We start from the raw sequence: 256,909 nt of genomic DNA, 5'->3' as shown, positions 1-256,909 counted from the left end.
GTTAAAAATACTGATTTAATTTCTTTACATGTGAAAATACTGCAGTGCGATTCTTTTTTTTTTTTTAAATCACGATAAAATATCGAGAATGAAGATATGATTAGTCTAACGATAATGAGTAACATTGATTAATAAAAAAAATTTCGTTAAATTAATATCAAAAAACCACGCGAATAAAGAATGACTATAATGGATCGACGATATAAAAAAAAACTAAGCCACATATGCACATGTCAAAAAAAAAAAAAATTATTTATAATCAATATATCCATATCTATATATATAATATATATATATATGTATATATATGTATATATATGATAGATAACTGTCAATTAAAATAATTGGTCTAAAAGTGAATGAATGAGTAAATCATGATTTTTTAAATGAAAATTCTTGCATTATCGAACCAGATATTCATCCCTCGATCGAAAAAAGATAATGTGAATTATGTGATTTAATATGATAGATAATATGATATCATCAATAATCATCAATAATCCATTTAAAAAAAATTAGACATGTGTCATTTTTATATCATGAATTGTTTATTTACTATTTACTTTTCATTGATCCTTAGATTTCTTTTATAATTCCATTTGGAGTTAATGTTTTTATAATTAATTAACACGCGAGTGATAAACCATTATTTGATTTTTTTTTGATGACGCGAAAGAAATTGTGTAATGAAAGTGAATGAGTAAATGAGTAAAATGACCTGATTAACTTTTTTTTGATTAACTTTTTTGATTAACTTGATTTAAACTTGATTTAACTATTTTTTTTTGATAAACTTTTTTTGATAAACTTTTTGATTAACTTATTTGATTAACATTAACTTTTTTTTGATTAACCTTTTTTTTTTTTGATCAACTTTTTTTTTTTTTTTTTTTTTTTGATTAATTTTTTTTTTTTTCGAGAATTTTGCCGAGTATTTCTTTTAAATATCCAAATATCATAAATTATATCACTAATGTATTTTTACTTTAATAATTTTTTTTTTAAATCATATGAAAAGAATCGAAAACGAAAAGGATATTGTATTACCTTATCATATTGTTGTTTCGATTATAATTATATATACATATATATATATATATATATATGTATATATATAAAAAAAGGATCTTCCAAACATTTACTTGATTCTTTCATATTTTTTTCAAAAAAAAATTTTCTAATTTAAGTTTACACCCTTGTTCCAAAAAATTCAAAATATCCCATTTCAAGAAAGAAGGTTTTTTTTTTAAAAAAAAAAAAAAAAAATCAATAAAGATAAATTAATCCTTTAAAAACCTTAAAAATGTTTTTTTTTTGTAGATCTAACTTTTTATTAATTATGATATATAGAAACTTCGATTTTTAAATTATTTTTATATATATATATATATATAAGGTTCTTTTTTTATTAATCTTTATTGTATAAAAAAAAAAAAAGAATAATTTCAAATCGCGATATAATTGTTAAAAAAAAAATTAAGATTCTTTTTTTTTTTTTTTTCGGGTTTATCCTCTTTTTTTTTTTCGCACCCCCTTTTTTTTAAAAAATTCTCTCTCTCTCTCCCAATTGATCTTCAATTGTTTCGTTACCGATTAATAAAATAAAATACAATTAAAAAAAAAAATTTAAAATAAAAAAAAAAATTAAAATAAAATTTAAAGTATAAAATAAAATAAAAAAAAAATTGGAGAATAAAGTAAAAATATATATAAAAATATATAAAATATACAATAAAATATACATATGAAATATACGATAAAATAAAATGTATACATTATACATTATACATTATACGTTAGAATAGAATAAATATAAATAAAAATATATATATAAAGATATACATGTAATAAAATAAATATAAATATATTTTATATACATATATAATAAATATATAAATAATAAAATATATATTTGTATAATATAAAAAAATAAAATTCATACCAATGGGAATGAATGAAAAAGGTAAATTAAGGACTAGAGTCGATCATCAAACCTTAATATTAATTTATCATTGTCAATAATCACAACACAACCTTTTTTTATTTTTCAAATCAAAATCAATGATGAAATCAGGGAATCTTTTTTGGTGATAAAATAAAAAGCAAGTCATACCATAAATATTTAAGAAGTTCTAGATCTTTTCATAGACTTTATGTACGTAATTATTTGTTTTTTGTACACTTTTTTCTTCTCTTGTAAAAAAGTAATACTTTTTGATATCTCAAATAATAGTTTTCGAAAAAGTTATGTAATTTGATGTAATTGTAATTGTAATTTAATTAATTAATATCTTTTTTTTTTAATGATATCTTTTTTATCTATAAATTCTATAAATGTAATGTACAATACGTTTTCGATTATTTAAAACGGACGATAACGGAATTGTAATTGTTCGATTTTTTATTTATTTATTTTTTTCCTTAAAAAAACTAATCTAGATCGTTCCTTTGCATCTTTGCATCTTTTTTTTTTTCTTGAATTCCTTTTTACAAAAATTACGGGGAGATTTTTTTTACACAAATTAGAAAGAGGGGAAAAACCATTCGAATTGAAATTTAGATAAGCAAGATATTCAAGTAAAAATAGATTTAAAATTATAGTGCATCCGATTTTTCGCGTCGCATCACATTAAGATTTCTTACCTAAAACTGTTCATTGAGATTATTTAGATAAATTTATTGATATATTGTACATATTGTACCATCTATTTTTTAAGAGGATGTCTTTTTATCGTACGATTGAAAAGATTACGTACTTATTAATAATAATAAGTAAATAAATAAATAAATAAATAAATAAAATAAAGTTTGTGAAATAATTTAATCCGTTTTCCCTTTATTTATTTTTTTTTAAAAAGAATTGTTCACGTGATAAGTGGGCAACATTTAACGAAATTCCCGAATTGCTACTTATAGTATTCCCGACGCCTTCTATAAGCATTAGAAGGGGATAGAATTGCTAAAAAGATAAAGTTCAATAAGCGTCTTTACGTAATTTTTCATATCTTTTTTAAATTATTCACGTAAATAAGCGACCAATAAAAGACCGCATTCAAACTAAATAATAAGAAGTATTAGTAATAACAAGTATTACTAATAAAGTTCATTGAAATACGTCTCTTTTTTTCAATGGAATATCCCGAAATTACTCACTCACGTGATGAATTTTCGGACTTAGGATTACTACTTATAGTAGAAGTCTTTAAAGCCAATTTTATCGATAGTGTATGTGTACGTCATTTGTTTTTTATTTGTTTTTTTTTTAAAGAAGTATTAATTATAAAGCATATGACGAAATACGAATGAGGAGGCGTAGAATTTGAAAATCAATCAATCAATAAAAAAAGATATTTTATTTAATCAATCAATTCATGCTCAATTTCATGTTTTCAATTCCCATTTACTTAAAAAAGAAAACAGATAAAATTTTTTTAGTCTTATAATAATAATCTTTTTTTTGATAAATAAATAAATAATAATTAAAATAATAAATACTTTATTAGTATTAGTATTTTTTAATATATATAATTGATATATTGTTACATATTTATACATATAATAGGTTATTATAACATGTTATACATATTATACATATTATACATATTGTATATATACCGTATACCGTATACCGTATACCGTATAAGTAAGTATTTTCTCTCCTCTCCCTCTTCCTCGAATCTACAAAAAAAATTACAAGTATCACTATTTGTATAAACGCGTGAAATGAATTTATAATTCAATTTATCATATTTTTTATTTGTTTGATATGCAAGAAATTTTAATAAACAATTACCTTTTCGTGTTACTACTACTACGGTGATAAATTATGTACCTTTGCATTTGTCTTTCGTTTCTCTTTCATTCGTAATCCTTTTGTTATAATCGTTATTATTATTATTATTATTATTATTATTATTATTATTATTATTATTATTATAGTTATTGTTATTTGTTATTTGTTATTTGTTGTTGCTGTCGGTTGTCGGTTGTGTCGGTTGTTGGTTGTCGGTTGTCGGTCGTCGGTTGTTTACTGTTAAATTATAATACATTTTACACTAGTACCAAAATTATTAAATTTTGATAAATGTTAAGAAAAATTACTTTTTTTAGAAGTTTCCTTAAAAAACTAAACCATTTGATAAGATATCTTTTTTAAACTGACAAATAATATGAATGAATTAAAGATTGTCTTTATTTACAACATATGAATGATTGATGATTGATTACACGAGTAAAATTACGAATAACGGGGACACTGAAAAAACGAATGATCATTATTTTGTAAATGGGATTCTAAAATGTTTTGAAAAAAATAATAATTTATTTTTTGATTTTTAATTTATTTTTTTTTTCAAATATTTTTATTTTTATTTTTTATTTTTTATTTTTATTTTTTTTGTTTAACAAACCAATGATTAAATTTTATTTCCCAGGGAATTCTTTAAGCATGTAATTGTAACGCACCCAAAAAAAATAACCCAAAAATAAAATATATATATATATATATATACAAGTATTTATTTTGACATCACAACATCACACAACTTGGAAAAGAAACCTAAATTATTATTTATGGTAAATTAAAAATTTCTTTTTGATCAAAAGAAATCCAAATAATTTCAACTAATTTAGTAAGTACCACGAAAACATATGCGAAAGAGGACGGGCCCCCCAGATGTCATACATAAATGCATATCAAAGTATATTTATCATAAATAAATTATAAATTCTTTTCCATTGTACAAAAAATCAATAAAAAGTAGTATTTTTCTTAAAAAGAAAATGTGATTTCTATTGGCGCAAAAAATTATTTGTTCGAAAAAAATAAAAAAGAAAAAAATAAAAAAAAAATAGAAAAAAAAAAATGATTTTCAAAAAAAAAAAAAAAATAATAAAAAATTGCATTTTAAATAATGTGAAATAAAAAAAATATAATTCCTTCAAAAAAAAAAAAAGAACTTTATTTACAATGAAAGAAGTCGAGCAGGCGCATGTACCTTAAATTTTTTTTTTTTTTTTTTTTTCTTAAAAAGAATTAATTTTCTAATTAAAGAATAGACAATCTATCTAAACGAATAAAAAATATTATTGATAACGCAAAACTTTCCATGGAAATAAATAATTTCTTTAAATATACTGAAGAAAGAAATGATAAAGCACAATGGCGTTTTTTTTTTTATTTTCCCATCCCAGTGCCCTCAAATAATGAAAACAAAATCGAAAAAGCAATATTGTTAATGTAGATTAAACTATATTTTGATAGAATATATAATGTTACACTGTTAAACCAACATATTGTATTATCGTAATACAATGATACATATTGATACATGTCATAAAATCTGATATGGTAATACGAAACGGAGTTTTCTGGTTTGTTGACAATAAACTTACAAAAATTAGATTGTGTTCAAGATTGTATCAAAGATTGGTGTCATCCCCTTAAAAAATAATATTTGTGAGAAAGATAAGTGCTAAAAACTGTTAATATCTTTTTAAAAAGAAAAGGTAATCTATTATTGATGATCAATTATGATTTCTGGTAATTACATCGATAAATATAAAAAACAATAACCTTTTTTTTAATGATTATTAGGAACAATGATAATTATAAAGTCATAATAATGAAACAGAAAATATTTGTGGCTGTAAATCCGTTTTATATATTTATCATTGAGAAAAATCATTGAAATTAGCCTTAAAGTTAACAAATAATTATTACCTTTTATTGAAATCTGTTACTCCAACTGGATAATAAATGATTTCATTGTTTTTTTTAAAAAAAAATCATGAAACCCTTTATAACTCTTTTTACTCCCATTTCAAAACGGGTATCTTAATTAATTATAAATATGGTATTACAGGTTGAGTTACTTATTGAACGCCAAGAAATTTGTTATAAGAATAGAAGGTATTTTGTGCAATATCATTAGTAGAGTAATACCAGGTAGCAAAAATGACTCGAGATCTGCTATAACAAAGTTTTCAAATTCCCATTTTTGAAACTATTTCATTTAACCAAAATTTCTGATCTATTCCATTTATAGTCATATGTAGTGGAATATTAGTATATTGGTGTGACCTTATCTGCGACTTGATGGTTTTTTTTTTTTTTGGATCGAAACTATTGTAATTTCTTGTTTCAAACTATTTTTTTTTTTTATTATTATTATCTTGGAATTATTTTAAAAAAATTTATCATAAATCATTTTATAAATTATAATTATTTATAATATTAAAGAATTTCATATACTTTCGATTCTTTTGATGGTCGATCGGTTTTTGGTTAATCTGGTGATTCATTCGGATTAAATAAAGAAATGATCATGATATGTCAAAATTAGTGGATCATAGGAACATAGGAAAATTATACTTATTTTTCGATTATAACATAATCAATCGTTACAATATTAATTAGATGACACATATACTGTACTGTGAGATGAGTCTAGAACAACTGTTACATATTTGAAAAAGCGGAAATACCTCATTTTTTTTTTAGTGTTACATGTAATTTCCGTATCCTTTTTCCCTAATTTATCTTTTTTTTTCTTTTATATTATGATTTTCTTTGCATGCAACAAGCCAAAACTCAATCTACACTATCTAAAATCAAATTATTAGATCTTACAGAAATCAAATAAAAAATCGCATCTTTATTCATTACACAATACAACATAAAATATTATATAAAATTATATATATGCGCTTTTTTCCCTTTTTTTCCTCAATTTTTTTTTCCTTCTTTTTTTTAAAAAAAAATCATAACAATAAATAAATATATTATTATATACGTATATAGTGTATATGTATATATTATTTTATTTATTCTCTTCTTACTTCTTCAAACTTTATATATATTCAAAGCAAATCTTTTGAAATTTTTCTCTTTAAAATATATTTAGTTTTAGTAGTCATTTAACCGGTGAAATATATATATATATATATGTTTTTTTTTAAAAAAAAAATATTTTTACAAAAAGATACATACATTATAATTTCTTCCTTTGAAAAAGTCATAACTTACAGTAAATATGGACGTTATGTCAATGTGTTCTTCTCCTCCAAACCAAACCGCCCCGAGGAAAATTCCGGAGTTTGCTTCTTTAGTATCTCATGCACAACAAAGTTTGCCTTCTCCTCCGTATGTATTTTAAATTTTTTTTTTTATTTTTTTTAAAAAGGTCGTTACAATTTAAAATTCCTGTTTAACGTTAGTCTTAACAAAGTGTGAAGGTTTATAACTTTATATCGTCAAATTAGAAGGGGGTTTCCAAATCAAATCATTAAATGAATGAATTATGGATCTTAAAAATTATAATTTTAACGTTAACCAGTTTTTAAATTGTAATTGTCTTACCTTTAAAAGGAATTTTTATTGATCCTTTTTCCTTTTTTTCTAGATTGATGGATATGGTAAATGAGAAAAAGGGATCTCCTCTCCCTCCTATTACTTCTATTTTACATTCACCTGTACCTCCCCTACATGAGATTAATCCTAATCCCTTACCACCATCAATAATAGCTCCTAAATCAAATCATGATTCATCATCTGATACTGTGGCTAATCACAATTTATATCATCAATCATCATCAACTCCTCAAAGTCCCCCTTTACGAATAAATTATTTGCAACCACCTGAGTCAATTTCTCAATCAATGGCACATAGATCAAGTCCTTCTTCATCTACGTCTTCATCTTCATATTTACTATCTCCATCTATGTCACATTCGCCAAATGATACTACTCCATCACTTTCTACTACTACTTCATATCCTTCATATTATCGTCAATCTTATCAACCACAACCACCACATCCAACACAACAATCACAATATCCATATAATCCTCAATCACAGCAGCAAAGACATAATAATTATTCTCATCCATCCGTTAATACTTCTATGACTTCAGAATATCCTCCTCCATATGCTACTTCACTTAATTATACTTCCAGTGGAAATAATATTAATGGTGAAGATAGTGATACACCTTATATTCAACAAACTACCGAACAATCACTTGCTAAAATGGGAAAAGTTGTTGATCATTGTAATCAGATCGCACATTTTGCTTCACAATACCGTGATATGAGAATGAATTATAATTCATGGAATGGTTCTCTTGTTCCTCAAGTTAATGATTCCCATTTAACGGGTATTGTAAACAGAGCTTATGATGTGTTGAATATTTTATCAAGTTTAAAAAGTGAATTAACTAGACCACCTTCAGCTGAGGTATGATGCTTATTCTATACCAATTTAACTATGCTGTAACTGTATAATTGAAAATTTTACCCATTTTTTTTTATTTTAGACAAATCAAGATGAAATCGATCTGATTCGAAAACAAAGAACCCTAGGTGCATCTACTCGAACAAAATACAGAAAGCGGAGTGTAAGTTTTAATTTAAAAAGGTGTTTGGTTGCAATTTTTATTTTTAATTAAGCTTATTTTAATCCGTCAATTATTATTTTTTTTTTTAACCAGAAACGTGCTGCGCCTCCCGGAAGGTGTCATTCTTGTAATATATCTGAAACTCCTGAATGGCGTCGTGGCCCTGATGGTGCTAGAACACTTTGTAATGCTTGTGGTCTTCGTAAGTAAAAAATATTTTTTCTCACGTCTAGCGTGCTTCTGAACTTTTCTAACTTTAAATTATCCTCTAATATATGTTAGACTTTGCCAAAATTACAAGGAAGCGTGCTTTATCTGTCATGCAACAAGCTGAACAACAACAGCAGCAGCAACCAACAGCATCTAGATCACCCAATCTCACTATACCTGATAATAATAATAATAATAATTCATCAATGTTAACTCCTGGTGCTTCAGATGTTGAAAGAGATTCTCCTAACAAATGACTGAAATACTCGATGATTGATTATACTGTTTATGAATTTAAGATAGAAGAAATACAACATATAATATTGTGAATATATAGACAAAGACATTTTTAATTATTATTATTATTAATGGGTGATTAAATCATTCCATTTGTAAATTTTTTTACATACACACCAATACATTTTTAATACTACTGCTAGTTGGTAGTCAAGTTTTTCAAATAGTTTTAATTTTTCCAAATAATAAGTCTCTTTTATTATAAAAACTTAATTAAATTATGTTTTTTTTCTCTATTTTTTTTTATTTCATTCAATTCATTAAATCAAAACGCACATACACACACATCTTTTTAAGCTTATTAAAGCTTTTTATTATGAATTTATTTTATTTCATAGCCAATATGTACTTCTTCATGTACCCTTTTTTTTTTTAAAAAAAAAAATATTACAATTTGTAAGATATACCGTATTTCTAAGAAAAAGAAAAAAAAAAAAACATTTAAATGTGAATATTTTTAAAAAAAGAAAAAAAAATTATATTTTATAAAGATTTAAGGGTATTAGTACTATATTAGTATTAGTATGCACCCTAAATTCACAAAAAAAAAAAAATTTGAGAGGAGGAATTTATAATTTAAATAAAAAGGATAATTTTTTTTTTTTTTTTTTTGCCAATTATAATTTTAATCTTTATTTGCTTTGATTGATTAATTTTTTTTGATTTCTTTAAGTAAAAAAGTTTTATGTAATATAAAAAGAAATGTAAAGGTAAAAATAATGGTAAATATTGAAAAATATGTAATATAAAAAGAATGTAAGAATAATGTAAAGGTAAATAATGGTAAATATTGAGAAATATATAATATAAAAGGAATGTAAGAATGTAAAGGTAAATAATGGTAAATATTGAGAAATATGTAATATAAAAAGAATGTAAAGATAAATAATGGTAGATATTAAGAAATATGTAATATAAAAAGAATGTAAAGGTAAATAATAATAGATATTGAAAAATATATAATATAAAAAGAATGTAAAGGTAAATAATAGTAGATATTAAGAGATTTGAATTGAAAATAAGAATAACAATATAACATTTTTTTTTGAAGGAATTTCATTAAAAATAGTTATTAATAAAATTTGAATATAAATGAATAATTGGAATTTTTGTATTTTGAAAAGATGAGAATTTTTCTTAGTTTTTTAAAATTTGTATATTATTATTAAGAAAACTAGTAGTACCTATTGACTATGTTAACATTCTATTCTTTTTATATATAATAATAATTATAATGTAAAATAAATCTATATAAGAAATAAATTTACATTTATTTCTACAATTTTTAGTATATTACTATAATTTTTAACTATTAAAAAACTTCTGAATATATAATATTATAAGTACAATTTATTAAATTTCTATTATCATCTTTAGTGGTAATGATCTTTAAATTTTTTTTGTTATTACCCTTAAACAGGTAACATAAAATTATTCATAAGTAAACATAATAGTTGAAAGATACAATCCAACCCAATTTAATGTCTGATCTTGTAACTTATTAATAGTTATTACAAAAGCTGATTGTATTGAAAATTGATGATGCTTAAAAGTGAAAAGTAAAGTAACATTTGTAAAAGACAGAGTAACATGTAAAAGAAAAGCATGTTTTCAAGTATATTTTTCAGTAATAATTTCTGCTTCAATAATATTCTTCTGAAAGGAATAACAAACCAATCTTATTCCATTGCACAAACCATCTGATGGACTAATATTTTGTAATAATAGTATTAAAGATCCTTTTTTTAATATTAATTTATAAGATAAAAGTCCACCAATTATTATGAAATTTAAAACTCAATGGGATACTGATATTCTGAATTTGATTGTTCTTCTATTGCATCAGTACTAAAATATTCAATTTTTTTACCAGGAAATTGATCTATAATGATTGTATTAACAAAATATACATCTACATTTTTTAGTGCAAGTATTACTTGTTCAATTAAATATTTACGATTTGAATTAATAGATAAATTTAGATAAATTAATTGAATAAGATTATTAATATTTTGTAATTGTAAAACAATATTATTTGGAAGTTGAATAATATTACTTGCTAATCCATTAATAATAGAAATTTGACCTTTTCCAATTTTTAATAACCAATTAGCAAATTCTTTTTGTTCAATAGCATCTGATTCATTTGCAGTACAAAGAAGATGCATATTAGTTTTTTAATGTCATTAATTTTACATATTTTCATAATGCTGATTATCATAAGCAAAATTCTACAATTTCTTCACAACTTCCCTTTATTACTACTGGAAGTATCTAGCAAAAATTACTTTCAAATACCATTATTTTACTTCCAAATGGTTTATTTTCTAAATAAATCTATAACTTTCATAATATCTCTTAATATTCTATTTACAGTTTCAAATACATATCAATGAATCATTGAGGTTTCATCCCAAATGATAAGCTGCTTAACTTGCAAAAGTAAAGCTAAATTAGAATCATATTTTAAATCTTTATGTATTTTAAGAGGTATTTTAAAATAGAAATATACTGTTCAACCACCTAATAAAAGAAAAGCAGCGATATCTGAAGATACTATAGCAAGAGCAATACGCTTCTTCAAACAAACTTTTGCAAGTAAATTGCTATATATATATATATATACAGTAGCTATTAAAAGAAATGCAACACTATAATTATTAGTAACTGTAAATTATGTGCAAATCTATTAAATTAAATCCAATTGAAATAAAACAAATATATACATTTTATTTACCATGTAATATAATATTACCTAAAAGTAGCTTGTTATATTGGAAATTGAATTTGATCAATTGATTTTGGGCTTCTGTGAAGCCTGAATCAACCAATCAAACTTGATTTACTTTGTACTGAATAATTATTTAAAAATATAATCTTTACTAATACACTGTGAAACATTACTTAAGACGTAATTAAAGTACTTTTTATAGTACAAATTATCAAGCATTAGTGTATTACAAACTGTTAAAAATTTAATTATTTTTGATGTATACTATTAAACATTGCTATATTACATCTATGTACAATTATCATCAGATATGTAAAAAATACAAATAATATTCTATTTTATTGTATAAGTGATTTTAAGGCATTACTTGCTAGAAAATAAAGAAAGCTCAAATATTTTTAATTTAATCTTATTATAAAAAATAATTCACATATATGGGTATTTATCAACCTTGCATATATGATTAACTTTACCAGAACTTCCACAAATATAGATAATTTTAAAGTTATTACAGACCTCATCATTTTTTGAAATCATAAATTTTTTACATATTTTTGGTTTGTTCTTGATGTATTCTATTGTTTCATTGATTTCAGCGACTCAGCCTTATAAATCTCATCAAATGCCCCATCCAGATAATTTTCTATCTGATTTTTATTATTATGATCTATTATTCTATTATAATTCTGTTGATTAAAGGGAAAATTAATATTTGCATAGCCCATATTACGTATACCTCTTGTTTATAAACACTCAGTTAACATATATCCTAGTATAAAATCATATTGTGAATAACTAATATAGCAATGTACTAGAATATCCTTACTATATCTTTTGGATGATTTCTGGAGTAAATTATAATTTATAAACAATTTGTATAAGGCATTTTTATTAAATTTAATAATTTGTTAATATTTGAAATTAATAGATTGCAATTTCATTATAAATACTAATATTATATTAAGATTTATATACTATATCTTTCTCTGCTTAAGTTTCTTTAGATGGATTATTAGTGAATATTAAAAATGCATAAGGATTTTCTTCCCTTTTGTAATAAATCAAGACTTGCAATTACTTTATATAATATATCCTAATATATTTACTAAATAAAATGTAAAGTTGTTTACAGTTATATACTTTTAAAAACTATTTTAGATTTATATATTTTTAAAAATAATTAAAAAGTTGGAGTTATTGCAAAAGTTTGAGAAAAAAGTTAGGTAACATTTTATTAAGGTATCAAGTATTAAGATTTCTTGGGAAATTATAATCTATTTTCTTTAATTTTTATTATTACTTTAATATATATTAATTATATTATTTATTTATATAAATGTATTATACTTTCAAATTTTTTAAAATATTATATTTTATAAAATTCAATATTTTTTTTTTTATTTAAAATATTTTAATAAAAATTTATAATTTATAAGTAAACAATTTATAGTTTTATATTATATATTTGAATTTATTAATATTTTATTTGTTATAACATTATAAATATTGTATTTTTATATTGATGTTAGTATTATAATATTATATTTTATTTAAATTTATTTTTATATTTCATTATAAATTAATATAATTTTTAAAATAAAATATATAATTTAATTGTTTAAGTATTGGATTTATTATAATAATTTTCTGTATTCTAACAGGAATTAATAGGCTATTACAGGATCCGCTTACTATTAAGATAGGTTATCTTATGACTTAAGGTAAAATTTACATAAAACTCTTTAAAGATCTTACTATAAAAGAAAATTTTATATTATATTATTATGATTTTTTTCTTTTTAAGTTAATTAACTAATAAAATTTAAGCAAATCCTAAAGTAAGGTTCTATATGAAAGTAAAATTTTTACTAGTAATATATCTTAATAGTAGATGGATTTTACTATTATTACTAGTTTTATTTATTTAAATTAATTATGTGAAAAATAAAGTACTGCTTAAAAAATTTATAATATAGTAAGAATTATGAATTTTTACTATCTTTCTTTTTTTGATTAGAAAAATCATAGCAATAACTATTATCTTCATCTTTTCCTACATTATTACCACTAATATCATTGTCATAATCATAATCATTATCATTAGTATTTCAAATATTATACCATTTAAACAAATTAAAATCTTATTAAAATAACTATTAATAATTACTTTATTATAACCATATACTTTTAATAATTTTCTTATTTCTAATATCAATTTTAATAATTCTTTAATATAAAATAATAATATATTTAAGTAATATATCATACAGTCAAACTTTGATATAGCGAACCCTTGATATAATGAATTTTTTAAACAACTATAATAAATTTCCCTTCGCTATAATGAATTGACCAATCAAATCTCTTAAAATCTTCACTATAACCTTATAGCGAAGTTGAAGTCTGGATCCTAGGGTTTGTTATAACAAGGGTTAACTGTATATAAATTAATGCAATAATAATAATCTTTTATATATTTTTTAAATTAATCTATTATTTAAAAATTTTATAAAATAACATTTTTATATAGATTTAGATATTAATTTTTACTTAATTTATTTTTTTTTCAATTATTTACAAATATCATTATCCATTGATAATTTCTTGTAATTTATCTAATTCATTATTAAAATTGAATTTTTGTAATTATAATTTTTTTGTTATTTATTATAATAATTTTTATATTTTAATGTTTATTAAAAAGTTTATATTTATTTTAATAAGAAATTTATATATTTTATAAAATTATAAATAATTATAAAATACTTTATCTATTGTTGTTTTTTTTTTAACTAAAATAGTGCAATTTGTGAATTTATTAATTATATAAGAATATAAAAATATCTGTTATATAACTAATTTATTAAAACTTTAAACCAGTTTTCCATTCATAAGATTGCTCCTGTATCCTACTATTACCTTATAGAATTCACCTATATCCTTCAATAGTAGCTATTGAATTATATAAGATCACTATTTCATATGGCTTAATCTATTATTGTTTTTTATATATATGATTTTAATAAATCTGTATTAGATTTGGTAAATAGTAAATTAAATTTTTTATATATTATAAATAATATATTTTCAATTTTTGCAATTAATATATCTTAATTATCATCTTTATTAATTGTTGTGCAATCCAGATAGAGAAAATCCATCAGCTGGATATACTTTTATTTGGTTTACTTTTATTAATATAATTAACTAAATGTAATATGTCAATTTAGATTTGATCTAATACTTATTCCAATTTTTTCTACTTAATATAAAATTTTTTTAATTTAATAAAAATTCATAATAATTTTATTATATATTAATATACTTATAATAACTTTATAAAAAAAATATTTTAAAAATTTAAAATAAAATAATTTTTTCTAAATAAATTAAAAATAATTGAAATTAATATTATAATATTTTAAAATTATATTAATTTATAAATAAATACCTTCTTTTTTTTCAAACTGAAATAATAAATACTAATATTTCATTGACATTTCTACTGGCAATCAAACTATTTCATTTTATCATTTTATAATTCTTTTTTTATTTTGCAACAATAAATTTTTTTATTATAATTATAATTATTTTTTATTCATATACTTGATCTATAAATTTAATAATATTTCTATTTATAACAAGTAATTTTTTATGAGTCATATTACTTATATAATACATAAATTTAATAATTAATATAATTATTTATATTAGTTATAGTTACTTTTGTGAAATACATATAATTTTAATATAAATTTTGTTATAAATAATATTTTTTTTTATTATATAATTTATTAAAATAATTTTAAAATTAAAATTTATTTACAAATAAAAAATTCTTTAAAATATATTTGTACTTATTTAGGCAAATATATATGAAATAAAATTTTTGATAAGTTGTTATTAGTTTTTAAAACTGTAGATATATTATTATTTTTATAATTAATGTTATTAAATTTAATTTTAAAATAAAAATTTATTTATTATAATTAAATTATTTATTTACAAAATGGATTTTATTGCCGTTTTCAAAATGATGTATTCAGTTAAATTGAATAAAAAAAAAAGAAAACTGAAACCCAGATGAAAACTGGACGAAATATGGACAAAAATGAACAAAAACTGGGCGAATATTAGTATTTGAATATACAATCACAAATAAATTGCGTACACTATTTTGAAAACGGCAATAAATAAAAAGTAATGTTATTCATAAATTTTATTTAAATTTTTGGTTTTTTTTTTAATTTCAGTTTTAAAATTATTGTATAAATAAATAATATTATTAATTTTAATTATTAATTATATATTTTATTATTTTATTTATTATATTTAAAATTAATTATAATATTAAATTTTAGAAATAGCTATATTATATATATCTTAATATAATTATTAAAAATATATACTGTATATATTATTTAATTAATTATTTAATTTATATATGATTTTTAAGATATAAGTAGTTATTTATAAATTTTATTTAAATTTTCAGTTTTTTTTAAAAATTTCAACTTTAAAGTTAATTATATCATAATTTTTAAAATATAAGTAATTATTCATAAATTTTATTTAAATTTTTAGTGTGAATAAAAGAAGAGTTTGATATATTATTATAAGTGGAAGGGGAGTTTGATATATTGTTATGAATAAAAGGAAAGTTTAATATGTTATTGTAAGTATTTGATACATTATTACTATTATTGTTAGTTGAAGAAACAGGTTTTTTTTAATTTTAATTTTAAAATTATTGTAATAAATAATAATATTAATTTTAATTATTAATTATATATTTTTTGTTATTTTTAAAATTAATTTATTCTTTTTATTTAATATTAAATCTTATGAAAAATAATTATATTATATATATTGTAAAGAAATAATAATAATCAATTTATATTTACTTGATAAAATTCATCTGCTTTTTTGGTTTTGTTTTGTCCTTTGTTTTCTGTTCAATTTTAGATTTACAATAAATAATATATATATACTATTTAATTAATTATTTGCCATAATATGAAAAGTAATAATTTTTATAAGATATAAGTGAATATTTATAAATTTTATTTAAATTTTTAAATTTTCAATTTTTTTTTAATTTCAGTTTTAAAACTATTGTAATAAATAATAATATAATTTTTATTATATTTAAAAGTAATTTATATCTTTTATTTAATATTAAATCTTATTAGAAATAGTTATATTATATACATTTTAATATAATTATTAAAATATAATATATAGATAAATAAATGAATTTATATAATCTATTCCTAAAATATTTAAATAAGAAAAACTACTTGTTATAAATATATTTATTATAATATTATATTTTTTTATATATAATATTTTTATAAGTAAAATATTTTAAATAAATTTATATTTTTATAATAAAAATTAAATATTTTAAATTTTAAAACTATTATAATAATTATAAAATTATAAATACTATACATGTTGTCAAAATTCAATATAAGAATTTGAATTATAATAAAATTAATTTGGAATTTGAAATTTAGAATTTGAAATTTGAGATTTTTGGGATTTAAGATTTGGAATTTGTAATTTTGAATTTCAGTGGTATTTTTAAATAAAAAAAAATTAAAAATACAATAATTAAAAAAAAAAGTAATTGATTATTTATTGAAAATTTTGCTTTATATATTTACAAATTTAAATAAAAATAATAATAAATTAATATTAAAAAAATTGTAATTGGTACTGTAATTATTAAATATATATTAAAGCTTTTTTTTAGTTATTATATTATTATTTAAATATATTTTCTTTAAAACTAAAATATGGCAGAAAATACCTTAAATTGAAACATTTAAATAAGCTATTAATAATTAATTTATAATAACAATTATTTGCTTATTGAACTACTGAACTACAAATAAAGATAGTAAATCTTTAATTATATATAAAATATCAGTATAAATATTATTGGGTATCTTTAGTATACTAAATACTTTATTACTATTATTATACTATTTAATAACTGAAGCCAAATTATAAAAAAACAATAATATTGTTGCTATACAAATATTTTATTTTTTTTTATTATGAATTTACACAAATAAAAAATTTACAAAAATATTTGATCTAAAATATTTCTTATAAATAAAATAAAATAATACACTATTCAATTTGAATTTCAAACTCAAATTTGCCTAAATATAATCATATGTAAATACAAGTTCTATACAAAGTAAAGAAATACGTACATTTTAAATACTAAATGAAAAAGTTTTTGTTTTGTACTTTACTTTTTGAAAGTACTCGTTTCATTTCCAAAATTGTCATTTAAATAAATTAACTTATTAATATTTGACTAAATCATCCAATAAATTAAAATTAAATCCAATTGCAAATAACTTCCTTTTAATGTCATTATTAAACACAGGATCAGGAGATATACTAGTATTAAAATCAGGCACAAATTCAATCATTTCATCATCATTTATACTCCTAATTTCATGAAACTCAATCAAATGTAATCTTACATCTCTATAAGAACGTAATTTTTTGGTATCATAGATAAGTCTTTGTTCTTTTGCAAATTCCGTAACGCATACTTTACATTTAAACATATTATTCTCTCTATAACCTCCAAGTACTGCACCCTGTACAGTTGTCGCCTGACTAAAACTATTTAATAAATGTGTAGCCTCACACCAAATTTGCGGCATCAAAGTCTTCATAAGGTAGTTTTCATCCCATAAATTATAGGGATTACCATCATGAAAAGGAGGATTCTTAAAAGATGGACACCAAGGTAAATATTTTTCAACATAAAATCTGTTTTCATCTTGTTGAACATTAGAATTTGCGGTTGAAGCAGAGACAAATAAAGGATGATCCCATATAAAATAATCATCCCAAGCATATGGATCATAATGATCAACATCAACAATATCCATTGGATCATCGTAAAATACTGAATCAGTATAGACAGGCCCTAATGTTGAATTTGAAGCTGCAGCAGATGTCGATCCAAGGTTAAAAGAAAAATCCGATGTATCGTGTGATATTAAAGAATCGATTGACATTACAGAATTTGTGTCTACATAAAAGGTATAGTTATAATAAATTAAATCAAATAATACTTTTAATTATTCAAAGAACTTCTTGTGCTTACCTGTACTATACGATGCATTATTATCATTAGAATAAGAAAAAGGATCAGGTATCTGATAATACATCAAATAATCCTGGGAAATTAAAGTCAAATCATCAACATTGGCCGAGGTGGTATCAGATATATCTACATTCATAGAAACGGTATTTGACGTCGAAATCAAGTTATCTATCTTCATAGGAGTATTATCAGAAGTTAAAGTTACGTTGTCAATATTCATAGAAGTGTCTCCAACTTCAACTTTGATAGTATTAGTATCAGCTGTATTTTCAACTTTGGTAGGTGCAAAGTCGGACAACGAAGTTGTGTCCTCTACCTTAACTGGAGTTGTATCATTCGTCATATTGTTGTCAGCTATCGATTCGTTATTTATAATCGAAACATTGGAACTTGAAGTCGAAGTTGTTGAATCAGGAATTATATTAGACGAAGTTTCCAAGGTGGATGTCGAAGTAAAGGCGGATTCAGCCGCATCAATTTCAATTTTATCCATCTTTTTCTCAGTTTCAGAATCTGGAATCCATTGTTTGGCTGTTTGATAAATATCAAATTGTCTCATTTGAATTATAGTATCCTTTGGCAAGCATTTTTCTTTTTCAACGCGTTGTCGTCTCTTTTCTTTAGATAATTCGTTGTATTCCTTTATCAATTTTTTTTTCAACAAAGTCCAAGCACGATCCGTGAAAGGTTGTGGAGACTTACGACTCATATAATTCATTGCCTTTTTGAAAGTAGCAGTTTCTGTTAGATTTTCATCATATTTAAGAATCCCATATTCATTTTTTTCCGATTTCATTTCTTGAATTTTGGATTGAACTTGTAGTACTCTTTCATTTCTTTTTATTGAATTTTCATGAATCTTATTCCTTAATTCTTTATCAGTTTCCTTTTTTCTTTCAATAACCTCTCTCATTCTAGTCGCACCTTCTTCTCTCTTTTTTTTAACCCACTGATTTTTGAGTTCATATGGATAATCAGGAATCTTTCGATATTCTTCATAAGCAGTTATAACATCCTTAGTCCAATAAAGACTAGAAGGTCTATTCTTTGTTCCTCTATCCCATGCTCTTCTATGCCAAGATGGAATGAAAGGCAATCCTGACAGTACATCATCAGCCCTTAAAACATTTGGCATAATATCCTGTCTAATATCTTCTTGTCTAAAAGAAAAAAAAAATCCATTATAAAGATTAGAATAAAATTTTAAAAATACATTGATGGGAAAATTGAATAACTTATACCTTAAGGTTCTTGCCTTTAAACAATCTTCACAACAACGTACAAGAAATTCCCAATAAACTTTCCGAATTTTGGTTTTTCCACAAAATTGACATCCTCTTTCCAACACCAATCTTACATATTGACGTTCTGTCATACCATTTGGAGGTGGTATTTGTAAAAATTGTAAAAATTTTTCTCTAGATGCTTTCCAAATTTCTTGAGTTGTCATTGAATTTTCTGCACTTAAAAATCCATTAAATCTTTTACATACTCGAGCCAAAGATAATAAGTCAACGGGAGGAAGGTTTTGACATATATTTATAAACATTTCTGGAGGAATAGTAGTAAATATACATCGTCCAACTATTACCTTCTGTTTTTTTCCACCACCTTGACGACCCATATTATAATATTTACACTGTAAAAAAAAACCAATTACTAAGAAATAAATAAAACAATTTTTCAAAAAGAAAAAAATATTCGAAAGAGATGAACTTTCATCCTCCTTATTTTACAAAAGGGAATAAAAAAGAAAAATTCCTGTTAAAACAAGTTTTAATAAAAATCCCTCAATTAGGGCTCTGTCCGTCAACGTTGTACGATTCAGGCGCAGTAAAACCGTAACACAACAGAGATTCTTGATTCATCAAAGGGGTGATATAACTTTTTTTGATAAAAGGAAAAAAAAAAAATAATTATGGGGGAAGAAAACGGAGAAACTTTTTTCATTTGTTTATCATGAAAAGGAAATAAATGTATATATATGTACGTATACACAAAATGAGGTATTAGCAAATAAAGTCAAATGACCAATATAGAAGGTTCTATTGAATAAATGAATGAAACGAAACTACGAAACTCAACTTTTTTTAATTAGTCCGTTCCTGATGAAAATTTCGTCGATCAAAATAATATTTAGCTTGTCATCATGTCATCGGAGTGTAACTAATCTTCAAACGAAGTACAAAACCAAGTTCGGAAACAATGTTGTAATATTAAATTCATTACAAACTTTATCTATTGGTTAAACGCAAGCAAACAGTAACACAATGTAACTTAGTTAAACTGTTGTTAGCTCCGTACTAACAATTTCGTTGTGATGGCGCAGTATTATTGGATGCAAACAAAGTTGTCATATGATTGAAAACATTTTACTATTTATGAAATCAATATAAACCTCTAAAGGTATTTCAACTGAATATCATGATAATCTTTTTTAATACTATTTTTTTTTTCAACTTTTTCCCAAACAAATTTAGGACTCTTGAAAGAAAGAATCACGTGATACCATCTAAATTTGTTTAAAAAAAAATATTTTCTCAATCGGAATTATCTTTATTATTTATATTTGACTTTGTTAAATAATTGAACCTTATTCGGATTTATTTGAAAAGTTCATGAAAGGCGTCACATTTCCAAATCTTTGGAAACAGACTTAGTTACAAGTAACTAATTTCAAATTAACCATTTTGTTTGCATTTGCATGAGAGACACTCCCACAACAATCAACGTTGAATCATATGTGCGGTATGGGCATATTAGATGATTCTTTTATTTATTTATTTTTATTATTATTTTTATAATTTCTTTGTTTCGATAAACATGTGAATAATAAATTATATTCAAATAGTCCATGAATTCTGAATTCTAAACCTTAAAATTTTTTTTCGCAATTCGAATTTAGTTCTGCGTCATATTCATTTCTTCCTCGTGAATTTAATCTTTGATTATATATTACAATGTGTTATTAAAAGTACTTTATCCAAGAATTAAATCAAGTAAATTATTTTTTTTTTCTTCTCACGCCCATGACTTTACTGATTTCCTATTTTTATATTATCAAAAACTAAACTAAAAATATCTCTGTGTCTCAAATAACAAATAATACAAAAAAATTTTTTCTTTCTAATGATAAACCATATTTATTTATCTCTTTATCAATAACCTCTGAAAATAAAACTGATGATCTCTTTAGAATGAAATTTCATAATCTTTTTTTTAATTAAACCCAGAAATCATTCATTGACGATAATATTTATTTCCGATATTCGTCTAATTTAGGATCTAAATTGGTATTTATCATAAAAAAGTATTTGTATTCAAAATGTTATCCTTAATAGATTGACAAATCCCGTCAATTTAAAGGGATGAAAAAGATTTACAAATCGATTTTAACGAAAAAAAAAAAAATTCTTTTCCCCGTATTAAAAATCATTACGTAATTTCCATATTTATATCAAAAATAATTAACCCTTTTTATTTTTAATTGTCGGTTATCTACTTTAATCGGATCTTTTGTAGAATAGTACAAAATAACAAATTATTTACAATCCTTTCCAGCATGCTAAATAAAATTTTCTTGGATTTCCATTTGTTGCCAAAAAGTGTTTAACAAAAAGTTGTTCCTTTGGTTCTAAATAATAATAAAATCACAATAAATCGTTTAAAAGGCGAACACAACGATCTTACGGTCTTGCTCTATAAAGAAAGTTATATGCTTAAAATAACTTACGTGGTAATATAGACATTTCGTAATAATAGTCTATCACAGCTTTTGCTTCGTCTTTTGAATATCCTTTTACGTCAAAATTTTGTAATCCTGTCGTGTACTGCAAAATTGTACGAGAAACAGGTTTCCATGGCGATGCTTCAGTTAATCCAAGTGCAATTTCTAATGGTTTACTAATGAATGGTTTAAAAGTTTGTGATAAAGCCCCAATCACTGCCCCATATGTCTATAAGATATAGAAAGTTTTAGTCAGCAAGTTACAACATTCAAATAATTATTTTGAAGATATTCTTACGAAATCTTTTTTTCCAGAAAAATATTCCAAGATTGTCCGAGGAAGTGATAATCTATTAGCTTCCAACAAAGTATCATCGACATCAAAATATTTAGAGTCAGTATAAAATGCATTGATTTCATCAACTGCGAGAAGAACAGGATATTCTTGATTATTTCCAATTTCCTCCAAAAATATCTCAAAAACTTCCTGTGCAGAATGAGGATCATTTATTCCTATTTCCAGTAATTGAGATGTATTTTTATCCTTAATTACATGACGATGTATTTGATGGCCTCTTCTAAGATTGATCTATTATCAAAATTAAAATATTGCGTGATTAAATATAAATTATGAGGATCGATTCGATTTTAATTAGATCCGATGTTGCGTACGTTTCTTAGGTAAGGCTCATTTACAAGCTTGATTTGTTGCAACAATGACATAGTCAATGTAGGTTGTATAAATTCACCTGTTGATTCCACCTTCATATATGGAGAAGTACTATTTACATATTGAACAGCTTGTCAAATTCATGATAACAAGTGAATTAATTAGGATACTTAAATAATTATATATAAAAAAAATAAAAAATATAAAATCCTTACCATGTGGAATATAAATTACAATCCATGGTTTACACATTGCATAATTAACAGCCTGCATAAGTAACGCGCTTTTACCGATACCCAACGGTCCTGCTAATTTTTTTAAAACATTCAACAAATCGATGAAGACCCTTAAAAATCATCCAATTTTAAATTTGCTCACATATAATGTGTCTATTTTTTGTACTAGGTAATGTGGATGCTTCCTCAAGTAGCTTTATCAATTCTACTGATGATTGACGAACGACTAATGATGAGTTGTGAAATAGTTCAAACTGTTTAAAAAAAAAATTTTTTTTAAATATGAAAAAAGTAACAATTTGAAAAAAATAATACATATTTTATTCTACCTCTTTGGATAACGACATTGGAAACTTAAATACTTTAAATTTTGGAATGACCTCTTTAGGAATTTGATAAATTTTACCAACATTTTCATTGGTAAAAACTTCCTATATCTCAAAAAATAAGGTTTATTGATTTATAACATCCTAATCTAAAAAATAAACGGATTAAAATAGACTTACCGGAAACATATCATTTAAAATAACATCAGGAGCAGGCTTGTAAAACTCTTCACCACCCCGTCCAGAACTACTTGTACTGGCGATTTCCACATCCTAATAAATCAATAAATAAAAAAACTTAAAATAATGAAAAATTTAAACCTTCAGATCAATCAAAATAAATAATCAAAAGAATTTACTCTCGAAGATTCTTTTTTAGTCTTTTTTTGTTTAAATCCTAAAGTTTTTACTTGTTTTTCCTTAGGTGTTTTATCTATAAAAAGTATATTAATTAATAAAGTTAAATTGACACTCCAATTTAAGTGAAGACAAACCAAAAAATTTTACATTTCGGTTTCGCAGTCCCAGTTCTTTTTTGTTGAATTATCAAACTTGATGAAATTAAAGGTGATTGGATTGCATTTTGTATTGGATGACGAGTTAAAAAAGATTGTCCTATACTCGTCCTTGGAATAATTGAATTAACTCCCGGTATTATTTTTGTATACAAATGTAAAGATAACATTCCAAAAAATAAGAAAGAGATGTAAAAACTAGATTGAAAATCATTTCATAATTTACGCTTAAATTGGACAAACCATGTGTTTCTGATAAACAAAAAGAATAAATTCTTACGTCGCCTGCAGGATTCGAACCTGCGCTCCCAGAGGGAAATGGCTTAGCAGGCCACCGCGTTAACCACTCCGCCAAAGCGACTATACGTTGATAGATTGTTAATATATAATTATATTAACTTATTAAATCATTTCCGTTACTGAATAGTATTGTCGATCTCAAATTGCAGGTCATTCGACTATTATTCCGTTAGAAGAAAAAAATGCGATTATTACACGTAATTACAAAATACTAATTAATAAGCGATATACTTATGATTTATAATATAAAAAGTCTAATGATAATTTTAAGCTTTATATGGCTTTTTTTTATATAAAAAAGAGCCATAAAATAAAATTTTCTTTTTAATTTGTTGCAAAAATGGGCAGATTAAAAAAACAGAACGGCAAATCATCAATTAAAAAACCAAAAAAAACCACACAGTAATATATATTTTTTTTTTAAAAGTCAATTTACGATAATTTTCAATTACGTTTAAATCTACATATGTAAACTGCATGTTTCTTCAAAAAAAATTAGTCTTCAACGAACTTATTTACCTCGTGCATCAGAAGATCCTAATCGCAGACATAAAGTTGCAGAAAAAGTCATAGATCATAAAAACGAAGAACTACATGTTTGGTATTTAATACGATTTAAAGGTAATGAATGTATAATTACAACTTATTTCCCTCAAGGTATATTGTATAAATTGTTCCTCTTTAATATAGACATGACAAAACCACAATGGCTTCCAGAAAATAATATTTCCGGATGTAAACAACTTATCCGAGAATATTGGATAAGAGAGAATGCGATGAAAAAAATTGAAATTGATACTGGCAATAATTATACAAGTCAAAATGATTATCAAAGTTCAACAAATTCCGATTATTTCAAATATGATAAATCAAAGCCCTCGTATAACTCCCATGTTCAATCTTCCATAACTTGTATTGAATCTTGTGATCAATCTAGTCCATACTCTCATATCGAATCGTTTTCTCGATCAGGATCAGATGTTGAACCTCACAATTCTGCTACATCTTCAGATGATCGGATTTTACAAAAGGTAAATAAAAGTAAATAGTATCATGTTTAATTAAATTGATGAATTTCAAATTGAAGCAAAATTTTGTGAACCCAATCAAAGCCGCAAAACAAAGTTGCCGGGAACCTAACCACAAATAACTCTATACGTTATGGAAAAAATCGTCGAGCTTCTCTTAAAGTAGCCGCAATAACTGAAAACAAAGATAATCTTGAACCAAGTTAGCTTTTTCAGGTTCACATTTAAATTTGACAAAGAAACCACACCACTTATTTATATATGTACTCTTAAATAGATAATAATATTGTAACTTCTAAAGCGCCAGTCACTGAATCATCATCATCGGCGAAGTAAATTAAATTTTATTCTTTTGGTTCCTTTATCACAAAAAGTTATCGTTATTTAATTATTATTATTTTGTTTTAAAGAGGAAAAAATAAGCTTGACGCAAGAACTGAAACTTTTGTGGCGCAGCCACAACAACAATCAAGAGTTGAAAGAGTGCAATTGCAAAGTAAAGATTCACCAAAATCGGCTCTTAATAAATCATCATCAGAGACTACATCATCTTCCATGCAATCTCATTCTGCTGAAAATAATGGTAAGAAAAATATTTATGAAAGAAAATTTTTTTCACATATTAATATCGGATAATACTTAAATACTGTTTGTAGAATTGAGCAGAAATCTTTCAATTAACAGGTAAATTTCTATTTGAGAATTCTTATCTGTTTTAAATAACTTTGACTGATTTTTTTTTTAGCAATATAATATGGACAGGTAATATAATTAAAGGGTCATTGGTTCTTTTTGTTGCTTCTGTAAATATCACACCATTTCCCGGAAGATGTGGCAATGTAGCAACGCTGTAAGTTAATATTATTGTTTATTTTATTTAATATTTTTACTAAAAATTTTATACTGTAGAGAAAAAATTGCGAACGAAAAAGTACCAGAACTTTGCATTCAGCATTCTATACCACTGTCATATGCATTAAATCTAATTAAAGATAAAGAGAGTTCTAAATACTCGGTATTCGAAATAAAACAGTCGCAATCTATAAAATCAAGACACAATGTTTCGGTGGAAAAAACAATAATGATGCGAAGTAAAATTGTATGACTGAATCGTTTTTTATACTTGTTTATAGTATGATATTTTATTAATACTTTATTCACAGGTTGGAATGATTTGGTTCGAAGAATATAAAACGGCGTGGATTATCTTTCCTTATTGCGATAGAATATGCAACCTTTTGAAGTTACCAGATAAAAAGGAGTTAAAGTTGTTTGCGGTCTCTATATCTGTGCCTCCAAGATTTGATCCTTTACCGTTAAATTTTGAGCCGGATCCTTTAATATTGCCGAATGATGATAGATTTTCAGTGGAAAGAATAGTTAAAACGAAAGTTTTCCTCCGGCAAACCGGATATTATTCTCAATTACTACAATTATTGAGAACTTGTGAAGAAACAATTCATTTTACATGTTTTGGCAATGAGGAATTTCCCGATGTTCAGGAATTGCTCTTAGCTATGAAAGTTTTGGGTGCAATTTATGAAGAAAGTTATAGCGGAAATATTTCTTTCGTTTTTGTAATTGTTTATCTAATATCATTATATACATATTTAGCTTTCCCATGATTACTAACTATTTTATTAATTAGGTCCACCTTTTATTTTTGAAACAATTACTCTTTATGCGCAATTTTATGGATTTTAAAAGACTATTGAATTGCAAATTTCTTATATTTGGAACTGATTTGAAAGAATCTCCTGAACCAATTCGTTTTAAGGAACACTTACCGAAAGGTACGTAAATTTATAAAATATTGTATGTGAATTTCTCTAATGCAGTGTTCAATTATATAGGAGGAATGTTAACGGTTACTACGTATACGTTTCTACAAGAAGAACAAGTCTCTAGTAGAATCATGAGTGTTATTGATTATGTAATATTATTTTTTATCCGACTAATTGTTAATTACTTCATAAAATTATTTTTTTATCTAATTGTATTAATCCATTAATTAGCAACTAAAAACACAAAATGCTCCTTGGGATTATTTGCTATACGTAAATGTTACAGATAATTTAGCAGATATAAGCCAAAGTCAAAACAATGAACGGTAGGTCAATTATTAATTCAAATTATTTTTAATTAATTTAATTCTTAAATTTTGCAAATTTAGTGCACTTCGAGCTTGGCATGAAGCTATGGCAGCCATTGGTACAAGGAAGGCTAGATACATTAAGAACGAAGAAATTTTCATGCCCAATAAGGTACTCTAATTTTGTTAATACAAAAAATATGGCTGGTTATTAAAAGAATTAAATCTTTACTAGATACCTGAGGAGCCTCCTCCAATGGTTTCTAGTTTATACGGAACGATGTTGAGAATCCATACCATATATGCCGCTGAACGACGAGATTTTATATTAATCCGGCACGACGAAGAAGAAGAATTGGTGAATGAGCCCATTCAAGGGGTAAATACTTGTATATCTTATGAATGATCATTCTTTTTATTTTGTAACTTATATGTCTATAAAATTCAGGTCTGGAAAATGTCCCTTCAAGAATTTGAGCAGATTTTTGGTCCAAAGAAGCAATAATGTTTTTTTTGCCTTTTTTGCTTTTTTTGCAGATTTTGCTGAAAGATTTTGTGTACAATTAATTGATCTGAGCGATTTTGACTACGATCATCGTGCTTTTATAAACAAATTTCATATAGTACTTTTGATACACGTAAAGATAGATTACCAAATTGAACTTCATCTAATCAATATAGTCTTTACAGAGAATATTGAACGATTTTATATTGAATATTCAATCAAAGAATTGTCAATTATAAAATTCCTTTAAAGTTCATGGCCGTTTAACCGATAATATTATACAGTCTTTATTCTAAGGTAAGTAGTTCGTATACCAGGCTAAAATTACTGCATCTTATGATGAAGCGAAGTGTCTTGATAACCTTTGCTCTTTAATATCCCTAACTATACCACCTGAGCTGGAATAATAAGCCCAGATTAAAATTTTTAAAACTTTAACCGTCTAATACAGTAATACGTTGTAAATATCAAAGAAATCTAAAGGTTTTATTTTTCAGATTAATTTTACCTCATACATCAATTAAAGAATCTTGGCCAAATTTATTACAATCATCTCTTATCCAATTCCAATACCAATAACCGTATTCATTCTTATTAGTAAAAACTGGAACATTCTCTTTTACAATTTTTAAAATCTTGTCAGGAAAAATATCTTCCAAAGATTCCTTATTTAACCCAACACCGATCCTTAATTCCTTTAATCCAATTAAATCATCACCAGGAAATCTTGATATATACTCAAGGATAGTATGTAAATATAATTCATTAATTCTAGATCTATAATCAAAATGTAAACCTAAAATTTCTAATGATATCTTTTTTTCAACACAAGCTTTTAATAGATTACCTAAAATATGAGGAGAAAAATGTTCGTTATCAATATGTAAAACTTTAAGTGATAATGGTAATAATAAACCAAAATGATAAATATGCGAATATGTTAAATAACCTAATACATTAAAAGAAACGTCTAAAACTAGATGACTTAATTTAGTTAAATTTGAGATCCAATTCATATGAACAAATCCATTTCTCTCTATTCTTGTTGAAAGATAAATTATATTTGGAAATTGATAATTTAAACTATTTATAATTTTTGGATTATCTATAAAATCAGTTGTAAGAGATTTTAAATTATAATTAGGTAATTTAAGAAATGCGACTTGTAAATTATCACTCATATTCCTATTGCTTAAAAATACAAATTTTGTGATTGAAAGTTGTTCAGGTTCAGGAAATAAATCTTCAGACAATAATTTATCTTGATAACAATTAATAATAATTAAAAATCTTAAATTTTTAAATAATTTCAAACATTGAATTATTTTGCCATTAAACCCTATTCCTCTTAATTCTAAATGAGTTAAAGAATTAATTTGGGTTTTTAAAGCATCAAATATAGAAGAAGATTCTTCAAAGTTTAATATAGATATTTCACCTAAATATCTGAATAATCTAAGTCCATGCTGTAATTTGATCAATTCCGATATTTTAAAATAAGCTATATTATTCTCATCATGGTAAACTAGAATGTCCTTGTTCGCACATGATTTATAATCTATGAAATGAATATTATGACATCGAAATGTCAATAATTTAATAAAGAATTTTGAAATGTGTTCATTAATTTGTTCATTTATTTTTTCATTATCTAATGGATGAAAATAAATTCCAAGATGTTGTAAATCGGTGATTGCTTGTCGAAGTCTAAGAAATGATGAGAAATTCGGATAATTAAAACTTCCATATTTTCTTAACCCTATTTCAAAACTAAATAATCTGTTACATCTAGAAAAAAACATATCATAAATCTTTCCAACAAATAGATTTTCTTTTTCTTCATTTATAGATTTATGTTCAAAATAAGTTTTCTTGAACCAAGTTGAAATAGACTTGTTCACAAGATTACAATTAATTTCTCTAATATAACTTGGATAATCAAAAAATGCTGATTCAGTTTTTGAAATATTAAATCCTTCATAAATTAAATGTAATTTGTCGTTTTCAGATAAACATAAAATATATGTTTGGACTATTTTTGGTGCTTTAGAGAAGTCTCCATTTGATATGATTCCAAATGGGTTTCGCCAAAGAAATGGGATTGCTGTATAGGACCAAGCTTTATTTATTAACATGCAACAAAAAATAGATTTGATATCATCTTCTAAATAATTAATTATTTGTATTATACAGTCAGAGTTCATATTAACGAAAGTAGGGAAAAAAAAATCGCTGATCATTTCATATGAAAAAATTTAGATAAAAAATATCACGCGACTGCCATTGTGTAATGCTACGCACTGGTTGACACATGAATGATGTGAACGTAACAAATAAGTGTTAACTAACTGTCAATACATTTTTACAATATATGTCTCAGTAAGTTCACATAATATGCACTATAGCATTATTATGAAACTATTTATGAATATTATTTAATAAAGTACAAGAAAAGTGATTAACAGATTAAGGATTTTAAAATAACTTGTAATTTTTCCATATTATAATTTTTTTTTTTCAATTTAAATATTTACAATTTTTTAACAATAAATTGGATTAACTTTTGAGTTAAATTCAGCTACTTAAAGGTATTAACAAAAATTTTTGATAAATATAATTTGATGAATTTTATTAATCAAATACATTTAATTTATAAAAATTTTATAGTATTTTTTTTTAAAAAAAAATAAACAAAAATACTTGTAATTTCTAATAATAAAAATTTATAAACAATATTTATTAGTTACTTATTTTATTAATAATAACTAATTTATAATTTTTGATAACTGAATTTATATTTAAATTTACATATTTTTTATAATTTCATTTGTTTAAATAATAAGTATTTCAAACAAACAATATTTAATATAGTAAAATTTACAATTAATCTAAACAACATTTAGAAATCCTTTTATATTACTATTTTAGATATTAAGTTTTACTTAAAAGCCTTTACAACTTATAATTACACATGTAATTATAAAACAGTAAATTAATGAAAAAATACAAATTTATTTTTTAAAATGATTACCATAATTATTAGAACTGCCAATTAGTATCTAATTTAATTAGAAGTTAATTATTGTTTTTAATTTTATATATCTATTAATTTATAAACTTTTCAATTAGTCTATTAAAATTTATTAAAAAATTAATTATTATAAAAATATTATATATAAAACTTTACATTTAAGATATCTATTGGATTCCAGATGATATTATTAAATAACCATTTAAATAAAACATTCTTTTCAAGATATAATCCAAATAGTAATTTTAAAAACAGAATTATAAACTTATTATTACTATAATGAATCCTTTGAATTGAAATTAAAATTCATTATAGTAATAGATTTCATTATAGTAAATAGTAAATAAAAATAAAATTTTTAATTTATTATATTATATAATTAAAACCTGACATTTTTCTTTGTAATTATAAAAGTCTAATTCATTAAAATATAAATTTTAATATTGTAAAAATTTTACATATAATAAGTATCATGTAATAAAATTTTATTAATGATCTGTATAATTTCTTAAAAATTTGTTATATAATTAAAGATGTTAGTCTTAATTATTTTAATTAATTACAACCCTATTACTATATATGTTTAATAAGTTGCAATCTGTTACAATATATAAAATTTTTGTATTATAACATTACAGCTAACATTTTTAGCTATAGTAAAAATCTACATTATAGCTTAAAGTATAAAGATTTTAATATAAAATTCACTATATCAAAAATTATTAATTATAAAAAAATTTGTATTAAAACTTTTCTTTATTATAGCAAATTATTTATTATACAAAAATTCATTATAGTAAAGATGAACTGTACTTTAAAAAATATTAAAATATTATAATTCTTTATTAAAATAAGCAGTTTAATTGTATATATTAATTCATTATAATATAGTTTAATTTACTTTAATTTCTTTACTTCAATATAATTAGTAACTACAGTCAAAGCTCGTTATAGTGAATCTCATTATAGTGAACATTAAGTAAAATCGCATTATAGTGACTTATTGATTTTTTTCTTTATAATTAATTTCTCTCAATATAGTGAATTTTCTTAATAAATCTCGTTATAATGAAAAAAAGGGAAAAAATTACATAGTGGAACGGAAAGTTCACTATAATGAGCTTTGACTGTATACAGTGTAAATTTTAAATTAAACTTATATTTTTATTAGGATCCCAGACATCACATATATAATTCATAACTGATCTGCATAAATTTAAGTACTTTTTGCTCCTGCTAAAATAGACCTGATTTGCTAAAAATCAAATTATTACATTTCAAATTTATACTAATTTGCTAAAACTCAAAATATGAGTTAATAATCTTTTTTTTTATTATCAATAAAAAAATAAATGATTAATATAAATTAAACTGCCAATTTTTATAATTAAAATATGTAGATTATAGATAAAATAATAATTAATAAAAATAATAAATTAAATAAATAATTATTAAAAAATAAAATGGTGCGAAACTAAACGAATGGTTTTTGGCCCGCATTATGCTTAATTTTGGCCGGAATTATACTTAATTTTGGCCAAAATATGACCCGGACCCCGAAACTAATATTTTTAAAAATATTATTTATAAAGTTAAAAAAAAAGGATAAGTTAAATTTAAAAAAAAATACCAATTTGCTCAAATATAAAATATGACTTTGTAAAATCAATACAATTTGCTAAAACTCATAATTATGACTATTAATTAATTTTCAATCAATTTGCTTTATCTAAAATTATGAGTTTAACCTAATTTTGATTGAATTTGCTAAAACTCAAATGTGAGTTATATATGTGATGTCTGGGGTCCTTTTTTATTTATAAGAAAATACAGTTTAACAATTATACTAGAATTGATTAAATCAGTATTAAACTTCTATTTATTATATATATTTAGTAAAATTATTTATTTAAAATTTAATTTTACCTTTACTTTTGAAATTAAATATCTTTTTATTAGGTAAATTTTTTTTATATATTTTTTACTAAAATTTTTTAATTTTAATAAAATAGAATTTTATAATAATTCTTTAAAAAATACTTTTCTTTAAATTAAAAGAATAGTATTTGTATTAATTAAACTTCTGATTATTGCCATTTTCAAATTAGTGTAATTTTCTTATTAGTTATTTTTTTAAAAAAATTGATATTTACAAATTTGAAAAATACAGATTTTTTCTAAAATCTTGAGAAATCTTCAGTTATTTAAATAATTTCTTTTGAAAATATGGTACTTTACAGAAACTTCAAGATCGTAGTGAAGGCTTAATGCGCAGTAACTGCGTTATAAATATATAGTGACCACATTATGTAATTATAAAGAAATTACATATATGCAGTTACTACGCATTAAGCCTTCACTACAATCTTGAAGTTTCTGTAAAGTAGTATTACACAAATTTTAACCTTTATTTGTAAAAAAAACTACTTAAATAATTGAAATTTCTGCATAAATTCATTTAAAATTGCTAATAATCAACTCTTTTTTATATAGTCATCCAAAAAATTCTGGTTTTTCAGATTTATAAATACTGATTACCTTAAATAAGTAATATATATGAATTGTACTAATTTGAAAATAGCGATAAACTAAACAGATTTTAATTTTAATACTTTATAAAAAGTAATTTAATTTTAAAATATAAAATTAATTTATATATATTTTTTTCTTATATAATTTATTAATTTTCAAGATCACATCTATAATAAATTAATTAAAAAGAAAAATAATAATTTATTGATTTTAAATAATCTGATATTTAAAAAGTAAAAAAACTATTATAACTATTAGATTTTTTTTATTATAATAATTTTAATAATATGAATTAAATTAATATAGTTTAAAGTTTTATTTGATAATACTAAAAATATTTAAGTATAATTATTTGAAAATAAAGTTTTAATAATTAAATTATTAAAAATATTTTTAATTACAACTTGAAATTTTTTATGCTTTTTATATTTTTTAAATTTTAAATTATTAAAAACTAAAAATATTATTAATTCTAATCAAAAAAAAATTAACTGAAAAAAAATTATATTAATTTTAGTACAATTTAGTTTTATAATTTAATCAGAAATTATGTAATTCTACTTATTAGTTAATTTCTTTTTAGTTAAATATAATTATTTTTTAATTATAAATTTTATCATATATATATATACATTATATTTTCTAATATCAAGTATGGGGTAAGATTGCTGGAGAAACTAAGGGGTTTTAGCAAGTTGGCGAAATGCTGAAATGGTGAAATTTTGCCAAAACTATATGAAAATCTTATTAAAAAGTTGGTGAAATTCTGGAGAAAAGTGAAACCTGACGAAACTTATTATAAATGCTGAAATTACTGAAATCTTGCCGAAACTATAATAAAACTATAGTAAAATCTTGGAGAAACTAATCGTAGAATTTTGGAGAGGTTTAGACAAGCAACCTTAATATAGGGTTGTAAACATTGAAATATAAACTAACATAAGTCAAGATATAACTGAATAGTTACCTAAAATTTATATAATGTAACTGGTAATTATCCTTAATATAAGGAATGTCTGCAACTCTAATTAAATATTCCTTAAAATCAAATTGGATTAAAAATAATTATATATAAAATACTAATAAAAAAACTTTTAAAATTAAACACTTTTCTAATTCTTAATTTTTAAAAAATATAGTATAATATTTAGAGTGAATTTATTTACTGCATCCTACATTACAAAGCATCCTTCCTTTTTTGTAAATTATTTATATCAATCTTTAGTTTATACACTGCACCTCCCTTAAAATGCCAAATGGTAAACATAAAAATATATATAAATTTATAATGCAGGGTGTGGTGAATACATTATTTCTAATATTTAAGTTCTATAAATATGCAAATTAAGTAAACTTTTAACATTTTAAAAAAATATTAAAATATATAAATTAATTATTTTATATAATATAAATTTTTTTAAAATTAAGTATTAAGCGACACAACATTAAAAAATTGGTTCTTATACCTGCCAACCTAGTTTTGTGAAATTTTACAGAGAAAATTTTATATGCTAGTATTTATAATTAGCAGGTTAATTTTGGATTACCATTTTACTATAAAATTTTTAAATAAAATTACTACAGCCGACCTTAAAATTTTGAATTTATAAAACAAGAACCAATTTTTTAATGTTGAGCTGCCTTATAACTAAAATTCTTATATTATAAAATTGTTGTACAATTAACTCTTTTTATAATTATATATTTAAAATAGTTTATATTAAATAATTAATTATAAAGAGATATAATTATATAAATATTTCTTATAATATAAATTTAATGAATTTAAAAGTTATAATTCCATTAATATTAATTATAAAAAAATGATTTTATTATTATTTAATTTATTTTATTACTATAAATTTAATGATATAAATTTTATCATAATCTAATTATTTTAAATTAATTATAAAAAAATGATTTTGCTATTATTTAATTTATATTATTTAGATAAATCTAATAATATAAATTTTATCAAAATCTAATTATTAAATCAATTTTAATTATTAAATTCTTTTTGAATTGCAATTTTATAATATTAATTATAAAGAGATAATTTTACTACTATTTATTAAAATATATTTAATAATAAAAATTTTATTAAAATCTAATCATTAAATCAGAAGTTATTTATAATTTTGCATTTATAAATTTTTTTATATATATAAATTATTTTTAAATTTACAGTTTAATCAATTTTAATATTAATTTTATGATTTATTATTTTTAAAAATAAGAAAACTAATAGAAAAACTTTACAAAATGCAAGTATTTATTTAATATATAATTGTTATAACTTTTAGAAATATAGTAAAAGCTTAAATTTTACAATAGTAAAATACTTTTAGTAATATATAGCTTCTTTAAAACTGAAAATTTTTAGTTCAAATAAATTTAGATAAAAAATCTAAGTTTTTTTTTAGTTAAAGAATTGGTAAATGAAAAATATAATTGATTTTATTTATCTTAGTACTTTATATATACAGTCGTCCTCCCATATAGTCACCCCCTGTATAATCACAACTCCCTTATAAGCACATTTACATTAATCCCAAGTTACTAATAAACTTATTAAAAAAACCTTCCCTTTAATCACATCATATATAATTTTTATAGTCACACCATTTTTTTGGTACTGCTAAGGGTGTGATTATATGGAGGATGACTGTATATAATTTTTTCAATTTTATTATAATGCTAATTTTTAATATTTTATTAAATAACTCATTAATTAATAATTATAAAAGAATAAAACTACCACTATTTAATTTAATAAAATAATTTTAATAGGTTATATTATATTTTTTATAATTATTAGATATTAAGTAATTTAATATCATATTTTTTATATAATCATAATTACAAATAAAATTTTTTAATATAAGATTTTTAAAAATAAATATAATAAATTAAATTAAAAAAAATGTTAAAAATATTTTAGTAAAAAAATAATAAAGTAGAAAGTATTAATAAAGAATATAGTAATAAAAAAATACTGTTAATAGTAATAGTAAAAATATTTGTAATAATAAAACTTGCAAAAGTAGCAGTAATAGTAATAATAATAGTAATTATAAAGAGTAATTATATAAAATAGATTTAATAATAAAGTATTTTAAATATTTAATTAATATAATTAATTATATAATAAAATGTAATTATAATAAAAGTAATTATAGAAAAAATTAATTGTATTTATTATAGTTATATTATACTCTATTTTTTTCTTTATATTTAACTGTTTATATAATATATTAAAGTAATTTTTTAGGTATTTTTATCAGAATAGTATAATAAATTATTATAAAAATAAGTACAGTTTATTCTCTCTATAGTGAATTTTTATATAATGAATAACTTACTATAATGAAGAAAAGTTCAGGTACAGATTTTTTATATATATAATAAAATGACTTTTAGTATAATGAATTTCTCACTATAACAAATTTTAATCTCCAGCCTATAGGATTCACTATAGTGAAGGTGAACTGTATAACTATAAATTTAGTTATATTTATATAAATAAAAGACCAATAAAATGGAATCAAATTACCTGATTTTTAAATTTAGTAAACTTTGCTAAAATACTAAAAAATTTATATTTTCTGAAAATAGCTATTTAAACTATTTATTAAAGGTAAAAAGCTTTTTCCATTAATTAGAAAACTTGATTATTACTAAAAAATTATACAAAAAAAGTACAATTAGAATGTACAATTATTAATATAATCAGTATATTAATCAATAATTTTATAAACAGGCCATTTGGTAAATTACTTTATAATTTTTTTAAACCATTTGATACAATAATTTTTTAAATAATAAAAAATTTTTTATCATCTTATAAAATCCAAATTCTAACAAATAAAAAATTAAGTAAAAGTTATGAAAAGCAGCTGTTAATAAAACCATAAATAATAATATATATATTATTTTTAACTATAAATATTTTTTGTTTACTATTTTACTTGTTAGATTTTCAAAGCTCAAATATTTTATGTTTAATAATGAACACCTTTTTTTAAATTTATTCAAAATTTTCTCTTGATGATAATCAATATCAGTACAGTATAGACTGTATAGTTTATGTAATGATTGAAAAAAATCAATAAATTAAATAATAATAACAATAGTAGTCTATTTTACAGTATTGTGCTATAAAAAATTATAATTGTTTTGATAAAACAGTACAAGCATGTCCAACAACAAATGTTCCGGGTGGTGTATGACCTTCTCTATCTATTATATCAGCAATAGTACTCACAGTTCCTCTTATTTCTCTTTGATCCATAAAACTCGCTTTTTCTATTACAACACAAGGACAATCTGACGGATAATTACCTTTCTCCATTAAATCTTTGGTTATATCTCTAATTCTATGACAAGCCATTAAAAATACAGTAGTACGTATTGGATTATAAGCTGGAATTTCCGGTATGGTATTCTTTTTACCAGTTCCCGTGCAAACAAGGAATTGAGATGCAACACCCCGATGTGTAACAGGAATATTTGCTAATAATGGAGCAGACATACATGATGAAACACCAGGAATTACTTGTGGGATATAACCATGAGATTGATAAAAGAGAAATTCTTCTCCACCACGACCAAATAAAAATGGATCTAAAAAAAAAACTCATAAGAAAATTTCGAAAGAATAAAAAAGAAAAAAACAATTTTTTTTTTATAATTATTACTTACCACCCTGCTTTAATCTGACAACATATTTTCCAAGATTTAAAGCATCAAGACCAACACGATTAAGTTCAGCTTGAGCGGCTTCAACATTAGCACAAAATTTCTTTGCAGCAATAAAAACTTCAGTATGTTTTGGAATCAATTCTAATACTTCTTCAGATACAAGTTTATCGGATAATATTAAATCAGCTTCTTGAATTGCTTGATACGCGGAAAGTGTTAATAATTTTGGATCACCGGGTCCTGCACCAACAAGTCGGATATTTCCGCGTTTGTTGCTGTGCGACAGCTTATTAGTCACATGACACAAATTTTGTGTGTTATCATTGTTATCATTGTTATCATTGATGACGCAATCTTTTTTTTGCATGAGATGGTCTTGTAAAAATTCCGATAATTCGTCCAATTTTAGTTCTTCCGCAGCTTCGAGAAGCTCGATTATATCATCCCTAGTTCTATTTTCCATAGATATTTTTCCAGTATACATAAATCTAAAAAAAAAAAAAAAATATTAAAAGATAAAATCAGTAAAATAAACGATGAGATTAAGGAGAAATTTTTTTTTTTTTTTTGCAAAACCTAAAACCTACTTTAGTATTACTTCAAATACAGGAGGGGAAATATTTTCCAAATAAATCTTTTTCGTATATTCATTATTATTATCATTCTTCAAAACATTCTCAAAATATGAAGAATTAATTTTTAATAAAATAGAATGTGCTTTAAAAGTTTTTATTATTGATGATGATTTATTACCCCCAACAAAAATGGTCGTATTAAATTCATCATCATCATCTAATAGTTTACCGATTCTTAAAGAAAAGTTTGATAATAGTTTATTATTTGACATTTTTGTATGAATGATTTTTTTTTTTTATGATTCAAAAAAATTTTTAGGAAATTTGAACGGGATAAAAAACGGCCTTTTTTATAAATCATTTTTTATATAGGTAAAGGATCTTAACCATACATTGAATAATTTGTAATTAAATTATATAATTTGATAGGATGCAATATGCTTATCATTAGTTTTTTGTGACATTCTGTTATCAATAACACATGTATTGATTCGCCATATTAATAATACAGTAAAAAAAAAAAATTATTTTTATAGTATGATAAGAAAAACATTGTCTATCAGTGAATTTGCATAACAAACAGAGATTTTTAAGGTAACATATAAACCGAAAAAGAAATTCTTTTTTAACGAATAATAAAGAATGAATGCGGGGATTACGGCGAAAAAAAAAAGATACAAGTTATAATCTTATCATTATCTTATCAAATATATTTGATTTATTACCAATAGAAGATAATGCATGGAAACGCGGGATAATAAGGATGGAAAAGCAATGGATTGATCTAGATTTTAGACAATCGTTTAATTGTAAATATTTTGAGAATCAAAAAAAAAATTTAATTATAAACGAAGCAAGAAAAAAAAAAGATACTAAATAAGGAGCAAACCGGAAAAAAAAAATCTTTGATCATCTTTCCGCCAATTCCGTTAATAAAAAATTGATGTTGATAAAGATTAAAGAAGAGAAAATCTTGTTGCTTGAATAAGAAATCCTGTAAATTTTCTTTAATTACTTGTATAGCAGTTAAAGCACTGATTACAGTAAGTAGATTTAGAATGCTTCTATTTTTCGAAAAAGATCTTCTTTAAAGTACTCTCCCTTAAATAGTATAGATATATAGATAGAATTGGAAACAACCCCTAATTTATTTGCTGATAGCCTGATAGATAATATTGAGCTTAATTCCACGGAATTTCTATGGCATCAATCAGCCAATAAAATTAATCTTGCACGTGAATTCTCAATGCCAATCAGATTATTTTCAATCTTTTGACACTACACTTTTTTTTTACTCTCATCCTCTCATTACTTTTCAGATAATTTCTACTAACATGTCAAGAGATATTTCCAAAAAGATAGAACAATATGAAAAATTTCTTCATGATAAACTTGAAGTAGATTTGAAACAAACTTGGGATTTACGAGAAAAAATTTATGAAGAAATTTCTGATTAGTAAATAATAATTTTTTAATTATTACATTATTTTTTTAAATTATTATTTCAAATAAATTTATATAACGCATACCATGTTTTTTTTTTAAAAAAAAATAAAAATAAAAAAGCATTAAATTAAAAAATCATATCGAATTAATAAAATCAAATAATTTAAAAGAATTAAAGACGATGGTTGATTTGGGATCAAATTTTTATTGTCAGGCTAAAATGTAAATGTAAATTAACAAAAAAATATTCTTTCTTTTCCTTTGATTTTTTTTTTTTAAAAAAAAGAAAATCATACATACATAATTTTTTTTTTATATATATGTAGACCTGATACAACATATATTTACGTAAATATAGGATTCGGATTTCATGTTCAATTTACATTAGATGAAGCCATCGAATTTATTAATAAAAAGGAAATTTTATTACAAAAGTAAATTAATTTTTTTGATTTTACTTAATTGGACACTTGAGTAGACTAAAGGTGTTGGTGGATTAATGGTGAAGAACTATGAAGAAAATTATTTTAAATTTTTTTTTCTTTTTTTTATAGAAAATCTGATCAATATACTCAAGACATTGCGAAAATAAATGCGCATATTAAAGTGGTAAAGTTTAATTTTTAATATTTATGTCACGAAAGGTTTTCGCGGGAAAAATTGGGTCTTTAAATATTTTATACATTAGATTAATTAAAGTCATTTATTTCAGGTATATGAAGCTATTTCAGAAATTTTAAATCTAGAAAAAGGTGAAGAGGCTAATAAATAAATGATGCAAGATAAGTCATAAGGTATTAGACTAATCGTATAATCTGATCAGATAAGAAAAATATATAATTATTGTAAGAGAAGAATTTTAAAAAAAATTGATCAATTCCGAAATAAATAAAAAAAAACAGATCAAGATTGATAGAATCAATTTTCCCGTGCATTTATACATATATTTATAATATATACGTTATTTATATTATGAAGATATTGTAAATTTTTACAAGTACAAAATAAACATTATGTAATGTTAAATTGTTTTCTCAATTTTTTGATGAACGCCAGAATGAAATGACGCGTTCTCATTTTACATTAATCATTTTGAGTTGCAGTTAATGCGGGTAACCGATTGTTTCTCTTTATTGTTACGTGATTTAACATTAAATGCGAGGTCAATTTCTCAAAAAAGCACAGTTTCAACCCGTTTCTTTAGAATTGAATTATTTCATGCTTAATAATTGTAAAATAATTAGATAATGCTAAGATAGATAGATAGATAAATGCATTGAAAATCACGGATTAATGAAAGATTATGTATGATTCGCGCATACAATCAAATTTTTTTTTTACTTCTAATAAAATGGGGATTTTGTTTTTTTTTTATCAAAATTCCCATCGCTTTGTTTATTTTATTTTTTTTTTAAAGTTTTTTTTTCGACTGTAAGTCTGTAACATTGTGTTACTCCTCCAAAATAATTTGTACATAATCATGCGTTTTGAAAAAAATTCTTGTATTAATCCTTGAAATAAAATTTTTTTTCCTTTGTTCTATATTAGTTTAAATTGAGTAAACAATTAAATGAAAGCAGTCCTCAATTGCTTTTTTAAAAAAATATTCACATGAACGTCCCTAATTCATAATATAAATGTTATTCAATGAAAGAAAAATGTTTGTATTTTAAGTCAGCTGCTCAACTTGGACAAATTGGATCAACAATATACCTCTATTTATCAATCTATATAAACATTAACAAGTTTTTTTTTCGTCAAAAAAAAAAAAAAACCACTCGAAATACTCGAAAACACTCGAAAATTATAAATTGTTTTTTTTTTTTCTTCACCTTTCAAAACATGAACCAAAGAAGTAATGATCGAAATCGTAATCGTGATCGTAATCTTAATTCAAATTCCATAAGGAGAGAATCTTCATTTCATCCATATTGGAATGCTATAACATATTATTTTACTCGTTCTTCTACATCTACGTCATCGATACCTCAAGTAATTTCACCATCACCATCACCTTCTCCTCCTTTATTATTTCCTATACAACCACCACCTCAAAATCCATATTATACTCCAAATCCTATTAATACTCCTTATGTAGTTTGTGATAATTCAATTTTTCCTTTAAATTTTACTATAGAATCAATAAATAATCTTGCAAATATTTTCAGGTATTACCTAAATGGTGATGATAACGTGGAATCGCGTTCATCAAATTCATCTAATTCATCTAATTCATCTAATTCATCAAATTCGTCAAGATCATCATCACGTCAAGCTGTTGCTTATCGGTCATCTAGCACATTTAGTACATTTAGCACATCTAGCAGTATAAGTCACGTTACTTCTGTTTATGATGATGATGAATCATATAATGGGATCAAAGGGAAAGGATGCAATTTTTCACATAACACGTGCACAGAATTATCACCAAGGATTTCATCGTCCACATTAAATTTCAATCTAAGTCCATCATCCTCACTTAATCTCAATTTAAACTCATCATCCTCACTTAATTTCAATATATCCTCATCTAATTTTAATCTAAATTCTTTTCCCATACCATCCCCTCTTAATATCAAACTAAATTCATCATCATCCTCGTATAATTTCAACCTAAATTCATCATCATCCTCGTATAATTCCAATCTAAATTCATCATCCTCGTATAATTTCAATTCAAATTCATCATCATCATCATATAATTTTAATCTAAATACTTTTCCTTATACATTATCATCATTAGAAAGGTATGAGATTCAAATTCGTATAGAAGGTAAAATTACATCAACAAATATAATTTCACCACGTCAATTAAATAAATTATTGATAAAATGTAAAAAAGATCATAAAACGAGAACGAATTCTCAAGGTAATCTTTATTGTAAAAAAAAGAAGAATGTTTATCATTATCATAATTTAAGTAATGGTAGTTTCTATTCTAAGAGGGAAGATGGTTCTTCTATTTATGTTGATCAATCTGGTGAAATTATCTATAAAACTAAAGAACAAGAAAATTCGATTAATTAATAATGATATATATATAGTAGATAGATTAAAGATAAATATGTTAGAGATATATATATATATATACACTATATATGAGTATTTTTTTTTTCTTTTTTGACTTTCAATTCGTAAATATGATAAATATGATAAATAGTAAATATGATAAATAGTAAATGTGTTAGATAGTAAATTTGATAAATAGTAAATATGTTAGATAGTAAATATGATAAATAGTAAATATTATAAATAGTAAAATATATTAGTAAATATGTTAGATAGTAAATATATAAATCATGTATATATTAAATCAGTAATAAATAAATGATTTAAATTTTTGATTACATACTTTATAATTCCAAGAAAATGTAAATAAATTGAATAACGAGGCTCAAATCTCAATAGTTGATCTTTTGAATCAAATGACCTAATAACAATAAACAATCGTGTCAAAAGATGTCAAATAAGTATAAATCCAAAGTAAGAGAAAAACTTTAGAATAAAGAACAATCATTTTTTTGAACACTCAGTTCGATATCCCGTAATCGTTCTCAATGATGATGATGATGGACTAATCTATTTTACGACTGATGTCGGAATAAATATATAGCGCTAAAAAACGACGCTACAAAAACGGCTGATCAAGATTTAAGTATATAACAACCCCAATGCGTTATAGCAACCTTTGGTAAGAGAAATATACTATATTCGCCAACCACTTATTCTATACTCATGATCGTTCGCGAGGTCGTATCTCGCAATGATGAATCATCATATATAGCAAATTATAACAGAAAACCCAACAATACGCAATGAAGACCCAATGAATACTCAATGTACGCAATGAAGATCAATGAAGACTCAATGTACGCAATGAGGACCAATGAAGACTCAATGTACCCAATGAAGACCTAATGAATACCCAGTGTACGCAATGAAGACTAATGAAGACCCAATGTACCTTAATGTTAAAAGCTTATGAACAATTTTTGGTAAACGTCGATAATGCCCCCAAAGTATTATACATAGGGGTATAAATAATCGAAAATCATAGCCCCCAAAATGTTATACATTTGAATTCAATAAGAGTATAAATAATCGATAATCGTATCCCCAAATTTGTTATAAAAGTATAAATAAATGAAATACCAATCGGTCCTCACCGTGTCAATTGAACTCATATAAGTGTATAATTAACCTTTGATGGTAAATCTGTAATCGTCAGTAAGGTCGTTATCATGACTGAATCATTTCTCATGTAGCAAATTATACCTGAAAAAAAACCCCCTCAAAACAATACATAAACCTTTGATAATCAAAAATGCCAATCGGTAAATCTCTTATTCGATAAATCTTTAATTGTCCGTAAAGTTCATATCTCATATATTCATCTAATTTAAAAAGAAAATCTTTTTATATATTTTTTTAAAAAAAAGAACCCCCAAATAATACAAGAATAATATTATGATTTGTATAATTTTTATTGTAAATTATATAAATATAAATTATATAAATTATAAAAAGTTTCAATTGTTTCAATTCATATAAATTAATAATAAAATTATTATATTTAACGCATGTAGGCATATTCAGGTGGAGAAAATAATCCATTTGAAAATAATAAAATAGCTAAAATAAAACTAAAACATGCTGAAACATTTGCAAATATAAAACTAATATCATATTTTGCCCCATAATAAAATTTTGATGACATAGTAAAAAGATGAGCAATTAAAAATATTGATGTAAATTGTAATAAAGCTGTTTGTTATAATAAATAAATAAAATAATTTAATAAATGTTAAAAAAATAAAATAAATTTTATCAAATATATAAAAAAGATAATTACCATGAAGTATAAACATTGAAGAAATTCTTTGCCATGATCTTTCTCTTTTTAATCTTCCTCCTATTAGAACTCCAATTAAATCAAACCATACTAAACCTCCTATAATTGTAGCTAATATCATTGTTAATGCAGCTAAACCCCATTCTTCACAAAAATATTCTTCTTTACAGTCATCATCTGATTGTGATGGAAAAGGCCGACAATCATCATTAAAGAATGAATAAGAGCATAACTATGAATAAAAATATAATTAAAAAAATTAAATATCCGTACAAAAAAAAAAAGCCGATAAAAACCGATAAATCCGGTAAAAACCGATAAAACCAATAAAATTTTTGTACTTACTCTAAATAAACCAAAATTTTGATGCATATGAACTGGTGGCAAAGTTACATAGATCCTAAAAATATACATACATTTTAGAAAAAAAAAAACCATGAATCATCATTACAAACAAATTAACTGAAAACTTACCAATTTGGTAATAACAAAGCTGATAAATTAAAAGCACAAGAAACTGTGAACAATAAAGATATTAAAGAATAAGCAGCTAATGTAGGCATTTTCTCATTAAATAGTAAGAATAAGATCAAAAAAGGAGCAAAAAAAAGTGTCAAAAAAGGTTGTTTAAAAAAAGGCGGAAAGGAAAGGTTAAATTAGTAAACTGATTTGATTCAAAATAAAAATACCGGATTTAGTGAACCTTAACACCGATCATTTTTTTAATGAATCAAAATTGACATTGACATGTGAAGTAACATGTAATAAATGTAATAAATGTAATACATGATAGCCAATAGAATACTTTTCCGCAGTTTATTAAAAGACGAATCATAATTCAAAGATTCAGCCAAAATAGATGGCAACGTAAAACATAAAGATTTATATGGATTTTACGGATCACAGATATCAGACACACTTTACCTAAAACTATAAATATCAGCAGATTGAGATTATATCATGAATCCAAATTAGGTATCCCTTTCTTTTGCTATATTATTCATGAAGATCCACAACAGGTTCTAGATAACCATAAGAGACATTATCCAAACCTGATTTTTTTTTTTTTTATGAGGTAACATCAATAAAGAAAAAAAGCGCCTTTTATCTGCGTAAATTGCGTAAATTGCATTTATATGTATAATTATTATTCCATTGTAGCTTAAAAATATGTTGTATGATTATAAATGCATAATTAAGGGAAAAAAACTGTTTAATGGATATATAAGATTATTTTATATATTAAATATAATTAAAGGAAAGAAATTAATTAATCTTTGTATACCTCATTTGGGGAGAAATTTTATATATAAAAAATAAAAAAAAAAACATTTGAACCAATTTAAAATGCAGCAAGTTCAATCGGAGTAAGAAAAAAATCATAAAAATAAATTAATGGTACATCATAAACCAATATGAATTTGTTCTCTGATCACCAATTTTAATTATCATAAATATTTTTATAATAATTTACGAAAAAAGTTTCATATAAAAGAAAAAAATGTCTATTGTCAAAGAATTTTATTTATAGTAATTCAATATTACACGAACTTGGAAAGAAATTCATATTTAATGTGACACAACATTAAAAATTCACCTAAAAAGTGGTGTTAATGTAAAAACATAATATATCACAATACTACGCCTCGCGTTTTCTTTACCATTTCAATTAAACAAATTTAACAGAACCAGAACAAAGATACAAAGATCAAAATCTATTAATAATCTCAATTAACATGTTTTAAGATTTATATTTAGGATTATTAAGTAATAAGATCATCATAAATTAATGATTGATTAAACTGGGTAATCCGATTGAGCCAAGCCATTCTTTTACAACTTTAAAACCGGGTATTTGTAAATAATTACCAAGTCTGTTAATTTACATGTTACAAAAATATTATAATGATTTTCAACTTTAAAAATATATACAATATATAAAACATGTAATCACGTACAATATTTAAAAATTTTATCCTTAATATTGTTAATTTTGTGGCTTTACGTTGAGTGTGGCTTTGCTCAAAAAAAAAAAAAATTATTTCGGAGGAGGACAAAAGATATAAAAGACAATAAATTGGTTAAATTGGTTCTTGGACCATGGTTACCGAAAGTTAGGATAAATTTAATGTGACAGAATTTCAAAAAGGGTTAAACCAAAAAAATTTTTTTTTTTTTCATCCTTTGTTCCTTTTTATGAAACACATTAGTGTGTATTATGTGTATTTAACTGCACAGCCATTCATGTAATTTAATACATATACATGTTTATTACGTCAAGCCACTTCATTAATCAATTTCTATAGAGAAATGCTATTTAATTGATTAAAAAAAGATTTCATTGAATTCCAAGAAGGTTTATAGTACAACGGGGGATTTTGAACTTTATTACTTTAGAATTAGAAATTAATTACTGATTCTATTTTATTTATTTTATTATAATCATTCCATTTATTCCATTTGGTCTATTTATGTATATTTTATAAACCGATCCCAAGGAACATAAACTTTTGCGCCAAGAATGAATTTCCAAAAAATATTGAAAGAAAATAAAAAAAGAAAAAACAAATAAAAAAAAAAATAATAAAAATTTTTTTTTTCCCTTAAAAAAAATTATGTAATTAATGAAACTGATGGCTTGAGAAACAATATTAAAATTGAATTGAACAAATGTTGAAGGCGTGTTTCTTTATTTCAAAACCGGTTTTAAAGAAGATCAAAAAAGTTAAATCTATTCAATAAACTTATATATTCGCTTGACAATTGAATAAAAATCTTTCTATTGTAATTGTAGATCGGATCAGACTTCACGAGATTAAGTGATTTCTCTAGTCAGTTTTTTGTTTCACAACCTTGAATGAAAGTCATTTAAAGGTCTCGTGTAAAAAAAAAAATTTTTTTTTATTATATATGTACATTGTAAGCATTTAATAATTTTTTATACTTTCCAAATTTGGACTGAAATTCTTTTAATGAACCGATTTCTCGGATTGATCTTTTTTTTTTAAATGAAAGGTTGTCAAATCGTACGAACAATTATGTAACTTCAAATAGGACATTTATATCATCATATATTGTCTTTTTTTATATCTTGTAATTTTTTTTTATGTATAAATATAACTCGTTTTTGTCTTGAAAAAATTTTTTTTTTATTATTATTATTGCGCCATAAAAGATTTGTCGATTATATTATCTTTTTATATATATAAAATACACATCTTTTTTTTTTTTTTTGTATAATTCGTGTTATTGTGTCTTTTTTTTGACAGTCGACAGACTTATATAAATTAACCCACAATCCTTTCATTTTTTTTTTTATTTTAAATTTTTTCTTTTTCTTTTTCTTTTTCTTTTTTTAAAAAAAAATTTTTTTTTTTTTTCTAAAGAAAATTTTTTTCCTTTTTACATAAAATAAAATTTTTCTTCTTTTTCATTCTTCTTATTTTTCTCATTCTTCATTCTTCTCATTCTTCTCATACTTCTCATTCTTCTCAATCTTTCCAATCTTTCCAATCTTTTCAATCTTCTCAATAATAAAGATGGAAACCGAATTTTCCTATCAGTCATTAAACTCTGTTCAAGGTCGTTGTTTAGCTACACAAATTCCACCGGAAATTTTTATAAATATATGTCAGGATCTTCCACCAACAGATCTTCTTTCGCTCGCTAGAGTTTGTAAAAAATTTTATTCATACTTGTGTTCAACAAATTCAACTACAACTCAAGAAATATGGAAGAATTCACGTTTGACATTTTTACCTTTCGTTCAAATGCCTCCCCCTGAAGGTATGATGGAATTACAATATGTTAAACTTGTTACCGAAAGAGGTTGTCAATTTTGTAAAAAACCCAGAATAAGAAAAGTTTATTGGGCTTTTCTTGTAAGATGTTGTAGAAAATGTTTAGAAGATCGAACAATTAGGTAAATAATTTTTCTTTTTATACATTGTTTCATTTTTCTAATTTGGTAGATTTTTTTTTTTTAAAAAAAAAAAAGTGTCCATTCAAATCATAAAAAAAAAAAAAAATTTTTTTTTTTATGCGTGAAAATTATTGTCAAAATCGGATGTTCCGAAACTTTTCCCGTAAATCACATGATTGATAAATTCATTTTTTTTTTTACTTTTAGGTTAGATCAAATTCGACATCATTTACAATCCCCAAATTTGATTCCCGATGATTTTCTTAGTGGATTAACTTTTACTACAGGATTTTATAAATCTGGATGGGATCGAAGTCCTAAACATCGACCAGCAAATTTATATTGGATACAAAATGTTAATGATACATATGCTGAATATATAAAATTAGATGTTAATGGAAGACGTGAATGGATTAAAAGAAAACGTGAAGAAGGCAAAATTAAAATGGAAGAAGTTGTTAAAAGAGAGATTGAACATGAAAATGAATATTGGACTAAAACAATGGAAAATTCAAAAAAACGAGATGATAGAGCTTCAATGATTGATTATTTAATTAGAAAGGAAAAGAATGAATACGGATTTCCAAGATTTAAAATGTCTATCGTTGAACAATGTTCTACTTATAATAAAGCAATGATGTCAACTTCTACGAGTCCTTTCACCGAACGTGCATGGATTGGATTTCGTAATAAATTAATTCCTGAATATACACAATTATTCTCATCTTTAAGAATGCAAAGACAAGAAACTGAAAGACATTTATCCCCTGATGTTGCAATTCAAACACGTCAAATGGATATCGTTAAAACAATCTTTGAATTATTACGACCTGAAGGTGAACAACGACAATTTTCTAATACAGTTACAAATACTACTGTAAATCAACAACAACAACAACAACAACAAAATACATCTTCAGATTCTGATAATAATGAACCTTCAGAAAATGGGAATCAAATTAAAAATAATAATAATTTCGTATTTGAGAATTTTTTGATAAAATATTTACCTTGGTGTCCTACATTTCGGAATCCCCCATTTGTGAATAAAGATCCAAGAATTCTTTGGGATGATGATTTTCTTATGAGTGTTTTAATACCACAACTTCGGGAAGAAGCATTATATTTAAAAAATTATCCCGCTCCTATTGATACAGTTTGTGGTGCATTCCTTCATGGGGGATTAAATAATAAACGAGTTTTCGGATGTAAATTATGTATAAATAATAATAATAATAATAATACTCAAGACATTCCACAACTTTATTCATTTTTTGAAGTTAGATTACATTTAACTAAAGACGAACATAAAGTTCGTATGATAAATGATGATAGCATGATAGAAGTTTATCCATCATTATCTAAATCAGCGGATAATACTTCATATTCTGGTCAATTATTTCCTAGAAATAAACCAGAAGTATTTTTCGCGGCTGGTTTCAATTGTAATTTAATTTGCAATTTATTAAATTAGATTTCATTTTATCGATCAAATCATATTCGTTTTATTCACATACAAGTCATTCATTATTTATTTATATTATTCACGTCACATGTTGTTAATATATATATATATATTATTGCATTCATTCATTTTATTTATTTTTACATTACATTATGTTTTTTTTTAAAAAAAAAATTATTTTTGATTTATTTTATTTTATTTTTTTTCAAACGCGTTCTTCATCTACAGAACTATTTAAGATTGTATAAGATTTTTTGATTTTTCATATATTTATTTATTATTATAAATATTATAAATTCTTTTTAAGTAAAATACCTTTTCTTTCTTTCTTTCTTTTTTTTACATCAAAAAAAAAAAGAAAGAAAATTTATTTTTTTTTTATGGTTTAAAGTAAAATTTATGTTATAATTTTTTTTTATTTTATTTTATTTTTTTTTTTTAAGTTTTACAATAAAAAATTATAATCGCGAAAAAAATATGAATATGCAAAGTTGAAATTTGTTAATTTTGTTTGTTTATTGTGTTCATACCTCAAAGAAAAAAAAAAAATCTGTATTGTAAATGAATGAATAACAAATATGCAAAAACATGAAAATATTTATTTTATATGGTTAATTAAATAAAATCAAAAAAAAAAAAATGATCCCAATTTATCGATAATGGGGAAAATTCATCATTCTTAAATCGTTTCCCCCTTTTTATATTATTTATTATTATTAATCCTTTACTCCTTATTTAGAATAAAAAAAAATCGTATAAACAAATAAAAATATATAATTCAAAATAAATAATATAATAATAATATAATAATAATATAATAATAATATAAAAAAGGTCATAATTATTTGTCTATTGAATCCTAATTTGATTAAGATTAATTATATATCAAATATATTCATTTATTTATTATTAACCAACTAATCTTACTAATCTTAGTTAAAATAATAAAAATAACGTCAATATATTTTATTTTAATATATATATATATTTTTTTTATTTATAATTTTTAATTCTAATTTATTTATTTTATTTATTTTATTTTTATTTATTTTTTCTAAAATTAAATTAATGATTTTTTTTATCGAATGGAACAATGTCATTTCCGAATCTATCAACAATTATTCATTAAAAATAGTTATAAATTAAAATAATCTCATAATCTTTATTTTATAATTGGTTCATTAAATGTTTTTAAAAGTTAAATAATTATATTTCAAAAAAAAGGAACAATTATTCACCAATTATCGTATTAGTTGAATCAAATTGTAATTAAACAAGTTTTATTTATTACTTTATTATGTAACCTCGACTGTAATCATCTAAATTATATCATCTTGGAAATTTTTGACTTAAATAGATTATGAATACTAAAAAATAATAATAATATATTACTGAATTAAGTTTAAATAAACTTGAGAATCAATTAATTAATTAGTAAATATAATTCTTTTTTTAAAATTACCTACATATCAAGGATGATTATCAGAAATGAATCTTTGTTCTTTTCAAAATTTCATCTTAAAAATAAAAAAACTCCATTACGTCCAAAAATAAAAATAAAAATGAAAATGAAAATGAGATAAAAAAATTCATTGTTTGAAAAAAAAAACCCCCGATTGTGTTATTAAATATCTATTTTTATTCTTTTAATACATATAAGCATTTAATTTAAATTTGTTACAATATATTACTTGGCATATCACGTAAATCGATGATGTTCTTGGAATCTTCCAATATCTTTTCATTGAGATTGAACCTTGTCATTCCTTTCCAATTCTAATTTCTAATTCTTTTCCAAATGGTTCAATATAATCCTATTGTACAATATCTATACGCATTGTAAAAACTTTTATTGGTGCATTACTGACGTAAGCAAAATTGATAAATCATGTGAAATCTGTGGTTGCAGGTTAGTTATTTCGTTATAGATCATATGACTTCCCAAAAATTTCAGTATCGAATTTACTGATCAGTTGATAATCTTGATTTCCTCTCCTTCGAACACCAATTTTTGTAAATTATAGTTTTTTCTATTTATAATATAAAAAAAATTAGGAGCTTCCTTGTGGTAATATAAATATATAATATTGTCCTATCAATGTTTCAGAAGAATTTATATTACACTTGGTTAGAGCCGACTCTTGCGAATGGTAAGTGAGCTTCGAATGGTAAGTTTGGGAGTTTCTTTTTAGGAACGGCACTAACGTTCCTTCAATTACTTTAGATTACTAAACTTCTAGGACGAACAGGACGAACCGGTTTTAGGTGACAGGCCATATTTGCAGATATATGTTTCCTAGCCGCAGGGATATCACAAATGACATCCATGCGGATGGTTCTACCATTTGGATGATTGGACACCTAACTGCTTTTTTTGTAGAGACGTCGGACTTGGACGAACGGATAGGTAGTAGAGGTGAGGTGGTTGTACGTTAATCAAAGAACGTTTCTAACGTTCTTTCTTCTTTTTATAGGGACGCCGGACTCGGACTCTTTGATGAAGCCGGACTTAACATTGATGAGAGAGTGTGTGTGACGTATACAGTATTAATTAAGAAGCGCACTAACTTTTCAATTAATTTGGAGAGTAAAATTTCATTTATTGGTAGCTTTTTAATTTTATTTATAATTAGATTGAATGAAGCGCATGATTAATACTATGATTAGTTGGCAGTTAATTAAAATGCTTAAAAGACAACTTATTCAACTTATTTGTGTTTAGTACAATACCTTTCTTTTTTGATTTTATTGGAATCAAACCAACTGGACCAAATGATAGTGCCCAAATCATCATTAACAATAGGTAAGAAAATTATTTTATTTTATTTTATTTTTTATGGTTCCTTACGCTAACTATATTTATAAAAAAAAGATTTTTTTTTTTAGATTGAAGAGGAACCTAAAACTTCTTAAGGGAAATAAATTTTCTGATTGTGACGAATAATTTAATAGTTCGTCTTTGCTATGTTAGCTAAATTTTATCTACCAATGGGATGCAAGCTTTGTGATTTGTCATCCGTGGTTATATTGTTATGAAATAATAAGGATCAAAGTATTCAAATCATAATACAAAATTTTTTGCTAATGTTAACTAGTTAAACAAACAATTGACTGTAAAAGAAAAAAAGAAAAAAAGATGAACTGACAAAATAAAGAAAATAAAAAAAATTATTTATGGCTATCGAAACGTGACGCACATATCAAATGGTTAATATCACGTGAGAAAAAAATAGAGATCTTTTGATTCAAAGCAATTTCTTCATTGTGTTCGGTAGGTAAGCCATGGGCATTTCAGCCAAGTAAAAAAAAAGGAATATAATAACCTTCTGAAGCCTAATAATATCCTTAAAATCAAATAAAAAAAATTTAAAAAATTTCTAATATGGAGTTTACCATTCAAATAATTCTAATACTTTTTCCCATAATTCTTTAACTTACTTTTCAGTTTCTGGTATTTAGTATTTTTAAGGGGAAAACTGGTTTCTTGAAGCAAAGGACTTTGGATCCATTAATGATATTTTGCTAAGAAAATTTGGTTTCTAAAAATTTTTCCTCAGAAATGTTTTTGGTTCAGTGAACTAAATTTAGGCACCAAAACGTTTCAGCCATTGCAAATGCTGAAACTGTTTGTTTAAGATCCCAATTATAATAGGTTGAAATTTTGGCAATAATTTTGGACTTTGGCAAAGAATTTGAGATTTTGACAACTAATATATTTATATATTTTAAAACTAAAATATCTTTGCCATATATATATAGTCAATAGATTTTAGTATTTTAACAATGATTTGAAATTTCAGCAATAATTGAAATTTCAGTAATTTTGATTTCAATCTACCAAAATCTTAAACTATTGCCAAAATTTTAGACTTGATTTGAGATTTTGGCAAGCAGTTTCATTATTTGTAATAGTCTCAAATTATTTTGTATCTAATTTTATGATAAACTGTAATAATCTTCTTCTTTATACAATTTTTCATTATTGGTATACAATAACTATTTACCATAATAAAAGGTAAGTAAATTTGAAATTTTACAAAATACAAAACTATTAATTTATTTTTTGACAGTTCCTTTTATTTTAAGTTTTAATTTTAGCTGGCAAGTTGATTTTGGTAGTCATTTGTTGTAGATCTTATTTTATATAAAAACTAAGATTAGTAAGTAATTATAAATAATTATTCCATTTACTATATTATATAAACTTTAACTAATTCCTATATAAAAAACTAATAAACTAGAAGTATACAGTTTACTCTTTCTATAGCAAATTTTGATATAATAAATCATGTAACGCTTAGCCAATAGAATATGTTAATTTTCTCTCGCTATAACAAAGTAACCAATCAAATTCTTCAAATTCTTCATTAACTTACTATAACAAATTTGAGGTGCAGAACAGCTTCTTTACTATACTAAAGGTCATATGGGCTGATTTGGCTCACTTTGATTATATCACCTGCAAAAATGATCAATGGTCGATCATTACTAATTTGTTTAATCACACATCACATTTATAACCAATCAATTTAATTTGATCTGTTTAACAATACGCGGCTCTGATACCAGCAAAAAATAACTGCCATGTGTACTTTTTCTTGTCTTTTATGTTCTAAAATTTATGATACAAGAAAAAAACTCTAAAATCATGAACGAAGCAAACATAAAAACAATAAACTGATTCCACACCGTCACATGCTTTGTCAACCTTCTGATGAAACATTGTCATTTTATCGAGATACAATAATAATTCGCCTGAAAAATAGCCTTGGGTTCAATAGACATGCAATTGGAAAGAAACACATAACAATAGATGCGTTTCCAGAAAGTGTATTTTTGTTTTTATTTGAAAATGAAGATAATTTCAAGTATATATCAAGTCAACGAAAATATCAATGCATTTTTGAGGGTAGTATGGGTGCAGAAAAACTTAAAAGTATATTCAAATATAATGAAATTATATTTCGTGAAAATATAAATACTTCAACCCGAGGGTATATATTATTTGAGGATAATGATAGTCAATACAAAGCAACATTTAGTTGGAAACAGAAGGAGTGGAAGGAAAACAATGAACTTTTTTTAACTGGAGCTATGTTAATTAATTTTATTACCAATTCTGGCGAGTTTGTAAATTAGTAAGTATACTGTATAATTTTAAAAGTTTTTGTTCAAATATTAAATTTATTTTATTATTTACAGCCAAGATCAAGAAAATATTGCGCCACCTCTTTATGAACCAACCTTTGATAGTAAACATAATTTGCATACGATATATAATAATTCCTGTAATGTGTCTTCTTCTCATCCTAATTTTTCTCAATCAAATAATACAATTTCATCAATAAATATTGAGCCAACAACTATTACTAAATCACGCTATAGATATATTTTACCTCGCCCTCCAATTATATAAATTTTTAAATAAAATAAATAAAATGCTTTTATTACTATATAGTAATGTTTTTATATGTTATTTCATTGGGAATATTATTAATCAAATAAAAAATTTGGCGATTTTCAAATACTAATATATCATAAACAAACAGGAAGTTTTTTTTTACCTCCTCCCATAGTAGTTCCTCTAAAAAACAATTTAACCTAATAAGTAATAAATGAATAATAAAATTAGTGAGAATGAATAATATTCATATAAAATTATAAAATTAATAAAATCAAATACCTGATTATGATTTTTTTTTTCAATACTACTTGTTGAAAATAATCTAAGTGAAAGTCCCTTTTCTTTTAATTGATGCATACAATAAGGAACATGCATTGTAAGCATGTGCATGTAAGGTGTAACATCTTCTTTTCTATAAAGTCCTGGAATTGATGTTGCAGAATTCATTTGGCCTATAGTAGGCCGGCAGAAAGTTCTTACCCAATTTTTAACATCTTCCTCAAATTTTGAAATTTCTTCTTCAGTATGAGATGGTTTTTTTAAAACTTCATACAATTGATAAAATTTACGCCATAAAATTTCAATATCCACTCCACGTATTTCAGGTATAAATTCACTTACAGAAAAATGTTGTAGCATTTTTTTTTTATCAGGTCCCATAAGTGATGTCCAGTTCCAATTATCTCGAGCAGAACCACCATGATAAAACTCAAAATGAATATTAAGATCATTCATTTTTTTTTCAATTTTCTCTTTAAAATTTCGTTCAAAATCATTTTTCTTAAATAAATCTCTAAATAAACATTCCATCAATACATCAGATATCCGTAATAAGATATGAAGTTCATCAGGAATGTAACTATGTAAATCAACTACAGGAAATAAAGATACCCTTTTTTTTCCTAGTTAATGTAAATTATAATAAATTAATAATTACTTATATGTTATTGTTTTACAAAAAATTCACAAACATTTTAATTATTTTACTCCTAATATTTCCAGTAGATGGTCAAGAAAGATCCATATTATGGCGAGATTTAGCATCACATTCACAGAATAGGCAAAAATACTCTGAATTTGGCGCATTTAAGCCCATAATAATATATGTAAACTTCCAATCACCAGAAAAATAAAATTTAATTGGCCAATGAACGCCATCACCATCAATTATTCCACTTTCTTTTAAATCAGCTAACTGTACAGCAAATATTTTGCCAACCTTATCCAATGTTTCATATTTTTCTTTACCTATATAAAGACATATACTGAAATAGCAATTGAATTTTATTTATTTCAGTTTTCATTAAAATTACAAGTTAATTTATAATACATGTAAAAAATATACCTATATTGATGGTCTGGTTTAAGCACATTATCTTTTTCATTTAGTAAACAAAAGGTAATCATTACATGGTTTTGTTTCCTCCCCACATTACGACCATCACCACCAAGTTTTATATAAAGAGTATCTTCTGAAATTATTACAGGATTTTTGCCTCCTTTCCAAACAGGTATTAATACTTTAAGTAAAATTGAAAGAGAACGATAAGCTTCATTTCCCACTTCATAATTATTTACTAAAATGTCACCAGTATGTACATCAGAATTATGATCATTAATTTGATTAATATCTTGATCTATATTAAAAATTTTCACATTTATCTGAGTATTTATTAGTTAATTTATCTTATTTCGGCGATCAGCAACTAAATATTCACGGAAAAGTGATAGTACAGTTGCTGCTAAATGTCGATATCCATCACGGCTTAAAAGTGCTTCATCACACACACGTACAATGGCATCAAGTCTTGTTTGAATTGCCATAGGATCTGGATCTTTGAATTTAATACAAACTTGATTCTCTTTGTAATCAAATCCAATTTGCTGTAAATGTATAATTGATTCTCCAGATACATTTGTCAACTTGTGCTTAATGATCAATTCATCAACTGCTTTATGCACATCTTCTCCAAAACTCTTAAATCTTTTATTTTGCTGTGATTGAGAAGTGATTTCCTCAAGGGGTCTTTTTCGCTTATCATTTGTACCAGCAGTAATAGGTTGAAAACCAATTTGTGAACGAGCATAGTATAATGGCTCAATATCAAATCCAAACAACCGAGGTCCAGAAAGTTTAGTTGATGGGTTTTGGTTAATTTTCTAATCAATAAAATATTAAATTAATTATCTATAATTATTAAAATTTTTTAATATAAATATGAAAGAATTACATACTTGCAAAAATGTATTGACAACTGCTGTTGAAGATTTTGTACTACTAACACTCCACTCTGCCCGACCAATCTTCCAATTAATTGTATAGTTTACCTTTGAATTTGAAATATATTTAGTCTTGCAATTAAGACTCCTTTCAAACATCTCTGTTTCAACTATATAATTATCAGGTATTGGATATTGAATTGCGTTGTTTTTAGATTTTTGTGTCAACTTTGGTATAGAAGGATAGGTTCCCAGAGAAATAATATTGTAATATGAAATAAATAATCGTCCATTTGATTGATAATGTGCTTCAATTTTCGAACTTTTTGGATAATCATGTGTAAAGACATGACTAGAAAACGTAGCTATTGATAAAGGATGTTGTTAGACTTTTCCCTATATTAAAAAAAATAAAAAAAAAATATTACTTTCGGTAATGAGAACGATTGTTTCTGCCATTTTATTATTTTAAAGCAAAGAGTTTCGCTAATTGACTATAATAAATTTTTAATATACTACTTACGGTTTTCCAAAAAAAACCAATTCCTTCCAAATAAAACCAATTACAAACCAATTACCAACAGGAATCAAAGTTGCGAGAAACAAGTTCGAAGCCACCAACAATTGGTTTGAATATAAAATCGTCATGTGCATCATTGTGCGTTATCTGATATTATCACTGTTTACAAGTTATTTTGATCAGCATATCGATCAAAATTCATATTTATCACTAAAAATTAATTAGTGATACGAGACAAATCGGCCCATATGTAGACTGTAATCAACTACTTAATAACAATATATGACTTTATAAAATATGAAATAATCCAACTATCAGAAGTTTGCAAATATGCAAGTAAAAATATTTACTCTTGGTACTTGATTATTTTGATATTATGATAGTTTAATAAAAAAATATTATACAGTTGCATTATTTGTAATTGTATTTCTTCTGGTGGATTAAAGATGCTTGTCAAAACTATTTTTTCAAAATTTTAGTTTAATCAAAATTCAATTCAAAATTATTTTTTATAAATAAATTAATTGTCTAAACTGTTTTTATACTTTTTTAAAACTAATTATAATTTAGAAAAGTTTCAGATTTACCAATTTTTTCATTAAAAATAAAGTTTTTAAGTTTTAGTTTTTTGAGTTTCAGATAGCAATACTATAGTGGATAACTTTAATAAGATTCATTTTATTATTCCAAATATAGTACAAATGTAATCAGAAATTTTACAAAATGATAACATTAATAAATATTAATATCTATGACATTATTATTACTATTTGTACATTCATTAATTTATATTAATTTTTTATATTGGAAATGATAGATAAATTAGATAAAATAATGAGGTTTTACTAAAAAAAAGAGTAGCCAATTTTTTTATCAAAAAAGTAATTACATTCCTTCCCTAATCTATTTTATACATAATAACATTTCACTTATAATAGGATTTTATTATCAAAAATACTATTACTTGTATTATCTGTTTGTAATCAGATAAATTATTTCTGTAAAAAATGATAAAATTTAACTAATTTTTATTATAAAGAAATGTTAAAATACATTTACTTTTTACATAGTAATTTTTTAGACACAAAGCCCTTATCTTACTTTACTAAAACCTCTAATTTTTTAAAATATTTTTACAATATGATTATATAATAATATGATATAATAATAATAAAAAAACAATAAAAATAAAGATAATTTAAAAAATGGTATTAAAGTAAATGCATAAATAATATAAAAACAACATGATAAAAAGAATAATAAAAAAAATTATTATTTTATGTAAATTGCAATACTAATACAATACTAATACAATACTTTTGTAAATATATACAGTTAACCCTTGTTATAATGAACACAGGTCGAAAAGTGAAAAATCAGGCATCAATCAGGCACCAATCAGTCACCAATCAGGTACCTGATTGGTGACCGATAGTGCCTGATTAGCATTTTCGCCAAATACCGTCGCAATGACAGTTTACTCTTTTTGATCCAGTGATCAGAAAAGGATAAAATATAGCTCATTGGAATCGTCTCAACATGACGAATCTAATGGTAGTAAAATCTCATCTCTAGGATTAATAGTTAATAAAAAATTAAATAAAATATAAATGATACATTTTTATTTTTATATTTTACTTAATTTCTCATCAAGTATTAATTCTAGAAATGAGATTTTACTACCATTAGATTCGTCATGTTGAGACGATTCCAATGAGCTATATTTTATCCTTTTCTGATCACTGGATCAAAAGTTAGCAAACTGCCCTGATTGGCGACGATTTTTTGGCGAAAATGCCAATCAGGCACCAATCGTCATAATCAGGCACCAATCAGCTACCTGATTGGTAACCGATTGGTGCCTGATTTTTCACTTTTCGACCTGTGGAACCCTAGATTTCAAACCTCAACTTTGCTATAAAGCTATAGTGAAGATTTTAAGAGATTTGATTGGTTAATTTGTTATAGTAAGAGAAATTTATTATAGTTGCCTGAAAAATTCACTATATCAAGGATTCGCTATATCAAGATTTGACTATATATTATTTATAAAATATTGTAAAAATTAGAGTTCTAAATGAATCAGATCAGATCAGGTTAATTACCTGAAATTTTTTTCAAATCAGATCAGATCAGATTATATCAGGTTATCTATTTAATCTGACCTGAACTGAAACCTGAAAATTTTCAGGATTTTTATTAAAATATAAAAAAAAAAATAGTACAAAACATTTTTTTAAATTTTTTTATATTAAAATTGTATAAAAAGGTGAATTGCAATACCATAACTAACTTTTTTTATATAAAATCAATATAATATAGGTCAAAAAGTGAAAAATCAATTATCAATCAACCACCAATCAGTTACCAATCAGTTACCAATCAGTTATCTGATTGGTAACTGATTGGTGACTGATTGATGCCTGATTTTTCACTTTTTGACCTGTGTAAAAAAGTGAATTCTGATACTGCAATTCGCTTTTTATATATAAAATCAATATAAAAAGGTAAATTCTAATACTGCAATTCACATTTTATATATAAAATTAACATAAAAAAGTGAATTCTGATATCACAATTCACTTTTATTATATAAAATTGATATAAAAAAGTGAATCACAATTAGTGTTGTTAATCGGTGAGCCAATTCAAGTCGGTTGAATAAAAATAAATAAAATATGGTTGATTTTACCATCAGTTTGACTCCATCAGTCACCTAAGCTCAAGTCGAAACCGATGGTCATCGGACTGAAATTAGCCCACCAGTTCAAGTCAAACTAACGGCATCAACTTTGGAATCAGCTCACCGACTCAAGTAAAACCGATAGCTATCGACTTGAAATCGGCCTACCGATTTAACAACACTAATCACAATATCACAACTCACTTTTATTATATAAAATCAATATAAAAAGTGAATTATAATACTATTACTTATATATTATATTATATAAAATCATAGTTTCAGATCAATAGGTCATTCAGATTATATTGATGTTACAACCTGAACAAATGCTGAATTGCAATTGCTAAACCTGACCTGAAAAATTCAGGCCAATCTGTCAGGTACCTGAATTTGATTAACCTGTCTAGTAAAAAATAAAAATATATAAAATATATTATAATTTTGAAATAATATTATTTTATAATAATTTTTTTTATCTGTTCAATTTTTTTTAAAAATCACAGATTACAGATCAGTCACAAATAGTATTATAAAAATAATTATCATATAAGCATTATGTAATCTTTTTTAAAAAAAAATCAATAATGATTAGGGGACTTACACATATCACGTAATTATAGATTGCTATATAACTGACCCCCCCCTAGTGAGATTATACTATCACGTGATCATATTGTAATCAACATAATTATAGTAACTGTCACACAAGTGTCATCATATTTTATATAAAACTCAAAATTTTCTCATCGATCTAATTTTGACAATATTTCTTTATTCTCTTTTTTTTTTACTATTTAATATATGCCTTTTAAATTATGAGTCTCTCTTGACTGTTTTACCGCTATAATGAATATAATAGTCAAACAAAAGAATTTTTTACATTTTTATTAATAAATCTGATCAAATTAAAAAATTACATTGTTTTTTGCAACTGTACACATGTGATTCTGCGATTTTTTAACGTGACTCAATATTTAATACACGTAAAAATGATCTGATCGCGTTTTAAATCTCCCCTTTAATTTCTTTATCTGATCTTTTTAACATGCAGACTTTCCTAACTACACCGAAATATAACAAGTTTTACATTTATAAAACTCCCATAAATCAACACCAGAAATTCTGCAATGCTTTTGGATATTATTTTATGGTGAATGCAAAAAATCCTGTATACCCAAAACTTAGTTTATGTACAGAATGTACTAATGCATGGAAAGAAATTCGGCATAAATCTCAAGAAGAAATCGAAAATAAAATCCAGGAATATCTAACAACTCCAGTTCCAATTCAAGGTTTTTTGCAAACTTTTCATTCGCGACCAGATTCATCTCAAAGCTCAAAATCCACCAAGTCCCAAGTCTCTCAAAAGCCAATAGAAGAAACTATCATAGCTGATGTTAATCCACCTCCCAATGCTGTTGCGCAGAAGAAAGCTGCAGAAATTATTAATGCAACCAATATGAAACTTGCTGAGCTTCAACAAATTTACAATTCCACCAGTGATTATGAAATTCGGTGTAATTTAATGGAGCGTATGACAAATCTTAAAGAAATTTTGTGCAGTGAGAATAATAAGGTTAAGAAATTAAAGCATCAAGCAGGTTATCAACGTAAGAATAGAGAAAAAAAAGCAAAGCTTTTGCAAGAATGTCAAGAAGTAATACAGTATAGTTCACCTGGTTGTCCACCACTTTTGACTCAATATCCTGATTTACATGAACATTTACATGAATGTATTGAGTTCGGAGTTGCAGATAAAAAAAGAAGAAAGGAGGTTATTAAAGTTAGAACAATCCGTCACCTCCAAGAAGAACTCAAATCAAAGTATAACGAATACCTTTCTCGTACTACTTTTAGCAATTATCTGCTATCATCTCGATCAAATTCTATAGCTGCAAAGACTCATCACCACCCAGCTAATATTGCAGTTGCCTCCGTTTCTAGAGATGAAAAAAATTAACATCTTGATGAGCACTATTGTCTTGCTTCTGTAAAAAGTGCAAAAAAATTTGCAGCCTTATTTCTAACTCATTCTGTTATCATTTCTCAGGATGACAAAGTTAAAGTTCCTCTTGGTATCCCTGCAGTTGGGAGAACGTTCAAAACTATACAAAGCTTTCAAGAACCAGTTACACTACCTGATCATGATTTTCCGGTTGGAATGCAGCAAAAGCTTATTCCATCAGTATATTTACTCATTAATCCACATGACACAAATGATACTTTTTGTAATGGCCAACTTTCAATTTTCGTATATCCACAATACCAAGTTGGTACAAGTGCAGCCACTCATATGAATGATCTTAATTCGTTAACTCAAAACAGCCATTTTGATGAGATATTAAAAGTTGACGGCAAAATAAAACCTATTTGGATTTTTTTAGTTGATGGAGGTCCAGATGAAAATCCCCGCTATATGAAAAATATTTACCAATATTGTAAAATGTTCCACACCTTTGACCTTGATTATCTTTCTATTCAGACTCATGCACCAGGTCAATCGGCTTATAATCCTGTTGAGCGTAGTATGTCAACACTTTCTCAAAAATTGGCCAGTATAACATTACCTATTAACAAATTCAGTTCTCACCTCAATTCTCAAGGCCAAGTTGTTGATTCGGAGCTTACAATAAAAAATTTTCGTTATGCTGGTGAGGTTTTGTGTACTCTTTGGGAACGTGATCCTATCTTCGGGAAACTAGTCACCACGCAATATATTAATCACAAAAACACTCCATTCAATGATGTTATATTTCCTGGATCTGAAAAAGAAAGTAATAATGAATCAAACGTACCCTGGCGGTAGTTAGAAAATCACACCAAAATGTGTACATACTCACTTGATATCAAGAAATGCGAAGATCGCTCTTGTTGTTTACCTAACCGTCATGAGGAAGCAGCTATTCTTCTTACTGAAAATAATGGATTTCTCCCACCAGTAACGAAAGGAAAAGATGGGCATTTCTTAAATCCACTCCATATACTAGAGTATTGTGACAAGCTTAAAATACCCGGATATGATGCCCATTGTCCTTCTATTAGCTCAAGCACTTATAGTTGTCTTTGCTGTTCTGAATGTAATGTGTACTTTCCAATACTTTCCATTGTTGCTCAACATAAGAAAAACCAGCATCTAAAGCGACGAGGATGACCAGCCAAACAGAAAAAAGTATTTACAAATTCTGTTGACAATTTTTCGGTGCCTGCATGGGACGTACAAGTTTTAATTATAAATGACCGAAAGGTGCAATCGGAAGGTGAGTAAGGAGGTGGTTTTATACGAAGTGCGAAGTGGCTTTACTTTAGAAAATTATGTCTTAAAAAAGTGGTAAAAAATGTTTTTTTTAATAAAATTTTATTACGGCATGTTACACTACAGAAATAAAAAATGTATTTTGTGATACAAGTGATTTCCGTTAATTCCAGTTAAAATTACAATCACGAAACTAATTTTGGCCAAAGGCCATAAAGTATCACGTGATAGGTTAGATATTCGGGATACCCCCTCCTCCGATAATTACGTGATATGTGTACGTAACTCCCCTAATATTCTGATTCAGTAAAAATTAATATAAAAATTTTGGCCTATATATATTGTGCAAAAATTTCTATTAATATTTTTATGATTAATAAGAAAAATAGATATTTTTTATATATGATAAATTGAATAAATAATTTACAAATAATTGGGTTGATAAACCCACTTTGATAAATAAAGATGTTCACTTTATTGCTATAGTTAATATAACTATTATAGCTGAATTTTTTTCAAAAAATATTTTTTAGATTTGTCAAGTAAATTCTGATTAGCAAATATAGATTTTATATATATTATTAGTATCATATACTTATTAATTAAGAATCTAAAATTCCTAGATACTAGGATCAATCCCAAATTTTATCTATGATAAATTTTATATGGTTAATTTTTTTTAATTTATACTAATAATTATAAATAAATTCAATAATTATACAATATTATGAAACTAATATATACATTTTATTTTATTTTAATTAAATATATTATTAATTTTTATCCTCTAATTTAATTAATCTTTGGATTTTCTCTAGCAACTATACAATATGACCAATAACTTTTTTATCTGATTTCTATATTTTTATTTCAATATATTTCTTTTTTTAGAGTATTCATTAGATAATGAAAAAACCTAATTTTAAATTATAAATATTTTTCAGAATCAGTTAATTTGAGGTTACATATATCATGGACTACATTTTGACTCTTGAACTTTTTGCTTTAAAAAAAAAAAACTAGAATAGAGAAATATCGTTCAAAAAAATAATCATGTATAATAGTCTACGGTCATAAAATGGTATCATATACAAGTATAAATACAACTACCCCAGCCGTACTGGCAAAATTTTGCACACAGGGCCACATTACGGCGTTATGCACTAACACATGAAAATAAACAGTGATGAATATTGTGTGATGAATAAGGTTTTGCCTACTCAAAAAAAACTGTTTCTCAGATAAATATAAACAGTGAAACTCAGACTGGTTGGTACGATGTGATGAATAAAAGCGATCATGTGACTGTGCAAAAATTGCTGGTGCGACTGGACTAGTTATCATATACCCCCGCCCGCACCATGAAATTTATTTTAGCTCAATGTATTGCAAATAAAAAATGTTTGGGATGCTAAATGACAAAAGCAATGTAGTAAAATATTTTTCCCGTGGCGATTGGTAACAAATATGCATGTTAATACAGGATCATATGTGTAATAATTTTATTTTAATGTATGATAAAGATTTGGCTTTAATCCATAATGTTAAGGTTGCTTGTCTAAACCTCTTCAAAATCCTACGATTAGTTTCGTTAAAATTTTACTATAGATTTATTATAGTTTCGGCAGAGTTTTGGCAGTTTCGGCATTTATAATAAGTTTTGGCAGTTTCACCTTTCTCTAAAGTTTCGCCAGTTTTTTAATATAACTTTAATATAGTTTCGGCAAAATTTCGCTTTTCGGTGAAACGCCATCTTGCCTAAACCCTTAGGTTTCGGCAAGCAACCTTACATAATGTACACATAATTTTTTAATCATCAATCGATGATATGCATACATGTTTTATTCAATAATTAGATTAACTTCACTCTGGCTTGACAAATTTTAATCAAATTCATTACACACTATTCCTGTAGTCTAATCATTCTAACATTATATATACACGTGATGTTATTGAAATTCTAATTATTGAAATTTTCTGATGGGAATCTTTATCGGAGTAGTGATTGTGACTCTTTGATTAATAGATTTGGAAGACTTTACCTTGCGAGTTGTTTTTATAAGCTTTTGAAACATAATGCGTTGCATCTTCTATGCAAGAAATATTATTAGTATAAAATACCTGTAATAAATACTTAAGTTTCTGAAATACCTATTAAGAATGCAATGTACTTCAGTTGTTCATGGCATATATCATTTTACATAAATCACTCGTAACCATAGGGATAGGTACTTTGCAACATTCTCTAAGTTCGTAAATTCCTTCGTGATCCAATTGCATTACATAACATATCGCATTATGGGCTGTTGCAAAAAGATTTGTACCTCAAATATGGCGTTGATATAAAAAATTTTATTATATAAATTTTTTTTTTTTATTAAAATTTTACCAGTACATATTGGAAAAGATATGATATAAATATTAAATTAAATTATATGATTATTATCAGTATTACTATGAGCGTCAAATTTTTTATCAATTAATTGTATGCTTTTATTAAACTTACAATATTTCCTTAGCATTTTTAAATGCTCTTATTAAAGCCTAACAATAACTTTCAAAGTAATTTTTTTTTTAAATGCATCTAAAAATGTATTTCTAATGAATAAGAGGTTTAAATGGGAACCTGAATACACAACTTTACCATTTATAACTGACTAAACATCTTCAATAAATTGAAGTTCACAATGGTAATGAGAGGTAAAATTAATTTCTTAAAGAAGTTTCTATTTAAAAAAGTTGTATCATTTTTTAGTAAGAATATATCATAGGATATGTAAAAAAAGTTGCTCAGCTGTTTATTAAAATTCAAAATTTTCATACACAAAAGTTACAGAATAGTTTTATTAGGTTGCGAGATTGACTAAGAGCTTATACAGTATAAAGTATTGTCACTGTAACTGTTCCAGTCTAAAATAACACTCTAAACTGTACCCTCTCTATTATGTTCAACATTTCAGCAACCTACTTGCATAATATGATCTTCTGATAGTTCTTTTTTGTAGAGGTAGACCCTAAAAAATAGTTGTACACATCTATTTTTATCAATTTTTTATTAACATTTAATGGTATATTATTCCATTTTATGGAAGAACTATGTGTGGTAAGATAATAAAAATTTTAATGAAAAACGTTTGTTTGAAGATGGACTAATATATATATTTTTTTCAGCCCATCTTATTTTAATCATACGGTACATTTCTTAGTGTAAATCCTTTCCATTTTAAGTGAGGTACAAATCTTTTTGCAACGGCCCATACCTCCTAATAGGATATGGAAAAAAAATAAAAAAAAATAAATATACTTATAAAAGAGATTGAGATTAATATAGACGGATTTTACCATGCATATGAATCCTAAAGACTTTTGGATTCTCTAAGGACCCTGGAAAATACATATATAGGTCATAAATGATCTGCACAAAATTATGGGTATTTCGCTACCCTTAAAATTAGTTAAATTCGCCAAAAATTGAATTATTACATACAAATTTAGTATTAATTTGCCAAAACTAAATTATGACTTTATTTTTATATGTAAATAATTATGTAAAAAAAAAAAATTTTATTTATTATATTTATTTATTAAGATTTTATTTATTATTATTTTTAAGGAGTGCATTAAAGTATTTCTTTGCTTGCCCTTTAAGAATTAATGCTTCTTCACTAATAATAACATTTTTTAATATCAAATGATGAATAATATGTGAAGTTTTAGTATGAGAAAAAATTAAAAAATGATGATCCCGAATCTCTGAAAAAATTGCACCATTAACATGAAAGAAAATTTTCATAGATACATAAGAAAGAGATTTGAGATCTGAAACAGAAGTATCAGTATATGAATGCATCAAGGACTTTTGTTCATACATAGCAATGATTTGAGCAACACAAAATGTATTGTCAAATTTAGCTATCACGAAAGATCCAATTTATAACGGTAAAAAAGCAGAGTTATCAGCACGTGGATGATCTAAAAATAGAAAAAAATGTGAAAAAAATTCATCTTTAACAATTAATGATTTATAGATTAGTTTATCTTTTGTGTTATTATTAGTATTTTTACTTGACTTCCATCTATTTTCTCACGATTTAGTTAAAGTAGAATCATCATTTTTCGTTAAATATGAAACCAAATTACTGGCCATATTAACATCAAGTTTGTCTAAAGTATTATTTTCATTGTTTCTAAAAACAGTTTTTGTTCGTTCAAGATTTCTACTCGTATAAGCATCATGATTTTGACATAAATCCAAAAAGAAATCAACATTTAATTCATCATCCAATATATAATTACAGTTGAATTTAGGATCTATTTATAAATATAAAATACAAAATTAGCAATAAAATAATGAAGAATTAATTACTGTTATTATTTACTGTTTGGAAACCATGAAATGTCAGGTAAGTTTTCTACAAGTTCAACAATTACTTGACAATTATAATTTTTTTCCATCGGAAATGTAACTTGCGAATCATTAGAATTAATTTCTTTTTTTCGATTTATATTCATTTTAGATATTACGTGATTTATACATTGATTAGTTAACAAATTATCCATATTAAATTCGTCATTACTATCCATAATTCTAGGATTTGGATCATCATTCCAAAAATCATCAAGCTGTAAATCTGGAAATCTCTTATGAATATTAAAATAATAAGCATCATCTGGTACAGCTGTCATTTCCAAATATTTTGCTAGGTGAATAGCTCTCTCATAACCTATACTAATTGCATTATCAATTTCAATATCAAATGGCCAATACCATAAACATTCAAGATTATTGTTTGAAAAATTAATTTCTGCATATTCATTAAAATCATAACCTAGTAATAATGTAAGTTTCGTAATAAGTAAAAAATAAAATAATTTTTTTTTAGTTTAATTTATGCTTTTTGTCATTAATGTTTAAATTAATATGAACATATATATAATATCATGAAGATTATATTATTGATTGAATAAATGGTGATATATATTTAAAACCAACATATTCTGATAATAATAGGAAACCTTTTTGGTCAAAAAAAGATAAATCATTAAAATAATCACAGAATATATATTAATCATAATATTTACCTTCACGTATGATTTTTTCCTTTCTAAATAGTAAATTATCTGATTGAACAGACCTAAGATATTGGTTAATTTTCGGAACCATTTGAAGAATTTCCAAATAATTGAAATCAAAACGAAATTATCGAGAAATTCCAAAAATATGTTCACAAGATTCATTGCCATGCTTCCATGGTAATAAAGGTATATTTTTATAGTAATCTCTGTGAATCTTAATTAAAAGAACCAAAGATTCAACTAAACTAATCATAATATTAAAAGTTTGCATTGCTAAAAAGTTTTTTGAAATAGATATATATGAAGGATAGTAAAGATCACTAAGAGTCTTGATATGATACTTCCACAAATGTAAAAAAAAATATGTGGTCATAGCCATTTCGATCCTCTCATTATGTGTAATGTTTCAATTAAGGTAACTATCGAGAAGCTCACCTAAAATAAATTAATATTAATTAATAAACCAAATTTCAAAATAAGTAATAAAAGATTTTGAAATTAACACATTATACATACCCATAACAAAGAGATATACAAATAATTCTCAAAATTCAGATGATAATCCTTTTTCTCCATCTAATACTTGTGCCAAATTTTTTGAGCAAAATACTCTATACGCAGCATTATCATTCTGATGGTCCAATTTTATTACATCTCGCTTATACATAATGCTATTTTCTTGAAAAGATAACGTTAACAGCTGATCAAATTAAACTGTAGAATTACCAAATGTAAGTAAACAAGCACCAGATATGGCCGCATTTCTTGCTGGTTTTTTCCCATGTTTAGGATCTTGAATATGAACTATACCAACTTTAGGAAATACAGGACAGTTGAAATTGATTCCATATTGGGAATTTCGATGTTGAACACGATTTCTTATTTTAATTGATTATAGTAAATTTTGTGTCTGAAATTCAGCAGCAGCACCATCTGATCTGATAGAAATTATAGGTAATTCAAAATCTGCTGCAATATCAATAAGTTTCTCATAAAGTGCTAAAATTTTTTTAGCACTGTCATTTCCAGTTGGAATTAATGCCACAATTACAGGTGGAAACTTCAGAAGAGGTATCTAATAATTTTAAATCAATTAAATTTAATAATAGTAATTAAAATTTGATCAATTCTTTTAATAAATTTACCTGAAAAACATAAATTCTAACATATTTTGCAATCGCATTTCTTTGCTTGATATCAGAAATCTTTTTATATATATCATTATAGGTTTCAATTTTGCAATCATTTTGGTCTAGAGTTGATTCAACAATATAACCTAAATTTGTTGAATATTGCAACCTGGACTTTAAAATTGTACAATCTGTCATGACTACAACAGGACCTTTATAGTGTAATGAATCTAAGAGCCTTTTAAATCGAGCAACATTCTCATAACAAAGGTCGGGATTGTTAATAGTATCTTTAGAAATACTTCTATGATACCTATATACATATAAAAAATTATGCTTTATTATATATATAATCATGCTAATTAGATAATTTTTAATTGTATTATCATTACCTTATTGTACAAATTATCATTAAGGTTGCTTGTCTAAACCTCTTCAAAATCCTACGATTAGTTTCGTCAAATTTTTACTATAGATTTATTATAGTTTCGGCAGAGTTTTGGCAGTTTTGGCATTTATAATAAGTTTTGGCAGTTTCACTTTTCTCCAAAGTTTTGCCAGTTTTTTAATATAACTTTAATATAGTTTCAGCAGAATTTCGCTTTTTGGCGAAACGCCATCTTACCTAAACTCCTAGGTTTTGGCAAGCAACCTTAATTGTCATACTAGCTAAATTCTGACAGAACAAATCTAATGCTTTTAAACTAATACTTCCCAACACTATAAGAAAATTTAAAAATTCAGTTGAATATTTGAGATTTCGTAAGCCTTTTCCTTGTTCTTCACGTTCTGCAGCTTGTAACATAATATAGCAAAGTTCTTTAAATACTGGTTTTTGGTCAAATGCACCTTGAACAGCTTTATTAGCAAGTTTCATCCAAAATCTTACAGATGAATCCTCAGTATCAAGAAATTCATTTAATTGTTTAATATGACCATTTTTTAGATATGTTAATAACGGATTATTTTCATAATAAAATTTCGGTGTAAATTTAGTATTTTTGGATCGGGAACAGCACAATGCAAACAATTCAAAAAAGTTGAATTAAAATAAATATGGGAACATGGTGAATAGGGTTGCCCATAAGTTTTTTTCTCACAATTAACTGATCGAATGCACATTTCTAAATTAAACGTCAGTATTAATAAATTAATAAATGATCATTATACGTTAACTAATTTTTCTTACCAAGACGATCAATAGACCATTCTGATTCAACGATCATTTGCTGATTAAAATCAGTTATTTCTTTCTTATTGAGCTTTTTAGAATTAAATGGTAGTTTATTTAAAAACTTATTTGAAAACATTTCTTTTCCAATTACTTCTCATCGTCGTGCACCTCCATATGTAGCTGGTGTTTGATTAATATAAGTAACAATTTGTTCAGAATGAAGTCCAGGACATAGTTTATTTGAAAATGATGGCGGTGGTGGCGGTGATGAATCTTCTAAGTCTTCTCTTACTTTTTTAGGATTAGGTAAGATAGGAAACAAATCAGGTAAACCAAGTTGTCGTTTTTAGTTATTTATTTTACATCTTGAGTTTCTAGAATGTTCGTTAAGCCTTTTTTCATCATAATCGTTATCAAGAATAACCTTTTGTCTACATTTGCAAAATACTTCACGTTTATTAATAATAGCTGCACAAAATTTATTATCACTTAAGCGAGTTCGAGTATGCTTCCACTTCAACATTATAAAAGTAAAGTTTTAAAAGTTTTTGTAAAAAAAACACGTATTTAGTTTCAAAATATATACTTCTGATTGTGAGAAAGGGTGAAAAAAAATACCAAAACAGGATAAATTTGCTAAAACAAATAATATGACTATGAAAAAATCCATTCAATTCGCCAAAACGTATAATATGACTATGAGAAAATTCATATAATTCGCCAAAACTAAAAATTATGACTACCCCTTAAATTATGAATTTGCCAAAACTTAAATTTGGACATTAAATTAAATTTGAGTTAATTCGCTAAAACTTAAATGTGACCTGTATATGTATTTTTCGGGATCCTGCGTGATCTGTATATGGTGTTAAATTCTTAAAAAAAAAATTATTTTTTATTTATTTCACAAAGATCAATAAAAAATGTGAAAATCAAGGATAAGATCAAGAGTAATCACATCCTAAAGATAAAAAACATAAAGATTAATAAAAAACGTGAAAATTGAAGATAAGATCAAAGGGTAATCACATCCCAAAGATAAAGAACACAAAGATCAATAAAAAACGTGAAAATTGAGGATAAGATTAAAGGGTAACCACATCCCAAAGATAAAGAACACAAAGATCAATAAAAAACACGAAAATTGAGGATAAGATCAAAGGTAATCACATCCCAAAGATAAAGAATATAAAGATCAATAAAAAATGCGAAAATCAAGGATAAGATCAAAGGGTAATCACATCCTATACATGAAGTTAAAATTAAAGCCCAAAAGTAGAAATATTTCAACTTGGGAAGGTCAAAAGTCGAAATTAAAGTCGAAATGGTCGAAATTACATCATAGTTATGTGATTTTTATAATTATAATTTAATATAAAATTTTAAACGTGAATAACTCCGTCAATATTGATGTTACAAATATGAAATACATATCATTGGAATCCTCTCGATGAGCTGAATCCAACCGCATAAAGATCATAAATATCGAATCGCTGGATGCAGAGATCGTTAACTTTGAATTTTAAAATTATTATTTACTATAAAAATTATAAGACTATTTAATACCAAATTTTAAACGTGAATAACTCCGTCAATATTGATGCTACAAATATGAAATACATATCATTGGAATCCTCTCGATGAGCCGAATCTAACCGTGTAAAGATCATAAAAATCGAATCACTGGATGCGGAGTTCGTTAACTTTGAATTTAATATTATTGTTTACTATAAAATCATATGACTATGACGTAATTTTGACTATTTTGACCATTTCAACTTTTGGAGGGGCTCAAGTCAAAATCATTTCGACCATTTTGACCATTTCGACTTTTGGAGGGGCTCAAGTCGAAATCATTTTGACCATTTTGACCATTTCAGAGGTCAAAATTAACCAATTTTGGTTTCATGTATATCACATTCCAAAGATAAAGAACACAAAGATCCATAAAAATGCAAAAATCAAAGATCAGATCAGAAATGTTAGTAGTGTTCTTAAATCAAAAAAAAAACCAAAAAAGAAACAAAAAAACAAATGCAAATACTCACTTCAAAGCCAAAATCTGGAGTCCAAGTCCGTCCCTAAAGAAAAAGAAAGAAAAGGAATATTAGTAGTGTTCCAAATCAAAAAAGAAAAAGAAACAACAAACAACACAAATACTCACTCCAAAACTAAAATCTTGAGTCCAGTAATATTCAAGTTCATTTCTAAAGAAAAGAAAGGAAAAGGAATATTAGTAATGTTCCTAAATCAAAAAAAAATAAAACAAATAAAAAACAATTGCAAATACTCGCTCAAAGCCAAAATCTGGTGTTTGGTAATATCTAAGTTCATTCCTAAAGAAAAAGAAAGGAAAAGGAACGTTGGTAGTGTTTCCAAATTAAAAAAATAAATAAATAAAAAATAACGCGAATACTTACTTTAAGCCGAAAGCTGAAGTCCAAGTTCGTTTCTAAAGAAAAAAAACCAAAAGTTGCGCCATACAAAATCACAGCGCAGTGCAAACTTTTTAAATTTTAAATTTATATAATTTATATATGGTGTTGATCACCACTGGTGATCTTTTATAGTAAAACCCTTAGGATATTTCAAGATCCTTTTCTTGGTAAGTCAGTACTTTCTTGCAGGATGACGCTATGGGATTCTTTTTTTTTGTAGGTCAGTTCAGTAGGTTCAGTTCGATGTTCTTTTCGCTCTGAGATTCTTTCTTTTTTTGTAGGTCAGTGTTCAGCATTCTTCTATAGAGTTTTTCTTTTTTGTAGGTCAGTTCAGTATTCTCTTTCTTATAGGATGATGCTCTGGGATTCTCTTTCTTGTAGGACAATGCCTTTAGGATTTTTCTCTTTTTTTGTAGGTCAGTATTCGGTATTCTTCTATTGGATTCGTAGGTTAAGTCATTTTCTCTTTCTTTTAATTTTCCATTCGTTAGAGGATTCTAATCTCTTTCATTTTTTTTTCTTTAAATTAGTCCTCTTTTCAGCATCAGATTCTGAATAGGTCTATAAAGCCCTCTTCCTTTCATTTTCCTTTAATTAGAGATTGCTAACCTCTTTCATTTTTTTTCATTAGATCGGTCCTCTTTTCAGCATCAGATTCCAGGTAGGTTTCTAAAGCCCTCTTTCTTTCGCTTTCCTTTAGTTAGAGGTTGCTAACCTCTTTCATTTTTTTCTTTAGATCGGTCCTCTTTTTAGCATCTGATTCTGGGTAGGTCTCTAAAGCCCTCTTTCTTTCGTTTACTTTTAGTTAGAGGTTGCTAACCTTTTTCATTTTTTTTTCTTTAGATCAGTCCTCTTTTTGGTATCAGATTCCGAGTAGGTCTATAAAGCCCTCTTTTTTTCATTTTCCTTTAGTTAGAGGTTGCTAACTCTTTTTTTCTTTGTTTTTTTTTCTTTAGATCGGTCCTCTTTTCAGCATCAGATTCCAGGTAGGTCTCTAAAATCCTCTTTCTTTCATTTTCTTTAGTTAGAGGTTGCTAACCTCTTTCATTTTTTTTCTTTAGATCAGTCCTTTTTTTAATGTGAGATTCCAGGTAAATCTTTTTTTGTTTTCGTTTATTCCGTTTTGTTTTGTTTCATTTTATTTTTCGTATGTTCTAACCTTTATCTTCTCCATTTAAATCCCAGTTCTTTCAGTTCTTCGACCCTAAGGTGCATGTTTTTTCATTTTTTGTTTTGTTTGTTTGTATTGTTTATTTTGTTTCATTTTTCGTTCGTTCTTACCTTTACTCTCTCCAGTTAGGTCTTGGCTTTTTGGCTCTAAGGTGTGTCTTGTTTTCTTTTTTGTTTGTTTTGTTTCATTTTTTATTCGTTCTAACCTTTACCATCTCCATTTAGGTCTTGGTTCTTTAAGCTCTTTGACCCTAAGATGCATGTTTTTTTGTTTTTTATTTCATTTTGTTTGTATTGCTTATTTTGTTTCATTTTTTATTCATTCTAACTTCTACTCTCCTTCCATTTTGTTGAAGAAGGGAAAGAAAAAAAAACAAAAGTAAGAAAAATAAAAAAAATAAAAAATTAAACGTGTAACATATTTTTATTAAGATTGATGGTATTTGATATAAAAACTCTTTCTGGTACCGTTCACGTCTATTTTTCATACAAGAAATATTACGCTTTTTTCTCGTTAAATTACTAGAAAAATAGCATTTCAGTATTAAGACAAAAGTGTTCCTTGGTTTAAACAACACACTTTTTATTATCACTCTTTTCAGTTCGAACAAGTTTACAAGAGCTTAATAGTCCTTTAAAGACATAAAAATTTTGTTTTCTTGCGAAATTTCTTTAAAAGAAGGCGTAAACACGATGCACTAATCAGATAAAAGATGCTGAATAAAGAAAGTTTTATCGGCTATACTTTTTTCCGTCCAGAAAAAGTGAAACGGTACACGGGGCTGATACGATATACTCCATCTGAAAAGGAAAGTCCTACATCCTTTTACATGTGGATTCGTTACAGAAAGAGAAAGATATGTTGACGATTGTTACCAACAATAGACATATTATAAAGAAATATGATAAGCCTTATTTGATTAATTCAGATCGGCCTATGATGAATACTAAATACAGGATTTCAAAATACTTGACGAGTGTATTTTGTGGGTTACCTATTGATATAGAAACTAGAAACAAGTATTTTTTAAGAATACGTCAATTATTATTGGATAAACTTGTAGTTATTGAAAATAGATTGAAGAAACAAGAAAAGAACAGACAAACTACAACTTATATTAAATTTAGTCATAGTAGACGAACATGGTATTTGGGGTTCTACATCCCATGCTCGTTTTGTAGTAACGTCTGTGCTTATGTGATGTCAAGAAATAGAAAAGTTTGTCAAAATTGTCGTTCGAAGGTGATAGTAACTCCTACACCTCCGTCGCAAAATGTGTTCAAGGATTTTAGTAAAGTTAAACAAGTAATAAGTAAACGTGTTGGCGTGTCTTATACAAAAAAAGTTTCGATGGATGGTGGAGCACGTAAATATGCAGTTACGTATTCAAATTTGCAGATAAACAAGCAATTTAAGACGTTGAAAGAACAAGAGAAGTATAAAAAGAGGTTTAAAAACAGCCTCAAGAGTAATAAAAATAAATGGCAGGTTATAAATAATGGAATTGGATCAAAGGTACTCATTTCCAAACATAAGTTGAAACGTAGAGGGGATATCCTTAAGAAACATTACATATCAGAAAAAGAAATGGAGTTTCTGGTAGATCAAGTTACAAGTAAAGCTGGATACAAAATGTTAATAGATGATATTTTTATGAATCATTCTTTTAACGAAGAGTATTTTTTTGAATTAAGAAAGAAAAAAGACACTTCTTTTGAACGAAACGATGGTAAGTTAGCTGAACAGTCAAGTAGTGCTAGTCAAAGTGCTACAATAGACAATATTACTATGAACCTTCAGGAAATGGAAGTTAATGGACAGGATAATGTCACTCCTTGGCAAGAAATACTCAATAGACGAGAACCTATTACAAGGGCAGAATTTCATCGGGGTTTGAATAGTATTAGAGATAAAAGTCTTTTAACGACATATTGTAATGGGGTTAGAAGAGGAAGGCGTGGACGTGGTGTTACTCATGACTACGTGATTAATCAGTGTATAATTAAAGCTCGTAAATTAGAGCAAGGTATGTTGTTTTAAGGGGACATAAGTATATAATTAGTTATTCTTGTTTTGTTTTTCTATTTTCTTTTGTGGGATGGCTAATTATTAAGAAACAAATTATCAAAAGGGAAAAAATGAATAATTATTTTAGGATTTTAGATCATTCCTTATCTGATAATATTTACATAAGGCTATTTGGTTAGAAAGAAAAATATATAGTCAGTTTTGTCTATCGAATTTATTTTTAGTTTCACATCATTCCATATTTGATTATATTTACATATGGCAAATATTATTTGAAAGAAAAATATATAGACTTCCCAGTGTTTTATCGAATTATTTAGAAAAATTGTTTTTGTTTATTTCATCATTCTGTATCCGATAGTATGTACATACAACTTTTTTAATAAAGAAAGAATCATACATGCACGTTATTTATAATGTGTAGTTAGGATTAAAATTTGTTGTAATGAATTACCAACTTGTGCTAATTTAAAAAAGCAAAAGCCAGATCTATATGATGAAAATTGGAGATGTAATTTTTGTAAAATAAAAGAAGAAACCTTTGACCATTTTTGGAAATGTAGTAAGATTCAAAATGTGGTGCAAGATATACTCATACGATTAAAAATTTTTTTAGCTAAAATTATACAGGAATATTCAAGAGATGATATAGATATACAAGAATTAAAAGTTAAAATTAATGAGCTTGGTATGTGGGATATTGGACGCTTATATGATTTTACATTTTTAATGTAGAATCAAGTTAGTTGTCAGTTAATAGAATTATTAAGGTGCTATAAAATAACTGAAGAAAAACTGTTGTATAAGGTACTGAAACAAATAACTGGGAGAGTTTTATTAGAATTCAAAGTGCTTATTTGGGAACTAAGGAACGAGTTACAAATAAAGGAAGAAAAGCGGTGCAGTATTAGCGTTAAAGATAAAGCTAAGTCACATAGTAAACGCACTGAAGTGGGTGTTAAAAATGTTGGCTGTAATATGTTAGAAAGTAATTGGAATAAATGGAATGATTTGGCATTCCATCGTAGCGGTCATTGGGCAAATTTTTAGGTAGATCATAACAGTCACCTTTGAATTTGAGGTCGCATCATGGTTTTTAATAATGATGTAATCATTTAGGTAACAGGTCGACTTGTTCTTTATGAAAAGTAGTCTTGTTTCATAATGCTTAATTCTTATATGTATTTGTTTATCTTATATTTTGTAAGTTTATATATGTAAGTAAGCGTGATTATAATAGGACATGATCGCATCTATAATAAAGTTTTAAAAAAAAAAAAAATTAAGATTGATGCTATTGCGTCATGTATGTCATGCACTGCAGTTGCACAATTTGTAAATAGTTATTTATGTGGGTAATCTAAACATAACGCCCACGTGATTGCAGTGTTTTTAAATATTAGATGTAGTGCAGAAATATTATAAAATCAATACATTCATATGTAAAAATGCCAATTTCTTAGTGCTCTTTAACTCCAGTAGTTTATATGAAAATGTTTCCAATTTTTTTTTTTATTTAAATTTGATTAAATTCATCTGATCTGATCTAAATCTGATATGGTATGTGTTACCTATAAACCACAAAAATATTATGTGACTTTAAAATTTTATATGTTAAGAATTAAGCAATAAAATACAAATTTAAACTGATAAATTAATAGAATAGTATATGCTGAATATTTCTATCAGTTTACTTTTTAAGAATTAATATAAAAATTTAATTTTATTAAGTCTGAAAGTTAAGAATAAATCATATAATCTATATGGAAAAATGGAAAATTTCGTACTGGTGATCAGGATAAATGTTACGTAAATTTTATATGAAAATAGCATTTTTTTTTTATTAATTTCCTCACGCAATAATAATAATTTGTCTATCTAAGAGAAAAACCAGAGGAAAAGAACAGATATAAGACAATAACGGGAAGTTTACAAAATGACCAAGGCTATCTGATAGATGTGATGAATTAATGGAGTGATGAAAATGACAGTGGATAGGATGAAGAATTTAGTTTATTAAATGAAAAAGAAGTTTTTGAAGATAAATCTTTTAAGTTAACCTGATCAGATAACATCCATTTGGAAAAAAAAAACGTGGACTATATCTTACTGGGAAAAACATATTTTGATAAATATAGACCAAGTGGCTCTTTTACGAAAACTGAAAAAGGAACCATAAAAATATCAACTTTTATGAATAATAACCCAATACTGGATGATTTTGAAGACGTTCTTAATGATATGGATAAGGAAGAATGAAATCAACTTGATGTGAATGAAAGAATTGAAAATTTAAAGACTGACCTTAAAGAAAAGTAGAAAATTTTAACAGTTGCTAAATATAACAGGAAACATGCAATATATGAGTATTTGAAAAGATTAGGTGAAAATGGAAAATGAAAGATAAAAGCTAACAAAGAAGCCATACAGTTGATTTTTATTGATTGTGCACCATATAGAGCAAGATCAATTTAATACTGGGCAAATTTTTGGCTTCAGTATAATCATCTTCCAGTAAGCTGTCAAGAAAAGCATCAAAAAATAATACGATTGATAGATAATGAAGATATAGCAGAAGAATGCCATATATGGATTTGATCTTAAGGTGAAACAACCACTCCATTGAAGTTTAAGGAATTCATTGAGCAAAAATTGCTTGCAAATTCTGGAATAATAAAAAAAAACCATCAGTATGAAAATTGCAACATGATGATTAAATGTTCTTAATTATACTTTTCAATCATAAAAGCAAGATAAGAAGATTAACTATTAACACATTGCTATACAAAAAAATAACATTATTATTTAAATATTAAGGTATTTATTATGATGGTCATGAACGTCTTGATGTTGTTGAATATCAAAAATCCTTTCTAGACGAAATCTATAGTTATGAGAAGTATATGGTAAAATATGAAGATAAAACTATGGAATAAATACCACCAATACTTGAATCTGATAATAAAGAGATAATTCTTATAACGCATGATGAATGTATCTTTTATTCTAATAATGAAAAATTAAATGTATGGGCGAAATTGGGAAAATTGCTATTACGCAAAAAAGGAAATGGACGTTCGATAATGGTTAGTAAATTTTTGTTAGAGGAATGTGGACGACTTAAATTAAATATACAATAGTATTAAGAAATCCTTTTATACCTAAAAAAGCACATGTGTATCTTCAACCAGGCAAAGATCATGAAGGATATTGGACAAGTAAATACCTAATTAATCAAATAAAAATAAAAGCAATTCCCATTTTTGAAACCCTTTTTCCCAATTGTATTGCATTATTTGCATTTGATAATAGCTCAAACCATGCAGCATTTAAACCTGATATTCTTATTGCAAATAAAATGAACTTAAAACCCAGTAGTAAACAACTAAAAATGAGGGATACAGTTTTGAATTAAACAATTAGCACCAATCGATGGTAAATGAAAATGGAGAGCCCAAGGGAATGAAACAAGTTTTAATTGAACGAGGCTGATTGTCAGTTGTGTAAAGATAAAGTGGATGATATAACCTGAATTGATTGTTGTGCACGCTGGATTATTTCACTACAATCTGATTTTATGAACAAAAAAGTGCATTAGAGGAAGCAATATTAGAAGCTGAGCATAAATGCATTTTTTATCCAAAGTTCCATTGTAAACTTAACTTTATTGAAAGATATTAGGGGCAGCAAAAAGATATGCTTATAAAAATTGTGATTATTCATAATCAAGCTTACAACGTGTTGTTCCTACAGTTTTAAAATCTATTGATACAAAAATGATAAGAAAATTTGCAAGGAAAACGTAGCGTTATATGGATTTATATAGAAATAGAATTACAGGTAAGTTGACAGAATATGCAGCTAAAAAATATAAACCCCATTGCTGTACTCCTGAATATGTATTAGATGAGTTAAATAAATTTGAATAAAATTAAAAAATGCGCATACGCAATCTTTTTTGTCACTGAAGTCACGTGCAAATAGTATCATGTCACGTGAAAATCTACATTTTAAAATTTCGGACTTTGTGATTTATAGGTGATGCACACCATAAATCAGATTTTTTTCAGAGCATTATATGCAATTACTTATTATTAAAAAATATTCAGATTGTAATTTAAAAGAAATTTATATAAAGAATAAAAGAACTGAAAAAGTATTAAACAAAAATGTTTGTTAACTATAAATGATATTAACAGATCAATTAAGATTAAAAGTATTAATGATCAATATATATTAGATGTATCAGTATTTGAATGCTTAGTACAAGCTGAAAATAAGTATTATAAGATTAGTAAATAATGTTACAAATCAGATTCTTTCTAATTTATTGATATTTATTTATCCATTAAGAATATATTGAGGATTAAAGACAATTTAGAATTTGTTAAAAATATAGAAGCATATACAAATAGATTGTTTAAAAAATATACATCTACATCAGCTAATATGGAAAGTACTTTTTTGATTAGTAGTTAGAATTCAATGTTAATATTACTGAGCAATTATATTAGTGTTATTAATTTGTCTTAAAGATGCTAATATTACAATATATATTGATATATAAACTATTTAACCAATTAGAAAAAGAATCTTTACAATAAATATCTAGAGGAAAACATTAATATAATGCATGGTGAATACTAGGCTTCAAATGATTAAATTCTTTAACTTGACAATATTGTTAATTAAAGTTAAAATGCATGATAATAGTAAATACAATAATATAGTAGATAAACTAGCTAAAGACACCCTAAGTAAAAATCCTACTTTTATTGATCCAAGACTTTTAATTAAAGCTCTGAACAGATTAGTTCAGTGCAGTTTTTTTCAGTTCAAGTAAGAACTAAAACCAAATGAAAACTGAACTGGAACTATCCAGTTCAGTTCAGTTCTACTCAATTTTTAAAAAAATGTGAAAATTAGAATAATTTGACAACCAGTAATTGTACAGAACTCAACTATAGCTTATTATAATCGTCTCATTAAGACACATCAAATGGCGGTAAGATTATGTTTCCAGCATCGATACATCACAAGATATTTTATGCTAAACATTTTTTAAAAACTAGTGTTAAAGGATATCTATTAATCCTAGAGAAATGATCTTAGCATCATTCAATAGGTCTTAATGAGACGAATCTAATGAGCTTTTTTTCATCCTTTTTTGATTACTATGTGACAGGTTATCCCAATTTTCGCATTTTTTTAAATTTTTGAATGTCCAAAATAAAAATTCAGATGTGTGGTATAACTCTTTATTTACTGATTGTATAAGAACAAAATTTAACTCATTGGAATTATCTCAAGGCTATATCCAATATAAATTTGGGAATTTTATGGATTTTTTAAATTTTATATCAAAAAAAAACCTTGCCTTTATTCTTTATAATTGCCAAAAATGTGCCTATCTGTCAATCCGCGGATTGGAACTAATTAAAATCACACTTTAATTAAATAAGTTATCTAATTTATTGGTTATTTATTTCATCTGCTAATCACGTTTGAAATAACTACCTCGATTTGCATTAAAAATAATTAGTCGTGCATGATTGGTTATAATTAAGAAATAAAAATTTGATTTCTACCATATTATGTATTGCTTAAATTTCATTTTTAAAACCAATTTCTTAATTTCAATTCGTCATTCTTTTCATTGTTCTCTAGCAATGATAAATATTTACAATGTCAGAGACAATGACAGAACATACAACCCCAGCTCACTTCGATCACAATAAGCTTTATTTTTCTGATGGTAAGAAACCTCTATATTAGCAAAAACTGCGTTAATATTTTCGCTAAAAATTCACTTAATACTGCAGATTTATCCAAAATTTCCATTTTGCAAGTGAACTCTATATTCTCATTTGTACTTGCATCCATTTTTGTCACATTAATATGTTGGTGTGAAAGGTTTTTAAATTATTATTATCATAAAAAATCAAAGTATGATCGAAATCAAAAAAGATTTAGATCGATTGCAGTGAAAACTCTTAGTTATGGAATATTAACAACTTTAAGACTTTCTTACATGTTATTAATAATGTCTATGAATTCACAAATATTTATTATAGTGGTATGAATTATATTAATTTTGATAAATTGATTTTCTTATTTGAAACGAATTATGTTAATTTGATTAATTGTAAATTCTAGGTGACGGGCTTGACTACAGGACAATTGATCGTAGAATATATACGATCGATTCCGTAAGTATTTTTTGATTTTTTTAACGTATATATAATTTTTAGTAACATAATTATTTTATTTGTAGAATTTACCAACAATATACAATTCACCCTTCATCAGAAATTACACCTAACACTATAGAAGGTTCTGTGTTAATGGGAAATAATAACAATTATAGAGATGAAATAGAACTCGAATCTCGTAATTTTGTTATTGAAAATATCAATAATGAAACCAAGGAGGAAAAGAGGACATAAGTCGTGAATAAATATGCAACTAGAATCAAAACTTGAACAGATCTTTTAATAGCGTCATTTCTTTCCAGCTAAATTTATTTTTTTCCTAACATTTAATCCACTTTTTGAAGTCTAAATTACTAAATTGATTAAATTGATAAATTCCCGATAAAACGCCAAAATATTCTTTTTGTTCCCTAAAAATTTGTTGTACTATTAGGCATAATTTGTTGAATATTTCGAAATAAACCTGATCTGCGATCTATTTACATTTGATTTAAACTGAAGATTTTTATGTAACATAAATAGCAGAAAGTTACCGTTTATTCTTTTATTAATAATAAAATATTTAATACAAACAGTTATGTCTGCTAATCAAGAAGAACCAACAGCTGTTATTTTCGATGCAACAGAGGAAAGTAATTTATTAAACACAGAACGTAACGATTCTTTTGAACTAAGTGACGATGATCAACAATCGTTTATACAAGCAAGTGAACGGCAAAGCGAAATTTTTGATTTCGATGATCATCTAATACCGTTAAGTTTAACGGAAACACAAAGACGTCCCGCAACTTTAGAGAAAGAAGTAACATTCTTTAATGGACTAACTTTAGTGGTTGGTTTGATGATCGGATCTGGGATTTTTGCATCACCTGGCCCAGTTGCATTACATGCGGGTTCAGTTGGAATGTCATTAGTTGTATGGATAATTTGTGGGCTTCTAGCCTGCACTGGAGCACTTTCATACGCGGAATTAGGATCTGAAATTCCATTATCTGGTGGTGAACATGCATATTTAAATCATGCATATGGAAGTTTACCTGCTTTCTTATATAGTTGGACGGCCATAACCTGTTTAAAGGTATATTGAAAGAATTTTTAACTTTTTAATACACTGGTGACTTTGAATTCATTGTCATCATCGATTCTAACCAATATTTCTTGAATAGCCAGGAGGTAATGCAATTATTGCTGTGATTTTTGCAGAATATATAAATCGTATGATTTATTATTCAATTTTTAACGATGATGCAGAACATCTTTCAGATATAACTCATCTCTGGCTAAATAAAATAGTGGCATCTTTATGCATAATCATTATCTCTTTTATAAATGCATATAGTGTTCGTTTAGCCACTAGAACGCAAGATATATTTACAGCCTTGAAATTGATCACTTTAGCGGTTATTGCTATAATAGGATTTATTGTGTTGGGTAAAGGTGGGCTTACAAAAAATTTTGATGGGGATATATTTGAAGGTAGCTCAACAAGAAGTAGTGACTATGCATTAGCCTTTTATTCAGGTTAGTTATCTTGTGTGATCACTTTTGAATTTTCATTGAAAGTTTAACGTATACACATTTTTAAAAACGCGTATGTTTAAATTAGGTCTTTGGGCATACGACGGATGGTAAGTTTTTCAAATATCTAAAGTTTATTAGCGGGAAGGTTGGCATTGCCTCCATTAGAATTTTTATCAATCACTAAGAGTCAGATTTTATTTCTTTGTGCGATTTGCATTCAGGAACAATGTAAATTATGTTGCTGGAGAAATGAAAAATCCTGCTCGAGATCTTCCACGAGTGATCATGGTTGGTTTACCAATTGTGATTGTATGTTATACTTTAGCAAATGTCGCTTACTATGCTGTATTGCCATCATCTATTGTTGTCAAGACTAATGCTATAGCGTTAGTAAGTATAATTTTTTTTTCATAAAGATTTAAATAAGGTTGTAATTAAAGGTTTAATGGTTTTGATTTTTATATAGGAATTTGGTAGGAAAATTTTTGGGCATGTAGGGGGTATTGTTTTTGCTCTTTGCGTTGCTGCTAGTTGTTTTGGTGCAGCAAATGGAAGTATTTTCACAGGATCAAGGTTGATTTATGTTGCTGGTCGCGAGGGTTATTTACCTACTTTCTTTGGAAAAGTTCACGGAACTTGGAATACTCCTACTGCAGCATTGGTTATGCAAGCAGGATTGACCATAGCAATGATTATTCCAGGAACATTTATGACATTATTGAATTTCGTTTCTGTTGCTGCATGGATATTTTATTTCCTTACAACGTTCGGATTATTATTATTAAGATGGAGAGAGCCTAATTTAAAAAGGTCAATACATCAATAATAACATTTAATTGTTAATATTAAACGTTAACACAATTTTTTATTAAATAATAGACCGTACAAAGTTTGGCTTACCACACCTATTATATTTGGCTGTGTTGCTATATTTTTAATCATAATGCCTTTCGCACGTGTTCCGTTGCAATCACTTGCAGCAGTTGGATTTATCCTTGCCGGAATACCATTTTGGTATATAAGAGTAAAATGCAAGGAAACATTTTCGATTAAAGGTAATCATCAGATCATAATTTGAACGATTTAAATTAATTTTTTATGTTAACAGCCGATTTTTTAATTTATCCCCTTTCAATAGCAATAAAGAATCGTTATTCCAACTTAAATTTAAATATTAAGAATTGGAAATTTCGACAAGGATATCAAAAACAGGATACGATGGAAATGGAAATGCATTAAATAATCTAATATTTATTTATAATTAATCTTATTGTTAAATTATCACTCTCCTGTAATATATTACACTTAATCGAGATTGAGGTTTTTGTTATTATTTGGATAAGAGCTACATGTAATGTAAGTTCGCTGTACAAACATCTTCTAGCATTAATATGGTGTTAAAATTACACATTTTTTTTTAAAAAAAAAATAATAGAAATATTCTTTAAATAATAGATAGCTATTTTTATTGTAATAAATTCATAATAAAATTCTCTTTTAAGCCAGATTATCTTTTTAATCTGAGCTAAATAACAAACCAAAATTTAAATTAGTATTAAATTAAATATTATACAAAATCGGTAATAAATGTTATGAGATCACATATATATATATTTTTTTATAATAACATATGCGTGATTAATCATCATCGTGTTGAGGATTATCTAATAAACCCACACCAGATGTTGATATACGAGAAGTAGCAATTATTCCCGATGTAGAGAAATATGATTGACTTTTTTGTACTAATATAGCATAAGAATTAACTACAAAAGCAAAATAAATCTGTTTTTTTATGAATAACAATTAATTAGTACTTATAATGCTTAAAAAATTTAATTTGAAAAAATAATAAACTTACATGTACAAATGTTACCGCAACCAAATTAGCAATTGCAATAGCTGATTCAGTTTTCCAAGCTGGTAATGTTGGAGAGGTTCCTAATACTGTAGCTGTTTCATTATTTGATTTTTGATTTTCAGTTTCTGCTAATGGTAAATGATCCACTACAAGATACCACCATATTCCAAAAATTATTGTGAATAATCCATTTGCAATTAAATCTATCCAATAAAATATAGAATAATATCTAATTATTTTTGGATTTTCCTTAAAAAGAAAAAAATAAGATTAATAATAAATTATTAGGAAACTTTCTTTATTTACTCTTTAAAATAATAAATATATAAATACCGGGAAAACTCCATAAAACAGAAAATAGACAATTGCTATTGATGCTATAATAGAGTATATATATGATATAATAGATACAATTCCACCTCCATAAAATAGTGTCGGTATTCCGAAAAAACCGGAAACCTTATTAAGCTGTTAATAAAAATTTAATTAACCGTTAATTTGAATGAAAAAAACCAAGAATACAAGATTCTTTCAAGTAAGATTACCAGGGCGAATACTGTAATAAGAACGACACCTGATTTTTTTCAAGACAAGATTATTAACAAACAATTAATAAATTAAAATCACAATTATGTATCCGAATTAATTACCTCGTTGTAGATCAACAATTCCACAACATTTCTTGAATTGTAACTTGGTGGGTGCAACCATCATAATAATAATATTATCAACGGATATATTAATTAATAAAATCTGAAAAGGAGTTATTTAAAATTATACAAGATTTAAATAAATATTTAGTAGATAAACAAATATTAGAATTCTACGAATCTTACCCTACCTTTTTTGGTTTTGACTTTTTTGACTTTAATCTATATCCGAAAATTTGTTAAAAACTAGATCATATGAAAGTTTTCCCTTTTGAAGATGCAACAAGTTTTTGACATTTACGTTTTTGAAATGCAAGTCTTAAACCACAGATTCTTTCCTTATTAAAATAAAGTGGTCATAAAACTTCTTGAAAATCTTGGATCTAAATTTAAAAACGTTATTGCTAAAAAAATATAATTTTACACATAATGGATTACCAAATCTTAAATCTTGGCAAAACAAGAACACAAGATAATTATTAATTGAAATGATTGTTAGATTGTGTAACATTCAAAGATCGTTTCATGCATAAAAAATTTAGTATAGTAATTTTAGTATTGTTTGGTCATGACGATCTTTTGAACCAACCACTCTTTTATTAAAAAAAAAAAAATTCTTTTTTTGTTTCATTAATTCTTGGCAAAGATTACAATCTAGATGAACAATTTTATTTTAAGAATTACCGATATTAAATCCTGAAATCCTTGTAGCATATTTGTGGCCGTGAAGATAAAAATTATATAATTTTGCGCCATTACAGCAAAAATTCTTATTTAATATCAATTTGTTTACATCTAAAGGACCGCAAGCTTTTTTTTACGAAAACATTTCGTAAATTATATTTTTACTTTTGATACACGTTAAATTAATTATGTTAATTATGTTAATTCGTTTTTATCACATTATGGTCCGCTACACATCCGTGTCACTCATGTGATTTAGTAATTGCAAATCATACCCGCGTGAGTTGCATGTGCTTTTTAAGTATCTTCAATGGCCGTAGTTTGTATCGATGTTAAGATTAGGGCAAGTTTCAGATTTAAAATGCATGCCAAGAACTTATGCCAAGAATTTTGAAATCTCAATTTGTTAACCTTTATATAAAAATTTGCCAATAACTTTTTTTAACTTAAATGAAAAAAATTTAAGTAATTTCATTTTAATTAAATTGAAATAGAAGAGGAAAAAGCAACGGTTCTTAATTTTCGAGCTAAACCAAATTTGATTCCCCGGTGATGAATATGATGAATAACAAATTGGGAATATGTGTAGTCGATCCGATCAGTTCCCATTCATCGCGTTAGACCAGATCTCAACTAAAGTAACCATTTCCCTTATTCGGGTCATATGTTCTTTGATTTATAAATTCGCGTCGCGGCCTGCGATTGTTTGTCAACATTCCAAACGAGGTCTTGATCAAGTTAAATAGTATGTGACACGATTTCGAACAAAGCTCCAACTAAGGAATTACCCGTAGAAATCCGGATTGAAACTAGGACGCTACCCGAACCCATTGCATAACCAAACATGCTTGTTTATTACAAATTAAAAAACCTGAATTTAAATAAAAATAGCATGCATTTACTTTGTAGGACAATCGTGGCACTGTTTTTAAGAAGGCTAACAAAAGAGTGATTTACTTTGCATAAACAGCCACCAACAAAATGTCATCTATCTTTTGTATACATATTGGGTGTATATATATATATTCACTGCATATTAACAATATATACTTTAACTATACATACTATATAATATTTCTCATTGAGCTTTTTGTTTTGAGAACAAGTTCGAATTTATTATTGGTTGTTTTAAGATAAAAAAAATTCTTTAAATAAATATTCATTAAAAAAATGTTGACCCCGCCACTTTTTCAACAGTGTTGCCACTGGTTCAGATTTTTCTCCCGCCCAATGTTCTCTAGAATTCTTTGGCGGCATTATAAAAAAAAATTACCCCAGTCCTTTATATAAAATAGACCAACAAATTGATATGCACAACTAAACGCGCTCGAATTTAAACTTCAAAAAAATTTTCAAATTTAGAAATTAAATTGTTGATAATAAAAAAAAAAACCATTTACACAAAAGTTTATATAAGAGGTAAAATATTAAAAAAAAAAGGCTTTTTTTTTGTTTGTTTTTCTCTTCATTATTATTTTTTTTTAAAAAAAAAATCAAGAAAATAAATTTGTATATTAAACAATTTTTTTTTATATTTTTTTCTTTTTTTAGCCGTTCTTGATTAAAACAATATTTTCAATAATATGGATGTTGCTTCGATATGTTTACCTCTTGTTGATAAAACAATATCAACTAGCGCGTCTCTTCCAAAGACAAATGTGACTTCATCGACAGAATCGCTTAAAAGTACTTTACCTCCAATATCGTCACTTCTATCACAACATCCTGATAAGACATCTCCCACGCATCATGAAAATCATACCGCGCAACCTTATTTACATACTAAACCTAATTCAGTTCAATTAACTCAGCTTGAATCTCAAAAGAGTTCAGTTAATAGTTCACCTTCACTTATAAATCTTCATCCATTATCTTTGGAAACTCCAAGACAACAATCATCCACTCAAATACATCCTAGCCCTCCCCTTACTACACCAAATTTAAGTAGATCCAATTCGAACATTCTCTTAAATGAACAGAATAGGTCACCAGAATCTAAGCATTCATCAGAATCAGTCGCGAGTCTGTCAAAATCTAGTCCTTTATTAAATCCTCACGAAATTAACGTTTCACAACAAAAACAACATTCTTCGTTCCCGAAAAATTCGTTTTCTCATTCAAATACGCTTACACAACCATATCAACAGTCGCAATGGCAGAGGCAGCATTCACAAATGTTACCTTCAAATCAACAAGACGCTATACCTCCAAAAGATACAAAACGGGATTCTGTAATACAGCAACAACAACAGACTATGCAATATGATGCAGCTATTGCTGCTGGTGGACTCCCTTCAGAATATCATTATTATCGTGCTTCTTTTGAAAAGGACGTTTATCAATCTGTCACTCGAGGAACCGAACGAACAATGGCTGATTTGAGAAAGGTTTATTTATTTATTTAATTATATATTTTTACATTTTTTTTTATTTTAATAATAATTAAACAAAATGATTCCTTATTATCAATCTCAGATAATTGATCATTGTGCAATTATCGGCCAATTCGCTACTCAATATGGTGAAATATGCAGTCGGACTGGAAATAGTAGGCCAGACATTTGGCCAATGCAGCCAGCAATCCCCATTCCTACGGAAGCACATGTCTCCGAAATGATAAATAAAGCCTTTGATATTCTTTACGTGCTAAATGCTTTAAAAGATGAAGCAAGTCGTCGTGGCCCGGTTGGTAATTGAGATCATTTTAAAAAAGAAAAAATTGTATCAAAATCATTAATTTTATCTTCAACCAATAGAGTGAAATTGAACTTATCAGAAACAAACGATCAACTACAGCTGCTTCTTCTCGTCCAAAATATCGAAAACGAACGGTACGTTACATTATATGAAAAGGAATATTATATCGGTCAAGTATTCATATTAACTTTATGAAAATATTAGAAAAGACCTGCACCTCCGGGAAGGTGTCATTCATGTAATATACAAGAAACGCCCGAATGGCGACGTGGACCAGATGGAGCAAGAACGTTATGCAACGCGTGTGGATTGCGTAAGTATTTATTTTTTTTTAAAAAAAAAAATTTATAACGGTAGATTACTAAAATAAAATAACAAACTTACAGATTTTGCGAAATTAACACGTAAACGCGCACAAAATGCGATTCAAGAGCAACAGCAACGTTTAGCTCAACATAGAACCTATTTACATCATCCTTATCCACCACCATATTTACAAATTGCAAATCAAAATCAAAACGCATTAAATATAACACAATATCCCGGATTCCCACAACATAATGTTAATCAAAGTGGAAATCAATTTATAAATACACCACCACCTTCTACCTCAAGGGTTTCACAAGGAGGTTATTCATCCACAACACGAATTGAAATTGATTAATTAAAAAATTAATTCATTTTTTTAAGTTTTTTATATGGTATAAATTTATATTATTATTATATTTATTATATGAATTCTTTAAAGCCTTAGCTTTATTTATGTGTAAAATAAGTTATCTACTTTTATGAATATGAATTTTTGATATTTTATGTATAAGGAAATAATTTTAAATAATTTTAAATGTTAATAATAAAATTTAGTTCATTCTTTGTATTATTATGTATTTCAAAGCCCATTTCTCTATGTACGTGTATCAATAATGTATATCGAATTATTTAAAAAAATTTTTTTCAGACTTTGCCGCAACTTTAAATAAATTAGATAAAATAATCAATCTGCTGTCAAACAAAAACAGTAAGCCTGAAAAATAAGCCGCGATTTAAATAAATGTTTGATTCTTCTAGCCACTCAATTAAAGTTATACAAAAAGGCTTAGGTCTTAAAGAGGGCTTATTTTTATTAGGGCTGATTAAATTAAATCTTTAATTTATTGCTAAGCCTAGACAATAATTTGGCTGATTTGTATATTTTTTAAAATTATTTATTTGTCTTGTGATTTACATTATTCTAAGCCCAATATTGACTGATTTATCCGATAATTTATATTGTAAATTACTAAATTTGTGTCGTTAAATTTTTTTCTTTTCAGAAAGAAAATTTTGTGGCTGTTCAAAAGGAAAAAAAAAAAATCTTAATTTTACACATGCCAAATTATGTAATAATTTAATTTAATTGTTTGCACAGCACAGACCACGTACTACTATTTTTATAATTAAGGTTCTCGATGCGAAGTTCAAAAACTTATAGATTAAGATTTATCTTTCTATTTATATAAAATAAATTTATGCATTTTTTTTCAAATGTGACACATTATTAAGAAAAATGATTATTGAATGATTAAATTAAATTAATATATTACTCACTTTTCCCAATATTGATCAATTTGTACGCGTTTTTTTTTGCTGTACATGGATTTAACCGAATAAAGTTCGAATGCGCGCTAAAATCAACATATTTGTGAGACAATTAAATGAAATAATAAAAAAGCATGTCTTACAATGTTTGGCTCGGAATTGATTTACTTTTTTTTCGAGACTATTTCTTTACGGCTCGATTTTTAAGTAAGTTGAAGCGAAAGCCCTAGTTATTCATCGGTATGTTTTCCCTTTCAAATATCCTGTGATAAAAATAACTAGTTTATTATCTATTTCGGAATTCTCCGATTCGTAGGCGCAGGTGGCGCAGAGTTATATACTTTTTCCGCAATTTCTACACTTTTACTATTATTATTACCTTATTGTTATAATCATTAATATTATAAATGCATAATACATTATCATTATCATCATTATCATTATCATCATTATCATTATCATATAATTTAATATTATTATGATAATGCCAATTTTGGATTTCAATAACTTTTAATGGAAGTTGAATAACACCACCCTTTTCACCACATTTAGTAACACTAAAATATTCTTTCAACTTTGATTGGCAGAAAAAGTAATGTAACACGTTGTTTTAAATTTTTAAATTAGATCAAAAAAAATTTTTTTTTATCTGATTTACAATGGCTGCTCTTCCTATTTCTAACAAAGAATGCCTACCGTGGATTGTCCAAAAATTTGGCGGGACAAGCGTTGGAAAATTTTTAGAAAATATCACAGACACCATTGTAAGGTATGTATTTTATAACGTAAATTAATTTAATTTCTCTTCTAAATTTCAAGCATCTTAACTTTTTGTACTAGATCTCATTTAGAAAAGCACCGAGTTGCATTAGTTTGTTCTGCACGCAGTGGTAATACAAAGACGGAGGGAACCACTAATAGATTATTTAAAGCTTCTGAAGAAGCACTTAAGCATGGTTCCAAAGAATATGTTCGTATTGTAGATGAGATTTACGAAGATCATGTTAAAGCTTCTCGAGAAATTATTATTAAAAATGAAATTTTTAAAGAATTAGAAAATCAATTGCTTCAAGATTGTACAAAGCTCAAAAGTTTTTTAGATGCTGCACAAGTAAGTGGTGAAAACATATAAAAATTTATTTATATATGAATTTTAGGTAATTAATTCTTTTTCTTTATAGCTCATTGATGAAATATCACCTCGCTTGAAAGACAGTATTATTGGGGTTGGAGAAATACTGTCTTGTCGTATTATCGTAGCTGCGTTACAAGATAAGGTATTTATGCTCAATAAATTATTTTAATAAATAAATTACAAGAATTAAATTTAACGAAACTTTAATAACAATAATATCATTATTATTTAACCTATAGGGAATAAATGCTGAATTTGTTAAATTAGACAAGATTATTAATTTAGATAATATTATTGAACAAGGCTTCGATGCTAATAATTTAAATCAAAAATTTTACGATTATCTGTCACAGAAAATTGCAGATGCAGTTAATAAATGTGGAAATAAGATACCTGTTATTACTGGTAATTGTCTTTTCATTTTTTTTTTATCAGAATGCTCATTAATTACTTTTTTTATTACAGGATATTTTGGAATGGTACCGGGAGGTATTATTGATAGTATTGGACGAGGTTATACGGATTTATGTGCAGCACTTTTAGCAGTAGGACTTAAAGCTAAAGAACTTCAAATTTGGAAAGAGGTTGATGGAATTTTTACGGCAGATCCTCGTAAAGTTCCCAATGCAAGACTTTTATCGATCATTACACCTGAAGAAGCAGCAGAACTTACATATTATGGATCTGAAGTTATACATCCATATACAATGGAACAAGTTATAAGATCGGACATTCCCATTCGTATAAAGAATGTGATGAATCCATTAGGAGAAGGAACAATTATTTTTCCTGATGCACCTAAAAAGTCTAAGAAAGGATCCCTTAAAAATGGATATCATAGAAGACATCCTACTGCTGTTACCATAAAAAACAATATTATTGTTCTAAATATCCATTCAAATCGTAAAATTATGAGCCATGGATTTTTCGCACGAATTTTTGCAGCTTTAGATACTTACGGTATTGTTGTAGATTTGATTTCTACAAGCGAAGTCCACGTATCTATGGCACTAGGTGCGGAAATCGTAAAAAAGGATTTACAAAAAGCATTAAAAGAATTAGAAAAATTAGGCGACGTATGTTGAATTTATAAAATATTGATATTTTGAATTTTCCTTGATTAATTGACTAAAAAAATTTTATTTGTAGGTTGATGTACTTGAAGGCATGGCAATATTAAGCTTAGTTGGTAAACAAATGAAAAATATGGTAGGAATTGCTGGTAAAATGTTTACTACACTTGCTGAGGCAAATGTGAATATCGAAATGATTTCACAAGGTGCGTCAGAAATTAATATATCATGTGTTATTAATGAATTTAATGCTGACAAAGCATTAAAAATTATTCACGACCAATTATTACCCCTATCTCCACCCGCATTATTACTTCACGATCAATTATTACCCCAATCTTCGCCAACTTTATCACTTCACGTACCCAAAGCTCCGCCTGCTTTATCAATTCACGACCAATTGCTACCCTAAGTCCCGCCTACTTCATTACATTTAATAATAATCTTAGATAGAGTTTTAATGTAATAGTGTAATAAAAAATATATATCAAAATTTCTTTGAAAAAAACAACAACAATAATAATAAAAATCTCATCACGTGACTATCTCGTGAACAAAAATAATAATAGTAATGTGCAGTATTGTAAAATTTGTAAATTAAAAAAATTTCGATCTTGTGTAACATTTAATAATTGACACAGATGCGGAACCAACCAAAGATCTAATCCCTTTATCTGCATAACAGGTTGTATATCAGGATATTAATAGTTTTTAATAATTAAACAAAAGAGGAGGTATCCGAGAATACGGAGATGTCGTGTATATCTTGGCTACCGATTTTTCTAATTCTAGTAATTAAAATATTCATTGATGAAATGAAAATGCTTGGCACGATTGAAAGACGATAAAAGATGATCAAAAATGTAATCAAATGTAATCTTTTATTGACATGAACTTTATCGGGAAATATCCGAAATGTCGCGATTTACCTTTTTTTGGAAGGAAATTACTTTTTGGAAAGGGATTATTTGGAGGGAGTAAGAATATTCGTAATCACTATTTGTATTTTATTTTGCAGCAAATAAAAATAAAAGTTACACAAGAAATAAACAAACATAATAATAATTAAATAATTAATAAAATGGTGGTTAACAAACAAACATGACGCAAATTAATCGGAAGTTGTATAACCGTATGACTAAGTTTAAATATAATTTTTTGAGAGCTTCTTAAATATTTATTAATCTACTCTAAATTATTTTTCAATCGTGCGATGTCATTTAACTCCCGTGTTAAAGATAATGCAGATTATACATAAATTCTTGGCGATGTACGAATTACTTGGCGAAGTAATGTATAATCGTAAGTGTGATGTTTACTTTATTTGTTATTCAAAAATATGTGATTAATATTCACGAACTTTTATACTGAAATATTTATTTTAAAAAAAAGCCAAGAAAAAAAAATTCTCGAATTGGATATATGGCGGAAATTGTAATCTTCAATTACTAAATTTAAAATTTAATAATTATTAATTAAACAAGTTTGTTTATATTCATTGATTAATTGGGAATATATTGATATTGTAACTTTAATAATAAGCTAATATATACAAAATATAGTATTACTATACTTAATATTTTACCCAGAATAACAATATACTGCTTTGTTTTATTTAGATGACACAATTTATTAAATCTAATAACCATATTTATTCCTCACTCTCGATAATGTACTTCTTGATACCCAGTAAACTTTCCCTTCTAACCTTTCAAGTTACTTCGAATTAACATTACTTTAGCTTTATTTTTAATTAATAAAGCTTAGAGATTTTTTGCTTAAAGTTTTTCCTTTCCTTATACAATCCGTTGATTTCTGTAATATAAATTTTATTTTCGGCCCATATATTTGCACACTTATGACATTAAGCAAGATATTAATAAGTTTCATTTCACATACAATTTACTAGATTTACTAGTAATGTATAATTTTTATTATTAAAATAACTCTGAATCTTACCACTTTTATTATTTTTTTTCTAATTAAATGCCTTCATCTTATTAGATAATATGGACTTATAGATAATTTTATTAAATTAGATAAAGCAAATGTTAAAGTAGAAATTATCAAAAATATTAAAATACTAAAATGCAGAAAGCTTTTTATTTTTTCAAATAAAAAGTATATTTAAAACATAAAAGTAATTTAAAACATAAAATAGCAATTTAAAGCAATTTAAAACATAAAATAGTAAATTTTTCTAAAATATATTTTATAACAGAAACTTAAATAATTATAATTAAAGTTTTTCAACTATAATTTAACTTTTACATATTATTTAATATAATATTTTATTATAAAATATTTTAAAGAGTTTAATATTAAAATTTTGTAAATTTATCAATCAAAACCATGTAAAATTTAAGATATTATGAATATTTAAAATAATATTTCTTTTTCAAATTTTATATTCATTTATAAACTATATTATTAAAATTATAAATAATATCAGTATTAACTACTACTGGTAATAAGTAAATTGCAAATTAATATAGTGTATTACAAAAAAAACTGGAATTACCAAATTATATATGAATAGCTTATTTGAAAGATAGATTTTATAAATAACAAATTAATATAAAATTTATTCAATAATTTTTTAAAAATTTTTTATAACTATTTTAGAGCAAATTTATATTTTTTGCATAAAATACTTTATATTATTAAAGAATTTTTTTTTTATTTGCATTTTTTCTATCTATCTTAATAAAATTCAAATGAATTTGCATCTATTTTTTAATTTATGAATTTCATGTCAAATTTTTCTTTAAAATTATTAAAATTAACAATTTTTTTAAAAAGTAAAAAAGCATTAAAATCCTAAATGATATTAAAATGTAGCTAAATGATAAAAATTGGTTTTATCTTTTAAGTTAAAATGTGAAGTTATTATTGATGAATAATTATGTTATTTAAATAAACTACAGTCGGACTTCTATATAATCACCGAGTCTGTTACAAGAAAATTGGTGATTACATAGAAGTGTGATTACTTGGAATGAGGCCTCTATATATGTTTAATCTGCTTAACCTCTGCCCAATTACAAATTTGGTGATTGATATTATTACTATCATACTAATAGCTAAATATTGTCTTTTAGCAAGTATCATAAATTTTAATACTAATAAATAGAATGTGTTATGTAAAAGGCGCACTACTCACTGGTGCTGTGCATTTGTATATCCAACACATTTCTGCCAATCAAACGACTGATAATCAAACCAATCAGAAATTATGTGATTACAAGGAAGATTTTATATATTAATAAAACTAATATGTACGTTGCATGATTATTTCAGTGATAGTGATTATAAAATATACGTGATTATAAGAGGGTTTTTTAATTAATTTTAAGTCAGTTACATAAAATTGTGTGTTTATAAAGAGTTGTGATTACATAGGAGGTGATTACATGGAGGTCCGACTGTACACATATTTTTGTAATTTGAATTATTTATTAGTATTTTTTATTATATACTGAAATTATGATAATTTAAAGAATAAAATTTCCATTATAAATATTTCTTTATTGCAGATTTTTTAATATTTATTTTTTGGCATTATTCTAGAACTCTAAATAATACTAATACAACTCATATTTGAATTTTCTTAAAGTTTATATTAAAATTTTTCAAAAATTACATATTACAGAGGTATTTTCAAAATTTTATTATCCTACATATCCTATTTTTAATACAACCAGTAATTTGATTTTAATAAAATTTATATCATTGGATTTGGCTTGATAAAAGGATTTTAATGATATTAAAATCAACATTTTTAACTTTAATATTAACAGAATTATACCATAAAATTTAAATTTAATTTACCAATATTTTATAAATGTAATTTAATTTCTGTTATATTTTATGCTTTAAAGTAAATAATTATTACTAATTTTTTTAAAAAATAATGTAAATACTAAATATTTATAACTTTAAAAGATATTAAAATGTAATCTTGGATTTCAGATTTACTATACAATTTATACAATATAAGTTGAGTTTATTTAAGCATATAATAATATGTATTTTTATCATGTGAATAATATTCCATTTTTTTTGTAATATCTATATATATAGTTAGATTTCTATATATTTACCTAATTGGTTCAGCAAAAAACAGTAATTATATAGAGTTGTAACTATATAAAAGTTAATTGATTAATAATAATATTATATAGGTTAAGCAAAAATAAATGCTTATAGAAAGGTATTTTTATATAGAAAGTGATTGTATAGAAATCTGATTGTATAATATATAAATAATTTATTTTAAATTTAAAAATTTAATAAATAATTCTTATAATTTTTGATTTAAATATTTTATAATCTTAGATTCATAGGTTATATCTGCAGATGGGCAGGGAGTAATTTATTTAGAATAGGTTATTAGGTTTTGATTCATATAACTTTATCTTTTAAATAAAAAACACCATTTCCTTTAAGTATAATAATAAAAAAAAAAATAAAATAAAAATATTTTATAATCTTTTAAAATGTATTTTATATTAAATTTAATAATAATTTAAACTATATATACTATTTAAATTCCAAATTTCAAATCTCAAATTATATTGAATTTTGGCAATATATATAAAATATACACTAATATTATATTTAACAATTTCATTATATTTTATTATTAAATTCCATTTACTAAAAATTGAATCAAAATTTGAATTATAACCTATTTTATATTTACTATAAAAGAAAACAAAAAATTATTAGAGAATAATGCTTTTCAACTATTAAAAAATTTGGATATAATTATTAATTAATTTATCATTTTTTTTTTAATTTTAAAATTTGGTTGAACCTTTAATATTACATAACTTATGAAATTCTAAAGCCTCAAATCCATTTTTACTGGTATAATAAAAAATTCAGATAGATGTATTTATAAAATAATATTAAGGTTTGCCTTTTCTATCAATCAAATTTGCAAGAACTAATATTTGTATTTATAAGTTAGGTCTTTAAGATAAAATATAGAACTTGATGTAGCTGAAAAGAAATGATATTTAATCATATCCTTGTATAATTGTTCGGGAAATATTGGTTCAAAAAGACTTTAGGAGGAATTTGTAACCAACTAATATGTGGAATTGGATCATAAAATTCTTTTAATTCATCAAAATTACTTGACGTTCATCAAAATAATTTGATAAAATTATGTTGTGCTAACATTCTTACCCCATTCAAGTATGTATTCCCAAATATCAAAAGCCCACTCTGTTTTTAAAAAAAAGAATGATAAGATCTCTCTTTAATGATATAATTTTAAAGGGTTACGGGACATTTTGCCGAAAGCCATTTCGCCGAAAAATAATCTCTGGTATGAGTTATTCATAATGTTGACCCTATTTTCCGGCGAAATTTCCTTTCGGCGAAATGTCCCGATACCATTTTGAAGATTCAAAAAGCATTTCAGGACTTTGACAAATATTATATAAATAATAGTTTCTCAAAAATCCAACAAGTTTCATGTTGAAATACTACTTGAAGAACTTTGATAAGATTATAAAACTTTTTCTCGATTTCAATTAAATAATTTTGAATATAATCGCCAAGTTTTTCAGATTCGATTCGTCAGTTGTAATTAAATTTAACAATTCTGTTTATCGAGATTGATGATTCGAGTATTTAAATTAATTCAATAATTTGGAAAAATATTTGGTTTTTTGACCTAGCACTTAAGAATTCTTCCATATTATGACCTTCTCCAGCTTGAATAGAATAATTAAATCATAATTCTTTCCTGTGGAAAAAAGTTGCTCGATATCTAGTGAAATCCGATAAAATTCCCGTAATTGTTTTTAATGCAGAACTTAGAATAAAAGTTAACGGCAAATACGGCACCGGATGAAATCTCAATTTCACGTGATTCATCTGAAATACAAAAACCATAACGCGGTTATCTATTTTTATCTTATTTCTGGCAACTATAATTAGCTGCTAAAAATAAGTAGGTACATGACATCTCAATGCAAATGTTTTTGTTTTTGAATACCTTGAAGCAAATATTCGAACTTACTTATCGGATGTAAATTGGGAATGTTGGGCAGGGCCGGTTTATTTTTATGGAAAGGGAAAAAGAGTCAATAAAAAGTTATTTATTCTTGTATAGAATGAACATTTTTTAAATGTTTTGTTATATTCGTAGTACTACCCCCAGAACATATATAAGTTTTACTGCAATAAGTACAGGTAGCTCTTTTATTATATTTAAAATTTTCATCTTAGAAGAAAATAAAAAAAAAAAATTTCATGGTAACTAAGAGAAATAAAAAGATTGTCAGTATGATTGTTCATGTCATTCAAATGATAATTTAAAATTCCGATATTTAATATCTCGACACTAACCTCATATTACAGCTGATTTCATAATGTACAGGACACTTGGCCGAGAGTTGCCGGTTGTCGCCTGTCGGCAAATTGAAAAAATAACGAAACACATGATTTAGCTAATATCACGTTACACCCTTTTTTGGATTCAAAGGTAATTGATTGGCTGATTGGCTACCGACAACCTGACAACTCTCGGCCGTACATTATGAAATCAGCTGTAAAAAATTTTTTATAAATTTGATAGCCATTAAATGACTTAGTACAAAATATTATAATGGATATAAAGTCCGGGTGCCGCCTAAATCCGAAACTCAGTCCTGACACTACTATCCCGACACTTCAAAATCCCGACACTTTTAATATCACCATATTAAATTTATACTTAAAAAATTTATTATAAATTTAAATGACTTAGTAAAGATATTATAATGGAAATAATCCCGACCTCTATGCCGAAAGACCGAAACTCCGAAACTCAGTCCTAACACTATCCCGCTACATCCAAAATCCTGTCACTTTAATATCTCGACATCTAAATTTATACTTAAAAAAAATATTTATAAATTTGCTCGCTGGTAAAAAAAGTATTTATTAAGCAAGATTTTCGTTAATAGCAAACGATCCATTTTTAATATATTTAATTGTATGATTGTATAATGACAATAAATTTATTAACAAAAAGAATACTTTATTATCACGGAAATTTATTAAAAAATGGATGAGATATGCGAAAATGTGGTTCACATTTACAAAGAAAATAAAGGTAGATAAAATATTATAGGAATGTTAAATCTTGCTTTTAGTGAGAATCCAGTTAACGAAAAGAAGAAATATAAATAATTTTGTAGGTTAACCTGACGATGTTTTTGAAAAGTTTCAACAAACTTTTCGTTAGAATGTTAGAATTGGAGTTTACAGTACATGTGAGTATCTCTATAAGTACCGTTGAACCTCATTATTTAATTTCCTTAATTGATTTATAATGATTAATGTTTCAATTTGCTGTTTTTCCAACTCTTATTATTAATTAACACACCGACATTTTTGATGGGCCCGGATATTTATTATAAGTCAACGAATTAAGTAACGAAAAAGTCGATCTAATCTAGTCAGTGAAATTTAATAGGTCGACATGTTTTTTACTTACCGAATTAGTTAATGATCGATTTCTAGATTGCGCATTACTAGTAAAGATTATTTCAATTACCGGTAATAAGTACTAAAAATTAAAAAGTCTTTAAATTATTAACTTAATAAGTACCTATTAACCCATCACTACGCGTTACGATACCTCTTCTCTGACAACATCCGAGTCTCTTTAACAGAACAAATAAACAATGATATCCAGGTGCATGCTATATAATCATAATTATATGTTAATCTATAAGAAATTCCTCAAAATTATCAAAGTTACATGCTTCTACGATAGAGACGCGTTAGTAAAGAAAAGCTTATAACATTTTAAAATTAATATAAATTTGAGATTAATGTTTTGTCTTATCTTTATTATAATAAAAGTCGAACAAATAAATGAAAGTCTGAAAATAATATAAGTATTGATCGACTATACTTAGAAAATTTTTTTGATGTATTTTACACTTTCGTTTTTTTCCCTATTATCTCTAAAAGAACTGTATTATATTGTATTCTGCCAGTTTAGAAATGAATTCTATACGATATCCGATATTAAAGGAAAGAAATTACCTACATTAATTAAAATGGTAATGTACAGGATAAAAATAATTTTTTTTTTTGTTTTTTTTTTTTTGATTAAGGGAAAAAAACTGATTGCTCTTAAAAAAAAAGTAAATAAGAAAAAAAGAATGTCTAAATATCGTATTTAAATCATATATTAAAGAATGAAGTAAAAAATAATTTCTTAAAACAATTATTACTTTGTCGTGGGTAAAAGAAAAAACTTGTAAATTTTAAACATAATCATAAAATAATTACTGGATATTATAACAGACTTTTTTTTTTTTTAAGAGCTATGCAAATATGGTTGTTGATTACTATATACCCATCTAGAAGGCATTGAAAATGATTCATCACAATAATTAGCAGGAATTTCGTAAGAAGAAATCATTTCCAAATTAGCAGAATTATTTAAAAATCTTTCTTCCTTCAATGAAGTGGTAAACATTGTAGTTGCATTTAAAGGAATATCCGATGTAATAACCTCGGAGATTCTAGGATGATACATAAAAGTAGGAGAATACATTGTAGGTGTTAATGGAGTTAATGGAGTTAATGGAGAAGACATAATATTCTGTTGATAGTGTAAATTATTATAATGATACATTTCAGAAGGAAATTGTTGAGTTAATAAATTAGCTCTTTTTTGTCTAGTTGTGTAAATTGTCTGTTCATCATCCTCAACAGGAGAAGTGAGATGATTTGAAGAATTCCTCCTTCTGTTTCGTGAATTCGACCTTGACAATTGTTTATGTAACCATTTAACCTCATGAGCTATATCAGCGTATTTCCTAATAACATAATTAGGTTCTTGTTTCCATGCTTGAGCCGCTAAACATGAAACTTCACTCATAGAAAGATTATATCCTTGTGCACGAACTTCTCTGGCAAATTCATTACGATAAATTAGAAACTTATTCGTACATCTGGCTAGCAGTGCACCACTTTTATTTGTTCTAATTAGATCGGCCGCATTTATAGCTGGTGGAAATGGTACATGGACAGGAGAATGAAGCTGAGGTTCAGGCCTTTTAATTGCTCTTACTGGGGTTGGCTCAGTTCCATTCTCAAGAATAAATACGAGTTCCTGCTCGATTGGTTTATTATTACTTGTTTTACTATTACTATTATTATCACTATTATCACGATTATTATTATTATTAATGGAGTTATTCGATGTTTTTTGTGATTGATTTTGGTCGCCTGATTTTGATTCCGACATTTTGGATTATAAAAAAAGGAAAGTAATAAAAGTAAAATAGGAAAAGATTGAAAAAAAAGAAGAAAAACAAACGTATAATTATTTGATCGTGATAATGATTTGTTACATTAAAACATATAGAAAATAGATCGTAATATAACGATGGCGTAGCAGGTAATGGTTACGATTAAACTAATTGTCAAAGGCCGGAATTCTAATTATATAAAGTGTCTAAGGAAAGAACGTAAACTCATCAAATCTCGTCCTTTTATATTCAATAATTCAAGGTCCTGGTACAACTTAGGGATAACAAATTAGGAAAATACCATTAGTAAAAAGCATGCCTTTTCTATACCATATAATAACGGATTGTTCCGTGTTCCGTGAACATCTCTCGGTTTGCCGAATATACTTTATTCTATTTGAATACATATAACGCGTTATGTGAAACCATTTTTTTATTGTTGTTATTCCTTGCTGATCTTTAGGGGTAAAAGGAAAAAAAGGAAATATGAAGCCCTCAAAATCCAGGATCACATAGAAGATATATTTATATATTTTGTACGTTTTTAAAGGGTGATTTATCTCATTATTTGATTTAACTGATTACAGATAAAAGATCCTGATCCAAAATCTTATGTGCAATTAGTACAAAATAAGTAATAATAATGAATACTTTGCACATGTAATGTAATTAGACAACAAAAATGGCAATCGTATCATGAGTAAGTATAAAAGTTCCACAATCAAATATGGATCAATGAATTTTTTAAGCTATAAATTTTAGGTTTACAATTATGATCATCATTTTAACCAAATTTGATCACAAATTTACCCCAGAAATTACTAATAAAAAATACCAAAAATAACAGCCGATATTATTTTTAGTTACTACTATTATTATTATTATTTGATTACGTAATGCTAATCATGTTCTAAATGTTCCGGCGGAAACACCATAATTAGAAAAAAATATAATAATTCACAAAAATTAATTTGTTTTTATTATAAATTTAATAATTGGTTTTTTCATAATGAAAATCTTTTCTTTAGATTTTGATCTCTTTAAATAACTTTTTTTTATTAAGTAGAATTTCATTTGGTTTAACATGAAAGGTTAGTTCCTCATGGCTCATGCTTCATTGAGAGAAAAATTTTTTGAGCTAACAAGCCAATTTAATTAAATATCATATCATATATATCAGTCAGAAATATTTGAAGAATATAAATCTCACATTCTAAAGAAGACTTAACTATAGGTTAAATATAAAGGAATTCTTATCTCATTCATTAATCTTAACTATATTTTAAATCTGTATGATCAAATATTATAATGAAATATTATTTTTTTTTATTTTAATTCGAGATCCGGCTATAAATCAATGAAATTACTAGGGGCGAAATTTTGTAGATCATTAATGAAATTGGCATTTTTATGGGTAAAGTATCACTGCATCCAGTGCAACAAAATGTTACGCAGTATTTTATAACAGAAAAACCACAACTTTCGAATGCATTATTAATTTCCCTTCCGATAAAAATTAAAAATAACTTGTCTTTATGGCGACAGCAAATTCTTATTATTTACGAATTTTCACAGATCGACCGGATCACGAATTAAATATTTTCTATTAATAACTCCATTCTAGTATCATCAATTTTGATAAACGAAATAGATAATTGATTAATTGTTAATTCATAATTGCAATTGACGAATTGAGACATAAGATTTCATTACAATTATTTGTACATTACCTCAAAATTTCACAAGTTTCACATTGAAATATTGCTGAATGATGTGATGATTCCGATTCTCAAAATGACATAATAGATCTTCAATTGCAAATTAGTTAGTTCCTTTTGATTGTACAATGATAGTAGATCTTGATATCAAATACAATAGCATATGTCGGGTTTATGTTCATTTTAAATTTCAATTACTTTTTCACGTCTTAATACTTAGTACCAATCCTGTCCATGGTTATTAATAACTGCTTTAAACCCTCTCCAAAGTGCCATGTGTAATTAATTTAAAGAATTAAATTTTATTAAAATATACTTAAAATATACTTAAATTTTCAATTACTAAAAAGAAAAAGAATGAATGCTCAAAATACGGAATTACTTACACCTTTTTTAGTCATAATGTGCAGTATTCTTTGTTTTTTAAGATAAAAATAATTTCATGCAATTATAAAATTAAATTCAAAAAATTTTCATGCTATTATAAAATGTTATTTATAATTATATATGATATCTCCTTCGGAATTGATAGCATCCCTAGTTTGCGACATTTAATACAACTTATAAATACTAATCTACTCCTATCTCTCTGAATAATTTAAAGAAAATTATTACTATTCATATAGTTTCTCAAAAAACGCTCGGATTTGCCGAATCTCAATTTAGAACTTGAATTATTTGTTAAGTTGTTTTAATATTGTATTTTAAATAGTTTTAGGGTAGAAGTCACTTAAGCTTATAAGTGAAATGTATCGTGGAGTAAATGTATTATACACATATACAGTATATATATAATGAACATAACGAATTATTACGCATTTATAATTTAAATGATGTTACAGTTATTTTTATTATTCATGACAGGTATTTGACCTAATAATTGTGTTATTAATCTGCCCTTAAAAATTAAACCTCTAAAGATTACAGATCATATTAATTCATATTTGCGTATGTTCATAATGTTGTTACAGTATAGTGCGTAACTTCGTAACTTTTTCAGTATACATGACGTAACAACAATTAGATATTTTACAGCTTTGATAAATTTTTTTATAATGATAATTCTACTACCTGGTCTTAATTTAATTATGGCATATATCAATAATAGAGAAAGGTTGCTAATATATTATAAATTCTTTATATAAAGTTTACTAAGAAACAATGAACAGGTATTTTCCAATTAACACGTATATTTAGAATTATATAAATTTAACTATTTTTATAATATATATTTACCCCATCCGGTGACTGATAAGTTATCACTCCCTTTCAATAAATGAATTATTACCAGCAATTTTATATAAAGTATCCCAGCAAAAATAATGGTCTACCAAAATAAAGACCTGTATATATATATATTACCATTGATAAATACAAAATGACATTTAATACAAAATTTAAATAACTATCAAAAGTTTGAAAAAAGTTAACTTTCTTCTTTAATTTGGATTTTAATTACATTATTATTGAAATATAACTAATAGTTTTATATTTATTGCCTATTATATGATTATACAGGAATCTATAAGTAACAATTACTTTATTTTTATAATTTTTATATTATAAATAATATTTTATATTTATAGAATTGTAATTTATAAGAAAAAGGTAATACTTAAAATTTTTACCCATCCAATTAGCAAATGTATATATTATTTCAATTTTTTAAATGGTATTTGTAAAATATATATAAATTCATTATTAAATAAAAGGGTTTGTTTTTTATCACACCTGTATTATGTCACACCCTATAATATGTTACATATAAAAGTCAAAAATAACATTCTAAATCCTTTTTGATATATTAAGAAAACTTGTAGAGTAGTCAAAAATACACATAATATAAGATTTATTATAGTACATAATAAGTGCATAAGGTCTCACACCAGGATTTTTTTAACAAATGAAAATCTTAGTAAGGTTACATGATCAAAATGACACCAAAAAAGGAAGATGCGACATATCGCAGGTGTGAAAAAAAACATATTCCCAAATAAAATCATATATACATTAAAGTAAATAATATAATAAATATTGCAAAATTTTTGAATTTAATTATTTAAGTTATTTAATGAAAATAATTAAAATTTACTAATATATTCCTGCTTATTTATAATAAAAGTTACTATAAAAAATTGGATTTTACTAATAGTTTTTACCTTACTTTTTTTTTAAATTCTATTAGTTAATTAGCTAAAAAAAAAATCATAATAATATAACATAAAATTTCCTTTTATAATAGGAATTTTATATATGATTTTTATCTTAGACCTGAAGTGAACCTATTTTATAAGTAAGCGGGATCCTATTATATTTTTGGATATTTTGGATATTTTATAAAATGCAAAATATATTGTATTTTATTTTGAAAAATATTATATTATTATATATAACTGATTTCAAAATTATTTTATTATTATTTTTTTTTTAATTACAATGTATTTATATAAGTATTATATTATAAATTATTTTAATATTAATAATTTATATATTAAAAAAAAATCAAACTTTAATAGATATATTACATTTGTAAGTATTTAACAAGTAATAGATATATGGCCATTGAAAAATATATTCATACTTCATATTGTAATATCACAGTTTAATAAAGAAAGACTCAAATCACAACCTATTGTAAAGAAGGTACATAACCAATTCCTCCTTCAGAACCAGTAAACTTTACAATTATGGTAAAATCTGAAAAATATAAAAAATACACATATATATATTATACATACTACCCAAATTATTTTGGGATGCTATAATTATAATTTGGAATACTGTAATTTATTCAGTTTATATATAATTTACTATGTAAAATGCCAAAATAATTTGAAATGTCATAATTGAATTTGGGATTTTACTTATAATTACAGCAGCCCAAAATAATTTGAGTGGTATGTATAACGTATATCCTATTTTTATACCTTATTTAACAGCTTCAGTTTACTATTTATTTAAAAGCAGTTTTTCTCTTTTTATATGTAGGTAGTTGGGTATATTTTTCTTTTCTTTTATTCTTTTCTTTTGTATGTGAGTGAGTAGGTACATTTTCTTTTTTTTTTTATATGTAAATATCTTACTATGTCAAATATATAAACTAAATGCCAAAGTATTGTTAATATTATAAAAAATAATTAAAGTATATATGCCACCCAAATTATTTTGGGCTGTCGTAATTATAAGTAAAATCCCAAATTCAATTATAGCATCCCAAATTATTTTGGCACTTTACATAGTAAATTATATATAAATTTAATGAATTATGACATCCCAAATTATAATTATGGCATCTCAAAATAATTTGGACAGCATGTATAAATTAAAGTATACTTGAATAAAAAAAAAAAGAAGAAACGAACTAAAATATTGTAAAATGTTAATAAAAGATATATAAGAAGAGAAAAGTATATTGTTGAAAATAAAAAACACAAATTTTAGCTATTTTTAAATATTACATGCATGCAATTAAAGCAATTTTAATTGGTTAATTATTACATCATGCATGTAATTTTATTGGTTAATTTTACAAATTAAATAATTATTTTATTATATTTATATAATTAATATAATTATATGGCTGTAAAATAAAAATTATTTTTTATCCAAATTCTATTTGATTTGGTAGTTGTCATCTTTCTGAATTACAATTATGAATAAAGTATACTTTTTGAATATTATCTATTACAGTAATTGGAAAAATACATTTCCATTTATCTCCTGTTACTTGAAGACGATAAAGTGGATATTTTAATACTGAATGTTTAACCATAGTATCTTCAAACCAATTTACAATAATAAATGTATAATATTTGTTATTATTACCTTTATGTTGAAAAATATCTTTGATTATTGCATAAGATTCTTTATGATCTTCTTCATAAATTGTGATAAAATCATCGAAATGTAGGTGAACTTTTGAAAGGATACCAATTTTTTCTTCAATCATATATGATGCAAATTTGTACAACTAATTGAAAAGTTTATAAGTGCCACCTCAAACTTCATATCCACTAATCCACATAAGATAATTCAGTTTTAAAATTATGCAAAGTTAAAAGAAGTTTATTATGTTTCTGCTTTGACATTCTTTTTTTTAAGGAAATATTGGAAATAAACTAACTTTACAGAAACTTCAAGTTTTCAAACGATATCATTTTGATATCATTTTAATATTGATTTAATATTGATTTATTGCTGTTTTCTAATTACTGTGATCTAGCATTATTTAATAAAAAAAAAAAATTTTGAGAAAACATGTGAAAATAAAAATTTTATTGCATTTTCAAATAAAGAAAGTATGATTATAAGCTAAAAATTATAATTTTAAGAAAAAATTTTCAATTTTTAAATAAGTTTACTTATAAGTAACTTTTTAAATTTTGTGTAACAAATCGTTTTTAAAAAAGTTATTTATAAGCAAACTTATTTAAAGATTGAAAATTTTTTCTTAAAATTATAATTTTTAACTTATAATCATACCTCCTTTATTTAAAAATGCAATAAAATTTTTATTTTCACATGTTTTCTCAAAAAATTTTTTTTTTTATTAAAAAATGCTAGATCACAGTAATTAGAAAATAGCAATAATATTGATATGATATCAAAATAAAATATTATCATTTTAATATCAAAATAATATTGAAATACAGTCAACTCTCTTTATAGTCACACATTTGGGACAGTCCATATTTGGTGATTATGAGCAAACAGTCTTATGACTTTATCTTTTATTATGAAATTTAAACGAAAAGTACAATAAACAAATCGAACAATATTACAAATATCAAAATGTAGAAAATAAACATAAAACATAAAAAATAAAAAGAACTAGCTTCACGATTCATACAAGTAAAGAAATCTAAACAAAATAAAATTAAGTAAAGAAAAACTAAACTATTACAGAAACGCATACCCCATCTTTACCCGAAGGCCAGTGTGAGTCAACTATCCAGCATATCCTAAGATCCAATCCGTTACCAAAAAGAAATCCTAAGTAGAGGCTGAACTGTTAAGCGGCGCCAAAAATCCAAATGTGAAATCCAAGATCCCCGGATTATAGAAGAGGAAACCCAAGAAACCCAGGAATCCAAGGAAGCTGTCGCCAAGGAAGGTGTCGAAGAGTCAAGAGGAATGTTAGAGGAAGGACAAAGAGTAGAAGGAGGCCCAAGAGCTGACGATTTCATTTTTTTTGTAATGCCTTGAGCTGATTCCCAATGATGAAAGAAAATGGAACGGCACAACCAGATTTGGACATAAAGGTCAAAGTGAAAGTCGTGCAAAGGTGTATCTAAGACAGACCATATAGTAAGTGAAGAATAATAATTTCCAAGAAACTCTGTAAGGGATATCGGTATAAGTCCTCGTGCGAGTCTCAGGCAAGAAAATGAAGGAGGGTCACAATTCCAACAATCAAGAGCCATAAATTCAGCAGCAAAAGAGTCCGGCAAAGGTATTAAAGATGACGCGGAAAGGAATTTGTCAAGATAATTAGTCCGGAGAGCCAATAGAAGTGTTTTAAAGGTATTTAAAGGGCTAAATTCCGGTAAGATATAAGGACAAGTCCACAAGTGGTCTAAAGTCTCAGGAGAAGAGTTACATTGAGGACAAAGCCAACTCGGATTATAAAGGTGAGGCTTTCGTCTCTGAAGAGTTGTAAGCGTTGGAAGCATATCTAAAAGTAATTTGATACGAAAACCACAAAACTCGGAACGGCCATTCCGATGAGAAACAAATTGCTTATTGTTATTGAGACAAAATTTGGTACAAGCCCAATCAATATCAGAAATTGAAGAAGAGGAATTAAATCTTGGTAATACAGCAAGAGTTAAAAGACTTTTAGCGTCAAAAATATCTCTAAGAAATTTCCGGATATTCATATCCACAGGAAGGAATTAAATTGTAAAATGCAAGGCCATCAATACCGATGGTGGACGAAGGAAGATGTGAGTCAGTATGAAAGCGGCTTTGGCTAATGCATCCACATGATTATTCAAAGGGTCGTCAGCATGAGCAGGAACCTTGATCAAGGTAATATCCAGATTCTTTTGCAACATAATAGTGCGTATGGAGGACCACAAAAGGTGGTTGGATTCTTTAAGCATTCTGGGAATAAAAGGAGCATCCACATATAATGACCATAAAGAAAGTAATTGAGCACAATCAGTGGCGACAATAATCTTAGAATTCCAAGGGAGGGAGTCCAATCCATGCAATAAAGCAAACACTTCTGAACGTAAAGCAGAAGGAAGGATAGTAGAAATGATATTATAATGGGATTCCAAAATAAATCCATCGGAATCTATAGCAGTCCATGCATAAGCCATCGAAGGAATCGGATGACTAGAAGAAGGAAGGAAGGAGCCATCAATATAAAGTGTAGATACCGAAGAAGGAAGGTGGATATCAGAAATCTGAGACACTTGATTGCTCATAAGGGGTGATCGAACTGGAGCAAAAAGATGAAATAATAATAAAGATTTGGCATAGCCTAGCGAAGCGGAAAGTGAGACCGATCGAGTGTCTGCATGTATATAAGTACGAGGCTTCGTAGGGTAACGGATGAGATTTGATAAAGGCACATAAGAGAAGCACTTTTCAGAAGGACATCGTTTAAGCAATGTTTTGGAAGTAGAGGATCGCGGAAGAGCAGAGGCACATCCTTGGCATGCAGTAAAATCAGATAATAAATCATCAACAGATGACGCAATCCAATGTGAAATAAGAGCTTCGTTACGTGGAGCTGGATATGTAGTAATCACACGGCCAACAAGAAAAGAGTTAGTATTACGATTAAAAGAAACAGCCCATTGAGGGTTAAACCAATAATTTCGACTAATATCTATAAAGGAAATAGAAGCTACTGTATGAGAACTAGGAATTCTAAATCGTTGTAAAATAAAAAAGGAAGGTGAATTAGGAATAACAATAAGATTAAACAAATAATTAAACCAAGCAGGCACAGATCCTTTGTTCGATACTCGTTTAAGAAAGCGCAAATCTTTCTATGAGAGAAGTCGAGAGCCACACGGTGTAATCAGTTGAGCAAGAAAACGAGTGCAGAAATTTTTTCGAACACTTTTCATGGAAGTAAATAAATCTTTTGGTAAAATAGACCGGAGTTGAATCGCCGGTCATAAATCTTTCCTCGGAGGTCGGAACAATAAAGACCACGTGATATTCAATCGAGAAGAGAACAATAAAGAATTGAACAAAGAATGTGTTCGTAAGGAAAGGGTATGGGACCATGGTTCTAAATTAATAGTAGAGGGACAGGCATCACAATCCAAAAATCCTTGCAGATAGGTAATCATATAGTTGGCAAAAAGCTTATATGAGGGGTGAGAAAAAATTCTTTGCCATGAAGCCACATGAGATGATAGAAACCGACCAAACGCTTGTTGAATAGAGAACGGCAATAATGTAAAAAGCGCAGGAAGAGGAGTGACTGAGGCAAGACCAGCTCTCTGTCGAATAAGAGAAAGCATTGGAGAAACCATGCGATTAATGGTGGATTCAGCAAATAAGGTGGATTGTAGGCGAAACTCTAGCCTTGGAAGTAAAACAATATTATAAAGATAGGCCACGTGTTGTGCCAAAAGTTTTTTAGGACTAAGTAAAGCAGCCATATCTTTGACCATGGAAACAGTTTGGTTGTGAACAAAACGAGAAGAAGCCGAAAGATTAAACCAAACACCTAAAAATCGAAAAGATGTAGATAAGGCTAATGCCTTTAAAGTAAGGGTATGAGATGTAATTAGAGGGGATGGAGAAAGATCAAACACAATAGTTTGAGAAAATTGTTCAGAAGAAAGAAGGATATATTTTGCTGAATTGGCTTGAGTATTATTTAAAGTATAAAATTCAGCAGTAATGGAAAGGCGATCTTCAATTCCTCGTTTAGATGAGGCAATTAAGGTAGAATCATCCATAAAGGTAATATGCGAAACAGGAAGATTGTGTTGTTCATAATCAATTGGAGAATAATCCAATAATGCAGAAGATTTTAAAATAAAGGGATCACAAGCTTCGATTAAGTGTGGTAAGCAAAGGATCCAAGTAAATAACCCATAATAATGGAGAAATGATTTCACCCTGGTCAATACCAATTCTAACTCTATATCCAGAAGTATCACCATGATGGGTAATAATTTTGTTATTACGTCTTGTAAAAAGGTTGATGATAAATTTAATCAATAAAGACGGTATATGTAGACGGATTAAAGCTAATCTGAGCATGTTTAAATCAATTGAGTCAAAGGCCTTAGAAATGTCCTGAGAAACAATCCATAATTCTTGGTCATCGCTTTTATCAAAGCGTCGTTGATGAATGATAGCATCCAGCATCTTAATAGGAATGTCAGTGGAACCACCTGGCAATCCAGCAAAATTACCACCTTGGAGTACATGGTTGTCAGTTAGAGTTTTAGAAAGACGAGTTGTAACGACCTTAACCACACATTTTCGTACAGTTTCCAACAAAGTGATAGGTCGCGTATTTTTCAATTGGGCGTCAAATTCATGAGGTTTTGGAATGGGATAAACGAGCGCTTCACGCCAATCGGCAGGAATATCTCCATGAGTAAGACAGGCATTCGCTAATACAAGGGACAAATTAAAAGCTTCTCCAGTTAAATGTTTGAGCATCTCATAAGAGATCTTGGAAGGACCGGAGGCTTTATTATTAGGCATAGAATTGAGAGTGTTCTTCCATTCATCGGCCAGAATAGGAGACATGACCGAGTTGTATAACGACGAATTAATATCAGGAAGAGGAGTATACGCACGTTGCCATCGTGGAGGAAACGAATTTGTAGAAGAATACTGGACCAAAGGAGGAGTAACAACCGATTGGAAATGTTCGATAGCCGCTTGTTTGATATCCAAAGGATCAGTAAGAAGAGTGGGTTTAGAGAAAATTACAACCAAAACTCTGTCAAGAACGATAGAGCGATGTTCCACTGATAGGGCTGAAGAAATAAAAGAGCCCGGAGACACAGAGAAATGTTCATCTCTAAGAGCAGTATAATAATCAATGGAATCTACACGATGTTGATGAAGTTGCGTGGTAAGATATGCAGAAACCAAAGCTTTTTGCGAACGCAAAAATTTGATAAAAGCGGGAAGTGGTGTCGTACTATAAATAGGTATAGTATAATCTTTTAAAAGGGATTTGAGAAGAGTTAATTGTGTAGACAAAGAGTTAATCATCTGTGAAATTTGGGCAGGACGACTAGGCCGAGACGTGGTCAATTTGAACAATAATCTATCCAAGAATTTGTTAATAGCAATAAGCATTGTAAGCTCGGGGAGGATATTTATGGTGATGGGTATTGGATACATGTTGAAATGGTAGAGAATCAATGGCACCACCAAGAATAGAACGTTTAAGAGCGTGCCAAAGTTTGTCCAGGGAAAGAGCTGAAAGTGAAGATATAGAAGGATGATGTGTGGTCAAATACAACTCAAGACGCGAGTTCACTTCAATAGAAAATTTGTCCCAAGTATCATCTTTCAGATTTTTGTAGAGAAAAATGGTGCGTTGTTCGCTTTTTTGTTTTAATCTAGCTTTGGCTAAAGTAGCGAAACAAGAACTAAAATTAAAAGCCGTTATAAGTACACGGTGATCAGTAAATTGATTATCATTTAACTTAGGACAAGTGTCAACATGAGAGAAAAGACCAGGAGCGGGAAAGCCAGGGGATGACCAAATATAATCAAGTCTTGAAGAACCATTCTGATGATAAAAAGTGGGACTAGGACCTGAAATTGAAGAAATATGGGATTGATGATCCGTAAAATATCGAGAAGAAAGTGATCGTAAAATTTTTAAATGATGTTGAGGAAGATGTGAATGTGAAATTTCATCTGCATTAAAATCGCCAAGGATGACTACGTGATAGTTATTAGAGCGGGCTTTATCAAGCCATAAATTAAGTTGGGCAAAAATAGCATCACGTTCTTTATAATGAATAGAATGATAAGGAGGAAGGTAAACAGAAATAATAGAAATTTTTGTTTGATGGAAAAAAAGATCTAATTTTAAAAGACGACCGTTCCAAGGATCAATCTTCTGAACATGTTTATGTAAAGGATGGCGAAGTAAAAGACCAACACCATCATGTGGTCGTGAAGTAAAAGAGGAAGGAGCCCAATAGGACTTAAAATTATGCTGGGAATGTTCATTTTGATAAATAAATTTCGCACCAGAAGAAGTAAGACGAGTATCATTTAAAGATAAAACGCCAAAGGAAGAATGAAGAAAATAATTTAGCAAATGCAATTGTCGAACAGGGAAGCACAAACCATTAACATTGATTTGTCCAAAATTAATAAGAGGGGAAGAAAGAGAAAGAGAAGAAGGATTATTAAAACTATTATTATTAGGTATCGCACTGTTAGGGGGGTGAAATCCCTGTGATGCACCCGATATAAATTGGTGTTCAATCATTAGAAGGGGAGGGTTTTGAAGGAGAGAAGGAGTCCAATTTATCCATAATCGAACCAAGTTGGGCAGAAAGATTCTTTTGTGTATTAGTAACATTAAAAATTTCTGATTGCAAACGGGAAGTATTAGCGTCAGGGGCGATATTAATAGGTCGGGAGACAGGTAAGGGGACATGTCGGTTTGATAGGACAGAGCTAGGATCCAAAGCTGAGAAGGAGGCATCAGGAGAAACGTCCATAAGAGAAGAGGAAGTGTGGGGAGGAAGATTGAATCCAGAATGCGTGTCTTGGGTTGGAGCATCATCCCATCCATTGTCATAGGAATGATTATAATGTTCATGATCATTCTGAGGCAAATGCAATTCAGAGTCGCCAGGGGCATCATAATTCATCATTGATTCCAGCTCAGATAGCCTATACTCATGAGCCGTGATAGTATCATTCATCCAAGAGACAGTTTCCTCAAGAGTATGGAGGGTGTTAGCGATCTCTTTAATCTGTGCCTTTAATTCATCAATAACATATTGGGGAAGGGTAGGAGCAGGATTATCAGGTGGAGAAGTAGGTGATGTAGAATCAGTAGGATGAGGTTTGTGTGGAGGTTGAGTAGAACCGGAAGAATTGGCATTGTTCCTGGGAATATTGTTGTTATTATTGTTGGTACGGTTACTACTTCGTGAAGTGATGGGACGAGAAGTGTTAGTATTATTGATATTGTTGTTGGAGCGGGGTGAAGAGGAATTATTATTGCGGGATCTAGAGTTGGAACGCGATCTTGAACGGGAATTGGAATTGGCACGCGATTGGCGCGAATCCCGACGACCACGTCTAGGTCCCAGTATCAAACGAATGTTTAAAGTTTGTTAAAGCGATCATCCACTTTTCTGAAGGGCGTGGATTACATTCAGAGGGAGAACAACCAGGACGTCCACAAACATGGCATAAAGTTTGTGCATCATTGGGAGGGTGCCATGTTAAGCCTTTGCCGCGGAAAGCCACGGTCATTTCTTTGGCAGCTTCAAGAGATTCAAACGAGGAGAAATTCAAATATACATAGGGTTTAGGCTTGTAAGAGCTGATAGATAAAGGAACGTTAAGAGCCTTAGCATTAACTTGAGTGGCAATTTCTAATAGATCAGCTTCTTTAATATTCTTGGGAATGCCGGCAAGGATAGCAACATGTTCTCTGCGGCTATCACGTTGGGATTTCGAAAAAGATGCCGGGCAGACGCGTAAAGAATTACCAAGGCAAATGATCGCCCAAATATCATTAAATTGGGTAACTGCATCTGTGGAAGAAAACTGGATATGACCATTATAATAATGTTTTCTAGGAGTAAGTTTGCACTTAATTACAGTGCCATATCGGGAAAATGCCTGACGGACTTGAGTCTCAGTAAGGAAAAGTGGTATGTCGGTAACAAACAAAGACTTCGCTTCGTCATTGAGTTTGGCATCTGCAGGGGAATAATGCGTAAAGGCTAAATTGAGAAGATCCACACGTGGGGAGCTGACACAATCGGTATAATCATGCTGATCATTAAAGAAGACAAGGATCTTTTTGTTATCTCCTGATCCATCGCAGCGTGCACGAGCACCATATGAGGAATATCGGGAGAGTGAACAATCCACTTCGTCACACATGGAACGATTGGTGGTAAATTTAGCTTTGAACGCGTCAGGCGCGTCACGTAGATAAGCCGCAGCGTGATAACGAGAGGGTGCGGATTTAATAGCAGCAGCATTACCATCGGGGGATGGTCGTCGTTCAGGGACGTTGAAGGCAACAGCTTTGCCTTTACCATTGGTGTTAGTGGGAGCATGGATAGAAGCGTCAACAGTTTCAACAGGAGTGGTAGTAATATGAGGAGAGGTAATCACGTGGACTTTGTTGACAGGAAGACCGGAAGGAACAGTAGAAGTAAGGGTGGGAGCAGGAGCAGAGGGGCGGTGTTATATCAACATTCATAGCATCATCAGTGACAATACGTGAACGTTTATTAGGCGCGCGCCAGCGGTAGTCGTGGGAGACAAAGGTCGGTCTCCAGAAGGAGTAGAAGTAGTAGGACGCGGTGGCGGCGGAATATCCGGGTTAATAACAGAAGGAGCTGGAGGTGTAGTCATAGTTTAAAGCTCAGTAAAGAGGAAAGCAACTGTGGAAATATTAGTATTTGAACGAGCACTTAGAAATTTTCGAACGAAAATTTCAAAAAAATAAATTTTATTAGTATTTTCAAAAATTCAGGAAAGAGTTGCGATGATCCTCCATATTTGGTGATTATAAAGAGATGTGACTATATAAAAAATTTCTTATATTTGTATATCATAATTCTGGCCAAAAATTAACATAATTTTGGCCAGAATTATATTTAAAACTTTATTGTATTGTCAATAGTAACAAAAATTTTAAAATCAAGATACATTCTAATGAAGTAAAAAGCTATCTAAAAAAAACCCGAAAATTTTTCATAGATTTTAGAAATAAGTTTAACCAAATTATTTTAATCTCTGTAAAAGAATTTAAAGAAATAAGAAAAAACAGATATTTATTTGGGTATTGCTAAATATCACTAGTGGTGATCGTCACCACATGTAAAATATTTTTTAAATTTATAAAATTTTTGACTGGGATATTATTCTAATTATAATAATAATAATATTATAATTATATGTAAATTTATGGATAGAACAAGTTTGCCTTAGATTATAAAGGTTGTTGTTTAGATAGTTTTTGAGAAAAATAGGAAAATTTGATTTTATAAGCAAAATACATTTTTTTGTTTTAAAAAAGATTTTTTTTAGTCAAATTTTCAAAATTTTAGTGTGATTAGTATCTACTCAAGTTTGTTTTACATATTTATTATTCATCGGGAAATTTTTTAAGATGCAGAACTGCGGAGATCTGTAAAATTAGCAGATCTCCGCATTTTTTTTGTGAATTTATGCGGAAGTCTGCGATTTTGCAGATTTCTGCTTTTTATTTTTTACAAAGTTATGCAATAATCTGCAATTTTGCAAGTTTCCGATTTTTTATGTATGAATTTCTGCAGTAATCTGCGATTTTGCAGATTTCTGCTTTTTTTTATGTGAAATTTATGCAGAAGTCTGCAATTTTGCAGATTTTTGCTTTTTTTTCATTAAAATATCAGTTCGATCTGCAATTTCATCATTGATTTAATATTTAAACTTTGATTAACTCTAACTTGATTTAATTTTTTTTACAATACTCTTTAAAAAAAAAACTTTACAAGACTTTAAAAAAATAATTTTTTCTACAACACTTATTACTAAAGAAGTGAAATAATTTTTTCTACAACACCTTTTAAGAAATAATCTGTTAAAGATTCCAAAGAAAAAATATTTCTATTATAGTTTTTTAAGCTTTGAAACTTATCAGAGAAATTTTTTTTTTTAAAAAAAAATTTATTTGCAAGGTTCGGAGTCTTTAAGGCAAATTCGTCCAACATTCGGCATATAATCTGCAACATGCAGGAGATTCGGACTAAAAAGATGTCGGACTCCTTTATCTCCTTCAAAAAATACATTTTACAGAACGCCGAAGGTACTCTATTTCAAACTTTGATATTAGTATTATTTAACGAACGTTAGAAAATGTTCGTTTTATTAATCCAGAACACAAAAGGTACGTCCTGGACTCCATTTCAAAAAAAAAAAAATTTAACGAAACATTAGCTAAAGTTCGTTTTATTTTTTTTTTTGTAAGTCCAGAGCGCTGAAAGTACCAGTTCTGGACTCTATTTCGAAGGTAAAACTTCGAAACTAATATTTTTTATATACTGGACGTTGTCCAACGTTCGGTTTATTATTTTCTTGTCCTGGACGCCAAAGAACGGCTCCGGACTCTTATTTCGAAGGTAAAACCTTTACCTTCAAAATTTTTTTTTATATTTTTATTTAACGAACGTCGCTAACGTTCGTTTTTACATTTTATAGGTCCTGGACACCAAAGAACGGCTCCGGATGTTTATTTTGAAAGTAAAGTTTACCTTCAAAATATTTTTTTAATTTTATTTTAACGAACGTTAATTAACGTTCGTTTTTCATATTTTTAGGTCCTGGGTGCCGAAGAACGGCTCCGGATGTTTATTTCGAAGGTAAAGTTTACCTTCGAAATATTTTTTTTAATTTTATTTTAACGAACGTTAATTAACGTTCATTTTTATGTTTTATAGGTGGGCCGCCTAAAGAATGGCTCGGACGTTTATTTCGAAGGTAAAGTTTACCTTGAAATATTTTTTTAATTTTATTTTAATGAACGTTAATTAACGTTCATTTTTCATGTTTTTAGGTCCTGGGTGCTGAAGAATGGCTCCGGACGTTTATTTCGAAGGTAAAGTTTACCTTCGAAATATTTTTTTAATTTTATTTTAACGAACGTTAATTAACGTTCGTTTTTACGTTTTCCTAGGTCCTGGGCCGTTAAAAGAATGGCTCTGGACGTTTATTTCGAAGGTAAAGTTTACCTTGAAATATTTTTACAATTTTATTTTAACGAACGTTGGTGCGTTCGTTTTTCATGTTTTTAGATCCTGGGCACTGAAGAACGGCTCCGGACGTTTATTTCGAAGGTAAAGTTTACCTTCAAAATATTTTTTTTAATTTTATTTTAACGAACGTTAATTAACGTTCGTTTTTACGTTTTATAGGTCCTGGACGCCAAAGAATGGCTCCGGACGTTTATTTCGAAGGTAAAGTTTACCTTCGAAATATTTTTTTAATTTTATTTTAACAAACATTAATTAACGTTCGTTTTTACGTTTTATAGGTCCTGGACACCAAAGAATGGCTCCGGACATTTATTTCGAAGGTAAAGTTTACCTTCGAAATATTTTTTTAATTTTATTTTAACGAACATTAATCAACGTTCGTTTTTACGTTTTATAGGTCCTGGACGCCAAAGAACGGCTCCAGACGTTTATTTTGAAGGTAAAAATCTTCGAAATATTTTTTTTTTTATAATTTAACTTTAACGAACGTTAGTTACGTTCGTTTTTATATTTTATAGGTCCAGAACGCTGAAGGTATGTTTCGGACCCATTTGAAAGTTCTGTTTGAAGGTAAAACTTTCAAATTATTTCTTTTAATTAATTTATTAACGAAACGTTCAGTTTATAACGTTTCGTTTCTTTTTTTTCAGGTAAAGGAAGCTGAAACAAGTTCCGGACTTCCATATCGAAGGTAAAACAAACCTTCAAAAATTAATTTTTTTTTAATTAATTTATTGACGAAACGTTTCTAATGTTTTGTCTCTTTTTTTAGGCAAAGGAATCCGAAACAAGTTCCAGACTCCCATATCGAAGGTAAGACCCTTCGAAAAAATTAATTTTTTTTAATATTTTTATTTAGCGAAACGTTAACAAACGTTTCGTCTTTTTTTTTAGGCAAGGAAATCCGAAACCGAGTTCCGGACTCCTATATCGAAGGTAAAACCCTTCGAAAATTTTATTTTTTTTAATATTTTTATTAACGAACGTTAACTAACGTTCGTGTTTCTTTTTTTTTAGGCAAGGGAATCCGAAAACGAGTTCTGGACTCCCATATCGAAGGTAAAACCTTTGAAATTTTTTTTTCTTTTTTATTTATTGATGAACGTAACTAACGTTCGTATTTCCTTTTTTTTAGATAAAGGAAGCCGAAAACTTGGACTCCCATACGAAGGTTTTCCCATACGAAGGTAAAATCTTCGTAAAAAAAAATTTTTTTTTATTTAATTTATTAACGAACGTAACTAACGTTCGTATTTCCTTTTTTTTTAGGCAAGGGAATCCAAAAACGAATTCCGGGCTCCCATATCGAAGGTAAAACCTTCGAAATTTTTTTTTCTTTTTTATTTAAACGAACGTTAACTAACGTTTGTATTTTATTTTTTTTAGGTAAAGGAAGCCGAAAATGAGTTTGGTCTCCCATATCGAAGGTGAAACCTTCGAAAAAATTTTTTTTTAATAATTATACTTAACGAAGCGTTTTCTAACATTTGTTTTGTATTTTGTAGGAACACGGCTCTCTGGACGCTCCTGAACAGAATTTCTAAGGTAACCTTCGAAATTCTATTTTTTTTTGTTTTTATTTAAACGAAACGTTAGCTAACGTTTTGTTTTTCTTTTTTGTTGTAGGTTTCGATACTCTAAGGTTCCCGAAACGGGTAAATGGTAAGTTTCGCAACTCTTGTTGCAAAACTTTAAAATTTATTTTTTTTTCAAAGAACGTTTCTAATGTTCTTTCTTCTTTATATAGGGACGCCGGGCTTCTTTAGACAAACCAGACTTGGAGATTTTTTCAGGATTTCGAAGGTATTTACCTTCGAAATTAATTTTTTTTTAATGTTTAACGAAACATTTACTAACGTTTCATTTGTCTTTTCTTTTTACTTTTTGCAGGTTTACGGCTTCTGGACGAAATTTCGAAGGTAAAATTCCTTCGAAATTCTTTCATGTTTTTTAATTTGCGAAATGTTTACTAACGTTTCAGTTGTTTTTTTCTGTAGGGTTTTTTTCTCTGGCTCCTGGACGAAAGAATTTGAAGGTATATCTTCAAAATTCTTTATAATTTTTATTTTTTATTCTTCTTTAACGAACGTTCTACTAACGTTCATTTTACTTTATTTTTTAGATCCTGAGATTTCGTGTCAAACATTTCAAAAGTAATAACTTTGAAATGATTTTCTTATTTCTAACAAACATCTCTGATTTTCTATTTTATTTTGTTGTTTGTTGGAATCGAACCAACTGGAACAATGTCCAAACCATTAACAACATGTAAATGTGCAGTAAAGAGATGATAAATAGCAATGACTAGTAATAGATTTCAATTGTATTTGTAAACTTGTTAATATATAATAATAATAAAAAAGTAATTTTGATTATATAAATAAATTATTGTGATGCAGATTTTTACCGAAAAAAATTGCTGAGGTATTTCAAAGGTTTTTTATTTAAAAATCTGCGCAGAACTTTGTTATTTTTAAAATCTGCGCAGTTTTTTATTGGATTTTTCCTTTAATGTTTTGCGCCAGGGTATAAGATCTGCGCAGATATAATTTCTGAAAATCTGCGCAGATCTGCTCCCCAAAAAATTTCCCGATGTTTAAATTGAAATTTTTGAAAAAAAATTTATGATGTGTTTTTAACTCTGGCCAAAATTATAATTTTCGGCTAAAATTAAGTGGTGTGGTGACGATTACTAGGATCCCGGATAATTATAATTGAGGTCATATTTTACTATGTTTTAAACTTTATTTTTCTTTTAACATGTAATTTTATTAAGTTAATATTATTTTTTACCATAGAAAAAAATATTTTTTTTGAAGAGAAGAATCTTTTGATACCAAAATCTTATAAATCTACTGATTAGAATTTGAGATAAGTATCATTATACAGGCAAAATTTGGCAAAAAAATATACGCTTTTTCACCATCGGTATACATAGAAATATACAAAAAAATAAAAATTACTATTATTAAATATTACTTTTTAAATAACAAAATTATAGATAATAGGAGGGCAATTATTATTACAAAGTTTTGTATCTCATTGGCTGGATCTTCGAAGTTGTGTTTGGTAGTAGAAAGTGAACATCAACATTTAAAAGATTCAAACCCTCTATCTTGTGGCTTGAACAGTTATTAAGCAATAGCAGAACGCGTTGACCTCTATGCTTTTGGCCAACCTGTCGATCAAAATCACGAAGCCAATCTTGAAAGAGAGTTGTAAGCATCCATGCCTTATTATTATTTCAGTATGTGATTGACAGGTTGCGAATATTAATGTTTTTAAAACACCGTGGATTTGCATATTTTCCAATTATTAGGGGAGGTAATTTATGTGATCCATCAGCATTTGCACATAAAGCTATAGATAGACGTTCCTTATTTTTTTTACGTCCAGAAATGCGTCTTGTAGCTAATGTTCGATCTGGTTCTAATCTGCAAGAGTATTTTTCAGTAAAGATATTAATAAATTATAATAATAATTTGATAATATACCGATAGAAAAGCCCCGTCTTATCCATATTATAAATCCTCTCAGGTGAATAATTAGCACATTTTTCACGCAATATTGGTAAAGCTTCAAGAATTGCAGTTTGATCAGCAGATGCCGCTTCTCCTTGAAGCTTTTGCTGACGAATTCCATTCACACTTACTCTTAAATCGGCAAAATACATGATTAGAAAATTGCAATTTATTTTCAGAAATTCCCAACCCTTCTGCTATTAGTTTAGCTTTTTCAATTAAAATTGCATCACTTAAAATTGCTCGGTGCTGATAATTCAGCACAAACTCCTTTAGAGCAACCTCAAGTTCTGGATAGGTGACAGGTTTATGCCGCTTTTGATTTGGTTGAATAATTTCGGTTGAAAGTCATTTTTCTCTTGTTTGTAAAATTCGTGTTATTGTAGTTTTGTCAACTTCAACTCCCCATTTTTGTTTAACCCAATTTACATAGTGAGCTCGATTCTCTTTATTACTATTAGCATAAAGACAGAGTTCATACTTTTGGTTATCAGTTAGAGTAATTTTTTTTTTAGGTGGCATATTTCAAGCAACGTGAGAAAACCGCAGCACTACCGCAGCCGCAGCGCGTTATAGTATTTATATATAAAATATTACTTAGGGGTAGAGATAAGTACAATAACTTTATTTAGATAAATTACTTAATAATATGGATTTCGTACACTATAATTAGCCTTAAAAGGATTTACACGAACCTACATTTTATTTATTTAGGTAATTTCATTAGTTCCGGTCAAAACTATAATTGCACAAAGTCACGTGAGTGCATTTAAGTGGAAATTTCTATATAATCGGGATCAGAAAATCATTGCACGGTGTATAGAAAAGAGGGTGCATTTAGCACTAATTCCCCAACTCGGGACCAAGCTGAGCAGTGCATTTAAACAGGGTGTGCACTTATATAGGGTGCATTTATAGAGAGTTGACTGTAATGTCATCAATAATAGGTTTAGTAATTAATAATGAATTATTATGAAGACGATGACTATATATAATATCAGCTCTCAATTTACTCATTGAAAGAGCTTTAGTTAACTATATAATATAATAAAGAAAACATTAAAATACTATATTATGTAATAAATATAATAAATTAAAAAAATATATATTTAAACTTACCATTAATCGATTATGATGTTTTGATTGTAAGAACCCATACAGCTCCACAATCTTTCAACAAAAGCGGCATTTACACAAATACCAAAAACTCTACAAGCTATAAATCCCAGTTCATTTGTTGAAACACTAGCAAAACACCAATAATACCAAACATCATTGTTAAATTATCTATATGTATTAAGATCAAATAGATATTGAGCTAACTGAAAATCATTAAATTCACTAAGAATGCATTTTGGTTCCTTTCCAAACCATGCATGATAATAGTACATGAGCTACTTTCCAAATTCTGAATAATTAATATTAGAAACTGAATCATTGAATTGTTCCATCCTATATTCAGGATGTAGTAAATAGGAAAGTAAAAGGAGGGTTGTTTCCATTCCTTCAAATGTTTTTCCAATCTATTAATCATTTTTGAAGCTAATGTTGTATCTGAATAATTTGACCAAAATTGAGCTAAATAACCCATGCTATATATAACTTGAAATTTATCATGTTATAATACATTAAATAATTTGCAATATGGATCAAGTATTTGACTAATAATTGTAATTTAATTTCAGAATGTAGCAGAATTAATAATTTTAAATATTTCACGTAATAAAGTTAGTTCTTCTCCTGCTTAGCGACAAGATGCAACTACTGGTGGTTCATAATTAATAGCTAATATCTAATGAGAAAAATAAAGAATTAAATTAAAAATTTAACACTAATAAATAATAATAAAATAATAAACTTATTTGCAATGCCCTTTGAATTTTTAGAAGACTAATACACATATTATAAAGACTATTCTAGCGTGTTTCACCAGGAACAGCTATTGCAATATATTTTTTATAAGTTTCTCATTGTTGATCTTGTAATCGTGCAATAAAATATTTATGATTAGCATTTTAAAAATAAGTGGCAAGTCAGATTGCACAATCAATTGAAGTCTTAAACTCCAAAGGCTCTTTAAAAATCTCACCCATGCAGAAGTTGAATTGGTAGGCAAAGCACGGTAAGAATACAACTGATCTATTGGATATTCTTAATCGATGTCTAATAGAGTAAAAAACAATAAGTTTTAAGTTATTAAATAAGTAAATTAAAAGTAATGATAAGTTTCACCATACCGAGCTGTTGCATATGCTGATGCACTATCAATAACAATAGCACAAACAGTGATTTCTTTTTTCTTTAAATCTTCAAGCATTTTTTCAGTTTTATTTATTACTCCAATATAATTCTCACACTCAGAACTTATATCCATTGCTTTTCAAACATAGGGTTTTCCTTCTAAAGTTAATAAGACTGTTTCTAATAGCTGTTCATTATTGACATTAGTCCAACTGTCAAAAGTTAAAATCACACCTACTGGATCTTCTTTAAGTGCAATATCCATAGCATCATCTAATTTAACAACAACTTTATCTAAAATATCACCACTAAGAACACAACAGTCAGGCAACTTAAGAAAAGGATTTAAAAATTCAAACAATTCCTTTGCTTTAGGATTATTGATCCATGATAATGCCCATCCATAAGAAACTGTAAGTCAAAGTAGTAACATATGGAATTTTTAAAATCTTCCTTAGATAGACTTTGAACAATAACATTATCCATAAGTCCGTAATATGAAGACCAATTGATTATTTTGTGAGATGATTAAGGTTGCGGGTTAAACTGGTTTTTGAATTTGGCAAAATATCTAAACCTCAATTTCGTTAATTTTTTTATAAGAGTTTATTATAGTTTTGTCATTTTATATGATTTTTATAGTCAAGTTTCGCCAAATTTTTATTAATATTTTAATATAGTTTTGTCAAGTTTCACGTTTACTATAGAGTTTCGTCCGCAACCTTAGAGATGGTGGTTTTGATGATTGTTGTGATGATATAGTATCTACGACTAAAATAATAATTATAAAAGTAATTTTTATTTAAACAATATAATTATACAAAATAATTTATAAAAATAAAAGTTTAAAATATTTATGTGATCTTTTACTAGGAATTAAGCTTGAAACAACATTAGTATCTGTTTCTTTGCTTCGTGAAAGTGCAAAAATTACCATTCGTTCTTCTTCATTTGACTTGGCAAGAAAATGTGTACATTTTTTGAAATGTTGAACTATTCAGTCTGTTTTATTTGAAAATAAAATCTTACGTCCCTCTTCTTTTCCAAGCACTTCTATACATACTTTACAAAAGGTTTTAAGATTACTTTTATTAACCTTTTCTTCTGTTTTAACAATATATTTAGTTAGTATAGACAGAAATGGCATATTTGAAAAAAATTATTTGTGGCTTAGCGCAGACCAGCGAAAATATAATTATTGTGCTGGACAACCTCAAAAATGGTAGGACATGTCCCGGTTGATAACGGTAATATGGGACATGTGATCAGATGAAAATTCTGGATATGTTCTGAAATGTCTGTGTCTGGCAAATTTTGGCGGATATTATCCGCTGTACAATACTGCCACTGGTGATATTTAGCAATACCCTATTTATTTAATTGTTTTGTAGTTAACCAAATAGTGTTATGTTGTAGTAGGACCCCGCCTACTACTAAGATATGTTATTAGTAGAAATTTCACTTTCATATAAAATCTTCTTTACAGAAACTTAACATTTTTAATTAATATAGAATCAATATCGTTAAGTTTATCTTAACGGTATTATTTTGATTAGTATTCCGCACGAATTGATTCATGACACGGTGTGACCCTGATTGCTCCTGAATAAGAAAAACGTATTTTGTGAATATCTTTTGATCTAGCGGTCCGATTTCGATGATCTTTTTTTATTTTGATCAGGGCAACGAGGCCTATCGATTAAAAAAAAGATCATTAAAATTGGATCACTGGATCCTGAGATAATAATTTTTGGGGGTCGAATCGAGTCCAAATCGAGTCTAAATTGAATCGAATTTCAGAGGAGAAATTTGATTCATGCGGAACACTACTAATTTTGATATTATTTTGATATTATTTCAATATTGATTTAATATCAATATGATATTAAAATAAAGTATTATCATTTTGATATCATTTCGATATTAAATTGATATTGAAATGATATTGAAATGATAATTAAAATGATAACATTGAAATGACATTTTTAAATTAAACTTAAAGATGTTGTTTTGATATTATTTCTATTATCATTTTGATATCATTTTGATACTATTTCGATATCATTTTGATATTAAAGTAATAATATTTTATTTCAATATCGTATCGATATTAAATTGATATTGAAATAATATCAAAATAATATCAAAATAATATTACTTGAAAACTTAAAGTTTCTGTAAAGTTATCTTAGGATTTGCTTAAATTCTATTGGTTAATTGACTAAAAAGGAAAAAAATCATAACAATATAACATAAAATTTCCTTTTATAGTAGAATCTTCAAAAAGTTTTATATGTAAACCTTATCTTAGTAGTAGGCTACAGGATGACCTAGTATTAGCCATTTTTAGCGATAATTTGCATAAATTGGCATTATTAAAGTTTTCCAGTTGAGTGGCAATTTGTTCCTTAACTTTTTAAATTAGATTACAAATTATTAAAATATTGTAAAATTGAATTTAATAATATTAATATTTTTAAAAGTAATAATATCTTTATAATATCTTTTTGATACTAAATTAATATTGAAATGATATTATATCAATATATATTTATACTAGTACATTTTTAAAAATTTATTATTTCAACAATATCAAAATAATATTGATTCGCTATTTTGTTAATATTGATAAGATGTCAATTAGATAATTATAAAGTAATATCTTTATGATATTATTTTGATATTGAATGAATATTAAAATAATATTATATCAATATTGCATTTATTAAAAAATTTATTATTACTCTAATAATATTAAAATAATGTCAATTTGTTATTTTGTCAATATTGATAGTATGATGTTGATTAGATAATTATAAAGTAATATCTTTATGATGTTATATTAATATTGAATTAATATTGAAATAATATCTTATTAATATTATATTTACTTCCTATTTTTCAAAAAAATTATTGTTATTATAACAATATTAAGATGATATCAATCTGATATTTTTTCAAGCAAATATCTTTACAATATTATTTTGATATATTGAACTAATATTAAAATGATATCATTATGATATCATAATGATATCATTTGCAAATCAATATTATTATGATATATATTTAATATCATTATTATATTAATTTGGTATTATTCAAAAATTTAAGGTTTCTGTAAAGTTAATTTAAATAATAAAAAAACCATTATATTTAGTTAAATTTTTAATTAAAAAATAATTTACAACATTAAAATAGATTTAATAATAATTTTAACAAAATTTATGAATAACAAAAAATTTGATTAATTGATCATCTTTTTAATTAAAAAAAAATTTATTATAAAAATTAGTTTTTTGCAAATTTATACAAAAAATAATTAATTAACTAGTTTTTTTAACTTAAAAAATCTACTTTTAATAAGTTTAATTTAAAGGAAATTTTATTTTTAAGATGAATTTTCTTATATATATATATATAAAAAATGCTATTAAAAAGAAAATAATGATAAAACTTTATAATATACTATTAATTTATAAGTAATTGTATTAGAATTAAGAAATTTTTTCTTTTAATTATATATAGTAAATATTTAATAATTATTATATAAAATTATTTTAAAAAAATGATTTATTGCTGAAATTCTTTTTGATAGATTTTACGCCCAAAAAATTTTCAAAAATTAAGTTCACAAAAAAGTAACTAAAAAATACATTTTTGTTTGTAAAAATAGAATTCTTGATTTACAGTCTACAATATTTAGAAAAAACTTGCAAGTTTTTTGAGAAAATATTGTTTTCTTTCTTTTGTTTTTCTGGGTATTAGACTCACCATAACGTAAGTGCTTTTTTAGTTAACAGAAGGGCTTGGTTCACTTATATGGATGGATGAGTAAATTGAATAAAGATATTAAAAACAAGCTTATAACCATCATTTATAATAATTTTCACAACTTTTAATATATAACTTTTTCAACTTTCCTTCATTTTTGGTGTTGAATTCATTCAAAATAATTGATAAAAAAAAAGATTATCTATCAATGTTACATATTTAAGGGCTAATAAACCCAAACATATAACCAGTTTGAATGTGTTATACAATATTTATAAGGGTAATTCTTATGCCTTATTAAATCTTAACTCTTTAAGGAAAGATAATATATAATTACAAATGTTTACAAATAATAACAGAATTATAGAGAGATATAAATTTCCATATGAAATTATTAGTGACAGGAAAAATGTAAATGTTATAAAGCTTGCCGCCCGAAATTAGGGAATTTTACCATTTGCCGAAACCGAAATGGTAAAATTAATTTAGGAAAAATACTTAATTCCGAAATGCCGAAACTATTCCGAAATTCTGATTGGCTGTTATAATATCACGTGACCAAAATTAAAATTTTTACCAAAATTATAACTGTATTTTAATACCATAATTCTGGCTCCGTAGCGATCTTCCTGACACGTGTAGCTTCGATTTAAGCCTATGTTCGCTTTGTGTAACGTATATACCATATAAGGAAATTATGCGTCTTTATGCACTGATGTTACACAAATTGAACATAGGCTTAAAACGAAGCTACACGTGTCAGGAAGATCGCTACGGAGCCAGAATTATGGAATTAGAATACAGATAAAATTTTAGCAAATTTATAAAGTCATGTGATTTTATAATAGGCCAATCAGAAGTTTCGGACAATTTCGGGAGTTTCGGAAAGATTTCAGGATTTCGGAAGAATTTCGGAAACAAAATTCTGGCCGAAATTATTTCGGAATTAGGAAATAATTTCGGGCGGCAGCTTTAAAATGTTAAATTTCATATCTTCAAATTTCTAATTATGGTAACACTAAGGTTGCTTATCTAAATCTCTTCAAAATCCTATGATTAGTTTCGTCAAAATTTTACTATAGATTTATTATAGTTTCGGCATTTATAATAAGTTTTGGCAGTTTCGCCTTTCTTCAAAGTTTCGCCAGTTTTTTAATATAACTTTAATATAGTTTTGGCAGAATTTCGCTTTTCGGCGAAACGCCATCTTGCCTAAACTCCTAGATTTCGGCAAGCAACCTTAGGTAATACTTGCATTGCCAATATTTAAAGGGACGAGAACAAAATACTTTAATAAATTACATTTTCTATTACTAGAAAAATATTAGTCAATTATTAATCAGTTAACTTTAGAGAAAAAAGAGGTAATACAAAAACCATTGATAGTTTCATTAGAGAAAGTATTTTTAAAGAAAAATTTCATGAATTAATAAAATATATTTATTCAGCTTAGAGAGGTATCAGTTATATGAAATAACTTGCTTTTAATAATAGAAAATCCTATAAACCGTCCAATAGTAAAAAATCAGTTAATTACTGGGTGATTTATAGAGATTATAAAGAAACAAAGTTAACTCTGAAAACAAAAAAAATGGAGTTACTGATTGGTCACAGAATTAGAGGTTTAAAATCTAATATGGATAAGTAAAAGTTTCTTAATAATGGAAAGATGATAACTAACTTCTATCTATTACAATATATTTGGAAACCTACTGTAGCTATTTTAACAGAACAATATATTAAATCAAGCAATCTTGCATTTCTGTATAGTGAAGTGGACAGTCGTAAGGCATATAATGAGTTAACTGATAACATTTTTCTCAATCATACTTTTGACAAAGATAATTTTGCTAGAAGGGGCAGTATGTTGATACATGATAATGTTTAAGTTTATTTAGAATACCTTACAGTCAACCCTTGTTATAACGAATCCTAGGGTCCAGACCTCAACTTCGCTATAAGACTATAGTGAAGATTTTAAGAGATTTGATTGGTTAATTCGTTATAGTGAAGGGAAATTTATTATAATTGTCTGAAAAATTCACTATATCAAGAATTTGCTATATCAAGGTTTGACTGTATTTTATTTTACTTTTGTAAATATATTGTATTACTTTAACATTATTATCAATAAACATAATTGCGCCTTTACAAAGAAAAAAAAAATTATTTTAAAAAGATATATTAATTTAATTATACTTTATAAATAATCAAAAAAACTGGTTTGATCTGATTTTAACTAAAAGGTTAGTTTTTTTGAAATTAAATTAGATTGGACTAAACTGATCCAATCCTATTTTTTATAATTACAAATTAATTATATCATTATCACCATATTATTATAGATTATTTTATTAATAATTTGATCTTTTTACAATTATTAATTTTTAATTAACTATAAATTAAAGTTGATTTTTCTTTAAATTTATTCTAAAATTTTCAATTTAATTCAAAAATTTTTGATCAAAATTACAATTTTAAAAAAATATAATTTAGATTTATAAAATTCAATAATTATTCTATATATTTACCATTTAAAACTTGATAATTATATAGAGATCTGACTGTATTAGCAGAATCATTTATTTTTATATGTTTATTATATTTATTATTTTAAATATACAAATTTTTTTTGTTCTTTTAGAATTATTTCTATATTAGTAAATTTATTATCTTGTTTACTATATTTTATTTTTTATTTTATAGTATAATAATAAAAATTATTGTATTGAATATACTTGTAATTTTATTTGTAATTCTGGCATTATTTAAATTGTTCTAATTATTCTATATTTATTAAAATAAGGTTGTGTTAATAATTTAAAATTTTTTCTTCAACATTGAGGTATATAAATAATTACATAGTTCTACAGTCAATCCATCAAGCCATTTTATTTAGATTTGTTGGGAAGGATATCTATTTATTATCAAGTTTTGTAAAGGCAACTCATATAACTTTGTTTAGATTTAATATACAGTTAAATATATTTTCATATAACTGTAATGAACTATATATACAGTTACATCTATTTTAAGATATTTTTTAACATTACATAATTTATAATAAAATGTCACATGTATAACTATAGTTACTATCGTATGACCTATATAATAACTATTATTAAATCTATTTAGTTCTTTTATAAATTCTATCCATGAAAGTATAAAATACTTGACGTTTAATGAGAGAGTCATCTAGTTGTAAAATTAAATCATTTAACCTGCTATAAGATTGTTCTTCGTATTCTTTATATAATTTCTCAATTTCAAGATCCTTATAAATTTGTTTAACAACAGCAACATTCTTAGGATTTTTCCTTCCATAATTTTCCTAAAATAATAATTTGTAAGATTTTAAAAAAAAAATGTAAAATGAATATTATATATATTATATACTTACGTCTAATAGCTTACGTTGCTCAGGAGATACTTTTGCTAATGCTTGGTTAATAAGCCAAGAACATTTGTTATCCTCAATATCGGTTCCAATCTTTCCAATAACTTCTGGATCTCCATAACAATCAAGATAATCATCCTATCAAATTGTTAAATTATTAAAACCTTTATAACGTTATAATTATATAAATCTTTACTTACTTGAATTTGAAAATATTCACCCAATGGTAACAAAATATCCTTTGCTGCTTTAAAAGCTTTCTCATTTTTGATTCCAGCCTTGAATAAAACGAATAGTAAATACAGTAAATATAAATTTCAACTTATTAATGATATAAATATATGATAGTTTACCATATGCATTGCAAGCGCTACTGGAAGATAAAATGAATAAAAAGCAGTTTTGTAAAGTACAATGAATCGGTGCCTAATTAAATAATTTTTTGTATGAATATAAGAATTCAGATAGCAGCATTATTTACATAATACAAACTTTTCAATCGAAAATTTGCTCAAATCAACATGATCTTCAGGTGCAGTAGTTAAATCCAAAAGCTGTCCCAATTCAGTTTCGAGTGTGATCTATGAAATATATCAGTTTGCATAAAATTGTAATTATAAAAAAAAAAATTTTTTTCCTTTAATTACCTCATGAAATAATTCGACTAAATCGACATAATAAGAATCTTGACGGAAATATTTTTTCAGAAAGAAATAAATTGCAGATTCCAAAATGAAAGAATCATTAATTGCAATCATACCAACCCCTTCCTATAAAACATTAGTTTTTTGTGAAAGATTTAGATACATTCTAAATAGTCAAACATAAGACCTTACCATTTTATACCAACAAGGATTTCCACGACGCGTAATTGATGCATCCATGATGTCATCGGCAACAAGAAAGAATGCTTGAAGCTATAAATGATATCGCTACAAGTTAGTTCATATAGTCAAATGAAACATGATTTCTGCATTTCTTACCCATTCAATACACCAGCCAAGAACTCTAGACTTAAAGAGTTCTTCTGCAGTTAACTGATCATTTTGTAAAATCTTGAGTGTATCAACAACTGACAATCCTCTATTCATCTTTCCTGAAAAAAGCGTCAATAAGAGTTTTAATTTTTGAATTAATAAATTTTACTTACCCCCTTGAATATTATGATCAAAACTCTAATTATTTAAAGAAAAAAGGTAAGAGATCCAAAATTTGCAATTAAATCACGAATTAAATGAAACTGCATGTACTTTTTTAATCCATTGCACAGCTTCTTCGGGAAAATTTCTAGTACGAACTTCTCTCAAAAATTCTTCAACAAGGTCCGGAAACACTTCCATAAAATCTTTAACAGTTTGGGCTTTTGATTCTTGAGAAGACATTTTAGGTTAAGTTATTAAATAAGTTCTCTTAAATTTCTAAAGACCAGTGAATTGCCGTTAAGAACCTAAGGCTAAAATGACACATTATATGGAAGATAAAACTTTTTTATGCATATCGTAAAAATTTATGGATCTACGTCAAAATCAAATCGGATCATGCGGACTATGAAGATTATCTGTCAGATGATTATGGGATAACTGATTCTATGCGAGAATCTAGTGTGGTTTTTCTTTTTAATTTATTAATTTTAGCGAACGGTTACTCACAGTTCTCTTTTTCTTTTTTTAGATGATTGGTTAGATTTCTTTGTACGCACGGAATTTCGGTTAGTTTTGTTTAATTTATTTATTCACTTTAGTAATTTACCCTAAATCCTTTACAATTTCATTAAATATATTCTAATAAATAGAATATCGTTCCGTTCTTCGTATAGGTTGAGATGTCATAGAACGACTCTTGCGGAACATTCCATTTTTAATCCAAAGACCGGCATTTCAGGAGCCGATTATTATTGTACTGAAGGCATTCCATAATATTGGTCAACATAATAACCAGTACGTATTATTTGATTCATATCAGGTTAGAACTTCGATTCATCTTTCAGAATCCATATTGTTATTAATTGGTATTTCCCATGCAGTGCCTTTTACCCTACCCCGTCCTTGTAGGTCTTCTGTCTTATTCTGAAGTTGAGGATCATCATGTCAGAATGTTGTTGATTAACTGGAATCTTTCCAAATATAAAATCATAAACATGAACCCGAAGGAGGACTACGATTCGTGGTAGCATTTCTGGTACACATATAATCAATCACCTTGTTCGGGCAAACACAGAACAGTTGCTTTACATCCGGGCTCACCACTGCTATGTTGTAAGAACGTTTTCCTGCTAAGATTTTTTTCAACTAAAATGATACTTTTGCAGTATTGCTTTGCCGAAAACCCTGTAGCAGTAAAGACACGAACTGGGATACCTTTCAGTGGACTCCTTCTATTGATGATCGTTGCTTTGATTAAATCAAAGCGCTATTGTTTGGTTTGCTTACCAAATCTTTAATCCGGAGAGGTTCGTTTATTCTTTAGACAGCTTTTTTGGACATGAATTCGGGGGAGAGGTTTTTTGTATTATTCTTAGTTTTAGAAAATTTTATTATTAAAAAAAAAACTTTTTTTATATTTTTGTAGAATACCAGATCCTAAAACTTCTGTTCTTTAGTCTTTGAAAGCCAGATTCGGTGTGTTTCTTCCTTTGTTTTTCTTTATTTATCTTTTTTTTAGGTGGTTTTTCGACAATTGTGAGTATGGTAGAGCCATTTTCTGGTTAATGAAACGATAACTAACGATCTGTTTTTTTTAATTTTGGACACAGGATTTCAAGATGAATGGCTCTTTAGACAATGTTAATATAGAGCTATTTTCTTTAGTTTTCATCGAGTTTCAATGAAATGTCACAACGTTTCATTTTTTTTATTTATAGATATTGGAAAATTATTTACTTATATGATATTAGATTAGTTTACGGTAATGTAACATGATGAATATAATAAATATAATAATAAACAGCTGTTATCATATTCATAAACGTGCTAATTAGTTAATTATCACGTTTTCAACTAAAATATATGATGTTTATCAATTAAACTAATGTTGTTTTTACGCGTTTTCAGCTAAAATGCGTACTAAATATATGCGTTTTCAAGTTTCAACTGTTAAGTGTTGTTTATACGTTGCGCTACATATTTTAAGTGTTGATTGACAAAGGGTTCGTTGCCAAGCACTTTTTTTGGTCTTGAGCGACATACGATGCGATTCAATTTACAGAAATATTCCTTGAAGTAAATTTACCATTCCTTCTAAGAAAACAACAAAGGATTGTCCTTAACTTCCAAGGCAATAAGTAAATCTCACTTTCCAACTTACAAATTTAAAATCCAAGTCTCCCAAAAGCCCGAATTACAAGCCCAAGATGTCCTAAAGGAAAAAAAATTGAAAGGCGTTAGTAGCATTCCCGAAGCAAAAAAAAATAAAATACTTATCTTTTCGCCAATTTACAACCTACCAAACAATTCGGCATTTCCTAAAAAAAAATTTTCGATCAATCTGGGTTGATATTTTATGTAATCCAGATTGAACCGTTTTTTATCATAAATTGTTTGGATTCATCCGTGTCGCAAGAACATATAACAAATGATATAACGTGTAAAAAAAAAAAGTTCTTTTTCAACAATGCCAAAATTACAATTATCAAAGCCTATGTGTAACGATTATTAATTAAATTACTAATTCAGGAAACAATATCTATTTCATAAAACAATACCCCTTGCATGATTTTTTAGGCAACGATCTCAACTGTTAATTGTTTAGAACATTTCACGGTAGAGAAATTCAAAGTCTACCACCGATGTTTGAAGCAACAATTAGTAGCAATCATAATGTTGATATCAAGTAAGAACTGCTATCATCGCTGGATAAAATTCATGAATATTTTACCAAAAAACACATTGTACTATGTTTTACTTGACAATCAAATGAAACATGTCACCAGTGGTATCACAGCATGGATGTTTTGGTCAAGGCTAACTAGAGGTAACTTTATTTTACAGTTGACATTTAAGTATGGTTTCTTTGTTAACCGACTGCTTTGAATAGTGCACTTTTATTGTAAACAATTTCATACCATGCAAAAAAAAATCGAAGTACCTACCTCTTCTATTTCCCACATAATTGGCAAAGGTGGTGCAAATATTAAGGACATTCAAAATCGTTCTGGTGCTAAATGCAAGTTGCAAGGAAATTATGTCGTAATCACTGGTTCATCCGATTCTCAACGTATCGCTCATAACCTCATTCAAAACTGCATCGACAACTCCATTGCTGTTTACAATCATCCTCTCGAAGCCATTATTGCACTTCGCCAACCATTGATTGGACTGAAAAGTGTAAAGTTTGTAAAGTACCAAGGGATTGTGGACGAATATAATGTTAATAAGGCGTACTTTGTTTTGGATAAGGGAGAAGAAATGAGCCAAATTGACAAGGATAATAATATTTCTTCGATGAAAAGTTTGAACAGGTATGAGAATGAAATTTTTCATTAACAAAGTCTTTGAAGTCAGCTTGCTAATGAATATAAATTCTGTTTATTATTTAAGAGTGTCTGACATTGTCATTCCTGAAGAAGACAGCACATTAGTAATACATATCACGAAACGACTTATTGAAGAAATGAATAAATATGACAAATTTCTCCTCAAAGTCCAAACTAACATAGGAAAGCAACTTTTTTACCCTGCCAAGAAAGGAGTGGTAAACCTTCCGACTTGTGTTCCTCTTGAACATTTCGCTAAATATAAGATTGGTAACAAAGCTGATGCTAAGGCTACTTTTATGAATCGTCTTCCTCTTGACATAGCAGAGGTAATAGAAGGTCATTTAAAGAAATTGGGTTATGAGGAGGATAACACTACAAAACGAGCTTCTATTCACCTCATTGATGTTAAGGAAAAGCAACGCATTACTATTTCCAGTGACATTACACCAGAAGGCCACCTCAAACTTCGTAAATGCCGATCTGATAACATTAGCCACCTCTTCCTCTCTTTTGTCAGACCGAAGTCCACCCTGGATTTTCGTTTCAAAGTTCTTTCTCATAAGGGACCCATGAATGATATACCCTCTACGATCTGCCATATCATTGATAATTCCAGCTACAACTTCGATGCAAAAGCCATCGTGTTACCAAATATTACAGATAATACCGAGTATCGCGTCACAACAACTCGTACAAAATTCAAGCGTAAGTTCATTAGTAATAATACTGGAAACAAAGTAACAATTTCAAATGTTTATGAGACAGGGAAAGTGGATGTACAAGTGACCGTAACTAATCTTGGATTACATGAAGTTTTAGCAAAGATGAAGAATCAAGAAACTTCTACAAATAAAAGGGAATTAGAAGAAGAATTGGAGAAAAAAGTAGAAAAGTTTGTTGATGAAATGAACAGGATTGTGGATGGAGTGCAATGGAATGGATAACAATGGTTATAAGCATATCTTTTCCCACTGTAACATTTGCAAATAATTAGTATATAATTATTTTCATGAAATTTTATTTACATCAATTTTTTCTATTTATTTTAAATAAATATTTGTTATTATTTAAATAAATACTATTACATAAAAGTTTTTTGGAATAACAAGTTATTGTATACATTAAACTTTAAAATAAAATCAATTAATTTCATATTTAGTTTAAATTTTTATTTAAAAAACTTAACTGTTTAGATTTTAAAGTATATTTCAACATTACAGTCTTTTATTTTTTTATTTTATCTTAATTATTATATTAACTATTAAGTTGCTAAATAATTACTGTATTAAATTTTATATAAATGAATTTATCTTAAATTTTTAATTTTATAAAGGCTAATTGATGGTAAAATTTACTAAATCAGTAAATTTCACAATATTTTTTTTAATTTATTGTAATTTTAGTATTATAATTTATTTAATCAAATATATATATTGAAATTTTATTATAAATAGATAAAACTTATTACTGCAGTTATATGATACTTATATAAAGAATCTATTACTACTGATTCTAATTATATTATATACACTAATTAACATCAATTTAAATATTTTTTAATATTGATTAGCTTTTCCATATAATAAACATTTAAGTGTGCTATTGTTTTAATATTTATTAGTATTCTATTCATTATAATTAATTATTATTTAATATTTCTATAGTGTTTTTGATTCTTTTTTTACATGGAACTCTTATTTATTTCTTATATTTTTTTTAGATAAAATAAATCTTTAATAATTAAACTAACTCATTATTACTTTTAGTTTTTGAAGTAATGTTAATTGCTATTTTAACAATTAAAAATGCTACTTCAAATCAGTTTCTTTGAAAAATTAATTATTAAACATTTTTTTTGTAACCAGATTTTTAAATATATTTAATATATTTTAAACTTTGAAAAGTAAAATTTACTTTATAAGGTACAGTGGCGGTCAAAAGTATTGCATCGCCTTTTACACTATAAATTACAAATGATAGTTATAATAAATTTATATTTATTTTATACCTTGAATCTCAGAGGATATGTTACAATTATTTTTTTGTTCAATTCATAGTAAAATCTTGTATAAATTACATAATTTACAACAATTTAAATTTTCGACTTTTTATTGGGAATATTTATGATAAAATAAATGCCTGTATATGATTCTTTAAGTAATTTATAATTCGTATTTCAAAAATTGTAACAATTGAATCAGTAGTTGTGGAGAAATCGGCCTTTAAAAATCATGAAAAATACTGAAAATCGCCATTTTACATATGTGTAACCTTAATTTTTACCTATTTTTAAAGCTAATTTCTCCATAACTACTGGCTCAACCATTACAATTTTTGGAATATGAACTATATATCACTTAAGGAATCAAATTCTGGCATTTATTTTGTCGTAGCTATTCTCAATAAAAAGTCAAAAATTCACATTTTTGTAAATTATGTAATTTATATAAGATTTCACTATGAATTGGACGAAAAAATAATTGCAATATATTCTTTAAGATTCAAGCTTTAAAATAAATATAAATTTATTATAATCATCATTGTAATTCATGTTGTAAATTTAGGTCAAAAGTGATGCAATACTTTTGACCGCCACTGTATATTATATTATTGATAAATAGTTTTATTTGAATTATAAAATAGGTTACTGAAAATCTAAAGTAAAATTTATAATTAAAAATTTTTAAAGATCTTTATACTATATATAAATAAACTATATATTTAAAAAAGAAAATATTACATTAAGTTATTGTGATTTTTTTCCTTTTTTGATTAATTAACCAATAGAATTACTGGTAAAATTACTAGTAAATTTGAAATTTTTTTTAAAAATCTTTATTAAAAGTAAGTAAAATCTTATTTTATTACTATAAGAACTTGTAATCTTTCAAGTACTTTATTTAATTTTATTAAAATTTTATCTTTATTAATACTACTACTAAATAGATATAATGCTAAGTTTTTTACTTCAAATTACCAGAAGTGATTATTACTGTTAGCCAAAATTATCAATTTTTACTGGCACTATATTTTTTTAATACTGATAATCATCTTTCTAGTGATAATTAAAAAATTCTAATGCTAATGTAAAATTTTGCTATATTTGAATAAAACATGACTTTTCAGAAATATTAATATATTATTTTTTTGTAATTATCTTTATACAAGTATATAGATGTATTCTATTAGAATTTTATTTATTTATAAAATAGGTTACCTTATTTTTCTAAACTTCATCAGTAAATTTTTTGAGATATGGAATTTTAAGAATTCCAAAAATTTCATAATTAATAAGGATTTCTAAGAAACATTTTTCACCTATTATATATTATTATATTTTTTTCCAATTTAATGAAATATAGAACAATAATTAGAAAAAATCTATTTTAATTACAAAGAAAATTAAATAAAAAATTAAAAAAATTAGTAAACGTAATAAATAAAGAAATAAAAATAATAAGTTTCAAAGTGAAACTTACCATTTTTAAATTCTTAACTCTCCCATCAATGCCCAAATAACTTATGTTATTTAATTTTTAAAAGTAAATAAACAAGAAGTTTCTCAATAAAACTTAACATTTTAAATTATTAGCTCTATTACCAGTGATAGCTGTTATGGCTGATAGGACCCCGGATATCTCCAAAACAGGTCATAAGTCACACTTTCGGCAGATTGGCCCATTTTTCAGGGGCTCAAAAAATCATTTTTTGTAAATATCTCGGCATCCAGTGGTCCAATTTTGATGAACTTTTTTTTAAATTGTAGAGCTAAATGAAGGCTACAAAATAAAAAAAGTTCATTAAAATTGAATTACTGGATGCTGAGATATTTACAAAAAACGATTTTTTGAGTTTCAGCAAAAAGGGGTGTTTTTGGCCAAAAGTCCATTATGACCTTTATATTAGATATCCGGAGTCCTAATTTTATTTTTTTCATTTTGTCACTTCAGAGCGTATTTTGAGCACTTTATCCAATGTAAACCAATTTCTTATATTAATTGAAAGTTGTTTAGCATGTCAAAATCTACTTGAATATTAATTTTCACGAAGGTACAGTTAATACTTGATGAGTTATTCACGATTTTCACAATGGTACTCATTTACGAATTTTATTTTTTTCCGTTTTGTCACTTCAGAGCATATTTTGAGCACTTTAGTCAAAGTAAATCGACTTCTTTTATTAATTGAAAGTTGTTTAGCATGTCAAAATCTACTTGAATATTAATTTTCACGAAGGTACAGTTAATACTTGATGAGTTATTCACGTTTTTCACAATGGTACTCATTTACGAATTTTATTTTTTTCTGGTTTGTCACTTCAGAGCGTATTTTGAGCACTTTAGTCAAAGTAAATCGACTTCTTTTATTAATTGAAAGTTGTTTAGCATGTCAAAATCTACTTGAATATTAATTTTCACGAAGGTACAGTTAATACTTGATGAGTTATTCATGATTTTCACAACGGTACTCATTTACAAATTTTATTTTTTATATTTTGTTACTTCAGAGCATATTTTGAGCACTTTAGCCAAAGTAAATCAACTTCTTTTATTAATTAAAAATTGTTCAGCAGCTTAGAATCTACTTGAACATTTATTTTAATGAAGGCACAGTTAATATTTGTGGAGTTATTAATTTTTTATAATTGTGCGTATTACATTGAATTACAAGTAAATTTATATTCTTAATGTATTTTGTTTAAAAGTTAATTATTTAAGATTAGTTTTTTATTTAATATTGCTTAATAAAATATTTTTTAAATTTTAATTCAATATTACAATATAATTTTTTATGAAAATATATATTTCATAATGTATATACAATTTTTTTGTATAGTGAAAAAACTGAAAAATGTGGTTAAGAATTGGTAATACGGCTGTAAAAAGTCACAAATCAGATAAATATAGCTAAAATCAGCCAATTTTTATTTATTTGACATGTGATAGGGTAAGTTTTCTACACTTTAAAGCATCAAACAATACTAGTATCTGCTAATATGTACTACCCAAAAACTCACTGATGTAAAATCACAATTATTAAAAAATTCACAAGAATTTTTGTTAATACTGTTTAATTTTTAAGTTCAAAGTCCGATTGATAATACTAAATTCAAAACTCAATTATAAATCATTTTTATAAATTATAATTTAAAAATTAAGCAGTATTAAGAAAAATTTTTACAAATTTTCTTATTAAAAAAAAGAACTTTTAAATTACTAATTAAACTTTAAAAACAATCTGTATGATTTAAATTTTAAAAAAAATACTTCTGCTTTTTAATTTTCGCATTTCTATATTTAACCAATTAAAATTCAGCTGATCGCTGATCACATGCATTAATAACACGTTATTGTTTATTTTTTGTTTATTTTTTAAAAAATATTCTTTTCTCTTCTTTTTTTTTAGAAAAAAAAGACAATAAAAATGAATACCAAAATTATTTTAACATATAATAATAAAAATTAAATAAAAAACTTATTTTGATAATATATAATATATATATTTGTACCAAACTACTAATTATACAAAAAGTGATATGCACGTATATCAATTAACAATTACTTTCACTAATATCTCTCTGGAATTGTAATGGTGAATTTTAACAATATTAATTAAACAACTATATGTACACCGTTTTATGTTTTTATTTTTATATTAATATTATATATTAACATATATTAATTATATTTTTTTTTTACTTTTATGTATTTTATTTAATTTTTTTAATATATTACTAACATTACTACTATCGTTTTATTACTTTTTTATATCTAACTAATATATTAATAATATTACTAACTTTTTATTATTTCTTTTTTATATTTAAAATAATGATAATATTACTAATTAAATTTCTTTTTTTTACTAACCTTTTATTATTCCTTTTTTATATTTAAAATAATGATAATATTACTAATTAAATTTCTTTTTTTTACTAACCTTTTATTATTCCTTTTTTATATTTAAAATAATGATAATATTACTAATTAAATTTCTTTTTTTTTTGTTTATATTTTGCTAATATTATTTTTTTTACAAATAGTATATTATTTTATACTAGTTTTTTATTTATATTATTTATAAAAAAATATTTGTATATTTAATATTATTTAATAAAAATTTTATTGATTATAAATGCATTTTAAATTCTGTTTGCAAATATAAAATATACGATTTAATTGAATAATATATACTATTTATCAGTACAAAATATGCAGTTTAAACTGGAAAAAGTACTGTTTATCAGTATAAAATATACGGTTTATCCTGGAAAAGTATACTGTTCGCAATATAAAATATAAAACAATATACTGTTTATTGGTATAAAACATACAGTTTTTCTACTGTTTACAAGTATAAAACATACGGGTGAAACTGGAAAAATATACTGTATGCAAACCGTATATATGATATAGTGTGCAGAATACCGAATATATACAGTATGTGAAAATACTGTAATTATACGGTAATAATACTATAAATATACTGTTCGCAAAATATGAAAATACAGTATACTAACCGTATATATATTTTTTATAGGGCCTAAAGAGGATCCCGGATATCTAATATAAAGGTCATAATGGACTTTTGGCCAAAAACACCCCTTTTTGCTGAAACTCAAAAAATCGTTTTTTGTAAATATCTCAGCATCCAGTAATTCAATTTTAATGAACTTTTTTTTATATTGTAGCCCTCATTTAGCTCTACAATTTAAAAAAAAGTTCATCAAAATTGGACCACTGGATGCCGAGATATTTACAAAAAACGATTTTTTGAGCCCCTGAAAAATGGGCCAATCTGCCGAAAGTGTGACTTATGACCTGTTTTGGAGATATCCGGGGTCCTGCCTAAAGATTCGTATAGTATTTTGTGTAAAAACACTATCTGGATACCTGGGTAAAATAACGAATTGCCAAAATTCTCTAAATCTGGGATTCTCTAATAATCCTAAATTCTGATCTTCTGGATAGCAATCTGCACACGATAAATCTTCAATTAAATCCTGTTTTCCTTGATTATGGTCTTCTATATGCTGAAAAATCTGTTGTAAGTACTGAAATTTCTTATTCATTCACAATTACTATTTTTCTTTAGTTTCCACCCAACTCGCACCAAATTGTTATCCTGTCAACGATTAAAGCTGACTGAAAAACTTTAATGCTTTAACAGGTTAACTGGAGTTTAACTTAATAGAAGAGTTTTAAGTTGATTACAATTAATCACGTGAAATAACGTTGGATGTTCAGTTAAAGAAAATAGGTTTTTATTAAAATAATGTAAGATTTTGGATACAACTAAGGTTGCTTGCCGAAACCTAGGGGTTTAAGCAAGATGGCGTTTCGCCGAAAAGCGAAATTCTGCTGAAACTATATTAAAGTTATATTAAAAAACTGGCGAAACTTTGGAGAAAGGCGAAACTGCCAAAACTTATTATAAATGCCGAAACTGCCGAAACTCTGCTGAAACTATAATAAATCTATAGTAAAATTTTGACAAAACTAATCGTAGGATTTTGAAGAAGTTTAGACAAGCAACCTTAGATACGACGAAAATATAGATAATCTCTTGGTTGCGAAATTAACTATCTTGAATTATACTATTGGGAATAATATTCTTTTCGTATAACTCGAAAACTACAATACAATTCTTCACTAACTAACTGACCTCTCCCTTCTACTTGGTAAAATCCTATCACTATTTATAATAAAATAAAAATCAAGAATATTTGATAAAATAAATAAAACAAATATAATAAATAAATAAAATAAAATAAATAAATAAAATAAAATAAATAAATAAAATAAAATAAATATATCAAATAAATAAAATATAACAAATAAATAAAATATAACAAATAAAATAAATAAAATAAATAAATCAAATATATCAAATTTATCAGATTTATCAGATTTATCAAATAAATCAAGAAAATTAAGAAAATCGAAAAAATCAAGGGATCTACGAAATGATTTACAAAATTGATCTACATAAAATTACTGCGCCACATTTCTATTTTAACACTATAAAATCATATGACTATGATGTAATTTCGACCATTTTGACTTTTGGAGGGCTCAAGTCGAAATCATTTCGATTATTTTGAACATTTTGGAGGTCAAAATTAACCAATTTCAGGTTCATGTATAGCTAGGATACTTTTCTAAAAGCCTAGACCATCTTTTATAAAATAGGTCTTCACATAAGCTATTACGACAATGATAAAAATCGTGAACCAAATCATCATATTGATCAGAAAGTTTTGATTTTGTGTTTTTTGGCAGATTCTCACTTATATGGAAAATACAGTGAATTAGGTAAGTTATTTTATATATTTGCTCAATTGCCGCATCCATAACTGGATCTATATCAGTAACAAAAACTAACAGTTTAGACATTATTGTTTTTTTAGTACATTCTAAAATCCATTTATAAGATTCCATTATTTTATCAGATACGAAAGCTTGTGCAATAAGACGCAATCTAGTATTATTATCGATGGCGAGAAAGAGTGAAAGTGGCATGTTATATCAATTTATTTTTGCCGTATTATCATTCAGGATGATGTCGTGATATTCCAGCCAAAGAGCGATTTGAGTTGGAGACATCTAATAGACTAATACAACCGTAGCTGAAATTTTCTTTATTTTCTTGATCTATTTGAAATTCAACAAACCAACCAAGTGCATTATTTAACTTACGCTCGACAATTATGCGCTTTAAGAAAAAGAGTGGATGCATCATGTTTATACTTTTCAGTAGAATTAAAAAGTCAATGTCAAAATATTACGGCATAGCCAAAAACAATTACGTCAGTACAAATATTTACTAATAAAACATATAATTATGCCAAATTACGGCATTTTAATTACATCAGTCATAATTCAAAAATTCAATTCCGCTGATAAGTATAGTTATGTTCCACATCTAACTTAACCTTGTACTTTTGTATTACATTTGTAAGGTCAACGTCAAGAATAGAAATAGTCAGAAATTTGGCTTTCAATAGCTTTCTTTGAGTGGTAATCAGTAAATTTCCATGTTCTGTGAGAAATTGGACTTCATTCAGAATATTTTTAGGAATATGACGATACTTTGATAAATACTTTTTGGTATCAGGAAATAGCGCATGGTTATGCAAATTATTGATGAAGGTAGTAATTGTAATGATTTGAGAATTTTGGTGGCAATTAAAATTTATACTCCAAGGACATTGTCGATGTTTTGATTTATAATCTCAATGACTATTAATATCGATCTATTTTTGTGGTAGATAATGACCACCAAATTCGCATCCAAAATTTTAGTGCTTAATGCTTCCATTCTCGTAACGACCTAATCATTTCTTTATGATTACAAATTCATACTTTTTACCGTATATTTCCATAACAACATCAACATCATTCTACGATCTGTAGGTATGACTGATACAAAGACTTGTAGTTGAATCTTCAAGATAAAGTGAATATTACTTTTTGTTGATTATAGTATATATATGATGAACTGATAATCTTATCTTCACTTTCTAGGTTCTGAAATGCTATGTTACTTGTTTTGACTTGCTCTATATGAGAAAATAAAAGTATAAATATTGGCAAAAACAAATCAGATATATCATAAGAAACACAACTTACCATCATTAGTATCATCCTGATGGTATACTTGTTTCAATATCCTTTCTGTTTCTGTATGTTTTGAAATAAGAATGATATCGTATCTACTATTTAAAGTACAAAATAAAAACTATTTACAGATTCCTGGATATTCGATTCAAATGTATTCATCTTGACAAAGATAATTCGTTAGTTAGGGCAAAAAAAAATTAAAAGTAGGAGACTTGAAACGAAAAAATAAGCGAACTAAGTGTTATATTATGAGAATTCAATAAATAAAACTTGCGTAATGTGTACCAGTGATAAATAATAGGCGACAAATAAGTTTATCAATAACGCGTCATCACGCGACTTGTGAAGCATTACGCTTTTTTTTGAAATTGTGTAATGTCACATGAGGTTGTTACAAATAAAGTGTGTAACAGGGTGTTATATATACATTTATTCTATATATATATTGCACAATTAAAAAATACAAAAAAAAGTTATAGATGAGTAATAATAATATTACTCACCTGGGGTGAAGAATAACTTTACCCAATATTATAAATAAATAAAAATAATAAGTAAATATTTTTTTTTTATAACTAAAATAGCATTAGTTTAATACAGTCAACTCTCTTTATAATCACACATTTGGGACAGTCCATATTTGGTGATTATGAGCAAACAGTCTTATGACTTTATCTTTTATTATTAAATTTAAACGAAAAGTACAATAAACAAATTGAACAATATTACAAATATCAAATATAGAAAATAAACATAAAAAATAAAAAGAACTAGCTTCACGATTCATACAAGTAAAGAAATCTAAACAAAATAAAATTAAGTAAAGAAAAACTAAACTATTTACAGAAACGCATACCCCATCTTTACCCGAAGGCCAGTGTGAGTCAACTATCCAGCATGTCCTAAGATCCAATCCATTACCAAAAAGAAATCCTAAGTAGATGCTGAACTGTTAAGCGGCGCCAAAAATCCAAATGCGAAATCCAAGATCTCCCACGGATTATAGAAGAGGAAACCCAAGAAACCCAGGAATCCAAGGAAGCTGTCGTCAAGGAAGGTGTCGAAGAGTCAAGAGGAATGGTAGAGGAAGGTCGAAGAATAGAAGAAGGCCCAAGAGCTGACGATGTCATCATATTTTTCATTTTTTTTGTAATGCCTTGAGCTAATTCCCAATGATGAAAGAAAATGGATCGGCACAACCAGATTTGAACATAAAGGTCAAAATGAAAGTCGTGCAAAGGTGTATCTAAGATGGACCATATGGTAGGTAAAGAAAAATAAATTCCAAGAAATTCTGTCAAAGATATCGGTATAAGTCCTCTTGTGAGTCGCAGGCAGGAAATTGAAGGAGGGTCACAATCCCAACAATTAAGAGCCATAAATTCAGCAGCAAAAGAGTCCGGTAAAGGGATTAAAGATGACGCGGAAAGGAAATTATCAAGATAAGCAGTCCGAAGAGCCAATAGTAATGTTTTAAAAGTTTGTAAAGGGCTAAATTCCGGTAAAATATAAGGACAAGTCCACAAATGGTCTAAAGTCTCAGGAAAGGAATTACATTGAGGACAAAGCCAACTTGGATTATAAAGAAGAGGCTTTCGTCTCTGAAGAGTTGTAAGCGTTGGAAGCATATCTAAACGATACGGAACCACAAAACTCGGAACGGCCATTCCGATGAGAGACAAAATGCTTATAGTTATTGAGACAAAATTTGGTGCAAGCCCTAATCAATATCAGAAGTTGAAGAATAGGAATTAAATCTTGGTAATACAGCAAGAGTTAAAAGACTTTTGGCGTCAAAAATATTTCTAATAAATTTCCGGATATTCGTATCCACAGGTAAGGAATTAAATTGTAAAATGCAAGGAGCCATCAATTCCGATGGTGGACAAGAAGAAAGATGTGAGTCAGTATGAGCGGCTTTGGCTAATGCATCCACATGATTATTCGAAAGGGTCGTCGGCATGAGCAGGAACAACTTGATCAAGTAGGTAACATCCAGATTCTTTTGCAACATAATAGTGCGTATGGAGGACCACAAAAGGTGGTTGGATTCTTTAAGCATTCTGGGAATAAAAGGAGCATTCACATATAAAGACCATAAAGAAAGTAATTGAGACAATCAGTGGCGACAGTAATCTTTGAATTCCGAGGAAGGGAGTCCAATCCGTGCAATAAAGCAAAAACTTCTGAACGTAAAGCAGAAGGAAAAATGGAAGAGATGATATTATAATGGGATTCCAAAATAAATCCATCAGGATCTATAGCAGTTCATGCATAAGCCATCGAGGATGCCGGATGACTAGGAGGAGAAAGGAAGGAACCATCAATATAAAGCGTAGACACCGAAGAAGGAAGTTGGATATCAGAGATCCTAAGCACTAGTTCATTCGTAGGAGGTAAGCGAACCGGAGCAAAAAGATGAAATAGTAAAAGAGATTTGGCATAGCCTAACGAGGCAGAAAGTGAAACCGAACGAGTATCCGCATGTATATAAGTACGAGGTTTCGTAGGATAACGGATCAAACTTGATAACGGAACATAAGAGAAACATCCTAGGACATCGTTTAATCAAAGTCTTAGAGGTAGAGGATCGCGGAATAGCAGAGGCACAGCCTTGGCATGCAGTAAATTCAGAAAGTAAATCATCAACCGATGACGCAATCCAATGTGAAATAAGAGCTTCATTACGTGGAGCAGGATAGGTAGTAATCGCACGGACCAACGAGGAAAGAGTTAGTATTGCAATTAAAAGAAATAGCCCATTGAGGGTTAAACCAATAATTTCGACTAATATCTATAAAAGAAATAGAAGCTACGGTATGAGAACTAGGAATTCTAAATTGTTGTAAAATAAAAAAAGAAGGTGAATTAGGAATAACAATAAGATTGAACAAATAATTAAACCAAGCAGGCACAGATCCTTTGTTCGATACTCGTTTAAGAAAGCGTAAATCTTTCCTTGTGAGAGAAGTCGAGAGCCACACGGTGTAATCAATTGAGCAAGAAAATGAGTGCAGAAATTTTTCCGAACATTTTTCATGGAAGTAAATAAATCTTTTGGTAAAATAGACCAGAGTGGAATCGCCAGACGTAAATCTTTCCTCGGAGGTTGGAACAGTAAAGACCACGTGATATTTAAACGAGAAGAGAACAATAAAGAATTAAATAAAGAATGTGTTCGCAAAGAAAAGGTGTGGGACCATGGTTCCAGGTCAATAGTAGAAGGGCAGACATCACAGTCCAAAAAACCTTGGAGATAAGTAATCATATAATTAGCAAAGAGCTTATATGAAGGGTGAGAAAAAATTTTCTGCCGTGAAGCCACATGAGATGATAGAAATCGACCAAACGCTTGTTGAATAGAGAAAGGCAACAGTGTGAAGAGTGTGGAAAGAGGAGTGACTGAGGCCAAACCAGCCTTCTGACGAATAAGAGAAAGCATTGGAGAAACCATGCGATTAATGGTGGATTCTGCAAATAATGTGGATTGTAAGCGAAATTCTAGCCTCGGAAGTAGGACAACGTTATAAAGATAAGCTATATGTTGTGCTAAAAGTTTTTTAGGACTGAGTAGAGTGGCCATGTCTTTGACCATGGAAACAGTTTGGCTATGAACGAAACGAGAAGAAGCCGAAAGGTTAAACCAAACACCTAAAAACTGAAAAGATGTAGATAAGGCTAACGCCTTTAAAGTAAGGGTATGAATCGTATTTAAAGAAGATGGGAATAGATCAAATACAATAGTTTGAGAAAATTGTTCAGAAGAAAGAAGGATATATTTTGCTGAATTTGCTTGAGTATTGTTTAAAGTATAAAATTCAGCAGTGATGGAAAGGCGATCTTCAATTCCTTGTTTAGATGAAGCAATCAAAGTAGAGTCATCCATAAATGTAATATGTGAAACAGGAAGATTATGTTGTTCATATTCAATTGAAGAATAATCCAATAATGCAGAAGATTTCAAAATAAAGGGATCACAAGCTTCTCGATTAAGTGTGGTAAGTAATGGATCCAAGTATATAACCCATAATAGTGGAGAGATGATTTCTCCTTGGTCAATACCAATTCTAACTCTATATCCAGAAGTATCACCATGATGCGTAATAATTTTATTATTACGACCTTGAAAAGTTAATGATAAATTTGATCAATAAAGACGGAATATGCAGACGGATTAAAGCCAGTCTAAGCATGTTCAAATCAATTGAGTCAAAGGCCTTAGAAATGTCCTGAGAAACAACCCATAGTTCTTGGTCATCGCTTTTATCAAAGCGTCGTTGATGAATAATAGCATCAAGCATCTTAATAGGAATGTCGGTGGAGCTGGTAATCCGGCAAAATTACCACCTTGGAGCACTTGATTGTCGGCTAGGATTTTTGATAGTCGAGTTGTAACGACCTTAACCACACATTTTCGTACTGTTTCCAATAGAGTGATAGGTCGCGTATTCTTCAATTGGGCGTCAAATTCATGAGGTTTTGGAATGGGATAAACAAGCGCTTCACGCCAATCGGCAGGAATATCTCCATGAATGAGACAAGCATTGGCTAATACAAGAGACAAATTGAAAGTTTCTCCAGTTAAATGTTTGAGCATCTCATAAGAGATCTTGGAAGGACCAGAGGCTTTATTATTAGGCATGGAATTGAGAGTGTTTTTCCATTCATCGGCCAGAATAGGAGACATAACTGAGTTATATAAGGACGAATCAATATCTGGAAGAGGAGTATAAGCTTGTTGCCATCGTGGAGGAAATGAATCCGTAGAAGAATACTGGACCAAAGGAGGAGTGACAACCGATTGGAAGTGTTTAATAGCAGCTTGTTTGATATCTGAAGGATCAGTAAGTAATGTGGGTTTGGAGTCAATAACAACCAAAACTCTATCAAGGACGATAGAACGATGTTCCACTGATAGGGCTGAAGAAATAAAGGAGCCCAGAGATGTAGAGAAATGTTCATCTCTAAGAGCAGTATAATATTCAATGGAATCTACACGATGCTGATGAAATTGTGTGGAAAGATAAGCTGAGACCAAAGCTTTTTGTGAACGTAAAAATTTGACAAAAGTAGGAAGCGGTGTTGTACTATAAGAAGGTATAGTATAATCTGTTAAAAGAGACTTAAGGAGGATTAATTGGGTTGGTAAAGAATTAATCATTTGTAAAATTTGAGCAGGACGACCAGGCCTAGATGTGGTCAATTTAAACAATAATCTATCCAAAAATTTGTTGACAGCAATAAGCATGGTAAGTTCAGGAGGATATTTATGGTGATGAATATTGGAAACATGTTGGAATGGTAGAGAATCAATGGCACCACCAAGAATAGAACGTTTAAGAGCGTGCCAAAGTTTGTCCAATGAAGGAGCTGAAAGTGAAGATACTGAAGGGTGGTGTGTGGTCAAGTATAACTCAAGACGTGAGTTTACTTCGTTGGAAAATTTGTTCCAAATTGTCATCTTTCAAATTTTTATAAAGAAAGATGGTGCGTTGTTCGCTTTTCTGTTTTAATCGAGCTTTGGATAAAATAGCGAAACATGAGCTAAAATCAAAAGCCATTATAAGTACACGATGATCAGTAAATTGATTATCATTCAGCTTAGGACAAGTTGCAACTTGAGAAAAAAGACCGGGAGCAGGAAATCCAGGGGATGACCAGATATAATCAAGTCTTGAAGAACCATTTTGATGATAAAAGGTAGGACTAGGACCTGAAATTGAGGAAATATGGGATTGGTGATCCGTAAAATATCGAGAAGAGAGTGATCGTAAAATTTTCAAATGATGTTGAGGAAGATGTGAATGTGAAATTTCATGCGCATTAAAATCACCAAGGATAACTACGTGATAGTTATTGGAACGGGCTTTATCAAGCCATAAATTAAGTTGAACAAGAATAGCATCACGTTCTTTATAATGAATAGAATGATAAGGAGGAATATAAACAGAGATAATAGAAATTTTTGTCTGATGAAAAAAAAGATCTAATTTTAAAAGACGACCTTTCCAGGGATCAATCTTCTGAACATGTTTGTGTAAAGGATGGCGAAGTAAAAGACCAACACCATCATGTGGTCGCGAATTAGAGGGGGAAGGAGCCCAATAAGATTTAAATTTATATTGGGAATGTTTATTTTGATAAATAAATTTAGCACTAGAAGAAGTAAGACGAGTATCATTTAAAGATAAAACGCCAAAAGAAGAATGAAGGAAATAATTTAACAAATGCAGTTGTCGTACAGGGGAACATAATCCATTAACATTGATTTGTCCAAAGTTAATAAGAGGGGAAGAAAGGGGAGGAGAAGGGGGATTATTAGGACTATTAAAATTAGGTATCGCACTATCAATAGGGGTGAAATTCCTGTGAAACACCCGATACAAGTTGGTGTTCAATCATTAGAAGGGGAGGGTTTTGAAGGAGAAAAGGAGTCTAATTTTTCCATAATCGAACCAAGTTGGGCAGAAAGATTCTTTTGTGTAGTAGTAACATTAAAAATTTCTGATTGCAAACGGGAAGTGTTAACGTCGGGGGTGATTTTAGTAGGTCGGAAAACAGGTAAGGGGACATGTCGTCTTGATAGGATGGAGCTAGGATCCAAAGCTGAGAAGGAAGCATCAGGAGAAACGTCCATAAGAGAAGAGGAAGTATGGGGAGGAAGATTGAAACCAGAATTCGTGTTATGGGTTGGAGCATCATCCCATCCATTATCATAAGAATAATTTTGATTTTCATGATCATCACGAGGCGGATACAAATCAGAGTCGCCAGGGTTATCGCAATTAAATCGTGATTCGAGCTCGATAGCCTATGTTCGTAGGACGTGATAGTATCGTTCATCCAAGAGACAGTTTCCTCGAGAGTATGGAGGGTGTTAGCGATCTCTTTAATCTGCGCCTTTAGTTCATCAATAATATGTTGAGGAAGCGTAGGGGCAGGATTGTCAGATGAAGAAGTAGGTGTTGTAGAAATAATAGGATGGGGTTTGTGCGGAGGCTGAGTAGGTCCGGAAGAATTTCCATTGTTCTGGGATTATTATTATTATTGTTAGTCCGACTTACTTCGAGGAGTATTGGGACGAAGAAGTGTTAGACTTATTATTGCTGTTGTTAGAGCGGGATGAAGAGGAATTATTATTGCGAGATCGAGAATTAGAACGCGATCTTGAACGGGAATTAGAATTGTCACGTGATTGTCGTGAATCCTGATGGCCACGTCTAGGGCCAGCATTGAAGCGAGAGTAAAGTTTGTTAAGGCGATCGTCCACTTTTCGTGTGGGGCGAGGGCTACGTACTGAAGGAGAGCAAGCCCGAACGTCCAGCAGACGTAACATAAAGTGTGAGCTTCATTAGGAGGGTGCCAAGTTAAACCTTTGCCGCGGAAAGCGCGGTCATTTCTTTGGCAGCTTGACAAGAGATTGAAACGAGGAGAAGTTCAAATATACGTAGGGTTTAGGCTTGTAGGAGCTGATAGATAGAGGAACGTTAAGGGCTTTAGCGTTAACTTGAGTAGCAATTTCCAACAGATCAGCTTCTTTAATATTCTTTGGGATGCCAGCAAGGATGGCGACATGTTCTCTACGGCTGTCGCGTTGGGTTTTCAAGAAAGATGCCGGGCAGACACGTAAAGAATTACCAAGGCAAATGATCGCCCAAATATCATTAAATTGGGTAATCGCATCCGCGGAGGAAAACTGGATATGTCCATTATAGTAATGTTTCCTAGGAGTAAGTTTGCACTTGATTACAGTATCATATCGGGAAAATGCTTGACGGACTTGAGTCTCAGTTAGGAAAAGTGGGATATCAGTGACGAATAAGGACTTCATCTCGTCACTGAGCTTGGCGTCTGCAGGGGAGTAATGACTGAAGGCCAAATCGAGGAGATCGGCACGTGGAGAGGTGATACAATTGGTATAATCATCATGATTATTAAAGAAGACAAGGATTTTCTTGTTATCGCCTGATCCATCGCATCGTGCGCGAGCACCATAAGAGGAATAACGGGAGAGTGAACAATCCACCTCATCACACATAGAGCGATTGGTGGTGAATTTAGCTATGAACGCGTCAGGCGCGTTGCGTAGATAGGCCGCAGCATGATAACGAGAGGGTGCAGATTTGATAGCAGCAGCATTACCATCGGGAGATAGTTGTCGTTCTGGGACATCAAAGACGACAGCTTTGCCTTTACCACTGGTATTAGAGGGAGCATGGATAGAAGCGTCAACAGTTTCAACAGGAGTGTTAATATTTTGAGGAGAAGTAATCACGTGGACTTTGTTGACAGGAAGACCAGAAGGAACGGTAGAAGTAAAGGTGGGAGCGGGAGGGCTTTTGGGCGCGAAGTTATATCAACATTCATCGCGTCATCAGAGACAGTACGTGTACGTTTATTAGGAGCGCTAGCGGTATTGGTAGGAGACAAAGGTCGGTCTCCAGAGGGAGTAGAAGCAATAGGACACGGTGGCGGTAGAATATCCGGGTTAATAACAGAAGGAGCTGGAGGTGTAGTCATAGTTTAAAGCTCAGTAAAGAGGAAAGCAACTGTGGAAATATTAGTATTGTGAACGAGCACTTAGAAATTTTTGAACGAAAATTTCAAAAATAATTTTTATTAGTATTTTCAAAAATTCAGGAAAGAGTTGCGATGATCCTCCATATTTGGTGATTATAAAGAAATGTGACTATATAAAAAATTTCTTATATTAGTATATCATAATTCCAGCCAAAAATTAACATAATTTTGACCAGAATTATACTTAAAAAGGACCCCGGATATCTAATATAAAGGTCATAATGGACTTTTGGCCAAAAACACCCCTTTTTGCTGAAACTCAAAAAATCGTTTTTTGTAAATATCTCAGCATCCAGTAATTCAATTTTAATGAACTTTTTTTTATTTTGTAGCCCTCATTTAGCTCTACAATTTAAAAAAAAGTTCATCAAAATTGGACCACTGGATGCCGAGATATTTACAAAAAACGATTTTTTGAGCCCCTGAAAAATGGGCCAATCTGCCGAAAGTGTGACTTATGACCTGTTTTGGAGATATCCAGGGTCCTACTTAAAATTTATTGTATCGTAACTCTACCAATATTAATCGTAGAGAGATGATATTACTGCCATTCGATTTGTCTTGATAAGGCAGTTCTAATGGTATAAAATACATTGAAATCCAATCACTAGATTAATTGTAATACTCTGCCAATATTGATCCTAAAGAGACGATCTTACTACTATACTTTTTCACTAATTAATTATGTTATATTTCGGTAAATAGACCAATTTACTATTTATTATAAAATTACTATAAGTTAATTACGTCTGTCAAAATACATTACGTCTATCAAAATAAATTTAATTAGTATTTTGTCATTTTGACGAAAAGTATACTTACTACCATTTGATTCGTCTTGATGAGATGAATCTAATGGTATAAGATACACCAAAATCCAATCACTAGATCAATTTCTGAAATTAAAAAATATCAAATAGTTTTTAAGTAATAACTCCGTCAATATTGATCATAGAGAGATGAGCTTACCACCATTCGATTCGTCTTGATGAGGCGATTCTAACGAGCTATTAATCATCTTTTTACAATTACTAGGTACTGAGAAATTTAGCAAAATGTTAAATGCGCAGTAAATGTAAATCAAGAAATATTATAATGCCGATGTTAACCATTTTGTTGAATAATTCATCAGCCAGTGATTGTAAAAGGATAAAACTACGACCATTCGATTCATTTCAGTAAGACGATTCTAACAAGCTATGCTACATTTTTGTATGATCATTAGATGCCAAGTTATTTAATATATTTTTTATATAACTGTGATTATAAACGGTTTTTTTTAATATAAGATTTTTGAGAATAGGTGTGATAGTAACTATAGATAGATTGTGACTATATATGATAGATTTTAATAATAAAGTGTTTTGAACATTCAACTGGTGTGACTATATAGTAGAATATGACTATAACGGGAGTGACTATAGAGGGAGTTAACTGTATATTAAAATAAATATATAATGTACAATTTTTTTTAATTGGATTGAACTAAATAAAATAAAACTTTTAATTTTTAAAGTTTATAAAAATATTTTTATAAATCAGATAAAATAACCATAATTGTTAAAAATAATATTACATTATATAAATTTTCTAGTATAACCTGAAATTTTCAATTTTAACAAAATTTAAGTTAGTATTATAAATTTAACTAGAGTTAAATTTTAGTCAAAATTATGATTTGAAAATACATTTGTATTAACTTTAGCCAATTTTAAATTTTAAATATATATTATATATTTTAAAAATATACTATGCCAATAATTTGTATTGTAATAGGATTCTGCTTACTTATAAAATAGGTTATTGGAAATCTAAGGTAAAATTTATAATTGAAAATTTTTGAAAATCCTACTATATATAAATAAATTACATTAAAAAAGGAAATATTACACTAAGTTGTTATGATTTTTTTCCTTTTTAGATCAATTAACCAATAGGATTGCTGATAAAATTACTAGTAAATTTAAAATTTTTCCTGAAGGAGTATTAAAGTGGGATTCTATTGTAATATCATAAATACAAAAGAATTTCCTGTATATTTTATGATATTTTTACTAACTATTAAATAAGTTTATTTTATATGTAAATTTCTATTGCAATTCTATTAGTTAATAAAGGTTTCTGGAAAAAATTTCAAATTTACTAGTAATTTTACCAGCAATCCTATTGGTTAATTGATTTAAAAAGGAAAAAATCATAACAAATAATGTATTATTTTCTTTTTTAGGTGTAATTTATCTATATATAATAGGATTTTCAAAAATTTTCAATTATATATTTCACTATAAATTTCCAGTAAACTATCTTATAAGTAAGCAGAATTCTATTATAAATTTATTTATATATAATAAAATCAAGTGTTTTACATAATTGTAAATTTTATCTTACATTTACTATAATCTCTATTAGAAGTAAAATCTTATAATACTATAATTAAAAGGTAAAAAAAATAAGAATTGATAACAATCTGCTAAGTATTATTAATACAGTATTATTAAAATATAAATATTCTATTAATAAAATAATATTTATAGAAATATACTTTAGTCTATTACTTATTTTCCTCTTCAGTTTCATTTTCTTTTTGTATATTTCCAAAATTAGGTAATTTCAAAGAGGCTAAAGAAAATTTAGAAGTAACTAAATTGGAAATTCCAAAATTAACTCCTGTTTCTTGTATATTATTGAAAAATTCATCACCAATAATGCTTTTGCTGATAAGTTCAGCATCATCCATATTTAATAAACCTGATTTAGTTATTGGTGATGATGATAATGATGTAGGTATGCTTTTATCTTGATCATTGTTATTCGTTATTTTTGTTGTAACTGGAAATCTTAAATCTATACTTGATGTAGTACTGTGTGAAATATATGGTGGTTTGTTAATACTTGTCAATGCTTCATCTACTCCAAATGTAGAATACTGTGTCCTAGTTAACTCATTTTCAAAATTAAATAACCTTAATGCTGTTACAGCTTGTACATGCTGTAATTCAACTGCAATATCAACCGGAATCTATTAAAAATAATTAATCTTTTCAATAAATATTCTTTATTATAAAAAAAAACTCTTTTTTTTTCTTCCTTTATACCTTTCCATTTTTATCTTTTAAATTAATGTCAGCATGTCTTTTCATTAGAGTTAACAATAATCTAGAATTATTTGTTGCTGCGGCATGATGAAGTCCACTCCATCCATCATTATCTGCTTCATTTATATTACAAAGCCATTGAAGTAAAAATTCTACTGAAACATCATCATTCCTTAATATTGCTTGATGTAGTGCTGTAGTGGAATTTATCTCTTTGTTTTTCCAATCTACATTGGCTCCAAGTGATAAATATCTTAAAGCTTCATAGAGATCCGATTCACATATAGCTTTCCAAAATCCCTTATAATCAAAATAATTGTTTGGATTTTGGTTTAACTACAAATTGCAAAATAAACAAGAGAAATTTGTGTGTATTCTTACCAAATCAACTGTATCATTACTTTCGTCCTCTTCAGAAACTATAAACATTTTTCTAACATATTTGTCTATAATGAACTTTTCCTTCTCTGATCTGCAAAAAAATATATTAATAAAACAAGTAAAACAATATAAGAAAAGTACGCACATTAAACATACCTTTCCCAAGAAGGATTCTTCATGATAATTTCATTATTGCCCACAAGTTTTGCTTCATATATTGAACTTGTTTTAGAGTTTCCTAATTTAAGCATAACTCCAAGTGACTCCGGTTCCCATTTGTCCAACATTAATGATCTAACCTTACTAACATGAACACCCAAACTGCGATGAATTCCAGAACATTCTATACATAGTAAAGTACCAAAATTTGTACTCGCCCACCGTGGATCTGAAGAATGAAAGAGAAACCTCATTGTTAGTTTATAATAAAAAGGTTTGAATGAGATTATTTTACCTTTTGATTTACAATCAGCGCAAATATCATTTCCCGGCAAATTTTTTATCCGGGACATAGATTTCTCTGTTCTATTCAAACTTTCGTTATTTATTCGATCATGATTATTAACAAGTTCATCTCTTGATACATCCTAAGAACAAATTAGTCAATTAAAAATATATGCAAGAGCTCTGTTTTAAAGAGATTTTTTTTAAAAAATATATACTTGAAACTGATCTGAACTATTTGCGTTAAACATTGTACTTTGGTGAGAATATATTGCATCTTGTGCTGTTGTTTGTAAGCAATAAATCCAATCTCTCATTTCTTCTTGGTTTTCAGCTTGCAACACATATGTTCTTTAATCCAAAAATAGTGTGAAGACTATAATCGAACTCAATTTAAATAATAAAAAAAGACTACTTACCTATTTGGAGATATTACCTCAAAACAAAAGCGTCTATCTGTACTGTTAACAGGTTTAATATGACAAAGGCGTAATGTTATCGATTCCATCTCATCATCGTCCTTTGAAATCTATAAGAGAAGTTTATATTAAAAAAAGAAAAAAAATTTTTAATAAATAAATAAAATAAAATTTTCTAAATTATTCATACCCTTCCCCCTCTATCAATATAATTCAATTGTCCATCTAAAATGAAGAAATATCTACGAGTCCATGTTTGCATAACTCGTTGATTTCCTTTTATAAATAGATACCCAGATTTTGCTATAGAAGAATTCACGCCTAAAGTTACGTCTTCAGGAGATTTTTTATAAGAATATAATGGATTATATGTTTCTTTGGCTTTCTGGAGAGCAAATAAGTATTAATAACATATAATGCAGTTAATTCTAAAAATAAAAGAAAAATTTACCTCTATAATCGAATTCTTTGAATGTTGTGATTCTTGAATATCATCATTAAATTTTGCTCTCGCCTGAAAAATTATTACTTATTAGGTTATTCATAAAAAGTTTCCTAAGTGTACATTATTTACCTCATGAAGCAATCCTATTAATAACAATTATAAATGAGAAAACAATAAAGTCGGCCCTATATATAATTAAATATCAACAAATTATTAATCATTAATGTCTCACTTGTAACGTCTTTCATATGAGGTTCCATATCCTTCAATATTTCGTAGCTTTGATGATAAAATGATGATTCCGTAAACATTATAGCCAAAATCTAAAAGCATATTAAATTATATATTAATAAATTTATCTTTTAAAATTAATCGGATATCTATCCTAATAAACTAACGAAATGGACCCTTTACATATTCCATAAATTCAAATTTTTTCTTTGCTTCCAATTCATTTATTTTTATTACATAATCGAGATATCGATTATGAAATTCTTTACGAGTTTCTGAAACTTCCAGAGATGCCTAGAAAATTAATGTCAATAAAATATATTAAGTTTTAATAATGTTATAAATAACTTACCTCAGAAATTCCTGTATCTCGAGGTCGTTTACTCATATACTTAGCAAGCGCCGAATCAGCATCATAACTTGCTTTTTCCGCAACTTTTTTCATTTCCTAAATAATCATAGTATGGAATAAATAATTGTCACATGATTTTATCACATGGAAGGTTTACTAACCTTTAATGGTATTATTCCATTCTTAGCAAATGCTTCTAACGGTTCAATGAACATGCTATACATATGCGATTGCTTTTTTTTATAATAGTTTTAATAATTATCCAAAAAGAAAAACCGAAAAAAAAGTAAATTAAAGATTCTTACAAGAATTTTTCGACTTCTTTCAACCTCTTGAATTGAATTTGCATATTTTGATAAGATTGTTTCTATATGATATTATATGTGTTATATAAAATTTATTATTAAAGATGAATTTTAAAAATACAATTCTTACTGATAAGTGAATCAGGTTGTCGTTTTGCAAAATTTCCAAGTTCCTCAGCGAATTGAAGTTGTTTAGCCGTATATTCTAATTATTAATCGAGAATTGATTGACAGATATATTCAATTGACCTTTCATAGCGCACTTTTTTACACAGTTTACCTGAAGCAAGTTCAACACTGGCTCTCGTCAACTTGACAAGACTTTTTATGGTAGTTTCTAGTCCAAAAATTGAATTTTCGCTTTCAGACAATTCTTTTCGAAAATTCGGCGAATCTTCTAAACATAAATAAAGATTTAAAGGGGTTGTCATATTATCAAAATAGTATGAACGTGAGAGGAATGAAATTTTTCGGCAAATAAGTCGATCTATTTGTAAAAACCATCACGGTCACGTGATCAATTTGCCGATCATATCTAAAAATGGGTTGATTAATTATTAATGCTGGTAAAAGTCATGTGGACGGAAAAAGGCACGTCTGAAATGTGTGTCAGGTTGACGGCGCAGTGTGGCGCAGCGATTTTTCTATCTAAAATAAACCTTTAAATTCCTGCACTAGATGTATTTTCGTCCGCTCTGCAAATTTACTTAGAGAATATATAGGTGGTTTGGAAATTGGAAGGCCATTTTCGAGTTATTTAACAAAAACTGTTTTTTCGACAAATCCAATTTTGGAAATGATCGGCAAAAGACGATAAAATATACTAAAGTCAAAATCTATTTCCAAAACCTCCTTCCATTTATAAGTGAATTTTGTAAAACAGATGAAAATACATCTAATGAAAGCAAAAAGAAAATCTTTAACTTTTTTTGAAATTACTGCGCCACACTGTGCCGTCAACCTGACACACATTTCAGATGTGCCGGAAAAAGTGACGGTGATACTGGATTACAAACCTCTATGTACCGATGAGGTTGTTTTAGGGAAAAAGTATCGGTACATTGAATTATCGGTACACAATTACTGTATATCATATTGTAAATCACGTCTATTAATACCGATGCTTCTAATTGGAAACAATATCAATACATTGAATATATTACGAGTAACATAATGCGGACAAACACCACCCGATTAATGGGGCAAAATAATTAAATTTCGGCAAAATAAACCGCAAAAGAGTTCAAATTAAATCTTTTACTCGGGTCAACTTTATAGTCGGCTGGCCCGAATTAATACTAGTGTAGCTAAAATATCGGTACATCTTAATATATGTTATTATAAAGGGACCAAGAAAAAGTATCGGTATACGACTATACGTTACATCGCGAAATTATATACAATATCGATACAACGCGGTTTTTTCATTATACGTGAAATGGGACAATGAAAATTTATCGGTACAGGAAATTATCGGGTACACCGGGGATCGGTACATAGAGGTTGTACTGATCAAAAACAGAAATGAATAGAACCAATCAAATTTCCGGGTAGAAATATTAATAATCATACCTGTAGCTGATAAATAGACAGCAAGATAGCATCAATTTATCATTAAATATTTGATTGAAAATGGCAAAACATCACCCAGATTTGATTATGTGTCGTAAACAACCAGGGATTGGTAAGAAGTAAGAATGAAATTTATGTAACTATATGATTAGGTTCCTTAAAATGTTCTTTGTTAATATTGCAGCAATCGGTCGTTTATGCGAGAAATGTGATGGCAAATGTGTTATTTGCGACTCGTAAGTGAGAGTTCATTAAGTTTAGTAATTGCTTAAAAAGTTTTTATATTAATCTTTTTTTAAAAAATTATTATTAGTTATGTGCGGCCGGACACTCTCGTTCGGTAAGTATATTGTTTTTTAAAAGAAACCATATTATAATTTTACAGCCTTCAATGTAATTTCTATAGAATTTGTGACGAATGTAATTATGGATCATATCAAGGTCGTTGTGTGATTTGTGGTGCTCCAGGTGTTTCAGATGCGTATTATTGTAAAGAATGTGTTTTACAAGAAAAAGATGTGAGATTTTATTTTATTTCTTAATCATTTCTCTTTGTAAAATATTAAATTTCTTTTTTTTTTTTTGATTTATAGAGAGATGGATGTCCAAAAATCGTTAATCTGGGATCTTCGAAAACAGATCTATTTTATGAACGGAAAAAATATGGATTTAAGAAAAGATGACATTTACTGCTTGAAGGGTGGTGGGATATGAAATGTGATTTTGTGGCGAGGCTTGTTTCAATCTGTTTCTGCTTTGAACATGATAATTGTAAAATTATCCAAAATTTTATCCTATTAAAAAGGTATTAATTTACGATTAAAAGAGGAGCTTTCTATTTGTTGGCATAAGACAACCTATAACATATAATTTTATATAATTTATGTAATAGAATTGCAGATATATAAGTAGATTTTTCGAGATTCGCATATCACGAAATATTGAAGATTAAAAATATTCTGATAAATTCATTTGGTATACGAGAGAAAACTTGTTTCCAATATCTTGCAGATGTTCAAAATTCAGTAGTTGCTGCAAAAATAATAGCAGTCATTGATGAAATCATTTTTAGAATCAAATGAAATTGTAACAATCATAACTTATCCAAATTCTGTTAAATTTTATAATTTTCAATTTTTTCTTCAATTTATGGTACGTAATATATCTATAAATACATTTCCTTAAATTGTGCTACAAAATGCGCAATTAAAAACTAAAAAATATATCTTGATCTATTTACTATTAATGAAATGCTTCATGTGCTTTATTACAATGATTTGTATTTGAATCAAGATCGATCGTGTAACATATAAATGTTGCATCAACCCTGTAAAATATGATGGATATTAAAATTGTTAATAATAAATAAGATATATATTCAAAATAAATCTAACTAACTCACGTGTTCATCATGATGTAAGTATAAAACTGCGAAATATAATAAGGAATGATCGCAGCAATAATTCCAACAACATATCCATATGATGATTCAAGCAGATGTGTAGCATATATAAAAGTAGCAAATCCGCACAAGAGGGCAATAATTACAGATCCAATATATAGAATCGACTTGTCTATGGAATCTGAAAAAAAAAAGTCTAGATTATCATTTAATAATGAAATTATTTATTGACAAAGGAAAAAAAGTTTCTTAATGTTTACCGTTAACATGTCCAAAGACAAGATTCCTACGAAATAATTTAGTTGTTGTATATGCTGAAGTACAGAAATTATTGCCAGAAATGCCTACGTAAATTAAAATATAATTGTTCAATTTATCTATTATGCCATCAATGCATGTCAGGAAACTTAATAAACAATTAAGAAAGAATATCTGTATTTTAAAACATTAAAACATAAATGGTTAATAAATACTTTCCAGAAATGATATAGTTTACGTTATATTTAAGTTTAATACTTACCTTTTTCAAAAACCCAGTAATATATTGAACAAGTTGAATGAACAAAAGAATAAGTCCATCAAGACACACTGTTCCAAATGAGACCGTAATTGCCCTCGAAAGAGCCAAATCTGCTACTTTCTTAGAAGCATTTCGATCTAGTTCATGCCTAAGATGAAACAAATACGAGTTAATTAGAATATCGTTATATTGAATATAAGATAAATGGGATGAAATATTTACAAACCTATAGAAATACCAATTTGATACAATTCCGGAAATAGTTACTCTTTGGATATTACACAAGACAGCAGAAGTCCATAAATACATAAAAATGAAGTATGGTACAAGTAGATATGTATTTGGCTCTAATTTGTATTCTATATGCGAAAAATATAGTTAATAATATAAGAAGAAAAAACTCTGCAATTAACTTATAAAGTAACAACCTGTTTGCATCTTATATACAACTAAAAATATATGACTAAATAAATATAACCATATTAAAGTAAATGATACATAAACCGTCAGAATCTTGAGTGAAACCCAAAGCATTTGCGGATTATCTTTAAATATATCACATGCTAACTGGATAAGTGAGATTGTTTTTTCGATTTTTTTTCGACGTGAAAAAAGGATTATTGAATATACTATGGATATAATCAATGGAATAAATGATAACATTGCAAGTGCATCGTCTTGTGGATCAGGTTTCCCTGATTCTCGAAGAGCTCCTGAAAATGCTTCTACCCTAATCCAAATAAAAATTGCGATACAAATGAATGGAACGGCTGTCAAAGTTCCCCAAATCATGATCTTGACAAATGAACGTAATAATAATATCCAAATGGCACCCATACTTAGAGAGAAAATGATAGCAAATAAAAGTGGTCCAATGCTGTTTTTAATGACAAAAAATACGGATTTGCGTGAATAATCCTTTAATTCGTGTGACTATTTATTTCAAATTTGTTAGGAGAAATGATCAAATTTACAATTATAAACTTATAAAACAATAGGAAAGTACTTACATTAGTTATAAATAATAGAACTATGCCAACAATTGCCATTATTATTAACCCCATACAAAAAAGAACCGCAAATGCTGTGTCTTTATATTTTCGATGTGTAGCACCTGATAGTTGAATTAACGGTATCTAAAAAAAACCTTAAGTAATAAGTTAAATAGCAATAAAAACAGGATAAAACCAAAAAAAACTTACTGTTACTGTAGGAAGAAGTCCTTCTGAAAGTGTATTATCAGAAACTTTAACCGTGGGAGTAGGAGGAACGTCCAAATAAATCTCTGCCGCAGTCTGCAATTGAAACATCGTGTTAATAAAGATTCAAATACTTCAATTGACATGTTATCTTTACCTGCTTATTGGAATAACCCATAGGGGAGTGTTCGGATAAAAACGCTGTATCAGGCTCGTTCTCTTGTTCTTCTTCAACTTCATAGCGAGAAGGTTGGAGTGCTATAGACTCATGAATTTCCGCTTCTGTTGGTAATGTTGGTACAGAATAGAATAATGACGCGCTTGGTTCTTCAGAACCTTCTGAAAAGACAGAATCTCGGCTTTGAAAGTTTCTTCTATGTTGAGAAAACATGGTAAGAATAAAAAAAAGGTTTACTGTTCATGCGATCAATCTTTAAATAACTTCACCGGAGTATACACTATAAAATTAAGTATATACTTTTAAGAAGAGGATTTTTTTTTTTGACTAGTGATCAAAAAATTAACGATCTAGTTTTATAGTCGAAAATAAACAATCTTGAAAGTTATACCTAGTCAGCGAGAAGGCGCAGTATATTACAGTTGGAAATAATCAGCAAATGATCAGCATGTGCGTCATAATTTTGCGGAATTTGCTGTCCTTGCTGCCGTACGCATATTTTCTATATTTTTTATATATGAGCAATGCGCAGATTCTTTAAACTCCGGTTCATTTTATAACTTCGAAAATAAGAGATTACAGTATATCCTGGCCATTATTTATTTTTTGAGAATTGCTTATTTTTGGAAGAATGGAAGAATAAAATGAATACTAAATATATTTAAAATCCAAAGTATTAGATTAGTCTAGCTAAGTTATTAAATGCATATACTTGATGACTTACGCATCATGTCATCATGTGTACGATATTAACGTACGCACTGGCCGGAGTTAAGTTTAGCGTTATCACGTGCAAGTGCATAACTCCTAAACTCTGGTAGGATGTACTTACGCACGGTGCGTACGTTAAGGACATTTTTTTTTGGGCATTGCTAAATCTCACCGCAGGTGATTTTCACCGCACCAGCATTAGTAAATATTTATGGGCGGAGTTTCATGACATTTTTAATTCTGTCCAAAATTCTACCCAAATTCTAGTACCAGCGGTGATAACTTTATTTTTTGTTTACTCTCTAAAAGTATTTTCATATAGTACTTTGCTATTTATTAAAAAATATGAAAAAAATTCGACTTGAAAATAAAAAGTTTAGAATATTAAAAATACTAATATTGAAAAAAAATTTTTTTTTGGTAAAATATTTAATAAAATTACTAAAAGATAAAGAAGTAAACTATGTTAATTCTTTTAATTACCTTTAATCCTTTCATTATATTTTTAACTGTAACTTGATATATCTAATTAAATATAGAGAATTAATAGTTTTTAAAAATTCTATTGCTTTTTTTAAATGTTTATTAGTTGATTTCCTTATTACGCTTATTAGCTAAAATTTATATAAATATATGATATATATACATATATACATATATTTATAAATAAATTAATTAACTAATTAGTTTTATAATCCCCGTGTGATTGTTGCAAAAATGGAGTCTTTTTTGAGATTTAAAAGTCTGATAACAGTTAAAACTTAAAGTATAATTAGTAATAATCATGAATTGCTAATAATACGTACAAAAAGACTTTATTTGATTGAATAACCTACTTGAAAATAGGTACTTATAAAGACTTTTCATACACAATTGTTGATGCCATAAACTTTTTTGGTAAAATCGGTATTTCCAATTTACTCGGAGATTAAACTATCCCAGAATAAAGTATAATGTCCAAGTTGTAACATTAGTTAAATATGTGTATATATTGTATATCCACATACTTGAGAAATTTTTTTTTTGTTTGCTATTAATCTATTATTATCATCTCATGGCTGACAATTACATTATTTTAATCAAGCCATTCGTTAGTGTTTTATTGATTTATCATCACTTAAACCAAAATAATTTAAATCATTATTGTTGCTTTCTACTACGAGGCATTTTGATTCTTCTCCTAGGTTGAGAAGGTAGATGAACTGATTTTCCATCTGAAAAGCTAAAAGCGCTACCATTTGCTGGATTATTAAGTTCATTACTATTATTACTATTGAAATTAAAATTAAATCCTTGTTGACCCGGTTGGAGAAAGCTGTTATTCGGCTGACCATTTTGCATTGTCGGATTGTTGAAGTTAGTAGTAGTTACTGAGCTCATTCCAAACCCAGCAGGTGCGGTAGAATTTTGGGAAGCAAAGAAATTTACCATAGTTGTTGCAGAACTCGTGAACTCAGCAGATGCAGGTGTGATTGCACTTGTTCCAAAACCAAAAGCTGTAGTGGATGGAGGAGTAGGATTTGGAAACACACTACTACTAAACGAAGGTGTTGATACCGGTGTACTATTATTAAACATAGATGATGATGGCGTTGGTGTTTGATGTGTTTGAATTCCTCCGTTAGTCCACGGCGGCTGAGATGATGCGCTCTCAATTCCTGAACCAAATGGGGAAACTGAATTAGTTACAGAAGCTCCAGAAGCGCGCTTATTTCTTTTGTTACGATTATTCATGGACGAGCTATAAAGTCTGCGTGATTTAGAAGACCTGTCCATCTTATCTGACTTTTCAATATTATTATTACTATCATTTGAAAAAATTCCATTAAAAGCGGATGAACCAAAAGAAAAAGATGGACCAGAAGTTGATGCAGATGTGGGAACATTCGTTGAAGTAAAGACTGAAGAAAATGGCGAATCAGGTTTACTCGCTGTTACAGGTAAAAATGAAAACTTTGTCGTTGTAGCTTCCTGATCACTCTTTTTTAATTGAGCCTCAGAATTTGTATTATTATTATCTTGTGGTTGAGAAATAAGTGTCTTAGAACTTTCCCTTTTTCCCTTTTCATCATCTGTATAGTCATTTGAGAGGTGAGTGTCCATTGTAATAGATACAGGTGATTGATCCTTCAAGTTGCCGAAAAGTGATGATGGAGAAAACGTATTATTAAGTGTAGCACTATTATTGGAAGTTAGAGTGGTGAAAGGTGACAATAGAGACTGATTATCTTTAGGTAAACTGTTGTCATCAATGTTATCCTGTTCGGTAGCTAAAGAGGTTGATTCAATTTTTTCTTGTGGAGGTTTCTTATCAATAGGCTCAATAACTTTATTAGGCTCAATAACTTTACTAGGTTCAATAACTTTATTAGGTTCAATAGATAAAGGCGCGGGCGTTTGTCCATCATTTTTTTCACCAATAATCAATGAAGTTGAAGTTGAATTATCACCTAATACGTCATTACTAAGATCGGATACTAAAGGCTGATTCTTCTGGAAAGAGAACAAACTACCATTATTGCCAATACTTGTTGATTGATTTTTATTTTCCGCAAGATTCGCAAAAGTGCCATTCACAGGTGCTTGTTCTAAACTTGACTCTTTATTTTCGTGAGTATACACAACAGATTCCATAGAGGATGGAGATTTTGTATTCTGTGCAGTTGTATCTGGGGTTGTTATTATGCTCTTTAATTTCTCATCCGTTGGAATAGATATTTTTGAAGGACTAACAATAGTTGATGGTATCTGTGACCTATTATCAACTGAAGATGCTATAATAAAATATTATTAAATTAGAAATGGATTTTAACACAAAAAACGAAAGTATTGGATTCGATAATTACCTTCTTTCTTACCTAAAACTGGTGTTTGAGTGTTGATAGCAAAATAATTTTGATCCTTTAATGGACTAATACGGATTGGGGAAGTTGATGTCCCTGATTTCTCTTTTCCATTTTCAAATTTTATATCGGCTGCCTTTTTTTTACCCTTTTTACTTTTATGCAATGCCTTTTCTTTTTCAATAGTTTTTTCTTCGGCCTTTCTCTTTTCTACAATATTCTCGGTTCTTCTTTTATCAATCATATCCTCATCTTTTTGTGGATAATAATCAAACCAATGTGAAGTAGGAATGACAGATGGTTTAAATTTTTTAAGAGGGGGCGATTCTTTTGAAAGATTTAAATTTTGATCAGGACCATACGTATCTGATGTCACCCTCGAAGAAGAAGAAAATTTGGGATAATTATCTGGATTGTTCTTGAAAGGTTTATACCAATTTGGATCAATATTTTTATAATAAAGTTCTTTCAAATCTGGCTTATGATTTTGATCTTCGATTTGCGCTTGTCGTCGAAGATTTTCTTCCACGACTTCTATAGAAGTCTCGGATCTTTTACGCTTAATAGCATTGTTCTGTGTCATTTCCGATCTACGACGACTTCTCGAGGATAAGCCATTTGCATTAATTGTTGATTGAACTGATTCCATGAATATTCTATTGCTTTGCACTAATCTTCCTTGGATACCGTCTTGATGTTGCTGGTCTATATCCATTTCATTATCGTTTATCTGACCAAGTGCTGTTTCAACTCTTCGATCATCCCTTCGAGAACCAGTCAATCCAAGAATCTTACTCATAAAACTCGGTAATATCTTATTTATTAGTGCACGCAGCCAGTCCTTTGATGTATCGTCAGCCTGTGCGGAAAAATTGTTGCTGTTGTTGTTCCTTGAATAAGGAGTAGTTGTGTGCAGCCGCGATCTACGAATTCGAGTAGGGCCAGCGTCGGAGTAGCCATTTTGACTCTCATAAGTACTTGGATCAATTGGTGGAAATTGTAGTTCAAACTGCTGTCCCCTATTATTTATGTTTAAACTTGTGTCCATAGTAAGATCTATAATAAAAAACTTTTTTTTTTCTTGTAACTAATATTATTAATGTACTTTAACAAAGATTTCTCAACAATCCACAGTTTTATTAAAAACGTCTGGAAACTGAAACCCTTTTCAAAGAAACCTTCAATTAAAGGAACTCTACTTTACCAAAATTGGTTAATTGTGTAATTTGATTAACAACATACAGACAATGTGATCTGTGATACCGATTGTCATTTTTTATTCTGATAATCTATCGATTAAAGAAATAAGAAAATTCATCCTCTTTATAATCTAATGATTAACTTGTTTTACACAAAATGAATATCTCACATCCACTCGGTAATGAAGTCAAGACGGCGTCGTTCTCCTGTTATACGTCAGAAGAAATAAAAAAATTGTCTGTCAAAGAAATATTTAATCCCGTTATATTTGACGCAGTTGGTATTCCTAACGAAGGCGGGTTATATGATCCTGCTTTAGGACCATTCACTCATAGCACTTTGTATGGATCAAATATTTTACATATTATTGAAATTCCCGTTACTTTACGAATTTATCAGTAATTATAAATTATTGTCCCATTATTATCTTTTCTTTTTATATTGGATGTTAGTTGCGGGACGTGTAATCTTGATTTTTACCGCTGCCCTGGTCATTTTGGACATATAGAGTTACCTGTTCCCGTATATAATCCTTTATTTTTTGCTCATAGTCTTGCATTGCTGCGTTCTATATGTCTTGAATGTCACCATTTTAAACTTAATTTGTCTCAGGTAAATAGAAATATTATTATTATCTTTCTTTTCCCGAAATAACATATTTTCCCAATTGATATTTTACTAGACGGTCCGATACATTGCCAAATTAAAATTGTTAAAACATGGGTTACTTTTGGAATCACAAAGGGTAGATGGAATTGGTATCAATGATTTTTTATCTAATGATGGTGATTGCGGTAATGATAATGAATCAGATATGTCTGGTTCGGAATCAATCAAAGAAAATATCAATGCTCTTGGTATGTATTCCTGTAAGATTATTAAATAAATGAGGATTCTTTTTATTTATTTATTTATTATTTTTTGAAAAAAAGATCAATTCGTGAATATGAGCTTAAAGAAAGGAGACAAAAAAAAATATAAGCTTACGGCTATAATTGCAGAAAGGAAAAAGATAATGACAGAATTTTTATCCGCTTGTTCTAAGATTAAGCAATGTGGACATTGCGACTCGTAAGTTAAAATTAGTGTTCATATACCTCAACATTACATTTATTGGTTCGATATTTACGTCTTTTTTAATATAGACTTGCTGCATCATTTAAAAAAGAAGGATATTCCAAAATATTTCGAAAGCAATTATCTATAAAATACCAAAATATAAGATCAAAGAGAAAACCTTTAGATTCACAAACAGAAGAAAAAATGTCAGAAAGAGAGCAACAAGACGCACAACGTGCAAATAGCGAAATTAATAATAATGTACCGATTTCAAAAAGCGGCAATGAATTTATTACCCCTGAAGCTTTGCGTGATCATTTTCATAAGCTTTTTGCGAATGAGTCGGAATTATGCACATTGTTATATTCCGCACAGGGGATCATATCAGATGTTATAAGTTCTCGTCATAAATCCCAGAAGGTTATCGGTTCGAATATATTTTTTATAGACGTTATTGCGGTTCCTCCAACACGGTTTCGACCTGCTAATGTTGTTAATGATAAGACAATGGAGAATCCACAAAATGAGCATTTAACAAGGATTTTGAATGCACGGCAGGAATTTCTCAACTACGCTGCAAAGATGAATAAGAGTAAAACTCCTGAAAGTCAAACTGCGGAAGACCATCAGGAGATCATAAATAGCTTAATGAAAACTTGGATAGATTTGCAGGATGCCGTAAATGGTTTGATGGATAATACCAAAGGAAATATACCAACTGCATATGGAAAACAAGCAGCTGCGGGTATCAAGCAAATATTGGAAAAAAAGGAGGGGCTATTCCGTAAACATTTAATGGTAAGTAAATTAAATCGCAGCAAATCATTAAAAATCATTAAAAATCATTAATTATATACAGGGTAAACGTGTTAATTACGCAGCACGCTCTGTTATCTCTCCAGATCCTTATGTGGACACAGATGAAATAGGGGCATGTATCAATATTTGTAATAATTTGGATCATCTATCCATAAAATTTGATGAAAATAACTTGATGCTAATATTTTTTAGGTTCCTTTAAGATTTGCCAAAAAACTCACTTATCCGGAGCCTGTGACCGAATATAACCTTAAAGATATGACTAATGCTGTTATCAATGGACCTGATATATGGCCAGGTGCTACACACGTACAACATGAAGATGGCACTATAGTAAATTTAGCTAGTTTACCATTGGAATCCCGTATTGCTCTAAGTGAACAGTTGGTTAGAGAAAATGCTTTTAAATCACCTTTTACACAATACAATATTAAATCAAATGTGAATAAAAAAGTTTTTCGTCATCTTCGTAATGGTGATATGTTGCTTTTAAATCGGCAACCTACTCTTCACAAACCTTCAATCATGGCTCATAAAGCTCGTATTTTGAGGGGAGAAATGACGATCAGAATGCATTACGCAAACTGCAATGCTTATAATGCAGATTTTGATGGTGACGAAATGAATATGCATTTTCCTCAGAATGAAATTGCTCGAGCTGAGGCTATGATTATTGGAAATACGAATCAACAATATATTGGGCCTACAGCTGGTAATCCTTTGAGAGGTTTGATCCAAGATCATGTGGTTACAGGTCTATGGATGACTTGCAAAGACACTTTCTTCATTAAGGGTGATTACCAGCAGATTGTATATGCGGCATTAAGGCCGGATCCCTGCGATGCAAGAAGAGTTTTGACCATACCACCAGCTATATATAAACCAAAGCCATTATGGACTGGCAAACAAGTTGTATGAATTGTAATATGGAATTCGTGATATAAAATTTTCGAGTTAAAACAACTTATTTCAACTGATTAACAATTTCTTCTATAGATAACAACAATATTAATGAATTTGACAAGAGGTCGCGTACCTCTTAATTTGAAATCGAAAAACAAAATTTCAGCTGGATATTGGGGATGGAGTGCATCTGAAGAAGACACAGTCATATTCATGGACGGTGAACATTTAACAGGCGTACTTGATAAATCCCAATTTGGTGCTACTGCATTTGGTTTGGTTCATTCTTGTTATGAATTATACTCTGCGGATATCGCGGGACAATTCCTAAGTATATTAGGAAGAATGTTTACGGCTTATGTACAAAGATGTGGATTTTCTTGCCGTTTGGATGATTTGCATCTAACTCCTGAAGGAGATGAAGAAAGGAGACTATTAATGGAGAATAATAGAAACATTGGAAAACGGACTGCATTCGAATATGTTGGAATGAATCATGTTGCTGAATTACCAAATGTTGACAAAGGTTCAAAAGTTTCCGTTAAATTTAATAGTTTATTTTCCTATATTAATAATTTTATTCATTACAATGCAAAATTTTATAGATTTTAAAGATATGATGGAAGAAGTATTGCGAGATACTGAAAAGCATCGGGGATTAGACGCTGTCATGAAATCCAAAGTGAATATGTTGAGGACATCGATTGTTAACACATGTATTCCGAAAGGATTGGTAATTTCTCCTTAATTCGTTATTGTATTTTTGCGCTGATTATTAAGAACTTTCTATAATAAAACTTTCCTTAAATAGTTAAAAGTTTTTCCGTATAATAACATGCAAATGATGACGATATCCGGCGCAAAGGGAACCAGCGTAAACGTGTCACAAATTTCTTGTTGTTTGGGTAAGAATATTTTTAGTACATGTTTAGAAAAAGAGATAACCACTGAAATTTATGACTTGCAGGTCAACAAGAATTAGAAGGTCGTCGTGTACCAGTGATGGTAAGTGGCAAAACACTTCCATCATTTCAGCCTTATGATCCTTCCGCACGCGCGGGAGGGTTTATTGGAGATCGTTTCTTGACCGGGATTAAGCCTCAGGTATTACATAAAGACAAATTATAACATATTCCGTTTAATAATCGATTAACAAATTTTTATTTAAGGAATATTTTTACCATTGTATGGCTGGTCGTGAAGGGCTTATAGATACAGCTGTAAAGACTAGTCGTTCAGGATATCTTCAAAGGTGTCTAATTAAACATTTAGAAGGATTACGTGTACACTATGATCATACGGTTAGAGATATAGACGGCTCCGTGATTCAATTTCATTACGGAGAAGACTCACTTGATATTGTCAAGCAGAAGCATCTTAACAAATTTCAATTTAATGCTGAAAATTATAAAGCACTTATACAAAAGTATGATGTTGCCAAAGCACCTTCATTATTTAACATGTCGGAAGCTTCTATTCATGCAAAAAAAGCTACAAAGAAGCCTATGACATATGATCCGGCATTATCTATATATTCCCCGAGCAGATATTTGGGTTCTGTCTCTGAGACTTTTCATAACGCATTAGAAAAGGTATTCATATTGTTTCAAGGTTATTTTTCTATTTATAACATTAAATTCCAAAGTGGATTAATAATTATTTTTATATTAAGTATTCGAAAGAGAATCCTGATAAACTTCTTGACAAATCTAACAAAGAAAACTCGTTAACCAGGCCGGCATTTGTAAAGCTCATGCACCTTAAATATTTACACAGCCTGGTTGAACCTGGCGAAGCAGTTGGATTGTTAGCCGCTCAAGGTATTGGAGAACCTTCAACTCAGATGACTTTAAATACTTTTCATTTTGCTGGTTTCGGTGCAAAAAACGTTACTCTTGGTATACCTCGTCTTCGTGAAATTATAATGACGGCTTCAGCTGATATCAAAACGCCCGTGATGACATTACCTTTGCGAAATCATGTTTCCAATGAAGAAGCTGAGAAATTCTGCCAGGAAATTAGCAAATTAAATCTTGCCGAAGTTATAGAACAAATGACAGTATATGAACAAATTGCACGGAGAGATGCTGATTCAACAACAATACGTAAAAAAATGTACACAATTCATATGAAATTCTACCCAAAACATGAATACGAAGAAGAATTTAATATTGTGCCAAGGAACATTGAAGATGCTATAGAATTAAACTTTATTAGACATTTAGAATCATTCATAAAGAAAGAAGTCAAATCTGCTATTGGTAAGAATGATACAGCTGGTTAGTAAAAAAATTTTATTATTTTTTTGGATTTTTTGAATCATTAAATATTGTTAATGTTTTTTTCGAATCATTAGAAGTTTATGAGTTTGATATTGGAAAGCCGCTCAAAAAATCAAAAGAACTAAGAAGTGAAACATTTGATGAAAGTGCGCCAATTCGAAATACAGGTGGAAATGGTATATATTCAAATTAATTTTTTACCATCATTTTATTTCGCAAAATGTCCAACATATGTATTTTCCAGATTCGGATGATAATGATGACGATGCAACGAATGACAAGGTACGCTTGAGAACTCGACAACATGCTACGTATGATGCACCGGATGAGGATGATTTGGAGGTTATCCGACAAACACAAAAAGCATCTACTGATGAAGATTTTGAAGATGATGAAAATAATGAACAACAGCAGCCTAAATTAGATGATATAAATGATGATGACATAAGTACGTTAAATCGCTCACAGAGAAGTAATAAAGCTGCAGATGGGTTAAGAGATAGACGTGACAGAATTATAATAAATTCAAATTATGTTACTGATTATCGGTTCGATAATGAGAATGATGGCTGGTGTGAAATTGAATTGGAGGTAATTTAAAATGTATCTATTATTTAATATTCTAACAAAAACATAAATTTATTTTATTGTTTTCATCATAATCTAGTTTCCACCTAGTACTAAAAAATTGATAATACTAGGTATGGCTGAAGCTGCAAGTAAAAAGTCTGTTATACGCGAAATTAGCGGTATTTCAAAATGTTATCCTATTGCAAATGAGACTGGCAATGATACTTCAGTGAGTTTTATGTATATTTTTATCTAGAGTTTTGACTGGGATTTGGGCTAATCTAATATTTAAATTGATAGAAAACTATTGCTACGGAAGGTGTTAATTTCTATAGCATTTGGAAATATGATGATATAATAGATTTAAACAATATTTATTCTAATGATATAGTAGCTATCCTCAATACTTATGGTGTTGAAGCAGCAAGAGCAGCCATTGTAAAAGAGATTTCAGCTGTATTTGCAGCATATGGCATCAATGTACATCCCAAACATGTGACTTTGGTTGCTGACTATATGGTAATAAAATAATTTTTATTTGATTAAATTGATCTATCTAAAATTATTAATATTTATTTTAATTAATAAAATAGACATTTGAAGGAAAATTCAAACCATTTAATAGGATTGGCTTAGATACAAGTACATCTCCTTTATTAAAGATGAGTTTTGAAAGTACATGTTCTTTTTTAACACAAGCTACCCTTCATGGTGATACTGATTTATTGGAATCACCATCAGCAAGATTAGTATTAGGCAAAGTTGTTCAAGGTGGAACTGGATCTTTTGAAGTCAGAATTCCATTCAAGTCTTAAAATATCTTAAAAAGCTAATTCTTAAATGATAATAGATTATACTTAAAATGATTTGATTTCAATTTTTATAGTTATAATATTATTTAAATTAAACTTAAAATAATTGATTTTAATATTCATATTAAATATAATACTGTATAAATTTTTCTAATCCTACTTAAGTTATAAAAAATTAAAAAATTACTATCAAAAATAAAATTAATATAATATATTAAAAAACTTAAAAATATATATAAATATACGAATCTTGACCCGTCACGGCGTCACGTGAACATATGTATTTTACAATACATCATGAATAGGATCGACAACGTGCATGCAGTGGGACAAAAATGAATGGAATGAAAGGCCCGTTAAATAGCCCTCTAGATAGTTCTCCAACAAGGTCTTTACTGAAAAATCTGTTTTAATCCCTGTTTTAACTCTATTTTCGCGTTTGCAGATATACTGACATCATGTTAGGCTGTTTCGTTGTGGGTGAAGACAATACTTTTACGATCAAAACCGACAGTATCGAAAACATTTCACAACTCAAAGAAGCCGCAAGGAGAACGTGTTTAAAACTTTTGATGCAAACCAACTTATATTATGGAAAGTCAATATTCCTGAAACCAATAAGCGGGAAATTAATAACATCGTACAAAAATTTGGAGCTGTGGAGTTGAAAGATTTCGATACTATTAAAGAGCATTTTGGCACAAGCCACACTGCAAACACATCCACATAATCGTTCAAATACCGCCCGCCACCACTGGTAAGTGTCTCCCAATTGTTTACCTCTCGAACAAGAAATTCGCGTTATCTCACGTCCTATAATTTTTTTATTTCGATTAGGGAAGAAGATGGGATTTGGATGATGGTAATGAAGACCGAGACCGAAAAAAAGGCAAACTAACAGGTGCGTTTATAATGTCTGACAAACCTAATACATCAAATATTTTAACAAATAATTATTTCTTAGTTCCGGAGATAATTTTTACTCGCTCGTGCTCAAAAAATTATGAAAAGCATAATGGAACTTCCAGAGAATCCTGAAGTTTACTCAAACTCTAAAACTCTCATTTCACTATCATTCCCATTCCTTGGCAATGACGAACCAGTAGAGAGGTTTTCTATTAAAGATGGTAAATTTTGGTACATAGGAAGAAAGGCATTTGATGATGTTTTAAAAATAATTAAAGAATTTGTATTTGGGGATGGTTATATGAAATGCTTCATTTATGGCACTATAGGGTATGGGAAGTCACATATCCTTGCGACGATAGTATGGTTTCTTCTTAGAACTGGATAGCGCGTAGTATACCTTCCCGATTTCCATGAATTAGCTATTGATCCAGTAGATTATGTTAAATCTGCATTATATCTCGCCTATGAAAATAATAATTACAAATTTAACAAAATCTATACCTGTAAGACGCTTAATGAAATAGAAAAGTTCTGTAAGGAGGAATCAGAACCGCTGTACATAGTTGTAGGTCAAATGAATTTTTTAGATAGTCATAATAGTACTGAAATTATAGAATTCCTCAATCGAATAGCTAGAAATCATTTTTATATTAAGAGTTCATCAGCAAATAACAGATCGGTACTGTGTCTTAAATTTCTTAAAGTAAAACAAACTAATGAGAAAAGGATTGAACTTTATGGAGGATTTGATAAGGTAAGACAAATTAAATTCTCTATGCTTGAATGTTTTATGTATTAATGTAATATATACTTTAGGATGAAATGTCACAATGGTGGATTAAAAATGATTCCAAATCGCCATTAATGAATGATAAACAAAAGGAAAAATTGAATATATCACCAGACGAAATCCACTCTTTTTGAGCTTTTTTCTAGGTTCCAAAGAAAATTCTGAAAATGCATTCAATCACTTAAAACAAATATTAATAAATAAGGTACAAGTGCCAATGATGAACTTTTCAGATCTTATATCAAAAAGCCAAAGATGGGATCTGTATATATTGTTGTTTACTTTGCAATCAATATATAAGTTAAGGTTGGTTGCCATAAGTAACGATTATTATATATTGAATTACAACCTTTAGTGGTTGTAATATTATAATATTATAAACGTAAGCTGTAAATTGGCTGTAAATACTACACTATTGTGGTTAGCTCAAAGATGGTAATTCTAATTTACAACCATGATATTTATTTGACTTTTGGACTTACAACTATTTATGGAGACCAACACTAATATAAGTTATATGAAAACTGACTTTTATTTTTATATAGTCATGTCCAATTAATGTCATCATGCTTGACAAATGATACTCCTCTTAGCTATGAAACTGATGATTATGATCATTGTTTCTTCTATATTGATCATAATGGATGTTGTTGGATTTGTACAGGATTGCATAGATGATTATTTATTTCAAAAGGGTAATATGGACATATTCAAAAGTTCAAGTTGGGTCCAATGTATAAAGGAGTTTAAGAATAACCCTTTAGTAAAGAAATTCATGGTGAAAAAAGCATGTTTTGCTAGTATTTGAAAGAATGGACTTATGGCAAATATGATAAATTTTAAGTTTGATAGTTACAAATTTTTTACCAGTATAGAAAAAATTGATTTTTCTATAAATAAAAATTTATGCACAATTTATTTATCATGTCTTTGGAACTAAAAGTCAATTGATGGATTATTAACACTTTATAAAATGAAGAATAAAAAAGAAAAAGTTGATGAAGACACATTGTATATTACTCTGATTCAAATTACCCTTGATAAAAAAACACATTTAGATTCTAAAGCATCTTTTTTCTCTAGGATTTGGCCAGAATTAAAATCAAAGATATCAGGTGACTTGAAAGTGGAAGTAATATTCATTTGAATTACATGTAAAAATGATGTAAATTCTCTTATTAAAGCTAACAAGAAAATATTAAAAAGAAAGACAATTAAATTAATCCATAATACATATCAATAGTTACGACATTTAGATGTATTAACAATAAGCTTGAGAATATTCTATCATATTAGTAGTTTCATCAAAGTAGTATATAGGAAGGTTGCTTAGTTAGTAAATAATAATGCTTGATAAAAAGAAGAAAAATTAGTCTAAAAGGCTAGTAATTTTGAAAAAATTATACTGATTATTTATATATATAGTAGTTAGTAATACCTAAAGCTCTGAATGGTTCTGGTTTGAACTAGGAACCAATTCAAAACTGACCAAAAATTTGGTTCAGTTCTCAGTTTGGTTTTGAAACCAGAACTATTCAGTTCAGTTCAGTTCTATTTAATTTTAAGAAAAAATGTGAAAAAATGAATACACGTGCATCCAGTAATCGTATAAGGATGAGCTATAGCTTGTTGGATTCTTCTCACTGAGACGTGTCGAATGATGGTAAATTTGTGTCTCTAGCATTGATAGATCACTCAATAACTCATGGTAAGTATTTTTTAAACAATTCACATTAGCAAACAATCTATTGATGCTAGAGGTATAAATTTACCACCATTCGATTCGTCTCAGTGAGACAAATCTAATGAGCTAATTCATTTTTTTATGATCACTAGATGATGAATAAATTCACGTTTCACATTTTTTTTTAAATTTTCAAACGTTAAAAATCAAAATGCTGATATGAGAGATTAAATGCCATCTATTGATCACACAGAGACAAATTTTAGCTCATTAGATTTGTCTTACTAAGTCAAGTCGAATGGTGGTAAATTCATGTCTCTAGCATCGATAGATTATTTGCTAATACAAATTTTTTAAAAAATACTTACCATGGATTATTGAACAATCTATCAATGCTAGAGACATGAATTTACCGCCATTCGATGCGTCTCAGTGAGAGGATTCCAACGGGCTATGGCTTGTCTTTATATAATCACTAGATTGTGTTTAATAGCTCATATCAGCATTTTGATTTTTAACGTTCAAAATTTAGAAAAAAATGCAAAACATGAATTTAATCACCATCCAGTAATCATAAAAAGATGAATTATAGCTCATTAGATTCGTATCACTGAGACAAGTCAAATGGTAGTAAATTCATATCTCTACTGTCAATAGATCATTTACTAATGCAAATTATTTAAGAAACACTCACCATAAGTTATTGAACAATCCATCAATGCTAGAGACATTATTTACTACTATTCGATACATCTCGGTAAGAGGAATCTAATGAGCTATAGGCTATAGCTCATTCTTGTACGATTACTGAATGCACGTGTATTCATTTTTTCACATTTTTTCTTAAAATTAAATAGAACTGAACAGAACTAAATGGTTCTGGTTCGGTTCCACTTCAGTTCTCAGTTCTACCTAAACCGCAAAAAACTAAACTAAACTGACCCGTTCAGAACTTTAGTAATACCATATCATTAAATAATAAAAATGGTTTATTGAATTTGCATTGCAAATATTTTAATATACAGTCGAACTTCTATATAATTACTGAGTCTGTTATATTCAAATTGGTGATTATATAGAAGCGTAATTATATAGAGTAAAACCTCTATATATTCACCACAAATATTAAAAATTAATTAAGGTGACTTTATAAAAGTAAATTAAAATAGATACGAATTCAACAAAATTATATTACATAAATACATATAATTTTAATTATGCTAAACAAATAAAAGACTTTATTATATTATATATTATATTATAAAACTATTTTACTAATTCATCACTAATCTGCTAAAAAAATTGTGTTATTTGAATTTGCTTTTTAGATTAAAACTCAAGTTGTTTAGTAATTTTAAAATATTTTTTAAAAATGTATAGATTATTCATATTAAACTCATCAGACTATTGTTGTTCAAAAAAATTTATCCAAGTTTGTATGGATTTAAGCATATCATCTAAAGATACTTGAATTTCTTCTTCTTTAGAATCATTTTCATTAATTTCACCATCACACATCTCTTTTTGAACTAATCTTATAATATCATTATCATTTAAAACGTCTTCAATTGGAATTTCTTTTTCTAAATCAAGAAGATAATCATTAATTGCATTTGCTAATACAGCACCACGAGGATCTTTTGTTGCACCAATCTTTCTAATTATTTGATTAATATTAGCCACTTCATCATCTATTTTTTCTCTTTGAACTTGTATTGCATCTGTTATATCTCCATTAGTTAAAGAAGGTAATATTCCAATTTTTATCCAGCAATTATAAATTGTTTCTTTAGTAACATATTTTCATACATCTATCAAATAATCAATAGATTCTTTAATATTAATTTTTCTTTATTAATATCTTTATCTTCTTCAGCAATAATTTTGCTTATAATAATTTTTTAAACTTGCAGTAATCCCAGTATCGAGTGGTTGAAGATAGCTAATAATATTTAGTAGCAAAAAAACTACTTCAATATGAGTTAGTTAAAGGCATGAAATATTAAGTTGTGTTCCCTTCTGTGATTGCTATCTGTTACGATTATTTAATTATTAAATAAAAAAATGTTGCATAACATTTTTTTTAACATATTATTATAAAAAAAATGTTTGCGCAATATTTTTTTAATTAATTTAAAGAAAAAATGTTACGAAATATTTTTTCTAAGTATATTTAATTAAAAAAACTATTTTTGCAACGTTTTTTTAATCAACTTAATGAAAAAACGTTGCAAAATATTTTTTCTAAGTAATTATAATTAAAAAAATGTTTTCGCAACATTTTTTTATTATAGAACTGAACTAAACCAAAATAACTGGTCCGGTCCAGTCTGGTTCCAGATTCTTCTATTAATATAAACCAGACTGAACCAAAATAAACTAATTTTCAGTCCAGTTCCGGGTTACTCCTCAACTCAGACTAATCCAATCCATTTAGAGCTTTACTTTTGAGAGATCACCTGCTAATCAACTATGATTAGTAAAAATTAAAAACTAAAATCCACCAATCCCATCAGCCCTCCTTATAGACCGATCTACATAAATCTAAAAAGGTTAAGTAACACCAAACCTTCAGTCCAGATGATCAACATTCCAATACCTCCAATCCTCCAAAAGAAAACCAAGAGTAGAAACGCTAAAATTTCAGGAAAAAAATAAAAAACTAAAAAACAAAAGGAAAGTCATAATCTCAAAAAACCTCAAGGGGAAAAACTGAATAAAGAAGGTAATAAACATCAAGCCTCTGGCAACCACTACAACATCTCAAACGTCAACTGATAATAAAAAAAAAGCCTACTTCCTAAGTGGCCACCTTTACTTCAACTAATACTTCATAGGTAAAATTTTCACAACACTTCCAAAAATAAGAAAACTAACGAAAAAGCTTTACACTAGTGTAGAGTTCAAAGTCCAGCCACCTAATGCGTAACTGTTACAACTATTATGAACCAGTAGAAGAAAAGTTTCACAGAAATAAAATTATCTTTGGTAAGAACTGCTCTATAGTTTTGTAACTCCACCAAAACTTTGAGTTATAAAGGCCCGTTCAAGTCTTGAAAGAATGACTGAGAAATCTAAAACAAATAATAAAAGCACTCTACAACTACTCAAGTGAGAAAAACCAAAGTTTTTCCTTTAGTAACTTTTGCTAGAAAAACAGCCAAGTGATCAGCAAGTGAGAAACATAGTTGATCCCCCATGAAATTTTATTTTTAATTATTTTGTCTTTTAATATTAATTAATAAATATTGTTAAATTATTCTTTCTGATGTACAAAGATGTTGAAACTTGAAATTTTGATGAACATCGATCCATCTGATAAACGTAAATTGATGAAGTCATCAAATAACAATTCGCATACGCAACTTGCATCCTATCAACACCAGCTCATGGATATACATGACCAAAAATTATCCAGTCTTAAAAAACGCATGAGCAGATGCAAAAAACATTTATTTCAATTGTTCACCACTGGGATTTTGTCAGTTTGGAAATCTAAGAAATCATAGTACAACATGAATCCACATATGATACCAAAGGAAAATTTGCAGCATGGTAGGTTCCGTGATCACCTGACATAGAAGATAAGGCTTTAGGCTAAGATGACATATTACAAATGTAGTCTACTTACAAAGTCTAACGATTACTTGACAGTGCACACATGGGGTACTTTACGTATAATGAGTGATTTGTAGTTTAATTATATTAGAGTAGTTTTTAGAATAATACTTTGTATTTATATTCTTTTATTTATCTACTTTAATAAAATTGCAAATGCACTGCAATTAAAAAAAAAAAATTATTTTTTCTATTATTTATTTTAAGTTTCAGTATAGTTTTGGAAAATTTATATGCTAGTAATACTCATTCTAATATTTTTTGCCTATATTTGAAAGTAAATGCAAAAATAAAAAAAAATATATCAAAGGTTAAAGCTCTGCAGTATTGCTGCTTCTGATTTTACTATAAATATGATCTATATATATTATAGTAGATTCTGATGATGTTTACCTTCTTTCAAAAAATCCCAGCTTTTTTACATTATTATTTTCTTTACATCAAATTTAATTAAATACACAAAAGTAATTATTTATTGTTACAATTTTTATTTATTTCTTATTAAATACCATAAAATCATGAAAATAAGCATCCCTTTTTTGCAATTACGTGATTACAAAAATTGATAAAAGTGCTTATTTTTGCGATTTTTTTTTTAATCCTTAATTTTTTTTTTACACGTCTAAAAAATATACTTATTCTTTTTTTTTACCCTTAATTTTTTTTACGTGTCTAAAGAATATACTTGTTCTTAAAAAAATAACAAACAAAAAGGGTGGTGTAAGAGAAAGAACTTCATATTTAATAGAAGAAAAATTGATAGTAGTTAAATATGCTCTAGTAAGTGGAAAAAATGCTGCAGCAAGATATTTTGATTTAAATGCTCCAATGATCAGAAGATGGATTAAACAAAGTGATGATTGGGAGAAAGAAAATAAAAAAAAACATATTGGATCTGGTAGAAAGGCTTTTTATCTAAAGGCGGAAGACAAGTTATATAAATGGATAATTGAACAAAGAAAAAAAGGCTTAGCAGTTAATTATACAATGGTAAAATTACAAATGCATAAAATTCTTAAAGAGCCTGTAATTCAAAGATTATATCCAACAGAAGATGATGAGTTTCAAAAAACCCTTACTTGGATTCAATCATTTATGAAAAGATTTGATTTATCATTAAGAAGAAGAACTAAAATTTTGCAAAAATTACCTGAAGATATAGATGTGAAATTGGAAGAATTTAAGCGCTTTATTATACGATTAAGAATACAATATAACTTTGATCTGAATAGCATCTATAATATGGACGAAACTCCCATATGGTTTGATATGGCAGGCAACATGACTATTAATAATAAAGAGAATAAAACAGTGCATATTTGTATTACTGGAAATAATAAAAATTGGTTTACAGTAGTTTTAACTTGTTCAGCTGGTAAGAATTTTTAAATTTCTTTTTATTTGTATTTATTTAAATTTAACAAATATTTTATTATTTAGATGGTTCCAAATATCCACCCATTAGTATTTTTAAAGGAAAACAACTTCCTCATGGTAAAGTTATTCCAAAAGGAGTCATCTGTTGGTTTCAAGAAAATGAATGGATGACATCAGATTTAATGAAGAAATATATTAAATTTTTACTTAGATTACGTATGGCTGAGAATCTGTCAAAAGAACCTGCTATGATGGTGTATGATTCTTTCCAAAGTCATTTGGAAGAAAGTGTAAAAGACAAGTTTAAACAGCATGATTTTCATTTAGCTGTTATTCATGCAGGATTAACTAGTATATGCCAACCATTGAATGTATCAATAAATAAACCTTTCAAAGATAATATGCAAAAAGAATGGCATATATGAATATGTCAAAATGGCGCTAGTAAAACTGAAGCTGGTAATTTGAAAAGAGTAAGGATCAGTAATGTATGCGGTTGGGTTAAACGTTCGCAAGATGTTATTTCTAACCAAATTATCTTTAATTCTTTTAAAAAATATGCTATTTCGAATATGTTAGATGGATCTAAAAATGATATGGTTTATAAAGAAATTGACAAATTAATTACAGAATTTGAAGACAAAAATTTAGATGAATTAGATGATAGTACCAAAATTGTTGACAATTAAAATTCTTACCAGTTTATTTCTCAATAAATTCTTAACTCTGCCATAAGTCATAAATTGCGAAACTAATAAAATGTATTTTTTATAAAAAATTAAACAAAAAAGAAACATTAGTGTAGTTTCTTAAATAAAATACTGAAGTTTCCTCTCATACCTACTATATTATATTTTACAGTCTACACCCTAAAAATTCTACAAAAATAATTATAAAAAAATGTTAGTACTCATTTCTTTAAGTAAATATAAGCGTTCCTCCTTTTGTACTTACAGTATTTTCGTTTTAGAACTGAAATCCATTCTCTTTAAAGACGTTTCTTATAAAATTTAAAAATAAATATTTAATAATTAATACTAGTAATATTTTTAAATAAAAAATCACTGGTGAATTTTAAAAAAATAAAAGTGGCTTTTTTAATGTATTACTAGTAGTTGCACAATTTCAATTTTTGGGGATGCTTATCGGGAGTGTTTATTTTTAATTTTTTACAAGTGCTGTTGCAAATCGACAGGGGTGCTTATTTTTAAGGGGTGCTACGATTTTACAGTATTTACAAATAATAATTTAATTAAATTCTTTTAATTTTAAGGGAATATCTTGCTGCAATTAAAACTAAATATTGTTATAACAATTATATATGTAATGGAAAACCTGTAGTAAAATATTACAAAGTTAATAAAAATAATGCCAATCAGTATTTTATTAGTTGCAGTTTATATACCTAAACTTTTTTAATATACTGATCAATTTATTATAAAAAAAATCCCAGAAATTTTTTTATATCAATTAAACAAAATTTTTATACTTTTGACAAATGATATAAATATACAAGTAGTAAACCTAATATTGATAAAGATCTTTTAAAAAGAATTATTTAAAAATGAAGGACAAATTAGTACTATTGAAATAATTTAATATTTTTTCAGTTTTATTATTTTATAATAAATTTTAATGTTTATTTATTTATTTATATAGGATAATAAAAAATATTTTATGAGTCCCATGATCATCTGACATTGAAAATAGGATCTTTATGGCTAAGATGACTCGTTACTAAATAAAGTCTACCTACATCAAGAAATTTATTTAGGTGTAATTTAGTGTAATATTTTGGAGGTGGTGTAAAATTTTAAAATATTACATTAAAAACATAATATTACAAAAGTTTATGCTCTTAAATTTGAATAATTATAGTAATTTAAAAATATCTTACTATCTACTGATCCAATCAAGATGATCTATAATTCATTAAAATCAGCTCATCAAGACAAATCAAATGGTAATAAAATTACATTTCTACAGTTAATAGAATGCTCTATAGTATGCAATAAAGTTTTAAATTAATAGAACATCAATCTATCAAATGTAAAGATGCGATTTTACTACCATTCAATTTGTCTTGATGAGCTAATTCTAATGAGCTATAGATTATCTTGATTGGATCAGTAGATAGCGAGATATTCATAAATTACTATAATTATTCAAATTTATGAGCGTAAACTTTTGTAATATTATGTTTTTAATGTAATATTTCGAAATTTTACACCACCTCCGAAATATTACACTAAATTACGCCTAAACAAATTTCCTAATGAACACTGTGAGTTCAAAATCTTTTAGATAGATGGAATTGGTAAATTTATCTAACATTTAGCATATAATCTGCAATATGCAGGGAAATCAGAATTAAAAAAGGAATAGTATTCCTTTTTTTTCTTCTTTAAAAAAAAAATTTTTTTAATGAATGTCAATTAATGTTCAGTTTATAAGTCAAAAATATAAAAACTTCTATCGTTAATTTTAATTTAATTGCCAATCTGCCACTCAACGATACAAAATTGATTAGTAGATCCATCACAAGTTTTTATATGAATGACATTGATAAAGCTCTGAATGAATCAGTTTTGTCCAGATTATAGACGGTTCAGATTAGAGCTGAAATCTGTAAGAACTGAACTGAAAAACTGGCAGTTCAGTTCAGTTTAATCCAATTTTTATAAAAATGCGAAAAATCGAATAGCCGTCTGTCTAGTGATCATATAAAGTCGAACCATATATCATTGGATTCGTCTCGATGAGACGCGTTTAATGGTGGTAAGATCATGACTCTAGCATCGATAGATCACACGTTAACCTATGCTAAATGATTTATTAATAATTAGAATTAGCAAGCCATCTATCGGTGCTAAAGACATGATCTTGGCACCATTCGACGCGTCTCAGTGAGACGAATCCAATAAATATAAATTCGTCCATATACGATCACTTGATGGCGAATAATGTTAAGTTTTGCATTTTTTTAAAATTTTAGAGCGTTAAAAATTAAAAATTCTGATACGTGAATTTATTTGTCGTCTAATAGTCATACAAATATGAATTAGCAGTCAGTGTGCATGTCCCCTGATCAGGTTGTGTAACATTTTTAATTAAGAGATCTGCATACTGCATATCATAGTAAAAAATCCAAAAACATATAGAAAACCGCAAAATTCAACAACTTTCCATTTATTTGTAACAGAATATTACATCATATCATGTGATATAAAGTGGTTAGGTTTATTATTTGAGGTATGTTAATATTGTTCACATTTATTTTGACATAATATTGTTTCTTGTTTAAAAGAATCTTAACGTCAAAGTTTGCTTAAATTTCAATTTATTGATATGAAGACTTATGAAATTACTTTTGAAGAAAAATTATTTTATGTTATAATAGTTAAAAAATATTTTTAGAAGAAACTGAAGAAGATTTTGATACGAACTTTCTAAGTTAGAAATATTTAAATTTAATGAAAAAATTATATTAACGCACAAAATGCACTTGGACAAGAAGTTGTAGATTATTCAAGTGATAAAAATAAAGAAGAATTTGGTAAATATAAAAACCAAGAAGTTCCTTCACTTTTATTAATGGCTGTTGAAGATGTAAATAAACTTGCATATATTGTAGACTTAATCCACCCATGAATACAAATTTTTTACCATGTATTTTATTTGATTATTTAGATAATAAATTGCAAATTTATGGTTAAACTAGACTAAAATCCAAAAAAAAAAAGAAGTAACAATTGACCTTTTAAATTATTGTTGAGTCAATATCATTAGCATGAAATTCAAATGCAGAAAATTCTAATCAAATTATTTCTATTAAACTAACAGGTACCCTTTAAGGCTTTAACCAATGTGCGTATCAATATACTTGATATCACAAGTAGTAATTATAAATAAAGATGACCCGCTAATAAAAAGTCAAGACAAGCTCGTTGTGAAACTAAATCTAAAGAAAAGAGGCTTTTAGAATCATTAGTGACTTGTTCTAAATATTTAAATAATAAATAAATAGAACAAGTAGGGAAGTATTAGGAAATGAATGGGATAAAAATCAAATTTTATCAATAAATATCTCGTCATAGATATAATAAAACAATAATTATGAATAATTTTATATTTAATTGTTATACTACCTTAAATAAATTTAATTTTTAATAGAAGGAGTCTTCAAAGTTTCATTATATAAAAACATAATAGCATTTTTCGCTAAAAAGTCCTATTGTATGTAGTTTTTTAAAATGGTTACGCCAAAAGGATTACTAAAAATGAAGTTCGTTGGGTATTTTTTTTTTAATTTAAAAGTTGGTAGCAAAAGAATCTTGGGTTTTAGTGTCAAAAATAAGTAAATTTGCTGATGGAATAAAATTTCACAGAAAAGTAGAATGGGTCAAACTTTTACTTGTTTTGATAGAAGAAGTACTGTTGAAAAAATTATATTAAGAGTAAAAACTGATTATATTGTGGCTTAGAACGAAAGTCTTCAGTGAGATATCTTAGACGAATGTTATACAAGAATTTTTAATATGATCGGCAATGTAAAATGGACATGCACACAGGACCCCGGATATCTCCAAAACAGGTCATAAGTCACACTTTCGGCAGATTGGCCCATTTTTCAGGGGCTCAAAAAATCGTTTTTTGTAAATATCTCAGCATCCAGTAGTCCAATTTTGATGAACTTTTTTTTAAATTGTAGAGCTAAATGAGGGCTACAAAATAAAAAAAGGTTCATTAAAATTGAATTACTGGATGCTGAGATATTTACAAAAAACGATTTTTTGAGTTTCAGCAAAAAGGGGTGTTTTTGGCCAAAAGTCCATTATGACCTTTATATTAGATATCCGGGGTCCTATGCACACTAACTGTTAGGACTCATTGGATTCGTCTCAATGAGACAAGTCGAATGGTGGTGAGATCATGTCTCTAGCATCAAGTTAATTCATGCTAAATGATTAATAAAAAATTGGCATTGGCAGGCTATCTATCGATGCTAGAGACATGATCTCACCACCATTCAACTCGTCTTATTGAGACGAATCCAATGAGTCTTAATTCATATTCGTATGACCATTGGATGACGAATAAATTTACATATCGGAATTTTTAATTTTTAACGCTCTAAAATTTAAAAAAATGCGAAACTTGACATTATTCGCCATCCAGTAGTCGTACACAGACGAATTTATATTCATTAGATTCGTCTCACTGAGACGCATCGAATGGTGCTAAGATCATGTCTCTAGAACCGATAGATGGCTTGCTAATTTTAATTATTTATAAATTATTTAGCGTGGTTTAACGTGTGATCTATCGATGCTAGAAACATGATCTTACCACCATTCGACGCGTCTCGTCGAGAGGAATCCAATGATATATGGCTCGACTTTATACGATCACTAGATGGACGGCTATTTGATTTTTCGCATTTTTATAAAAAATCGGATTAAACCAAACCAAACCGCCAGTTTTTCGGTTCTAATACCCAAACTGAACCGAATCAAATTTTGAGCCAGTTTTGGATCAGTTTCCTGGTTTAGCCTAAACCGTTCAGAGCTTTAGACATCAATCAGCATATTTCAACTCTGATTTTGTCCTACATAAGTCATACTTAATGTAAATATACTTTACCAATAAATAATGCAAAACGTGGAGATGTCACAAAAAAAAATTTTTTTTCATTTGCTATAAAATTTAAAGAGTTTACTTTGGAGGAAATCACCATTCCAGCTCATATTTTAGGTAACTTTACATCAATTATTTGTGAATTTTGCAAATTTTACAAGGTTTTTTTGTACTATTATATAATATATGGTATATTCTTGCTTAGATTAACAAAATGGGTGATTTTAACGCTCATCAGTGGTGAAATTCACCAGGGATAAATTTACCAGTGGTGAAATTCACCCAAGGTAAAGTTCACCTATATTACATAATTTATTAAAATTTAAATTATTTTGTTTTGAAAAAAATAATAATTTTATTAATAAAAATATTTATATAAAATATATAGTTTAAATATAATAATATATTATACAATAATTCATAAGTTAGTATTATTATAAAAAATGAATAAATCCTACAATATTAAGTAGATTTTATATTGCTAAACTAAAGATGTGATATGTAATTATTTTTAGAAAGTTGTAAAGTTGCAATTATTACAACATACATACAACACTTTTGTTGTAATTACAACACAATATTATAATTATTATATAGTATTATAATTACTACTAGTATTGTAATTATTATAATGTGTTATAATTATTTTCAATTATACAAATATATATTATCATTTCTTTTTATGATGATATTTGTTCTATAAAAACTTATTTTTGTAATTTTTATTTTTCAAAAAGAAAATTTTTGAATAATCATAAGTATTGTAATATTACAACACTTTAACTTTAAAAGTAGTAATAGGTTGCAACCCTTACTATTACAACACAAGGTAGTAATTATCAATTACATACTACATCTTTATGCTAAACAACTTTCAATTAATAAAGGAAGTAAATTTCATTTGACTAAAGTGGTGAAATTACGCTTTAAAGTTAGTAAATGGAAAAAAAAAAATTTGAAAGTTAGTACCATTATGAAAAATGTGGATTTCTCCATATGTATTATACCTACACCTATGAAAATTAATATATAAGTAGTTTCGACCTTGCTGAACAATTTTCAATTAATTTAGAAAGTCGATTTCATTTGACTAAAGTGGTGAAATTACGCTCTAAAGTTAGTAAACAGAAAAAAGAAAAATTCGAAAGTTAGTACCATTATGAAAAATGTTGGTTTCTCCATATATATTATACCTACACCCATGAAAATTAATATACACGTAGTTTCGACCTTGCTGAACAATTTTCAATTAATTTAGAAAGTCAATTTCATTTGACTAAAGTAGTAAAATTACGCTCTGAAGTTAATAAATGAAAAAACAATTTTAAAAGTTAGTACCATTATGAAAAATATGGGTTTTTTTATATATATTATACCTACACTTATAAAAAATAATATACAAGTAGTTTTGGCTCTGTTGAACAACTTTTAATTAATAAAAGAAATTGATTTCATTTGACTAAAGTAGTGAAATTACACTCTAAAGTTATTAAATAAAAAATATAAAACTTTAGGAGTTAAGCAGTTAGTACTTAGTAGTGTTATAAAAACACAAATTTCTTTATAAATTTCATTTCTAATTTATGAAATTGAATTGTATGTGTTTAATAGTATGTTTAGAAAAAAAGTTACAGTTTAAAAAAATTCATAAAAAAATTTTTATTTACGTGTATGAAATTGTAAAATGTAATACAAACAAAATTAGTATAAAACTTATAAAACTAAAATTATCATATTACTGGTGAATTTCACTAGAGGTAAATTCACCACTGGTGAATTAATTTTAAATTAACCACTGGTGAATATAAAATTAATCCTAACATAATAATGTTTTAAAAAAAAAGAAAATAAAAAACTTTTTTTTTTTTTTTGGCAATGTTTTAATTTTACCAGTTTTATAAAACTATACCTAAGTAATGTAATACCTTTTTTTAATGTATTTTTAGGGCATTTATATAACAACAAAACATTTTCAAACTTATATAAACACCATTTAGAAGTAATAGTATTTAATATAAAAATGTCTGACAAGATTAATTATAAATTGCTGATCATTTTGTATCGCTGAGTGGCGAATCGGCAATTAAAGGTATATTGCTTCTAAAAATTTAATTTTTTTATATATTATAGGTTCCTAATGAAATTTATTGATAATTTGGAATTCAGAGTACGTATTAAAAGTAAAAAGTCAAAATATTTTACAAAATCAATAATGCCAGGGTTTTTTAATAAAAAATTTTCATTTATATTAAACTTTATAGTGAAAACCCCTAATTTGAAGTGTTTATTTGCTTAATTGTTAGTAAAATTTCACAAAAATATTTAATTTTCATGGTGGTAAAAAATTTGACTTTTTAACCAGGACAGATACAATAAAACTGACACCAGAACTTGATTCTTTGACATAAAAATAGCTTATGGGCCAAAAATCAAGACAATTGGATCAGCAGTTGTTGAGAAATCCATCTCTAAAACCCATGAATTTTTACGAATTTTATATGTAAATCATTAACAACTGCTGATCCAATCATCCTGATTTTTGGCCCATAAGCTATTTTTATGTCAAAGAATCAAGTTCTGTTTTGTTGTATCTGTCCTGGTTAAAAAGTTGAATTTTTTACCACCATGAAAATTAAATATTTCTGCGAAATTTTACTAACAATTGAGCAAATAAACACTTTAAATTAGGGGTTTTCACTATAAAGTTTAATATAAATGAAAAATTTTTTATTAAAAAACTCTGGCATTATTGATTTTAGGGTGGTCAGAGACTTTTTACTGGGGAGTGTATATTTATTTCTGAAACTTAATTTATTTTTTTAAAAAAAAACAATTTTTTTTTATATTATATAGATTCTGAATAAAACTTATTAATGATTTTAAAATTCAGAAATATATGTACTTACCTTCAAAATTTAATTTATTTTTTTAAAAAAAAATATTTTTTTTATATTATATAGATTCCAAATGGAACTATTAATGATTTGAAATTCAGAAATATGCTTACCCCTAAATTTTAATTTATTTTTATTTTTTTTAAAAAAAAATGATATTTTTTTATATTATATAGGTTTTATAGGTTCTGAATGGAACTTATTGATGATTTTAAAATTCAGAAGTATAGTTACCTCTGAATTTTAATTTATTTTTTTAAAGATATGCTTATCTCTGAATCTTAATTTATTTTTTAAAAAAAATATTTTTTTTTATATTATATAGATTTTGAATGGAATCTATTAATGATTTTGAAATTTAAAGGTATATTAATTTTTGAATTTTTAATTTATTTTAAAAAACATAATAATTTTTTATTTAACAAATGTTACTAACATTCACTTTTCATATTTTTAGATTCTGAATGCTAAAATATAATTCCAAATTTATTTTCAAAAGTAAAAATCTTCAAATTTTATTATTTTTTATTTTATTTTAATGAATGTTACTAATATTCATTTTTTATTTTTTTTTAGATTCTGGATAACTCTGGACTTTATTTTCAAAGGTAAAAATAAACCTTCGGATTTTTTTAATTTTTTTTATAAATTTTATTTAATAAACCACAGGTCGAAAAGTGAAAAATCAGGCATCAATCAGTCACCAATCGGTCACCAATCAGGCACCAATCAGCTACCTGATTGGTGACCGATTGGTGCCTGATTTTTCACTTTTCGACCTGTGAACGTTACTAATGTTCATCATTTTTTTTTTAGGTCCCAAATGCTAAAAATCTGTTTTAGACTTTTAATTTTAAAGGTAAAATCTTCAAACTTTTTTTTAATTTCAGTTATTTTAACAAATGTCACTAATCATGCTTTTAAATTCTAGGTGCTAAAGTAAGATTTTATTACTAATATTGTATCACAGTTGTCAGAAATGTCATATAAGTTAACAATTATTAATAAATAAAGTTTGTATAACCTATCATGCCAATCAATCTTTAAGTAAATTAAGCTATATATATAATAAAAAAAATTTACCATTTATTCTTTATATACTTTTCGATATATTTTTATAATTTTTTTAGTTATTTTAATATTTAAAATAAAAATATTATTATTTAAACTTTACACATTTTTTTACCTATATGTAGATGATTGAACTTTTAAACATACTTGAAAACTCATAAATACTACACAAATATATGTATTTTATAGCTATTTTTCATTTTACGTAAAAAAAAAATTGACATTTGACTGCCAATTTTGTAAAATCTGCAAAATTTCATTTTTGTATATATGATAATAAGATAAAACATAAATTAAATTAAGAATAACTTATTTACACCAGTTAAAATAGTCCAAATCGGCCAAAATTCAGCCAGCTGATTTTAGGCTAATTTATGGTCTAATGCTAGTCGAACTTTAGCAGATTTTTTGGCTGCAATTCGCTGCCACTCGCCTAAAGTTCGGCTTGAAATTTTGGCCAAAATTCAGTTAACATTCAGAACAATTTCAGATAGCAAATTTTGGTGAATAGTTTTCCGAATGTTACTTAATTTATATTGCAAATTTGTACTAAATTTATTTACTAATATTCAGCCACAATTCATTTTATTTGATATTCACAATAAAATCACAACTTTATTTATAAATGCATATTACAAATAAGTATTGCTAATCTACAATTCCACAATCACATAATTCATGTATTCATATATATTTACGAATCTTGATCTTTTGGAAACCTACTGAAACTATAAAAAAAAGAAAAGAACGGTTAGTAACTGTTCCATAATATTAAAAAAAAGCAAAAAAACCCAAGATTCTACTTATGAATCTTTGGTTTTTTCTGTTTATCGGAATCCACCTGAGACACCAAACCTATAAAAAAGAAAAAAAAAGAGTGGTTATTAATAATCGTTCATAATAATATTAAAAAAAATAAAAAATAAACCAAGATTTGTACTTATGAATCTTGGTTCCACTTTTTCTAAAGATTCCAAAACCTACAAAAAGAAAAGAACGGTTATTAGTAAATTGTTAGTAGTAATAAAAAATAAAAATAAAAAATAAAAAAAGAACTAAGATTCGTATTTACTTACGAATCTTGGTTTTCCGTTGTTCTTCAGAAGCCCACTAAACCTAAAAAAATAAAATAAGAACGGTTATCAGTAAGGGCAATGATATATATTAGCTAATATTTTAGGGGTGGGAAAGTAAAAGAAAATCTTAGGTTACACATAATATAAACCATGTGAAATGGTTGTAATTGGTCATAAAATCTTACCTGGGGGTGGGGAGTAAACATTACTATTAAAATAATATTAGCTAATATATGTCACTGCCCTAACTGTTCGTTAATATTATAAAAAAAAATAAAAATAAAACCAAGATTCGTACTTACGAATCTTGGTTTTTTCTATTCTTCAGAAGACACTGACCTAAAAAAAGAAAAGAATGGTTAGAAACCGTTCGTAATAATAAACAAAAATAAAAAAATAAAGATTTATACCGAATCTTTAGTTTTTTCCGTTCCTTGAAAGACAGAAATCCACCTGAACCTATAAAAAAAATTAAAGGAATGGTTAGTAACTGTTCCATAACTAAGGATGGGTCCGCAAATGATTTTCAAATTCCGCAATATTGCGGATTTTGAAGTTGAATTGCGGTTAGTAGCCCATAATTCCGCAATTCAGTTTTGGTGTTTTCTTACATACAAAAAACACCAGAACTAATAGGTTTTTTATACAAAAATGCTAGAACTATTGCTTCCGGCATATTTTTTAATTTTTTTTTTAAAAACGCCGGAACTATGGGTTCCGGCGTTTTTCTTTTAATTATTTTATATAAAAACGCCGAACTATGTGCTCCAGCGTTTTCTTTTAATTTATTTATATAAAACGCCGGAACTATGGGTTCCGGCATTTTCTTTTGATTTTTTATAAAAACGCCGGAACTATAGGTTCCGGCATTTTCTTTTGAATTTTTTTTATGTAAAAACGCCGGAACTATAGGTTCTGGCGTTTTCTTTGATTTTTTTTTATGTAAAACGCCGGACTATAGGTTCCGGCGTTTTCTTTTAATTTTTTTATGTAAAAACGCCGGAACTAAAGGTTCCGGCGTTTTCTTTAAATTTTTTTTTTAATAAAAACGCCGGAACTAAGGTTCCGGCGTTTTCTTTTAATTTTATTTTATAAAAACGCCAGAACTATAGGTTCCGGCGTTTTCTTTTAATTTATTTATATAAAAACGCCAGAACTATGGGTTCCGGCGTTTTCTTTTAATTTTTTTTATGTAAAAATGCCGGAACTATGGGTTTCGGCGTTTTCTTTTAATTTTTTTATGTAAAACGCCGGAACTATAGGTTCCGGCGTTTTTCTTTTTAATTTTTTTACGTAAAAACGCCGGAAGTATAGGTTCCGGCGTTTTCTTTAATTTTTTTATGTAAAAACGCCAGAACTAAGGTTCCAGCGTTTTCTTTTAGTTTTTTTTAATAAAAACACCGGAACTAAAGTTCCGGCGTTTTCTTTTAATTTTTTTTAATAAAAACGCCAGAACTATAGGTTCCGGCGTTTTCTTTTAATTTTTTTTTAATAAAAACGCTGGAACTAAGGTTCCGGCGTTTTCTTTAATTTTATTATGTAAAAATGCCGGAACTATGGGTTCCGAGCGTTTTCTTTAAATTTTTTTTAATAAAAACGCCAGAACTATAGGTTCCGGCATTTTCTTTAAACTTTTTTTAATTAAAACGCTAGAACTATAAGTTCCGGCGGTTTCTTTTAATTTTTTTATTTTTTTTATGTAAAAACGCCGGAACTATAGGTTCCGGCGGTTTCTTTTAAATTTTTTTTAATTAAAACGCTGGAACTATAGGTTCCAGCGTTTTTTTTAATTTTTTTTTATGTAAAATAATTTCTTTTATTATTAATAATAAATAGAAATATTTTTTTTAGTAGTAATTATATTTTATTAAAAAAAAGAAAGTTTTTTTGCGGACATTCCGCAAATCCGCAAATATTCCGCAAATCCTCAAAGTACCGCAATTCAATTGCGGAATATTTGAGGTACTTTGCGATATTTGCGGATTTGCGGAATATTTGCGGGATTGCGGATAATTGCGGATTTGCGGATTTGCGGATTTTTAGATTTAAAAATCCGCAATGTTCTGCAATACCGTAAATCGCAATTATTCCGCAATTACATATTTGCGGCACCATCCTTATCCATAACATTAAAAAAAAATTTGTAAGTATATTACTTACGGTTCTCCTTTTTCATTCTTCGGAAGTCCATTCGAACCTATAAAAAAAGAAAGGAACGGTTATTAGTAACCGTTCATTAATAAAATTAAAAAAAAAATTATAAAGTAAAGATTTGTATTTACAAATCTTTATCTTTGGGTTTTCGTTTTTTAGAAGCCCACCCGAATCTAAAAAATAAAGAAAAGAATGGTTATTAGTAACCGTTCATTAATAACATTAAAAAAAGAAAAAAAGTAAAGATTCGTATTTACGAATCTTTATCTTTGGGTTTTCATTTTTCAGAAGCCCATCCGAATCTAAAAATAAAGAAAGAACAGTTATTAGTAACCGTTCATTAATAAAATTAAAAAAACAAAAAAAATTATAAAGATTCGTATATACTTACAAATCTTGGTTTTTTTCATTCTTCAGAATTTGGAAGCCCTACTTGAGATGCCGAACTTATAAAAATAAAAGAAAAAGAATGGTTAATAACCATTCATAATATTAAAAAAAAATAAACCAAGTTCCAAACTTATGAAACTTGGTTTTTTCCATTCTTCAGAAGTCATCCAAACAGCTGAACCTAAAAAAAAAAAGAAAAAAGAATGGTTAGTAACCATGGGAGAGTGTAATCACGTGACTTTTAATTGACTATCATAGCACAAAAATTTTTTTGCTATTCAGAACGTTCATGTCTAATAAAACATTTATAAATTACTAAATATTAAAAAAAATATATTATTTTCTTATCTTTTGGAACCTGAAAGTTCACTAGGTATAGTTTTTATTTAGACTTAAATATTATATTTTGGAGAAAATATTAAAAGAAGTTCCAAAAAGGTTGCGAATCGCTTAGTGAAAGTTTAGAATCTTTCTACTGGAAAATATAATATTATTTTTTTAACAAAAAGCATTTTATCATTAATTAATTTAATATATTTGTATTCTATAGGTATGTTTTTACATGTCTTTACAAAAATAATAATAAAATAATACATAATTATTAAAACTAAAGTACTTTTGTTCTTGGGCTTCATATTTTAAATTTTTATGTCATTGATAGTCTTATTATAAATCATGTGACTACACGCTCCTCTTAAAAAAAAAAAAAAATAAACTCCAAAGTATTCGTACTTACGAATCTTTGGAATTTCTGTACTTCAGAAGCCCATCTGAATGGCTGAACCTAAAAAAAAGAAAGAAAAAAGAACGGTTAATAACCGTTTGTATTAAAAAAAAATAAAATAAACTCCAAAGAATTTGTACTTACAAATCTTTGGAGTTTCTGTACTTCAGAAGCCCACCCAAAAGCTGAACCTATAAAAAAAAAGTAAAAAAGTGAAAGGAGGAAAGGGAAGGAAGAAAAAGGGAAGGAAGGGAAAGGAGAACGAAAGAAAGGAAAGAAAAAGAAGGGGAAACAGGGAAGGGGAACAAAGGAAAGGAAAGGGGAGGGGAAGAAAAAAATTAAAAAAAATTTAAAAAAGGATGTATAAAATGATCCTTTTTTAAACTTTTAATATGTATAATGCATAACGCGTAATGTTTGATTAAATAATTCAATAAATCGACCATAAATCATATATGTCGAAATTTGGCCGATTTTTAATAATTTCCAAAATTTGGCCAAAATGTATGACAGATCAGCCGATTTGCCACATGACTGAAAGTTTTTATTTCAACCAGTATTATTTAACTTTGTAAATATTATACAATAATAATAGGACTCTGAACATCTCTTATAGAACTCACAACTGACTTTTTGCCAAAAAAAGACCAAATTTGCTCTTTTTTATTTTCCATTTTTTGTGATTATCTTGGTATCCAGTGATCCGATTCATGTAGAGTATTTTTATTTTGTAAAGCTCAATGAGAGCTACAAAACAAAAAAAAGTTCATTCAAATTAAACCACTGGATGCTGAGATAATCGCAAAAAACTGATTTTTTTTTTGTGAAATTTAGGTCAATCTGCAAAAAAGTTGCTACAGTGACACCTCTATAAGTGCACCTCTATAAGTGCACGCACTATATAAATTCTCTTTAAGCACGTGGGCTCCTGGCCCAACTTATAAGAGCTCTTAATATTTTACTCTCTATAAATGCACACCCTCTCTAAGTGCACATTCTACTATTTTTTTACTATGGTCCCCAGGAGGGTGCGGCAAGGGGAGGTGTCACTGTACTGAGTTGTATATGTAATGTCCGGAATTCTATAATAATACATAAATTTATTTGAATTAATTATTATTTATTAATATGATAATTCCACCAATTATATATCCTTTTTTTATCCCATTTAGCTCCAAGTAATTGAAGCGTCTTATCATATATATGATTTGAAATCTTTTCATAAATTAACAGATATTTCAGTATTTACTCTTTATATGCAAATACTTTTTTTTGTCTTTTGAAAATCTGGTTATTATGGTTATCAACATGTAGCTAAAGTGGCAGATGTGTAGGAGAATTAGGTATAATTTAAATCTATACAAAATTTTGCATATAGTATACTTCTGGTTGATCATTATTTAAAGGTATTTTATCATGCCTTCATGTCTTCCTTTCAATTTTTTTTGCTTTCCTTTTATTTCTCTTTGTTTCAGCATAATTTTTGTACTTTATTCAGCGAACTTTCAATGCACATTTTTTCTGTACATTTCAAAATTCACTTTTTATCACATTTTGTTTGTAAATTATCTGCATTTGTTTCAAGCCATTTTCATAATATACAAGTAATTTTTCATATCCTTTTTTATGTATTTCAGGTGACTTGAGATTTTTAATGTAACAATAGATCTGTCATGTCAAAAATTATAATTAAGTCTTTTATTAATTTTCATAAGGCCTTTCTTTTAGAATTAATAGCACGTTGACTCTGAAAAATTAAAGTGTCCTTGCTTAGAAGTAGTTCAATTCTCTCTCTTTCTGATTGAGCTGCTTTAATATTTGATTTTAATTTCATTTTATCAATAATATTTCTACTAATATTTTGTTTTATAAAATGAACTTTAAAGGTCTCAAGCATTTTGTCAAAACTAAAATAAATAGACTTTTGATTTTCACTTTTATCATCATCAATGTTTTTTGGTATTCTAAATGGGGTCTTTGCAATAGAAAGGTACGAAACTTAAAAAATATTAAAAATTAAATTAATATTAAATTTGCATAAAAAAAACATAATTAGCATATAAAGTAAAATTAAAATTTTTTTTGAGTTTTGTATCTTTCTATTGCAAAGACTCCAAATGCTCTAACGTATTACAAAATTTCATTTAATTTTGGATACTTAGTTAAGATAAAAAGATGTTAAATAATAGTTACTATGTAATTTAATTTACCTGCACTTGAAAAAAAAATGATGCTGCAGCAAAAACATCTTGTTACAAATTATGATTTCCAATTTTCATTCCTATTCAGTGTATTTTCCATATTCTAACCACTGATAATAAAAATACCAAATTTTTTAAAAAATATTGGTATTAGTATTTTTATTCATTAATTTCAGACAAATTAATATTTTTTCTTTTTGTAAATATATTAATTGAAATCCCAACTGCCACCTACAAAAAGTCTAAGATTCTAGATGTCATTCAATAATCAACGGCTATCTCAAACTTGTCCAGAAATTGAACACCTAATTCTCTTGTTAAATTTAGAAGTCCGTAATTAAAGAATAATACAATTAGAACTGAATACAAATCTTTGGAGATGTGCTATTATTCAAGTAATAGTCTCAATTGAGACTATTACTCTTAGCATCTAACTAACCAATGATAAATAACTTCATCAGTAACTATATCAAGATATATAGTCTTTTGCAAATTAAAATCAGCTTTGTATATACAGTTAACCCTTGTTATAACGAACTTTAGGATCTAGACTTCAATTTCGCTATAAGATTATAGTGAAGATTTTAAGAGATTTGATTGGTTAATTCGTTATAGTGAAGGGAAATTTATTATAGTTGTCTAAGAAATTCACTATATCAAGGGTTCGCTATATTAAGGTTTGACTGTAATAGCAGCTTCTAAAATTGCTTAATTTGAATTCAAATTATCTCCTAATTCAAGAATTACAATGTAAGAAGAAGGGCCTTAACAGCCATGTTCAAATTTCTCTAGTATAGTTTTTTTAATTATTTCTGTATCAAAATTTTGATTATATTCTAAATTGCCTTCATTTGTACTTTAAAAATTTAGCAAATTTTCTAATATACTTTAAATCAATCCAAAGTTTCTTGCATAGTAAAATTCATATCAAATATATGATTATCTTTTTCCAAGGTAATTAATTCTTCCTGACACATTGCCAGATAATTGGGAATTGCCGATTGGAATGCCATTCTCAAAGTTGCATATGAGCTGTTTCTTATAATATCATATATATTTCCAAAGGAAAATGTTTTTTGTTTGAAATCTATGTTATCTATGACTGCAAGATTCCATATATCTAATTCTTAGTATAATCTTTGTGTAAAAACAGCATTATTAATTCGCTTCTTTTCTAGATTTCTTTCATAACGTTTACTATGTCCTACTATATTTCATAAAGACAGAAAACAATGAAGTGATGATAATAATTTTGGTTTACGTACCAGACTGTTTAGCACATTAATCAACAGTAAGAACAGAAACAAAAATGTAACTATTTTTATAATTATATTTTTAGACAAAATTTTAATGACTTGTTTTTATTGTTTTATTTTAATTTTCTATTATTAACAGCTAGTTTTTATTTATAGATCTCCATTAACATTTCCCAAAAAACTTTGTGATGAAATTCAGAAATGCATAATAATATTTAAAAAGTGATTCTGGTGAGCTCTTTTCTCATTCATATCATGACCATTTGAAGGTAATCCTAAAGATCTACCAGATGACTGCCTAATTATTTCAAAGGATAACTTCAATCAGTATTTTGGCCCCTTGTTTGCCTCATGATTGACTTTTGATATTATAATGATCTCAATATCAACTTCGTAGAGCCCCAACAAATTGTTAATATAATTAAAGGGATTGGTGAAGCCATATCTAAGGCCATATATGAGAATTGACCATATAAAAGTGCCACTGAAATTATTGAAAATGTTGTTGAAAAGAATTCAACTTATAGAAGCTACCTTGAGGACATTAGAACTCAGCTGGAGAGATGATGTATCAGTACGTAACAGTTGTCACGCGTAAAAGTTTGTAATAAATCACATGATCCCTTATCTTAATTCCAAAATTTCGGGCCGATCTTTATTTTTCTGGCCCGTGCAGATAAGAAATTTACAAAGTTAGTTAATTATCACATGCTCACCAGCATAATGATTTATGGGCGCATAAATTTTATTTTATGCGCGGCATGTACGCATAACTTTGCATAAGGCTGTGTTATAACATAAACTGGTTTTCATCTTTTCTATTATGGTTCTATTGATCGCGCAAAATCCAAATCGTATGTCAAATCGTATGCACGCCTTCAAAGAAAAAAAAATCTATAAATCTCTATATATATATTAAATTCTTTTGAAATAAAATTATTTGAATTTTTCATTCACTATTCGTTTTATAAAGATGATTACAGGTTCAAATTTTTTAACAGATTTGTCAAGTGATTTCGCAAAACTTTTAATAAATGGGGATAATCATGATGTTATTATTGAAGCCGGAGAAGGAGAGAATAGAAGAGAATTTCGTGTACATTCTCTTATATTATGCACAAGGTCAACATATTTCAGAACTACACTATCAAAAAATTGGTTACGTAAAGAAAAAGGTGTAATCGCTTTTAAGAAACCAAATATTTTATCAAATATTTTCGAAATTTTATTAAAGTGAGTAAAAGGATGTTAAATATTTCAATTATTTATTTCAAAGTTTTTTATTAATATCAAAAAAAAATTTTTTTTTTTAATTTCAATAGGTATTTGTATACAGGACTAATTGATTTGGATATATTACAAGGAACGGATTTACTTCGACTTTTGGTTGCAACCGAAGAATTAGATCTTCAAAAATTAAACGCTCATATTCAAACTCATATGATATCAAACCAAACGGAATTCATACAAGAAAATGCAATTGATTCACTTCAAACGGTAATTCAATATAAAAAATGTACAATCCTTAAAGATTTTTGTATGGATATAATTTGTAAAGAACCAAAATTATTATTTGGTTCTTCAAAATTTTATTCTTTAAATGAATCAATTTTAAAACTTTTCCTCAAACAAGATGATCTTGCAATGGAAGAATTAGACATTTGGCAATATTTACTTAAATGGGGTCTCGCTCAAATGGAAAATAAAATAAATGTTGATAATGTTACAAATTGGACTTTAGAAAATTTTGAACAATTAGAAGAAATATTACATGATTATATTCCCCTTATACGATGGTTTCACATTTCACCAAAAGATTTTTGGCGTAAAATTAAACCATTTAAAAAATTATTACCTGACCAACTTTATGAAGATATAATTGGACAAAATCTTGATCCCGAAACTCCACCAAATACAGGTGAAGTACAACCTATACGATGTCCACCTTCAAATTCTTGTCTTATTGGAGAAAAACATTTTGCACTTATTTCAAGTTGGATTGATAAAAAACCAAAAAATTTTTATAATTTTAAAACAAAACCTCATTCTTTTGAACTTCTATTTCGTGCTAGTAAAAATAATTTTGATATTAAAACATTTCATCAATTATGTGATAATAAGGGACCAACTATAATGATTTCAAAAAGTAAATATAATGATAAACTTATTGGTGGTTATAATCCATTAAATTTAAAAGCTTATGGAAGTGGAATTGATACTTGGACAGAATGTTCTGATTCTTTTATATTTCATTTTCCAATCCCGGATTCTATTAATTCAGCTCAAATCGCTCGAGTTAAAGATCCTCAATATGCTGTTTCATATAGAACAAATGCTGGACCAAGTTTTGGTTCTGGTTGGGATTTAACTATTGAAATTGGTAAAGTAATGCGTTGTAACTTAATTAGTTCTTATCCTGGTATTTCAGATTTTATTACAGCTGGTACAACTCTTAGTTTAGATGAATATGAAATTTTTAAGGTAGTTAAAAAGTGAAATTTTGGGAAAAATTATGTAAATTTTGCTGGTATATTTTTTTTTATTATTATTAATATAGAATATTATTCAAATTTCGATACGAAACAAAATTATATAGGGTGAATATTATAAAATATTTTAAAAAAATTTATATGAATTTAATAAACTTTCGTTTACTTTTTTAATAATATAATATCGGGCCCGAACTCTCATTTTAATGTTTAACGATATTTAAGAAATGACCGAAAAGGTAAACAAGTTTTTTATTAATAGGAGATTAGTATATAAAATGATTTATTATAATACTTGTTATATGCAGTACATATACCAGCTTTTATACAAGAATCATTCCAATTTTAGGTAATAAAAAAAAAATTATATTTAGCCTTTGGCTTTTTTTAGATGAACATCATTTTTTTCTTTGTTTAAAAAAAAAAGAAAAGATGACCGATAAGGATAGAAAATTTTTACGCGATATAAATTACAAACTAACTTATCTATTATATTATAAATTATATGCTTTAAACTATACATATTTGTGTTTATTGAAGCGCCAAAAATAATAAATGAAAAAAAGTCTCAGGATTTTTCGAATATTACAGATAATATAGGCACAGACTTCTAAACTGTTGCTTTTGTATGCAAGTACTAAACATGTGTGAAAGCTCCTTAGTTAATTCAAGTTTTCTTTCTTTTTACATTAGATTACATTAGATTACATGTACAAAGATAATCTTTGCTAATAAAGTTAAAGAATATGGATAATAATAATTTTATATTATTAATTTCCATTCATCTAACAAAGTATTCGCTTCTTTACAAGTATTCCAATCCACATCCACCTTCTTAATCATCTTAAAATCTTCTTTAGTACATTCTATCAAAGGTTTTACCATCTCTACAGTTAACCCTTTACAATTCCTACATTTAAATACTTGTAACATATGCAAGGTACGTATGCCATACCATGGATCACATGCCTCAAAATTTACATATTTAAATACAAGTTTATTGAGAGAATTTTTTACTAATGATAAAGTTTTATTAATTATAATAGAGGATCCTAATCCTTCAAAAATCTTTAATTTTTGAAGTGTTTGTTGATGTTGGATAAGTAAAGACATTTGAGCTGATTCTACAATATAATGTGAATGAGTTGAAATTGTTTGTCCTGGTATTCGTATTGTTAACTTTTTCTACATGAATGATTAAAATATTTTTTTTTTTAAAAAAAAAAGAAAGAATTATTAATGATTGATTCATATATAAATAAACTTACAATTTTTCTGCAAATTTTTATTAGAGGTTCTAACCATCTATCCAATCTAATATTTGTAATAATAAGCAAATCTCTAACATCTAAAAATAGATTTTCAATATCTTTCTCAACCAATATTAAATGAGTTAAATCTGTAGAATATTTCACAGGCCAGGTTTTAAAACTTTTTATTTTAGTTTCTTTAACCAATAATTTCAATATAGATCTTAGGACTAAACTTAAACTTTCAGCAGGTAATTTTTGTAAAGTATTTAACCAATCTTCAACCAAATTAATTAATTTACCATAATCCAAAACCTCAATATAAGATGTATATTGAAAGATTGTTACTTCATCAAAAGAGAAAGGAAATGTTATACCATTATTAATTAAATTATTTCGAGATTTTTGATCAAGACATTTAAGAAGGGATAAAATTTTAGTCTGTCTTTCATGTATACTTCCATAATAATTTAGTGCTCTACTCCAAAGAATGGGAACAGATACTTTACACCAATATCTATTTACTAATAAACATGAATAAAGATGATTTCGATCTGCGATGTAACAACTATCTGCATTTGGATCATATAAATATTTAAATATAACTTTAAGAATTTCAGGAATTAAATTATTCATTCTCCGAAATGAATTAGTTTAGAAAAAGAATTTTTTTTTTTTTATTTAATTTATAAATTTTCAAATGCGACACAATTATGTAATATTAATCATTTTTAGCTATAAGTCTAATTTAGGTAAGATTTTTTATTTAAATAGAGGAAAATCATTTTACAATTGTTGCAGATTAGATGCACAACTGCATATCTAATATAATGAAGATATTGATTTTATTGTGTACAAAATTACAGATAATATAAATATGAACACTGAAAAAATATTGAACGGGATTAAATCCTGATTTTATTTTCTTTAATAAAAAAAAAAAAATTATTTTCTTAATTTTTTTTTTTTGTGTTTAAAAAAGAAAAGAAGACTCTTATAAATAAAAAAGTGAAACAATGTCATCATCAGTATCAATGGTAAAATCTACTAAAAGGTTGGGAGGAAAACAACCAATCATTCGACTTTCTCCTTTACATCCACGATCAATATTTTTAATTCTTCATTTAACTATTTATTTACAAATTTTCACATATTTAACACCACAAGACTTATATTCATTATGTTCAGTATGTAAAAAATTTCGTAAATTATTATGGTCGACCAAACAATCCATTCAAGATATATGGAAATCATCTAGAATACATAATTTGACTTATCCTTCTCTTTCACCACCATCAGATATGACTGAACAACAATATATTTGGTTGACTTTATTGGCCAAACGATGTAAATTTTGTAATAATAGTTATAATAAATTTGGGTATAGTGTTTGGGTTAAAAGAGAAGCTTTATGTAGTAAATGTTTTTCCGAAAAAACTTTATTAGTAAGGTATAATATAATTATATTATAAACTCGCGTTTTAATAAACTTTTTTAACATTTCTTTCTTTTTCTTTCTTCCTTCTTTCTTTTTTATACAAATTTTAGAGACAAAGTGTTTCCAAAATATTTACCACAAGGATTACTCGATTGTATACCATATACTAAATTTATGACATGGTCAAGTGAAAAATTACGAGCCTATTGGATTTCTGATATTAAATTGGCTAAAAAAGAATATTCACTATTAAAATCTAATAAACAGAAAAAAGATTGGATGATTAAAAAAGAAAAGGAAACCAAAGAAATCATGAGAAAAGTAAACGCTTATGAAAGACAGGACGATGTAGCTTATTTTAATAATTTATACATTAGTAATTATTAATATATTATATATTTTGCATGTTTTGTATCGTATTTTTGTATTTATGTATGTAAAATTTTCTTTCAATAATAAAAATTTAATGGCTCTATATCATTTAAACATGGCGCCAAATTATATATAATAATTATTATTAATTAAATATTAATAAACTATTATTAATCATTGTTAAAAATTATTACATCAAGAGAGTGACAAGGACAAGGATGTATATCGTTTAATGACGTAAATATTGCATCACTTATATCACTTATTATCACTTATCTTTCTTTTATCTATGATTATCTTCATAATTTAATTTTTTGGAAAAAAAGTTATTTAAAGTATTAAAGTAGTTTTTACTGTCGTTAAAAAATATATATATTCGATTTTATTTCTTTAAATTATTATTTTAACAAAAACTGATCAAAAAAATGTCAAAAATGACTAAAATGAGAATTGGAGAATATTTAATTAAAAGATTAAAACAATTGGGAGTTAAGCATTTATTCGGTGTACCTGGTGATTTTAATTTAAAATTTTTGGATTTGGTAGAAGATGATGAAGGAATTGAATGGATTGGTGGTTGTAATGAATTGAATATCGGTTATGCTGCTGATGGTTATGCAAGAATTAATAAAATAGGTGTAAGTTATAATTTTTTATTTGCTGCGCCATATAGTATTGATTTGTCATATCCTCCGCCAAAATTATTAGGCTGTAGTTACGACTTTTGGAGTGGGCGAACTTTCAGTAATTAATGCCATCGCGGGTTCATACGCAGAAATGGTACCAGTTGTGCATATAGTAGGTACTCCATCTACTCAATCACAGGCCGACGGTGCAATATTACACCATACTCTTGGAAATGGTGACTTTAGAATTTATATGAAAATGTACGAAGGAATTACTGTTGCTCAAACTTCTCTTAATCAAGATAATGCAAAATCTGAGATTGATCGAGTATTAAGAGAATGTTATATAAAAGCAAGACCAGTTTACATTTCACTTCCCACTGATGTGTATAATAAAGATATTGATGTTGCCGAAGATCTTTCGGATGATCCTTTAGATTTATCTTATCCTGAAAATCCTCGTGAGGTTGAAGAAGCTGCTATAAGTCAAATTATTGAAGAGATTCATAAATCTAAAAGTACTATAATTCTTGCTGATGTTGGAACATCTCGTTATAGCATCACTAAAGAATTTGTGAATTTTGCTGAAAAAACTGGTTTTCGTGTTTTTACTTCCCCAATGGGAAAAGGTGTTATTTCTGAAAATCATCCGTTATTTGGAGGGATTTATATTGGTAATGTAAGTGAACCTCATGTTCAACATGGAGTTGAAGAAGCTGATTTAATCATTTCTATTGGATCGCTCAAATCAGATTTCAATACGGGGTAATGAATTATTTATTATTTAGATTTTTTTTTAAAAAAATATATATATATATTAATTTTATAATCTGACCGCATTTTATTTCCCAAAATTAATTTTTTTTAAAGAGGGTTTTCTTATCTTGTGTCTGCGGCAAAAACTATAGAATTACGACATGATCGTGTAACAGTTTTTTACGCAGTTTATGAAAATGTTTCTATGAGGCAAATTTTACCTAAACTTACATCACGGCTAGAACGTCAACCTGATTTAACACAAATTGAATCACCATATCAATCTCAACCAGTTATGGAAGAATTAAGTTCTCAACAAATTACTCATAGTTGGTTTTGGAGAGAAATTGCTTCAAAATTTTTAAAACCTAATGATATTATAATAGCAGAAACTGGTACATCTATGTTTGGATTAATGGATGTAAGATTTCCTGAAGGTGCAACTTTTATTAGTCAAATTTTATACGGAAGCATTGGGTATAGCGTTGGTGCTACTCTTGGTGCCACTTTGGCTGTTAAAAACGGTAAAACTAAAAGACGTGTTATTTTATTTGTCGGCGACGGCTCTTTGTAAGTATATTGTTATTATTGTAATATTTTTAAAAGCCGTAAATTAAGATTACCTATAATCATGCGTGATCTATTTAGCCAAGTTACCGTACAAGAAGTTTCTACCATGATTCGTAACAATCTCGATCCTATAATCTTTATTATTAACAACGATGGATATACTATCGAACGATTGATTCATGGTCTCAAACGTAAATACAATGATATCCAACCGTGGCAATATTGCAAAACGTTGGAATACTTTAGTACAACAAGAAAAGGTAAACAATACAAAATTTATATAACCATTCGATAAATGGTTTTAATGTTTTTTCTTTTTTTATAGGACGTACCATTCAAGTTTCCACAAAAAAAGAATTTGAATCTTGTATTTCACAACTTTCTGATTCCCCATTCAACGAAATTCAAATTATTGAGATCATTATGGATAAGTTTGATGCCCCTAGATCTTTATTAAAAACCACTGAAAATACTTACAAAGAAATTCCTCCTGAAATGCAGAAAAAATAAAATTATTTTAATAGAATGCATTCAGAACTCGATATGAATTTTACGGTTATTAGATTTTTTATTTAGACATAAATTCGTTATATCAAAATTATGAGAGTTTGTTCTTTATATTAGAGTTCTGACCGTACTTGTAATTAATAATTAGAATTGTAAAATAATGTCGTTTACAATTTAAATAAGAAGGTATAACCGTTTCAAATAAATAATTAGCTTTAATATAAAAAATATTTTGTTTATAATTTGTTAGTTGGTCATGAACATGATACATGTTATTCCATGGATATCAATGAATAACTAAAGTATTCACCGATGTAGCATCGGTGTTTTTATTAGATATCCATGACTGGAAAAATGCGAATTTTTGTCCGTCCTGAATACTTTCTAGGTACTTCATGCGAAACACATATGGTTGACCTAATGACAACCATAAAAGAGGAGGACTTTCATGAGTTTACACACCATGAAAATACTGTATGTGATGTGTTCGCACCGAAAGGTAATCTAAGTAAGTTTTTTAAATACAGGTAAGTATTTTGAAATATTTGCAAGAAATCGGGGGTTTTCATCAGGTCCACCATTGGTTAAAAGAAACCAAATAGGTTTATTGTAGAACGAAGCATATCATCACTTTCTGGCAAACTGGCAGGAATTGTACTAAATGCTTTTAATTAATGGTAAGCATGGACAAATTACAATATTTGATGAAGAACTTGCACACGAGAATTTCAAACATGCCAGAGAACATCCGCGTGACCTTTAGAATCGTGATCCTATCAATGGGCAACCAGTTGTTACTACTTATGTTGATGACTGAGGATTTCAAATTCAGGAAAAAAAGCACTATATCTTCAGACATTGAAAAAGAAACATGTGACTGGCTTCACAAATTTATAAATTCCCTTGATATACGCAAATGTGAAGATAGAAATTGCTGCAATGCATTACGAGCTCCTAATATTTTGAGCTTTTATCCTTAGACAATGGTTTTCTTTCTCCTGTTATCAAAGGTCAGTATGTACATTATCTTAATTTATTGCATTCATTAGAGTACTTTGGTGGACTCCCTGGTTATGACAAACATTATCCAAGTATTCCATCCGAATTAATATGATGAACTTGTATACAAAAAATATGGCAAATATTTTCAGTTTTCTAACAAAGATATTTATGAAGATGCATGTAAAAACTATGCATCCAAGTGGAGAAATGGTAATAATCCAATATAACTTCAGAAGTAAACAATGAGGGTGGAGTGTAAAGATTTAGAATTTATGTTCTTAAGAACAAGATCATCTCACACTTCAAATAATCCTAATATTATTAAATATTAAACTACTTATTAATTTATAATGGAATAATCATATGTGTACTATTAGTTGAAAACTCTAGGCTAAGAAAGTAAATTCTATATAAAATAATTCTTTTTTAGAGGGGTTTCTTTCCTTCTAGTTAATGTCTATAAGTACTTTAAAAGATTTACTAAAACTGCAAAATGAAACTTAAAATTAAAAAAAAAGAAAATAAAAGACAAAATAATAATTCAAAGTAAAACAATAAATGAAAAAAAGGAAAAATTAATAAAAAATTAATATTCATCAAGTATAAAGTAATTACTATAGTATTCCATTCATCCTGCCTATAATTCTTCAAGCTTGAGTAATTATCCTGTCAGTCTTCAAATCTTTTAAATAGCGATCTAATTTTTACTAATAAATAAATTTATTAGTACTATTACTGTCCAAGCTTTTTTTTTTTATTTTAAAAGTTTTAAAAATGTGTTTTTTCTAAAAAGCTTGCTCTTGCTCCTGATTTTTGTTACTTGAAGTCTGAATCTGAAGTTGATTAAAATTAGTACAAATGGTTAAAATTAGCAATTTTTAAATTATAATTCTGCTAAATTTATAAGGAATTGTCAAATTTTCACCGGTCATGTGATCATGTGATTACTTATGTTACACAACATAACACATATTTATGAAATTTGTTTTTGCTTTGCTTGCTTTGCTTTTCTTTTAATATTTTACGTGTTTTTAATACAAAAAATATTACTTTTGTTACACTATTAAACCCATAGGAGTATATTTCAATTTCATAAAGTTAGATATAATATTTATGAAAAAAAAAACACATTTAAATATTTGTTTTTCTGTTTACCAACTTCAAAGCGTAATTTCAACACTTTAGTCAAATGAAATCAGCTTTCTTTATTAAGTGAAAGTTGTTCAGCGAGGTTGAAACTAGTTGTATATCAAATTTCATGAGTGTAAGTTTAATACTTGTAGAGAAAATCACGTTTTTCATAACGGTACTAACTTTCGAATTTTTTTTTCCGTTTGTAAACTTCAGAGCGTAATTTCAACACTTTAGTCAAATGAAATCAGCTTTCTTTATTAAGTGAAAGTTGTTCAGCGAGGTTGAAACTAGTTGTATATCAAATTTCATGAGTGTAAGTTTAATACTTGTGGAGAAAATCACGTTTTTCATAACGGTACTAACTTTCGAATTTTTTTTTTTTCCGTTTGTGAACTTCAGAGCGTAATTTTACCACTTTAGTCAAATGAAATCGTCTTTCTTCATTAATTGAAAGTTGTTCAGCGAGGTCGAAACTAGTTGTATATAAAATTTCATGGATGTAAGTATAATACTTGTGGAAAAAATCACATTTTTCATAACGGTACTAACTTTCGAATTTTTTTTTTCCGTTTGTGAACTTCAGAGCGTAATTTCACCACTTTAGTCAAATGAAATCGTCTTTCTTTATTAAGTGAAAGTTGTTCAGCGTGGTCGAAACTAGTTGTATATAAAATTTCATGGATGTAAGTGTAATACTTGTGAAGAAAATTGCATTTTTCATAATAATACTAACTTTCGAATTTTTCTTTTTTATTTGTTAATTTCAGAGTGTACTTTCACCACTTTGGTCAAATGAAATCGTTGTTCAGCAAGATTAAAACTAGTTGTGTATCAAATTTCATGAGTGTAAATGTATTACTTTTGGAAAAAATTGCATTTCTCATAATAGTATTAACTTTCAAATTTTTTTTTCTGTCTATTAAATTTAAAGTGTAATTTCCTTACTTTGGTCAAATAAATTAAGTTTTTTTATTAAGTAAAACATGTTCAATATTTAAAAAAACTACTTACATTTAATTTTTTTTCTCGGTAAAAATTTGCAAAAAAATTTTTTATAATTCTGGCTAAATCATAATTTCTGCCAACATTAATAACGGTGAAAATCACCGCCGGTGAGATTTAGCAATACCCAATTTATAATGCCAACCTAAATTTGGCTAAAATTGAAATTTCAGGTTATAGGTAATATTACGTTTACATAATATAACATTATTTTTAATAATTATGTATATATTCATATTCATTTAGTTCTTAAAACCATATTTATAAACTTTAAAAAGTAAAAACTTCATTACCTATTATAAGTCTATATTAATATAGTAAACTCATAAAATATTAAGAAAACTTTTCTAATCTTTTTCTTTTACTTTTTTTTAAAAATATTTTATAATTATCTTTTATTTTAACATTATTTAGATAGATATAAAAAAATTTTTTATTTATTTATTTTTATTTATTTATAGTATATATATATGTTTATGATTTAATAGCTATTAAATATAGCCAATAAGAATTTTTTTTATAAATAAATAGTTTTTATTTTATTTTTACACCAAATAAATTAAAATCTAAAAAAATATTAAATAAATTATAAGTATGGTGCTGGAAGGACCCCGAAAAATACATATGGAGGTCATAAATGATCAGAAAGATTTTGACCTAAAATAAGCAACTTTTTAGGGCCGGAATTATGATAATGCTGGCCTGTATCAAAACGGACAATAAAATTTAGGCCGGCACTATCTAAAAAAGGCAAGATTTTCATGAAAATTTAGGTTCTTTTTAAGCAAACTCAAATGTGACCTTTTTATGTATTTTTCGGAGTCCTGTGCTGGAAGTTTATACTTAATAATAAAAATGTAAATCTTAAAAATCTTTCAACTTCTTAAAAAAAATACAATTTAGAAAAAATAAACTGGTAACTTTATTTTTTGAGGTAAATTCCATCAAATTACTGGTCAGATTTTTAAAAGAAGATCTACGTAAAAAGTTATAAGTATTTGAAATTGCATGATTTTCATATGATTGGTCCAAATTTGAAACAAAATATGTTGATCAAAACTTATGATAATTTGGGCTGACTTTATGCATTATGATAATGCCAGCCTGAATTATTATAATATGAATCAAATGTAATTTTTTTTAAAAAAAATTTTTTATCAATATATGAATTTTATGAAATGGTAGTTGCGATTTATTGCTGAAATCTACTTTTTCTTATGTTTTATAATAAAAAATTTTCAAAAACCGTATTTTATTAGTACTTAATACAGTTATTATTAACTGAATTTTGGATCACATAATATAGAATCAGCTCAGAAAATTGAAACAAAATCATGTGATTGTCAAGTATAAACTTCTGGCACCATATTAGCATCATTATCATAATACTAAAATTTAGCATTAAAGTTTAATTTAAATAAACAAAAAAATAATTATATCTAACTAAGTTTTCAATTAAAAAACAATTTATAATACCAAAATAAATCTAATAGAATCTTGCTAATTTGCTCTTCAGGTAAAATCACCTAGGTGATTTCACTCATATATAACTGAAATTTATTAAAATCAGGTGATTTCACCCATGTATAAAATTTTTATTTTGATCTGCATATAAAAATAAATTTTACGAACATTTATTGTGAATAGAAAAATCTATAATCATGCTACATCAGGACTCCGAAATATACATAAAAAGGTCAAATTTGAGTTTGCATATAACTAGCCAAAAAAAAATATGAAAATCTTTCCTTTTTAGATAATTCCCAGTGAAAAGATATTTCCTTTTTTGGTCACTCGCCAAAATTATTATAATTCCAGTCCTAAAAGAATGTGTACAGCTATGATTAGTAAAAATTTTTTGGCTGCCTCTGACTTTTCTATATATATTTTGGGTTTCTGCTACATCATATATATGGCTTATATGATAACCCTTGATATCACTATTAAAGTTAAAAATAATTGAAAATTATACTGAAATTATAATGAACTAACGATAAAATTAAATGAGATTAAATGAATTCAGAAATAAAAATATACAAGGTTAAAATGAAATAAAACCAAAGAGAAGATAAATGAATAACTAAAATCGTAATAAAACTAAATCAAACATAAGTAAAAATGAAATCGTATAAAGAAGAAACCCAAAAAAGAAATTCAAAGAAAAAATCAAAAAATCTGAAGAAGAAACACAAAAAGAAATCCAAATAAAAACAAAAAAAAATCCAAAAAAAAAATCCAAAAAAAACCTAAAAGCCCAAGAAATCGAATCGAAAAGATCAAAAAGAAATACATTAAACCAAGAAGAAATCCAAAGAAAAGATCGAAAAAGAAATACGTTGAAACCTAAGAAGAAATTCAGAAATCAAGGAAAAATCCAGCCAAAATATTAGAAGAAACCCAAATGAAAAATAAAAACTAGTTGGAGTTACTTGTAAAGAAACTAGACTTCTGAAATTCTGAAAAACTTGAAATTTACCATTTACTACATTTACTAGGATACCGAAGTTGAAAAATCTACAAAGAAAATGAATAAGTAAGGAACAATAGCAAATAAAAAAGTAAACAAATATTATAAAAAAAAAACTTACCTTCAAATGTCTAAAAGAAAAAAAAAGTGTTAATGAGCGCTAAAAGACGTTAAAAGACATTAAAAATGTCAAAAAATGTTGAAAGATGTTAGAGAACATTAAAAAAAGGTTATTCGTTATCTAATAAACAAATAACTGATAAACAAAAAAACAATCAGATGATATCACCTAGGCGATTTTACCCTGAGTGAAAATTAGTTATAATTAATAATATTATTTTAATAAATAAAAAAAAATTTATTAGTATTTTAATTAAAAATTTTGATCAAATTGATAAATAACAAAAAATCTGGCTTAATAATTACCTTTTTAAACTTAATGAAAATTGTTTATTTCATTAAATTATATTAAAAATAAAATATTTGCTAGTTAAAAAAAGGTTTCATTGGAAGTTTTATAAAAATAAAAAATATTTTTTTTTTTATTATAAAAAGTAATTTTCATGTAAAATGCAAATACTATTTAATTAACTGTCTTTTTTAACTTAAAAAACTTTTTTTCTCATAAAATTACATATATTTTTGCTATTTAAATTGTATTTTATATCTACTTTTAAGTATAATCAGAAGGAAAACTGTATTTTTAAAATGAACTTTTTTGTATATACAAAAAAAAAATATTACTAAAGTGAAAATGATAATGGAAATTTATAATATATATGACAAATTATACAAATTACTTAATTTGTGTAAGTATTGTATTAAAAAATTTTTTTTTTTTTAGTTATAGGATAAATATTTGATAATGGTTATATAAAATTATTTTAATTAATGATAGTTAATTTATGTGATATTTCTGATATCTATTAAATAAAAATGCTTTTATAGAAAGCACAGATAAAAAATTACTTGAACAAGAAAACAAATTGTCACAGGCAAGTGATAATAACCTTAGTATTAACAGTTGAGAACATTATATTAATAAATTCATTTACCAATTCTAAATAGATTTAACAAAAAATTATGAATGCGAATATCATTAAAGCCTTTTATAAATATAAAAATAAAATTCTAAAAGTCTGTAAAATTTTCATATAAGTTTGTTATTTTTTTATCATTATTTTAGTAGGACCCCGGACATCACATATATAACTCACATTTGAGTTTTAGCAAATTCAATCAAAATTAGGTTAAACTCATAATTTTAGAAAGAGCAAATTGATTGAAAATTAATTAATAGTCATAATTATGAGTTTTAGCAAATTGTATTGATTTTACAAAGTCATATTTTATATTTGAGCAAATTGGTACTTTTTTTTAAATTTAACTTATCCTTTGTTTTTAACTTTATAAATAATATTTTTAAAAATATTAGTTTCGGGGTCGGGTCATATTTTGGCCAAAATTAAGTATAATTCCGGCCAAAATTAAGCATAATGCGGGCCAAAAACCGTCCGTTTAGTTTCGCAACATTTTATTTTTTAATAATTATTTATTTAATTTATTATTTTTATTAATTATTATTTTATCTATAATCTACATATTTTAATTATAAAAATTGGCAGTTTAATTTATATTAATCATTTATTTTTTTATTGATAATAAAAAAAAAATTATTAACTCATATTTTGAGTTTTAGCAAATTAGTATAGATTTGAAATGTGATAATTTGATTTTTAGCAAATTAGGTCTATTTTAGCAGGAGCAAAAAGTACTTAAATTCATGCAGATCAGTTATGAGTTATATATGTGATGTCCGGAGTCCTATTTTAGTAATTGTTCAATAATTAAATATTATTTAACAACACATTATTTTATAATTTAAACAAGTTTTAAATGGTTACTACTTATGACAATAAGAATATAGGTAAAATTTATAAAAGAAAATATATAGAAAGGAACTATTTTAAATTATATTTTAGTATATGTAATTTTTATCCAAGACATTTTATTATTATATACTATACAATCTAATTATTAATCCATATAATATTTCCTTATTCTATACAGTTGATTTGCATTATAACAAATTTGGTATCTGGATCAATCTGACCTTTATTATAAAAAAATTCATTATTATTATAAAAAAACCTGGTATAATATTGGAAAATTTGGTATATTGTAATATATCGTATTATAATTGCAATTTATATCATATCATTATATTTATAAGTGTTCTTATATAGAGAGTGATTATAAAGAAGTCTAATTGTAATATAATATATATTTGTAATTAAAAATAATATTATAATATTAGTCTAATATGTAGGGTTGTAAAATTACATTATTTTAAAAATTTTGGCTGTAAGTTACAATATAAGTTACATTCAGAAAATATATTAGAATAATTCAAAAATATTAAACTTAATATATTATCTTATTTTAAACCAATAGGAATTGAGAATTTTTATAATAATTAACTTATATATGTAAATATTAAATAGAATTAAAACCTATAAAATATTATTTTTTTGTAATTATAAAAGAAAATCAAAATAGGAGAACTAGAAACTGAAAGATTGTAAATAATTTATAAGGCCAGATAAGTAGAAAAATAGATTTTATGCACATTTTGTTATGTACATTTTATTAACGCATATGACAAATATATAGTAAAAATTGAAAGACAGAGGTGTGACATATGGGTGATTTTAAAAGTCACGTGATCGAACCCGCTTTGGACGCCCCTTTTCCTTTTTGGAAACTCGTGTCGTGTACTAATAGAAATCGAGTTCACCAATTTTTAATAGAAAATAATAGCAAATTGTATTGCTTTTAGTTTCTTCATGAGATTTGGTTGTGGCAAAGAATGTTTCGGCCAAATGGCTAATTTGCAAGCAACCAAGTGTATTGGCGCCCGATAAAATATTTTTAAGTTGACCGAACATAGTAAGGATGATCAACATTATGAAATTTTTCGCATGGATGATTTTTGATATTCCAGAAACTAGACCCAATCCGGATATAAATGCCGGATTTTTTATATCCTTTACATAATTATATAATTAAATAACTAAAATTAGATAAGAAAACTTTTTTTGTTCCTCATATAACATAATATGCGAGATCGAAAGTAACTTTCAGTGAAAAGTTACACATCAATTTTGTGAAATTTAACTTAACTTTGGGCAGAACTAATATAGTCAATTATTAATTTTGTTCTAAAGAGAAATAATAAACAATTGATAGAAGCAAAATTCGAATTTCAATTTCGAACCAAATTTTTGATTCTCCGTCTCCGAAAGAATTTCAAATTAGGATCTCCGACACTGATAAGATCTAGCTAGGCGCGTAATTGCGATGTCTTAGTTTTTTCTTCGGATAAACCTTTTTAGGTTTCATAGTTTTGTTACAACAATAGGTCTACATGAATCATTTTTATTATAAATTATACGGACTGATACGTATATACGTAATAATTTTTCTTAATAGAAGTTTTTCACTTCTTATAATATATACTATTAAAGTTAGTTACAGATTTTTCTATTTACAATTTCTAGAATTCTTAATGTTAACATTCGATGGAACACACGTTTTTTTTTGTAATACCATATTTTATTTAACATGATGTCAATCACGCTTCTCCTAAAAAGAGCCATCCTTCTTAAGAAATTGATTATCCTGTATATCTGTATATCGACTCTTAAATCAGCCACACAATACATGACCATCTATTAATTTAAATTAAATAGATAGTTCGTGATAAATTCGTGTTTATTTATTAAATTCGCGTCAAGTAATAATTAATACTTTCAGAGATCTCAAATTTATTTTAAAAACAAATTTTTTTCATAAATCTTTGGTTTGAACTAATTATAAAAATTTCGATTAATTTGTAAAAAAAACATATGTTCGCTTATACGAAATTATTTGAAATTTTTACCGAGCAATTAGCGAGTGATACAACCGATTCTGCATATTCGATAAAATCTTATCTAAATATGGTGTGATTTGCGATATGTGCACTAAATGACAATTTATATAAGGCACACAGAAATTAAATTAAATAGTATAAAATATGCGGGCAATTAAATTTGTATTATTTGCGCGCACATAATGTCTTTTTCCATTTAATTTTCTAAGGACGAAAGTTGTCCATTGGATTTTTTTTTTTTAAGGACAAAACTTTAGTCCTTAATAAAATAAGAAATTTTTTTTAAAAAAAATTATACAAAAGCAACTTTATCCTTTATAGAAAATTCCGGTTGGTTTTAAATTTTAATATAAAAAGACCTTTGTTTTTTTAGTATTTATTTTACTAAATATGGGCTCAGTACATCAAGACGATACTTTAACCGTCCCTGTAAATTCTTTTTCGCCTTCCATAATAACAGATATAACCGATACCACTGCGATAGAGATAAATCCTGAATCTCCCATTAGTCCAAAAACTTTAACTTCTTTAAAAGAACCTAAAAATACTGTAAAAAGAATGAGCACAGAGATAGCGGTTGACTCAACTCGTGAACCAACAGAAACTCATTCAAGTTCATCCAATCCCTTTGCATTCACTCCTAAAACGCTTTCTCCCCTTGCTGAGCCTACACAAAAAAAACAAAGTCTCAAATTATTAAAATCATATGGAGGATTAGATGGATTGGTAAAAGGTCTTCATACCGATCAACGAACTGGTTTAAAGGACGAGACTGCCTCATTAAAACCAATAACTTTAAGGGAGATAACGGGTGAAAGTAATGATAATATAGTTGATGAACAAGATAATGTTCAATATGAAACAACTCTTACAGCAGATGATACTTTATTTTACCAAAGAAAAAATGTTTTCGGTAAAAATATATTACCAGTAAAGAAAACAAAGTCTATTCTTGAGTTAATGTGGATTGCCATGCAAGAAAAAGTTTTGATACTTTTAATAATAGCTGCAGTTGTATCATTAGGTCTTGGCCTTTATGAAGATTTTGGAGTTAAAGATCCTGCTACTGAAGGTCAACCAAAAATTCGATGGGTAGAGGGTGTTGCTATTCTTATCGCAATTTTAATTGTTGTTTTAGTTGGTAGTTTGAATGATTGGCAAAAGGAAAGGCAGTTTCAAAAATTAAATGCTAAAAAAGAGGATCGTAATGTAAAAGTTACTAGAAATGGTAAAGAAGCCCTTTTATCAGTACACGATGTCCTTGTTGGAGATGTGCTCAATTTAGAACCTGGTGACGTCATCTCGGTTGATGGTGTCTTAATTGCTGGTCATAATTTACGCTGTGATGAATCCGCAGCTTCAGGTGAAAGTGATGCTGTAAGAAAAATGAAATATGAAGATTGTTTAAAAGAACTTGAAAAAGAAAGCGAAAGTCCTAAAGTTGATCCATTTATAATTAGTGGTAGTAAAGTATTGGAAGGAGTTGGTACTTACATTGTTACTGGTGTCGGTGTTAATTCTTTTTTTGGTAAAATTATGATGTGTAAGTATATAAGTGTACAATTCTTTATATATATATTTTTCATAATGTGATTAATTTTTTAATTCTTAAAGCGTTAAGGTCTGAGGCTGAAGATACACCTCTTCAAGAAAAATTAAATGACCTTGCTGAAAAAATTGCAAAGCTAGGCGGAGCTGCTGCTCTTCTGATGTTTATAGTTCTTCTCATAAAATATTTTGTGAGTTTCCGTAATGGAGTACCATCGGTCACCCATATACTTGATAATTTGATTAAAATTATTATTTCAACTGTTACTATCGTAGTTGTTGCTGTACCGGAAGGTTTGCCATTAGCAGTAACGTTAGGTAAATTTATTATTATTTTTTTTTAAAAAAGTCTTATAAATAATGCTAATATAATATATTATTTCTAAATCGAAGCGCTTGCATATGCTACAACACGGATGCTAAAGGATAATAATCTTGTACGTGTTCTCTCAGCTTGTGAAACTATGGGTAATGCAACAACGATTTGTTCAGATAAAACCGGAACATTAACACAAAATAAAATGACAGTTGTCACTGGGATTATTGGTTTATCTGTTCCATTTGTTAAAGACGCTGAAACTCATTCTCTTTCTGCAAACGTTGTTTCGACAAAACCTGTTTCATTGAAAGAAATAAATTCCGAGGTTCCTCAAGATATTTCACAGTTATTGAATGAATCGATAGCCATCAACTCTACGGCTTTTGAAGGTGAAATTGAAAATGGAAAAAAAACCTTTGTCGGTTCTAAAACTGAGACCGCATTATTAGGATTTCTATTGGAATTAAACCCCGGTATTGATATTAAATCATTAAGAGAAAGTGCTCAAATCGTACAATTATTCCCATTCAATTCTGAAAGAAAATCAATGGGAGTTGTCATAAAAATTGACGATTCCAAATGGAGATTTTTTGTAAAAGGTGCTAGCGAAGTTATATTGAAAAAATCAAATAAAATAATAAATATAGTAAAATCTGACGATAATACGACCACCAGCAGCGTAATTGATTTAACTGAAGATAATTCCGATAAAGTCCAAAAAGTAATTGAGGATTATGCCACTCAAACTCTAAGAACAATAGGAATTGCTTATCGTGATTTTGAAAAATTTCAATTTGAAGAGATAACAAAAAGTTCCGATGAAATTAATTACGGAGACTTATTTGATAAATTAACTTTACTGAGTATCGTGGGCATCGAAGATCCATTAAGAGAAGGAGTGCGTGAAGCTGTTGCAAACTGTGTAAAAGCTGGTGTTAAAGTTCGTATGGTCACCGGTGATAATATTTTAACTGCCAAATCAATTGCTACACAATGTGGAATTTTTACAGGTGGGGAGGTTATGGAAGGTCCGGAATTTCGTAATCTTTCTCTAGAACAAATGAATAGGATATTACCAAAACTTCAAGTTCTCGCTAGATCTAGTCCTGACGACAAAAGAATATTGGTTGGTCATTTGAGAAGATTAAACGATGTTGTTGCTGTCACTGGCGATGGTACAAACGACGGACCTGCTTTAAAGCTTTCCGATGTTGGCTTTTCAATGGGCATAGCTGGTACAGAAGTTGCCAAGGAAGCTTCATCTATTATTTTAATGGATGATAATTTTTCAAGTATTGTCAAAGCTATTATGTGGGGAAGAAATGTAAATGACGCAGTGAAGAAATTTTTACAATTTCAGTTGACGGTCAATGTTACTGCTGTATTGCTTACATTCATTTCTGCTGTTTCAAGCAATGAACAAAAATCCGTTCTTACTGCTGTACAATTATTATGGGTCAATCTTATCATGGATACGCTCGCTGCTCTTGCTCTTGCAACAGATCCCCCTACTATCGAACTATTAGATCGTAAACCTGAATCCAAAAATGCACCTTTAATCTCTCTAGATATGTGGAAAATGATTATCGGCCAAAGTATATTTCAATTAGTAATTACTTTAGTCTTATTTTATGCTGGTAGTTCCATATTGGGATTGGATAAGGAAAGTATAGAGTTGCAAACTGTTATTTTTAATACGTTTGTATTCTTGCAGATTTTTAACGAAATCAAGTGAGTTTTTTTTTATTATTACTCGGCTAATAGAATGAAAAAAATATTAATATATTCATAAAAATTTGTATTTCATAGTTGTCGACGGTTATATGGTAAAATAAATATTCTTAAAGGTGTCACGAGAAATAAATTTTTAATGGCTATATTCTTGATAATGGTTTGTGGACAAATTTTAATAGTTCAGTTTGGTGGTGCTGCTTTCCAAGTAACACGAATTAGTATAATAGAGTGGGTAATATGTATAGTTTTGGGATTTCTATCAATCCCTGTCGGAGTTATAATTCGCTTAATTCCTACTGGTGCTCACACTACAACACCTCCGCCTGCAGTCAATATTGATCTTGAAAAAGAATGGAGTGATACAATTACGCAAGTACAAAATCAATTACACTTTTTTAAGACACTTCGTGGTGGCAGGTTCAGAGCTCATTTTGGTGATAAACAAGAAAAATCTGAAACACGGTCGAAGGCAATCGCTGCAGCTGCGATGTTGCCAAGTTTAATTTCTGCTTCAGTAGGAGTACACATGACCAGAGAGAACACAGTGCAAAACGAGAGTCTAGATGTGGGAAGACAACTTCGTAATGATAACAATGAGGGAATAAATTCATCATCGACGTCTAAAAATCAAAATGACACGAATGTGGACACAATAGATATTGAAAAAAGATGATTTGATCTCAAACTTTTCCACCAAAAAAAAAAATAGTGTATGAATAATTTTTTTAATGTTTTTTACGGTTTTATGTTTATTTTCTTTTAATAATTTTTTATATATTGTGTAATAAATTGTATAAGAATAAAAATTTTTAGATTATTTTCTGCTATGAAAGTCCATTTGTGCAGACAATGCGTTATAGCGTCAATCATTATTTAAATTTGTAGATCAATGCAAGATGCAATCGGTTTTATAATCGGGACCGAGACATTTTTCCTATTTTGGAGAATTTGTTAAATACTCTTATCCATTGTAAGATTGATATAAATTTCGAGATAAAAGATTATCAATTGCATTTTATGACTCATTTCAGTCAGAATCACATATATAAACTCAGATTTCAATCGGAAATAAGGATATAAACCATGTTTGCGAAAAGTTTTAATTTTTATCGTTCCTCAGTGACAAAACAGTTACCTTTTAAAAAACTAGCAACGATAAATCGTTCAACAATAGCCCCAACTTTAAAACAATATCGTTACATTTCCCATGAAGTATCAAAGGACAAATTAATAGTTTTTGATACGACTTTACGTGATGGGGAACAGGTAATTTGGAAAATACTAAATGTTTGATAAACTCAATAATATTGTTAATAATATTAAACAATATAGTAAGTTTATTCTTGTTTATTTGGTAAAATTATTTCTTTAGTCACCTGGTGTTACCCTCAAGACTGAAGAAAAACTTGAAATTGCTCGGCACCTTTCCGCCCTTGGAATTGATGTTATTGAAGCTGGTTTTCCTATTGCTTCACAAGGAGATTTTGAAGCAGTAGCTCGTATCGCGAAGGAAGTTGGTCCATTAATGACTGGTAGAGAAAAAACAGGCAAGCCTGTGGTCAGTATATTTTAAATAACACGAGCAGAATATAATTTATGCTATATTTTAAATTCACTAGATAATATACGCAATTTAGATTATAGCTGGACTATCTCGTGCTGCTGAAAAAGACATCAAACGTTGTTATGAAGCTGTATCACACGCGCCTTTGCATCGAATTCACACATTTCTTGCTACATCAGACATACATCTTAAATATAAACTAAAATTCGATCGTGATGAATGTAGAAAGCGTGCCGCAGCTGCGGTTGCATATGCTAAGACTCTCTGTGATGATGTGGAATTTAGTAGTGAAGATTCTGGAAGAAGCGATAAGGATTTCCTTTGTCGGGTCTTGGAAGAAGTTATTGAGGCAGGTGTAACAACGGTTAATATACCAGATACAGTTGGTTATAGCAATCCAGAGGAATATGGACGATTAATCAAATATTTAATTAAAAATACACGTGGATCGGATAAGGTTTTTTTTCTTATTCCAATTTATTAATTTGGAATGTATTTTATTGGTTATTCATTTTTATTTTATTTTAATCTAGGTCATTTGGTCAACTCACTGTCATGATGATTTGGGATTAGCTACTGCCAATACTTTATCTGGTATTTTAAACGGTGCTAGACAAATAGAAGTCTCCATCAATGGCATTGGCGAACGTGCCGGTATGTACTTTATTTATTATCGTTATTATCGCTATATTATTTTATATATATATATATATATTTTAAAATGAAGAATTCTTAACATATTCTTTTATTTCGTAGGTAATACTCCATTCGAAGAAGTTATAATGAACATTCATACACATCCTGACTATTATCCGGTATATCATACAATCAATACACAACAAATATATCGTACTTCCAATATAGTTTCATCCCTTTCTGGAATGGTAATACAGCCTAACAAAGCTATTGTAGGTGCCAATGCTTTCCTTCATGAATCGGGTATTCACCAAGATGGCGTACTTAAGAACAAACTAACTTATGAAATTATTCGTCCAGAGGATGTTGGTATCTTCAATGTAAATTTAGTATTGGGCAAACTTTCAGGCCGAAATGCGTTCCGCACGCGTCTCGAAGAATTGGGATATGGCGATATGAGTGAGGATGATGTTAACGTAGCTTTTGGAAGATTTAAAGCTTTGGCTGATAATAAGAAACGTATTACAGATCATGATATTTTGGCCTTATTATCAGATAGAGTCTCTTCTGGTGATTCACAACGATTTGAATTACAATCAATTCAGGTTGTCTCTGGTACTCATGACATGTCAACAGCAACCGTTAAACTTAAGGATAATTCACATAATAAAGAACTTGTCGATGCTGCTATTGGACGTAGTGGTCCTATCATGGCGGTATTTGGAGCTATACAACGTTTAGTACAACGAAAAATACGGTTGTTAAATTATGAAGTTCGCGCTGTTTCAGAAGGAATGGATGCTTTGGGTAAAGTTAGTCTTAGGATTACTGGAGATGTTGATGATTCGGAAAATGGAGAAGCTAAAGATTCGAAAAAGTCATCTAATGCTGTGTATCTTGGAAATGGTACAGATTTAGATGTAGTTACGGCAAGTGCAAAAGCCTATATAAATGCGATTAACAGGATGGTTGAGGAAGAAATTAATGCTCAAACTGGCAGAGGGAGAGTTATTTCATTCAATAAGAGAGTGGTGGATATATAATATGAATAAAAATTCATTTTTATTAATTTATTTTTTGATAAATTTTATGCTTAGAAAAGTATTTATAATGTAAATTCATCACTATCAACAAGATATAAATTTATTGGTCTTTTTTAATACTTTTTTTACCCCTCCATGTTTTCATTGCATCATTAGCTCCGAGAAACTTCATAAATTAAAAGCAGAAATTTTAGCATTAATTATTCTATCATTTAATAATTGTAACAAATAAAGATATATAAATACCTTGTGAACAAGATCTTGTATAAATGATGGAAGAAATCTCAATAAAGACATTAAATAAACATAATATGGCGTAGTAATAATATGACCTTCATTCTTGTCCAGTGCAGTGACAATTAGTTTTACCACATCTAATGGTGCTAAACGGGGAGTAATAAATGGAAATGAAACTTTGATACCATCAAATAATCCAGTTTCAATTTCACCAGGACATACAAGAGTTGTGCGAACTTGTTTGGCGTCGTAGCTAATGCAAGAAAAAAAATTTATCTTTTGATGAAAAAATTAAAGAAATATAAAATTATATTAAGATTACCGAGTATCCAATTCATATCGAAGTGATTCGTGGAAACTAATCAAAGCAGCTTTACTAGCACAGTAATCAGCTTTGAAATTAAATAAAATTTCAATATATAATTGTATATATAATTTGAAATAAATTAATAAATTGAAATATGTTACCTAGTTGAGGCAATCCGGTATATCCAAGTGAGGACGCTACTGTTACCTTAATTTGAAATAATTTTAGTAAAAATGTTTAGAACTTAAAATAAATAATGAAATATATTTACAATATGACCATGATTATTCTTAATCATATCTGGCAAAAATACTTTTGTGGTCCAGAAGGAAGATAACAAATTTGTATTTATAGTACTGCAAATAAAACGAATCGATTCAATAATAATAATTTATGAATATTAATTATAATGCCAAATATTTTAAATTTACTCTGTTATGTCACGTATCGACTCATCAAGAATAGTTTTTCCTCTAACAATAGCTGCATTGTTTACAAGTATTGTTGGACTACCAAACTTAAGGTGAAATAAAAAAGTGTTAAAAATAAGGTACATATACGTAATATGTATATATAAATTAACTAAAAACGTTTACTTGTTCTATTATATCTTTACCAACGCGTTGAACCTCTTCATAATTTGAAACATCGCATTGAAAATATTCTACGTTGACTAAATGAACACAAAGAAAGGTTAAATACGATAAACAATTACGTTTTTAGCCAATTACATACCATGTTCAATTTCAGGAGGGTTAACATCCAGTATGATCACTGTCACGTTCCTGATCGCCAATGTCTCGGTCAGAAGGCCGCCGACACCACCTGAACCTCCAGTGACAACTACCACTTCGTCATCCCAATTTGTTTTAATTGTCTTCCAACCGTTTCTACTCTTTAAACTTAAATAACCCAACAACCAAAAAAAGCATACGATACTTGTATATATGCTAGCCCAAAAAAATTCAGGGGTAGTTAAGCCGTAGCCTATAGAATAAAAGTACGGAAGGAATATAAGAACAAAGGAAGGGTGAAAAAATGAGAGAGCTAGAATACGAAGGAAAAAATCTATAGATATATTCATCGTGAAATGTGAAATTGAAAAATATTTTGTTCAAAAAAAGTGTTTTTTAATTATTAAACTCAAAGTTACACGACATAAGCTTGTTAATTTAACTTTACCCCGTACACGTTTGAACGCGAAACACGTAACGTTTATTTGATCATCATGGTGCACTGAATTATGATGTATCGATATCGATATATCAACAATAATTTTTTTTATTCATTTGATATTATACGAAATGCTGAAGTATATAAATAAAGTCGACATAAAATTTGCTCCTTTTTCACCTTCTGCCAAGTCTTCGAGGTGGATGAAATACACTTAGTATAATATATTGAATTTTTTACTTATTAATTTTTAACTATTTTCATTATCTGTTAGACTTTTTCTCGCAAGAATTATGACAGACAAAGCTCGGCTTGCGAATCCGAATGCCATTATTAATACAACAGTCCTTTCTGATCCAAATGAGGATCCAGTTATCAATATAATTTATCGTACGTAATATATTTTCGTATAGTAAAAATTTTGTTAGTAACAACCGAACAAATAATAATAGGTGACGGTAAAAAACTCTATCTTCGACCAGGTAACAAGAATATAGACGAGTAAGTATTATAAATTAAAGAAATTTTTATTAATAATTTATTTAATAACACAATTATTTTATTTGCATTAAGAGTTTTATACATCGTAAACAAATATTTGCGAAGGTTAAAGGAAGAAGACGACTTTGCTGTTTAATAAAATCAATCATTTTCAAAAATAAAAAAGTGTATTCAGAAAATTCGGAAAGAATATTTTTCATCTATTTTCTTAGCTTGAGATTTATTTGCATTACAATTATCCGAATGAGTAATTATCCAAATAAAATAAATACATTAATCATTACCAATTTTATGCTTTTACAGCATATTTACGTTGAGGAAAATGAATAGCTTTTTCATGAGCACTGTAACAACAACAATAATAAAACGTTAAGAATATGGTTGATTGATATATTCATGTAATAATAAAATAACTAAAAAAAGTTTTTACCGCTTAGTCCTCTTATTAACCTCATACTATATAAAGAAGAACAATATTAATTAAGATATTAGTAAAGATTCAATTATTTAATCATCATAATCTCTTACTTTTGTTAGACGACGACGGATAGCACGAGTTTTTTTCGGTCGAAGATCTAGAGGTTTATATTTTTTGTAATTAACTAAGTTTGGAGGTTGATCTTTTTGTCTTTGTTTAATAGCTTTGCGAAGAACATCTCGTTGATTTTGTGAGATTACAGTGTTAACGCGTGCGATAGACTTTCGAACTTCGCGCCTATGTAAATTATCAATAAATTAATTTGGTTGTGTGTAGCAATCGGTGTATTTTTTTTTCTACCTACAATTTAGTTAATTTTGAGGCTGCACCGCCTGCAATTTTTTGAACTTTTAAACCGGCGAGTTCTTGCTTAAGGTCTTCGAGCTGTTTATTAACCTCGGCCTTATTTTTATTGCGAAGTTCGTAAGCTTTAACAGGAGGCTATTGGAAATAAATAATAATGCATTAGGTTATCATAGTTTTTTCTATAACTCACGATTCCAATTTATTTTAATTAATAGATGAGTTCCTTCTAATTGAATCCAAACAAAGAAGATTTCTTGCTTAGGAGCTAATAATATAATTTTTATTTTTGTTGAATGGATGGCTCACCATAATTAATAATCTTTTTTGCTATTCTGAGAGTGAAAAAAAAAAATTTTTTCTAACAAAATATCACACCCTATGGAGATCTTTGTTTATCATCACCAATCAATTTAATCAATTTCCCGTAAAAAAAATCTAGCCTAGCGTTACCCCAAAAAAGCACTGGTCGCGTGACCATGTAAAAATCATCACATCCGTCACACCCCTCAGTGTTTTCATTGTTTATATTTATTGTTTTTTTCGAGTTGATAAAAACTTATTCGTCACACCTTATCTGTCACCGCTATGTTCACGTGACTATGCATAATTCCGCATAATTCCGGCCACCAGTGCTTTTTTTTGGGGTAGCGCTAGGTAGTTGTAAAAAAACAGTTGATTATTTCTTGTTTTCTTATTTTCGAAATGTCAATTGCAAGAAATAAATTTTCTTCAGCTTTCAGGCAAAGTTTTTCATCTTTTACTTCTATTGGTAGTAGGTTTGCGAGATCAAAGTACGTATTAGAGATAAGCTTTTATATAAAGTTCGTTTTTTGTTATAAACTAATTTAATGAAAGGTCCTTTAGTCTAGTCGCACCCTTTCGTTATGCTTCTACATTATCGTCACTTAATACTTTATCTGAAGAAGAAGAAAGTATTCGCGATTCAGGTAAATCATTTTTTTTATTTTTTATTTTTAATCTATTTTTTTTATAATCCATTAAAATTCACTACATTGTAAAATCGATTTTGATTAGTCGCAAGTTTTGCAGAACATAAAATAAAACCTCTTGTGCCTAAAATGGACGAAAATGAATACCTTGACTCAGAAATTCTTAAAGGCCTTTTTGAACAAGGGGTTCGTTTATAATCATATGTTATTTTGATAGTTAATAATTATAATAATTCTAATTTTTAAATTTTACTAATATGAAGGGATTTTTTTAGCTTATGGGAATAGAAACTGAAGCCGAATATGGTGGTACTGGGAGCTCATTTCTGGCTGCTATATTGGCTGTCGAAGGTAAAATTTTATTCATTATATAGATTTTAAGTTTCGAAAGTTTAACATTTGATTGATCTATTCTAATTATACGTGTATATCTGTAAAAAGAACTTGCAAAAGTAGACCCATCTATTAGTGTTATTTGTGATGTTCAGGTAAGTTTTATTTATTTAGAAATTAATTATATTCATATCATCTAATTTATGTTGATTTTTAGAATACACTTGTTAATACATTATTTCGCAAGTATGGTAATGATTTTGTGAAAACCAAATATTTACCTCAACTTGCAACTGAAAAGGTAAGAACAACTTCTTAAGTATTTATATGTTAAAATATTAAAGTGTATTTTTTCTGTTAGGTTGGCTGCTTTTGTTTATCCGAATCTGGAGCTGGAAGTGATGCATTCGCGTTAAAAACTCGCGCTGAGAAAAAAGATGGATATTACATTCTCAATGGCTCAAAAATGTGGATCACTAATTCAGGAGAAGCCGAAATTTTTTTAGTATTCGCTAATTTAGGTAATCATCTTATTATAAGAAATGCTTATTTATAATTTAGGTAAACGTTTATTTATAATAGTTAATGATTTTCATACGATTTTTATTAGACCCTTCAAAAGGATATAAAGGAATTACATGTTTTGTAGTGGAGAAAGACATGGGAGTTAAGATTGACAAAAAAGAATCTAAGGTTGTCACTTCTTTTGGTTTTTTTTTTATATAAAATATAATTAATTCTGTATTTTGAAAATTACTTAGCTTGGTATTAGAGCTTCTTCGACTTGTACAGTGAATTTTGATGATGTCAAGGTATAGGATGATAAATAAGAAAATATATTCTATTTGGAATAATCTTATTTGAGACCAATTTATAAAATTAGGTGCCAGAGGAAAATGTATTAGGAGAAGTAGGCAAAGGTATTATTTAGTAGAAATGTCCTTTTCGATTTGATGTTTATATGATGACATATTTTTAATATTTCAAACATTAAGGCTATAAATACGCAATTGAAATTCTCAACGAAGGCCGTATTGGTATCGCCGCTCAAATGATAGGGTTATCTCAGGGGGTGTATGATTATGCTTTAGCTTATATGTTTCAGAGGAAGGCATTTAACAAATTAATTGGTGAATTCCAGGTAAGTTTATCGATGTGACTTTCTTTCAACATTCTGGTTCATCGCTAATATCTTATTTTTAAAGGGTATGCAACATCAATATGCTCAAGGTAAGATCCAATATTTTTAAACTGCTTTATAAATTAATATAATTTAATAATTATTGTAATACAAACTACAGTCGCAACTGAGATAGAAGCTTCTAGATTATTGACATACAACGCAGCTAGATTGAAACAAGAAGGGAAAGATTTTATTAAAGAAGCAGCTATGGCAAAATTATATTCTTCTCAAGTCGCCGAAAAGACTGCATCCAAAGCTATCGAATGGATGGGCGGTGTGGGGTTTACAAGGGATTTTCCAGTTGAAAAATTTTACAGGGACTCGAAGATTGGTTCTATTTATGAAGGAACCTCAAATATTCAACTATCTACAATTGCAAAATTAATAGCTCAAAAATTTAAATAATTTATTAAATACAATATGTAAAATACTAAAATACGATTAGCTTGATAAGTAAATCACGTGCTTGGATTTTTGCCGCAAATTATGTATTAATTACATCATAAAATAACTAAAGTTACTAGATTAATTTCTAGTCAAATTTAGAAAGAAATATCGATTTTACATCATAAGTGCAAGGAGTAGAAATGTTATAAATTGAACGTATTTTTGTATGTGAAAATTAAAAAAAAAATGAAAAATAAAATGGGTTTACTTTTGAGATCACGTCAAATGTTCGCAAGCACTTCTTTTATGCAATATCGTCACTTTTCCTACAAATTTTCACGTGTTTGTTTACCTGTTGGAAGGTAATAAAGAATTTAAAGAATTGTAATTTTTTATTCATGATTTTTTCAACAATTTTTATTCTGTAGTCATATGTCTGATGATCCGAAAGTTTGGAGCCAGGAAAAACAGAAAGGTTAGCGAAATAAAATGAAAATAGTACAATATTCAAAAATAATAATTACTTCTTTTGTTAAGGTAAAGGAAAAAGCCCAATTGAATCAGCTCCGGGATGGAATGAAAAATTGGCATCCGAAAGTGAAACAAGGGTAAGTTTAATGAACACTATAAATATTGCAATCTATCTATATTTATTCAAAATTATTTGTTTAAAATATAGGTCAAAGCAGATAGAAATGATAAAAACAATACAATCACTATTGAAGAACTGCAAAGACAATCAATAAGTTTAATGGAGGAACATGATCATGAACCCAAATCACAAGAACTAAAAGAACATAAGAACTAAAAGGAATGCAAGAACTAAAAGGGGAATTGTTAAAGGAATTTTTTTGTGTCATTCTCTAAAATCCCAAATGGTGTGATTATAGGGAGGTATTATATATATATATTTTTATTTTTATTTCAGAGTAAATAAAGGGTTACAAAGATATTATATAATAGAATCGAAAGTAATACGAATATAAAACTGTAAACTAAGTCATCTGAGGATAAACTTCACTCTGGTGGAAATTGTGCCTATAAACAATACTTTGAATAAATCCCGCTTACTTGTCACGTAATTTATAAATGATTATATAATTTATTAATAAAAAAGTGTTGTGAAGTTAAATTAAATAAGGAAGTTAGCAAATAGAAAAAAGAAAAATTTTAAAGTTAGTATTAACTGTTTAACAAGAGTTTTTATTGAAAAAAAAAAGTTAAAAATATAGAAATTTTTAATTTCCAAATGTACAATTATATATATATTTTGTAAATTAATATTAATTAAAAATTAAAAACATAAATCAGATAATTACAGACAATTAACTTTTATTATATTTCAGATGAATTCAAACCATCAAAGAGTCAACGCAAATTTAACAAAAAAACTATTAAAATTTGCCAACCTGAAGTTTTATTTCATATGTATCATATTATTTAAAACAGTTTCGCTATTCATGATTTGTATATTATGAGTTAAATTTGGAAGGAAAGGATAAAAACAAATAAGTGTAATTATGACGTTAAATGGAGAGAGGGAAAGAGGAGAAAGAGGAAAGGTAGTTAAGAAAGTTTAACAAAAGCCTCAATATTACATTAGTATTACATCATATCATATGATTCACACATGATACTGGCAGTATAAACGCCAGTGAAAATACATACCAATTTTATAATTTTAAGGGCAATTTAAGGCTATAATGGAAAATTTGTCAATTTCAAATAGAAATATGTTAAATATCATTGATTATTCATTTTTCCTTAAATATGGTATAAATATTTAAATATTAATTTTTTAGAAACTATTTAGAATTGAAGAAATTGCAAGTAATTTTTTATCAGAACATCGAAAACACAGGTCGAAAAGTGAAAAATAGGTATCAATCAGTCAATTAATCTAAAATATATTTAATAAACACAATATTATACATACCTTGCTTAAATGAAATCATTGATGTAATAGTAGATGAAGATTTAGAAATAAAAGAACTTAATGGTCTACTTGTATAGATCGCTTTCAAATGAGATTTTCCAATAGATTCTGGTCCAAGCAACTGTTACCAATCGATGACTGATTTTTCACTTTTCAACCTGTAAAACTTTATATATATATATATATAATTGCCATTATTTAATTTTAACATTTTTTTCTTGCATCCTTTGCAAAAAGTAAAATATTCATAATTGTAATCTTCTATCAAATTCTTGTCTTAGGCATGACGTCTATCCTAGGAATTATATAGTATGACAGGAACAGTTATATGCGAATTTCTGTCCCAGATACTAATTACGAAATAGTTGTCACGTGACTGATGTTTGCTTCTGTGTAATGTACTGTCAGATATTACCTAATATTTTAAGGGAAGGGGGGTAAATAAAGATCTTAGATTACATACAATACTATATAAGGAATTATATATAACATATCTTACCTAGGGGAGGGGGGTAAGTTCTTATATTAAAGTGATATTAGGTAATATCTGACAGTGCCCTAACTTTGTTTTATTATTTAATTTTCAATTATTTGTATTTCAAAGGATGAATTGAATGGAAGAGGTTAGAACTTGAGCAAAGAAAGTTTACTACAATAATCCTTATTAATTTTTAAATAAAGATAAATCAAAATACTGCATAATCTTTGCCTTAATTTTATAATTGAATATCTCACAATATAAAAAAGAGATATTATGATGATGACTGTAAAATTGACGTTAATGCATACAAGCAAGTTAAACTTAGGTACTTCGTAATAATAATTAGGGATGGGAACAATTCGTCCAATTCCATTTCGGTTCATCGTCAGTTCCGCTTCAGTTTCTATTAAGAAAAATATGAGCTATATATGTCAAATTAGACACAAATAGAGCATATGTTAATAAAAAAAATTTGATTGGTTAACAATTAATGTTGATCATATTTTAAACCAGTTTTTGGAACCAGTTCAGTTCATTTTTAAAATAGTTTTTGACATAAATTTTCTTTTTTTTTATTTATTGTAAAAGTATGTATTTTTCTATTCCCAATAGGATTTTTAGCTCTTATAAAGGACCTTGGATATCTCCAAAATAGGTTATAAGTCACACTTTCGGCAGATTGGCCCATTTTTCAGGGTTCAAAAAATCGATTTTGTAAATATCTCGGCATCCAGTGGTCCAATTTTGATGAACTTTTTTTTAATTATAGAGCTAAATGAGGGCTACAAAATAAAAAATGTTCATTAAAATTGAATCACTGGATGCTGAGATATTTACAAAAAACGATTTTTTGAGTTTCAGCAAAAAGTGGTGTTTTTGGTCAAAAGTCCATTATGACTTTTATATTAGATATCCGAGGCCTTTCTTATAAGTTCAAAATCCACAAAATTTGGATCAGTTCCAAAAACTGCTCAAAATTACATAATCGAACTAATCCCATCCCTAACAATAATGGATCATTGAAAAAGTAAACATTTTATTAGTATAAAGAATTATGTGCTTGAATACTATAGTACAACATGAAGAATTATTAATAAAGTTTCACTAACATCATCATATTAGTTCAGAGAGAACTTTCTTACCACTAATTACTGGAGCTTGATAACAATATTGTTTTCATCCTTTACTAAAAATGGTAATTTTTTGAAATATTTTTATTGATCTAGATACAATGGCTTTCAAAACAATTGTACAATTATTTTATAAAATTTTTAGGTATTTTTAAGATTAAAATATTAAAATAATATCAAAGTTATTTTTATAGATCTAGATACAATATAATTACAAAATAATAACAAAAATATAATAAAAACATTTTAATGTATTAAATGTATTTCAAAAAATTGGCCATTTTTAGTAAAGTACGTTTAAATAAATTGACGAAATATTGATGAAATAATAAATACTATAGCTTCTAAATAACTTATAAGGTTCTGTCAGCCATAAAACCGTTTCGTCATATAGTTTATTTAGTCCGCTGTCACCAAAAGCCTTTTAAAACTACTATAGTCAATAAGATAATCATAATCTTGTTCTTTCAAATATCCATAAGCCCCTTCACTTATATAAAGTGATTTTGACAACTTGAAGTCAGACCAGTCAATCACTAAGAGGCTGTAAAGTATAAAAGGCAATTCAGTAACATTAACCCTTAAAATAGAAGCTCCCTTATAAAGAATTTGCTCTTGGTAAGTTTCAGCATAATCCCTACCAGTTACTCTGACCCAAGAATAAGGAACTGTTACATCCTTATTGTCTTCAAAATATACCACTCCTTTAACAAAATTTCTTAGAGGAGTGTTGAACTCTAATTTTGGACAAGAAGAAATAACATTATTATTTCCCTCATAGATATTCTTTTTTTCATATTTATCAGCCAATCCGTATTGTGGATATGCGACACTTAAAGCTATGATTTTAGACTTGGGAGATAATAAAAATCCAATCTTTTCTCTCTCTTTAATTATTGTACTAATTACTTCTGACATTCTTGGATGAGAATTGAAATCACTTTGTTTTCTTATCATAAAAACTACTCCTGAGTAAGAATTTAATTTTCTTAACAATTCTTTGTAATAATCAATATGTTTATCAATTTCTTTAGTATAAGAAAGACTTTTTTGATATTTTATATTATTAAAAGAATGTTCTTTGGAGATTGCGATATCTACTAACTCTAATATAACTTTTACGTTTTTGCCTTCTGTTGGGCCAACGAAAAAGCAAGTAAAAAAGTAACTATTATGCCAAAATGTGGAGAACCATTTGGTTGTGCTTCTATACTTATTCTCACATCAGACTTAGGAACGTGCTCTAAAATGTAATCAATATATTTTTCTTTGAATACGTAGGAACCACCTCCTAATGGATGATGAACTATATTATCATGTAATATATTTATGATCAGTATAATTCTATTTGTTTCTCTATAATAAATTAATAATATCATTTATTAACTTGGGATAATGACTAATAAAAGTATACTTTTGCAGGAGAGATATATTATATTTACTTTTTAATTGCTTAGAGTCTATTAGGTTAACCAATTTATATAGATGATTAATTTTATAAGCAAACTTGGATACTTTAAGACCCTGATTAAAATCTTTATTTCTAAGACCTTCCTCTAATATTTTGTTAGGATATTCAACAGCTTTATCGATTTTGGCAATATAAATAAACTAAGCAACTGGTTGTCTAACATATATCCACAATCTTTTCATTTCTTCACTTAGTTTATATTTTCTAAATTCGTAGATTTTTTTTCTTTTTTCAATAGGTTGAGCAAATTGTTCATCAAGACTTATTATTATATCAGATTTATTATTAACAATATAACTTTGTTTTTTAATATTTGCTTTTTGACTAATCTTTTCATTATCATTCATTTTTTCATTTTTTTGGAGATACAGATACGCAAGTATGACTGATCTTTCAATTCACTGGTAGGTTAACATATGTTAGCTGCCCTTGTATGATGCAATCAGATAACGTCACGTACATAAATGATAAAATGATCAAGGTCACCCACATCATTTGGAAGTTGAGACCTCGTCATAGTGGTTAAACAGAGAGAAGTTAAATAATAAACTATATAAAAAATGAATTTACATTTGATTTTAATCACAGATTTCATCTTAATTTTATACTATACTACCTGGAAATAACTAAGGACCAGCGATAATTGTTATGAAAATATTCAAGTTTTTTTTTTAAATAATTAGCATGTCTTTTATGTAATAAGTAAAATTAATCATCGAATTGAATTGCACTTACTCTAAAAATTTCATGAACTTCTGAAAAAAATTGATTGCTATATTTTATGGTTATTAAATAAATCGAATTTTTAATAAAAAGTATTTAGGTATAATATAACATGCTTCATTTTTTTTAAACAAAATTATTTATCAGAGTATCATCAAAATCAATGAGATAACCAACTTTTTTTTATTGTAATGAGAATTCAAAGATCAATAATTTGTTTTTTAATTAATATTTTGTAAATAACTAATAAATACCAATCATCTTTGTTAAATGTGTGCAACTTACAGACTGTTTTTTTATTTTGATAATACTTTGCAGTAATATGTTACAAACTTTGATAAATAACTTAATTTAAAATAAAACATAATAAACAAATTTTTTAATGTTATATTATACCTAAATACTTTCACTAAAATCTGATTTATTTAATAGAAAATTTCTTAATTTACACAAGGTGTTCATACATGTATTACGTAACTTTATTAAAAAGTTATGTAAAAAAAATTTTTTAATAAATATAATTTTAAAAGGAACATGCAATATGCATATTTTTGTCTGTTCTGCAAGTTTACTTAAAGTGTCAAAGTTGCCAATTTTGATTATTTAACAAATTCTTTTTTTTCCCTAATTTTATTAAATTTAATTTTGCCCAACATTAAATGATCAGTATAGGAAATTTACTTTTTTGGAAACCCATGTTTGAACACTTTGTGTACAAATAGAAAGCACCTATTTAATAAACCATAAAATATAGCAATCAATTTTTTATTAATTCAACAATCAATTTTACTTATTACAAAAAAAACTTTATATAAAAGCTGGTTCTTTACTTTTTTTTGAGCAGTATACATTTTATCATTTTTTTTACAAATAAAGTATATAAGCATTTATTTATTATGAAAATTTTATACAATAAATTTTTGAACTGAAACTTATTATAAACTTTTTCAAATACACTTTATACTTATTGAATGATGTTTAATAGTAATTTTTTGTTAATTTTTATTAAATAAATTACATTTTTTTTATAAATTTTATATTTATCTTTTTTAATTTATGATATACTAGCACATTTTAGTTAAATACAGTTTGCGAAAAAAATAATCAGAATTTAATCAGAATTACAAAAAGTGTAAAGAATAAAAAACTAGTGATTAGAATTTCTTCAAATTTTGCAAATTTGTTGTCAAATATATAAACCATGATGGTACTTGATCATCCTGATTCTAACTCTTCACAGCCGCCTCCTATACCTCAAAACAGTCCTTCTATCCAGTCTATACCTTCAATTTCTATTCCATCTCAACATTTGCTTGATGATTCTCAGGTGCCTTCTGGTTTGATCCCAAACAATTTGCTTTCAACAAATGTTTCCTCTCCCTGTATCGAAGCACATGATCATGAAGCTCAAGAACTCCACTCTGTTTATGCTAATATTAATTCAAAGCTCGATACACTCACCACTTACATTGGTCGCTTTATTGATTCTATTACTTGTGATAGATCTACCATGGAAGGAGTCTTTGACGCTTCTTCCAAATAATTCTATATTCTCTACACCCCGTAATTTCTACATTGTGACTTAATGATTAACAACAATATTAATTATGATTCCTTTGTGCATAATCTGCCCAATCCTGTAGATTTAGAATTAGACAATAGTGTTTTAGAACAATCTTTTATTACTCCTCAATTATCTGCCCCTACTTCTTCCCTTTCCTTTAATATTGCTACTTTTAACGTCAATGGCCTCATATCATGGCCAAACTAAAATAACTGAAATATCAAATTTTTTCAATTTGAACAACATTTCTTTTTGTGGTGTCATAGACACTCATATGTTGGCAGAACTTGTACTAAAAAACCTATCATCGAAAACCAGAGAAGCTGGCGGCCAACCCTAACTTCTTGAAAAAAAAGACCTATCTACAAGCACGTCCACTAATAGACAGGAGAACACACTAGGTAAAAAAAAAACAAAAGTGGAGAGAACAAGTTCCCTTTCCAAGAAATTGTGGTACTAAACATAAATTGATTTGGTTATGCTAATATCAAGTACAAATTAGTAGAAATAATTAAATTCTATTAATACTACTACCACCCTTCGCCTTCTTGTTCAAATTGTCCGATTTCTCAGATGCTTTCATTTTCTGGCCCAGGGGTTTCTTCAACTTATTAATTGTATTAGGAGCTTTGGATGAGGATTTATCATCCTTCTTCCTCCAGAATGGTCTTTGGTTGAGGGCACTTTCTTTAGGTTAGGCGTAGAGTGTTGACACCATGACAACTTGATCCCTTCCAAGCTTAAAACTTGATGGTAATCTAAGACCTTGTGTACAGCCTCCCATTTCTCAAAATATCCAACAAGCTTCCTCTTACCTTTACCTGTTTGTATAATCTTAAACGACTTGGCCCCAAGTTCGCATAAGTAAGTAGTAGGTTTTCAATCATTCCACAAGGTGCATGTAGTAACTTCTTCCGGAATGTCATAAACTACAGCCTGGAATTTCTCTCTTTATTTTCTTTCACAGAGACTCCAATTTGTGGGGAACCATCGCACTGGTGTAATACCTCCTAAATTCATAGCCCAATTATTATTGAACTGTGGCAAGGAAAATGAGGACAACGCAATGCTATTTTGACCCTAAGGGTCGCTGTCTTTTTATCAAGAGCATAATAGAGTTGTCCCAAAGTTTAAGTTCTGCTGCTATCTTTTCAGTAGACCAGGTATATGGAATGTCGTATACTTTTATATCGCGGATACGTTCCTTTTCTTCTGGACTTGATACTTCATATCCTGTCAGTACTTCAATCACGGTGGGTGTGGATATTTGTTAGCTGGTGATTTCTTCTTCCGGTAATTTTTACCTTTCAATGTTGATTGGTTATTAACTTGTTTATCATCTGTGACACATGTGGATTTGTTTATCTCTTCTTTCCGTAGAATTTTGGTTGTAACAAGTTGATCAACAGGAGTCATTACCACATCAGGTAATTCATGCTGTGATATTGGAACTGGATTTGGTGTAGGCATTATTGGCGTATTTTCTATTATATCATCTGTGTCACAATCTCTGGCTTGATCATCCAAATCATCCAAATTGGATAGACCTAATGCTTCTTCTTTGTTATTGTAAAGCGCCATTTTATAGGCATTCCACCCTGCAGCCACAGCATAAGAGGCTATAGATATTATTAACGAAAGAGTTATAGGTTGTATATTTGTTGCCTTGGACTGTTCGGCAAAGTATTTCAGGTTGGCACCATCGCCGAAAGTAGTCATCAGAAGGGTAGCTTTATCTAAAGTACCATTACCAGACTTAGAAAACATTGTCTGTAGAAATCCATTTTCAATGAAGTTTGCTAAAGCCATTTTAGCACAGTCAAAAAATATTTCAGACATAGTGTCGGCTATCTGGAAGTGATAATAGGTGAAATTTCGGTCTTTCCAGGCATTTTAATAAAAATTTTATAATAAAAGAACGAATTTTTTAAAAAAATTTTTGCAAAAATTTTTCGTAAAAATATGTATTCGGAAAAGAGTTTTTTTTTCCTTCCAAACGTATGAAATTTTTGGCCAGGCGCATCACTGATTATACAGTTATCAGCTCTGACTTAGATACTTCCCATCATGCGTGAGCTTTGGGAGGTGTCTCTTTATTTGTTCACAGCTCTTTGACCTCTCATATTCAAACTTATCAATCACACTCATCCCATATTCTTTCAGTAGACTTGTACTTTAAAGACTTTAAAGGCTCTGTTAAGCTGCGAATCTTTGTGGTTTACATACCTCCAACTAATAATCCTGCTCTTAGATCTCAAACTATCACACATCTTATAAAACTCTTGGACAATGCCCATAGTACCAATTTTATCACGCTGTTTGTGGAGATTTTAATATGCATTTGGATAAATATTATCCCATTTTTATTAATCAATCACAGACCGCCTCCAAATATATGTACAAATTAATGTACTATCTGCTTTCAAGGAGTATACTCCTCACAATTTTTCTGATTATCTAGAAACTTACCACCAAAAAGACTTAATTACCCGTATAGATTATATTTGGTCTTGTCCTATGCTCAAGAGCTATACACTTACTGCTTCGATCTTTGATGCTCATGATATTTGTACCTCTAACCATAATCCAGTTATCTCCTATTTTGATGCATCATTGATCTTGTCTTTTACCAAACAAGCTCGTGTTAAACAGCTTAAACGTAATCGTCATGTTTTTAAGCTGGATTCTGTTTCTACCTCTCAATGGTGATGTTACGTTGTCTACTTTCACTTCTTGGCATATAAACCGCAAATGCGAATTTCTCCATTCCCAGATCATCAAAGCTGTGATGAAGACCCTCCCCAATAGTCAGGTCTCCAATCAATATACTCTCAAGGTTCTGAAAGATTTGGGTTTGCTTACCCAAGATTACCATTTCGTTGCTAAAGTTACTGCTACAATACAGTTTTTTACCAGACGGCCTGAAGATTTTTCTTTTGATTATGAATCTAAGTGGTCTCATTATCTCCCGCGTCTCATTGCCATCTTCATCTGCTATAGAAATATTTTTATAGATGCTCCTCCTTTGCCGGATTTACTGGCTTTTTGCACTTCTGATTCCTTTACTTCTCTATACTCTTCTCTCTTTGACTTGCATGTTTTGAAAGAAAGAGAATTCCAAGAAGTGTCTATTACTGCCCATATTGATAGGCGTAATGATAACTTTGAGTCTGATATTTCTTCCTTATCGACTCGGCCCTATCTCGAACTAGGAGACATATAGTTTTGGATTGTGAAAGACATTATGTCTGAAACTATTAATCATTTTCAAAATTATGTTCCTATTAATTTACCTTTCACCATTGAACCTTCAGCTTTATCTGAATGCTGGGCTAATGCCATAGCTTCAGTTGATGCTTCAATCTATGATTCTTTATTGGATCCACTTTCTATGGATGAATGGCAAGCTACTATTGCCTCCATGCCTAATGACAAAGCTCCCGGTCCATCTATGATCTCGTATGAGATGCTGAAATATTTAGGACCACATGCTTTCTCTTTATTATTAAATTTGATTAATTCCTGTTTTGGTACTGCTGATATTCCAGACTTATGGCGGCAAGCTATGGTCTTTCCTATTCCCAAGCCCTATAAATGGAAATGCCAACTTAAAAACACCAGACCTATCACCTTATTGGAAGTTATTCGTAAAACAATGATCAAACTGCTGTACAATTGCCTTGCTCCAGTCTTAGCCAAACATCATGTGTTGCAAGGTGGCAATTTTGCCGGTCTGCCTGGTTTCTGTCACGATCCTATATCATGTTAGAATCTATTATCCATGATTCTGTGGTTAATAATAATCCCTTATGGATCTTATCCCAAGACATATCAAAAGCCTTCGATTCTGTGGATCTTAATATGCTTAAATTTGCACTGGAACACCTAAAGCTCCCTGGTGCTCTACTTAAGATTCTATTATCTTTATTTATTAATAGGTCTAATCAGGTTGCTACTGCTAATGGGCCTACTCCTCACTGGTCAAAATCATTTTTTTCGGCATTAATACCTTTCGTCAAAAGTTCGTCATCATCATCACGTGATTCGTCACCCATTTGGCTAATTATAAATTTGGAAAAATTTCAGCATAAATTAACTGGTTGATTTTTGGTCAATTTTTGGTTGAGCTGTAACATAAAAAAATCCATAAATCGACCAATACTTCTTTTTTATCGATTTTTATTAATAACAACGATCGACTTAAAACTTTTTTGACAATTTTTAACCGATTTTTTAATTAAAGCTGATTGCAAAATTGTAAGACCACCCTATAACTTTTTAATTTGAAAATTTGATATTTTCAATTTTTCAAAAACCAGTAAAAATAGAAATATATCATATGATTCAATATAAATAAATTACTTTAAAATCTTTATTAATTTTAAGGAGTTAAAGTTATTAAAATAGGTATTTAAACTTGCTTTTTTACTAATTCTTGAAAAATTCAAAATATCAAATTTTCAAATTGAAAATCATAGGGTGGTCATACAATTTTGCAATCAGCTGTAATTAATATCAATAAATAATAATGACATATAAGTAAAATAAGAAAACACTGAAGTTAAAGATTATTGTAAATCAATTTATTCGTATTATTTATTATTAAATAACCAATTCCATAAAATTTGTTAAACAATTATTGTAAAGAAAAATTCTGTAAATTACCATATTCAGTTGCGTTGCGGTTAGAAGAAATTTTATATTTAGCGTTGTGTACTGGAATAATACAATCCCTACTTTCAGGAAAAAAATCTGGTTTTCATAATTCAATATTGCATGTTTCTGTTTCTTTGGTATCATCAATACTAAAATGATACCGAATATTTGCTATGTCTGCTGGTCGGTACTACCTAATAAAAGCCAAATAATGCTCAGTAGGTCCATTTGGCAAGTCAATTTCATGCTTGGACTTGTCCAGGATAATGATCGACTTCTCCATCAATCGTTATGAATTTGGCTAATACATATGAACTTTTTATGTGTCAAAATGACAACGCGGAGCCAAACATCTCAGATCCAATACGATATCTTCCAAATTTATCCATTTTTACATGAATAGTTATCACATCTTGCTCTATAGCATCAGATGGTTTTCGGAAATTATACATTTCATATGTAGCAATATAATAATCGATCATTAAATCAAGCAGGATATTTTTTGAATTTAGCCAAAACCTTTCCATTTTATCTGAAGCAAATTGGTCATTTTCTGATAGTGATCCAATAATAGGATGATTTTTAAGACCTTTCATATGAGCGCTAGAAGTAATGATATCTCTGATTCAGTTATCATTCATTAATCGACACATTAGTTCTGGTTCAATTTTGCTGTTACTGTTCGGTAATGATCCTAAGAGTTGTATTTAAAAGAAAATTTAAAACCAATAATAATAATAATAATAATAATAATAATAATAATAGTGTATCTTACCGAGTATTCCATTCATGCGTTTGAATGAAAAACACCAGAATGCATACAATAGCCAAAATCATGACAACATTTGGACAAATGAAGCGAGAGATGGAGATTCAGCATAATTTTATTCCTGCCATACTGTACCAAAAAAAAATTACAATTTATATTAATTTAAACTTTAAAATATAAATAACATGAATAGTGAAATACTTAGAGAACGTCAAAAAATACTTTCAGGCTGACCATCAACAAACTTATCGTGAGCGAAAAAGGAGAATTGAAAAAGAAAATACAGCATCATCAAAAAGAACAAAAGAAGTTACTGATGAAATTATTGAATTATTACTAATTCCAAAAGCACATATAAATGTAATGAGTGTGGAGCTATGATGTGGTTAGATGAAAGAATTAATAAATCAGTAAAATTACCAGTATTTAGTATTTGCTGTGCAAAAGGCAAAGTAATACTTCCTTTTCTTCAAGAATTACCATTACCTCTTAATACACTTCTTACTGGAACTGATCCACGCTTATGTACATTTAGACAAAATATTAGAATGTATAATTCTGCTTTATCTTCTACATCAATAGGAGCGAAAATTGACTGGTACCAGTGGTATTTATACTTTTCGTATTAGATTAAGAGAGTTCTTTTATTTAAAATTTCGCGTGGGCAATACAATAGTTAATTTTTCTGTGCCAATATTTTTTGAACGTGAGGATAATTTTTTGGATAATCTCTTGAATTTATTCGTAAAATTTGCCCATTTATTGAATATTTATCACTTGCATGGAGAAATGTATCATAGAATTGGTTCTTTATCACCCAATTCTGAAACCCAACCTCAATTTGCTCAAATATATATTTATGATACTGATCATGAAATACAAAATAAATTAAATATAATGCCTGGACTTGATCCAATGATTCTTGGAGAATTACAACAAATGTTACATGATATTAATCCATATGTTAATCAATTTCGTCAAGCTGGAAATTTGTTAAAACATAATCCTTCATTAGATTTAAAATTAGTAATTACTAATAATAGAACAAAGGATCCTCAACGTTATAATACTCCAAATGCATCAGAAGTTGCAGCTATTATGATAGGTAATGGACAAGAAATAGAACACCAAAATCGAGATATTGTATTACAACCACATGAAGGTAATATAAAGCAGATTTCAGAACTACATTGTGCTTATACACCACTTCATTATGTTCTTATGTTTCCTAGAGGTGAAGATGGATGGCATCCTAAAATACCTATATATAATAAGAATGATAATATTTCTATACATGGTAATAATAATGAAGTATTAGAAATTTATAGTGATAATGATGAAACAGATGAAAAATATGTTACTGCAATGAATTATTTTGCCTATCGACTTCAAATTGGTCATCCTAATGAAGCAACAACTTTACATTATTTTGGTTGACTTTTTCAACAATGGATTGTTGATATGTATACAATAGTAGAACATACACGTCTTAATTATTTAAGATTTAATCAAAAACAAATGCGTGCAGAATTATATAATGGAATTCAAGATGCAATGATTTCAGGTGATAGAACAACAAATGTAGGACAACGAATTATATTACCATCAAGTTTTACTGGAGGTCCTCGACAAATGCATAAATTATATCAAGATGCAATGGCTATTGTACGAGTATTTGGAAAACCTGATTTATTTATTACAATAACTTGCAATCCAAAATGGCCTGAAATTCAAAATGCTCTTCTTTTGGGTCAAACTGCACAAGATCATCCTGATTTAATTAGTCGTGTTTTTAATATGAAATTAAAAGCAATATTTAATGATATTTTAAAAGAAGATATTTTTGGAAAAGTATTAGCTTATTTATATACAATAGAATTTCAAAAACGTGGATTACCACATGCTCATGTTCTTCTTATTCTTGCTCAACCTTATAAACCTAAAACTGTTGCAGATTATGATGCAATTATATCAGCTGAAATTCCTAATAAAAATAGTAATCCTGATACATTTAACACTGTTAAGCAAACAATGATGCATGGACCATGTGGTATACTTAATTTAAATGCTCCATGTATGAAAGATGGAAAATGCTCTAAAAGATATCCACGAAATTTTCAGGAAAATACTATAGAAAATGAAGATGGTTATCCTATTTATAGACGAAGAAATAACAATCAAACTATAGAAGTAAATAAAATTAAGTTAGATAATCGTTGGGTAGTACTATATAATCCTTATCTTACAACCAAATATAATTGTGGAAATTTGTTCATCAATTACTGCTATAAAATATCTTTTTAAATATGTATACAAAGGTCATGATCATGCTACTGTAGAAATTGTGAATGATGAAATAAATTTATATCTTGATGCTCGCTATATTTCAGCATCAGAAGCTTCATGGAGAATATTTCATTATCGTTTACATAATGAAAAACCTGATGTTATACAATTATGTGTTCATCTTCCAGGTCAATATAGAGTATTATTTCAAGATAATGAATGGTTAGAAGATATAATTAAATGTTCTACTATAGAAAAATCTACTCTTACTGCATGGTTTGATGCTAATACTAAATATCCAAATGCAAAACAAACTACATATGCAGATTTTCCTATTCAATGGGTTTATAATAATCAAACTAAAATTTGGAAACCAAGACAAAGAGGTGATTCTATTGGTCGTATGAATTTTGTTCATCCTGCAGCAGGTGATCGATAGAATTTATATAATAAAATGTGGCGCAACATTTATATATAATATAAGCCATGTCTATCATGTTTTTATTAGGGATTGGAACTGGTTAATGTTAACCGGTTAAAGGATTTTGAAAATTGGTTAACCGGTTAAAACTATATTTATCATAATTCTAGTCAGATTTATATAATGTGGCCCAGAGACATGTAAATTGCGGCCACGTGTTCCTAAACTTGAAGTTTTAATGCTGAATTTTTTTCTATTTATTTATAATAATTTTAGTAATATATAGTTTTCCTATAACTAAATATGCAAGTAAAATCAAAAATTGGTACAATTTGCAGTAAAAAAAGTTTTTAAAATATTTTTAATATTAACCGGTTATTAACCGGTTAGGACTCTTGGTTAACCGGTTTTTAACCGGTTAAGGTTTTTTTGAACGGTTCCAATCCCTAGTTTTTATATCAAATAAAATGCAACCATATTGTTATACAATTACGTAATTTAACACCTGCAATATACGTTTAAGATCTTAGAAAAAAAAAATTTTTTTATAAAAAGTTTTTTTTCTTTGCAGTTTATAAAGTTTTATATGTGGGAAACGGAGATTTCATAGTATTTACTACTATTTTACTTCTATGGTATAAACAAGTTCTAGCTCTTTAACTTTTCTTTGATGCTTATAAAACTTTTTTTGATTATTATTTCTGTCAACTATTACATTTTTAATAACACTACGCACTTTTATATCTCTTTTTCTTTCACAAATATGTCCAGTTTGTAAAAAATATGAATATAATGAAATATATGAATAATAAAAGGACTTTTATTAAGTTTTAGTGTAATCTCAAAATAGGAATAGTTATCTTGAATTTTTTTTAAAAAATAATAAACAAGTCATATAAATATGGACATAATAATGAAATTCTGATATAATAGCGCCAGTTGCAACAAGTTTTTTGGAAGTTATGTATGTATTTGACGTTGTTGTTTCTTGGGGAAACAGAGATCTCAAACGGCATTTTTTTTATTAATTAATATAACGCCGCATTTTACTATGTAAATTCTATCGATCACATGCAGATCGGCAATTAAAAATGTTACTTAATATTATTTGTGGTGCTACTTCTTTTGAAAATCTTCGTACAGTAAATGGAATTATTTATAAGAAGCATGTATTGCTTTAGGCTTATTGCAAAATGATGAAGAATGGGATCAATGTTTAAAGGAAGCTGAACAAGTACAAACTGGAACACAATTACAAATTATTTGTTATTTTGCTTTTATTTTGTGAAGTAACAACTCTTAGTGATGATATTCTTTTTCAAGTTCGTCAAAATACTAGAAATATGACTTTAGAACTTACAGATGATATACGTAATAGAGCTCTTTATCATTTGCAATCTATTTTAAGTAAATATGGAAAAAATCTTAGTGAATTTCCAAATATGCCTATTTCCTAATAATGAACAAAATACTAATCGTTTAATTAGAGAAGAACAACAATATGAAATTGAAGAGCTTGCAAAATCTACTGAAGATAATTTTTCCTGTTTAAATATAGATCAGCAAGCTGCATTTAAAAAAATTATTACAGCTGTAGAAAATAATACTTCTGATATTTTTTTTGTGGATGGTCCAGGTGGAACTGGAAAGACCTTTTTATATAAGTAAGCATTTTTTTATTTTAATTTACTAATTATTAATAATACAATATATATATATATACTAATAATAATATAATATAGTACTTTACTTGGAAAAGTTCGTTCAAATGGAGATATTGCTCTTGCTGTAGCTTCTTCAGGTATTGCTGCACTTCTTTTACCAGGTGGTCAAACAGCTCATTCCTGTTTTAAAATTCCTATTAATATCCATGAAGATTCTACCTGTTCTATAAAACATAATTCAGATTTAGCTTCACTTTTACAAATTGCAAAACTTATTATATGGGATGAAGCTCCAATGACATATAGATATGCTTATGTAAAATTAATAACATTGAAGATTAATATGCGTTTATTTCGTACAGAAAATCAACCTGATGCTGCTGAACAAAAGGAATTTGCTGAATGGTTACTTAAAGTTGAAGAGTAATATTATTCGACTTCCTAATGATATTATTTTATCATCACAAAATATTAATGATCTTATTAATTTTATTTATTCTAATTTTACAACTCATTTTAATCCTCAATATTTGGTTGAACGTGCTATACTTACTCTAAAAAATGTTGATGTTAATAATGTTAATACTATTATTATGAATCAGTTTCCTGGAGAAGCAGTTGAATATTATAGTGCTGATATAATTGAAGAATAAACAAATCCAGAACATCAGTATCCAATAGAATTTCTTAATTCTTTAACTATTGGAGGACTTCCTCCTCATAAATTATCATTAAAAATAGGATCTCCAATTATATTATTACGTAATCTTAATCCATCTGATGGTCTTTGTAATGGAACTAGATTAATTTGTCATTCTTTTCAAAAGCATGTTATTAAAGCAGAAATTATTACTGGAAAACATGCTGGATTATATACTTTTATTCCATGTATTACTTTATCACCTTCAAATACTAATTTTCCTTTTACTCTTAAAAATGTTGTCAATTTCCAGTACAACCAGCATTTGCAATGACTATTAATAAATCTCAGGGACAATCATTAAATTGGGTTGGTTTGTATTTTCCAACTCCTGTATTTTCTCATGGGCAATTATATGTTGCATGTTCAAGAATAACATCAAGAAAAAATTTAAAAATTCTTATTATTAAACAATTAGGAGATAATGCAAATTTAATCAATTATACTTATAATGTTGTTTATCCAGAAATTTTTCAATAAAAATTTTTTATTATAATTTAATATAACAGGTGAATCCTAGTAAACTTATAAAATTTTATTTCATTTTCATAATTACTGGTAATTTGTAACTTTCGACCATATGATATATAATTACTTTTGATTTGCAATTTCCTATTTTAACCGTAAGAAAATTTATTGATATATAGAAATGAGCCAAAACAAGAAAAAATCGTCAAATAAAAGAAAACTTCACAAAGCATCTAAGAAAGTGAACCGGAACCGAATTTCAACTACTCCTAATACTAGACAAACTTCAACTACTCCTAGTACTGGACAAACTTCAACTACTCCTAATACTGGACAAATTTCAACTACTCCTAATACTGGACAAACTTCTACCCCCAAAAAAGTTGATATATTGATTGTTTTACATTATTCCATTCCATTATTCAAAGGTGTATCATTTATACTTACTATATCAAAAAAATTTATCAATACAGAAACGAATCAATACGAAAAATCTGCAGCAAGTAAAGACAAACTGTCCGATGATGTAGAAATCATCAAAGTAGTTCGTGAACAAATTTCAACTACTGCTACCGGCCAAGTTTACCAAAAAAATTATTGAGATCCATTTGTTCTTGATATAAGTCAAGTTCTATCTCAAAAACAAGTCAAGATCTGGAAGAATCTCATACCAATAAAGAAATGGCCAATGCGCATTTTCCGAAAAGTTCTTTTGAACATACCAGAACTATTAAACCACGAGAATTGTCTTTATCTTGAATGCCGCACAGGGATTCCTTATCATGAGAGTTTTTACCATATGATTTTTCTTCGAGTCCTGTTGAACCATCAGAATCATTGGCATATAGATACAATAATAGTGATTATGAAAAGTTGAAGAGAGGTAATGAACTGTGACACATTTTAATGTACTTAACGAATTTTTATCAAATATTTCACGTTATTTAGAACATAGTCAGCTTCGCAATGAGCAAGCTTATTTATAAAGCAGAATGTGTGAGGTTTATAGAGAGTTAAAAGAAATTAAAGGCGAATTAAATGAACTTTGGCAAGATTATATCAAATTACATTCGCATAATAAGTATATCAATCATAAAAATGAAGTTCTTTGAGCCAAGATTAATAATCTCAAATCACAAATATTGAGCCAAAATGATGCGATTATAAAACTGACAAAAAAAATGCTAGAGTTCATTAGAGATGAACAGATTTTGCATTTTACACGATTTGAATATCCTTCTTACGAATCTTTTATAAATTATTATAGACTGAAATGAAGGTAATATTAAAAACAATGCCTCCTGAATTAACATTAAGATATGACAAAAAATTTACAAACAAGATGAATGCGGACATTTTACGACAATTAATATCACGATTGATTACTTCCATGAAGCCTCAATTTAGTCCTTCGTATAAGCATCATAGAGTATGACTTTTATATGTTGAGTGAAGTGTAATTGATAAAGATAACAGAAGACTGCATAAAAACAACAGATTGAGCGATATTAGAATCTGTCATTTCGAAATTGATACTAAACATTCATTATATTTCAGAAAAAATTGCATAGAGTCAAAGGTACTATTTCACTTTTCAAACGTAATGATGATTGAGTAAAAGATTATGATAAGATAAAGGTCCTAAACATTCTGAAAGATACTCACTACCATTCACCTGAAGACTTAGAAATGGATAAAGAACAACAGATAATTATTGTTTATAACTTGAGTTAGCGTTCTGATGAGGTATAATAATCTTTTTTTATAATATTTTATTAAAAACATCAACTAATTTTATTTGTTTTAGTGACTTTATGACTTTACAGCTTATCCATTTTCTCCGAAACATCTTGGTTTTTTCTACAGATAGCGCAATTAATGAGGGGAAGAAACCATGATGACAAAAGCTATTGTATCACCTCATGACACCCTAAAAATGCTCTGGAATGGGCATACAAAACTCAAAATACGCCCGACTGAACATAATGATTGAATCTTATATAGATTTATGACGAAATTTTATTCATTTTATCATTTTATAATGGATTTATTGCAAAATATTCATTTCTTATTATTAACTGCTAGTGCTCCGAAAAAAATCTGATCTGATCAGATTTGATCCGAATCTGATCTGTCAGACTCGGATCAGATTAATTGTATTTGATCTGCAATTCGGATTCAGATCAAAAATTTTTTGATCCGAACAGATCGGACAAAGCTTTGATCAAATCTGATCACGCGATCGATTCGCATCAGACTTACTCAAATCTGAATCTGTTCAGATCAGATCCGACAGATCTGATTCAGATCTCGGATTTGGCTTTTGTGGCTTTCATTTCTGGCCACGGGCTCCACCTAATATATCAGGTTTTTTTTTTTTTCGTCTAAACACCAACTTTTTTTAAAAAGAAATTTTATATATTGTTTTTTATTAGTCCGGAGTGTAGTTATATTGGTATTTTTAAAAAAATATATATTGTTTTTTTTATTTTTCCTTTGCAGTTTCTCTCCATTCGTTAAAAAATTTTCTTAAAAAAAATATATTTTTTTTCAGTTTTCTCTTTATTCCTTAAAAAAGTTTTATTTTTTTCCTTTTACTTTAATTTCGTTTTTTCCCTTTGCAATTCCCTCCATTCGTTAAAAAATTTTTAAAAAAAATATTTTTTTTTCTTATTTTTTTTTTCGTTTTATTTTTTTTCTCTCATCATCAGTATTAAAAAAAAATATATATACATATATTTTATTTTATTTTTTTTCCTTTGCAGTTCCTTTCTTAAAAAAAAATATTTTTTTTTTCTTTTTAATTTCGTTTTTCCCTTTACAATTCCCTCCATTCGTTAAAAAATTTTAAAAAAATTTTTTTTTCTTATTTTTTTTTCGTTTTATTTTTTTTCTCTTAAAAAAAAAATATTTTTATTTTTTTTCGTTTTTTCCCTTTATTTTGTCAGTATTCTTAAAAAAAATATATATATATACATATATTTTATTTTTTTTATTTTTCCTTTGCAGTTCCTTTCTTAAAAAAAAACATTTTTTATTTTTTTTCTTTTACTTTAATTTCGTTTTTCCCTTTACAATTCCCCCCATTCGTTAAAAATTTTAAAATTTTTTAAAAAAAATTTTTTTTTCTTATTTTTTTCGTTTATTCTCAAAAAAATATTTTTATTTTTTTTTATTTTTTTCCCTTCATCTTTTTTCTCATTTCGTTTTATCTTTTTCTTTCATCTTAAAAAAAATATTTTTTTTTTTGTTTTATTGATCTCTTTCTCATTCTTAAAAAAAAAATTTTATTTTTTTTTATTTTGATCTTCCATCTTTTTTTTTAAGTTCCTCTCCATTCGTTAAAAAATTTTCTTAAAAAAAAAAATATTTTTTTTCGGGTTTCCTTTTCTTAAAAAAAAAGTTTTATTTTTTTTCTTTTATTTTAATTTCGTTTTTTTTATTTCGTTTTTCTTTCTCTCATCAGTATCATTAAAAAAAAATATTTTATTTTTTTTTCGTTTTTCCTTTAAAAATTTTTAAAAATTTTTTTTTCTCATTTCGTTTTATTTTTTTTTTCATCTTTAAAAATATACTTTATATATATTTTTTTCGTTTTCCCTTTATCTTTTAAAAAAAAAAATTTTTTTTTCGGATTGATCTCCATTCCATCTTTTTTTCATTCTTAAAAAAAAAATTTTATTTTTTTTTCATTTTGATCCTTTATTCTTTTTTAATTGGCTCTAAATATACTTTTAATTGTTCATTTAAAGATATTATGGATTCAGATAATGGTGAAAGTCAACATACTTCAGATAATGAAGTAGATCAATCAAAAGCTTCAATACAAGAAGGTTAAGTGATGTCATGGAATTGCAATTGTCAGAAATTACAGCAAGTTCAGGAAGTTATGTTTGGAATCATTTTACAAAAGATCCAGATTATAAAAATAATAAAAAAGCTAATTGTAATTACTGCCATAAAACATATATATGTTCGCTTCGTACTACTTCGGAATTTCAAAGCATTTAAAGAAGTTTCACGCTACAAAATTACTAACTGAAGGTAATCAAAAAGTCAATAAAAGTATTTTAGATATGTTAAATGAATCAAAGGTAAATACACCA

At 27.3% G+C, this 256,909-nt stretch overlaps 53 protein-coding genes across 55 annotated transcripts; 32 read left to right on the top strand and 21 right to left on the bottom strand.

Annotated features, from left to right (window-relative positions):
• Nucleotides 1-6,956: 6,956 nt before the first annotated feature.
• OCT59_014592 (uncharacterized protein) lies at nucleotides 6,957-9,321 on the top strand. The gene is made up of 5 exons (XM_066150127.1): nucleotides 6,957-7,144; nucleotides 7,404-8,238; nucleotides 8,318-8,398; nucleotides 8,492-8,600; nucleotides 8,681-9,321. The coding sequence occupies exons 1-5, from the start codon at nucleotides 7,035-7,037 to the stop codon at nucleotides 8,863-8,865; spliced, it is 1,320 nt and encodes a 439-aa protein (XP_066002327.1). The 5' UTR covers nucleotides 6,957-7,034; the 3' UTR covers nucleotides 8,866-9,321.
• An 8,351-nt stretch (nucleotides 9,322-17,672) lies between these two features.
• OCT59_014591 (uncharacterized protein) lies at nucleotides 17,673-20,480 on the bottom strand. The gene is made up of 3 exons (XM_025323731.2): nucleotides 20,019-20,480; nucleotides 18,778-19,937; nucleotides 17,673-18,702 (listed from the first exon to the last, which is right to left on the bottom strand). Exons 1-3 carry the CDS (start codon nucleotides 20,399-20,401, stop codon nucleotides 17,960-17,962), a joined length of 2,286 nt encoding a protein of 761 aa, XP_025190151.1. The 5' UTR covers nucleotides 20,402-20,480; the 3' UTR covers nucleotides 17,673-17,959.
• Nucleotides 20,481-22,322: 1,842 nt separating this feature from the next.
• On the bottom strand, nucleotides 22,323-24,450 carry OCT59_014590 (mitochondrial 37S ribosomal protein mS29; the record flags this gene model as incomplete). Its single annotated transcript, XM_025312293.2, has 10 exons — nucleotides 24,244-24,450; nucleotides 24,096-24,169; nucleotides 23,917-24,009; nucleotides 23,740-23,841; nucleotides 23,553-23,664; nucleotides 23,390-23,482; nucleotides 23,177-23,304; nucleotides 22,803-23,093; nucleotides 22,511-22,733; nucleotides 22,323-22,411 (listed from the first exon to the last, which is right to left on the bottom strand). The coding sequence occupies exons 1-10, from the start codon at nucleotides 24,419-24,421 to the stop codon at nucleotides 22,323-22,325; spliced, it is 1,383 nt and encodes a 460-aa protein (XP_025190152.1). The 5' UTR covers nucleotides 24,422-24,450.
• A 441-nt stretch (nucleotides 24,451-24,891) lies between these two features.
• On the top strand, nucleotides 24,892-28,176 carry OCT59_014589 (uncharacterized protein; the record flags this gene model as incomplete). Its single annotated transcript, XM_066150126.1, has 16 exons — nucleotides 24,892-24,953; nucleotides 25,051-25,172; nucleotides 25,242-25,582; nucleotides 25,664-25,781; nucleotides 25,857-25,911; nucleotides 25,990-26,162; nucleotides 26,236-26,263; nucleotides 26,325-26,429; nucleotides 26,489-26,594; nucleotides 26,743-27,156; nucleotides 27,228-27,372; nucleotides 27,433-27,512; nucleotides 27,595-27,689; nucleotides 27,753-27,843; nucleotides 27,907-28,050; nucleotides 28,120-28,176. The coding sequence occupies 16 exons, from the start codon at nucleotides 24,892-24,894 to the stop codon at nucleotides 28,174-28,176; spliced, it is 2,136 nt and encodes a 711-aa protein (XP_066002326.1).
• Nucleotides 28,177-28,510: 334 nt separating this feature from the next.
• On the bottom strand, nucleotides 28,511-30,392 carry OCT59_014588 (uncharacterized protein; the record flags this gene model as incomplete). Its single annotated transcript, XM_025312294.2, has 2 exons — nucleotides 28,692-30,392; nucleotides 28,511-28,618 (listed from the first exon to the last, which is right to left on the bottom strand). Exons 1-2 carry the CDS (start codon nucleotides 30,378-30,380, stop codon nucleotides 28,511-28,513), a joined length of 1,797 nt encoding a protein of 598 aa, XP_025190154.2. The 5' UTR covers nucleotides 30,381-30,392.
• Nucleotides 30,393-37,737: 7,345 nt separating this feature from the next.
• OCT59_014587 (uncharacterized protein) lies at nucleotides 37,738-39,287 on the bottom strand (the record flags this gene model as incomplete). Its single annotated transcript, XM_066150124.1, has 3 exons — nucleotides 37,738-38,362; nucleotides 38,441-38,928; nucleotides 39,028-39,287. 3 exons carry the CDS (start codon nucleotides 39,285-39,287, stop codon nucleotides 37,905-37,907), a joined length of 1,206 nt encoding a protein of 401 aa, XP_066002325.1. The 3' UTR covers nucleotides 37,738-37,904.
• A 1,062-nt stretch (nucleotides 39,288-40,349) lies between these two features.
• Nucleotides 40,350-41,158, top strand: OCT59_014586 (uncharacterized protein; the record flags this gene model as incomplete). The annotated part of the gene is made up of 4 exons (XM_066150123.1): nucleotides 40,350-40,471; nucleotides 40,582-40,683; nucleotides 41,016-41,070; nucleotides 41,150-41,158. The coding sequence occupies 4 exons, from the start codon at nucleotides 40,350-40,352 to the stop codon at nucleotides 41,156-41,158; spliced, it is 288 nt and encodes a 95-aa protein (XP_066002324.1).
• Nucleotides 41,159-42,287: 1,129 nt separating this feature from the next.
• OCT59_014585 (uncharacterized protein) lies at nucleotides 42,288-43,488 on the top strand (the record flags this gene model as incomplete). The annotated part of the gene is made up of 1 exon (XM_066150122.1): nucleotides 42,288-43,488. The coding sequence occupies exon 1, from the start codon at nucleotides 42,304-42,306 to the stop codon at nucleotides 43,486-43,488; it is 1,185 nt and encodes a 394-aa protein (XP_066002323.1). The 5' UTR covers nucleotides 42,288-42,303.
• Nucleotides 43,489-44,915: 1,427 nt separating this feature from the next.
• On the bottom strand, nucleotides 44,916-45,949 carry OCT59_014584 (uncharacterized protein). The gene is made up of 4 exons (XM_025312297.2): nucleotides 45,788-45,949; nucleotides 45,659-45,713; nucleotides 45,314-45,545; nucleotides 44,916-45,225 (listed from the first exon to the last, which is right to left on the bottom strand). Exons 1-4 carry the CDS (start codon nucleotides 45,874-45,876, stop codon nucleotides 45,035-45,037), a joined length of 567 nt encoding a protein of 188 aa, XP_025190158.1. The 5' UTR covers nucleotides 45,877-45,949; the 3' UTR covers nucleotides 44,916-45,034.
• Nucleotides 45,950-48,852: 2,903 nt separating this feature from the next.
• Nucleotides 48,853-51,194, top strand: OCT59_014583 (uncharacterized protein; the record flags this gene model as incomplete). Its single annotated transcript, XM_066150121.1, has 2 exons — nucleotides 48,853-49,235; nucleotides 49,443-51,194. 2 exons carry the CDS (start codon nucleotides 48,853-48,855, stop codon nucleotides 50,707-50,709), a joined length of 1,650 nt encoding a protein of 549 aa, XP_066002322.1. The 3' UTR covers nucleotides 50,710-51,194.
• Nucleotides 51,195-52,847: 1,653 nt separating this feature from the next.
• On the top strand, nucleotides 52,848-53,644 carry OCT59_014582 (uncharacterized protein; the record flags this gene model as incomplete). The annotated part of the gene is made up of 6 exons (XM_066150120.1): nucleotides 52,848-52,850; nucleotides 52,925-52,965; nucleotides 53,081-53,107; nucleotides 53,175-53,228; nucleotides 53,423-53,503; nucleotides 53,587-53,644. The coding sequence occupies 6 exons, from the start codon at nucleotides 52,848-52,850 to the stop codon at nucleotides 53,642-53,644; spliced, it is 264 nt and encodes an 87-aa protein (XP_066002321.1).
• A 4,137-nt stretch (nucleotides 53,645-57,781) lies between these two features.
• On the bottom strand, nucleotides 57,782-58,783 carry OCT59_014581 (uncharacterized protein; the record flags this gene model as incomplete). The annotated part of the gene is made up of 3 exons (XM_066150119.1): nucleotides 57,782-58,264; nucleotides 58,340-58,689; nucleotides 58,753-58,783. The coding sequence occupies 3 exons, from the start codon at nucleotides 58,781-58,783 to the stop codon at nucleotides 57,782-57,784; spliced, it is 864 nt and encodes a 287-aa protein (XP_066002320.1).
• Nucleotides 58,784-68,867: 10,084 nt separating this feature from the next.
• On the bottom strand, nucleotides 68,868-69,469 carry OCT59_014580 (uncharacterized protein; the record flags this gene model as incomplete). Its single annotated transcript, XM_066150118.1, has 2 exons — nucleotides 68,868-69,094; nucleotides 69,163-69,469. The coding sequence occupies 2 exons, from the start codon at nucleotides 69,467-69,469 to the stop codon at nucleotides 68,868-68,870; spliced, it is 534 nt and encodes a 177-aa protein (XP_066002319.1).
• Nucleotides 69,470-70,751: 1,282 nt separating this feature from the next.
• Nucleotides 70,752-71,187, bottom strand: OCT59_014579 (uncharacterized protein; the record flags this gene model as incomplete). Its single annotated transcript, XM_066150117.1, has 2 exons — nucleotides 70,752-70,934; nucleotides 71,005-71,187. The coding sequence occupies 2 exons, from the start codon at nucleotides 71,185-71,187 to the stop codon at nucleotides 70,752-70,754; spliced, it is 366 nt and encodes a 121-aa protein (XP_066002318.1).
• Nucleotides 71,188-72,317: 1,130 nt separating this feature from the next.
• OCT59_014578 (uncharacterized protein) lies at nucleotides 72,318-72,686 on the bottom strand (the record flags this gene model as incomplete). Its single annotated transcript, XM_066150115.1, has 2 exons — nucleotides 72,318-72,454; nucleotides 72,527-72,686. The coding sequence occupies 2 exons, from the start codon at nucleotides 72,684-72,686 to the stop codon at nucleotides 72,318-72,320; spliced, it is 297 nt and encodes a 98-aa protein (XP_066002317.1).
• Nucleotides 72,687-76,630: 3,944 nt separating this feature from the next.
• OCT59_014577 (uncharacterized protein) lies at nucleotides 76,631-78,850 on the top strand (the record flags this gene model as incomplete). The annotated part of the gene is made up of 3 exons (XM_066150114.1): nucleotides 76,631-77,798; nucleotides 78,417-78,488; nucleotides 78,561-78,850. The coding sequence occupies 3 exons, from the start codon at nucleotides 76,631-76,633 to the stop codon at nucleotides 78,848-78,850; spliced, it is 1,530 nt and encodes a 509-aa protein (XP_066002316.1).
• A 4,545-nt stretch (nucleotides 78,851-83,395) lies between these two features.
• OCT59_014576 (uncharacterized protein) lies at nucleotides 83,396-84,510 on the top strand. Its single transcript, XM_025312300.2, has 4 exons — nucleotides 83,396-83,555; nucleotides 83,623-83,876; nucleotides 83,957-84,009; nucleotides 84,075-84,510. Exons 1-4 carry the CDS (start codon nucleotides 83,486-83,488, stop codon nucleotides 84,244-84,246), a joined length of 549 nt encoding a protein of 182 aa, XP_025190165.1. The 5' UTR covers nucleotides 83,396-83,485; the 3' UTR covers nucleotides 84,247-84,510.
• Nucleotides 84,511-84,558: 48 nt separating this feature from the next.
• Nucleotides 84,559-87,068, top strand: OCT59_014575 (uncharacterized protein). Its single transcript, XM_025312301.2, has 7 exons — nucleotides 84,559-85,090; nucleotides 85,179-85,533; nucleotides 85,619-85,640; nucleotides 85,755-85,923; nucleotides 86,000-86,343; nucleotides 86,413-86,588; nucleotides 86,672-87,068. The coding sequence occupies exons 1-7, from the start codon at nucleotides 84,590-84,592 to the stop codon at nucleotides 86,770-86,772; spliced, it is 1,668 nt and encodes a 555-aa protein (XP_025190166.1). The 5' UTR covers nucleotides 84,559-84,589; the 3' UTR covers nucleotides 86,773-87,068.
• Nucleotides 86,982-88,441, bottom strand: OCT59_014574 (uncharacterized protein). The gene is made up of 6 exons (XM_025323733.2): nucleotides 88,236-88,441; nucleotides 88,045-88,147; nucleotides 87,940-87,968; nucleotides 87,728-87,862; nucleotides 87,395-87,643; nucleotides 86,982-87,318 (listed from the first exon to the last, which is right to left on the bottom strand). The coding sequence occupies exons 2-6, from the start codon at nucleotides 88,106-88,108 to the stop codon at nucleotides 87,172-87,174; spliced, it is 624 nt and encodes a 207-aa protein (XP_025190167.2). The 5' UTR covers nucleotides 88,109-88,147; nucleotides 88,236-88,441; the 3' UTR covers nucleotides 86,982-87,171.
• Nucleotides 88,442-90,277: 1,836 nt separating this feature from the next.
• Nucleotides 90,278-92,089, top strand: OCT59_014573 (uncharacterized protein; the record flags this gene model as incomplete). Its single annotated transcript, XM_066150113.1, has 5 exons — nucleotides 90,278-91,115; nucleotides 91,204-91,413; nucleotides 91,485-91,559; nucleotides 91,630-91,738; nucleotides 91,812-92,089. Exons 1-5 carry the CDS (start codon nucleotides 90,312-90,314, stop codon nucleotides 92,087-92,089), a joined length of 1,476 nt encoding a protein of 491 aa, XP_066002315.1. The 5' UTR covers nucleotides 90,278-90,311.
• Nucleotides 92,090-93,654: 1,565 nt separating this feature from the next.
• On the top strand, nucleotides 93,655-95,766 carry OCT59_014572 (uncharacterized protein). Its single transcript, XM_025312302.2, has 6 exons — nucleotides 93,655-93,772; nucleotides 93,844-94,114; nucleotides 94,185-94,280; nucleotides 94,378-94,543; nucleotides 94,604-95,214; nucleotides 95,288-95,766. The coding sequence occupies exons 1-6, from the start codon at nucleotides 93,663-93,665 to the stop codon at nucleotides 95,621-95,623; spliced, it is 1,590 nt and encodes a 529-aa protein (XP_025190169.1). The 5' UTR covers nucleotides 93,655-93,662; the 3' UTR covers nucleotides 95,624-95,766.
• A 7,777-nt stretch (nucleotides 95,767-103,543) lies between these two features.
• On the bottom strand, nucleotides 103,544-104,479 carry OCT59_014571 (uncharacterized protein; the record flags this gene model as incomplete). Its single annotated transcript, XM_025312303.2, has 1 exon — nucleotides 103,544-104,479. One exon carries the CDS (start codon nucleotides 104,477-104,479, stop codon nucleotides 103,544-103,546), a length of 936 nt encoding a protein of 311 aa, XP_025190170.1.
• A 15,780-nt stretch (nucleotides 104,480-120,259) lies between these two features.
• OCT59_014570 (uncharacterized protein) lies at nucleotides 120,260-123,312 on the top strand (the record flags this gene model as incomplete). Its single annotated transcript, XM_066150112.1, has 19 exons — nucleotides 120,260-120,290; nucleotides 120,602-120,643; nucleotides 120,721-120,762; nucleotides 120,841-120,880; nucleotides 120,957-120,998; nucleotides 121,077-121,120; nucleotides 121,315-121,356; nucleotides 121,434-121,475; nucleotides 121,553-121,594; nucleotides 121,928-121,968; nucleotides 122,050-122,091; nucleotides 122,173-122,214; nucleotides 122,425-122,466; nucleotides 122,542-122,582; nucleotides 122,782-122,810; nucleotides 122,903-122,958; nucleotides 123,046-123,074; nucleotides 123,153-123,190; nucleotides 123,278-123,312. The coding sequence occupies 19 exons, from the start codon at nucleotides 120,260-120,262 to the stop codon at nucleotides 123,310-123,312; spliced, it is 762 nt and encodes a 253-aa protein (XP_066002314.1).
• Nucleotides 123,313-127,056: 3,744 nt separating this feature from the next.
• On the bottom strand, nucleotides 127,057-128,064 carry OCT59_014569 (uncharacterized protein; the record flags this gene model as incomplete). Its single annotated transcript, XM_066150111.1, has 3 exons — nucleotides 127,057-127,328; nucleotides 127,620-127,688; nucleotides 127,947-128,064. 3 exons carry the CDS (start codon nucleotides 128,062-128,064, stop codon nucleotides 127,057-127,059), a joined length of 459 nt encoding a protein of 152 aa, XP_066002313.1.
• Nucleotides 128,065-132,360: 4,296 nt separating this feature from the next.
• OCT59_014568 (uncharacterized protein) lies at nucleotides 132,361-132,689 on the top strand (the record flags this gene model as incomplete). Its single annotated transcript, XM_066150109.1, has 2 exons — nucleotides 132,361-132,553; nucleotides 132,628-132,689. The coding sequence occupies 2 exons, from the start codon at nucleotides 132,361-132,363 to the stop codon at nucleotides 132,687-132,689; spliced, it is 255 nt and encodes an 84-aa protein (XP_066002312.1).
• Nucleotides 132,690-133,325: 636 nt separating this feature from the next.
• OCT59_014567 (Farnesyl pyrophosphate synthetase) lies at nucleotides 133,326-135,548 on the bottom strand. The gene is made up of 10 exons (XM_025312305.2): nucleotides 135,339-135,548; nucleotides 135,239-135,263; nucleotides 135,072-135,184; nucleotides 134,925-135,005; nucleotides 134,736-134,858; nucleotides 134,581-134,669; nucleotides 134,442-134,514; nucleotides 134,289-134,366; nucleotides 134,092-134,226; nucleotides 133,326-134,022 (listed from the first exon to the last, which is right to left on the bottom strand). The coding sequence occupies exons 1-10, from the start codon at nucleotides 135,468-135,470 to the stop codon at nucleotides 133,819-133,821; spliced, it is 1,053 nt and encodes a 350-aa protein (XP_025190172.1). The 5' UTR covers nucleotides 135,471-135,548; the 3' UTR covers nucleotides 133,326-133,818.
• A 78-nt stretch (nucleotides 135,549-135,626) lies between these two features.
• Nucleotides 135,627-136,853, top strand: OCT59_014566 (uncharacterized protein; the record flags this gene model as incomplete). The annotated part of the gene is made up of 9 exons (XM_066150108.1): nucleotides 135,627-135,648; nucleotides 135,760-135,796; nucleotides 135,881-135,904; nucleotides 135,957-136,025; nucleotides 136,112-136,135; nucleotides 136,496-136,537; nucleotides 136,657-136,678; nucleotides 136,750-136,766; nucleotides 136,841-136,853. 9 exons carry the CDS (start codon nucleotides 135,627-135,629, stop codon nucleotides 136,851-136,853), a joined length of 270 nt encoding a protein of 89 aa, XP_066002311.1.
• Nucleotides 136,854-137,948: 1,095 nt separating this feature from the next.
• On the top strand, nucleotides 137,949-139,957 carry OCT59_014565 (uncharacterized protein; the record flags this gene model as incomplete). The annotated part of the gene is made up of 3 exons (XM_025312306.2): nucleotides 137,949-138,057; nucleotides 138,121-138,544; nucleotides 138,624-139,957. The coding sequence occupies 3 exons, from the start codon at nucleotides 137,949-137,951 to the stop codon at nucleotides 139,504-139,506; spliced, it is 1,416 nt and encodes a 471-aa protein (XP_025190173.2). The 3' UTR covers nucleotides 139,507-139,957.
• A 19,117-nt stretch (nucleotides 139,958-159,074) lies between these two features.
• OCT59_014564 (uncharacterized protein) lies at nucleotides 159,075-162,868 on the bottom strand (the record flags this gene model as incomplete). The annotated part of the gene is made up of 18 exons (XM_066150107.1): nucleotides 159,075-159,626; nucleotides 159,708-159,784; nucleotides 159,861-160,160; nucleotides 160,242-160,332; nucleotides 160,398-160,629; nucleotides 160,696-160,828; nucleotides 160,904-161,036; nucleotides 161,105-161,214; nucleotides 161,295-161,489; nucleotides 161,556-161,618; nucleotides 161,679-161,692; nucleotides 161,782-161,872; nucleotides 161,964-162,074; nucleotides 162,133-162,228; nucleotides 162,294-162,365; nucleotides 162,438-162,499; nucleotides 162,568-162,642; nucleotides 162,718-162,868. 18 exons carry the CDS (start codon nucleotides 162,866-162,868, stop codon nucleotides 159,317-159,319), a joined length of 2,316 nt encoding a protein of 771 aa, XP_066002310.1. The 3' UTR covers nucleotides 159,075-159,316.
• A 1,185-nt stretch (nucleotides 162,869-164,053) lies between these two features.
• Nucleotides 164,054-165,223, top strand: OCT59_014563 (the record flags this gene model as incomplete). Of its 2 annotated transcripts, XM_025312307.2 has the most annotated exons (6): nucleotides 164,054-164,121; nucleotides 164,194-164,245; nucleotides 164,323-164,349; nucleotides 164,416-164,527; nucleotides 164,603-164,814; nucleotides 164,902-165,223. In XM_025312307.2, 5 exons carry the CDS (start codon nucleotides 164,070-164,072, stop codon nucleotides 164,690-164,692), a joined length of 333 nt encoding a protein of 110 aa, XP_025190175.1. In that variant the 3' UTR covers nucleotides 164,693-164,814; nucleotides 164,902-165,223. The 2 variants fall into 2 exon arrangements, with proteins under 2 accessions (XP_025190175.1, XP_066002309.1); XM_066150106.1 differs by lacking the exon at nucleotides 164,054-164,121 and having other exon boundaries at nucleotides 164,154-164,245; nucleotides 164,603-165,223.
• Nucleotides 165,224-165,251: 28 nt separating this feature from the next.
• OCT59_014562 (uncharacterized protein) lies at nucleotides 165,252-167,521 on the bottom strand (the record flags this gene model as incomplete). Its single annotated transcript, XM_025312308.2, has 9 exons — nucleotides 165,252-165,336; nucleotides 165,412-165,607; nucleotides 165,672-165,843; nucleotides 165,932-166,079; nucleotides 166,158-166,290; nucleotides 166,360-166,864; nucleotides 166,942-167,067; nucleotides 167,134-167,226; nucleotides 167,288-167,521. The coding sequence occupies 9 exons, from the start codon at nucleotides 167,519-167,521 to the stop codon at nucleotides 165,252-165,254; spliced, it is 1,692 nt and encodes a 563-aa protein (XP_025190176.1).
• Nucleotides 167,522-168,316: 795 nt separating this feature from the next.
• Nucleotides 168,317-172,108, bottom strand: OCT59_014561 (uncharacterized protein). The gene is made up of 3 exons (XM_066150105.1): nucleotides 170,866-172,108; nucleotides 168,856-170,793; nucleotides 168,317-168,779 (listed from the first exon to the last, which is right to left on the bottom strand). Exons 1-2 carry the CDS (start codon nucleotides 171,908-171,910, stop codon nucleotides 169,160-169,162), a joined length of 2,679 nt encoding a protein of 892 aa, XP_066002308.1. The 5' UTR covers nucleotides 171,911-172,108; the 3' UTR covers nucleotides 168,317-168,779; nucleotides 168,856-169,159.
• Nucleotides 172,109-172,218: 110 nt separating this feature from the next.
• OCT59_014560 (uncharacterized protein) lies at nucleotides 172,219-178,698 on the top strand (the record flags this gene model as incomplete). The annotated part of the gene is made up of 18 exons (XM_025312310.2): nucleotides 172,219-172,403; nucleotides 172,515-172,674; nucleotides 172,745-172,919; nucleotides 172,995-173,133; nucleotides 173,208-173,919; nucleotides 173,981-174,052; nucleotides 174,133-174,852; nucleotides 174,937-175,369; nucleotides 175,449-175,576; nucleotides 175,655-175,748; nucleotides 175,811-175,947; nucleotides 176,013-176,435; nucleotides 176,516-177,122; nucleotides 177,200-177,301; nucleotides 177,370-177,716; nucleotides 177,793-177,924; nucleotides 177,996-178,214; nucleotides 178,289-178,698. 18 exons carry the CDS (start codon nucleotides 172,219-172,221, stop codon nucleotides 178,508-178,510), a joined length of 5,007 nt encoding a protein of 1,668 aa, XP_025190178.1. The 3' UTR covers nucleotides 178,511-178,698.
• A 267-nt stretch (nucleotides 178,699-178,965) lies between these two features.
• Nucleotides 178,966-179,367, top strand: OCT59_014559 (uncharacterized protein; the record flags this gene model as incomplete). Its single annotated transcript, XM_066150103.1, has 3 exons — nucleotides 178,966-179,105; nucleotides 179,197-179,264; nucleotides 179,345-179,367. 3 exons carry the CDS (start codon nucleotides 178,966-178,968, stop codon nucleotides 179,365-179,367), a joined length of 231 nt encoding a protein of 76 aa, XP_066002307.1.
• Nucleotides 179,368-179,510: 143 nt separating this feature from the next.
• On the top strand, nucleotides 179,511-180,340 carry OCT59_014558 (uncharacterized protein; the record flags this gene model as incomplete). The annotated part of the gene is made up of 3 exons (XM_066150102.1): nucleotides 179,511-179,709; nucleotides 179,836-180,170; nucleotides 180,233-180,340. 3 exons carry the CDS (start codon nucleotides 179,511-179,513, stop codon nucleotides 180,338-180,340), a joined length of 642 nt encoding a protein of 213 aa, XP_066002306.1.
• Nucleotides 180,341-183,294: 2,954 nt separating this feature from the next.
• On the bottom strand, nucleotides 183,295-183,697 carry OCT59_014557 (uncharacterized protein; the record flags this gene model as incomplete). Its single annotated transcript, XM_066150101.1, has 2 exons — nucleotides 183,295-183,611; nucleotides 183,688-183,697. 2 exons carry the CDS (start codon nucleotides 183,695-183,697, stop codon nucleotides 183,295-183,297), a joined length of 327 nt encoding a protein of 108 aa, XP_066002305.1.
• A 22,091-nt stretch (nucleotides 183,698-205,788) lies between these two features.
• Nucleotides 205,789-206,966, top strand: OCT59_014556 (uncharacterized protein). Its single transcript, XM_025312312.2, has one exon. The coding sequence runs from the start codon at nucleotides 205,828-205,830 to the stop codon at nucleotides 206,782-206,784; it is 957 nt and encodes a 318-aa protein (XP_025190180.2). The 5' UTR covers nucleotides 205,789-205,827; the 3' UTR covers nucleotides 206,785-206,966.
• Nucleotides 206,967-207,539: 573 nt separating this feature from the next.
• OCT59_014555 (uncharacterized protein) lies at nucleotides 207,540-208,663 on the bottom strand (the record flags this gene model as incomplete). The annotated part of the gene is made up of 2 exons (XM_025312313.2): nucleotides 207,540-207,962; nucleotides 208,046-208,663. The coding sequence occupies 2 exons, from the start codon at nucleotides 208,661-208,663 to the stop codon at nucleotides 207,540-207,542; spliced, it is 1,041 nt and encodes a 346-aa protein (XP_025190181.2).
• Nucleotides 208,664-208,930: 267 nt separating this feature from the next.
• OCT59_014554 (uncharacterized protein) lies at nucleotides 208,931-209,971 on the top strand. Its single transcript, XM_025312314.2, has 2 exons — nucleotides 208,931-209,477; nucleotides 209,576-209,971. Exons 1-2 carry the CDS (start codon nucleotides 209,044-209,046, stop codon nucleotides 209,850-209,852), a joined length of 711 nt encoding a protein of 236 aa, XP_025190182.1. The 5' UTR covers nucleotides 208,931-209,043; the 3' UTR covers nucleotides 209,853-209,971.
• Nucleotides 209,972-210,262: 291 nt separating this feature from the next.
• Nucleotides 210,263-212,299, top strand: OCT59_014553 (uncharacterized protein; the record flags this gene model as incomplete). Its single annotated transcript, XM_025312315.2, has 5 exons — nucleotides 210,263-210,475; nucleotides 210,546-211,228; nucleotides 211,334-211,789; nucleotides 211,868-212,049; nucleotides 212,115-212,299. The coding sequence occupies 5 exons, from the start codon at nucleotides 210,263-210,265 to the stop codon at nucleotides 212,297-212,299; spliced, it is 1,719 nt and encodes a 572-aa protein (XP_025190183.1).
• Nucleotides 212,300-222,048: 9,749 nt separating this feature from the next.
• Nucleotides 222,049-226,265, top strand: OCT59_014552 (uncharacterized protein; the record flags this gene model as incomplete). 2 transcript variants are annotated; one of them, XM_066150100.1, is made up of 5 exons in its annotated part: nucleotides 222,049-222,165; nucleotides 222,296-223,378; nucleotides 223,450-223,701; nucleotides 223,777-225,433; nucleotides 225,512-226,265. In XM_066150100.1, the coding sequence occupies 4 exons, from the start codon at nucleotides 222,394-222,396 to the stop codon at nucleotides 226,107-226,109; spliced, it is 3,492 nt and encodes a 1,163-aa protein (XP_066002304.1). In that variant the 3' UTR covers nucleotides 226,110-226,265. The 2 variants fall into 2 exon arrangements, with proteins under 2 accessions (XP_066002304.1, XP_025190184.2); XM_025312316.2 differs by lacking the exon at nucleotides 222,049-222,165 and having other exon boundaries at nucleotides 222,226-223,378.
• Nucleotides 226,266-226,465: 200 nt separating this feature from the next.
• Nucleotides 226,466-228,721, top strand: OCT59_014551 (uncharacterized protein). The gene is made up of 5 exons (XM_025308929.2): nucleotides 226,466-226,702; nucleotides 226,809-226,994; nucleotides 227,074-227,457; nucleotides 227,534-227,654; nucleotides 227,757-228,721. Exons 1-5 carry the CDS (start codon nucleotides 226,520-226,522, stop codon nucleotides 228,677-228,679), a joined length of 1,797 nt encoding a protein of 598 aa, XP_025190185.1. The 5' UTR covers nucleotides 226,466-226,519; the 3' UTR covers nucleotides 228,680-228,721.
• Nucleotides 228,667-230,366, bottom strand: OCT59_014550 (uncharacterized protein). The gene is made up of 8 exons (XM_025312317.2): nucleotides 229,959-230,366; nucleotides 229,820-229,896; nucleotides 229,655-229,740; nucleotides 229,495-229,579; nucleotides 229,385-229,430; nucleotides 229,239-229,308; nucleotides 228,926-229,169; nucleotides 228,667-228,845 (listed from the first exon to the last, which is right to left on the bottom strand). The coding sequence occupies exons 1-8, from the start codon at nucleotides 230,305-230,307 to the stop codon at nucleotides 228,780-228,782; spliced, it is 1,023 nt and encodes a 340-aa protein (XP_025190186.1). The 5' UTR covers nucleotides 230,308-230,366; the 3' UTR covers nucleotides 228,667-228,779.
• A 105-nt stretch (nucleotides 230,367-230,471) lies between these two features.
• Nucleotides 230,472-231,184, top strand: OCT59_014549 (uncharacterized protein). Its single transcript, XM_066150098.1, has 4 exons — nucleotides 230,472-230,595; nucleotides 230,671-230,786; nucleotides 230,849-230,897; nucleotides 230,970-231,184. The coding sequence occupies exons 1-4, from the start codon at nucleotides 230,528-230,530 to the stop codon at nucleotides 231,031-231,033; spliced, it is 297 nt and encodes a 98-aa protein (XP_066002303.1). The 5' UTR covers nucleotides 230,472-230,527; the 3' UTR covers nucleotides 231,034-231,184.
• On the bottom strand, nucleotides 230,905-232,061 carry OCT59_014548 (60S ribosomal protein uL29). The gene is made up of 5 exons (XM_025331018.2): nucleotides 231,988-232,061; nucleotides 231,680-231,816; nucleotides 231,426-231,612; nucleotides 231,328-231,353; nucleotides 230,905-231,241 (listed from the first exon to the last, which is right to left on the bottom strand). The coding sequence occupies exons 1-5, from the start codon at nucleotides 231,988-231,990 to the stop codon at nucleotides 231,187-231,189; spliced, it is 408 nt and encodes a 135-aa protein (XP_025190187.1). The 5' UTR covers nucleotides 231,991-232,061; the 3' UTR covers nucleotides 230,905-231,186.
• Nucleotides 232,062-232,383: 322 nt separating this feature from the next.
• On the top strand, nucleotides 232,384-234,552 carry OCT59_014547 (uncharacterized protein; the record flags this gene model as incomplete). Its single annotated transcript, XM_025312318.2, has 13 exons — nucleotides 232,384-232,472; nucleotides 232,546-232,628; nucleotides 232,717-232,817; nucleotides 232,907-232,982; nucleotides 233,073-233,119; nucleotides 233,182-233,265; nucleotides 233,326-233,485; nucleotides 233,575-233,657; nucleotides 233,726-233,776; nucleotides 233,848-233,884; nucleotides 233,960-234,105; nucleotides 234,170-234,194; nucleotides 234,266-234,552. The coding sequence occupies 13 exons, from the start codon at nucleotides 232,384-232,386 to the stop codon at nucleotides 234,550-234,552; spliced, it is 1,269 nt and encodes a 422-aa protein (XP_025190188.1).
• A 120-nt stretch (nucleotides 234,553-234,672) lies between these two features.
• Nucleotides 234,673-235,630, top strand: OCT59_014546 (uncharacterized protein). Its single transcript, XM_025312319.2, has 4 exons — nucleotides 234,673-234,896; nucleotides 234,963-235,009; nucleotides 235,072-235,142; nucleotides 235,214-235,630. Exons 1-4 carry the CDS (start codon nucleotides 234,781-234,783, stop codon nucleotides 235,340-235,342), a joined length of 363 nt encoding a protein of 120 aa, XP_025190189.1. The 5' UTR covers nucleotides 234,673-234,780; the 3' UTR covers nucleotides 235,343-235,630.
• A 2,850-nt stretch (nucleotides 235,631-238,480) lies between these two features.
• Nucleotides 238,481-239,899, bottom strand: OCT59_014545 (uncharacterized protein; the record flags this gene model as incomplete). Its single annotated transcript, XM_066150097.1, has 4 exons — nucleotides 238,481-239,126; nucleotides 239,204-239,387; nucleotides 239,524-239,664; nucleotides 239,743-239,899. 4 exons carry the CDS (start codon nucleotides 239,897-239,899, stop codon nucleotides 238,481-238,483), a joined length of 1,128 nt encoding a protein of 375 aa, XP_066002302.1.
• A 1,577-nt stretch (nucleotides 239,900-241,476) lies between these two features.
• On the top strand, nucleotides 241,477-241,818 carry OCT59_014544 (uncharacterized protein; the record flags this gene model as incomplete). The annotated part of the gene is made up of 1 exon (XM_025323735.1): nucleotides 241,477-241,818. The coding sequence occupies one exon, from the start codon at nucleotides 241,477-241,479 to the stop codon at nucleotides 241,816-241,818; it is 342 nt and encodes a 113-aa protein (XP_025190191.1).
• Nucleotides 241,819-247,641: 5,823 nt separating this feature from the next.
• On the top strand, nucleotides 247,642-248,701 carry OCT59_014543 (uncharacterized protein; the record flags this gene model as incomplete). The annotated part of the gene is made up of 2 exons (XM_066150096.1): nucleotides 247,642-247,814; nucleotides 248,065-248,701. 2 exons carry the CDS (start codon nucleotides 247,642-247,644, stop codon nucleotides 248,699-248,701), a joined length of 810 nt encoding a protein of 269 aa, XP_066002301.1.
• Nucleotides 248,702-248,782: 81 nt separating this feature from the next.
• OCT59_014542 (uncharacterized protein) lies at nucleotides 248,783-249,989 on the top strand (the record flags this gene model as incomplete). Its single annotated transcript, XM_066150095.1, has 2 exons — nucleotides 248,783-248,885; nucleotides 249,655-249,989. The coding sequence occupies 2 exons, from the start codon at nucleotides 248,783-248,785 to the stop codon at nucleotides 249,987-249,989; spliced, it is 438 nt and encodes a 145-aa protein (XP_066002300.1).
• Nucleotides 249,990-251,384: 1,395 nt separating this feature from the next.
• On the top strand, nucleotides 251,385-252,062 carry OCT59_014541 (uncharacterized protein; the record flags this gene model as incomplete). The annotated part of the gene is made up of 3 exons (XM_066150094.1): nucleotides 251,385-251,635; nucleotides 251,714-251,772; nucleotides 251,998-252,062. 3 exons carry the CDS (start codon nucleotides 251,385-251,387, stop codon nucleotides 252,060-252,062), a joined length of 375 nt encoding a protein of 124 aa, XP_066002299.1.
• Nucleotides 252,063-252,984: 922 nt separating this feature from the next.
• Nucleotides 252,985-253,404, top strand: OCT59_014540 (uncharacterized protein; the record flags this gene model as incomplete). The annotated part of the gene is made up of 1 exon (XM_025328677.2): nucleotides 252,985-253,404. One exon carries the CDS (start codon nucleotides 252,985-252,987, stop codon nucleotides 253,402-253,404), a length of 420 nt encoding a protein of 139 aa, XP_025165538.2.
• Between the last annotated feature and the right edge of the window lie 3,505 nt (nucleotides 253,405-256,909).

The sequence above is a fragment of the Rhizophagus irregularis genome, chromosome 22, assembly GCF_026210795.1.
Source record: "Rhizophagus irregularis chromosome 22, complete sequence".
NCBI classification, from domain to species: domain Eukaryota; kingdom Fungi; phylum Glomeromycota; class Glomeromycetes; order Glomerales; family Glomeraceae; genus Rhizophagus; species Rhizophagus irregularis.
Note: the sequence above shows the minus strand (reverse complement) of the source record. Positions and strands in the feature narration are given on the sequence as shown.

Coding starts and splice junctions, on each gene's coding strand:
- OCT59_014592 (XM_066150127.1), top strand. CDS start 7,035: ATGGACGTTATGTCAATGTGTTCTTCTCCTCCAAACCAAACCGCCCCG. Junction 8,239..8,317: donor CTAGACCACCTTCAGCTGAG/GTATGATGCTTA, acceptor TTTTTATTTTAG/ACAAATCAAGATGAAATCGA. Junction 8,399..8,491: donor CAAAATACAGAAAGCGGAGT/GTAAGTTTTAAT, acceptor TTTTTTAACCAG/AAACGTGCTGCGCCTCCCGG.
- OCT59_014591 (XM_025323731.2), bottom strand. CDS start 20,401: ATGGGTCGTCAAGGTGGTGGAAAAAAACAGAAGGTAATAGTTGGACGA. Junction 19,938..20,018: donor TTAAAGGCAAGAACCTTAAG/GTATAAGTTATT, acceptor TTTTTCTTTTAG/ACAAGAAGATATTAGACAGG. Junction 18,703..18,777: donor TAATGCATCGTATAGTACAG/GTAAGCACAAGA, acceptor CCTTTTATGTAG/ACACAAATTCTGTAATGTCA.
- OCT59_014584 (XM_025312297.2), bottom strand. CDS start 45,876: ATGCCTACATTAGCTGCTTATTCTTTAATATCTTTATTGTTCACAGTT. Junction 45,714..45,787: donor GCTTTGTTATTACCAAATTG/GTAAGTTTTCAG, acceptor GTATATTTTTAG/GATCTATGTAACTTTGCCAC. Junction 45,226..45,313: donor TTCAATGTTTATACTTCATG/GTAATTATCTTT, acceptor TATAACAAACAG/CTTTATTACAATTTACATCA.
- OCT59_014576 (XM_025312300.2), top strand. CDS start 83,486: ATGTCAGAGACAATGACAGAACATACAACCCCAGCTCACTTCGATCAC. Junction 83,556..83,622: donor TAAGCTTTATTTTTCTGATG/GTAAGAAACCTC, acceptor TTAATACTGCAG/ATTTATCCAAAATTTCCATT. Junction 83,877..83,956: donor CACAAATATTTATTATAGTG/GTATGAATTATA, acceptor TGTAAATTCTAG/GTGACGGGCTTGACTACAGG.
- OCT59_014575 (XM_025312301.2), top strand. CDS start 84,590: ATGTCTGCTAATCAAGAAGAACCAACAGCTGTTATTTTCGATGCAACA. Junction 85,534..85,618: donor TGCATTAGCCTTTTATTCAG/GTTAGTTATCTT, acceptor TGTTTAAATTAG/GTCTTTGGGCATACGACGGA. Junction 85,924..85,999: donor AGACTAATGCTATAGCGTTA/GTAAGTATAATT, acceptor ATTTTTATATAG/GAATTTGGTAGGAAAATTTT.
- OCT59_014574 (XM_025323733.2), bottom strand. CDS start 88,108: ATGATGGTTGCACCCACCAAGTTACAATTCAAGAAATGTTGTGGAATT. Junction 87,969..88,044: donor AATTGTTGATCTACAACGAG/GTAATTAATTCG, acceptor GAAAAAAATCAG/GTGTCGTTCTTATTACAGTA. Junction 87,319..87,394: donor TTGCGGTAACATTTGTACAT/GTAAGTTTATTA, acceptor ATAAAAAAACAG/ATTTATTTTGCTTTTGTAGT.
- OCT59_014572 (XM_025312302.2), top strand. CDS start 93,663: ATGGCTGCTCTTCCTATTTCTAACAAAGAATGCCTACCGTGGATTGTC. Junction 93,773..93,843: donor ATCACAGACACCATTGTAAG/GTATGTATTTTA, acceptor TTTTTGTACTAG/ATCTCATTTAGAAAAGCACC. Junction 94,281..94,377: donor TAGCTGCGTTACAAGATAAG/GTATTTATGCTC, acceptor TTTAACCTATAG/GGAATAAATGCTGAATTTGT.
- OCT59_014567 (XM_025312305.2), bottom strand. CDS start 135,470: ATGTCTTCTCAAGAATCAAAAGCCCAAACTGTTAAAGATTTTATGGAA. Junction 135,185..135,238: donor TGATCATAATATTCAAGGGG/GTAAGTAAAATT, acceptor CGCTTTTTTCAG/GAAAGATGAATAGAGGATTG. Junction 134,023..134,091: donor AGCAACGTAAGCTATTAGAC/GTAAGTATATAA, acceptor TTATTATTTTAG/GAAAATTATGGAAGGAAAAA.
- OCT59_014561 (XM_066150105.1), bottom strand. CDS start 171,910: ATGGACACAAGTTTAAACATAAATAATAGGGGACAGCAGTTTGAACTA. Junction 170,794..170,865: donor AGTTTTAGGTAAGAAAGAAG/GTAATTATCGAA, acceptor ATTTTATTATAG/CATCTTCAGTTGATAATAGG.
- OCT59_014556 (XM_025312312.2), top strand. CDS start 205,828: ATGGATATAATTTGTAAAGAACCAAAATTATTATTTGGTTCTTCAAAA.
- OCT59_014554 (XM_025312314.2), top strand. CDS start 209,044: ATGTCATCATCAGTATCAATGGTAAAATCTACTAAAAGGTTGGGAGGA. Junction 209,478..209,575: donor GAAAAAACTTTATTAGTAAG/GTATAATATAAT, acceptor TACAAATTTTAG/AGACAAAGTGTTTCCAAAAT.
- OCT59_014551 (XM_025308929.2), top strand. CDS start 226,520: ATGTTTGCGAAAAGTTTTAATTTTTATCGTTCCTCAGTGACAAAACAG. Junction 226,703..226,808: donor CTTTACGTGATGGGGAACAG/GTAATTTGGAAA, acceptor TTATTTCTTTAG/TCACCTGGTGTTACCCTCAA. Junction 227,458..227,533: donor ATACACGTGGATCGGATAAG/GTTTTTTTTCTT, acceptor ATTTTAATCTAG/GTCATTTGGTCAACTCACTG.
- OCT59_014550 (XM_025312317.2), bottom strand. CDS start 230,307: ATGAATATATCTATAGATTTTTTCCTTCGTATTCTAGCTCTCTCATTT. Junction 229,741..229,819: donor GTAAAGATATAATAGAACAA/GTAAACGTTTTT, acceptor TTTCACCTTAAG/TTTGGTAGTCCAACAATACT. Junction 229,309..229,384: donor TACCGGATTGCCTCAACTAG/GTAACATATTTC, acceptor TTAATTTCAAAG/CTGATTACTGTGCTAGTAAA.
- OCT59_014549 (XM_066150098.1), top strand. CDS start 230,528: ATGCTGAAGTATATAAATAAAGTCGACATAAAATTTGCTCCTTTTTCA. Junction 230,596..230,670: donor CCTTCTGCCAAGTCTTCGAG/GTGGATGAAATA, acceptor ATTATCTGTTAG/ACTTTTTCTCGCAAGAATTA. Junction 230,898..230,969: donor GGTAACAAGAATATAGACGA/GTAAGTATTATA, acceptor ATTTGCATTAAG/AGTTTTATACATCGTAAACA.
- OCT59_014548 (XM_025331018.2), bottom strand. Junction 231,613..231,679: donor GCCTCAAAATTAACTAAATT/GTAGGTAGAAAA, acceptor TAATTTACATAG/GCGCGAAGTTCGAAAGTCTA. Junction 231,242..231,327: donor GTTAATAAGAGGACTAAGCG/GTAAAAACTTTT, acceptor TTGTTGTTACAG/TGCTCATGAAAAAGCTATTC.
- OCT59_014546 (XM_025312319.2), top strand. CDS start 234,781: ATGAAAAATAAAATGGGTTTACTTTTGAGATCACGTCAAATGTTCGCA. Junction 235,010..235,071: donor GAGCCAGGAAAAACAGAAAG/GTTAGCGAAATA, acceptor TCTTTTGTTAAG/GTAAAGGAAAAAGCCCAATT. Junction 235,143..235,213: donor CATCCGAAAGTGAAACAAGG/GTAAGTTTAATG, acceptor TTTAAAATATAG/GTCAAAGCAGATAGAAATGA.